At 45.3% G+C, this 255,362-nt stretch overlaps 1 protein-coding gene across 1 annotated transcript; it reads left to right on the top strand.

Moving 5' to 3' along the window:
- The first annotated feature begins 30,007 nt into the window (after positions 1 to 30,007).
- On the top strand, positions 30,008 to 238,370 carry Med27 (mediator complex subunit 27). Its single transcript, XM_004654032.2, has 8 exons — positions 30,008 to 30,233; positions 32,792 to 32,936; positions 106,992 to 107,122; positions 172,945 to 173,038; positions 211,583 to 211,690; positions 219,805 to 219,846; positions 236,097 to 236,174; positions 237,905 to 238,370. The coding sequence occupies exons 1-8, from the start codon at positions 30,031 to 30,033 to the stop codon at positions 238,037 to 238,039; spliced, it is 936 nt and encodes a 311-aa protein (XP_004654089.1). The 5' UTR covers positions 30,008 to 30,030; the 3' UTR covers positions 238,040 to 238,370.
- Positions 238,371 to 255,362: the final 16,992 nt, after the last annotated feature.

Genomic DNA, 255,362 nt, shown 5'->3' with positions numbered 1-255,362 from the left:
TACTAATAGGCTGGCTGTCATCCACCATCTGAGCAAAAATGCCCATGGGTGGGCACTTCTGCTTTAGAGAAAACAGCAAAGGCAAAATACAGGTAACTTACTCTGGGTCACACAGGGACTGAAAGGCAGAAGCTTATTTTAAGTCGGGATCCGATTCCAAAGAGCAGAGGCTGTGGCCTTGCAACTCAAGTGGCCGGGCTGTATCAGCATCAGGTGGTTCTTCTGAGAAAGACACCTGCCAAACCTAGAATACAGAAAATCATAAGGAATATATATTTTTGCCTTCTAAACTTAGAATATAACTATATCCTATGTCTAGAAGCAAGACTGTGTGCACCTATGAAGTCCTTGGCTCCAAGCTTCTCAGATTTTGATGTACAAGTGAAATACTTATAAAAACACCTGGAGCCAGAGGAGTTCGGGGCTATGATTTGACTGTGAGCCCCTCCACCACTCAGGTACTATCAATATAGTGGTATTAATAATAGGCAGGCCTTTTTAGAGGTGATTATATCAGGAGGGCTCCTCCCTGGGGAATAAGATCAAGACCCTTTCAAAGGAGGATTTGCCTTGTTGCCTCATTCTCAAGCCTCTTTCCATGTGAGCACGTGACGTTCCTCCCTCCCGGCAGATGCAGCAGATAGTGCCATCTTGAAAATAGAAACCAGCCCCCACCACGTGACAAAACCTGCTGGTACCTCAATCAGTCTCCGTCGATCCCAGAATCAAGAGGAAAAATCAATTTATGTCATGTATAAATTACTCAGCTTTGAGTATTTTGTTATATGGCAGCAGGAACGGACTGAGACACTTGGTGAATGTGGTAGGGGGTGGAGGGAAGCCTCTCCTTAGCTCGCTGGCCAGCAGTGATTGCCCTGCAGGACCATACATGGCAGCCCGACAGAAAGCAGTCATTTAAGATCAGCTGTGAAGTTGGATTATCAACTCCACGAGGACAGAGCCGACATCTGCTCCATCACCGCTGTATTCAGGCATCTAGCTCAGTGCTTGACTCAGAGTTGCTGCTTAATTAAATATATGTTGGACAGATGGGTGAATCAGGAAAGGAAGATGGGGTTCATGATTCACCAGGCTCAATATACAGAGCCAGTGGGCTTGGAGAGCATGGGTGGGGGGGATGCTCATGAGATTACCCAAGTCACCTGCAGCTTCCTGTGCCCTTGAAACACCAAGACAACAGGAGAGGCTCTGGTTATGAGCAGGCCTTTGTAAGCCTTTTACAATGGTAAATGGGCTGTATTCATCAGGGCTGTCTAGAGGAACAGAGCTGATAGACTGCATATATGTTGCAAAAGGAATTTAGTAGACTGCCTTACATGATATGGGTTGGGCATTCCAACAGTGGCCATCTTTGTGATAGACAGACAGAGAACCCGGTAGCTGCTCAGTCCAGGAGGCTGGATGCCTCAGCAGTCCCAATCTGTCACTGAAGGGAGAGCTACTGGCTTTCAGTCCATGTTGGAAGGCCGAAGAAGTTGGGCTCTGGAGTCAACAACAGCAGGGTAGATGTGTTCACCAGCAAGAAGTAAGGGCAGGCAGGCAAGCGCTGCTTTTATTATTATTAGCTATGTACACTGTGTGTATACAGTCATGTTGATACCATCACTAGCTTCCTCCCTGTCCTCCCCCCTCTGCAGGGACCCTCCTCTTTGGGGAATATGGGTCATGCATTGTGGGGTTAGCCATCAGTTATGGGTAAGAAACAGTTTGTCTGTGCATAATGACCTAATGTGTGGCTCTAACAATCTTTCTGCCCCCTCTTCCACAAGCTCCCCTGATCCATGTTGGGTTCCTTTTAAGTTGGCTTCAGTGATGAAGTCTTGGGAGACTGTGTCTCTGGATATCTGGTTTGTTAGGAGTTGAGTGTTCTCTGTATCTATCTCCTTCACCCTTGTGCTGGTACCAGGTTCGCCAAGAAAGCAGCACTCATGCTTATTTCCCTGGTTACTCTTAGTTTCAGCTGGAGTGTGATAAGCTGGTTCTCTCCTTATGATCTGCGTCCGTCTGAAAAAGAGAAGCAAATTCTTCAATGGAGAGTGAAGTTAGTGCCAGATAAATGGGATAACCATTGTTTTTTGATTGTTTGTTTTTTAGAGAGGATTTAATAGGTGTAGGCACTCTTGTAGCCCACGATTGGTGGGAGCTTGATAATGGAGAGCGGGCTCACTTTTGGATCTGGTTCTGACTTGTTTCCCAGCTCCAGCTATGAGTTCCATTCCACTGAGCAAATCAGTTTAGTCAAATCAAGAGCAGTTGGTGTCTCACCATGGCTGTGTGCCGCTGTTGCACTTGCGTGAGCATCACCTCAAGTTGTTTTCTGCTGAGTAGCTTAGACTGCTTTTTTCTAGGAACTTTTGTTCTTGGAGGTGGAGTCTCATTCTAGCACAGGCTGACCTGGATCTCACTCTATAGTTCTAGATTGGCTTTCAAACTCATGGTGATCCTCCTACCTCTGCCTCCCAAGTGCTGGGATTAAAGGCGTGTGCCACCACACCTGCCTCTTGAGCCTTTTTATAGCAGGGCTGCCACTGGAAGGTGCTGCCCACTCTGAGGTAGGGTCTTCTCCCTTAGGTCAGTCCTTCCTGGAAAAGCTCTCTTTGGCTGACCCAGAGGTGTGGCTCATAGTTGATTCCTGATCCAGTCAAGTTGAGAATCAAGACTAACTATCCAGAGGGCTTTGGATGAAGCAATGGCATTGGGCCTATGCTTAGGAAAACATTTAAGACACAACAAATGACTAGGAACTATGTCTTGGAAACCAATGTGATTCTCTGGTGATGTGGCCTAATAACTTACAAGATTGTTTTGAAAGTTGAAGAGAAATGCAAGGCTTATTTCCCAAGACTCTTTCTGGTTTTTTGTTTGTTTGTTTGTTTTGTTTTGTTTTTTTGAGATAGGGTCACCCTCTACTCCATGCTGACCTGAAACTCATTCTGTAAGCCAGACTGGTGAACTAACAGCGATCCTCCTGCCTCACCCTCCTGAGTGCTCTAAGATTCTTCCTTGAGAAAAGAAATCAACTGAAGACAAAAATGCCACCTGCAAATACCAGAAATCATATGAACAGTACATGAGAAGATGATGGAGTCCATCCTGCAAACACTTGGGGGTTGCAGGTGGCTGGAAAACAAAGAAGGGTACACAGGTGTGCTCTGATCAAACCCATCTCAAATAGGTTCTAGAGATGCCCAGACCTTCAGGAGTTTCTGATGCTTGGCTAGTGTTTCCCAAAATGTCTTCAATGGAACCTTGATCCTATGAAGGTAAATGCAGCTACCAAAGGTATCACCTGGGCTGGAGAGATGGCTTAGCAGTTAAGGCACTTGCCTGCCAGGCCAAAGGACCCAGGCTCCATTACCCAGGGCCCACCTAAGCCAGATGCACAAGGTGGTGCATGCGTCTGGAGTTTGTCTGCAATGGCCAGAGGTCCTGGCATGCCCATTCTTCCAGCACTTGGGAGGTAGAGGTAGGAGGATCACCACGAGTATGCCATGAGTTCAAGGCCACCCTGAGACTACATTGTGAATTCTAGGTCAGCCTGGTCTAGAGCAAGACCCTACCTTGAAAAAAAAAAAAAAGCATAGCTTTTTAAAGAAAAAAGGTATAACCTTAAGCTAGAGGGTTAGCTCAGTAGTTAAGTGCACTTCCTATGTCAGCATGCATGAAAGCATGAGGGATCCTGAAACCAACCACCTGAATCTGAATCTCTAGAACCTGCATAAACAACTTGGCCTGGCCACACATGTCTGTAATCCCAGTCCCATGGGAAGCAAAGACTGGAGACTCTCTGGGGCCTGCGGACAGAAAGCCATGGAATCAGTAAGAGACGCTATTGCAAGGAAAATACAGATGGGTAAGAGATGGATGAGGATATCTGACATTTTCTTCCAGCCACTGCAAGTGAGCCCATGGGGTTCAGCATCAATACAGATATAGATGATATATATCATCTATATCTATATCTATCTATATCTATATCTATATCTATATCTATCTATATCTATATCATCTATATCTACATCTATATCTACATCTATATCTATATCTATATCTATATCTATATCTATATCTATATCTATATCTATATATCTATATCATCTATATCCACACACATATATATCAGGCACACACACACACAAGAAGTCTGTGGGGTATTTACAATGAACATGAGTTTTGATTGTGCTCATCCATTTTATATGTTTACTCAGCATTTTCCAGTAAGTGACTGTGGGAAATTACTAACACACACGTACACACCCCCATTTTAGCATGTCATCAGAAGGACTGCTTGTCCCATTCTGTGGAGAATCAGGAATAAGGTTACTCCTTGGTTCAAGAGGAAGATGTCTGCTATTCAAGGGACTCCATGCTAGTTTCCATCTCCCTTTGAGAATGTCCTCTTGACAATGACAATGTCTGTGCTGGTAGAGTGTTTTTGTTTTTTGAGACAGGGTCCCCCTTTATCCCAGGGTGCCCTGAAACTTACTGTGCAGTCTCAGGCTGGCCTCAAACTCACTGCAATCCTCCAACCTCAGCCTCCCAAGTGCTGGGACTAAAGGTGTATGCCACCACACCTGGCTTGCTGATAGCATTTTTTTTTTTCAATGTAGAGTCCAGTCCAGGTCAAGCCCAGGTTGACCTGGATAAGTAGTCTGTCAGGGTGGCCTCAAACTCATAGTAATCCTCATACCTCCACCCTATCTGGGATATAATGACCAGAGGGTGGAAGTGTACCAGAAGTTAACCCTTTAGGCATCATTGTCTTATTATTTTTATTTTGGTTTTGTTGAGGTAGGGTCCCACTCTAGTCCAGGCTGACCTGGAACTCACTCTGCAATCTCAAGCTGACCTCAACCTCACAGCAATCCTCTTACCTCTGCCTCCTGAGTACTGGGACTTAAGGTATGTGCCACTGTGCCTGGCTCCATTACCTTATTTCTTATGGAAGACAGCATTTCTAGGTCTTATAGCTTGGCTTCACTTCCTGCTTGCCCTCTACTTCCTGACTGTGGATGTGATGTGACCAGCCAACCTCCTGTTCCTGCTGCCAAGCCTTCCCGCCACTGTGGACTATAAACTTCAACTATCAGCCAAAATAAACCCTTTTCTTCCTTAAACTGGTTTCTAGTCAGGTATTTGGTCACAGAAACAGATAAAGTAACTGATACAAGACGTCTCCTCCCTGGAGCCACCACCTGCCTCCTTCCTCAGGCAACACTAACATCTGTTCTCATCCTCTGACATTGTAAACAATTTTCAATGATGTCTTACATGTATGGAGTTTAAAACGTCAATAGGGGCTGGAGAGATGGCTGGGGTTTGATTCCCCAGTACTCATGTAAAGCCAGATGCACAAAGTGGTGCATGTGGCTAGAGTTTGTTTGCAGTGGCAAGAGGCCCTGGTGTAACTATGTTCATTTTCTCTCTCTCTCTCTCTGTCTGTCTGTCTGTCTGTCTCTCTCTCTCTCTCTCTCTCTCTCTCTTTATCCACTCCTTCCCTCTCTCAAACATATGTATGTATGTATGTATGTATGTATGTATGTATGTATGTATGTTTTTTGAGGTAGGGTTTCACTCTAGCTCAGGCGGACCTGGAATTCACTATTCAGGGTGGCCTTGAACTCACAGAGATCCTCCTGCCTTTGCCTCCCAAGTGCTGGGATTAAAGGTGTGTGCCACCATGCCTGGTTCTTGTCTATTTTGATGTAATCATTTCTTCCCTCCTATTATGCAAGCCTTACGTGGATAGCATCACTACTGTGAGGTCATGAATACCATGGCCACTTTGTGTCTGGAAGACAGCAGCCCACAGCATTCCTCCCCTTCCTTGGGTTCTTATATTCTTTCTGCCACCTCTTCCATAATGGTCCCAGAGCTTTGGAGGCTATAATAGAGATGTCTCAGTGCTGAACACTCCACTGTCTCTTCTCAGCACTATGAGAGTTTTGAGTCTCCCCTGTGGTCATCACCATCTGAAAAGAGAAGCTTATCTAACCAAGGAGTAGCATTAATTTGTGGGCACAAATATAAATATTTGGAGGGCAGTTTGGTGGATGTAACATATCCACTTAGCTAGGCAACACTAGTAGCTTCCCCACAGGGTTTATGACCTCCCCAGCCATAGGCTTCTGACTAGGTTTGCAGCACTGATCACAAAATCCCCCTATATAGCCATCCTCAAATCCAATCAGAGAGCAGTAGGCATCCCCCATAACAGACATGCCACCAGTGTACCAGTTGGCATTTTGCCTGGCTGATGAGCCATGTATCCTGCAGGGTTCACTGCTGGCTAATCCTATTGATGACTTCTCTCCCCTTCTCTGGAAGTCTCCACTTGTCTGGAAGTCATACTATTGGATATTGAACTTCCTAGGTTGTGTTGACAAAATAATGGCACTTAAAACATTCACTTCCTGGGCTGGAGAGATGGCTTAACAGTTAAGGCACTTACCTGTGAAGCCTAGGTTCAATTCCCTAGGACCCACATAACCCAGATGCAAAAGGTGGTGCATGCATCTGGAGTTCCATGTGCCCATTCTCTCTCTCCCCTCCCTCTCTCTCTCTCTGCCTCTTTCTCTGTCTCTCTCAAATAAATAAATAAAATTTAAGTTAAAAGTTAAATGGTGCCCCATGCCTTTAATCCCATGAGAGGCAGAGGTAGGAGGATCACTGTGAGCTCAAAGCCAGCCTGAGACTACATAGTGAGTTCCAGGTCAGCTTGGGCTACAGTGAGAGCCTACCTTGAGAAAACCAAAAATAAAATAAAGTAAAATAAAATAAAATAAATTCCCACTGGGTGTGGTGGCACATGCCTTTCATCCCAGCACTTGGGAGGCAGAGATGGGAGGATCACCATGAGTTCAAGGCCATCCGGAGACTATACAATGAAGTCCAGGTCAGCCTAAGGTATAGTGGGACCCTACCTCAAAAAAAAAAAAAAAAAAAAATTGAGCAGGATGTGGTGGCTACACCTTTCATCCCAGCACTAGGGAGGCAGAGGTAAGAGGATTGCCGAGGGTTCGAGGCCACCCTGAGAATACAGAGTGCATTCCAGGTCAGCCTGGGCTAGAGTGAGACCCTACCTCAGGAAAAAAAAAAAAAAATCGCCCAGTGAGACTCGGTTCAGATTTATGACTTCCAGAAGTATAAGGCAATCAATGTGTGTTATTTTACAATTTGTATTTATTTATCTATTTGAAAGAGATGGGGGAGAGAGAGAAAGAAACAGGTAGTGAGAGAATGAAAATGAGCACACCAGAAATGTGTGTTATTTAAAGTCACTACTTTGCAGCAATCTGGGATGGCAGCCCTGGAAAATGCATGCAGGAACGAACAAGCACCTGCTCAATCCCAGGCACTGGTCAGTGGCTTCTGCTCGTGACCTTCTCTGCTGTAGCTCCCTGAGCTTTCAGACGCAGACCACCCCCTCGCCTTGGCTGCCCATCCTTCTTGTGTATTCATTCTCTCTCCCCTTGCCCCCGGAGGGTCTCACTGCAGCCCAGGCTGACCTGGAACTCACTATGTACTTTCAGGGTGGCCTCGAACTCACGGTGATCCTCCCACCTCTGCCTCCTGAGTGCTGGGATTATAGGCGTGCCCCACCACGCCCAGCTTTGTGTACTCATTCTTTAGGTCACCAGAGCTGTGAGTTTTCCATTGAAGTCTCTCCAACCCACCCGACTAGAGACTCCATAAGGGTGGCCATTGGGGGTCTGTTCATGGAATCACCTCTTCATTATGAAAGTGTTAATGAATGAATACATACCAGGTGAATGACTCAATGAATGAAATGAAGAGTCCTTGCAGCAGCCCAGGGAGGTGGGAGCTGCTAACCATTTCCCAGGGATTGCAAGTCACAGAGAGAGGATGGAAGCCAGCTTTGTCTGGCTAGACACTAACCCCACCCCCACCCCCATGCACAGCCACTGCTATGGCCTGAATGTGTCCTCCAGAGTTCCAGATTGGAAAACTCAATCCCTCATTCAGCAGTGTTGGGAAGCAGGACCTTATGGGTGGGTTGGTCCTGAGGGTTCTGCTCTTGTGAAGTGAGAACACGAGCAGGGTGAGGCTGGGAAGGTGGCTCAGTGGGTAAAGTGCTTGTCTCGTGGACCTGAGTCCAATTCCCAGTACCCACATATAAATACTGGGGGGCAGGGCTGGGGAGCTGGCTTAGCAGTTAAGGCACTTGCCTGGAAAGCCTAAGGACTAGTGTTCAGTTTCCCAGTACCCCACATAAATCCAGATGCACAAAGTGGCACGTGTTTCTGGAGTGCATCTGCAGTGGCTAGAAGCCCTGGTACACCCATTCTCTCTGTCTGTCTTCTATCTCTCCCTGCTTGCAAATAAATAAATAAAAATTTAAATACTGGAGGGAAATGCACATGGTGCTGTGCACTGATAATTCCAGAACTGAGGAGGTGGAGACAGGTGGAGCCTTGGAGCTTGCTGGCTAGCCAGTCTAGCCTAAGTGGTGAATTCCAGGTGGGTGAGACTGTCTCAAAAGCAAATGGACAGCACTCGTGAGGAGTAGCACCTGAAGTTGTACCCTGGTCTTGACATCATGTGTTCACATGTGCCCATACACACACACATACATTTAAAAGAAAAAAAGAAAAAGAAAAGGCAAATAGCTTGTTGTAAAAGTGAAGTGGCCAGGGGTGGTGGCACACACCTTTAGTCCCAGCACTGGAGAGGCAGACGTAGGAGGATCGTCATGAGTTCAAGGTCAGCCTGAGACTACATAGTGAATTCCAGGTCAGCCTGGGCTAGAGTAAGATGCTACCTCGAAAAACAAACAAAAAATAATAATAACAATAAAAAATAAAAGTGAAGTGGAGCCAGGCGTGGTGGCGCATGCCTTTAATCCCAGCACTCAAGAGGCAGGGGTATAAGGATTGTCCAGAGTTCAAGGCCACCTTGAGACTACATAGAGTAAGACCCAACCTCAAAAAGCCAAAAAAAAAAAAAAAAAGTGAAGCAGCTTTCTCTCCCATACCCTTCTGCCATTTACCATAGGATGGCATGCAAAAAAAAGAAAGAAAGAAACCCTCAGCAGATGCCAACTTTTGATCTTGGACTTCCCAGCCTCCAGAATTGTAAGAAGTAAAACTCTATCCCTCATAAATTACCCAATCTTGGGCATTCTGTTCTAACAGCCCCAAAACAGACTATGATAGTCTAAGCTAAAGATGTCCCTCCAGGCTGTCTGCCTCTGGCCTGTCTGGCCATCCCCACCTCTTGCTGACTTCTGCCCAGAGACCTGACACTCTGGAGGCAGGAGCATCTTAATTAGGCCACTGTGCAGCGGTTAAGGGAGCGATGTGGTCCGTCGTGGAGGCGGAGGCTTGGGTGACAAATCCCTCACTGAGCTGGTGGGGGGCTAGGAGCTCCAGAATCTGCCAAGTCGCTGTGGGATCCTCGGGAAATGGGCGGTGTTCCAGAAACACTGTGTCATCATCGTTATTATTGTTTTATCTAATCTGTTATGGAGAACAACCATTTTGAAATCAGGCAAAAAATATATATATACAGCCTAATATATTTAAACATATATATTTTTATTTTTACATCATTTAAAAATAAACGCATTGATGTACATTTTCCAAGCGCCTGCTGAATTCCTAATGTAATACAACATGACTCAGAGCTAAATTTAAAGAGAGAAACACATATGCTTAAAGCAGGCACCAACTTTCAATCTGGGGAGAAACAGAGTCAGAAGTATTTTTTTTTTAGCGTGCTAGTGGACTGAGTGCAAAGTGAATTATCTCCGAGCCATCTGGGGAGTCTGGTGTTTCTTGGTGCCTTCACGACTCTAATTTTAAGCCGTTATTTGGCCTTTAAATAACAATATCTTTTCTTTCCTTTGGCTTTTGCACCAGATTCCGCATTTATTGCGCTATCGGCTCCAAAAAGAAACCTAGCTTTGGGAGCAAAAAAGAGCAAAAGTTATTGAACGCATTACTCTGCAGATTGGCTCTGGGAAAAAAACAGCAGTCTGATATTTTGCAAATGAAGTTTGACATATTCTGGGACGGCATATTGCACTCACCAAAAACAAGCTGGTTGTGCCCAGAGGGAAAAGCTTAATTAAAGCCCCTTAGCAGCGCACAACTCGAGGAAAAAATACTCCGAGTGTACTGCAAATGACCTTCAACGTGTTCTATGAATTCTCTTCACAAATGGTCATGATTTGTACCTAGAAGAAAGACGGTACAATATGATTTATGATTATAGAATCTTAGTTCTGAAAGGGTCTACATCTACCTTTCCAAATGGTTCAGATATATTATCCAGAGAATCTCAGATAAATGTCCCTGTGAATACCTTCAGTGCTGGGGAGCTCATAGCCTTTTTGACTCTAGGAAGTTCTTTGCAGTAGTGGACTAAAGTGATCCTGCAGCGTCCCTGGAATTGGTTCTTGTTATTTCCTTAGGAAGTCCAGAAGGACATTTCTCCATGACTGACATGAAGGTGACTTGGAGGTCACCATCAAGCCCATCTTCTCTGTCCAAAGCTGTACATAGGCAGCCCCTGTAAGGGGAAGAACATGAGGACCCAGGCAGGTGTGCTCTAATAATGGAGGTAATATTAAAAACCAAACACTGGCAGCAAAACCCGTCTGAACTCTGCAAAGCCAGGCTTGGCCAATATTTTGTTGTTTTTGTTTGATTCTCAAGCCTTCTCTTCTTTCTTTCTCTGCATGTCCTCTCGGAGGAGACAGCTTGGCTGGAAACCAAATCCTAATTAGTGAAGAGGTCCTCAAAGGGAATGACCTGCAGACCCCATGTACCACTCCCTCCAATAAGCCCTCAGGTCCTCTGCTCTGACCTGTTTCTCCTCCTCGGCCCTGGGAGATAGGCAAACTCACAAACCTATGAGAACCAACTTGTGATGGTTCAAATACTAATTTTATAGCACGCATATGCATAGCTTGGATATGGGGCCCCAAGGTTACTTTGCCCCCCCCCACCATAGATGTCAGTGAAAGCTCCCATGTGATCTCACCCTTCACACCCTGTCTTCAGCTCCCGCCTGCCTCCTCCCTTCCCTCCTATGTTTCCGGAAGCCACCTGCTCTCTGCACTGTTCTCACCCGCTCCCTCCTCAGGACTCTATTTGCTGTTGTTCTGTTTGGAATGTCCTTCCACAAACATCCTCACTGCTTCACACCAGAGACCTCCCAAAGATCTTACCAGAACAGCTATCGAAATGGCCACCTGTCTGTCACTCTGTCTGTTCACTCTGCTTTATTCTTCCCTTCACCCCACTTGCTACATGACGTATTACAGATCTGTCTATCTTCTGGATAATCTGTTTTCTCTCACTAGAATGTGGGTTCTGGAAAGCACTGACATCATTGAATTATGTGCCCTGCTGGGCCCGGATCATTCCTGACTGACATATAGCATCCAATTAATCAATATGCATTGTTCGATTCAAGGATCAATCTGAGAGTTGTGGAATAGGTTACCGACAGATCTGAGAGTGACTGACTGGAGGAACCTTCATGCCTCTTCTATTTTAAAATATTTTATTTTTATTTATTTATGAGAGAGAAAGTATGTGTGTGTGTGTGCGAGAGAGAGAGAGAGAGAGAAAGAGAGAGAGGGAGGGAGAGAGAGAAGGAGAGAATAGGCACACCAGGGCCTCTAGCCACTGCAAACGAACTCCAGACACATGCACCACCTTGTATATCTGGCTTATGTGGGTACTAGGGAATCGAACCTGGGTCCTTAGGCTTCTCAGGCAAGCACATTAAAACTGGTAAGCCATCTCTCTGTCCCAGAATTTAATTAATTAGTTAATTTGCTTTTCTTCTTTAAAAAAATATTTTTTTACTTATTTATTTGCAAGCTGAGAGAGAGATAGAAAGGAGAGACAGAAAGACAGAACGGGCATGCCAGGGCCTCCAGCTGCTACAAACAAGCTCCAGATACACATGCCACTTTGTGCATCTGGCTTTACATAGGTATTGGGGAATTGAATCATTAGATCTTGCAGGCAAACGTTTTAACCATTGAGCCATCTGTCCATCCCTTATTTGTTTTTTTTGAAAGAGTCTCATGTCTTCTAGGTTGGCCTTGAACACATTGATCCTCCAGCCTCATCTGAGAATCAGTTCTGAAACTGCATACACGCACCCACTGTGCCTAGAAACAAAGAATTTACAGTAGGCATGTCTCCAAGGAGCCAAGTAAGCATGAAGAAAGATGCTTGGCATCACTTGTCCTTAGAGAAAGGCAAATGAAAACCACGGAGATTTCTCTTCACACCCACTAGCATGGTCATCATAAAAGATAGATAATAAGGTTGGGGAGATGGCTCACCACTCAAGCTGGAGAACCCACATTCAATTCCCAGGCTCTATGTAAAAAGCTAGAAGCCACAGCAGACTTCTGTCATTGCAGCATGCTCATGCTGACTGTGAAGTGGGAGGCAGAGGCAAGAACGGATAGCCAAGATCAGCAGAGTGAGAACTGAGGTGGACAATGGGGTGGACAGGTGAGGACCGAGCAGAGAGCTGACCTCTGACCTCCACACAAGCACTGTGGCACTCGCAGTCACATACTCAGAAACACATGCACACATAACTAATTTTAAGCACTTTTTAAAATAGACAAAAATAAAGTGGCCAAGCTTGGAGAGAAATTGGCCCTCAGAGATTGCTGATGGGGACGTCCATGGTGCAGCCACTGTGAAAAATCAGTGTGGCAGTTTCTCAACAATTTAAAGACTTACCATATGACTCAGCAATTGGGCTTCTAGATAAATATCCAAGACTCTCTCCACTTGTGCACAAATCCCCCAAGTGGCATTGTTCATAGAAACAACCCAAATGTCCATCAACTGTTGGGAGGAAAAACAAAATGTGGTTCATTCACCTATTTTAGACATAAAAAGGAATGAAATGCCATGTCACAGAATAGATGAAATTAAAAGCAATAGGCTAAATAAAAGAAGCCGGACACAAAAGATTATATGCTGCATGCATCAGTTTATATGAAATTGTAGGCTAAATAAATCCATGGGGACAGAAAACAGTGGTTTCCAGGGACTGAAAGAAATAGAAGACATTCTAGAATTGGACAGTGGAAAGTGGTCCTGCAATCTCGGTGAACGTAGTTTTCCCTTTGTATCCATTGGTTCCAGGATCTGCCTTGAATACCAAGATCTGAGGAGGCTCATATCCCTTCCATAAAACAGTGTAGTGTTTGCACAAAACCTCCATGCACCCCTTTCTTTACAGTGCTTACGGCATCCAGCACAGTGTAAGACTAACCTAATACATCATAAATGCTGTGTAAATAGGTGTTCTACTGCGTCCTTTAGAAACCATGACAAGGATAAAAGGTGTCCAGGGTTTATTTAAAAAATTTTTCAGGGCTGGAGATATGGCTTAGCGGTTAAGCGCTTGCCTGTGAAGCCTAAGGACCCCCGTTCGAGGCTGGGTTCCCAGGTCCCACGTTAGCCAGATGCACAAGGGGGCGCACGCGTCTGGAGTTCGTTTGCAGACGCTGGAAGCCCTGGCGCGCCCATTCTCTCTCTCCCTCTATCTGTCTTTCTCTCTGTGTCTGTCGCTCTCAAATAAATAAATAAAAATTTAAAAAAAAAATTTCAGTGCCGGAGATATGGCTTAGCGGTTAAGCACTTGACTGTGAAGCCTAAGGACCCCAGTTCGAGGCTCGATTCCCCAGGACCCACGTTAGCCAGATGCACAAGGGGGTGCACGTGTCTGGAGTTCATTTGCAGTGGCTAGAAGCCCTGGTGCACCCATTCTCTCTCTCTCTCTCCCTCTTTCTCTCTCTGTCACTCTCAAATAATAAATAAATAAAAACAAACAAAAAATTTTTTAAAAAAGAATTTTTCAGCCAGGTGTGGTGGCACATGCCTTTAATTCCAGTACTTGGGAGGCTGAAGTAGGAGGATTACTGTGAGTTCAAAGCCAGCCTGAAACAACATAGTGAATTACAAGATAGGCTGGACTAAACAAGACCCTACTTCAAAAAACAAAAAACAGGGCTGGAGAGATGGCTTAGCGGTTAAGCGCTTGCCTGTGAAGCCTAAGGACCCCGGTTCGAGGCTCGGTTCCCCAGGTCCCACGTTAGCCAGATGCACAAGGGGGCGCACGCGTCTGGAGTTCGTTTGCAGAGGCTGGAAGCTCTGGCGCGCCCATTCTCTCCCTCTCTCCCTCTATCTGCCTTTCTCTCTGTGTCTGTCGCTCTCAAATAAATAAAAAATTAAAAATTAAAAATTAAAAAAAAAAACAAAAAAAAAAAAAAAAGAGGATTGCTGTGAGTTTGGGGCAAGCTTGAGACTGTATACTGAATTCCAGGTCAGCCTGGGCTAGTGAGACCCTACTTTGCCAAATCAAATATCTGTATCTATTTTATTACTGGGGGGCACTGGAGAGATGGCTCAGCTGTCAAAAGCACTTGCTTATAAAACCTGATGGCCTGGTTCAATACCTCAGTACCAATGAATAGCCAGATACACAAAGTGGTGCATGTATCTGGAGGTCATTTGCAGTGGCAGGAGGCCCTGGTGTGCCCATATTCTCTCTCTCTCTCTCTCTCTTTCTTTCTCCTTGCAAGTAATAAATTAAAATTCTTTTCGAAATATTTTGGGGAGCTGGAGAGATGGCTTAGTGGTAAAGGTGCTTGCCTGTGAAGCCCAAGGACCCAAGTCTGATTCCCCAAGACCCACGTATGCCAGATGTACAAGGTGGTTCATGTGTTTGGAGTTCGTTTGCAGTGGCTAGAGATCCTGGGGCACCCATTCTCTTCATCTGTCTGTTTCTCTCTTCAATAAATAAAATAAAATAAAATAAAATAAAATAAAATAAAATAAATGTAAATGTATTTTGGAATGGAGAGATGGCTTAGCAGTTAAGGCACTTACCTGCAAAACTAAAGGAACCAGGTTCAATTCCCTAGGACCCATGTAAGCCAGATGTACAAGGTGGCGCATCTAGAGTTTGTTTGCCGAGGCTAGAGGCTCTGGTGTGCCTATTCTCTCTCTCTATCCGCCTTTCTCTCTCTCTCTGTCAACTAAATAAATAATAAAACTAAAATAATTAAATAAAATTAAAACAATAATTTCAATCTGTGATTTGTGTATCCATGGAGGTAAGATGCATGCATACTGAGAGCCAACTATATGCCAAAGGGCCAAGTTGTACACTTTTTTAAAAAGTGCATTTAACTTAAAAAAAAAACAACATTTTATTTATCTATTTGGGAGAGAGAGAGAGAGAGAACAGGTGCACCAGGGCCTCCAGCTGCTGCAAATGAATGCCAGACACATGCACCATCTTGTGTGTCTGGCTCACATGGGTAATGGGGAATCAAACATGTGTTCTTAGGTTTCACAGACAAGCACCTTAACCACTAAGCCATTTGTGCAGCCAAAGTTGTACATTTTTAGGAGGTAAATTTGGGCTGGAGGGATGGCTTGGCAGTTAAGGCATTTGCCTGCAAAGCCAAAGGACCCAGGTTTGAGTCCCCAGGACCCACATTAGCCAGATGTACAAGGGGGTGCATGCATCTGGAGTTTGTTCACAGTGGCTGGAGGCCTGGAGCATCCATTCTCTCTCTCTCTCTCTCTCTCTCTCTCTCTCTCTCTCTTGCTCTCCCTCTCTCCCTCTCAAATAAATACGTAAAAATAAAATATATATAAAAAAATTTTAAAAAAGATGTAACTTTATGGCTGGTAAGAAAGCCCCATTGGAAAGTACTTGTCTTGCAAGCATGAGGAACTGAATCTGATGCCCAGTACCCATGTATGGTAGTTCCCCCCTGTAATTCCAGTGCTGAGGAAGCAGAAACAAGTGATCCCTGGAGCTTATTGGTCAATCAGTCTAAGCCTCATTGGTAAACTCCAGGCCAATGAGAGACCTTATCTCAAAAAGAGCTAGACAGCATACCTAAGGTTAGACTCTGGCCTTCAAACATACCTGTATATCTGTGTGCATGTACCTGTACACACATGTGCACTCACACATATGTGAACATGTATAAATGCACACATAAACACGCAAAATAGTCAAATTTTATAGTTGTGTATTGTATCTCAAAAGACTTTTTTTCACCAGGCATGGTGGCATGCACCTTTAATCCCAGTACTCAGGAGGCAGAGGTAGGAGGATCACCATGAGTTTGAGGACACGCTGAGATTACATAGTGCATTCCAGGTCAGCCTGGAATAGAGTGCAACCCTACCTCAAAAAAAGAAATAAAAAAGACATTTTCCCCCTTGTGCCAGAGATAAAAAGCAGGGTCATGTGGTGCTAGGTGAGCACTCTACCTCTGAGCTCCATCTATGCCCCTTGGTATTATAAAATAAAAGACAAAACCAGGCATGGTGGCACACGCCTTTAATCCCAGCCCTCGGGAGGCAGAGGTAGAAGGATCGCTATGAGTTTGAGGCCACCCTGAGACTCCATAGTGAATTCCAGGTCAGCCTGAGCTAGAGTGAGACACTACCTCAGACAAAACAAGTAAAGTAAAGAAAAGACAAGCCTGGTGTAGTCACTCACACCTTTAATCCCAGCACTTGGCAAGTTGAGGTAGGAGGATTGCCATGAGTTCGAGGACAGGCTGGATTATAAAGTAAGTGATTGCTGTGTCTGTTCTTGGGATCCATTATGCACACACACACACATACACCCATATTGTTAAACAGTCTTTTAATCATTTTGATAGCCTTCAATTATCTCCCCTTGTACAAGACACAGAATTCTAGACTTGGGGCAGAGATCATTCAGGAGCCACTTCCGAGCACATTGTGTGGGGAAATAAAGTGATTGCTGGTAATGCCATGTTACCTTCCTCCTTTCCAGTCATGATTGTCACGGAGGATGACAGACATGTCTCTAAGGAGCTAGTTGGGTCATTTATTTCTACTGTCACTAAAACCAATAAATTTGCAAGATGACAACCTAGAATCTGAAAATCTCAAGGCACGTTGAATAACCACATAATATCCTTTTGAAAAATCACCCCAGGGCTCAATGGTTAAAGGCACTTGTTTGCAAAACTTGATGGCTTGGGTTGAATTCCCCAGTACCCATGAAATGTCAAAGGCACAAAGTGGGGCATGTGCCTGGAATTCATTTGCAGTGGTAGGAGGCCATGGTGTGCCCCCTTTTTCTCTCTCTCTGCTTGCAAATAAATAACGAGTTAAAAATATTTTTTTAAATTATTTATTTATTTATTTGAGAGCGACAGATACAGAGAGAAAGACAGATAGAGGGAGAGAGAGGGAATGGGCGCGCCAGGGCCTCCAGCCTCTGCAAACGAACTCCAGACGCGTGCGCCCCCTTGTGCATCTGGCTAACATGGGACCTGGGGAACTGAGCCTTGAACCGGGATCCTTAGGCTTCACAGGCAAGCGCTTAACCGCTAAGCCATCTCTCCAGCCCAAAAAATATTTTTTAAATGAAGGAAAAATCACCCCAAATTAAAAGAACATATTTTATTTATTTATTTGAAAGAGGGAGAGGGAGAAAGAGAGATAGAGGCAGATAAAAAGAATGGGCATGCCAGGGCCTCTAGGCACCGCAAATGAACTCCAGACACATGTGCTACCGTGTGCATCAGGCTTACATGGGTACTGGGGAATTGAACCCTGGTCCTTAGGCTTTGCAGGCAAGGGCCTTAACTGCTGAGCCATCCCACCAGCCCCACTCCAAATTTTAATTATAGAAAATATGGAGCATGAAAACATAATATGAACACTAGAATCCTCAGTCTCAGCAATGACCAGTGCATAGCCAATTGTATTCCACCTTCCCAGCTACCTCTGCCCCTCACCCTGTATTATTCTGAAGCCAAGCCCAGCTATCCCATCATCTTACACACCTTACATCTTACAGGGTCTCAGTTGGTGCTGCTAAAAGGGGACTCAAGCTGGCCATGGTGGCATATGACTTTAATCCCAGCACTCTGGAGACAGAGGTAAGAGGATCACCATGAGTTCGAGGCCAGTTTGGAACTACAGAGTTTCAAGTCAGCCTGGGTTAGAGTGAGACCCTACCTAGGAAAAAAGTAAATTAAAAAAAAGAAAAATAAAAATGAGCTGGAGAAGATGGTTTAGTGGTTAAAGCATTTGCCTGCAAAGCTAAAGGACCCTGGTTCAATTTCCCAGGACCCATGTAAGCCAGATGCACAAGGAGGTGCATGCATCTGGAGTCTGTTTGCAGTGGCTGAGACCCTGGTGTGTCCATTCTCTCTCTCTCTCTCTCTCTCCCTCTTTTTCTCTCTCAAATAAATAAACAAAATATATTAAAAAAAAGAAAGGTGACTCAAAACCAACCAAGCAATCAACCAGAACACATATTCAAAGTTCACCCAATTGTTTTACAAACTTAAACAAAAATGTATTAGTATATTAGTATATATATGTATATATAAATGTATTAGTGTATTAGTATATATATTTTGTTATTATCTTTCATCCATAGAAATGTGCATAGATATTGCCACCTTCTTGAGAGCAGCTATTGTTGTATGCCGGACAGTTTCCTGGAGGCTCACCACAAATGATTCAATGTAAGTTTTGCATGTTCCCTGTTATCACCCACTTCCCCTAACCTCCAGCTCAAGGAAGCACAGTGGTCCAGCCCAGGTGTGACATACAGGCCAGGTTCCTCCATTCTCTCTTACCTCTCACTCCTGCTTTTCTCTTACCTGCCTTTAGCCACTGTAGTTACATGTGGCCCCTGGGAACAGTAGCTAAACTGTAGCTAATGTGACTGGCCCAATCTGAGATTTATTTTAAACTACAGAATGTCAAGGACTTAATATTAAAAAATGAAGACTATCTCATTGCATATGGAAATGTTTTGGATATATTGGATTAAACAAATTATTAAAATCAATCCTGTTTATTCCACTTTTAAAAACTTTATAGTTATATTTATTTTTATTTGAGAGAGAGAGAAAGAGAAAGAGGCAGCCAGAGAGAGAGAGAGAGAGAGAGAATGGGTGCACCGGGGCCTACAGATGCTGCAAATGAACTCCAGATACATGCACCCCCTTGTGCATCTGGTTTATGTAAGTCCTGAGAAATTGAACTTGGGTCCTTTGGCTCTGCAGGCAAGTGCCTTAACCACTAAGCCATCTTTCCAGCCCATGATTTTTTTTACTTCTTAAGAATTGTGGTAAGTACACATAGCATAAAGCTGACCATCTTGGGCTAGAGAGATGGCTTGGCGGTTAAGGTGTTTGCCTGCCAAGCCTAAGGACCTGAGATTGATTCCCCAGTACCCATGTAAAGCCAGATGCATAAAGTGGTTCCTGTGTCTGGAGTTCATTTGCAGTGCCTAGAGGCCCTAGCATGCTTATTTTCTCTATCTGCCTCTTTCTTTTTTACTTGCTCTCAAATAATTAAATAAATAAAATATACTTAGAACATTTTTTTAAAAGCTAATCATCTTGACCCCCTGTTCCCCCCTGCTATTCTCTCTTTTCTGATCTTCTGATGCTGGGGATTAAACCTAGGACCTTGGGCATGCTAGGCAAACACCCTACCACTAGGCTACATCTCTAGCCCTTGACCACTTTAAGTTCATGGCTCAGCAGTGTTAAGTACGTTCACATTGTAACTATCACTACCATCCATTGCCAGACCCCCTTGCATTTTGCAAACCCAAAACTCTGTCCCCATTCAGAATCCCATTATTTCTACTGTCCCAAGTCCCTGGCAGCTCCAATAATGTCTGTCATGATGAATTTGACTATTCTAGATGCCCCTCAGACTTCTGTGATGCCTGACCTAGCCGATATTCTGTTGTTCTTGTTTAAATGTCAAGCTTTCTCTTTCCCCACAATCATGGTGTTATGCACTTCCTTCAAGAGTGTAGGCCTTGATGAACACCATTCCCCTCATTCCACTTTTCTGTCTCTATGAATTTGACTACTCTAGGTCCTTCATATGCATAGAATCACCGTGTTTGTCCTTTTATGACTGTTTTAATTCACTAAGCATAACATTCGCAGGGGCCTTCCACTCCGCGGCAGAATTTCCTTCCTTCTTAAGGATGAGTCATGTTCCATTGCACAGAGCGACCCCAGTTTGTCCATTCCTCCAGTTTACAATCTCACAGCCAGTGTGCAAAAATTTCACCTTCTCCCCATCTTCACCATCTTGGTTTTTTTTCTTTTCACAATTTTTATTAACATTTTCCATGATTATAAAAAATATCCCATGATAATACTCTCCCCCCCCCCGCACTTTCTCCTTTGAAATTCCATTCTCCATCATATTACCTCCCCATCTCAATCATTGTACAATACCAACCTATTAAATACCCTCCTCCCTTCCTTTCTCTTCCCTTTATATCTCCTTTTTAACTTACTGGTCTCTGCTACTAAGTATTTTCCTTCTCACGCAGAAGCCCAATCATCTGTAGCTAGGATCCACATATGAGGGAGAACATGGTTTGTTTTAAAAATATTTTTATTTATTTGTAAGGAGAGAGAGAGAGAGAAAGAGAGAGAGAGAGAGAGAGAGAGAGAGAGAGAGAGGGAGAATGCATGCACCAGGGCCTCCAGGCACTGCCAACAAACTCCGGATGCATATGCCACTTGGTGCATCTGGCTTTATGTGGGTACTGGGGAATTGAACATGGGTCATTAGGCTTTGCAGCCAAGTGCATAGACCACTGAGCAATACCTCCAGCATGTTTTTTTTTTAAATAGCATTCAACCTAATGGATGAGGGTCCTTACTTGCTGGAATAAGACTATTAGAAAGTACCCAGGACTGGAGCTGGACGTGGTGGAACAAGCCTTTAATCCCAACACTTGAGAGATAGAGGTAGGAGGATCATTGTGAGTTTGAGGCCACCCTGAGACTACACAGTGAATTCCAGGTCAGCCTGAGCTAGAGCAAGACCCTATCTTGAAAAGAAAAAAAGAAAAAGAAAATGAAAATGAAAATGAAAGAAAGTACCCAGAACTGGAGAGATGTCAGTAAAGTGTTTGTCTCACGAGTGTGGGGATCCAAGTTTGATTCCCCAGTACCCATGTCCAAATTATGGGCATGGAAGCATGTACCTGTAGTCCCAACTCTTTGGAGCAGAGACAAGTGGATTCTTGCAGCTTACTGGTTAGCCTGTGTAGCCTGATTGGTGAGCTCCAGGCCCGTGACAGACCTTGTGTTCATGAGGCTGTCCTTTGGCCTCCACATGCATGCGCACACACATGACCATATACATCCCCACACACAGGCACACCCACTCACACGCACATAATCAAGCACAAACACACATTTTGCAAAGAGCGTAGGTCACATTAGTGGCTCACATTATACTTCCTGGAATGTTCATAGAAGTTGGAAAGGAAAGAGAAAACTCAATTACTCAGCAGCCTCCTTTGCAGACAGAGGTGGTCGCATGGTATCATTCTGACCAATGAGACATGATCAGAGAAGTTTGTTTGCTTTTCTTCCTTCTTCCCATTTCTCCTCACAGTCAGTGTCAGACTCAGGGTCAGCCATCTTGAAACCATGAGTGACAGCAACGGTGGCGAGGGGGGGAAGTGCAGGGTATTGGGGTGACTGATGAGAGGGTGGGACTCCTGATGAGACGTGGTAACAGTTCCGTGAGGTGCACTCCCACATCCTCACGCAAGACCAGTAAGCCATTGTCCCTTGAATCCACTTTTAACCTTTCATGATGGTTATAGCCAGATGACTCTCTGTTGAGGTCGTTGTAATCGACAGAGCTGAGATTTCAGCAGAAAGTCTTTCTCTGTCTGTCTGTCTGTCTTCTAAAGCCCATAGTCTCTCCTACCTACCATTCACAGACAAACCAGAAGAGATTGGTGGGTCCAGTGAGGTGGAAACCAGGCTTCTGCTCCCGCTGAACCTGTTAGCCATATTTAGGGGTAAGATGTTGTCTGTTCAGTTGGTGACATACCAAGTGCAAAGAGGCATCTGCTGGACACACAGATGTCCACAGCTGTATAGTATAGGAAGAAAAACTAAGCTGCTAACAAGTGGGGTTTAAATAGTTCTGTGACGCTGTCAATCTGACTTTGGTAGTCAATCAAGTGATGTTTTGGAAGACTATTTGATAATAAATAAAGGTACTCAAGTTACACTACAAAAAAATGGAAGTCAGAAAAAAATCACGATTCCCAGATTTTGAAAGAAGGTATGTGTGAATGACCAAAGTGTGAAGTGGTTATTTCCTTATGTAGGTTTTTTCTAGTTTCCAAGTTTTCCCTCCCTCCCTCCCTCCCTCCCTCCCTCCCTCCCTCCCTCCCTCCCTACCTTCTTTCTTTCTCCTTTCTTATCTTCCTTTCTTTCATCTCGAGGTAGGGCCTCGCTCTAGCCCAGGCTGACCTGGAATTCACTGTGTGGTCTCATGCTGGCCTCCAACTCACAGCCATTCTCCTACTTTTGCCTCCTGAGGGCTGGGACTAAAGGCATGCACCACCATGCCTGGCTAGTTTCCAAGTTTACAAAAGAAGCACATATTTTTTAATTAGAAAAAAATAAATCAGAGCATTAAAAAAACATATGGCAGCCTGGGGAGATGGCTCAGTGGATAAAGCTTGCTATGCAAGCACGTGTACCTGAGTTTATATCCCTAGACCTCAGGTTACCTTCAGCCAGGAGCTGAAGTAGGCATCTGTGATCCCAGTGTGTGCCTGTGGGGAGATGGAAGGAAGAGACAGGAAAGCCTCCTGGAAGCTTCACAGGCCACCTGTCCTGGAGAACAGCAATGAAGCATGGGAGACCCTGCCTCACAGCAAGGTGGAAAGCAATGCCTGACAGCCAGGGTGTCTTTATGCATGCGCGCGTGCACGCACACACACACACACACACACGCGCATGCACACGCGCACGCACACACACACACACCACAGCTTCAAGGTGAATGGCCCATTTTCTTGCTGGAATCTCATGTATTTTCTTTGGTTATCATATCAAAAGTAGTGGTGGGGAGCTTGAAGTTGTCTTAGGGTGAACATGTTGGGGCTGCTAAACAGTAACCCCCAGGACAAAGAGCCCAGTGCAGCGGATGACCATGTGCCTGGAGCCTGGGAGCCTGAGGCCCAGGCCTCTGCCCTCTGCCTCCAGTTCCTCCTGAGGACTCCAGGGTTAGAAGCTTCTGATCCCAGCAGCCCATGGTCCCTCTTGATTAAAATGCACCATCCTTAGAACTTGGTAATCGAATTAGAAGGTAATTCCTCCCTCAAATGGGCTGTGGTTGAAGGCTGCACAAACAACTTGTGTTTAGGTCCACTTTGCCTTGGCCTAATGTGTTGGTAAAAGCGTCCATTCCTAAAACGTGGTGTACTTAATTACGGATGGACATGGCAGAGAGTGGAGGCCCCTCATGATACGCTCAGTGGTTGATTAAGTGAGCATCCAAATGGGCAATCAATAATTTACTAAGATATTTAAAACACCTCCTGGCTTCCTGTGATGGGAAACGTGCAGCTTGCATGTGGTTCTCTGTTGGCTGCTCTGCAAGGGAAGGTCTCCATGTCTCTCTGGTCTCTTTGCTTCTAAGCTTAGACCCTGCTGTTCACTTGCTCCATAACCAGAAAGGGGACTTGCAGAAGTATAGATCTAATTACATGATGTCCCATTAAAAAGTATGTATAGCAGGTTAGGAAGCTGGCTCAGCAGTTAAAGGTGCTTGTCTGCAAATCCTGATGGCCTGGGGTTTGATTCCCCAGTACGCACGTAAAAAGCCAGATGCAGTCCAGGCCAGGGGTGGTGGTGCACACCTTTAATCCTAGCACTAGGGAAGCAGAGGCAGTAGGATTACCATGAGTTCAGGGCCACACTGAGACTACATAGTGAATTCCAAGTCAGTCTGGGCTAGACTGAGACCCTAGCCTCTACAGGGCTGGAGGGATGGCTTAGCGGTTAAGGCATTTGCCTGCAAAGCCAAAGGACCCAGGTTCAATTCCCTAAGACCCACATTAGCCAGATGCATAAGGGGGCGCATGCGTCTGGAGTTTGTTTACAGTGGCTAGAGACCCTGGTGTGATCTTTTTCTCTCTCTCCCTCTTTCTCTGTCAAACAAAGAAATAAAATAAAATATTAAAAAATGGATACAGGGCTGGAGAGATGGCTTAGCGGTTAAGCGCTTGCCTGTGAAGCCTAAGGACCCTGGTTCGAGGCTCGGTTCCCCAGGTCCCACGTTAGCCAGATGCACAAGGGGGCACACGCGTCTGGAGTTCGTTTGCAGAGGCTGGAAGCCCTGGCGCGCCCATTCTCTCTCTCCCTCTATCTGTCTTTCTCTCTATGTCTGTCGCTCTCAAATAAATAAATAAATAATGAACAAAAAAAAATTAAAAAAAAAATGGATACAAACAAACAAAGCCAGATGCACAAAGGGGCATATGCATCTGGAATTTGTTTGCAGGGGCAAGAGGCATGCCGATACTCTCTCTTTGCTTGCAAATAAATAAATAAATAATTAAAACGATCTACTGCACTTGTCCACCCTCACTTGAAGACAGTTCATGACACAGGACAGCTATTACCTTTATTTGTTAAGCAATGCTATAGTTTGCATCTGGTCTATGTATTGAAGGCTTGGTCCCCAGCCTGTGGTGCTATGGGGAGGTGATGGAATCTCCAGGGGTTTATGGGAAGGAAGTTAGGTCATCGAGGGTGTGCCCTTAAAGCAGGTAGCAGGACCCTAGTCCCTGCTTTTGCTTCCCAGCTTCTGTGAGATGGGCCACTTTGCTCTACCACACATGCTCCACTCTGATGTTCTACCTTGTCACAAGCCCCAAAGCAACAGAGCCACGTGATCATGGGTGTCCTCCTCTGAATCCACAAGCCCAAATAAACCTTTCTTCTTCTTTGTGTCTCTTTTCTCGGGTATGTTTTCATAACAATGAAGAGCCGACTGATACAAATGTTGTCCGAGGCCTTTCAGGCTTCTCTCCACAGGCTCTGCACATCAAAAGGCCCATAGGAGGACTAGCCTGGGTCTACAAATCCTCCCTTCCCTCTACTCCCCATGTCACCTCCTGAGATCCTATTGTCCTTGGCATTAGGAGGGAGGGAGTATTCTGGCCATCCTCTGCAGACACTCCAAAATGCTCTATGCCTATGTCTTACCTTGTACTTGAGCCTCTTGTTCCATTTGTGTGATTCCTAAGCTGTAGGGTAAGCAATTCTGTTTTTAAAAAATATTTTATTTGTTTATTTATTTGACAGACAGGGAGAGAGAGAGTCAGAATGGGCTTGCCTGGGTCTTCAGCCACTGCAAACAAACTCCAGATGTGTGCACCCTCTTGTGCATCTGGCTTACGTGGGTTCTGGGGAATTGAACTGGGGTCCTTTGGCTTTGCAGGCAAACACCTTAACCGCTAAGCCATCCCTCCAGCCCACTAATTCTATTTGATCCTTACTGAGCGCTTTTCTTGGATGGATGTTACTGAACAAGCTTGGCACTAATATTTCTCTCCTTTTTCAAATATTTTTTATTTATTTTACTATTTATTTCTTAAATTATTATTATTATTGTTGCTGTTGTTGTTATGGTTTTTCGAGGTAGGGTCTCACTCTAGCTCAGGCTGACCTGGAAGTCACTATGTAGTCTCAGGGTGGCCTCAAACTCACAGCTATCCTCCTACCTCTGCCTCCCAAGTGCTGGGGTTAAAGATGTGCGCCACCACGCCCAGCTCAAAATAGTTTTATTTTCAAGCAGAGAGAGGTAGACAGTGAGAATGGGCACCCTAGGGCCTCCAGGCACTGCAAACAAACTCCAGATGCATATGACACTTTGCTCATCTGCCGGGGAATTGAACTCTGGTGGTTAGGCTTTGCAGACAAGCGCTTTAACAATCTGAGCCATCTCTATAGCCCTTTTTATTTATGTTTGAGGTGGTGGGGGAAGACAAACAGACAGACTGTGAGCAACTGAACTCTAGAAGCATGCACCACTTTGTGTATCTGTCTTAATGTGGGTATTGGGGAGTTGAATCAGAGCCTACCAGCTTTGCACTCAAGTGACTTTAATCACTGATCCATTTCCCTGGCCCTCTGTCTCCTTTTTTTTTTTTTTTTTATTGAGGTAAAGTTTCACTCTAGCCTAGGCTGACCTGGAAACTCACTCTGTAACCCAGACTGGCCTCTAACTCACATGATCTTCCTACCTCAGCCTCCTGAGTGCTGGGATTAAAGACGTGCACCACCACACCTGGCCTCTTTTCTCCATCTTAAATTACTAAATCCCTCTTAATCTTTTTTTTTTAAATTATTTATTTATTTATTTGAGAGCGACAGATAGAGAAAGACAGATAGAGGGAGAGAGGGAGAATGGGTGCGCCAGGGCCTCCAGCCTCTGCAAACGAACTCCAGACGCGTGCGCCCCCTTGTGCATCTGGCTAACGTGGGACCTGGGGAACCGAGCCTCGAACCGGGGTCCTTAGGCTTCACAGGCAAGCGCTTAACCACTAAGCCATCTCTCCAGCCCTCCCTCTTAATCTTAAACTTTGGCATTGTGAGCTCTGGAGGGAATCCCCTTTCTTATTCTCTGAGGCAAGAGCACAGTTTGGAAGGGTTGGAGCAGAGGCCCCCTATGTAGTCAGATTTCCAGGACCCCCTCTGTCTCTGGGATCAGTTTGATCATTATCATCAGCTTCATGTCAAAGTCACAATGGGCAACAAGTAGAAAGAGAAGGCCAGAAGATAGCAAAAGAGGATTCATTACCATGTTCATTTTAGATCTACTCTAACAAGCCTAATGGTAAGTGCAGTAAGCATGATTGCTGCTCTGAGCCTTCACCAGATAAACACACAGCAATATATAATCAACCTCAGATATTTCTGTGGTATTTGCTGGGCTAGACCAGGCCATGCCCACCTCCAGCTGTTGTACATGTTCAATGTTTATCTAATGAATGACTAACATGGTTTTGTAGCATGCACTCAGGACTCTATGATGTCTTCCTTTAATCCTCAGCCCAACCCACGAGGTCTTAAGCATCATGCTGTGTTGATGATGACAGGTGGCTTGGCGACATTATGGTTTATCTAGGGAAGATGTGGTTAAATCTTTCCAGTAGCTTTCTGCTCTTCAACCATCAAATGCATTGTTGTGTATCTAGTAAATCTGTAATAATTATTAATTGATAGGCATGCTTCTCAGTCTGAATGCATAACCCACATGTTCCCTGAATAGAAGGGGAGTTGCAGCATATTTTAATTAAGTCCTGACAACTTTAATTCTGATTGCTCATTCTAATACACTTGAGCTGGTAGCATCATGCTAATGGCTTGTTCATTTTGGAAGATGCTAGCAGCAGAGTGCTGCCTTTTATCCAAACATAAGATCATAATAATTAAAATCTGATATTGCTCAAAATGAACTCCTTTAAAACAATTTATATCCCACCAACACATACACACAGATGCAGGCGCATACATGCCAACATTCTCAAGAATTTACAACACCTTAGAGAACCCCTGTCCATTTCTTTCCAAAATGAAAACTTTTCTGTTGACGTGATAAAAGACTCCTTACTAGGTTCAGGGGAAATGTGTATTTCCACTGATCAATTTCTGAGTTTCCCAGAAGAGGGGAGCCACAGAGAAATTCTGAAAACTAATGACTGCATGAGAGAAGTCTATTTGTACTTTATTGCCCCAATCAGAGCCTAAGCCACTGAATCAGAGAGTGAGACAAAGGAAAACGCTGGGGAAGTGTGAGGAGCGTGCAGGAGGGGGAGGTGAACAGAATGGAGGGATGAGCTCTGAGTACACTCAGAGGGATGGAATAATTTGGAAAGGGGATCCAAGACAGCGAATATCCCATATTGACTTCATTCAGTGCTTTCACAAATTTCCCTTAAGCATGGATGGTGTCCCAGGCACTGGAAACCCAGTGGAGTTTGTTGTAGGTCCTTAACTAGAGGTCCGTTTTTGGGCTTTGTAAGCATTAGGAACCCTCTGAAATTGCATGTGAAATCTCGTGTTTATGAATACAATAGACAATATTAGAACAGAATGGTATATATCCCCTCCCACTGGGAACATGGTATACAACATGAACCACATTTGTTCTCTTCCTCCCTCTTCTTTCGCTCCCTCCTTCCATCTGGTCTCTTCCTTTCTCTGTGTCTGTTTCTATCTGTCTGTCTCTCTCTCTGTCTCTGTTTCTCATGATAGGATATCACTCTATAGACTAGGCTGGCTTTGAACTCATGACAATCTTCCTGGTTGAGCCTTCTGAATGCCCACCCACATTTTCTAAGTCTTAAGAGATTTCTTCCTTCCTTTCTCTCTCTCTTTCTCTTTCTCTCTTTCTTTCTTTCTTTGTAGAGTTTCACTCTAGCTCAGGCTAACCTGGAATTCACTATGTAGTCTCAGGGTGGCCTAGAACTTGTGTCAGTCCTCCTACCTCTGCCTCCCAAGTGCTGGGATTAAAGGCATGCACCACCACTCCTGGCTTAAGAGATTTCTAAAAGGCAGGTTAATACAAAAATTTTATTTTTCTTCTTTTTTATTTCCTTGGAAAGAATGAATAAACCAAAGCCAAAAGCAAGACAAGCTAATAAATGTAAGTATTTTCCTTTTCTTTAATATATTTTACTTTTGTAAAGTTAAAAAAATATTTTCAGGCTGGAGAGATGGCTTAGTGATTAAGGCACTTGCTTTCAAAGGTTCAATTTCCCAGGACCCATGCAAAGTCAGATGCACAAGATGGCGCAGGCATCAGGAGTTTATTTGCAGTGGCCAGAGGCCCTGGTACACCCATTCTGTCTCTTCCTGCTTCCCCAAATAAATAAATAATAAAAATATAAAAAAATATTTTCTAGGGGTGGAGAGATGGCTCAGCAGTTAAAGGCACTTCCTTGCACAGCCTAAGGATGTACAACTATCTCATTGAGACTGTGCTTGCAAATCCTTTGGGCATATGAATAGAGGTGAAATTATTAAATCATTATTTTCACTTTGTTTTTAATTATTTTCTCTTCCTTTTTAATTTGAAACAGGGTCTCATGTAGCACAGGCTGGCCTTCAACTTGCTATGTAGCTGGGGATGACCCTAACTTCATTTTCCCGCCATCATTTCCTAAGTGCTTGGATCAGATGTCTGCACCACCACAGCTGGCTCTATTTTACCCTTTAAAAAAAATTGTAGCCGGGCGTGTTAGTGCACGCCATTAATCTCAGCACTCGGGAGGCAGAGGTAGAAGGATCGCTGTGAGTTTGAGGCCACCCTGAGACTCCATAGTGAATTCCAGGTCAGCTTGGGCTACAGTGAGACCCTACCTCGGAAAAAAAAAAAAAAAAAAAAATTGTGTGTGTGTGTGTGTGTGTGTGTTGGCTCACCAGGATCTCTTGCCACTGCAAACAAACTCTAGACCCATGTGCCATTTTGCATCTGGCTTAACATAGGTTCTGGGAAATTGTACCCTGGCCAATAGGCTTTGCAAGTAAGTACCTTTAACCGCCGTGCCTTCTCGCCAGCTCTATTTTCTTCTTCTTAATAAGTATCTTGGGGGAGGATACTCGAGAGTATGTGAATATCCTGCTATTCTCGTCACAGTTTTACCTACTAGTTTCCGTATCCATTGATTCATACTTGAATCAATTCTTCTAATGGTTGCCAAATGGCAGTCTTATAATATCATCCATTCTATATTTATTTATTGGTATTCTACTTTATTTATGAATCTATGCTTATTTTATTCAGTGGGTTACAATCTTTCACTCTGAGGGATTCTTTTTGATGTGACCAACAATACAAGTTTTGGGAAATGTGGCAACGTTCAATATTTCTTTCCTACCCACCACTAAGGAAAAGGAGAGTGCAGCCCGAGTTCCTCAAATCGAGATCACGTCCCCGCCCAAGCAGGCATTTGGTCAAGAGTGGAAGCCCCGTTTCCACCTTGCACTCCGCAGCTCCCAGGGTAGCTGGCCGCGGCGCGAACTACATTTCCCAGAGGTGTCCGGGGCCAACGTCATCAGAGGGCGCCTCGCCCGGAGGCCGGCTCCGAAGGGCCGGCTGTGGCGGCGACATCATGGCGGACGTGCTCAGCGTCGGTGTGAACCTGGAGGCCTTTTCCCAGGCCATCAGTGCCATCCAGGCGCTGCGCTCCAGCGTAAGCCGAGTGTTCGACTGCCTGAAGGATGGCATGCGGAACAAGGAGACGCTGGAGGGCCGCGAGAAGGCCTTCATTGCGCACTTCCAGGACAACTTGCACTCGGTCAACCGGGACCTCAAGTAGGTACCGGCTGAAGGGGCTGGGCTCCAGGACCCGCCTGGCTCACACCTTGCCCCGGACTCCACCCGCGTCTTCCCGGCCACGGGCTCTTCCCCCTTTTGCTCGGTCCCCGTTCTCTGTCCGCCCTCGCGCAGGCTCTGCCAGCCGCCCAGGGACTCGTTTATCGCGCGTCCCCGTCTTCCAGCCTCGGTTCTCTTGGCCTCTGCCAGCCCCGGCTGTCTCCCGCCGCCTCCGACCCCCTCCGCCGGGGTCCTGGGCGGAAGGGGACGCGAGCTGCCGCCAGGACCTTCTGCTTCTCCGAGCTTAGCAGGTTTCTCACCTGTAGGCCCCATTCGCCCTATCATGTCGGGTCCTAAGAGGACCTGGTCAGCGCTGCCCCTGGGTCCCACGAACGCTCCTTCCCCGGCTCCGAGCATCCATCAGTTGCACCCCACCTCACTTCCATACAAGACAACAAATAAGGTTTTGGCCTCTTTTGCTTCTTCTCCATTCCTCCTCCCAAACACCTTCTCGGTGCCGTAGCTTCACTCTTACTCCTCTTTTACGGATCATCCTCAGCATCCCTCTAAGTTGTTAACTAGCCTGTTTGTACCAATTCCCTAACGGTTTGTATTTTGGGTCGTTTAAGGTTAAGGACCCAAAATACATTTCCTTCTTACAGGGCACACCGTAGGCACTTCTTAGGTCCCACACTTATAATTGCTTCCTTAGGGAGTCAGTCCTTTCTAGAAGGTTAGCGTTTCGGGACTTTTGCCTTTTACTGCTCAGTATTTCTTTTAATGGGACAGCATTTGGTGAGCTAGTCTCCTTGTGGTTTCTGGACAGGTTGGTGTTCCTATGTCTCGTGCACCCATGTCATGGATACCACAGTGCCTGGTATCCAGCCCAGGGCTAAGCATATGCCAGGCAAGTACTCCACTACTGAGCTAGACCCTCCACTGACTTTTCCCTCTCACGTGGTCTCCCACGTAACCAGGTGCAAGGAAGAGGTGGCATAAAGGAGGCGGGGAGGAGATGGTAGCCAAGGGGGGCGCCTTTTCCTTCTTATGTTGCCATAAATCCCAAAGTCCTCCCTCAGATTCCACATCCACTTGTTGGTGTGGGTTGCACTGCCAGTACCAGTTCACACTTTGTCTGCTTAAGGGTGACCAGCCGGCTTTCCCTTTACTTCTGTTTCTGCTTCCTGTCCGATTTACTTCCCTTTCTAGTGTTCAGAATGGTCTAGCCCTCATCACTTTAGAAACTTGAACGGTGTTTTTCTTTGTATTCTTTATTTTAATTTTAATTTTATTTTATTTATTTGTTGGAGAGAGAGAGAGAGAGAGAGATGGGTAGGTATAAAGAAAGAAAATGAGAGAAAGCGAGAGAATGGGCATGCCAGGGCCTCCAGCCATTGCAAACAAATTCCAGATGCATGTGCCACTTTGTGCATCTGGCTTACGTGGGTCCTGGGGAATTGAACCAACGTCCCTTGGCTTTGCAGGCAAGTGCCTTAACCACTAAGCTATCTCTCCAGCCCCTTCTTTGTGTTCTTTAAATCTTTGTACAGTAGTGCCAAGAAGAAGGTAGCTGAAGATTCCAGACCAAAACCGTTCACAGAGCCTTTTGGTGGCGGTTGAGGACCGGCCCCTCAGAACATGCTGGTGCAATGTGCTTTGCTGTTGGCTCACTTTCCCAGAGTTTCCCTGCTAGACTGAAGTGTGTTTGCTTGTGGCCCCCTCGATTGTGTCTTCTCATTCCGTTTGTTTATTTTATCTTGTCTTTGTTTTGCTAAGTGTTACCATCTGTGAAGCATCATGGTACAAATCTATCCTGATGTGAATGATAAGTAGTCATCATTTATTCAGGTACTTGCTGTTCTGCCAAATGGAATGATCTGCACGTGGGTCTGAAAATCCTTAGTGAGAGGCAGTATTAACACCACATTGCAAAGTCCCAGGAAGCCCCCCACCACAGAGACAAATTGGAGTTGTTAAAATCCTGATTTTAGAAGTTTCACTGCTTCTCTGTGTCTTAGGCTTTTTTTTCCCCCTTCCTGGAACAGCAGCACCAGGGAACTCTATTTGAAATTAAGATAAACTCTCAGTTAGGGTTTTCTTGGTTGTTCTTAATCTTAAAAAAATTATTTTTTTCTGAAGTAGGGCCTCATTCTAGCCCAGGTTGACCTGGAACTCACTCTGTAGTCCCAGGATGACCTCTAACTCACAGTCATCCTCCTACGTCTGCCTCTCAAGTGCTGGAATTAAAGGCATGCGCTACCACACCTGGCTGTGCCTAATCATTTTCACCTTTCAAAAAAGAAGTAAAGCCAGGTACGGTGGCACATGCCTTTAATTCCAGCACACTGGAGGCTGAGGTAGGAGGATCACTGAGTTTGAGGCCAGGCTGAGACTACATAGTAATTCCAGGTCAGCTTGGGCTAGAATGAGACTCTACCTCAGTGAGGGGGGGAGGGGGGAGTATTTCTTTTTATAAGACTTCTGATGGGATCCAGCTGTAGAGCAGTGTGGAGCTTAAACAGATTCGGGTTTCTTTAGTTGATCTCTTTGCTTTTCAGTGAGCTGGAACGCCTGAGCAACTTAGTAGGCAAGCCCTCTGAGAACCACCCTCTTCATAACAGTGGGCTGCTAAGCCTGGATCCTGTGCAGGACAAAACTCCACTCTACAGCCAACTCCTGCAAGCCTACAAATGGTCCAACAAGGTAAGGAAGTGGTCACAGATGGAGCCAGTAGGAAAAGGGCAATCTTCGTATCCATAGACAGGGTGTGTCAGTTCTTTATTTTTGAGTCTGCGTGGGGTTGAAGACTTGGAAGTTTCAGAGTTTTCCTGTTGTCCTTATGTAGCCCTTTGATGCTTGAGTTTAATAATGGTGCTCAAGGGATTCATTTGGAAAGGAGTTCTGAGGTGGATTTAATGGGGAGGTTGAGTGTTGAGTGTAGGGAGTGGTTCGTCTGAACTACTTGATATTATATGCAACATGTGGCATGTGCATTTTTGCCCGGGGAAGGGTGTTTCTCCCAGTTTTCTTCAGATTCCCAGAGGAGCTCATGACTCCTTGAAGGTTAAGTACTAGTGGTGTATGCAATTAGCCACTCACCCTATTTATGTTGTGTTAGCTCTTCTGTCACCAGGGAGTACCATTCAAATCCCATTTGTTAGAGCACTCTCTAGTTCCTTTTAAGCATTTTTATTTATTTGCAAGGAGGGAGGGAAGGAGGGGAGGGAGAGAGAGAGACTACGAGTGAATAAATATGGAAGCACCAGGGCCTCCAGCTGCTGCAAACGAACTCCAGATGCATGCACCACTCTGTGCATCTGTCTTTACATGGGTACTGGGGATTGAACCAGGTTCGTTAGGCTTTGTAGGCAAGTGTCTTAACCACTGAGCCATCTCCCATGGTTTCTTTCAGCAGGTTGGCCCATGCCGTAGATCTTAGGACAGAAGTAAAAGGAAAACTAAGGCATAGTCTAAAAATAACAGGAACCATTGGTCTGGGTGAAGTTCACTGATGAGTTCTTTTTGTTTGCTGTGTGTTTCTGGGTATGCTTTTATGTTGGGAACTAGAACATACTTTAGGAGCAAGTTTGGAAGCATTTTTCCTGTTACTCTGCCACTGTTTGGAGATCCTGTTTTACTGTTACTGATTGTGAACTGCTGACCCCTCCACATCATCTTCCTCTTCCTCTTCCTCTTGTCCTTTTCCTCTTAGGTCTTGGTGATGGATGATTTTTTTTTTCTCATTTCTCTGTTGGACATATTTGAGTATTGTTTGGTTTGAAGTGGAGCCTTAAGAGATCCAGGAAGGACATGGTTTGTCAGGGTCTTGAAGAATGAACTTGAACCTTGAATCCATAGATTTAGGCTATAAGGCCTTTCTGCCAAGCTATGGGGTACTGATTACAAAAATGCAGTTTAGTCTAGATTAAGCCAAGGCTTCCTCCCCCACAAGCAGTCTGCAGTTGGAGGAGACTTCACTGGGTCAAGGAGCTAAAATCTTTAGGGAGTTTTGGTATGAGGCAGCTCTCATGAGGCTCAAGGTGTGCAAGGCGGTGTCACTCAGGTGCTCTTTCAAGATCTTCTTGCTTTTTCTGCTCTGTTATTTAGGTGGTGGGAAGATGGACTGGCAGTTGGAGGTTTGTGCATCCTTATGCCTAGAAATCTCCTAGTGTATGTGTTAGGGCCTGAAAGGACTCTGATCCAGTGTGGTAGGTGTCCTTGGAGAATGTTTGGTGGATCCATGGATTGAATTTCTGGCTTGGATCACCAGACACACAAGATGTGATCCTCCTTGATGGTGGAGAGGGGCAGATCCTAAAAGGAGGTTGTCTGAGTCCAATTTGTGTTACTATAATGAAATACCTGAGATAGGTTAATTGTATAAAGAATAGAGGTTTATTTAGCCCTCAGTTTTGGAGATTTGAAGGCAAGGTGCCAGCATTGGCTTGACTCTTATGAGGACCTCATGGCAGATGGAATCCCTAGGGTGGGAGTGCACATAGGAGGCCTGGATCACATCATCAGACAGGAGGCCAGAGAAACTGCCTTCCCCTCACTTCTCAGGCCATATCCCCAGTTGACCTAAGCACCTCTCATTAGGCCCCTTCTCTTAAAGATTTTACATGAGGACAAAACTTTTAACATACGGAACATTTGAATATCATCCAGACTGCACAAGAGAAGATGCTTGACAGACAGAGACTGATAGATATCTGTTGCATTTGTGGGGCCAGATGTGAAGTGTCCCAGTGCAGCACAGACTGTCCTGTGTAAGCTTTGTGGTTTTCCCAGAGGTGTTCCTCGTCATCTAAATAGGAATTTACAGGTGAGGGGACGGAATCTGGTCAGCAGATACATGGCATGACTCATTTCTGGTTGTACTCCTAGAAAATCTTGGGTTGTTGTATTTGGACAAGGAAATGTTGTTGATGTGTCACATGGGTAATGTTCTTGAAATAAGCTTGGGCAACGAGGGCTTTTCAGGGGTGGGCATTCAGGCTGATCTCAAACCTCTGAGCGACAGGGTGTTGAACTAAGCTAATTATGCACTCAATTTGATTGCTCAGCTATTAAAATAGAAGTCTTGGCCTCTGCCCTTGACCCAAGGTGGGAAAGAAATTGTATTAAGGAAAATAAATATTATGTATATTATAGAATCCTTGGCCTTGGAGATGCTACAGGCTAATATGTGTAGAGATTTATCACTGATTATAAATCTCATATGTCATGTGAGGAGATGTGGAGGTTTTGGTTTGGTCTTGGCCTGGTGAGGTGAAGCTCCTGTGAAGTCACTGTACTCTCCCAGGTTCTGTAGGGCCACCAGCAGAAGAGAGCGGTTGGGAGAATCAACTGCACTGTGAACTGACCTTGTCCCAGCTCCCTAGCTGCACTAGTCTTGGAGGGGTTTTCCTTCTTTTCTTTTCTTTTCCTCTTTTCAAACTTGACATTTAGTCCAGTTCACTTAAGGTTTTCAACTGTAGAAAACATTTTTTCTCCCCTTTTGGTTACATCCTAGAAATTCATGAGGTGTTTTGTTTATACTATTCCCCACCACTCGATCAGTATGCATTTTCCATGATTTATGAAAGATAGGAGAAGATGTATACATGACACACGGGTCTTCCAACCATTGCTGTCTCTAAGGCAGACATCACTAATCAATTGTTGCATCCTTTCCTGTTGTGGCTATGTGTGTATTGGCTCAGAATCATTATCACTGCTTTGGGGCTAGGTGGTTACTGCCAGTTACTTCAAAGGAGGGCTGTAGGGAATATATGCTATTTCTCTTACAGTAGGTGTCCAGCCTGGCTATTACTGGCTTGTACTCTACTTTGGTAGAGATTTAAGGTAGTAAATTATGAGTCTTCACAAAATCCAGCAAGAAGAGAAGAAAACCAGGGTAAGGACACCTTATGTACATTGCCTTAGCAAACACAAGTAGTATTGAGAAATAAAGCTGGCATTCTCATTTCCAGCTGGGGATTTGGAAGAAGCAAGCAATTAATTATATGTGTGGACCTTGCTTCTGTAAGTGAAAAGAGCTTTTTAATTGCTAAAATGATCATAATTCATCACTTTACCCTCAAAGAATCTAAACCAGTAAGTGCATTAATATGTAAAGTGAAGTTTGGGATAACTTGCCAATGTCAGCTTTACATGCTGTTGACTAAGAATTGAAGGGAGTGTGGGAAAGGCTTTGATTCCTCCCATTATGAGGTGAACTTTCTGTTTTATGTGCTATTGGCCACGGAAAAGTCTTGTGCATGACTAATGACTAATTGTTTTCTTTAGGGGATTTTTTGTAATTTTTGTAAAGTCAGTTGGAATATTAATTACATGGTAGTTGGCATAATTGTTAGAATAACACATTTTAAAATTAATCTAATTTAGTGAAATGATGTCAGATTGCTGTGAGTAGCACTTTTCCTGTGCTGAATGGGGAATCAAGCTTTTAACTCTTGGGCACCTATAGATAATTATTCTGTGGAAGGATGACAAGCTTTCTTGACGAGGGCAGAAAATAATTGGCATCCATTCTGTCCTTGCTGTAAAAGTCAGTTTAGACTTTATGTCACTTGTTACGCTCAGACACGCCAAGACTGAGATGGAACAGATCCTGAAGGTCCTTTTTGGAGGTTCCTGGCATTCTGTCAACTGCGTTTTATTTCACTTCAGGCTTTGACTTTTTTCATGTGCTTGTGACAGAAATCTGCTTTGTATGAAGTCAGTTCTCCCTTGGTATCAGTGGAGGTTGGGTCGCATGAGCTCACATTCCTATAGTCACCACTATCCCTGCTGTGCAAGTCCCTAGCATAAAATAGTATGGGATTTATGTCTAACCTATACATCTCCTCCACGTGCTTCTTTTTATTGTATTTTATTGGCAACTTTTATACATGTAGTTACTGTGTTTGATCAAACCCCCATCCATTACCTTCTCTTGGGCCCGTCCCACCTACCTGTCCTATTTCACTGAATCCCTTCTTCCCAGCTAGTCCCTCTTCTACTTGGATCTCTTGTTTGTTTAATTAAGGTTGCCTGCATGAGCATGGGTGTTCTCCCACACACTTCTCTGTCTCCCCCCCCCCACTTTCATTTCTTCCCTTCTCCTTCATGTCTTCTAAATGAGGTCTTGATATGTTGGCCAGGCTGGTCCCCAACTTGTAAGCTCAGGCAGTCCTCTTCCCTCAGCCTCCTAAGTGGCTGCAGGTGTAGGCACATGCCAGCACACCACCTTCACCCGTCTCTCGATGACTTCTAATACCTGACAATATATTTGCCTTTTAAAAAATACTTATTTGCAAGGAGAGAGAGAGGGATATTGAGATTGAGAGATTGAGCAAGCAATGGGGTCTCTTGCCACTGCAGACACACTCTAGGTGTACAGCATCTGGCTTCACATGGGTACTGAAAAATAAAACCCAGGCTGTCAGGCTTTGGAAGCAAGTGCCTTTAACCGCTGAACCATCTCTCTAGCCCCAGTGTATTCGCTATGTAGGTAGCTGTTATACTGTATTGTTTAGGAATAGCGACAGGGAAAAAGTCTGTACTGTTCAGCACAGGAACAGTATTTCCCATCAGGAGTTGGTTGAATCTGTGGGTGTGTAAACCACAGATAGGGAGGGATCATGCCATTTGCCTGGAAAATCCAGTTAGGCTTTGCTTTGCTTTGGTTGGTAATATCAGACGCAACAACCCAGAAGGTCTGTTTTCTATTGGAGCTGGGGAGCCCCAGTAGAAGAAGGTGGTGCCGCCACTGTACCCCTTTAAAGCCAACCTTAATGTAGGGTCTCCCTCTAGCTTAGGCTCATGTGGAATTCACCGTGTAGTCTCAGGCTGGCCTCAAACTCACAGATGGGATTAAAGGCATGGACCACCACACCTGATGAGAAAGAGGATGTTTTCATTCCAAGAATATTCACTTGGAAGCTGGAAGATTACTCCATTCTACCCTCCTGAACTGTTATTAGGAGTTGCTCCATGGCTTAAGTTACTGTGAAGTTCATCTGCTATATCTATTACAAACACATTGTGTTTTTTTTTCAAGATAGGATCTTGCTGTAGCGCATGCTGACCTGGAATGTGTATCTCAGGGTGGCTTCTACTCACAGCCATCCTCCTACCTAGGCCTCCGCAGTGCTGGGGTTAAAGGTATGCACTACCGTGCCTGGTTAATTGTGCATTTTGAGACAAGGTCTTGTGTAGCCTAGGCTGGCTTTGAACTTGCTAAATAGCCCAGTATGACCTTGAACTCTATTCTTCTTTTCTACCTTCCAAGTACTGGGATTATTCCTTATTCTCTTTTTAAAAAATAATTTATTTTTATTTTTATTTATTTATTTTTTATTTGCAAGCAGAGATAGAGGGAGAGAGAGAGAGAGAGAAGAGAGACAGACAGAATGTGGGCACATCAGGGCCTGTAGCTACTACAAATGAACTCCAGACATGTTCCTCTTGTGCATCTGGCTTACATGGGTCCTGGGGAATCGAACTTGGGTCCTTTGGTTTCATAGGCAAATGCCTTAACTGCTAAGCCACCTCCAGCCCTTTATTCTCTTTTTTACATCACAAGTGCTGTTATGTGCCACCATGCCATCTTTGAAGGTTTTTGCATCCTGGAACCAGCAGGTTTGGAATAGTTTTATAGCACAACATTGTACCTTTCCTGTAGGAACCCCTGCCCTCTTTTATTTTTTTATTTTAAAAAAGTTATTTTTGTTTATTTTTATTTATTTGAGAGTGACAGACAAAGAGAAAGAGGCAGAGAGAGAGAGGGAGGGAGGGAGGGAGGGAGAATGAATATGAATGAATGGGTGTGCCAGGGCTTCCAGTCACTAAAACGAACTCCAGATGCATTCACCACCTTGTGCATCTGGCTTACATGGGTCCTGGGGAATCGTGCCTCGAACCAGAGTTCTTAGGCTTCACAGGCAAGCACTTAACCACTAAGCCATTTCTGTAGCCCCACTGCCTTCTTTTAAAAGTAAACATATAGGGCTGAAGAGATGACTCAGTGGTTGAAGTATTTGCTTGCAAAGCCTAATGACCCAGGTTCAATTTCCCAGTACCTATGTAAAAGCCAGGTGTGTGAGGTGCCACGTGCATCTGAGGGATGGCTTAGTGGTTAAGACATTGCTTACAAAGCCAAAGGACCCTGGTTTGATTCTCCACGACCCACGTTAGCCAGATGCACAAGAGGGCACCTGCATCTGGAGTTCGTTTGCAGTGGCTGGAGGCCTTGATGTGCACATTTTCTCTCTCTCTCCCCCTCCCTCTCTCTTTCTCTGTCAAATAAATAAATAAATAAAAATAAAATATTAAAAAAGAAAGGTAGGGTTAGAGAGATGGCTTAGCGGTTAAGATGCTTGCCTGTGAAGCCTAAGGACCCAGGTTCGATTCCCCAGTACCCACTTATGTCAGATACACATTGTAGTGCATGTGTCTGGAGTTCTTTGCAGTGGTTAGAGGCCCTGGCATACCCATTCTTTCTTTCTCTCTCAAGTAAATAGATAAATAAAAATATTTAGAAAAAAAGTAAGCACAAGCTAGACATGGTGGCACACACCTTTAATCCCAGCGCTTGGGAGGAAGGAGGATCACCATGAGTTTGAGGCCGCCCTGAGGCTAAATTCCAGGTCAACCTGAGTTAAAGTGAGACCCTACTTCGAGGAAAAAAAAGAAGTAAACACATAAACTCCAGAGGAGAGGCACCATTCTCCTCTTGTTCTTTGCTGGGAGTCCCTAGCACCTAGCAAGAAGCCTGGTAAACAGTATAGTAAACATGCAATTAAAAACTCATTGAATAAAAGAGCTGAGGATGTAACTCAGGTGGGGTGTTTTTCTAGTATGTGTGTGTGTGCATGGGTACACACGTGCGCGTGCACGTGTACATACACACACACACACACACACACACACACACCACTGAATGAAAGGATAAATAAAAGCTTTTTGTGTTGATTTTTAATTCCTTGCCCCATTTGGGGTTTTCTTGCTTATATTTTTGATGAAGTGCAGCAAGGCATTTCCATTTTTGGCCATTGCTGAGAAATCTTATCTGTGTCCCTTGTAGATGAGAACGTTCTGAAGGCTTGTGATGGTGCAGGGCTGGGTTCTAGGAAGGTGATCTGGAAGGTGAGGCTGAGGTCCATTGGTGAACTAATGGTAAGCTCTTTGAGGGCTGCAGTTAGCAGTTTCGTCCATGTCGTTAGTCACCTGGCATGCCCTCCTTCCTGAGTCAGGTTAACAGCCAGTGCCTCAGAGGGATGGGGCTTGGTGGAAGTCTCTTGGGGTGGACTGAGTCAGGCTAATTTGAGCTGCTGCACCTGGTGCCAGGTGTTCTCTGGCAGCTGTCACTGTGATAGCAGTGTGAAGTTGCCTGGGAAGAGCAGTCAACTCGCGCAGCTCCCTGCTCCCTGCAGTTGTCCCACCTAATGAGGTATTCGTAACTTGTCCTAGTGTTTCCCTTGTTGCCAGGCTCGGCCTTGGTACAGTTTTCTGTGTGCAGAGCTGACACATGTTTAAGGAACACAGGTTCATGAAGAGTATGATAGGAAAGAAAGTTACTTAAATGCTCCCCAAAGCTTGATCGACATAACTTTAGGAACAGTCACTATTCTGGGAAAGGTACGAGATACCATTCTTTTTAAAAATTGAAATAGCATTTTATTTTAATGTAAACATTGAAAACATGTTATATACATTGTAGAAAAGTGCCTGAGAAGACGCTTCTTCATAATGTATCAATTGTATATCTAAAACTTTTTCAGATAAAATCCAGTATCCATTTTATACCAGTATACTTATGCATATGTTCTTTGCTATGTTAAAAGGAAACTTTCAACTGAGAAGCTGTGTTCTTCCTCCTCCTCCCAAGGTACCATTTTTACAGATGCTCATTCACCCAGCTCTGATGTAGCACCCACTCACACAGGGTGAACTTGCTAGAGTAGATGTGACTCCAATTAGCCTCAAACCTGCCACCTCCTTCTTTAGTGGATGCATTACAGAAACACTGAGAAGAAGCAGGACCAAACAGAGAAAACCTTGTAGCAGCACCAGCCTGTCAGATTTCTAGACGCTGTCAGCTTCAGAAATGTTTAGGCTTGGCTACCTGCTTTCTCTACATGCATGCCATGCCTTGGCCACATGACAAAATGCTTCTTGAGCACCTATTTTCTGTCTGTAAAAAGAGGATAACACTAGTATTTGTATCACAGAATTCATAAAAATGGAGATAATGTGTATGAAATGTCTTAGGGAATGTGGATGTAGTTCAGTAGTAGAGCATCTGCTTTAGTATGTCAGGTGCTATGGGTTCACTCCATCTTCAGTACCACAAAAATCAAATAAATGTTTTAAAAAAGCCCTTAAGGGCTGGAGAGATGGCTCAATGGTTAAGGCTCTTGTTTGTAAAGCTAAAGGACCCCAGTTCAATTCCCCAGGACCCATGTAAGCCAGATGCACAAGGTGGTGCGTGCATCTGAAGTTCGTTTGCAGTAGCTGAAGGCCCTGATGTGCCTATTCAAATAAATAAAAAAAAAATAAATCCTTAAGTTAAATTACATAGTGGTGGTTATAATTAGCATAGTGACAGTGTATAGTCAGTACATGGGTATGCATCTTTAGAGTGGCAGTATTGCTCAGTGGTGAAGACTGTTAGACTGCCTTGGCTTATATCCCACCCAGCTCTGGTACCTAATAACTCGAGGCTAACCTCTTTCTCTCTCCCTTTGGTTTCTTAAATATCAGGAAGATATTATGAGGATCTAGTAAAGAAATACAAGTCAGGCTGGTAGTACTACCTTCACCAGCAGAGGTTAGGACAGACTCCCAGCTGCTCTGCCTTCTGTCCCAGTGGCTTCCAGTGTAACCAGGCTACCACCTTGTCATTGGTATACTCTCCTGAAATACCTTTCCCCCAAGCCTGAGCATGGATAACAACATTTCACACATCAGTAGAAGTTAGTGTGGGTATCTGTTCTTTCCTTATAAAACCCAGGGTAGAGGTGAGAGATTGTGAATTTGGTGAGGATATAGGAATTGAGGGCCATATAGGCAGGGATGCCCTAGGGAAGAGATGAATGAGAAGACCACAGAGGATAGGAGGTAGGAAGGGCTCATTTGGGTAGACCATGTGTCCAAACTGGGGAGGACTCTTCTCACCTGGGAATTCAGTAAGAAAGACGTTTCTTACAGAGCTCAGAATTATGATGTCCTCTGTGGTCCTCTGACCTGGAGGGAAAATGTGGGTCTGGCTGGGACTTTAGCGTCACTGCTTCAGGAACAGGTTTTTTTTTTTTTTTTTGAGGTAAGATCTCACTCTAGCCCAGGCTGACCTGGAATTCACTATGGAGTCTCAGGGTGGCTTTGAATTCACCATGATCCTTCTACCTCTGCCTCCCAAGTGCTGGGATTAAAGGTGTGCACCACCATGCCCCACTTTAAAAAAATATTTTAAAGTTTATTTTTAATTATTTACTTGAGAGAGAAAGAGGGAGGGAGAGGGAGAGAGAGAGGGAAGGAATGAATGAGCGTGTCAGGGCCTTCAGCTACTGCAAACGACCTCTAGACATATGTGCCACCTTGTGCATCTGGCTTCAGTGGGTCCAGGGGAATCAAACCTGAGTCCTTCAGCTTTGCAGGCAAGCACCTTAACTGCTAAGCCATCTCTCTGGCCCTTCAGGAACTGGTTTGAACAGCAGCTAATTGGAAATTAGAAGTTTGCATTGTGCCCATTTTGACAGTTGGGTTTTGTCACCACCTTGGCTGTGAAGTCTGCCTTTACTGGGCTAAAGTCCTTTCTGTTCTACCAGCTTTTTAAAATTTTTTTTTATTTTTTATTTTTTATTAACATTTTCCATGATTATAAAATATATCCCATGGTAATCCCTTCCCTTTGTTCTACCAGCTTTATGACTGGGGTGAATTAGTTACATGTTTAGCCTGTATCTCAGAGAGGGGCTGGGGGGTTGTTGCAAGGGTAAATGTGTGCGGTACCCAGATGGGGAGCAATTGCCTTGTCTGTTGCCAATGGCCAGGTGTGTGCAACCAGGACGCTGCAGGGAACAATGTTTGGTCCTGGCTGTCCTCTGCCTAGCTGTGTAACCCCAAACAGCGCTGCACTCCCGGCTTCACTGGATGAGCTACCGGTCAGCCTCTCAGCTCTTACTTGGAAAGGTCAGGGGGCATTACTGATGCATGCTTGTGTCTATGGAGGTGGAAGCCAATCTGGGGCCTGGAGAGGAACCTTTCCGTCTCTTGTCCAGGCCTGCGTCTGAAGCACCCAGTGCCATTGACAGTGCTCCAGAGCATCTCGGTACAGTCCAGCAGAGCAGTAGCCTTGCGGGCTCAGTGGAAAATTACCTTGCAGAGGTTTTTCAGATGCCTTGGCTCTTGTAGGCACTGTATAAATGCTAATGAAAATCAGGCACTGTGCCTGTAGCTTAAATGGTTTCTAGCCTCAGGCTTAAGGCCAGTCCACATCTTGAGTTCTACTTATTAGTTGTGGTTTGTGAAATTGTCACTTTATTGTTGCAGAATCAGGTTTGTGACTCCCTTCTGTTTCTGTGACAGAGCAGGAGCTGTCTTGCAAAGGGCTTGGCCTGTCCCCAGGCAGCTAAAGCTTGCAACAGGCCTCTTCTGTAGAAGTCATTTAGTCCTGGGGCATGTGGCCTGTGGGTGGGGCTCATCTTGACTCCCTCTTTGGTTCTCTTACGTTTGCCTTTTTGGTTTTGCAGTGCTGCAAATGGAACCCAGGGCTTTATGTATTCTAGGCAAATGCTCTGCCACTGAGCTGCACCCTCAGCCCTGTTAGCCTTTTCTGTACTGATTAGATTTGTGTGGTTTATCCAGACTTTTCTGCAGTTGTAGTTCGATCCTAAAAAGGGGTATTTGCTCCCCCCCCCCAGTGTTAAGTAGAAAGGAAGTTGTCTCATGCTATTTCCTTGTGGCGAAGGCGCATGTGAGTGATGGGAAGGAGGCATATCATTGCATGAACCTTGCCTTCTCTTCTCAGTAGTTGGGCTGGGAGAGAAGCTGTAAGATCAGTGTTTCTCCTCATGGCTCAGCCTTCTCTGTCATCTCCTTCACTCTGCAGATTCACTTGCCCACCACCTACCACAACTCCTGCCTGTCACCAGCTTAGATCACCCCTGAGATCCCACCTGTCTGTCACAGTACCCACCAGATGCCTTTTGGTGGGACTCAGCCTTGTACCCAGACCCATTGTCACCCGTGGCTGCTGCTTGGTCCTCGTACCTATGGACTGAGCTCTGTTGGCCTACTCTTCCCACTCTCTGTACTCTTGTCTTTCCTCTGGCTGCGGGCCTGGGGCCAGACTAAGCCTCGCCACTGGTCTCCCTTCCTAACGAGCTTCCACTCTCTTGCTTTCAAGGGTGCTTTTATTTTTTATTTGTTTATATTTTATTCAATTTTTATTTATTCATTTGAGAGAGAGAGAGAGAAAGAGAGAGAAAATGGGCGCGCCAGGGCCTCCAGCCTCTGCAAACGAACTCCAGATGCATGCGCCCCCTTGTGCATCTGCTAACATGGGTCCTAGGGAATCGAGCCTTGAACCGGGGTCCTTAGCTTCACAGGCAAGCGCTTAACCGCTAAGCCATCTCTCCAGCCCTCAAGGGTGCTTTTAAAGTAGCCATCTGACTGTTACATTTCACTGATCCCTCCCCGCCCTTTGGGAATGATTCCAGCTCCCGAGCTGGTGCTCAGAGCAGTGTGGTTGCTGCTTAGGAACCTGGTCTGTTAACTAGCCTCAGTTTCTTCCACTGGGAAGTGATACCAGCAGTTCTGCCTGTTAGGGTAGTTGCTACTACTGCCTGTGGGTGAGTGGCATAATGTGAGTCTGTGCACTGGCCATTTCCTGTCAGCAGCCTACGGGTAGACCCGTTGGCGAGGCCCGTCAGCCAGGGTGGGCCTGTTGGGCAGGTCTGACACTAGCTGCTGCCCTAGCTCCCTCTTCTCTCGTGCCTTTCTCCCCTTCTGAGCACACAAAACAAAAACTTTATTATGGGAAGTTTCAAATCTATGCCAAGTTAAGAGTTATATGATGAGCTTCTATATGCCCACCTTGGGCAGTTTGGAGTCCCCCTTCCCCCAGCATGCTTTCTTTGGTGGTGCAGGGTAAGGGCTGGACTTCGTCTCTCCATACTGACCAGAGTTGCACTGTATAGCACAAGCAGGCTTCAGACTCACAGTCCTCCTGCCTCTGCCATCAGAGTGCCGGGGTTATAGGTATGCACCACTCTGGCTGGCAAGATGAGTATTTTATTTTATTTCTTAAAATATTTTTATTTATTTGAGGGAGGGAGAGACTGAGAAAGAGAGAAGGGTGTACCAGGGCTTCCAGCCACTGCAAATGGACTCTAGATGCATGTGCCCCCTTGTGCATTTGGCTTACATAGGTCCTGGGGAATCAAACCTGGGTCCTTTGGCTTTGCAGGCAAACACCTTAATTGCTAAGCCATCTCTTCAGGCCAAGATGAGTATTTTTAAAGGAAGTCCCAGACATAGTGTCATCCTGTCTGCACATTCTTCAGGGTTTTGCTCTCACTTCCTACTTGACCCCTTTTGTTTTGCCAAGTCTCTTCTACAAAATTAATTGCAGTTCCCCAGGGGACTATATTCTTTTTGACTTGGAGCCTTTGCACACATTCTTCCCTCTCCCTTCTTTCTGTGGAAAACTCTTAGTCATCCAGGGCTCTGCTGCATTGAGATGCCTCTGGAAAGCCTTCTGTGTACCCCAATGTGTTTGCCCCTAGGGTTGCTTTCATCCTACTGTTTACTTATCTGTTCCTGCCACAAAATTAAACATGGCTCTATGTTGAGACTCCGACTAGCCTGAGAAGTTGTCTAACACTGTAAAGCCTCACTTTTCTGAACTAGCAGATAGGCATACAACTGGATCTCACAAGGTGATAAAAAATTACTTATTTTTATTGACAACTTCTATATTTATAGACAATAACCCATGGCAATTTCTTCCCTACCCCTTCTTTCTCCTTTGCAACTCCACTCTCCATTGCCACTCCCCTCCCAATCAGTCTCTCTTATTTTGATGTCATGATCTTTTCCTCCTATTATGGATGGTCTTGTGTAGGTAGTGTCAGGCACTGTGAGGTCATGGATATCCAGGCCATTTTGTGTCTGGAGGAGCACGTTGTAAGCAGTCCTACCCTTCTTTTGACTCTTACATTCTTTCCACCACCTCTTCTGCAATGGACCCTGAGCCTTGGAAAATGTGATAGAGATGTTTCATTACAGAGCATACCTATGTCACTTCTTCTAAGCACTATAGTGCCTTTTGAGTCATCCCAGAGGTCTCCACCATCTGGAAAGAGAAGTTTCTCTATAAAATTAATGTATGAGTATGTCACAGGTTGATTTTAATGTTTTCTAGGTCTAATAAGAAATGTGTCTCAAGTCCCTAGTTAGTTTTGGGTGTAAGACACCTAGTAGCATTTAGTAAATAATAATTATTGCTATTACCTACCTCTCTGTGCATTTGAACTGAGTTAAATTGAAGTCCCTGAACGCTTTCCTCTTTCTATTTAAGATTGGGATTTTTCTCTCTGAATCTGCTTCAGTTGCCTCACCTTGACCTGTATCAGGTTTCCTTGTGATGCTCAATAGTTGAGGAGAACTGTAAGGGCGGAGGTGTGAGTGTGGGTGCCAGGGGCTTTCTCCCAACTTCTCTGACGGTCATCAGTCATCCTCTGCTCTGGGGCCAGGCTGGGGTCATGATTCCTGCCTCCGTGGGGAGGCGAAGCTGTGCTGTCCTGTCCTTTGGCTCTGCATTCCCTTGGTGTGGTCTTCTCCTACTGCAGCCACTTACTTGTTTTAAGAGGCACAGCTCTCCAGTTCTTGGGGTTTGGGGGAGCTTGTTGCTGGTGCCAGTCTCCCTAGTCTGGGCTGGCCTCAGCCTCTGCTTTCCCTTGCTGACTTGACAAGGTGAATGAAACTCTCTGAGACTCTGACTTGGTCCTGGGGACAGTTTGCTTGTCTAGTAGATTCTGGTGGGTTGCCCTCTGCCCCTCAAACCTTTATTGTGTAGCCAAACTGGTTTGGCTTTCATGAATTGGAAGTGCTTTCTGAGATGCCTGACTCTGTGGCCGTCTTGCTAAGGAGGCTGGGGCCATGGTGTGTCCTGGTGCCAGCCTCTACCAGGTATGCTTTGCATGTGCCAGTCCCATGCAAGTGCTCTTTTGGTGAAGACCAAGACTAGAGTTTACCTTGTCTGCCATCACCCCTCAGCCCTGGGTGGCTGCACTTAGCACACTGTATTCTGTGCTGTCCATGTGTGTCCTCCCTTTTCCAGGGTTGAGACCTTGAGTCACCCTTGAGTACATCAGCACTTCATAATTGAGCATCACTCTCCCATATACTCCCATATATATTTTTTCTTTTCTTTGCGTCTTTTTTTTTTTTTTTTTTTTGGTTTTTCAAGGTAGGGTCTCACTCTAGCCCAGGCTGACCTGGAACTCACTCTGTATTCTCAGGGTGGTCTCGAACTCACAGCGATCCTTCTATCTCTGCCTCCCAGGTGCTGGGATTAAAGGCGTGCACCACCACGCCCTACTTACTCTGCCATATTTTTAAGCAAACTTATGGACTGTACCTCTTTATCACGTGTTGGCTTTCAGGGGGACCCCAGCACTCAGATCCATCCCTGTACCTCATCTTGGACATGTAGATAAGGCTTGCCCTCCTAGTGGACCTAGAAGCACCTTAGCAATTGAAAAGGGAATGCCACCAGATGTCCAGAAAGGCAAAGGTTTCTTTAGCTGTTGAGGCCAATTAAGATACTGCCCTTTCCCTGCAGTATCCCTGTCAGGGAAGTAGGGTCATGGCCTGTCCACCTGACAGCAGAGGGCATCAGTGGGGCAGTTGTGATCTATAGATAGCCAGTGATCGTCCAGTCCAGCTTGGGGTGACCCAAGGGAATTGTCTCGACCTTCATGAGCAGAGTAGCTATGGGCCCTCCAACCTAGAGAAGCAGGTGCCTGTGCTTGCTGCGAGCTGTTGATAGGATAAGTTGGGGTCTCAGCAAGTAACTGGCATCTTTGCTGGGTGTCTTATGAAACAAAGAGGAACTGCCAGGACCCCCAAGTGTCCTCCCTGGCATGATGGGGGCACCAAAGAATGACTGTCAGGTAGGTGCTGTTTCCACTCTGCCTTTATCAGCAGGAATTGACGTCATGCTTCATTGGGTTGCTGAGTGGCTAGTTGCACCTCTTCTCCCCATTCACATGTGTCTGTGCCTTTAGAGAGCTACATTATGGCATTTAGTATTTTTCGCCAGGCTTCTCTGATCATTGGTCATATGTCAATAGTTGTGACCACCTCTGAGCATTTTTGTTTCTTTTTGTGTGTATGTGTGTGTGTACGTATGTGTTCTTATATGTGTGGTGCACCTGTGTATGCATGAATGTGGATTCCAGAGGTTGATGTTAGGTCTCTACCTTATTTTTTAAAAATCTTTTAAAAAATTGTCTTTATTTATTTGCAAGAAGAGAAAGAAGGGGGATATGAATATGGGCATACCAGGGCCTCCGGCCACTGCAAATGAGCTCCAGATGCATGTGACACTTTGTGTATTTTGCTTTACATGGGTACTGGGAATTGAACCTGGGTTGTTAGGCTTTGTAGGCAAGCACCTTAACCACTGAGCCATCTCTCCAACCTGTCTACCTTGTTTTTTGAGACAGGGTCTCTCACTGAATCCAAAGCTCACCAATTTGGCTGGACTAAGCTAGCCAGCCTTCCCTGGGGATCCTCCTGTCTTTACTTCCCCAGCGCTGGATTGCAGGTGCATACCACCATCCCAGGCATTTACATAGGTACTAGGGATCTGAACTTAGGTCCTCACACTTCCACAGGAAGTGCTTTACCCACTGAGCCATTTTCCCACCCTACCCCCATGCATTCTGTGAGCTCAGCTCATTGATTAGAGGATGAAAGTATGTAGATGAGTGTGTTCTGTGTTCCCATGTCAGAAAGCACTTGTCTGGAGTTTGTTTGCAGTGGCTGAAGGCCCTTATGTACCCATTCTCTCTCTCAAATAAATAAAAAAAAATAGGAGCTGGAGAGATGGCTTAACAGTTAAGGTGCTTGCCTGCAAAGCCAAAGGACTCAGGTTCGATTCCCCAGGATCCACATTAGCCAGATGCACAAGGGGGCACATGCATCTGTAGTTCATTTACAGTGGCTGGAGGCCCTGGCATACCCATTCTCTCCCTCTCTACTTGCGTATTTCTGTCTGTCTCTCTCTCTCTCTCTCTCAAAAATAAGTAAATAAATAAATAAATAAAATAGTTTAAAAATTAAACAAAAAAGAAAGTAGTCATGCTTGTTGTAAGTTGCGAGGTTGTAATCCTTTCCAAACTCTCTGTTTTGGTATAGTATGATTTTTGCTAGAACATATCCAATCTATTCATTTCATTGCAGTTGAATATCCTCTGTGCACAGACCTCCTGCATGGGGCCACTGTTCCAGACAAGTGAATGAAGACAATAAATATCCCCACTCTGGATTATACCTCTTAAACTCAGATTAGAATACAGGGCCCAAAGCCTCTGTTTTTGTAATAATTCTTGACCTTACTGCTGGTGTTTTTTTTCTCTCTCCCTTTTCCTTTTGTGTGTGCACAGGTGTTCGTATGTGTAAATGCGTGTGTGGAGGACAGAGGACACCCCTGGTGTTAGTCTTTGCCTTCCACCATGTGTGAGGCAGGATCTGTTGTTCACTCCTGTCTTCATCAGGCTAGCTGGACCCCAGGGTTATGGGAAAATTTCCTGTCTGCTTCCCTTCTCACCCTAGCCATGCTGGGATTATAGATGCTCATGCTACCTTGTCCAGGTTTATGTGGGTTCTGAAGATCCAAACTCAGGTTCCTAAGCTTGTGTGGCAAGTGCTTTATCCATTGAGCCATCTCCTCAGCTGTCACCCCCTTTCTTTAACCAGTGGCCTTAACTGCCTTAGCATACTGTTCCTTACTGTCATCAAGGAACATAACTCACAGACGGCTGGTGACTTAACGGGCTCAGGTAATTATCTGGAAAAGTATCTGAAATAAAGGCAGTTGCGTCTTGTTGTCTGGCTCTCTTACATAGCATTCTGTTTTGTTTTTTTGTTAAGCCTTGTGCGTTTCAATTCTGTCCCCTGTTTAATGCAAATGCAGATTTCTTGCTAGTTATATACAGTTTGGTCTATTTGCCCTTGGCATGTGACTGACTAGTTTGTCCATATTCTCTGCCAGCCTTAGGCTGTACTTGTTTTAAGGGGTTCTTGTTGATTTCAAGAGAATATTAAATATGTATCTTTTGTGTCTGAAGAGAAAAATAGTCATTTGGTCAGCTTTAGCGCACTGTATTAGTTACTTTCCTCACCGCTGTGACAAACTACCTGACAAAAGCAACTTAAAGTTTATTTTGGGTCACAACTTGAACGCTCAGTTCGGACAGGAGCTGGAGGTCACTGGTCAGTTTGTTCACAGTCAGGCAGCAGAGAGATGAATGCTGGTGCTCAGCTTGCTTTCTCATTTTTATTTGGCACAGAACCCCAGCCCATGGTTTGGTGCTGTTCACATTCAGGATGGGTCTTCCCTTCTTAGTTAAAGCTCTCTAGAAGGTTCCTCACTGACATATCTAGCAATTTGTCAATCAAGATTAACTATCATAGCGTGACTTCCTTGTTGCTGTTAACATCGGACCTGACCTATTTGATGTGTTTTTGTTATGACAGAGAACTTTCCACGTTTTCTTTATGATACAGGCTGGTGACCCTGGAGCAGATAGCGCTACACAATTTGTCACCCCTGTGCAGTTGTCCTCTCTTTTTGGCAGTGGATGCTAAGGCGTCCAGTGGATGACAGAAATGATGGGTGTTACTGAACCCTGTAGCCGAATGCCATTTCTATCCTAAGTGTACTTGCCATTCTGTTGCTACCACTTTTTGCATTTGGGGTGCAGCAGCCAGATGAGCACGAAGCTCTGTTTCCTTCATAATTACGTGGGTAGAAGACTGGTTCTTATGGCGGATCTTAGCAACTGCATGATTTTTCTTTCTTGCGCTTTGTCTTTTAAGCTAAAGGAAGCATTTCACCGCTTTTCGTCAGCATATTCACATTGATAACATCATTATTATATTAGTTGGCCTGGTCATTAAAATAAAGAGAGTTACTTGAATACAAGCACCGTGATAACCACAGCAGTCGTTGTTATAACCAAAACAGCTACGGAACTGTCCACGGGCAGGTGGCATATACAACATGGACACTTGCACAAAGGGATGATGTCCATCCGGGGTGGGACAGAATGGGATGGCCTGTGAATGGCATGGAACATAAACTTAGGAATTACTTATTTCTGAAAATTTCTATGTAATATTTCCAGACCGCTGCTGTTGATTGTGGATAACTATGCAAGGCTGAATAACAGATGGGAGAGACTGTATCTCTAGTGGGGTCTGTTGTTTCCTTCAACTCTTGAGTCTTGAACAGTGATTTTGCTCGTGTATGACACTGAATGTCTCATTTCGGCACCCTGCCTGGGTGTGCACTGTGTTCCTCCACTGACCTGGTGCCCACCTGACTCTCCCTCTAGTCATCCAGTCCTAGTGAGACTTGTCTGCCTCACCTTTTAAAATCACACCTTAAAACTCATTTGTTTCCCTGAATTGAATGCATTGATTCAAAATAGTGCACCATCCATGGTGTTTGTGAGATAAGAGTTAGAATCACTGACTTCCCAGAGAAACTGAATTTTTGACTCTCCAGTGAACAGAAGGTGATTAAGGGACCCCTGAAGACTTTTGTTGAGACTAGGCAGATGTTTATTTTCATGTTAAAAATCACTGCATGGCTTCTTTGTATTGTAGTCCATCCTCTGTCCAACTTTTCCTCCATTCACTTGCAAAGCAAGTGTGAGACTTTTCTTTTTTCTTTTTCTTTTCTTTTCTTTCTTTCTTTTTTCTTCTTTTTTTTTTTTTTTTGAGGTAGGGTTTCACTCTAGCCAAGGCTGGTGAGACATTTCTTGATCCAGGTGGCACAGGGCCTAGCCGATGGTAGGCAGCAGCAGCTTCTACCCCCGCCGCCCCCGCCCCCCTTCCTGCCCCAGCTCTTCATTCCAGCCGTGGAGGCATTCCTGCTTCCCTAGATTGCCTTTCCATTTAGTTGCCATAACAACATGCTAAACAAACAAGCAAAAACCCAACAGTGGATTACAGAGACCACCACTCCCTTGTTTTGTGTTTTCCCCAGCCTCAAACAGAGCAGCCCTATTAATTTTAATTGCTTGGATGCACTTTAACATTGAGGTTTAAATGCATTTTCACAGCAGCTCAGACAGTGCAACCACATTACCCTGCTGGCAGTTCATTGGAATCCTCGGCAGAACATAATACTCCAGGACCTCAGTTTAGAAAGCTAGGACACTATAATTTCCTAGCCAGATGTCTTGTGGGGAATACTGTTCTTTTTTTTTTTTTTCTTTTTCCTGTTTAGACTTCCTCCACACCATGAAGCTCAGTCACAGAGTGCTGGGCATTTGTTGCTTTCCAGGAAGATGTTCAAAGCTTTGCTTGGCAGAGGCAGCTCTGGTTGGGTTGCTTTGTTCTTGTATTTGGAAATGGAAGGGGGCCCCTTGCAAACCTTCCGCTTTGCTTTGGACTAGAGTAACATTGCTACCACCTGCAGCCTAGTGTGGCCTACCGGGTGCTTCCCACAGATTGTTGGTTCCATCTTCTGCTCACTCCTCAGATGTTACTAAGAAGTGTTTGTTGACAGGACAGTAGCCCTTGCTAGGGAATTTTCACAAGCCTCACTGTCCTATGGATCTTTGTCCCACATGGCAGCATCAGAGCAACCTTTCAAAACACAAGTTTGATCCTGCAACACTCCTGCTAAGATGTGTTGAAGACTCCTTGTGCTCCAAGTGAAGACAAAATCCATAATGTGGGGTCTTGCAGTCCTGGGCTGGCCCAGTAGTATCCTACCTTGAGATGCCATCTGTATCCTAATTCCTGATGTCCTGCTTAAATGGCCTCACGTCCTTTTTTGTTTGAGTGATGCTTTTTCACTTGCACATTCCTATATAGTCACATAGTAGGAGAGGTCTAACTTTCCAGGTTGGGGAGAGTTTGCCTTGTCTGTGATTCTGTGGCCTCCTCTCCCCATGCTGCCGACATCATGGCCTGACTCAGTAGGGCCCGGGGCTGTGCCAGCTTGGTCACATGCTCATCAGAAGAAAACAAACCAACAAATTGAGGTAAATAAACAGGGCCACCATCCTTGGTAGAGTCCCTTTTGCTGCAGGTGGTGAGGCTGGCTCTCAATCATGGTTCTCTGAGCACACAGCTGCAGAGGTCAGCCCGAGGGTTAGCATTTCTACTCACAGTGTAGCTTGCTGAAGGATAGTGCATATTAAGGTGTGTGTGTGTGTGTGTGTGTGTGTTTAGACTAGTTTTGGGGAATGCAACAGAAGGCAAATTATCTTGATTATTTTGAGACAGATTAAGGATAAAGGGAAGAGAAAGGATACAGTGAAAGTTAGAGCAACAACTCATTTGTGAAGCCTGTGCACGACCATCTTCTCTTCAGATGTGGGAGAGGCCATACCAGATGGAACTAAGCATGGGCTCTGGGCCTGAACTCAAGTTTCACTTGTTCCTAACTAGTCTGTGACCTTGAAATCTTGCTCCTGTCTCTTGATCAGTAAAATGGGATGGAAATAGTATCCACTCAGGGTACCAAAGCTTAGTGTATGTCAGTGTCTCAGGAGAGTAGCTGGCCCATGACAGTAGCAATTAGGAACATACTTTGCAATGATTTACAAGTTATGTTTTTAAAGTTTATTATAGAATATTCAAGCCATAGCAACATAATTTAAGACATTGCTAAATCAGGGCTGGAGAGATGGCTCAGTGGTTAAATGCACTTCCCATGCAAGTATGAGAGCCTGAGGGGACCTGAGACTGCTTGAGTTCACATCTCCAGAACCCACATAAAAATATCTGGGCACAGTCAGACACACCTGTAACTCCAGTCCTGTGGGGAAGCTAAGATTGCAGAATCTTTGGGGCCTGCAAATGGCGAGCTCTAGAATCCTGAGAGACGCCATCACAAGGAAAAGCAGGTGGCCGAGTGATACCTGATGCCCTTTCCCGCTGCAGGGGAGCGCGTAGAGCCCTGCAGTAGCACATGCACCACACATGTATCCATCACACACACCAAAATACTACACATATGCAGAAGTATGCTAAATCAGGTTTATTTGCAGACTACTACTAGCATAAGTATAAAAAGAAAACTCCTGAAACCGACTCTAGCTCTTAGAAGCATGGTTACCGTCACACCAACATATCCCTGCACTTCTCCCTGTGCCAGCAGGGCCAGTAGGAGTGTGCTGGGGTGAGGCCATTTGGTCTTTTGACCTCTTTTCCGATCGAAGAACTTATTTCCAAAGTTGGGATTCATTCTGCGTCCCTCAAGACTTCACCCAGGCTGCTAACACCCCTCCCCTGTTGCTCTTTTCCACATTGTCCTTTAGTGCTACAGAGTGGTTGGTCCTTCAGCTGATGAAGGATGTCTGCATTAGCAGTAGCTATCAGGAAAGGTGACACTTGGACAGCTTCCTCTGAAAACAAAAAGGGAAATGGTTTGCAATACTGAAAATTGAATCTTGAGCCACCTAGTGTGATTGGCAGAGAATATGAAGGGCAAAAAGGGCGGCACTGTGTGACGATGGTTTCACAGAAGCCTGGCCGCTGACAGGTTGGGCAGTGGTCAGTGCATTTGCTGTCCCTGTGTGCTTGTTTTCCTAGCTGGCAATACAGAAAGACCTCTACCTCATTTGCTATAAGATGGGCCATGTGTACCTTGTGGGTGTAGATCATGGGTGCACTTTTTTTTTTTTCCTGAGGTAGGCTTTCACTCTAGCCCAGGTTGGCCTGGAATTCACTATGTAGTTTCAGGGTGGCCTTGAACTCACAGTGATCCTCCTACCATGCCCGGCACATTTTTTTGGGGGGGGGGTAAAACCTGTATCTTTTGTTCCTTCACCCACCTTCTTCCAGCTGTGGAATGTACTTGCTGTTCAACAAGATTGTGTTATTGCTACCTTCCACCTGGAGTAACCGGCTGATTTCTTTCCATGGGGACAAAATGCTAATCAAGTGTTTTGGAAAGTAGTGGAAATTGGGTTTTATTTATTAATTTTTCTCCACCTTGAAACAAATTTGCTGTCCACCTCTCTGGACTGCGTAGGCAGCTATATCAAATCCAGTTCTGAGCTTTCTTCTCTGTGTGACCTTGGACAGGTCTCTGGCTTGAGTCTGTTTCTCCAGCTTTAAAGAGGGCAATTATACTTAGCATCTGGGGTTTTTGTGAAGATTCCATGAACCAATGGTAGTAAAGAATTAGCCCAGGGCTGCATGCTTGTTAGCTCTTAGCACAACAGACCCAGCTGCTGTTCTTCCTGCAGCATCAAGTGAGGAATGGATGTGGGAAGTTGTGTCCCCGCAGCCCTGTTCACAGACAGGGCCAGTGAGCTGTGTGGAACGTGATGTATTAATAATGGCTGCTTTCCTGAGGGTTTTTTCAACCATGATGTGCAAATAGCTGTGGATGTGCAGGCTGTGATGGATCTTGTATGTAAGGCTTTCATTGTTACTGCTCGGCAGAGCCCTCCCTTGATCCACGCCCCTCTGGTTCCGCTGGGACTGCATCTTTGCCCCCTTCACCTGCCAGTTCCAATTTGGTGGCTGTGAGGTGCAGGCTTGGTGCACTTGGCAGGCTGGCCTTAGGAGAAGCTAGGTACCAGAGCTTGCCAGCACAATTTGTACTCTGATTAATTTATTTAATCTAACTATCTTGTATCAACCCGCGAGGATAATTATGCACAAATTACTGTTCAAATTGGAAGCTTGTCTCTCCCTTTCTGAAGCCCCACGCTGGTCCACAGCTCTTCTCCGAAGTCTTTCTGAGAGGTTCTTTTCCTCTTTCCCTCCCTGAAATGCCAGACTCTCCAAAGTGAACGCTGTAGTTTGAGTTAAAAGCTTTTAAGAAAGGCAAAGCCCTGTTCTGGATTCTGATCCCGTATGTCACATCTCCTGGGTAGAGAACTGGCCCCTTTTATCTTTGCCTGTGAGTTAAATTTCATTATCTCTAAGCAGTTCTGTAGCCTGCTGCTGCTGCTTCGCTCTTTGAGTCAAGTGGAATTTTCAGAATGGTACTAAAGCAGTTCCTGAGTTCTTTGCAGCATGGAAAGGTGTGAGTGTTACAAATGCTTCTGTCTCATTGAGAGTTTACCACTGATTGTAAAATACACTATTCTTTTTGGACCACTGCGAAACTGCCAAAAAAACTAATGCACTGTCAAAAGTAATTTTCAGAGCCATTGTGGTGGTGCATGCCTGTAATCCCAGCACTTGGGAGGCTGGGGTAGGAGGTTCACCATGAGTTCAAGACTACCCTGGAATACAGAGTGAGTTCAAGTGAGATCCTGCTTCAAGAAAAAAACAAGGGCCTTTATCTCTGAGCCATTTCTCCAGCCCTAAGTCTTACAATTCGTAATGTTAAACAATTGTCATTTGATGGTTTTTTTCCTTAAAGGCAGAACATTCTATGTTTGTTACACTTAACTTCGAGCCACAGTCACCACATCTTCATTATCATCAAGGAAGAATTGAGAGAGTGGGTGAGGGACTAGCAATTTAAAGGCCTCAAGTTAAGATAAATTCAGACAAGCATTTTCATGTCTACAAGTAATGCTAGAAACTCCCAGGCAGAATTTAACAATCAATAACTAATGTAGTACCTGGGAAATGGCATTTTGCCTGGTCAGCTGGTTACTCTTGGTTATTTCAGACAGAGGGAAGCTGGCCACAGATGTGAGGGATGCTTGAATGCCATAGTGGGTGTGCATGTGATCCATGTATCCAGCTGTGGTCTCTCCTGAAGGCACACCAGCACTTTCACTCCTTTGTTTGTGTTGTCCCCTGTGTGGGTCCCAATGGAAATAATTGCTCACAGCAGGCCACAGCTCAGACTCCTCACCCATCATCTCCTTTCATCCCCCAGGGACTTGGGAATCAAGTCAGTTGAGCATGGTGGTCCCTGGAGACCTGGTGGTTTGCCAGATGAGGATGCAAAGACTCAGGGAAGGCAAATACTTTGCCAGAAACTGATGGTGAGGCCTAGGAGCATTGCATTCCCCTCCCAAGAAGTTTATTAGACCCAAACAAGTCCCAGGTTTTATTAATTATTATTATTATATGTGCACGTGTGTACCTGTCTAGGTCAGAGGACAACCCAGGGGTGCTGGTCCCTTCCTTCCACCTTGTTTGAGAAAGCGCTGTCTTGTTGTTTGCCACTGGGAGACCAGACTGTCTGACCTGTGAGCTCCAAGGCTTCTGACCCCACCTCCCATTGCCATAGGCATGTTTGGATTACAGACCCACATATCACTTTGCATCTGGCTTTATGTGAATGCTGGGGGTCTAAACTTCAGCTGGCAAGCTTGCAGAGCAAGTGACTAACCACTGAGCAATCTCCTTAGCCCCAAGTCTCAGTCTTGACTGGGTTGACCGAGAAATACATCAGGTGACGTAGCTCAGGGCCTACTTTTGCATATAACTAGGGTCTTTTGGTTATAAGAAAAACATTCCTGTGAATTCACATTGGGTATTTCTTGGGTTTTTATGGAACCAAAGGGCAGGCAGTGTAGGACGACCTTCCAAAGATAACTGAGTCTCAACACTGTCCCTCCAGGGCCATGGCCCCTTGCCCTTGACTCATCGGGTGTGTGTCTCAGCCTGCTTTTCGGCTGCAGACAGGTGTACTGGGTGGAGCAAAGGACCCTCATGGCCTCCGAGGTTTCATCACCTCAGCTCAGGTGAGCAGTCTGTCCCATTGAAGGCTCTTTTGGTTCTATTTTTCAAGAAGCAATCTGGAGTCAGCTGTGTGGTGTGGTCCTTGGTAGTGCCCGTAGCACCTGTAGGTGAAGCAGTTCTTAGGAAAGGGTTATGCTAACTGCCCATGGCTTCTTCTGCAGGGTCGAGAGGCCTCCCTTCTGATGTTGGCACCTTCCTGCTCTGTGACAGTAGCAGAGTTGCTCTCTAGAGTGGTTCCTAACTGCTTAGAAGGTGGTGGTATTTTCACCTGGCCACCCTCATTTCTTGTTGGCACAGGATACTGGGTATCCATAGTCCTTGGCCAGGTAGTACCTGGGAAATGGCATTTATGTGCTTGAACTTTGATCTTCCCTTTCGCTGTTATGACCGTGCCAGTCAGGAACTTGTGCAGATGTAGCTGAACACTGACTGTTGCAGACCTGAAAAATGCTGGGACTTGTCCTTAATGAGCTTACCATATCAAAGACAGCAATGACCCTGAGCTCTTGTGGTTGGATGGAGAGGAATGTTGTGTCAGTTACATTAGAGGGTAAATTGCACACTAGGCAATGAGGGTTATGTACTCAGACTCTGTCTGATGCCATGTTCAAACTCTGCCTCTGCCACTTCCTTCTGGAGTGTGGACTAAACTACTTTGCCTGTTTGTGCTTCTTTGTGTAAAAAATGGATGTAACCATAGCAACTCCTTCCTGGGGTTCTTGTGAGGCACACAACAGCTCTGGAAAAGGCCCTGGAAGGGTGCCTGGCACATAGTAAGGGCTCAGTGAACAGCTGCTTTTCGCAGCATTATGAATCATTACACTTGGACTGTGGTGGAGGTTTGACTAGAGTGAGGTTTTTGTATTATCTGCGGGTTTAATGGCCTTGGCCGCCCTATGGCTTCAGTGAATGGATAGTAGTAGGGAGTCCTCTTTACATTGACACTAGTCCAAATGCTCTCCTCTTCCTAATGTTCTGTCTTGGAAGCAGCTTATCAGTGCTTTGACTGAGTCTAAGGCATCTTAATAGCAGATTTCATTTGTGGTTTACAGTATGAGTTGACCCACATCTAAATCCTTCTTGATCTAATCGTCTTTGCTGTCCTGTTTGATCTTGTAAATATTAATTTAGTCTGTTTGTACATGTGGTTTTCAGTGGTCCCAAGGTTAATTACTGTATTTTGTTTATAAAGTGCTCACAGGAGGCTAGGCACATTGTGGAGGGCTTATGAGAACTCCATCGCCATTTAGGCCTGAAGACTGCCAGTAAAATTGGTGAGCATAAGTGTATAAAGAATTTCTAACCCCTTACCAATTTGGCAGATGAAATTCCTGATTCAGTCCTTTGTGTTAAATAATATGTGGGCATATCTGTTTGGTGCCATTTCCCATCATGTCCTGAGGATGTTTCCCAAGCGTTCCCATGTGTTTTGGGTGAGTCTTGGGGGCTCACCATGTGCTGGATTCTGGGAAGATCTAGATCGGGATCAGGCCTTGCTGTCACAGTTCTCTAGGCCAGCAAGAGGAAGGCAGGGCTGAATAGTCACATGCTATAGGGCAGCAGGTATAAGGACACTGGAAAGGTAAAGGAATGGAGATAACGCTGGTAATGTGTTGTGCCCTAAAGAAACTAGGGGAGGGCTTGGCCAGCCCCATTTGGCAAGTAGTATGGAGGGTACAGAAGCAGATGGGAGAATGAACATTCTAATGAAAGGACCTTATGAACCAAGGTTTTAATTTTTTTTTTAAATTTTATTTATTTGAGAGCGACAGACACAGAGAGAAAGACAGATAGAGGGAGAGAGAGAGAGAATGGGTGCTCCAGGGCTTCCAGCCTCTGCAAACGAACTCCACACGTGTGCACCCCCTTCTGCATCTGGCTAACGTGGGTCCTGGGGAATGGAGCCTCGAACCGGGGTTCTTAGGCTTCACAGGCAAGCGCTTAACCGCTAAGCCATCTCTCCAGCCCTGAACCAAGTTTTAAAAAGAACAAAAATCTACCTCCCCAAAGTAGATTCCTAAACATCCTTAAGAAGTTAGATTCATGTGCTACCATCTTTTTTTTTTTTTTTTTGGTTTTCTGAGGTAGGGTTTCACTCTAGCTCAGGCTAACCAGGAATTCACTATGTAGTCTCAGGGGAGCTTCAAACTCATGGTGATTCTCCTATCTATCTCTGCCTCGTGAGTGCTGGGATTAAAGGTATGCACCACCACGCCTGGTTTGATTTTTTTTTTTTTTTGCCATATTGCCATATAATCTTTATCTTTAATTACTTGATATCTTTTAATTTTTATTAACCAAAGAGAGAGAGAGAGAGAGAGAGAGAGAGAGAGAGAGAGAGAGAGAGAGAGAGAAAGAAAGAATTGGTGTGTGCCAGGGCCTCCAGCCACTGAAATTGAACTCCAGACGTGTGCACCATCTGTGCGCATGTGTAACCTTGCAAGCTTGTGTCATGTTGTGCATCTGGCTTATGTGAGACCTTATGTGAAAGCCAAACATGAGTCATTAGGCTTCATAGGCAAGCAACTTAACTGCTAAGCCATCTCTCGCGCTCCCCCCCCCCTTATTTTTTTGGTTTTCAAGGGAGGGTCTCACTCTAGCCCAGGTTGCCCTGGAATTCACTGTGTGTGTAGTCTCAGGGTTTGAACTCACAGTGATCCTCCTACCTCTGCCTCTCAGGTGCTGGGATTAAAGGTGTGCGCCACCATGCCTGGCTTCTCGCCCTTTTGAAAATGTTATTAAAAAGACTATTTTGGGCTGGAGAGATGGGTTAGTGGTTAAGTGCTTGCCTGTGAAGCCTAAGGACTCCAGTTTGAGGCTCAATTCCCCAGGACCCATGTTAGCCAGGTGCACTAAGGGGCGCACGGGTCTGGAGTTCATTTGCAGTGGCTGGAGGCCCTGGCACGCCCATTCTCCCCCTCTCTCTATCTGCCTCTTTCTCTGTCTGTCACTCTCAAATAAATAAATAATTTAAAAAATTTAGCTGCGAAGAGAGAGAATGACAGAAAAAAAGTATGGCCACACCAGGATCTCTTGCCACAGTAAACGAACTCCAGATGCATGTGCTATTTGTGCTTTGGCTTTTACATGGGTACTGGGGAATGGAACCAAACAAGCACCTTTAATCACTGAGCCATCTCTCTATCTCCTGATTTTTAAATTTTTTTTAATGAAAGAGAAAAAGAGAGAAATCGTGTGCCTGGGCCTCCAGCCACTGCAATTGAACTCCAGACACATGCGCCACATTGTGTACAAGTGTGCGCTTGCATCACCTTGTGTGTCTGGTTTATGTGGGACTTGGGGAGTCGAACATAGGTCCTTAGATTTTGCAGGCAAGTGCCTTAACTGCTAAGCCATCTCTCCAGCCTGATTTTTTTTTTTTTTAAGGTAGGGTCTCATTCTAGGCCAGGCTAATCTGGAACTCACTCTGTAGTTCTAGGCTAACCTTGAACTCACAGCGATCCTCCTACCTTTGTGTCCGGATTGGTGGGATTAAAGATGTGCACCATTACTCCTGACTCCACCTAATAGCTTTTTTAAAAAAATTTTTAGTTGTGAGAGAGAGAAGAGATAGGGGCGGGGTGGAGGGAGGGAATGGGTGTGCCAGGACCTCCAGCCACTGCAAACAAACTCCAGATGCATGCGCCACCTTGTGCATCTTGCTTATGTGGGTCCTGGGGAATTGAACCTGAGTCCTTTGGCTTTACAGGCAAATGCCTTAACTTCTAAGCCATCTCTCCAGCCCACCTAATATCTTTTAAAATAGATTATTTCTGAATGCATTTGCCACTTATTTACTCTATTTATGATGTGTATACTTTCTAAACGAACATACATACATATATGTATGTATAAATGAAAAGCAGTGTTCACGTAGGAACCACCCAGGAGCCACCTGGAGGACTTGTGGTACGTTGGACACCCTTTGTGTACTCTGATGTCTTGAGCTAATGAAACCTGGCTCTTTCGCCCAGAATGAAAGGTGTTTGATAGAGAAAGGTCAGAGAAACAGTGCAATAAGATAGGGAGCACAACCCAGGAGTGAGTTGGATCTGAGCCATTGGGTCTATAACCTGCTTCTGTCATTTCCTAGCTGTGTTGTTGAATGTCTCTGTGCCTCTGTTTTCTCATGCAAAATGAAGTGTCTCTCTTGAGGGGCAAGGAAGTATCTGTAAATTACTCAGTAGAGGATTTGACAGAGTAGAGCTTTATTTTTAAATTATTTATTTATTTATTTTTAAAAGAGAGACACGCAGGTATATAGAGAGAATGGGAGTGCCAGGGTCTCTAGCCACTGCAAATGAACTCCAGATGCATGTGCTACCATCTGCATATGGCTTTATGTGGATATTGGGGAATTGAACCCAGGTCCTTAGGCTTTGCAGACAAGCACCGTAACTGCTGAGCCAGCCTCACTGATTGTTATTTTTTTTTAAAGGTTAGTATTTCCCCAAGATGCCCCACACTCTGTATTTTTCTGGTATTATCTATTCAATCTATGAGGTGCTCATCTTGAAGAAAATACCACCTTCACACCCAACTCCTTTCTTTGACTTTATGTGGTTTTTCTGTGTAGCCCTGGCTAAGCACCCTGACATGGACTGTATGAAGAGCACACTCAGGAAGAGTGGACTGGGCCCCCTTGGAATGCTGGTGGCCACTACCACACTTGCTTTGGGCTTCCTATAGAGACAGTTTTTCTCCTCTGGTGTGCATTTAAATATTATTTTTGACATGTGATTTCCACAAAGACTAAGAGACCTATTCTGCACTTCAAAACATACATATTGCATTACTACCAGATAGCCACTGAGTGGAATTAATCTTTTATTATTAAGCCTCAAAATAGGTTCTGTTTGCAGATTAGATGATAGCTCTTCTCCAAGATATGTGTTTGCTTCTGAAGCAGGAGTGTGTAGACAAATAATTTACCCTCTTAAAGCAAAGATCAAAGAGTACAAATGTACTAAAGGCACCCTCAGCCCTGTGGATGCTGCCTTCCGTAGCTATTCCCTTTTCTGGGTGACCACCCATTTGCACTTTTGAGACCACTCGCAGCCTGCCCAAGCCCCACAAATGCTAATTAATACTCAGGCTGCACCCTGAATAGGCCAAGAACTGAATGGTAGCTGGGGCTTTTTCTCTTGTTGTCAGTGTTCCTGGATCAGTTTGTTTTGCTTCACTTTACTTTTTTGTGCAGTTGATCATAAACCAAATGCTATTGTAGTTAAAATGGAAGTTTTGCATTTTAGTCTCCTTCTTTGGGATCTTCCGGCCTTAGCCTGGCATGGGAGTATAGAAACCTTTGTGAGGATGGAAATGTTCTCTCCATCTGTATCTATATATAATTAATATATTTAGGGCTGGAGAGATGGCTTAGCAGTTAAGGTGCTTGCCTGCAAAGCCAAACAACCCAGGTTTGATTCTCCAGGATCCTCATAAGCCAGATGCACAAGAGGATGTACACATTTGGAGTTGGTTTGCAGTGGCTGGAGGCCCTGGAGCACACATTTTCTCTCCTCTCTCTCTCTCTCTCTTTGCCTATTTCTCTCTCTCAAATAAATAAATAAATAAAAATAAAATATTTTTTTAAAAAATAAAAAAATTAATTAATATATTCACATTATCCATCATGGTACCACCAGCCACATGTAACTGTTGAGCACTTGAAATCTGGCCACTGTTACTGAGGAACTACAATTTTAATTTAAATTGAATAACCACATGGAGCTAGTCGTCACTGAATTAGACAACATAGACCTGGAGGCTGGGTCATATAAACTGTACCAACCTCCCTTTTATACTTATTTTTTAGTGTTTTTTTTCCTCCCAGGGCTGAGAATTGAAACCAGGGCCTCATGCATTCTAGGCTTGCCCTCTTCAACTAAACTACATCCTTGGCCACAGTGTTTATATCTAGCTCAGATGGAAGAAGAGGGTGAAACAGGCCTTTGGAAGACATTGCCTATAATAATAGGACAAGAAAGAAGACAGACAGACTCTGATAGAGGAGTTCTGGACCCTGGCTTAGACAAGCCCTTTTGTTCTCCCCAACATAGATTTTTAGAACAAAGTACATTTGGCATTTGAGTTAATCCTTCCAGAAATCCATATACCAGCTAGCAGTAATTCTTTCCCTTTCTTTCCCCACTCAGGAAAGCTTACTGAAATGCAAATGAGTGGTGGAAATGTTATTAGGGATAACCTTGGGTCTGATTTAATTTATTAGTAAATAATTGACAAACTTGTGTACTTTCACTGTTATCAGGAACATGTTATTGGGACATACCTCACAATTGATTACAAACACTGCTGTCTTGATACTTGCTGAAAAGATTGCTGCAACTGCAGCAAGTGGTGTGTATATGTGTGTATGTAGTTGTGTATGAGCATATGTAGTTGTCTATGTAGATGTGGTGTATGTATATGTATATGTATATGTGGGGGGTATATGTAGTTTTGTGTGTGTGTGTGTGTGTGTGTGTGTGTGTATGAGTATATGTAGGTGTAGTTGCATATGTGTGTAGAGTATATGTAGGTGTATGTGTGTGTATGTGTGGAATATGTGGTTGTATATGCATGTGTGTATGGTTACAGGGGGTATGTGTAGTTGTATCTGTATGTGTGTTGAGCCTGGGTTTCTTGGACACATCATGGCTGATGAAATACTGATTAATTCCAGACTTTTCATTCATCTGGCATTTACCAAGTACCGACCCGATGTCAGGAATGGAAATGAGAACCAGTATTGGAGTCCTCACGAAGGTTGCCATCAACCAGGGGAGACCAAAAGTAAAGGGATGAGCCCTGCAACCTTGGGTGGGGACAGGCTGGAGAGGAGCAGAGGGGTCCACTCAGCAGCTATATGGGATCAAAGACTTGTGGCTGGCTCTCTTCCTGTCAGCAGTGCCAAGTCTTCACTGGTAGACCCCACTGATAGCCCAGCATTCTGACTACCTCTTGTTTCCATCTGATGTCCCTCCATGCAGCCTTCTCCAGTCAAACTGCTCCCATTTCTGTCCTGAGAACATAGTACTCCAGATTTCCCTTTTGCTGATGCCATGCTTCTTTTCCAAAACACCTTTCCCCTCACTCCTTTCTTGATCATTCCTTCCTTGTAGGTTCCTTTGTCCTTGCCTCTTCTCGGACACTAGTGTTGATGGGAACCCATATCTCCTCATTCATAGTTGAGTGTGGGTTACAGCTCAGGTAATGTCCTGGTATTGTTGGTTTGCTATTAAGTATGACCAGACAAATCCTACAGTGTAGAAAATGTTCTCTTGATTTAGTTTCTTGGGCTTGAGCTCAAGGACTCTGCAGTGTTAGGATTATGAAAAAATAACTTTAGTTGAAATGTATAAAATATGCTTCTTCAATATCAATTCTGGCTTTTTGAGAAGAAACTTTACCTTTTTGCTTTTCCTCAGATTGTTTTCCATTTCTATTTGACAGCGTTTTCCATTTTCTATTTTTACTGAGAGCTGGGTGTGTGGTTAGGAGGAAGTGAAGTGCCAGGAACCAGTCTTGTTAGCAGCCAGTGGACCAGAGACGAGGTACGCAGAGCTCTAGCCTGCCTGTGCTCTTCTTCTCAGCCCGTTCTGGTTGGAAGCGCCTGTCCAGGTCCAAGCATTCTGCGACTCCCAAGGCTGTTCTTGTATTGGGGCTGCACTTAGTACTCTGCTAGATGGCAGACCTTACCACACCAGTCTCAGAGCAGCAGGGAGGCACTGCCTGTGGCAGTCTCTCCCTTCTTGCTTGCTGCCTGCCCTTCTCAGGGCTCTGGGGTAACCACCTTGCTGTTGTAGCTGACTCCAACTGCGAGCACATGCGCACAGTCTGATCTCAGGAATATTGAAGTTTTGCCTGGATTTTTCCCACAGTCTGCAGAGCCTGATTTAGGGCCGCACCAGGATTAAGTAAGATTACCAGCATCTTCTCTCTGCCTCTCTTGTGTATCTTGTATGAATGTGTCCTAATAACTATTGATATCAAGTTCATCCCTCAAGAAGCCAAGACCGACCTTTAGTGTCCTGCTGAGGTTGCAGTTTTCTGATGTGTTTTTCTTGCAAGTAAAATCAATGGAGATAAATCTCAGGAACTTTTCTTGCATGGTGAGATGGTTAGGCCCTGCAACCAGGGTAGGCTCCTCTGTCTACACAGCACGCTCCCCCATCACATGCAAGGCTGTTGCACCAGAATTGATCGGTTGATCCACTACTCTTAAAGGTCATGCTTAATCACATTTCAGGAAGATTGAAGAAGATACCAAATTGCCCAGGTTCCACGGTTGACTTTGCACTCTCCTTCACTGCTATTTGCTTTAGCAGCACACCTCTAATTCACTAAGCAGTTAGACCTGTGCTTAAAGGGCAGAGACCCAGTGTGCATTTTTTATCCTGAAAATTAGTCGTAGCCAGTTGGCTGTGGTTTAGAAGTGGCCTCGTTCATGCCTAGAAATCCTAATGTAAATGGGCTGGCACCCCAGCCTGATGTCAAAGCCCAGCTCTCTACCCCAGTGACATGGATGCTGGATGAAGGATGGACAGCAGCCACAGAGCAGGCTGGCTCCTCCTGCCATTTGATGAGCCAGCCTGACAGGTGCAGAAGGTTCTGCCGTTGGCCTTTCATGTTAAGCATGGTGTTGTAGAACAGATGGAGGGGAAGAGGCCTCCTTGACAGTTTGGGAGGGTGGGGACCTTTAAGTTACCAGGAATCAAAAGAACTGTTTAGTTATTAGTGGCGTGTTGGGTGACAGCTTGACATTCCGTAATTGTCCACTGAGACCGGGCTACTTTAGAATGGTGCTGTGTTGTAAATGTGTCCTATTAATTTTTTTTCTAATAAGGAGAAATGGTGTGATATGAATAGTTCTGAATAATTTCAAATTACTTATCACCCATTGATGGCTGGAGCTCTTTTCTTGCTTCTTGCTGTGGCAGTTGCCTGGAAGACTGGAAATGAAACAAGTCATCAAGAAGCATCCCACCCCCACTACCTGATTGGGAAGTCTATAACATCACCTAGTATCCTGAGAGGTAATGTGACTGTTTGCAAAAACAGAAATAAGTAGAAAAAAATATTCTTAAACCATTTGTGTGTAGTGAGTGATCATTCTTTTCAAAGCAGTATATGCTCATCTCAATTGTAAAAGGAAGAAAGAAGAAAAGAAGTCACTTGTAACCCTAACATTAAGCACTGTTCACATGTGGGTACTCTTCTATCTCCTCCGTCATCCACAGTGAAAACATCCCTCACTCCATGTTTCACCATAACCTAAGACTTTTGAGTGTTCTACATAGGAATGTTATATAGAGCCCAGAAAATCTAATTTTCAAAAGTTATAATGTTCCATTTAGGACAAGCATCATCATTTCCTACACCATTTTTCTATTGTTGGGCATTTTATTTACTGTTTCTACAAAGTTGATGGGATAAAGACTTTGTTAGGAGAATTTCCTAAGGATTGAGTTCCTGAATAATTGGGCCAATGGTCTACTCCTGTCCCACAATTTGGACAAGCTTTATTGTAAAACAGTAGGTTGCCATTTAACTGCAAAGATTCCAAGTGGACCAGCATATTTGTGTTTGTGTGCATCTATGTGCACATGCAACTTCCAAAACATATTATCATATGAAGTATTTTAAAATTTTTAAGCATTTTGGGTAGGCTGAAGGTGATCTTGGTGGTGGTTGTCTTCTGTGGTTTTATAGATGAACACCCACTGGGGCTTGGGCCTCTTCCTCCCACTGCCCACTCTCGTGTGCCCTTACCGCTGCTGTTTCTCCCACACCACACACTGTGCCTCTTGGTAGCTTGTCACTGCCACAGCATGTTTCTCCATTTTCCCTGGGGTTTACTGAAGTGAGGCACAAAGCTGTAAAGGTACAGAACTTTCTGCAGCAAGCACAGTCTTCAGGACATACATGCCACGTTTATTTATTTATTTGTGGTAAGTTTTAACCTGATGCTTTTTTCCCCCTGGCTTTTTGAAGCAGGATCTTACTGTATCCTTGGCTGTCCTAGAATTCATTCTGTAGCCCAGACTTGCCTTGAACTCACAGTGATCCTCCTATTTTAGTCTCTTGAATGGTGGCATTGTCTTCATGAGTCTTTTTGCTGAGCTTTTGATCCAGTGCTTTCCAAAGAATGCTCTGAAAGGGTGCTTAGAGATTGTTTGGTGTCTGGAGTGATTCAGTTACATACGTGGTCAGAACTGGGAAGGTCTTCCATGGAACTAGACTTTCTCTCTTCTGTGTCAGTGACTACTATGGGAATTGTAGAAGAATGACAAGGGGCATTCAGAAAGCTCAAGGGTGGTGATGTTGCTGCTCATGGTAGCCAGCAAACCTATGGTCACCCATTTTCTCATCATCACTCAGGACCACTGTGGGCATCTCAGACAGCTTTAGGAAAATTCTTGGCGCACGCCTTTAATCCCAGCACTTGGGAGGCAGAGGTAGGAGGATTGCCATGAGTTCAAGGCCACCCTGAGATGACAGAGTTAATTCCAGGTCAGCCTGGACCAGAGTGAGACCCTACCTCGAAAAACCAAAAAAAAAAAAATCTCAAATCGGAAAATTCTTTTGAAAAAGTTGACTGCAGTTAACTTGGCTTGTTTTCCTAGATGCAGCTCTCTAGTTTGAGCACATGTGTACATTGATGGAACCACAGTGCAGAACGGTTCTGTCACCTCAAAAAATTCTGTCATGCCATCCTTTCCCTCACTTAGAGTTCCCAAACCTGTGATCTGTTCCTTGGACTACAGTATTGTCTTTTTTTTTTTTTTTAATTTATTTATTTGAGAGTGACAGACAGAGAAAGGGGGGGGGGAGAATATGGGCGCGCCAGGGCCTCCAGCCACTGTAAACGAACTCCAGACGCGTGCGCCCCCTTGTGCATTTGGCTAATGTGGGTCCTGGAGAATTGAGCCTCGAACCAGGGTCTTTAGGCTTCACAGGCAAGCGCTTAACTGCTAAGCCATCTTTCTAGCCCCAGTATTGTCTTTTTGAGAATGTCATCCGAGTGGAATCATGACATTTGGTACCTGCTGTGATTGGCTTCTTTCAAACAGCATAATGCCTTTGAAATGTTCATTCAGGTGGTGGTATCCTTTCCATTGTTCAGGAGGGCAGTATTACATTGTATAGATAGATACAGCACAGGTTGATTACCCATTGGGTTGCTTCCAGTTTTTGACAGGCTTAAGATGTTTTGTGACTAAGCTTTTGTGTCTTATCTAAAGAAATTTCTGTCTGTTTCTGGGTCACAAAGATTTTTTTGCTTTCTGCTAAAAGTTTCATTATATTTATTTTACATTTAGATCTGTGTCTCATCTTGAGTTAATTTTTATATATGGTATGAAATGAGTCTAAATAAATATTTTATTAGAATACTACAACTGTCCCTATATCACATGTTGAAAAGACTATCCTTTCCCCATTGAACTGCCATGATGCGTTTGTCAACATCAGTTCACCATAAATACAAGGATGTATTTCTGGGTTCTGAGCTTCATTCCATATAGATTCCTTTCATTGATCTGTATGTCTGTCTTATGCCAGTACTGTACCATCTTGATTATTATAGCTTTATAGAATGCTTTCACATTCATAGGTATAAGTTCCTCACAGTTGTTCTTTCTAAAAATTGTTGAGCTTTTCTGGTCCTTTGCACTCCTATGTAACTTCTAGGATCATTGTTGTATTTGTGAAACTCTCTTCATTATTTCTTCCGGTGGACCCCTCTCCCCTAACTTTGCCAATTCTGCTTCAGGAGCACTAGGAATAAATGATAGTTTTTCTGGAGTTGGTTCACATGTTCACTCTGTTCATTTCCCATCCCAACCTATCATTTTTTGTTTTCTCTTGTAATTCCTACCAGATAATTTAATTTTTATCTAGAAGTTTACTGAACGTTTTTCTGTCATCTCCATTCTGTTGTTGAGCCAATCAAGTATAATTAAAAAATTTTTTGGTTGTTGCCTTCTTCTAAAAATTCCATTTGGCTCCTCCTCATATCTCTGTCTTTGTTGGTATGTTGTATCTTTCCATTCATTTCAAGAGTATTTGCCCTTACTTGTTGGTGTTTTTTTTGAAGCAAGGTATCCCTGTAGCCCAGGGTGACCTGGAATTCATTAGTGGCCCTGAACTCTCGACGATCCTCCTACCTCTTCCTCCTGAGTGCTAAGATTAAAGGTGTGTGCCCCCACTGACTGCCTGGCTCGTTTGTGGGTCTTTTAATAATACACTTCTGTCAGAAAATCCCAACAGTTCTCTAAGTTCTAGGAAGAAATGTTTGTTTGTTGTAGCAGATAGTGCACTCTGTTGGGTTCAGGGTGCAGGTGCAGATCCGCCTTCTGTGGTTCTTGCTCTCATTGTCAGTTTTGCTTCAAAGCCTTTGCATGACGGTTCCAGTCTGCTTAAAAGCAATTACCCTATGTCCGAGTTGCAAGTTTGTGTTCATCTAGTCTATTGTTCACTTCCTCAAGTTTCTCTTATGCTCATTGGGGTCAAATCTGTGCACTCACAGCTTGTAGGTGAAGCCATGAATTCATAACAAACTGGCTGAGTTCACTTTGCCATGTGCCTCTTCTGTGATTTCTCCTGTGCTTTCCTTAGAGCTCTCTTTTTTGGGTTTCATGGCCAGAAAACGGGTTTTTATTTGTCGCACTTTGCTGTGTACTTTCACAGTTGCACTCATGACAAACGTGGAAGTACAAAGAGAGAATCAAAGCCAATGTTGGGGATGGGTTGTTCCTCCACTCATGGCTCCTCTGATTGGACAGGAAGTTTCCCTTCTTTCAAAACCTAAGGCTTCAGTGGCTGCCATTCCCAATACTGATGCTTCCTGTTGGGTCAGGACACTAGAGTGGAGAGAAGAGAAAACCTAGCAGGTGATTTCACCACGGTGTGTATGTGTGGAAAAAAAAAAACACACGGATCATCTTACTAGACATGTTATAATTTTCTTTTATTCCATAATATATCATGCACGCAGATCATATGTATGCCATACAAATGACATTTAATCATATAGATGTACTTTAATTTACTTTTCTTCTATTGATAAATGGGCTGCCTAGTTTATGTTTAAAAATATGCTTCAGGGAACAGTGTCAAACATATATCTTGGCATTCTTGATATAAATATTTGTCATTGTTTTCTTTAAAACTTGATATTAGGATTTTTTGATTTTTGCATAGATCTTCCTAATTTGTTGTCTGCCTTAGATTTTGCAATGTTTTCTTTCTCTCTCTTTCTCTCTCTCATGTATCCAAGGTTTATGTTTTCATGTAGTCAAGACTATTGGTCTTTTTTTCATGTGTTTTCTCTCTCTTTTAATCTTAGAAAGTAGTTGTGAAGCATTCATAGCTTTTTATCCTCCCCTGTTTTCCTGTGATTTGATGGCATACTTTTTTTTGTTGGCATACTTTTAACTCCGAACTATGTGAAATTATTTTCTGTATATAGTGCAAGGGAGCACATCAAATTAAAAAAAATTCATTTCTAAGGCATTTCCATTGAATTAAGTACACTGTAATTTTGTCTTGCTCATGGCAGGCTTCTCATTAAATGAAACTGACCAAAAATGAGAAAAAAAAAATTAAATGAATGCCTTGATTGGCTTCTACAGGTAATTTTCTAGCCATGGAGTTTTGTGGGGAAAACATGCCTGTTTTTGATCATTTAAGCAAATTCAGGATCATCCTTTAGATAAGAGGTCAGCAGTTACAACTGCAAAACAGATAATTAGAAACAAAGTTAGCTTGCAGGCCCAAAGTGTGGTGCAGTGGGCAGAAAGGACACACAGGGAGGAGGAGGTTACCTCTGTTCACCCTTGTCTTCTGTTCCTATGGGCCCTCAGGAGAAATCATGTCTTGGGCACCCCTGTTCCTGTAAGTTTTAAAATTTTATTTGATATTTTTAAACAAGATTTTATTTATTTGAGAGAGAGCGAGAATGGGCACCCCAGGCCTCTAGCCACTGCAGACAAACTCCAGATGCATGGGCCACTATGTGCATCTGGCTTAACGTAGGACCTGAAGAATTGAACCTGGGTCCTTAGGCTTCGTAGGCATGTGTCTTAACTGCTAAGCCATCTCTCCAGTCCTCCTGTAAGTTTTTGATGCAAGACGACTGCAACTGTGAGAGAATAATAATAATAACAATAATAATAATGTGCTAATAATGTGTTTATAAGCCAGCAGGCGTCATGCAAGGAGTTTTCTGTTACTTCTCACCCTAGAGGCAGCTCTGTGGTGCATTCAATACTGTCTCTCTTTCATAGGGGCGCACTGAACCTAGAATTGGGGCTCCTACAAAGGTCTTTAGCTTCTAGGCCGGGCAGTTTCAACATGTGCCTAATCACCCACACTCTTCCTCCGTTATCCACTGTCCCTCCTGCAGTCTTGCCTTCTCTCCCACCCTTCCTTTGTCCATCTCCCACTCTAATCTCTCTTAGTTACATCATGAATCACTTTAAAAGTAACTTGTTAAATTTTCAAGGTGACAAAGTTTCTCTTGGACATTGTGGTACACATAGCAAGTATGAGAAAGGAAAGCTAGCTACTCCAATTGGCATCTGGAGCGCTGTGGGTAGAGTCCTCACATCTCCTTGGTGCTGCCCACTGGTGGAGGGCCGGGTTTGGTCTTGCAGTAGGCCGGAAGGAAGGCGCAGCTTCTTCTCTTTCCCAGCTTGCGGCTCATCATTGTCCTTGCTGGCATCTGTGCTCCTTCCTTTTCCTCTGGCTGCAAGATTTGCCTTGTTCATGTCCCCAGTCTTTTTCTCCTAAATGATTACTGACTTCTAAACTTAGTTACATTTTAATTTGAAAGCACTTCTTTGTTGTTTTATTCTTATGGCATATATTTTCATTTGGTTTGATAATAGGGGAACCAGGTTTTTAATTTTTTATGAGAGATTTTGTATGAAATGTGAGTATGAACAAAGCAGATACCACAAACCTGCTTCCAGCCTCACACACGACAGGGAGAAGCTCCTCCCGGGAGTTTCGAGCTTCTGCCTCACTTCCTTCATGTTTCCCAACAGATACTCTGATTTTTGAGTCTAACATTTCATGAAAACAGAAATCTCTCTTCTTCTTTTTTCCTGGAAGAGAAAATTAAAGCTTTCAAAGGTTAATTGAGCTGCCCACTGCCTGGTACTAGGAATAGCTGCAGTACCAGCCCCTTAGGCTGCCTCCTCCATAGGGGGTAGTATGCTGTTTCCCTCACTCTCGGCCTCCTCATATAAACTATGAACATTTCCGAAGAGTAAATGAGATTGTTTGAAGCAGTGCTTTCATCACTGAGTTTCCCATTTCCTTCCTCCAGGTATTATGAGAAAGTGTACCCTGCTCTCTAAGGATGTCTGGTAGCCTATGGGAAGTCTGTGTGTTGGCCTCTGGAGCTTGTTGCTATAACTACAGTTGGTAACGGTGATGTACAGGTGATTAATGGGGTAGTAGCCATTCTTTTTATGCAGTTAGTGCCATGGTTCCAAATGAACAAACATGTCTTAGAGGAGAGCTAGCTTCTCAAAAACTTAAATGCTGGGAGTTTTCCACCAGATCCAGTTCAGCTTTTGCTACTTTTTACAACTCACATCATCATTTGGATTGCAACTGCTGAGTCCAGAAAAAAAAGACCCATCTTACAGTAAGTAAGCTGTGTTCAGTGGCGCCACTTAGCCAAGATGCCTGCCCCAGGAATGCCAAGTGCTCAGTTTGGCTTTTGCTCCAGTGGTAACACTCAGTGATGCGGACCATGGACACTGCACTGTGGATTCCGCAGGGGTAGAGTCACGGGGATGATCAGGGAGTCCCAGAGGCCCTGGACAGTGGAGTGCAGATCTGGAGTAACACAGACTTGTGTGGTGTGACCTGGGGAGAATCAGTTTCCCTCTTTGAGCCTTGCTCTCATCTGTAAAATGGGAATGACATTAGTACTTACACCCTTGTGCTTGTCGAATTTAAACAAGGCATCATTAGGGTAAATAGGGATCGTTCTTATCCCAGGGCCTGGCACACGGTATGCGTGACTAACTGTAACTGCCAACAGTGTTTTCTGTTGCCACTGTTGTCATCATCTTTCAGCCAGCCTCCTTGTTCTGTAGAGGAAAAACTTGAGTCTCAGATCTTAAGGCTTCTTGACCACTCAGCAGCCAAGTTAGGGCAGAAATGCCAGCGTCCAAACTTCCTTCTCAGTGCTCTTCCCACCCTGCCACCTGCCTGTCTCCACATTTCTCCAGATCACGTACTTGTCACCTCCTCGGTTCTCTGCAGTGCCGGCAGATCCTAACAACAGATGGTGCTGTTTTGAATTAAAACAATTTAACTCAAGATCCATCAACTGCCAACATCAAACACCCTTAAAAGAAGGAAAGAAACTCATTATCAAGAGTATTTAAGCAAAGTAGGTATTTAATCTATCTTAATCATTTGCATTCTGGAGAAGAAGAAAGTCACTGGCAGCTGCCACCACAGGCCAGGCCCCACGAATGTGCTTGCTCTTAATTGCTTCAGATTGAATGTGTCCCCTTTTTTTGTTTGCCACACAGCACTAATTTGGACTTGGGTCCCAAAGAATAACTTCTTAAGCCATGTTGAATGTTTGAATAAACATTTAAGCGGTAATCTCTGCCTTTTTGTGTTCTAAACCCTGTGGCTGTACATCCATTGCTAAAGTTTTTTGAGGTCTCACTCTAGCCCCAGCTGATGTGGAATTAGTTTCCTCCAGGTAGCCTCAAACACAGTGATCCTCCTACTTCACCTCCCAAGTACCGAGATTAAAGGTGTGTGCCATTATGCCCGGCCCCCATTGCTAAAGTTTTGACAGAATGTATGTTGGCACAGCAGGCCTGTGTCTCTGTGTAGGGTTGTGCTTGAAGTACTGGGTAGGAAGGGTTTACTAGGCCATTTTTTTTGTTCTGTTACTATGGTGAAATGTGTGAGGCTGGTACTTACCAAGAGCAGGTTGATTCAGCTTGCAGTTGTGGAGGCTGAAAGTCAAAATAGCACAGCACTGACTCTGGGAAGAGCACCTTTGGCTGCTCATGTTGCATGGCACCACAGTAGCATAAGCACACGTGGAAGGGAGAGGTCAAACAGGCAGACAGGAAGCCAGAAGTGGCAAGGTTCAGCCTTTCCTGACAACCCTGTCTCAGGCACCAGCTTGGTCCCATGAGAACCACCAGTACTCCTAAGGCCATTCCACTCGGCTCCACCTCTTACCAAGCCCACCCTCTTGCAACATTGCCACACTGAGGACCAAGCATGAGCCCTGGGGATGCCCTCAAACCATACCCTAGAGAGTAAGGGGGTACTGTGAATGACCTCTGTGGCCACTGCTCTCAGAGGCAGCACAGGGCTGAATTCCTACAGGTTAAATTTGAACTGGTGTTCTTTCCAGCTGGGTCCTGGCTGAAGCCCAGGGTCTTCAAGCTTGCCCTCCCACCCAAGTTACAGGCCGAAAGAATGAAGGAGGGTGGGTTTGCAGGGGGTAAGAATATGGGACTCTGGTGCCCTGTCATGTGTTCAGTTCAACCCATTCAAATCCAAGCTCTCAGTGTGGCCATCCTGTCCTCCAGTTGGTAACCATGCTCCTCTCCTGTGCTAGCACTGGTTCTCCCAAGCACACCCTAGGCTCTGAGGGCCAGTAAGGCAGTCTAGCAGTAGTTGGTGGCCCTCTTTTTACCTGATTTTATTTCCTTTCTTCCTTTCTTTGTTCTTCTAGCTGGAGACGTAGCTTAGCTCTTTGGAGTCAGCCTATGGACTCTCTCCTTTCCTAACCTCAGCTGGTTAGAGGCATCGGTGATCTGATATTAGCAAATCAAGAGGGGAAGAAAAACGGCTACTTTGTCTTTTTGGAAAATCCTGCACATGAGTGGGAAGCATGAGTGCACATGTGTGTGGCATGCCAGCAGAAGAACCAGAAATATGCTGACTGAGCATAAGACTTTGTCCCCTTAGTGGTCCTTACTGGGACCTTGGTATCCTTGATCCACACTCCAGCCTAATGGGCTAAAAGGTTAAGCTAACTGTCTGCTCCTGGCTCAAAGCAAACATGCTGTCTTTGGATTTGTTTTCCACCCCACACTTTGCGGGATATAGATCCAAAGCCCTATTTATAGTTCTCTCGTGACATTTGTATGGGCAGGCTTTTGTTGAGTACTGCCTTCTGGGGGGGGGGGGCACCTCAGCCAGCCCCTGTCCACACCCACCTCTCTGCCAGTGGCCGAGTTGGTGTGTTTCATGAACAACTGTTTGTAGGGAACCTGCTATGCAATCTCTACTGAATTTGGTTTAAACTGATCTCTGAGAAATAAAGCAAAAAAGTCACGGCATTTGCTTTTTCATCTCTTAATAATTCATTTCCCCACCATAGGGAAGAGACTGAGGCCTACAGCGGCTTGAAAGGGCTGGGCTTTGTGTGGTGCTGCTTGGGTGCTCCTGTGTGTGTGTGTGGGGGGGCGGCCGAGCAGACCAGTGAAGCTCGCGAGCCATCAATCTGTCTGACAGCATTTTGAAAAGTGATGTGTAAGTAGTTGATATTGGTGTGGTGGTTTGAGTGAGATTTATCATATCATAGCATCTGTGTGAAGGGGAATATTGTATATGTTCTCTGTCAAAATGCCCTCCCTTTTTATTGACACTTTGCATCCTTCTGTGGTCTTAAAAAAACAAAACAAACAGCAGCTAGAACTGTGAAATTTCAGAGCCTTAGAGAGGCCACCAAGGTACTACCTTACAAGGAAGGGTCCTGTGGTTATAGATGTGAGGGAGGTCCTTTGTCTTCAGTAAAAGCCCCTAGAGGCAGGACCCAATTTGGGGTGTCCTTTCTTAGAGCTGGCACTGCACTTGGCACAGCATCTTCACAGGGAGGAATGTTGGGCAGGGCACAGCTGCTCTTGCTTCCTCATTACTCTCTTTGTTGGTGTGTCTGTTTGTGCTCTGTGTGGCATTGCTTGAAACGAGACTGCTTTCCTTATAGTGTGCATTGGATCCAAGGCAACCGTTGATACTGGGCAGCCCAGAGTGCATTTAGCTCTGCATCCACTCACTCACTGGGAGACTCCTGATTTTCTTCCCTCAGTATCATGAATGGATTCCGTAGAGTACCGGGATGGTTACTGGGCTCCTGCTGCATCCCTGAGACCGTGCTAGGGGTGGTGCAGGACCTAACACTTAGCCGTCATAACAGGGTAGAGGCATGTGTGCCGCTATCGTTCTCATTTCAGAGGTGAGGGAGTGATTTGAGGAGTCTGATTCCCACCATCTTCACCACCCTCTCCTGAGTGCTCTTGCTCTCCTTCCCACAAAGCCCCTGACACATAGCACTTGTCTGGAAGTGGCAGTCTGGAGGACCTAGGAATGGTAGAACTTTTGTATGTTGATTTTTATGGCTTCTTAGCTTGGAAGCTTAGAGGGTTCCTCTTTACTTAGAAATTATTAACTCCCTATTCTGTCAGGAGTGATTTTGGCAAATGACATTGCTTACAATTTAGAAGTCAAGTGGAAGGTCAAGGTATCAGAATCATACTATTTAATTGCATTCGAAGGCTTTACTGAACAGGTTGGCTTCCATGTTCTTGTCTTGGCCCTGCCATGAATGTATGTGCTGCTCCGGCCCTTCCTCTTGACTGGCAGGCAGTGTCCTTCGGCAAGGATAGTCAACTCCCATCTTTCCTTTGCCTGCAGCAGCACAGCGACTCCCGTCTTGCCCCGCGTGAAGCCAGCAGGGCCCCTCACCACCAGCCTTTCAAGCCTGGACTTCTCCCACGTCCATTGTCGTCTCTCCACCTTGGACCTTTGGGCTGCCTGTTCTTCTCCACAGAACCCACATGTGTACATGCTCCTTTCCCAATCTTTGTCCCCTATACTTTTAAAAGCCACTATGCACTTCATCTTCTAATATGTTTTACATTTTACTGGAAAATGATGCTTTTGTTATATTGTTTCATTGAGGTTTACAAGGTAGGAAGTGGTCCATAAGTGTTTGTTGGGTGGATAGATGGACGGATGGATAGATGGATGGATAGATGGAAAGCTTCCTTTTGAGGACTTAAAAATTCTTTTCAATAAAATAGCAGCTTGTGCTAGATGAAATGTCATATCCTTCCAACTGTAATTGCTGTCATTCTTGTATGTTAGTGGTGCTAATGCGTCATCCCCCTCCCTCCCCAGAATGTGGGCTTCCTGAGCTGCAGGGATCTAGCTGGTAGGTGCTGTTGAGGAAGCAGTGGCGTGGCAGTGCTGATTCGGAAGCACTCTGTTCTCATCTTGTTTCCCGGAAAGACACCTGTGTTGTGGCAGCCAGAGTGTCCACATAAGAATCCCACCACACTGCCTGACTGCAACTGCGTGGCTAAAGCCCACATGTTTTGCCCATTTCCACTGGGTGATGTGTCCTGGAGACTGCCATGCCACTGTCATGTTCCCATCGCCAGCGTGGCAGCTCCAGTTTCTCTGGGTGCCACTGAAGTCAGCTCGAGCCCATTGTTGCTGTGGATTTGTTTGCATATTGCACGACCATCTGTTCCCTCCACCATCCAAGCTTTAGATTTTGAAATGTGAATTGCCAAACGTTCCAAGGATTTCTGTGGCTTACTTTTTTTTTTTTTTTTTTTGATGCCAGTAACTAGTCTTTCAACTGTTAGTTCTACCATTGGGGAACCTTACTTACTGTTACTTTGTGAGGCAGTCATTGAGGCTGAGCAAACCCGGGTGTCCAGCTCCACTCTAGGCTTGAAACTTCACGCGATGGTTCATGATTTCAAGCCTTTGCCCGTGGTGTGGCAGGATGTGAGATCAGGGAGCCATTTCAGGAAGCCCCCAGTATGTAGTAACCTCACATGCAGCAAGGTCATGGGTTGAGATTCTCCCTTCCTCAGCTGTTTGTTCCCTCTGCACCTCCAGCTCAGCCTGCTCAGTGATGCAGGGTGGGCAGGCTTAAGGAAGAGCTGCTGCTTTCTGGCAGGCCTCTCAACCATCCTTGGCCGAGCACTGACCCTGTTCCCCTCTAGGGGCTCTGTGGTCCACCTGTGCCCTTTCCTGCTTCCCTCAGCCCACCCTGCTTCTTCACATGACATTCCCTTTACCTGCAGTGGACCTCTGGCATGCACTCACAGGACTTGTGCCTTTCCTTCGAGGCATTTGCCACAGAGGTGATTCTTAGTTTAGGAATGGTCTGTCTGATGTGAATCTGTTTTGGAGCTCTCTGAGGCTCACAGCATATCCGCAGCACCCTGTTCCAACTCACTGAATGATATGTTTCCACAGATAACCCATGAAAGGTTTGCTTAGTGTAGCTGTCATTGCACAATGAGGAACTGGGGTAAAGAGGGTTATAGTACTTGGCTGAGGATTGTCTAGGTAGTAGGTGATGGGGCCAAACCATGTATTTCATCACGCTGTCTTCAAAAGCAGACTGCTGCTGTCCATAATGTGCTGATTACTACTTGTAAAGCAGCCATACACAGTAAAAGAAGTGTCTTCTGAGAGCATCAGCATGCTTAAGAAGATGAGACGTTCTTGTTTATTAAATATTAGCCAGAGAATATTCTTGTTTTCCAGCCATTTCTGTTGTTTCCAAAGTATTTTTCTCCTTTAAACACCCATCTCCCCCAACCAACCAACCTAGATCCAATTTAGTGTTTTTCTTTTGAGGAATCTGTTTTTATCACCTAGAATGTCAACTCTCAGGAATCTGGACCAGGAGGAGGGAAGGGTGAGAATAGGACAAAAAATAACCTGTCCTATGGTCCGTCTAGAACTTGCTTTTCTCTGGCTGGTCAAAGACAGATAGTCTGATTGATCTCTGCCTCATTGACACTTTGGCTTAGTTGTTGCCCAGGTAGGAGCCCAGGGCTTCTGCTTGTCCCTTGCCAAGAAGCTGGGCTTTGAGTTGGCCTGCTGTTGGAGTGTTCTAATGAGGATCTGTTGGGTACTTCATGAATTTCTTAAACTTACTTCAAAACTGTGTCCAACTTCTCAAAATGTTATAAGAATGGCCGTGGGTCTCTGTGCTCTCACCTGACTGTGCACAGAGCTTGTCTTGGTCATGCCATTGTATCATTGTTGCTCGACCATGGCAGCATAAGTAGTCTATATCCTGACCCTCTCTCCTGAAGAACAGAGGCGTTCTGCCCCATATATGTACAGACTGCTATCAGGCAGGCTCTGTGAAAAGGCTAGAGTCTTATCCTTCAGTCTCTTCACTCATTCTTGTTTTGTTTTCTCCTTCCCTTTGCAATGCAGAGGATCAACCCCAAGGACTCAGGTTTGCAAGCAAGTAACACGAACAGCCCAGGCTCATTCTTTTATAAACAGCTGCATAGGGTCCATAGCTGAACCAGGACCAGTTCCTTGTGGAGGTAGTTGAGGTTGTTTCCTGTCTTTCCTGTTTGTAGACATATACAGTGAAGCTCATACTATGTGAGCTGATGCCCAGGTACAAGGCACATTTTTAGGGGAAGGGTTGCAGGACAGCTGTATTTACTGTAGGATTCGCATCATCCATCTGCCTTTCAGGATAGGTGTACCATTTCACACTCCAGCTAACAGAGGCTGACTGTCTTTATGTTTACCTCACAGCTTTATCGTCTACTTTTAAGGTCTTTGCTAACCTAATGGGTAAATAAAAATACACCACTGGGTTTGTCCTTTTTTATGCGTAATCAAATGAGGGTGTGTGTAACAAGAAGTGTTTAAAGGAGCACTCCTCATAAAATGGACTTTGTAAACTGAATTGGAGAAGGCAGAGCTCCATGCTTTTACCCATCCAGGTCACCCAATATGTAGAGACCAAAGAGTTACCCTCTCCGCAGGGTCGGAAAGAAGAGAAGCTGGTGGGGATAACTGTGGTGTCCCAAACTAGGCCTTTGTGAAGCTCTGGGGTCTTGGCATATAGCTGGTGAGGTTTATTACTATTTTTTGTTTATTTATTTGAGAGTGACAGACAGAGAGAGGAAGAGGGGGGAAGAGAGAGAGAGAGAGAGAAAGAGAGAATGGGTGCACTAGGGCTTCCAGCCACTGCAAACGAACTCCAGATGCGTGCGCCCCCTTGCACATCTGGCTAACATGGGTCCTGGGGAATCAAGCCTCGAACTGGGGTCCTTAGGCTTCACAGGCAAGCACTTAACTGCTAGGCTATCTCTCCAGATCCCCCCCCCCTTTTTAAAAATCTTTTTACAATTTTTATTAACATTTTCCAGGATTATAAAAAATATCCCATGGTAATAACCTCCACCCCCCACACTTTCCCCTTTGAAATTCCATTCTATATCATATTACCTCCCCATCTCAATCATTGTACTTACATATATACAATACCAACCTATTAAGTACCCTCCTCCCTTCCTTTCTCTTCCCTTTTTAACTTACTGGCCTCTGCTACTAAGTATTTTCATTCTCATGCAGAAGCCCAATCATCTGTAGCTAGGATCCACATACGAAGGAGAACATGTGGTACTTGGATTTCTGGGCCTGGGTTAACTCACTTAGTATAATCCTTTCCAGATCCATCCATTTTTCTGAAAATTTCATAACTTCATTTTTCTTTACTGCTGAGTAGAACTCTATTGTATAAATGTGCCACATCTTCATTATCCACTCATCAGTTGAGGGACATCTAGGCTGGTTCCATTTTCCAACTATTATAAATTGAGCAGCAATAAACATGGTTGAGCACGTACTTCTAAGGAAATGGGATGAGTCCTTAGGATATATGCCTAGGACTGCTATAGCTGGGTATATGGTAGATCAATCTTTAGCTGTTTTAGGAACCTCCACAATGATTTCCACAATGGCTGGACCAGATTGCATTCCTGCCAACAGTGTAGAAGGGTTCCTCTTTTTCCACATCCCCGCCAACATTTATGATCATTTGTTTTCATGATGGTGGCCAGTCTGACAGGAGTGAGATGGAATCTCAATGTAGTTTTAATCTGCATTTCCCTGATGACTAGTGGCTTAGAACATTTTTTTAGATGCTCATATGCCATTCATATTTCTTCCTTTGAGAATGCTCTATTTAGTTCTGTAGCCCATTTTTTGATTGGCTTATTTGATTCCTTATTATTTAACTTTTTAAGTTCTTTGTATATCCTAGATATTAATCCTCTATCAGATGTATAGCTGGTAAAGATTTTTTCCCATTCTGTAGGTTGCCTCTTTGCTTTATTCACTGCATCCTTTGCAGTGCAAAATCTTTGTAATTTCATGAGGTCCCAGTAATTAATCTGTGGTTTTATTGCCTGAGCAATTGGAGTTGTATTCAGAAAGTCTTTGCCAAGGCCAATATATTAAAGGGTTTCTCCTACTTTTTCCTCTAGCAGTTTCAGAGTTTCAGGTCTGATATTAAGGTCTTTAATCCATTTGGACTTAATTCTTGTGCATGGCGAGAGAGAAGAATCTATTTTCATCCTTCTACAGATATATATCCAGTTTTCCCAACACCATTTGCTGAAGAGGCTGTCTCTTATCCAATGAGTATTTTTGGCATTTTTATCGAATATCAGGTGGCTATAGCTACCTGGACTTACATCTGGGTCCTCTATTCTGTTCCACTGATCTACATGTCTGTTTTTGTGCCAGTGCCATGCTGTTTTTGTTACTATGGCTCTGTAGTATAGGTTAAAATCAGGTATGGTGATACTACCAGCCTCATTTTTGTTGCTCAGTATTATTTTAGATATTCGAGGTTTTTTGTGATTCCAAATGAATTTTTGGATTGTTTTTCTATTTCCATGAAGAATGTCTTGGAATTTTGATAGGGATTGTATTAAATGTGTAGATTGCTTTTGGTAAGATTGTCATTTTCACAATATTGATTCTTCCAATCCAGGAACAAGGGATGTTTCTCCACTTTCTAGTGTCTTTTGCAATTTCTTGCTTGAGAGTTTTAAAGTTCTCATTGTAGAGATTCTTTACTTCCTTGGTTAGGTTTATTCCAAGGTACTTTATTTATTTATTTTTTTTAATGCATTTGTGAATGGGAGTGATTCTCTGATTTCATCCTCTGTGTGTTTTTTGTTAGCATATATGAAGGCTACTGATTTCTGTGTATTTATTTTGTATCCTGCTACATGGCTGTAGGTTTTGATCAGCTCTTAACAGTTTGCTAGTAGAGTCTTTAGGGTCCTTTATGTATAGAATCATGTCATCTGCAAATAATGATAACTTGATCTCTTCCTTTCCAATTTGTATCCCTTTTATGTGTGTCTCTTGCCTTATTGCTATGGCTAAGACTTCCAGAACTATATTAAATAAAAAATTGGGGACAGTGGACACCCTTGTCTTTTCCTGATTTTAGTGAAAAAAGCTTCCAGTTTTTCCCCATTTAGTAATATGTTGGCTGTAGGCTTGTCATAAATAGCTTTTATTATATTGAGATATGTTCCTTCTATTCCCAGTCTGTGTAGGACTTTTATCATGAAGAGATGTTGGATTTTGTTGAACGCTTTCTCTGCATCTAAAGAGATGATCATGTGATTTTTGTCCTTCAACCCATTTATATAATGTATTACATTTATAGATTTGCATATATTGAACCATCTCCCTGCATCTCTGGGATAAAAAGCCTACTTGGTCAGGGTGAATGATATTTCTGATATATCCTTGTATTCTGTTTGCCAATATTTTGTTGAAGATTTTTGCATCTATGTTCATGAGGGAGATTGGTCTGTAATTTTCTTTTTTTGTTCTATCTTTGCCTGGTTTTGGTATCGAGGTGATGCTGGCTTCATAGAAGGAATTTGGTAGAATTCCTTCTTTTTCTATTTTCTGGAAAAGCTTAAGCAATGGTGTTAAGCCCTTCCTTGAAGGTCTGGTAAAATTCAGCAGTGAATCCATCTGGGCCTGGGCTTTTTTTAGTTGGGAGATTATTGATAACTATTCGGATCTCCATGCTTGTTATAGGTCTATTTAAGTGATTAATCTCATCTTGATTTAATTTAGTAGGTCATATACATCAAAAAAATCATCCATTCCTTTCAGATTTTCATAGTTTGTGGAGTATATGCTTTTATAGTATGTCCCTATGATTTTTTTAAATTTCTCTGGAATCTGTATAGATGTTACCTTTTTCATCTCTAATTTCATTAATTTGTGTCTCTTCTCTCTTTCTTTTGGTCAGAATTGCTAAGGTTTTATCAATCTTGTTTATCCTTTCAAAGAACCAACTCTTTGTTTCATTAATTTTTTGGATTTTTTTGTTTCTATTTCATTAATTTCTGCCCTAATCTTTATTATTTCTTCCCATCTACTGATTTTTAGCTTGCCTTGTTCTTCTTTTTTCAAGTCTTTAAGGTGAAGCATTAGGTCGTTTACTTGCGACCTTTCTAATTTCTTAATATAGGCATTTAAAGCTATAAATTTACCTCTTAGGACTGCCTTCATTGTGTCCCAGAGATTTTGGTATGTTGTGTTCTCATTATCGTTTGACTCTAAAGTTTTTGATTTCCTTCTTGATTTCTTCGTTGACCCATTCATCTCTCCAGCCCCCCTTTTAAAAATTTATTTATTTATTTTTTGGTGAGGTTTATTGAAGGCTTTTCTCCTGCGTCTCTTTTCTCAGTTTCTTCACCTCTGGCCTCATTAGCACCTTTGCAGGGAAACCTGTTGTTTGCATGTGGCTGCCCCTGCCTTGCTACCTCCTCCAGGGCTTCCCAGCTATCCTCTCTCTGTTTTACTCACTCCTTTTGTTTATTATCCATCCCCTTTCCCATCTGGAGTGTACTCTCCCCAGGATGGGAATTAGTTTTCTTTGTTGCTTATTTGCAGTACTCTCCTTAGAGCAAGGTCAGGCATGTTAGCCTCCTACTATGCATTTTTTAAAACTAATTGTACTTATGTGTGAAGATAAAAGGTTAAATGTGTGCTACTGTTCTTCATTGAATGAATGAAGTTCTAGTTGGCAACCAGTGTAAACGTGTATTGAAAGTTGTAAGTGTGGTGCCCATTCCTAGGACCAGCTGTGTGATTGACAGCTTCTCTTTGCCTCTTTCCTTACTGGTGGAGTGGGGTTGTCAGGACACCTTGCCCTCTCTTGTATTGTGAGGCCTGAATAATACTTGGCTGTTACTGTGTTGTTCTTAGATTTCACAAGTTATGTGACCAGGAACCTTGATTCATCTTTCTTGGTTGCACACTCATTTGAGGTGAGTGCACATGGGAACGTGCTCTGGTGAGTGTGCTGCGTGGGGATGGACAGTCTTAAGAGCTGAAGGGTCAGCACAGATAGTGACCACTTCTTACTGTTGGTGTTTCGGTTTTTCAGAACAACATAATGTGTGTCATGTCCTCCTACCTTGTAACCTTTTGTTCCACCCGTGCCTGGCAAGAGAAGAGAAAAGACCACAACCAATGCATGGTTGGGTCCTCTACCTGCATGTGCTGTGTGTCAAGGGAGAAACCACTTCTGAATTAACTAGTACATGAGATGGCTGGGGACACAGGAGGTGAAGTTAAGTGGCTTTATGTAACATGTGCAAAACCTAAGCTGTCATTCTGAGATTTAGTTTCCCATCAGATGCCCATTTTTAGCCATCTTTCAGATCTGAAAGTGGGTTTGCCTTGTGATTCTTCTGCACACATCTTTAGAGAATATTTTCCCAGTGACCCTTTGTCCTTGGGCAAAACACTGTGAAGGATGTGTTAGAAAAGTAGTTGTTGATGAAGTGAGACTCAGAGCTTAACTGTCTTCATTGGTGACCTTAGTGACCTTAGATTTTTGGATCTGAAATGCTTTGGTGAATTTGTAATCTTGGTGTGTCTGTGAACACTTAAGCTCTTCCTTCCTTTCTTTTCTCTTGAATCTAATAAAGGTAATCACTTGTTCTCTGCCTCGGGTCTGTTTATATTTATGAGAGCTAATGACACTTTGTGCCTTGGGAAGGAAGGGAAGCATTCTACCTGATTCTTGAGCTTGGAGTGGGCAGGGCAGTAAGCCGCATCCTCTGTTCCCGTATATTAATAAAGATTGCCATAGTCCTCGTGATTCCACATCTATTCATGTGGGGCTGTGCACTGGTGCCTTGTTGCCGCTTCTGAGATTGGAACTGTTATATTATTAATAGTACTGATCGCACATGCTTGTCATTTAATATAGAACATAAGAGGCTCACCTACCATGAATGAAAACTCTCAAATTGAAAGTGTAGAAGCTATAAAATTTTTAAAGAAGGAAATGTGCTATGGTTTAAGTTTTGAAATAAAAAATAGTTCATTTTTAATCATCAAGTTTAATCATCAAGTATGAATGTCCTTGGATTCTTGAGTTGGGATAGTGGCAGAAGGACAGAGTGTCTTCTTTCTACCTGTATGCCAATGAGAGCCAGAGACTTACTCAGAACACCAGGGCCCCAAGTCATACTTGAGAGCGACTGCACCATGAAGACAGTGCTGAGGAAGGCAGACGCACCCTCCCTACCTCACGGCTTCTGCACGTGCACAGCAGGAGACGCAGGCACACAAATGCACACATGGAACGCTGCATTCGGATGCCATTCCAAGGGGTGACCTTTGATGATGAATTTTCTTGCCCTTTTTAGGGGAGTAAAAGGAGAAGTGGGTGGGACTTTACAAGACTAAATTTACCAAGTTGTTTTTTTTTTTTTTTGGTTTAAATTTTCTTAGAAAAAAATGTCAAATGATTGTAGATCCAAAAATGCCTTTGATGGCATTTTAATGGTGTTTCATGAGGCCAGTACGGAGTGCAAGTGAAAAGAAAAGCAGCTGTTCTTCTTGGTAATGTGGCACTGAATCCACAGGCCTGGACCACAGCGTCCCAGGAATCTTCATGATTTATATATTGATGTGATCTTTGCTTAACGTAGTTAGCATGTGCCCTTTACAGACAATGCCAGGTCACAGAATGGCAGGGGAGCTTTGGATTGCTTTCATAATCGTGTAAGGAAAATTGTTGTCTTCAAAATCCAGAGACTATGATGGGCATTCTTAATAAAAGAGTGATGTGCTTGGGCGGTAAATAGTCCCATACATGAGTCTGCTTTTGGTTGCTGGTGGATGGAAAATATTTCAGTGAGATTTTACTTCTGGTCTCAACCAATTTTTTAAAAAAAAATTTTGTTTATTTGTTAGAGAGAATGAATATGGGTACACCAGGGCCTCTAGCCACTGCAAAAGAACTCCAGATGGATATGCCACCTAGCACATCTGGCTTTACGTGAGTCCTGGGGAATCAAACCTGGGTCTTTAGGCTTTGCAGACAAATGCCTTAACTGCTGAGCCATCTCTCTAGCCCCCAACCAGTTTTGAGGAAGAAAATACATGTCCCTTGACAGGCTGTTGTAGGAGCCTATTTAATCTGTTGGAAAGGTGAAGTCTCAAAGCAGGAGGCCTTTTGAAATGCTTACTCACACTCAGACAATTTATTACAGACCTAGGAAAGGGCATTCAGTAGAGCGCAGTGCCAGGCGCGGCCCATGAGGAGGGTAGCTTGACTGCGGGTCTGGAGAGAGGAGGCAGGAGAGACTAAAAGGGAGCTAAGGTGAAGAATCCTCCTTCCCTAGAGTTGGGTTGGCCCTGGTACTGAGTGGGGGCTGTTTCCTCTAGAGACTAGATGACCTCTTAGGTAGTTAAGGCCTGAAGTTGCTGACATGTTCTGCTACTTAATTGTATTTTCATAGGTAAATGTGAAAGTATGCCTTACCATCTCATCATTTAGGTCATAAAAACAGATCTCAGTGAAGAGGAAGGAAGAGACAGTTCTTTGGCAGGGCAGACGTGGCATAACTATTTTCGACTCCTGTTTTGAAACAACATTCGTTACTTTGGTTCAGCTCTTTCAGAATGAAGAAAAAAATTGAAATGTGTGGGCCTGTAAGTGGTTTGCCAGATTACACACCAAAGTTGAATTCAGAGGGCCACATATTCCTTTTCAGAAAGTTTACTTTCTCCACAAATATCAAATGCAAACCTATAAGGGAGCCTGAAAATCTTGATTTTATTCTATGAGACATACGGGTCTCATGTGTCTCCAGAATTTCCTGTCATTTCTCAGTCTTTGCCATTGTGTTCTTCATCTTTACTTGCAGCCAGGGGTGGGCCTCGGGCTAACAGCTCAGGAGAGCCCCCCTCCTGAGCTCCTGGTTGCTGTGAGCTGAGTGCCATGCCCACCACAGCCACTTCTGATGGCAACTCTCTGCTCACCCTCATGGGTGGAGAAAGCTCTCTGCGCCTCATTATCTCTACAACTTGAGTGAATTTGCAAATTAATTGATGTGTGGGAGGAAAGGCATCTGCTATTGTAAAATCCTTTACTGATGGCAGTAAAGCTTGAAATAAAATTAAGTGTTACTATAGTAAACTAATAGTCCCCAGGTGATGTGGCATGTTGTGTAGTGTACAGGGGCATACATGTTCAGGACCTGCTTAGCTTTGTGGCCCTGGATTTTTCCCCCACTGTAATTTTTATTTTCATCAAAGGAATACAAGCACATGACTTGAAGGACAAATAAATGATACTACAAGCTTTGTCACATAAGCAAAGGCCCCTGTCTGTGTCCATGCCACTTCTCAGAGATCACTTGAATTCTCTTAGCTGCTGTTTTGGATTCTTGCCCACATTTTCCTAAGTAACTTGCCTAGACTATTTCAGATAATATCTGTGGACTCTGCCACGAAGATAAAGATTTGACTCTCATATGCCACCCTCTTTCTAGGGCCTCACTTTGATTGATGTTTGGTTTTTGCATGGTTAGGACTATAGGGTGTTGTTTTTGACTAAGCCACATGCTGTACCATGATTGCTGCTCCCTAGTTTGAAGCTTGGGGTGGAGGGGGTCCCATCATCCAGTGTGCAGATACACTCTGCATTGATTATTTTTCTCACTGGTGTGATCAGATACAGTGAAAAGCAGCTTAAAGAGGAGTGGGTTATTTTTGCTTATAGTTGCACTGGATACAGTCCTTGCTGGTGGAGAAGGCATGGTGACAGGAGTGTGGAGTGTGTCTAGCTAGGAAGCAGAGAGAGGTGAGTGCTGGTGCACAGCTCGCTCTCTCCTCTTTATTTGGTCTGGCATCCCAACCCAGTGAGATGGTGCTGCCAGAGGGTGGATTTCCACACACCCAGTTAACCAGAGACTCTTTCACAGACAGACTCAGAGATTTGTCTCCTACTTGAGTCTGTATTCAGTCAAGTTAACAATCAGTATTAACCAGCACGCCCCTTTTGTAGCTGTTCTTGACTCCCAAGCCTCTGTAGGTCAGCCTGTGCAGAGAGGATGCCCCTTTGTTTGGTGGGAGTGTGGGTGTGACTGTTGAATAAAGATTTGAGCAGTCCACCTAGTTTATCCCTCCCATCTCCCAGATGCAGGGTGCCTCCCCTTCCTCAGTCTTTGGAAATTTTCCAACGCAGTGCAGTTTGCTTCCTTTGACTTCCTCCATTGCGGAGATAAGTTTCACTGAGCTTTCTGCCAAGGAGGTGCTGGTACTTTTGCTTCCTGTCTTCTGTGTTCTGGATCTGAAATGCTCCTGAAGTCTCTTGTGTTGAAGGCCTGGTCCCCAGTGTAGCAATGTTCAGAGGTGGGTTTTTCAGGAATTGATTGGATCATGAAGGTTCTGGCTCAGCAGTGATTAGTCCATTAATGAATTTATGGCTTCATGGGCCATTGTGGGGTAATAGAAGTTTAGGATATAGGACCTAGTTGAAGGGAGTGAATGCTTGCAGGCATGCATGCCCTTGAAGGCTGTATCTTGTCCCTTGCTTTCTCTCACTCGTTTTAGCTTGTTATTTCCTGGCTGCCATGAGCTGAGCTGCCACACGCTCCCACTGCTATGATATTCTGTCTCACCTCAGGCCTATATCAATGGAGACAGCCAATTTTCGACCAAAATCTCTGAAACCATGAACCCAAATAAACCTTCAAGTTGATTTCTCTCAGTTGTATTGTTACAGTGACAGAAAGCTGACTCACCCTGCCTCTCTTTCTGTCATCTTTGTGTGTTCTTTTTATTCTTGAAGGCTTGACACTTTGTGTTCGGTTATCTGCCATCATTTCGGTGGCTGGGCTAGCGAGTGCAGGTGAACATGACTGTTCACTCTGCCTCATTCAGCCACAGGGCCTCTGACTCTGGCTTTCATAAATTTTACCTTGATTTTCCACATAGATTTCTCATATCCTGACTTTAAAATCACACTTGGATGTCAGTGAGCCTACATTTTCCATGAAATATCTCCTTCCTGTCACGTTCTAAGACACATGTGGACATTTTCAGCTTGTGATCTGCAGTGAGGTAATAACACCTCTGTGGCCCTGGTGCTTCTTGATGCCTGTTTTATCCTAGCAGGAGGGAGAGATGATAAGGCCTGAGAGTCAGAGGAGAAAGGCTTGCCCCCTTCCCTTCACTTTTAAAAAGCCTTCTCTCCCAGGGGACTTTATTGCTGCCTTGGCAATTGACGCTTCTGGAAGATAGTAGTTGAGGGCAGGAGTACCTGGTGAGTAATGGCAGTGTTACAAAGTGAGCTTTATAAAGAAGCAGAGACGCCATAGATGAGTTATTCTTCTTGCATTGGGCAAGAGAGAGTATGCTTTGATGCCCACGCAGCTGGCTTGCTTCTCCATTGGTGGTGGGGTGCTTGACATTATCCCCCTAGCTTGTGCTGTCCCCAACAGATGGACAGGTAAAGCCCTTGCACACCTTTCCCTTTCTTTGGAAACCAGGACGTAAGCCATTGGTATGTTAAGTCCTCTGACTTCACATGGCCATATATTTTATGTGAAGATGCAGTCCATGTTAGCTTATTGCCCTCTTCTCACCACATCTGCCACTTGGGCCCTGCTCATATGTACTGACTGACTGGCCTGTCTACCTTGATTCACAACTTTGGACCATGCTCCCCTCTCCCTCTCTTTTTGCAAGGGTAATGTGAAATGCAGCTCACAGCCTATTTCAGATCTTATTAAAACATCATTTCCCCTGCCTTGTTCCCAGATTTCTGTGCTTAATCATAGAGAAGGCAGCTTGTTCAAATATACATTATTCTTGCTTAGAAAACTCAGTTGGCTTGTCTCTCTCCCTGCCCCCTTCATATTTTGTAACCCTGCTTCTTCAAGGCAGTACTTATTAAATATCATAATTTGCTCATTGGAGAATTATTTGTAAACTTAATTAACTCTCCGTCAGTGTTTGAGTTAATTTTCTTCCTTTATTTTCAGCCTCCCTAGTCATGGTTTTGCAGACTCTGTCCTGTGTCTGTTAAAGACTTTGTAAATAGTTTTGAAATGCCAGTTGGTGATATATGGGCCTCTTTAACATTTCTTTGATTTATGTGCAGTGCTGTGGAAAAAGGCAAAGAAAGCAAATTATATGGCGAAAAATGTTGCCAATCTTTACTTTTTTTACCCTTAGTTTTAAAAAGTACACTTATCAATCACATCTGATGGATTTTCTTTTTTATAAAGATTGAAGATTTAACTATTTGAAGACTCTGGCCATGCATGTACTGCATTTGCTTATTTAGTCAAGTGCAGCCAAGCACTTGGTAGGGTATCAGCATTCCAAAGCTCTCACCTCTGTCCTTGTCCTGCACCCAGCACTCTTCCCCAATGGATGCTTGGGAAGGCCAGACATAGTGCTTGGAAAGATGGAAGCCTCTCCTTGCTGGACATATGTTGCCTTTAGTCTGAAATCCTGAGTCCATGTTAGATCTATGAGAGCTGTATCTTACTAGCTCTTTTGGACTTGTCCAAAGTTCATTTAAAAAGTATTTATCAGAGAGAGACAGAGGATGAGCATGGGTGCAGTAGAGCCTCTTGATACAGCAAATAAACTCTAGATGTATGTATCACTTTGTGCATTTGGCTTTACATGGGTCCTGGGCTGGGCAACCAAGCATCTTTAACTATTGCTGAGCCATCTCTCCAGCTCCTAAAGTTTATTATTTATTTGTTGTTTGAGACAAGGTCTCACTGCCTCCTTGACTGGCTTTGAACTCCCAACAATACTCCAAATGTTGGGATTAAAGGCATGTGCCACTGTGCCTGGCTCTGTTTATGTATTCAAAATTTTTTTTTTTTGTTTATTGATTTGAGAGACAGATAGAAAGAGAGAAAATGGGAGCGCCAGGGCCTCTAGCCACTGCAAAATTAACTCCAGATGCATGTGCCACCTTGTGCATCTGGTTTACATGGGTACTGAAGAATTGAACGTGAGTCTGTAGGCTTCACAGGCAATTAAGCCATCTCTCTGGCTTAATTCATTTATTTATTTGTGTGTGAGAGAGAAACACAGAGGGAAAGAATGAAGGAGGGAGGGAAAGAGAGACAGAATGAATGAGCATGTCAGGGTCTGTAGCCACTGCAAATGAACTCCAAACACATATGTCACCTTGTGTATCTGGCTTATGTGGGTCCTGGGGAATTAAACCTGGGTCCTTTGGCTTTGCAGGCTAGCACCTTAACTGCTAAGTCATCTCTCCGGCCCTCTGTTCATATTTTTATGGCTCCCAAGGAGACACTGATTTCCTGAACCAGTCATTGAGTAAGCAATACCTCTCGAAATTGTACTCCAATGCTACTCAGATTTTTTTTTTTTAAATCAGAGAAAGAGAGAGCATATTTGCACACCAGAGCCTCTAGCCATTGCATTTGAACTCCAGATGGGTGCATTACCATGTGCGTATGTGTCACCTTATATGTCTGACTTACGTGGGTTCTGGGGAGTCAAACCTGGGTCCTTAGGCTTCTCAGGCAATTGTCTTAACTGCCAAGCCTTCTCTTCAGCCCCTGGTACTCAGATTTTAGTGTGTCTGAGAGCCATGTGGGCATGCTTGTTTCACTGCTAGTTCTTGGGCTCCTCATGGATGTTTTGGTCCAGCAGATTTGAAATGAGATTCTGGAGTCCGCATTTTGGGTGAGCACCCTATGTATGGCTCTGATGCACATGAGGCCTGGCTGGCATGGGCAGTGTGCCCAGCTCATCCCCCTCTCCCCCTGCATGGCACAGGTTTGCCGCTCTTAATCCAAAGCTTTGGGAGTCTAAATGTGTTTAGATTTTAGAATATTTTGTATTATGGAAGTAGCATGTTGATGTACCACATATTACATTAATTTCTCCATTGGGTTCTGGGATAATACCCTGTAATCAAATACTGTGTTGCAAGAATGTATGACTCTTCCCACTAAGTGAGATAAATTAAGATTTAAATAGACTCACGTCAGTTCATGTCAGGTTTTGTTGCCACACGAGTTCTGGCACCTACATTGATGAGAAAGCTTTTGACTTTCAGAACTTTTTTTTATGCTTTTTTTTAATATTGTGAACAGCAATTCTGGCAGATTCTTGTCCTATCCTCTGTTACGGGTGTGAGACACCAGAAGGCAGTGAGTGGGTGAAAAGGTGTGTGCACACTAAGTTACACACTCACCCTGCCGCAGACAGAGTTCTGGGAGCGTCAGTGTGAGTCCAAGGCAGTTGGCTGTCCTAGAGTTGGAAAATACAGCCAGTGGGAAGTGAGTGTGGGGCCAGGAAGTTGAATAAGGACAATGGTTGTTTCCTAGACTGTGATGAGCCATTTTTCCATTTTCCAAGAGGCCTGGTTGCAGACTCCTCTTCTGTTGTCTGCTTTCCTCACAACAAACCCTCACTAACTGGGTATCCTGAGTATGACTTCTCATTGCAGTTGGAAGAGACCTAACCAGGTAATGGGGTCATTAGAGGTCTTCCATCCCCACTGCTATGTGAGGACTGTAGCAGTTACCTTCTTGTCTCGGGGCAAAATACCTGACCAGAAGCAGCTGATGAAAGGGTTTATTTTGGCTTATTGTTTCAAGGGGAAGTTTCATCATGATGAGGAAAGCATGTCAGAGAAGGTGGATGGTGTTACATCTTACCACTTCAACTGGGAAGAAGCAGCAAGAGTGAGCTAGCTAGCATTGACAAGGGGGCTGGATTATATAATCCCAAGACCCACCCCCAGTGGCACACTTTAAGGTCCTACCTCCCGAATGATTCCATTAGCTGGGGAATAAGTATGAGGCTTACTCACAAACACGTGAGGCTTTTGGGGGACACTTTACATTAAAAAACCACCTCACAGCCAGGTGTGGTGGTGCACGCCTTTAATCCCAGCACTCGGGAATGGTCGTGAGTTCAAGGGCACCTTGAGACTCCTTAGTGAATTCCAGGTCAGCCTGGGTTAGAGTGAGACCCTACCTCAAAACAAACAAACAAACCACCCACCCACCTCAGGGACCTTACACCCCAAGGTGATTAAGAGTTCAAATTTCTACTATAATGTGAGTTCATTTATTTAAAAATCCTTAGAGCATGCAGAGTTCTAGAAAGTAGGGTGGGTATAGAGGAGGGACCATGTAGTCAGGCTGTCTAGGTTCCATCCTTTCACCTGCCATTTAATGTCTGTGCCTCAGTATCCTCATCAGTGAAACAGAGAAATGTTAATGCCTACTTTTTTTATGGAAGTCATACAGATTTGAAACAATTTACTAAGACAAGCACCTAATATGTGGTGATTTCCCCCCCCCCGCCCCCCACCCCGTATTGAAGGCTTGCTTGCCAGCTAGTAGACTGTTGGGAAGTGATTGGATCCTCAGAGCTTTGACAAATGAATGGGTTAATCCTTTGATGACTTCGTAATATGATGGCTTTCCTGGGAGGTGGTGAATAGTAGAAGGTAATTAGAGGAAGTAGACCATTGGATGCATGCCCTAGAAAGATGTATCTTGTCCTCCAGGCCTTCTTTTCTCTTTGCTTCCTGGCTGTTGTGAAGTGAACAGTCTCTTCCTTCACATGTCCCTGCCTTGCTTCAGGCCCACAGCAACAGAGCTAGCCCACCAGGAACTGAAGTCATAAGCTAAAGGTAAATGCTTCCTCCCTTTGCTTTCTCAGGCATTTAGTCACGGTGATGGGAAGTATGACTGACACAGCCCGCATATATACTAGCTACTTTTACTATATTAATTGTAGGCCGGCCATTGTTCTACAGAGTAGGGATATAGTAATGAAGATTAGAGGAAGTCCCTGCTCTTAGGAAGTTTGCATTATAGGCAGATCCTGACCTTCTAAAAGCAGAGGCATTTCTTTAGGTTCCCTCCCATGTCTGGTACTAGATTCTGCATCCATGAAGTCATCTCCTTCTCAGCACATAGTTCCTGAAACCTGTGTAAGCCCCTGTGCTAAGCCTGTGGCTCCTCTGGTGCTCTAGTGGCATACAGTTAGGAGACGAGACAATTGGGGAAACTTCCTGTGCTGCAGTGCATAGCACTCATGGAAGGTGCCCTTCTTGGGTTGGGGGTGTGGTTCAGTGATGGGTTGTCTGTCTAGCATGCGTGATGCCTTGGGTTCTCTACTAGCACTGAAAAAAAAGAGAGGGAGAGAGTAATAGAGGAGAGAGAAAGAGAAAGGAAAGAAGGAAAGCAGCAAAAGAAAGGAGAGAAAAAGGAACTAGCAACCCTTGTATCAGGAGTTTGCCTCTTTCTCAGTCTAGCCATCCCTGTGTCCTTTCCCCAACTCCCTCAAACCAGATACGTGTTTAGCTCATCTGTTTAAGGCCTTTTGTCAGAAGCAAGCCTTCCTTCCAGTTTGGCTGAATCATTCAGTCTATTTGGTAATGGCTAAGCAGCCTCAGCCTATTGATAATAACCATAATTAACACACATATTGAGTGCATAGGTTGTGCTGACCACTTTGCTCAGCCCTCATTCCATGCTTAAACTTATTAACTCCATGGACCTGAGGATGAACCCCAGGTTTCTTTTAGAGCAATCAAGCTTTATTGAGGAGCAGTATTATCCCCAGTAAGAGAAAAGAACTGAGGCTTCAGAAGTTGAATGATGAGCTCAAGGTTACACAGTCCAGTTTAGAAGATGGCCTCTGGTATGTATCCACACTGCTGACTGCACACCTGCCTTCTTAGGTAAGAATGTAGATGTCTTTTTTGGTTTTTAAAAATATTTATTTATTTGAGAGAAGGGGGTGGGGAGAGAAAAAGAGACAGATAGGATGGGCACATTAGGTCCTCTAGCCACTGTATACGAACTCTAGACACCTGTGCCACCTTGTGCATCTGGTACATGGGTACTGGTGAATTGAACCAGGGTCCTTAGGCTTCACAGGCAAGCTCCTTAGCCACTAAGCCATCATTCCAACCTTAGATGTCTTTTTCTATGTGGGTCATGCTGATTGGTCAGTAGGACATTCACTTTGATCTGTTGTTGTTTTGAACTAGAACCATTCCAAGGGGAAGAGAAGTCATAGCCTTGTATTTTATGTGGGAAAAAAGCCAGCATGTAGACTGACACTGTCTGCTTTTTTCTCATTCTTCTCTGTAGATAGTCATGATCAGGTCTCAGACCAATACTTAGTGGGACCTACTTGGCTAGTGTGCCCAGGGCCCTCAGCTTAATCTCTAGTGCTGCTAAAACCAGACAAAATAAAACAAACAAGACTTAAACCAATGAAAAGTCCCCCCCCCCCCCCAGTCCCACAGAAAGAGAGAGCAGCCCTGTGCAAGCCTGGAAGGAGACAGCAGTTGCACAGTGCTGAGTACTTGATACGTGTGTATGCTGCGCTCCTACGCTCGATGGCCTAACATATCACGGGAGCCAACTTCCTGGGCACTTAGGTTGGGTATAGATCAAAAAGAAAAATCCCCACAGTACAGTGGAAGATGCTACTCAGCTGATCTTCAGGGTTGCCTTTCATTTAGTGTGCTTCATGATTTCCAAGACCCCATATTGTCATCCTAGTTACTGAGGGTTTCACTCAGGATGGCTTGGAGACCTCTGCCTGCTAGATGGTCTCCCTCCATTATGATTCAAGATTGTGTTTTCTTCTCAATGCAGCTGCTTATTAGAACAGCTTAGTGGTTGCATTTTTTTTCTCCTACTACCTTTATGATCTGACTTGGTTAGGTGACAGTATTTGATTAAAAGGTCACCATCTGGTTGGAGAGATGGCTTAGCAGTTAAGGCACTTGTGTGCAAAGCCAAAGGACCCGGGTTCAATTCCCCAGAACCCATGTAAGACAGACACACAAGGTGATATATGCATCTAGAGTTCGTTTGTAATGGCTAGAGGCCCTGGTGTGCCCATTCTCTCTCTCATAAATAAAATAAATAAATAAATAGCTCGATTAATTAAAAAGAAAGTCACCATCGAATCAGCTTTGTTAGAAGAGGAAACTTGTGGGCATGGTCACCTCTGAAAACTTGGAGAACAGCTCTTGTGTGCCTGTTTTCAGAGTGGTAGGTTCTGTGCTTGAGATGTTTGTATGCATATAACGTGATTCCAGCAGCCATTTATTGGTTTCTTCTTCTGACACTGCCTCACTCCCTGGAGTGGTCCCAAGACCAGAAGCTTCTCTGAGGGCCGTCTTAGGGAATACACAGTCAGTGTAAGGACAGCTCAATCCCTACAAATGGACATGGCTATTTGCATTGGGCTGAGATACATGCTCAGAAGATAGGAGAAACTCCAAGAATCCCTCATGGAGCTCGCTACCTGACTGCAAACCTGTCTCCTACTCATGAAGCCACACTGCCAAGCCTTTACTGTTTCATGGTAGACTAAGGAGGAAAGCAGTTGGCTATTGCCTCCTGCCAGCCCATAGCCACCAGGCCTTCTTACCCCTTTTCCTGAGAGAGAGTGTTGTGGAAAAGGTGCTTTACAAATGCTTTCTCCTGCTTCCTGGTCTTTTAGTCCTCCAACCAAGCAGCTGTCTCATTTCTACTATCTAGTTGTTCTGTGGTCACAATTACATGTGTTTTCAAGTTAATGGTTACATGGCTCCCTCCTTCCATCTGAGAGCTCTTGCATGCACAGTGCTGGGGATTGGAGCTAAGGCGTCATGCGTAGGAAGCAAATGCAGGACCACTGAGCTGCACCCCTGCCCCGCAGAGTTTTCTCTGCACTGCCTTTTCTTCTTCCCCAGCTTCTCCTACTTCCTGTCCCCAGTAAGCAAGGACTAGGTGGATCAAGTCCCTATCAGACTGTGGGTTAATGAGGGTAACTGGGGGCTGGGCTGCGGTGGAGAGGGGCCTGCATCTGATGACAATGAGCAAGTGTATCATGACTCAGAAGAGTTAAATAAATTCCTCAGTGAACTGGAAAGGCAATAAATAGGCCCATGGAACTCATTTTTCTCATCCCTTCTTCACTTTACCTGTAAAGGAAGAATTTTATAATAATTTAATCAAGATTCCACTTTTATTTGACAAGCTTTTAAAAATCATGCTGACCAATTTATATAATTGGCAAATAGCCTGTGCTTTGAGTTCACTGTTTAGAATTGAGATACAAACATATATAGTAGTTCTTATTTTACACATTTCTTGGTTGAAAATCCTGTTGTTGTTTTTTTTGAGGGGAAATACCCAGGAATAGAGCTGTGATATGGGCATATTAGTTCCTTCCCTATATCCTGCCATGAATATTTGGAATGTGTAATAAATGAAATACCATCTGCTGGTCAACATTGAGGAACCTATCAAGGACCTAGCATTGTATTCACTTTCCTTTAACACTAGGCACAAGGTATTTCACCAAGCCCTCACCACCTGCCCCCTTATTATCCTCCTTAATTAGAAGTTTTTAGTGAGTAGTAAAGTGTTTACATTTCATAAACAGAAAATCAGGCTTTGGTTGCATTTTCATAGAGCAATCTTTATAATATTGTAGCATTGCAGTGTTGAAGGGGCCCTGGGCATGATCGTGACCTTGCCTTACAGACTGTTGATCCAGGCCTTCTAGGGCTTGTTCATTTAGTAACTAGCGTGCTCTCTGTATTTGGAAGGTAATTGAGTGCTTCATTTTTCCTGGCTACTTCTGTTGGTTAGTAACAGAGAAGGGTCAGGTACACATTCTACTTTTCTTGGGTATAGAAATATAGAGCTATGAGAACATGATGGACTTTGTTCTCTAAGAGGAAGATAGGCACATATGGCAGCCCACTGTCTTTTTCCCCTTCAGAGTGCACAGTCTCATGCACTGTCATATTTTACTTTGGTCCTACTTACCCTCCCTGCCTATGTCTCTTTCTTTCTTTTTTTCTTTTTCTCAAGGTAGGGTCTCTAGCTCAGACTAACCTGACACTCACTGTGTACTCTAAGGGTGGCCTTGAATTCATAGGGTCCTCCTACTTCTGCTTCCCATGTGCTCGGATTATAGGTGTGCGCCCAGCTGCTTATGTCTTTTTAAGTGGCTGTGTGTCATCATAGGTTGGGCTTCTGTGACAAAGTATAATAGAACAAGTGGCCTAAACAACCAGTTGTTTTTTAGTTTTGAAGGCTGAAAAAGTCCAAGATCAAGGTGCCGGTGATTGTATATTTGGTAAGGGACCCTCTTCCACATCGGCAGCTGGCCACCTGCTTGTTCTCCCCTATCAGGTGGGAAGAAAGAACCTGGTCTCTTCTCACCAGGGCAGTTGTTGTGTCATGGGGTTTCAACCTCATAACCTCATCTAAAAGTACTTACCAAACACACCCCTTTCTAATATTCTTATGTTGGGGCCTTCAACAGAATGACTTAAAGGAGGGGAAAAAAAAAACAAACCAGCACCTGAGGACTATCTAGCATCATCTCTGTACCTTGTTCTCAGACAAGGGTGAGAGCTTCTGTGACCTGCACAGTGCTAATGGGAGGCAGCAAGACACCTCATCTTAGCCTCCCATGCTTACTTACCTAGGCCTGTTGCTCATCTTTCCCTTTTTGCTGTCCTTAGCTGTCCCTCTTTTACCCCTACAAATGACTGTCCCTGTCATGGCTCTTCCTCCATTTTTAGCTGCATTCACAGCTTGCTTTGCTAGTGAACTTGTTCAGATGCATGAGTGATTGGTGTCCTAGCTGATTGGCATCTTTGAAGTTTGCTAGCAAGCACACAGCTGTAGTGTAAACAGGAACAGTTGGGGAGAAAGGCCTATTAATAAAGGTGTGAACTCCAGGAACTTCCAGGAGAACAATTCTACACAGCGCAGAACATCATAGTTGTTTAGAAAGACAGGCTACTGTCTGTCCTTTGTTTACTTCTTTGATAGCATTTGAAGTTTGGACATTTCAGTATTAATGTGTGGGAAAGAAAGCCATCCAAATGGCATTTAGCACATAAACAATGCCACAGTTGAGCAGGAAGTACGGCCCTGATCTGGGTCCTGCTTTCAGAGTAATTGGAGGGCCTGGATCCCAGCTGCCCAGCGGAGAGTAAATAGACAAGTAAATTGGAGGCCTCCTTCTTATGGTTTATTGATGCTGTTTTGACCAAGTAAAAAGATTATTTACCCATAAAAGCTCAACTCTAAGGCTTAAAAAAAAAAACACAAACTATTGGCCATTTGCAATAAGCATTCGGAGATAAAAGGAGGAAGGAAGCTAATATCATTGTCTGATATTTAGATTAAAACTCAAGCAAAACAATTAGATTTGTGGTATTTTTTCTGTAGCTGTTTTCCTTGGCAAGCTTTCTGCCCAGAGTTGGGCTCAGAAGAAGCTGAGCTTTATTGAAGCACACTGTGCTTTCTCATTAGCTGGAGGCAAAATGCGTTTCAATAATGAGGGCCAAAGGTCTTTGCAGCTCAGTGGTGATGAAGTGCTCCTGGTTTGGAGAAATATGACTAGGAAAATCTCAGATTAGCACCACTCCCTTCACCCTCTGCTGTGTCATGCACGGACATCCCAGTTTTGTGTGGAGGGCAGACAGCTATTGATGTGGGAGTGTGGAATGGTCTTCCAGGTGAACTATGTCCTTAGACTGTGGCTGTGGGTTTTGGCATGTCCTCCAGTTCCTGGGAAGATTTTCCATGCACTTGTGCTGGCCAGCCCTGGCTCCTTGGGTCAGTGATCTGTGGGAACAAGTGGCATAAACTTCCCTGTGTGTTCCCATCACTGTGAGTCATGTAGAATCTTCTGAAGAACAGATGACCCAGCCGGGCATGGTGGCACATACCTATAATCCCAGCACTTGGGAGGCAGAGGCGGGAGGATCGCCATGAGTTTGAGGCCACCCTGAGGCAACATAGTGAATACCAGGTCAGCCTAGGCCAGAGTGAAACCCTGAAAAACAAAACAAAACCAAAAAAAAAAAACAAAAACACACACAAAGATGATCCATTGGACAGCCCTCAATCACCCATCATGTAGCAATAGCTAGGAAGTAGAGGTTGCTATGGCCAGCTGTAGAACTTGGATTTTTTTTGTTTTGTTTTGTTTTGTTTTTTACAATTTTGGACTTTCTCTAGCCCCAACCCACTTCTTCTTAGAAGGTATCTAATGCTAAATAATAAAACCTTAAAACTAATGGTTAAAATTTCCCCAAACTCACCCCTGACTCATGAGTGGAGTGAGCAGGAGGAGGAGGAGCATGTGCATCTCCAGGCCTCAGAGAGATCAGGAGAAGGACACTGACGAGACCACACATACTAGTGACACGGACATTCAGCTCCTGTGAGCAGGAAGACTTACCAGGCCTCACGCCTGAAGTAGAGGTGACAAATCTCAGACCCTCATATCCAGTGAACCCTGGATGGCCTGCTCCTCTTTCAGGATATGTGTACTTTGGGCCAGGGACCTCTTTAAGGCCAGAGTCTCCTATCCTGTGAAAAGGGTTTTTTGGGTAGAACTCTAAGGTTTTTCTCTGATGTCGGAAGCCTGTGATGTGAAGTAACCCGGGTACAGTCTGTGGTTACACAATATGCTCATACCTCTTGGGCAAGTGAAGTGAGAAGAAACAGTGTCAACAAGCACCTAAGCATAAGAGAACTGTAGGGTGGAGCCAGTCTGTTGTGTAGATGGTGACAGTACCAGTCCAGGCCACCAAGCGCAGCAGTTGCGCACTAAGTGCCAATCTGCTTGTCCATTGACAGGTTCACCAGCAGCCTATGTGTAACACCCATACAGGGAATCAACAGCAAAAGAACCTCGAGAGAAGTCTTCCTGGGTGCCCAACCCCAGGATGACAGGGGCTGTGCGTTTGTGCTTCAAACTCCTTTAGAAACTGGAGGCATCCACCTCACTTGTCTATTCTTGCTTTTTAGAGAAGGGGGTGGGCTGTACAACACATGGCTCTTATGGGCATCAGAGCCCAGGAGCACATATTGTCTGCCCCTAATCTCTTCAGCTTGTCCCATAGGCCCTCTGGTCTAAGCTGGTTAGAATTTATTAGCACTTAGTTATCCCATTCCTATCCATAGAGTTTCGTTACTGATATTAACTATGTGTCTTGCTGGTGTTCTTAGTAACTTGTAGGTAAAGTGATTTGTCAAAGCAAAGTGAGTCATATCTTCAGGTCAAGAGATTTCCCCCTCTCTCCTCTTCTTCCCTTAAGACTTTGGTGAATCTCTTGAGAAGGAAATAATAATTTTTATAGTGGGAAAAATCAAATCTCAATTGATCTAGCTTATAAGTTTTGAGATTTTGAATGTCATATTCTCTTAAATTGGGACCCAGCCGTATGGGTGGTTAGAAAAATTATTGCTTATGATGAGATGCTGTGGCACGGACTTCAGGGGGTTCTAGCGTAATCTGCAGCCTGTAAGTCCCAGGCCTAATTGAATGCCACTAACTTAGTGTATTGAAAATGACTAGGGCTCAGAATTTCTTCTCTTCTCCTTTGGTTCATTGCAAAGCATTTCCTTTGTTTTGGAGCAATTACAAGCATTCAGAGCACTGGGGAAGACATGAAGCCAGTAGAGAACTAACAAGGGGATCATTGCTCATTTGATTTTCTAACTCCCAAGTTATGTTGGAAATTTTGCATTGGAGTCCTGTTTTTATCCTTTCTATATTTTTCTTCTGGTATATGCTGTTATTTGTAATTCAAAGCACTATAAAAGTGATCAACTTTTGACCCTAGTGGTTCAGGTTCTTCAAAGAAGATTACATGAGGGAAGACCTGGACTGTCCAGGGAAATTTTAAGCCTGTTCTGAGTATTGTAGGATATGGTATCTTCGCTTTATGCTGAGGCCAAATACCCTTCCAGTCCTTTAAAAACATGAGGAGTCCACCTGCTTGGTGTGGCCTTGAGTGTTTTCTCGAGGGTTGGTGGGGTGTGATCACGTGGCAGTTCTGGGCAGAAAACCCAGGAGCACCCTGCCCCAGAGATGCTTGCAGAAGTTCTTATCCTGCATGGACCCTACCTGACAACACTTGGCACCTATTACATGCAGTGTGTCACTCAGCGTCACCTTAAAATTGTCCAGTAATTCAAGGTTTTCCTAATTCTGATTGGTTTTTACTCAAATCATTGTGAGTTGATGAAATGACCCCAGATATAGTGATTAGCATAAATAATTGGTTAGAAAGGGCTTAAGGTTGAGAACCAATAGAACAAACCCTAGGTCATTCATAGAAAATAGAAGGCCAAAATGAGTAGATAGTGAAGTAGTACCCAAGGAAGTACTGTCAGAATTTCAGAGGGCATCGAGACTGTCCTGTGGGTTGAAGCACCGTGGTCAATTAAGACTCCACTCATCACATAAACATTTCCTTCCCTAGAGTTAAAAAGAATAGGTTGTTTTATATCTCTCTTTCATTTTATTCTTGCTGGTTAGTAGAGAAATGATCTTGGGTGGAAAAATCACATTAGAACTTGATAAGTTGCTGTTTTTGAAATGGAGTTGTTTCCATGCCATAGACATTTGGAGAATATGTTTATTGAAATATATTTCTATAGAAAATATTGCAGAACTTGTAATTGAAAACTTATGGCAGCATTTTATGGAGTGATATATTCTTAATGTTAATTTGTAGACTCACTCTGAACTCCCTTCTGTTTTAGAACCATTGGCTGAATGAACATTTTCCAAGAGTCTTTTCAGATCTAAACTGTGTTACATGGAATGGAGTGTTTGGTGCTTAAATAATGTATAAATCCAGTTGGACAGGAACTGCCTGTCAGTTTTATTAACTTTGACCTTTTCTCCCATTATAAAGGTGGTTCACTTAATATTTAATGGGCCCCTTATAGATCTTGACAGTTGGAGCCGTGTTCCTGGAAACTGGGATCGTATATATGATTAACAAATGTCACTTAATCATTATGAGTCAGCTTGCAAGGGCAGATTTTGTTGTGGAAGAAGAGGAGTCCTTCCACCTACATGTGCTGCTGGAGCTGTGATGCACGCTGGAAGCCTCAAGATGGAAGAGGCTTCATAGGACCCCTGTGCAAGATAGGCAGTAGTTAGCATGTGGTTTTTGTGGTTTTTGTTTGTTTGAGCAAATGAGCCAGTGATGCCAGGTGGGCAGAATGCCCCTTTGCTCTGCATCGTTAGCAGGACTCTGCCTTGCTAAGAGTCAGCAGGGCTGGAATGGCTGAGCTTGCATGGACAAAGAAGGAAAGCCAAAGGCAGAGAGGGTTCCTTGGGCCAGGAGGGTCCCTGCCAAGCTGTCTTTCCTTCAGCTCCACAAAGCCCCATGCGTATTGCACTCATTGCAGATTCTGGCGGGGAAGATCGAAACCCAAGCAGCTGACATTTTGAAACATTGTCTTTCAAACTTATTCTGTCCCTTGCTTCCATTGATTTTACATTGAAGAAATCTGTAGGAGAAAGCCAAACTTGAGCCAAATTCATTGGTCTAAGATGAGTTGTTAGAACCAAATTATGCACCCCTCCCCAACCTTTCCATTTGCATAGAACTCCATTTTTTTCATGAAGGCCATATGTCTTTGTCCTGTATTGGGCAGCCAGTGGTTCCCACAGCAGATCAACCAGGTAAATCAAGAGTCTATTAAGAAGCAATATGGATGCTCCAAACACAGACATTCCAGTCTTGTGGGGTCACTGGGCAGCTTCATTTTTATAGCCACTTTCAAGGAGCAGATCATTTCAGTTGGCATTGTTTTTCTTCCCTCTCTATTTGTGTGCAGCCCAATGGCTTTAGGTAAAGCCATTTGTTTTTCAGAATGTTATTACCCTTTGCATCCAGGACCTGGCCCTTTATATATGGTGGCCACCATTTCCATTACCATGAACTAAAATGTAGCTGACTTGGCAAAGAAGATCTATGCCTGGGAAGAACCGTAGTGAAGAATTGACTCAGAGCTTCTGAATGAGTTACTACTTGTATGTTTAGTCAATTCTAAATATATGTTTAAAAGACCCTGCTTAGTTTGAGACTAGAGGAGGAAGCATATTGGATGTTATAAATGGTCTTGATCCAAATTGTTAGCTTGGCATTTGCACATTTGAGTGTTTTGTTTACATCTGTTCAAAATTGGGATACCTTTCAAGACTAATTTTATTATAGAGAGATTGATGGCACTCTGTATGATCTCAAATACACAAGCATGGGATTGGAAAGGAAGGTTACTGTCACATGTTAAATTGGATGTGTGCTTTATTTGGCAGCAAATGAGAATGACAAGCTGGTTTTTCAATCAAAAGATCCTGGGCAGGGGCAGGAGTTGTGGTGACTGGCTGTCTTGGGGCCCAGGAAGCTTTGCGCAGTGATAGAAATTTTCCATTTTGACTGGGGTGTTGGCCACACTGATGTTTGTCTGTGTCAAAATGCATCAAATGCTATATTTCAAATGTGTTCATTATAGTTACACAAACTATGATCAATAAAATGGATTTTTAGAAAACTTGTTTGGTTTAGAACTAGATAGTGTCACTTCTTTTTTCTAGTAGGGAAGTTGAAATACTGCGTAGGGTAAAATGATCTGTCCTTAGTAACCTCAGAGCTCAGCAGTTTGTCCAGGAGTAAAGCAAGGATGCTGGCACTGAGCCCACATAAAGGATGCAGTTTCCAGTGGCATGTAAGCGGAAATGAAATTGACTTCTCTGCCAGTCCTCCCCAGACTCTGGATCCATCTGTGTACAATGTTGTCAGCTGTATTCATGAGCTGGCTCTTAGGATTGATACTTGTACTTTCACCATAGAAAAGGTAACTCCAGAGAAAGGTTCTTAGTGCTGACTCACAGAGCCTTGAGCCGTGAGCGCCTGTGAGGTCCTGCTTTACCATAGTAGATTATGAGTTCTGTAGTTTTCATTACCACCAAGACATGACATTGACAAGTATTCCCAGAACTGAGTTTGTCTCTAAGGAAACCTCCGGGTATTCTTATTAACAAAATAACATGGGCTTTCATACTTCCCATACAATATATATGGATGTGTTTTCACAGTAAAAAGTACGCCAGTTCTGTCATATTCAGAAATGCACAGTATTTTAGGGAGCATCTTTTTAAGTGTCTCTCAGGTTACAGTGCATCTTGCTTTGTCCTTAACCCCTTCAAATGCTGCTGTAATGTGCTTCTGATATTTAGCCACTTCCTCAGTTTGTTGTTGGCTATTCTTTTTTAGAGAATATTTTATTCATTCATTCGTTTACTTTTATTTATGAGAGAGAATGGGCATCCCAGGCCTCTAGCCACTGCAAATGAACTCCAGACACATGCGCCTGTATATGCTTCTGGCTTATGTGGGTTCTGGGGAATTGAACCTAGGTCCTTAGGGTTCACAGGCAAGCACCTTAACTGCTGAGCCATTTCTCTTCAACCAATTAGTGCCTTAAGAATTTAACCCAGCACGGTGGTACACATCTTTAACCCCAACACTTAGGAGGCAGAGATAGGAGGATTGCTGTGAGTTTGAGGCTACCTTGAAACTACCTAGTAAATTCCAGGTCAGCCTAGGCTAGAGTGAGACCTTACCTCGAAAAACTGGATCTCGCAGTGATTCTCCTGCCTCTGCCTCCTGAGTGCTGAGATTAAAGGTGTGCACCCCCATGCCTGGAGACAATAAGTTCTTGGAAGCAGAGTGTTAGTAGCTGCATGTGAAATAACTAAAACTGTGTAAGGCAACAAAATCATCTAGGACCGGTAGTTGAATACCCTTTGTCTTGCATTTACTAAATACTCTTTCTCTTGCCTCCTCCACAGTTGCAGTACCATGCGGGTCTGGCATCTGGCCTTTTGAATCAACAGTCCTTAAAGCGGTCTGCAAATCAGATGGGCGTATCTGCCAAGCGTCGACCAAAGGCTCAACCCACTACCCTGGTTCTACCACCCCAGTGAGTGAAGAGCTTCAAAAGGGTCTTGTGTTCTGGGAGGCTGCTTTGTGCTCATTCGGGGTTTTGGGAAAGTTATCTTTTACTCCCAAACTGTTCTTTTCAAAAGGCTTGTCTCATAGGAATAGAAAGCACAATTGCCTGGCTCTTTCTTAAGTTGCTGTAAGGCAGCTCAGAGTTTATAAATCTTGTGTGTGTGACTGTCCACCTAGGATTTTAAGGTGCCTTAAAGCATGTTTCCTTATCCCAGTCCCCAAGCTGGCAGAACATCAGAGCAGTTGTCTTGTATTCTGTGAAGAACACAGCTGAGGTATGTGTGTGTTGGTAAGTGCTGACTTACAGGCTCTGGTGGAGCTCAGACCTGATCAGAACCAGGCTGTTGCTGCTTTCACATGTAGTAGCAGTAGTGAGATTCATGGAGCAGCCAGGTTGATGGTTTTCCCATGTATGCATATCTACATAGTGACTCTTCAGACTTCTAGAACACCGTCTCTTGTTCCTAGACAGTACCTGTTCTTCCTTCAACTCCAGCTCCAGGTCCAAACTGAACATTATTCTTATTTCTTCAAACAATGAATTTCAGCATGGGCGGCTGAGGCATGAGAATCTCAAGTTCAAGGTCATCCTGGGATAAATACAAGATTCTATCTCAATGACAACAACAGTAGCAAGTCAAAAACAACAAAACTACAGTTAATTTTGCCTGCTCTTAAACTTCATATATATAGAACTACACAATATGTCTTCTTTTGTACCATCTTGTATTTGTGCATGTGAATGCACACATGCCTGCTGGAGCGTAAACCCAGGACTTTGTGCTTGTTAAGAACATGCTGTACCACTGAACTGTCCCCTTATACTAGTATAGGAATAGAAAATAGTTTTCTTTTTTTAAAAATATTTTATTTATTTATTTATTTGACAGAGAAAGAGGGAGAGAGAACGGGTGTGCCAGGGCCTCTAGCCACTGCAAACAAACTCAGATGTGTGCGCCCCCTTGTGCATCTGGCTAACGTGGGTCCTGGGGAATCGAACCTGGGTCCTTTGGCTTTGCAGGCAAATGCCTTAACTGCTAAGCCATTCCTCTAGCCCAATTTTCTTTTCTTTTAACTCAAATACTATCTATTAGCCTCATCTAGCCCAGGCTGATCTGGAATTCACTGTGCAGTCTCACTGGGTTAGTACTCACAGTGATCCTCCTACCTCTGCCTCTTGAGCACTGGGACTAAAGGCATGTACCACCATGTCCTGAAAGAATAAATTCTTTGAAGCAAAGTGATAGTAGTGGCTCTAGAGTGTTTGTGCATATTTGTATATGCTGCTGCACATGCACACATGTAAAGGTAGTGGTCAGATGACAGCCTAGGTGCCATTCCATGGGAACATTGTCCATCTATTTCTGAGATAGGATCTCTTATTGGCCTGAAGCTCATCAATTAGACTAGACTACCTGGCCAATGAGCCCCAGGGATCCTCCTGTGTATACCTCCCTAGAGCCACAATTACAAGCACATGCCAGTATATCCACCTTTTACATGGGTTTTGGAGATCAAACTCGGGTCTTTGTGCTTTCATGACAAGCACTTTACTGACAGAGCCGTCTCCCTAGCCAGGCTGTTTGTTCTTTTTCGTTGGTGTGTAATATTCTTTTGAATATGCCATGATTAGCTTATCCATTGATTTGCTATGTTATCTTTCCATTGATGTATAGTCAGAAACATGGGCTTATTAGTGTTTGCTGGCAGATTTTCTGTCAGTTTTTCCCAGAGAAGGACCATACTTTTGCAGGGCTGGATTTGAACTTTGCTCTCCTGTGCTCAGGTCCTCAGTCACAAGCTGTGGCTTTATACCTTCTGCCCAAAGGACTGTTTGCACATGAGACTTGGTTGGTTGTCTCTGCTCAGGGACGAATTCATCTTGCTAACCAGACATGGTTTCAGGTCTGAGATGTAATCATGAGCAAGATGTGCATGGTCCCCAATACTGAAACTTCTAGCTACCACTAGTGCCAGGAAAGATAAACAACTGGAGTAAAGTGTGCGAGAGGGGGCTGCTGAAATTAGAGAGGGAGAAGACAGGCCGAGGCTTGCGTTCAAGGAGGAGACATGCTAGGTGAGGTGACAAGAAAGAACCCTGGGCCTTTCTCCTGTGACAGCACTCTTGAACCACTGTCTCTGTGCCTTGAAACCCCTCCACAGTCTGCACTGAGCTTCCTCTACCAGGGAGCACAAGCACCCTTAGGTGTTTTCATATGTGCTGTGTACCTTAGGTGCCATGTTTTTCTAGAAGTTGGCTTGAGCAGCAAAAAGCTTCTTAAGCAGTGTTACTCTGCTGCTGCTCACGTGTTGACTTGGTGATTTTGCACATCTCAACTCTCAGCTCCCCAAAGTCTGATGGGCCTTGTAACTTGTCATTTTCCCTGCATGGCCTGTCTTCTGAGGCAAGATGTTTGGCAAGAAGTGAAAGTCTTTCTAATGTTCCCAAGACAGGAGCCAAAAGTGTTTGTTGCTAACTCTCTCTTGACAAAAGTTCGGGCTTCGTCCATCTGTTCACCATTTGTTCATTTGCATTGGCTTGAATTCTGCTTACAGGTGACATGCTATTATGAGGACACTTAAACACTATTTTAAGCTCCAAGGCAATCAACAGACACTATTCTGATGCCAAAGGAAGAGAGAGAGTGAGGTGTTCACAACTGTCATTATAAATTTATAACAGATCACTCAGGATACTTTGTTTCAAAGAGAAAAAATGGGTACTGTGTCCTAAGAATACAACAATGAAATGATTTCCTATACTCCATTTTCACATCATTGAGCATTTTGGGCTCATAGCATCCTGGAGTCCCTTTACAGAGTGGTTCTCATTGCCAAGTAGGCAGGGTCTATGTAGTCAGACTCCCACTGGGCTTTGCCTGTGTTTGATGTTGGCTAGGGGGATGACATAGCATAGCTGGAGCCTGTTTGGGTTATGAATGTGTTTTAAAAGTAAAAAAAAAAAAAAAGCATGAGCTAATGTGTGTGATGTAGATTAAAAAAAAAACAAAGATAATGAAAAAGAACAATGTTATGTTATTTTGAGAAAGTTGCTTCAACGTTTCAGGTTTTGACGCATAATGTTTAAGACTTTCTAAATGTAACATAATACTTTTAAAATCAAAACTCTCCAAAGAGGATTGTACTGAAATCCTGTCCTCTATCTTAATCTGTTACTGAAGTTAACTGACAATGGAAGGCAGCATTGCTTGTTCTATGAAGTGTTTGAACTTATATGCTTCAGTGCTGTTATGGTTATCTTGTCTGAAAGATTCCTAATTACAAAATTGTTATTATAAGCACCCTCTGACCATAAATTAACTTTGCCATCAAGAAAATTCCTGAATGCCGTATAAGACCTCCAAATCTGCCAAGATTGCTATGTTAATTAACCATTGCTGTGTACAGAATTCACCAAGCTTAGTGTGGTCGGCTTGGTTTCTTACTATCTGGGGAGCAGGGTTCTCTGCATGGCTTGTCTGGCTGGTTTTGGCTCAGTCTCAGAAAGTTGTAGTGTGGCCAAGGCAGTGGTTATCTGAGGGATGCTCAGCTGGGGTCAGGAGCTGCACCTCCTAGGCTGCTCAGTGACCCAGCAGGCAAGGTGGTGCTGGCTATGACTGGAGGCTGTGGATTTTCCTCACATAAACCTTGTCACAGCCATCTGAGACAAGAAGCCAGATAAGGTCCTATGATGACCTATCCTCTGTTATCAGGCAGGTGTTAGCAAGGGGCTGGGAGTTGGCTCATTTGGCAAAACACCTACCTTGTAAGCATGAAGATCTGAGTTCAGAGCCTCAGAACCCACATTAAAAAGTTGGGTGTGGTGGCATGTGCCTGTAATCCCAGTACTGGGGAGGTAGAAGACAGGAAAACCCTTGGGGCTCGCTGGCCAGCCAGTCTAGCCTAATCAAAGTTCCTCGCTAGCGACACATCATGTCTCAAAGGAGATGGACAGCATTCCTGAGGTTGACATGTGAAGTCCTCTGGCCTTCATACACACACGTGTACACAGGCACCTGTACACGCAAAGACATGCATATACATAAAAAACCGAGATGAGTCACTAAGTCTGACTGACATTTAGCAGAAGGAAACGGGACTCTCTTTTTGAAGGAAGTGTCAAGGAATGTATGGTCATATTTAAAAAGCATCCAGTTTCCAGTGGGAAAACATTGCACAAAGAAGGATGGCTGAGCACAAGGCCTGTTCACTGACCGAGTCAGTATGTCCTCAGGGCTCACAAATGCTTGGTTTTATGTATGTGCTAGGATTCAGAGAGGAGGAAGAGGAATCTTGGCTTTCAGGAGGCTCTGAGTAGATAGGGGAGCAAACAAGTCACAGGACAGTGTAATAGCCTGTGCCAAATCCTAATCAAATGTTATCCTGTGATGCTCAAGAAGGCCCAGTCAGGGCACCGAGGGAGACCCCCTTAGGGGAAGACTGCAGAGCTTCACCAGGCTTCCCTCCCAGCAGTGTGGAGAACAGTGCTTTGTTTTGCTACCGGAGCTAGATGCTTCCTTGCCCATGCCTCCAGGATTCTAAGACCAGGTTGGTTTTGAAACCAGTGGATGAAATCAGCCAAGGACTTGGGGTCAGTTCCTCATACATTCCTCTGTGCTGGCTGTGCAGGGCCACAGTCACTGCAAGAAAGTGGGTACTTTGTGGGATGAATTTGTTTGTCAGATGTAGTTGGCTTTAACAGTAGTAATCTTAGAAGTCTGTAATCCTCACTGTGTTTGTAGGAGGAGGGATTTGTGGGATTAATGATTCATATCTTTTTCCCTCACAAAGAAGCTTGGAAGCAGATAAAGATGTTGCACTGAAAGATCTTTTAGCGAGAGCTCACACCACACTCTCACTGACACTCACAGGGTACTTACTACTGGATCCCCCCTCCCCCCCACCACCTCCGCCTCGCCTTCGGCCACATCCTGAGCGCACCTTCTAAGTGAAGTCTTCTGCAGAAGGGGCACTATCTTTCTGCCAAGATTCTGCCTCCCTATTGCTGGGGAAACATTGCAAGGAGTTTGACCCTCATAGGATTGAGGTCAGCCTGGAGAGCATCTGTCTCACTTGATTGATCTGTGAGTCATGTGCTGAGATACCTGTATTTAATATCTGTCAGATGTTGGTGTTTACAGGTACTCTGTCTGACTGCAGCCTCGACTTTCTGATATGGGTTTTGGTGTGCTCCTGTGTTAACATGGGACACTGATTTGGATCCATATGGTCACCCAAATGGCCTGTGATCCCAAGGCCTCAGCAGCTAATGAATGGTGGCTTCCAGTGGCCCAGAGGTGACAGAGTCCTCTCTGTTTTACCCTGTATGCCTATTTCTCATTTAGATTTAAAGGAAAAAACTTGTTTTTCACCCAGGTTCTATTGAAAACTTCTATCCCCATCCTGTAGTGGTTGGGATAAGCCAGTGTCATATAAATCACACTATTTCATGAAGTGGTCCTTCCTGCTGGATGAGGATGCACTGTGCGGCCACTGTGGAGGAAGTCTGTGCTCCACTTGTCCACTTAGGTAGCATTCCTAAGCCCAACACCACTCCTCCACTGGTCTTCTATTTATTTCCTATATATCCCATTAGTAGTTCAAGCAAGCTTCATTGAAAATCATCTTCTGTGGAAATATCTCTGGATCCCACTTCCCTGTGGCTCCTGCATTGTGTCACTAGTTTTTACAGCGGAACTCTTGGGAAGAGCTCACTTCTGTCTCCACACTTCTCAGTTACCCCTGTGGTGATGTCAGTGTTTTGTCCCCTTGCCTAGCTGACTCTGGAACTTCACAGAAACACAGTTGTGCAGAAGGCGTCCCAGTTTCCCATCTCATTCCCTTACCACACTGCTTCTGGGATTTCACCTGCAGTGTAGACATCCATGGCTCACTTTGGTGGTCTTTGAAATGTACGGTGCTGTTTCTTCAGCGGTTTGCATGTTTCAGTGTTCCTGGACGCGCCCCTCATGTGAGGAGCAGCAGCATCACCTCTGAAGCAGTGCGTAGTGACAAGTGCGGTGGGAAAGGAGCACTGCTGACTCAGGAGGCAGCGGGGATAATGACACGGCACTCACGCCTTGGGGTTCCCGTGTTTGAACAACAGATTGCTTTCAGTATAGCCACCAATTTGGCTCTGGGAGTTTAGTTGAATTAGATGCATCTCCTGCTGCTGCTGTTCATCTGACTCCCAAGAAGACCGTCCACTTGCAGTTACACATGGTGCTTTGTGGATAATTGGCCTTTTTCCAAGCTGTTTGGTGAGTGCTGCTGTTTTCCTGTGCACCTGAAAGGCAGAGGCTCGTGACGTCTTCTGTTTAATGTACAGCCGCCAGGAATCACGGAGCAAAGCAGCAACACCAGTGTGTCCTTGACCAGTGTGATGAATGAGGGGAGCTTATCAGGATCATTGATATTTCACCAAAGAAGGCCAGTGCTGGCCAGGGACACTGTTCCTGTAGCTTCCTGGCCATTTTATTATCTCTTCCATTGCTGATATTTCAGCTCATTTACTTATTTACGTACTATCCAATCATTCATTTTTCAGAGGGCTTCTTTCTCTCTTTTGTCCCCTTTGGCCATATATATATATACAGATTGCCAGGTTGTTTTTTTTTTTTTTTTTTTTTTTTTTGTTTTTTTGCAGTTCCATTTCAAAAATCATTTACCTGGTGACTGTGAGCCTGCATCTTTTCAGGACCTGATTTGTTCCTTGATGACTTGGGCTTTGTTTTGCCCCAGAAACTAAAATTTGGTTATATACTAATCATTATCGTTGTTATGTTAAATTCACCCACTTTGGTGTTGATAGGAACCTTAAATAAGGATACCTGCATCTCTTCACTGGAATTGAGTTGCGTTTGCTCTGAGCCGAGTAGCAGTGAGTAAACAGTGAGCAGCAAAGCAGTCCAGGCCCTGAGCCTTAGAAATGCAGGACACCGTCTCTTCAGTCTCTACTGGGAGGCCTTGCTCACAGAGCAGCTCACCCCGCAGCTGTCCACCTCACCCCCAGCTGGGCTGCACACAGAGAAGTGTTTTGCCTTTGGTGGCCCACAAGGGAAAGGAAACAGGTGAAAGTTTGCTGAGTTTCTGAAAAAAGTCATCAAAACTTGGATGGAAATTCACTAAGTCCTCTTTTTCCCCTACTGGCAAGTATTAAGTAACAATATTCATTAAATACCACAGAGAGGCTCTGTAATAAAGAAATAATCCTGGGCCTAGGTGGCTGTAGTTCTCCAGAAGAGCTGAAATTGAGAATATAATTAAAGATTAAAACATTGTTTGCATTCTAGAACATGGAGAAATCTTTCTTCTCCATTGCGGGACCATGTTAATAAGGAAGAGATCAGTTCGCAATAACTGATGCTGCCGAAGCTCATTTATTAACTTGCGTCACGTATCAGCTTCTGACTCAGGACTTCGTTCTCATCCAAGACTGCTGGGGGAGTACCATCCTCGTCTCAAAATCAGCCCATGTCTGTTTGGTGTCCTGAGGGTGAATAGGAGTGTTCGGATATCAGGATGCTCAAATCCTGAATTTCTCCACAGTAATGGTTAGTCTATCCATTTCAGCTGCTTTGTGTGCATAAGGGAAAACATTGGTAGGAATTATACTGTACCAACTACCGAAATGTTTTAGAATTGTGGCTGTTAAGGGCAGTTTCAATCCAGAGAGAGAAAGAAATCCTGTATGGTTGACATCTGGTCTTCAGAGCTGAAAGCTAGCCTGGATACTTACTCTTCCAGGGGCTGGGATGAGCCCAGGGCTCTCCTTCCTACCCGTCTGAATTGTAAAAATTTAACTGCCCAAGCTTCCTTTCATTGTCCACAGCTTTTTGCTGCTGTTTGTGCTTGCTTGTTTTTCACTGGCCTTGAAATAAACCTAGAGAGCATTTTGAGGCTGAAGGTATAGAATAGGCTTCCTTATGGGTCCATTCTCCTCTTGGATTTTTTAGAGTTTCTCATTTGAGGCCCTGAAGAAGACAAGCCTATAACAGTTTTGGAAATATCCTTTTTTTATGTGTTTATGTCCTCATGTTATTGGCAGGTAGGGGAGGAAAGTGCTTCTCTGAGTCTGTTGTTGAGGTGGAAGGAAAAATGTGATTTGGAGCCTGGGCAGGGAGAACCCTTCCCCTCATCCTCACTCCTGAAAGACTCTAAATTGGGGCCTGCCGTGGTTCTTGTCCTATTCCTCCCATGTAACTCTGTGGTGACTTTGTTGCCTTGCTCCAAATCACACACAGGTGGGCGAACAAGTGGCCTGGAGGTAGTCGCCTTTCTGTGCATATCCCCTGGTGGTGGAGGCTAAGAGCATCTTTCACAAGACATGCTAGACCTCTGTTTGTAGTGCTTGGGGCTCATAGTGAATTGATGTGTGTTGGGCGTTTTAGTGGCCAGGAGCCAACTGCCATTTAGCCATACATATGTACTCCCAGAGCAGCCCTGGAGTTGCAGACCTCTCCTCAGTGGTTCTCCTTTCCTGTGCATAAGGACGGAGAGTGTTGGCTGAGGCTGTTATACAGGACAGGGTCAGGACCAACCGGCCCGAAGTCTCCCAGTGTGCCCTCTGGGCTCGCAAGCAGGGACTGAGATATGGAAAGTGGTATATTAGGAGGATTAATCAAGTGACAGGTTGCAGATAAATAAGATAGTTCTTTGTAGCTCTTTAAAAGATAATTGGTTCATGTTACTTATCTTTTATCCCCTTTCTTTGGACAGGAGGAAAGTCTCTGGGAGAAATAAACGAGGAATTCCTCATAAATATTAATGCAAAAATCTGTCTATGGAGAATAAATACAGGGACATTTTGTTTTAAATTCTCCAAATCGTGCTACATTAGCATAGATGTTGTAAAGCTACTTCTGTCCCCTTGAGAGAACAATATTCTGTTCAACTAATAGCCACTGACCAAAATCCATAGCTTATCTGCATTGTAATACTTTATGTATAGGAGAACTTTGCTCCTTGCTTTAGCCAGAGAGACCCTGGTCCCTCAAGCTTGGAAGCGCTGGCCTGTAGTAGGATGCCAAAAGTCCCAAGTCTTGTCTTTCCATCCCAGGCTCTGTCTGGACCTTTGATCCCCACCTCTAATTCCCACTTCGTGTGTACTTTTCACTCACAACATGTCTGCTTTTACTTCCTACAGGCTAGGTGTGCTAGGCCGGGTTGGAAATGTTAGGGTGCAGAAAGTATTGCCTGTAGGGCTAGAGAGATAGCTTAGCGGTTAAGGTGCTTTATTGCCTGTAAAGCCAAAGGATCCCATTCGATTTCCCAGTACCCACATAAGCCAGATGCTCAAGGGGGCGTCAAGATGCATCTGGAGTTCGTTTGCAGTGGCTGGGAGGCCCTGGTGCACCCATTCTCTCTCTCCTCCTTCTCCCTCTCAAATAACTAAATAAATAAAATATATTTTTAAAAAGGAAAGTATTGCCTGTAAGCAGATAGGAGAGAAGGATGATGAGTTCTGTTCAAAGGATATGCAGTTTGAGGTTGCTTATAAACCTTGGAGAAATGAGGGATGGGTACATTTACTGTAAAGTATGCCAGTCTCCAAGTGTTGGGTGGTGGTGAGGAGCATGGTCACAATAGTTGCTGGTTGCTGAAATGGGATGAGAACATTGTGATGTGGATGGATATGGGTGCTGCTATCCTGTTATGGTTGCTCTGTATTCTTTATCCACATTCGTGTATACATTAAATACCCTAAGTACCCCATGGGCGATGGAAACCACAAGTGCTGCCGAATCTTCTGATTTTGTGCTTTTCCCGTACACACCCATTTGTGGTAGAGTTTAGTTAACAGTGGGAGAGCAACAGCAGAGTAACAACAGTGTTGTGTGAGGTTTTTGTTCCTTCCTAGTTTTCAGGTAGAAGGGCTTGTTTATACTACAGATCTTAGCAACTTCAGCATCATTTATTTCTTCCCTCATTAAGTCCAGAACTTTTGCCTTCATCATTTAGCAGAAGCCCTCTACCACTTCTTTTTGGCATATCTGTATTACCAGTATGGCCACTTTTCTGTTTTTTAGGGCTATTCCTATTGAGTAAAATAAAGGTCTCTTGAACACAGGTACTGAGATGCCACACTGTTGGTCTGAAAGTGTTTTCAGGCTATAGTTGACTGCTGGTTCTCAAAACAAAGCAAACACTAGAAGGGGGTGCTATATGTGAAAACTTTCATGATGAATTATGTGTGTGTGTGTGTGTCTGTCTGTCCATACAGTGCTTTTGTATATGGGCATGCACATGCCATGGTGCACATGTGGGAGGCAGAGGACAACTTCAGAGTGTTGGGACTCTGCTTCCCCTTTGTTTGAGACAAGGCTTCTCTTGTTTGACAGTTGCAATCACCAGGCTACTTGTCTTTTTGAGCTTTGGGATTCTGACTCTGCCTCCCATTTCTGTAGACAGGTTGGAATTTTAGGCGTGTTGGCTTTACAGAGATCAGCTTTACTTAGGTTCTAGGGCTTTGAACGCTGGTTGTCATGCTTGCACAGCAAGCGCTTGTAACCAGCGAGCCGTGGGTCCAGGGCCCTGTGGTAAAATATTGTTTTAAAAGACAGTACTGGAGCACGGTGATGGCTGAGTAAACAGAGCTGTGTTCATTGGTAGTATGGTGTTAGAGAGGCCGGGGGAGTGGACAGGGGATGATGGCAAGGAGACCAGAGCAGGAGCTGGCAACAGGCCTCCCACGCCTCCCAGCCTGCTCTACTCACCTCATGGCTGTTTGTGGCCCTCAGTCCTCTGCTCCTGGACCTGCTCTCAGCTGCCCTGTCCTGTTTGTCTCGGACCCACTGTGACAGAGACTATGATTTAAACCTCAATGTCGCCCATAGATACTGAATCAAGGAGAAATTGTGTAAACCAGAAAACAGTAATAAAGAACCTAGCCATTAAGCACTGAGTCGAATGTGGCAGCCTACAGAATCAGTTTAAAAATGATATTTCATTGCACCCTCTAATTGTATTTCTCCTTTACAAGGTGATTTTATCCAGGAAGACAGCTGTCTGCTGTGGTTATTACATCATTCTGGCCATTACTGGGCAAAGGAAGAAAAGAAATGGGTGGTTGTTTAGTGCAGCTCATCAGATGGAGACTAGGTCTGTTTTGCATAACGAAGAGTCTCTGCGTGTTAATATTTCACACCATGCCATTTCCAACTAGAGCTGGTTGCAAGTGAAACTCTTAATCCTTCTGTTCTTTCCTGGGCTAGAAAGTAATTTGGTAATCTTCTGATGTGATCTTGGTCCCTGGCTGTCCCTGCCATGTAGGCTATTGTAATGCACAGGTTTCAGCCTGGAAACTACCTCCGAAGTGTTAGGTAAGGAAGAAGCAGTGAGCCAGGTTCTCTGTTCACTTATGAGGAAGATTCCTAAAGCTCTGATCTGAGAACATGTTTGAGGAGAAAGTGGATTTGACTCTTAGTTTGAATCTTTGAGTCAGTTGGATGTGGGGCTGATACCCATCACTTTGAGTGTTCATATCCAGAAGATAGGTACATAGGAGTGCTTAGTAACAGAGCATGAAACCTGCTTGCTGTCCAGATAATGTTTACTCTAGCTGGCTGAGGCAAGCTTCCTTTGGTTTGGAGGCACTGGTGAGGGCAGTGGGCATGAGCAACTCTCAGCTTGGGCATGTTGGTCCTTGTGGAACAGTCAGGGCCCGTTATTACTCCAGTGCAGACACATAGCTGGGTCAGAGTGGACCAGGGAAGCTCTCAAGTAAAGGGACCAGACAGACAGAAGTGGGAGACAGCTCTTCTGGAGTCCAGGTACCTTTAGAGCAGTGAGTCCCAGCCCCAGTTCCCCTTAGAACCACATGGGGAGCTGCTTGAACAAGAGGCTCACACAGGCATCCATAGTGTTTAATAGCTCCCAGGACTCCTGTATGCACCTGAGATTCAGAGCACTCACTCCACAGGGATGTGAGGACCATTCCAAAGGTGGGTATGTCTAGAAAAACCTGTTGGGTGGTCTGTGTGTGGCAGGGTTATTGTGAGAAAGCTCTTCATTCAAGGCTGTGTGGGTGGGAGCCTGCTGTGTTCACTGTGTTGCTGCCTCACCAGACTCAAAGATGCATCCAGTATCAATACCACTCACCCATTAATTGGTTCTAGCTTGTGACCACAGAACAAGACAGACTGGTGGTTTGACTCATTCCATATAGTCTTACTATGTATTAGTGGCTAGGTCGTTCTAGTTGAATTAGTATCTGTAACAAAGTATGTTGCATTGTGCTGGGGACACTTATGCATGTTTGTGTTTATGTATGTTCCTGTGTGTGCTGCACATGTATGTACGTAGCAAATAGGCCAGAGGTCGGCATCAAATTGTCTTCCTGTATCATTCTTCACTTTATTTACTGAAGCAGAGTGTCTCAGTGAACCCAGAGCTCACAAACTGACTATTCTGCTAGTCAGCTTGCCCTGAGGCTCTTGCCTATCTCTGCCTCCCAAGCACTGAGGAATACAGGTGTGGGCCACCATACTTGGGATTTACATGGGTTTGGGGAATTAAAACTCAGGTCCTTATGCTTGCTTGGCAAGTACTTTACCCACTGAGCCATCTCCCCAACACCTAACGTGTATTCTTTTTTTTTTTTTTTTAATTATTTTTGAGAGAGAGAGAATTGGTGGGCCAGGGCATCCAGCTACTGCAGTAGAACTCCAGACATATGTGCCACCTTGTGCATGTATCACCTTGTGTGTCTGGCTTATGTGGGATCTGGGGAGTCGAACATGGGTCCTTAGGCTTCACAGGTAAGTACCTTAACCACTAAGCCGTCAGAATAGCCCTACAGCCATATATTTTTAACAGCTTTATTGGAGATTATAAAAATTTAATCAGTTGCATGTGTTTAAAGTGTGAAATACGTATATCCCTGTGAAGCCATTACTTTATAATAATCAAAAATTAAGCATTGTTATTACACCAAATATTGTCTCATGCCCTTTTTTTGTTGTTTTGTTTTGTTTTGAGTTTTTGAGGTAGGGTCTCTCTAGCCCAGGCTGACCTGGAATTCATTGTGTAGTCTCAGGGTGGCCTCAAACTCACAGTGATCCACCTACCTCTGTCTCCCAAGTGCTGGGATTCAAGGTGTATACCACCACACCCAGCTGTTTTTGTTGTTGTTGTTTTAAGAAAGAGAGAAAAAGAGAAAGAATTGGTATGTCAGGACCTCTAGCCATTGCAGTCGGACTCCAGATGCATCATGCACCACCTTGTGTGCTTGCATTGCCTTGTGTGTCTGGCTTAACGTGGGATCTGGAGTGTTGAAAATGGCTTTTTAGGCTTCACAGGCAAGCACCATAACTACTAGGCACCTCTCCACCCTGCCTCATGTCCTTCCCAGGCAAGCACTGATCTAATTTTTGTCATTTTAGATTAGTTTGTATTTTCTAGAAATTTCTGTAGTTGGAGTAGTATAGCATGTACTCCTTATATTACTCCACGTAAATGTAAAATTCAGCCTTGTTTGTGTCTATATCAAAGGATTTCTTCCCACTGCTGTATAACATTCTGTTGAATGGATATTCCACAGGTTTTATTTTATTATTATTATTTGGTGGTGCTCAGGATTGAACCCAGGACACCCACCTGGATAAGCAAGTGCTTTACTGCTGAGCTACAGCTCAGTCCCATAGTTTGTTTATTCCTTCCTCACCTGTTGGCGACATTTGGGTTGCTTAGTTAGCTGTTATGAATAAAGCTGATATGACCATCGTGCAGACCCTTCTATGGACATGTGCTACCATTTCTCTTGGGTAGATACGTAGGAGCACAGCATCTCGGGCACGTATTTGGTGCGTGTTTAATCTTGTAAGAAGTTGCCAGATTGTTATCCAAAAAGGTTGTGTCAGTTCACATCCCCATGGCAAGGTTACAGTTACTGCCTATCTTCACCTGTGCTTGATGTGGTTGACATTTCTGTGTGTGTCTTGTGGTTTTGATACCCACCTCCTTGATGATGAGTGATGAGCATCTCGGGTGCTGGCTGGCCATGTGTGTTGATGTGTCAGTTATCTGGTCCCTGTCTGTTTACTGTTAGCTTGTCATTCACCAGCTGCTGGGGACATAGTGAGCTGTGACCTAAAACACTGGATTAGAACCTCAGGCTTTTGTGGTATTTCCTAGCTTTTGGCTTCTTTCCTGTGGGTGTGATAGCTGGGCCTGCAGATCATTGTTGGTAGTGATAGACTTCTAATTGGTATGTTTTGATGTTTTTGATAGGAACACTTTTTTGAACCATTTAAGTCTAAATGAATGTTTTTGTTGTTTGTGGGTTTTTTTGTTTTTTTGTTTTTTTTTTCTTAACCACAGGCTATTTTGTAGCCTTGGCTGGCTTGGAATTTGTTGTGTAGACCAAGTTGACCTTGAACTTGTGGCTGTCCTCCTGACTGCCTCTTGAGTGCTGGGATTCCAGATTTGGGCCACCATACCTGGTGGAAATTCATGCTATTCTTGGATATTTGCACTGTGTTCTGCTTTTATTTACTTTCGTGACTCAGCAAATAAAATAGGATTTCAACAATTGGGTGGTGAATAAGCCTTAGGGATCATATAGTTTGCTAGGGAGGCAAGTAAGTAGGCTGTTAGGCTCCTGAGAAAGTACCACAATCTTTGTCACCAAATGGCCTCATTTTTAACCTTTCAGTAACCAGACTTGGGTCTTAGATCAATCTGTAAACCACCTTAGCATGGAACCTCTGAGGATACATCATGCTAGGGCAGGACAGTCAGGGTTTTTTTTATGTACCTAGCCTACAGAGACTCCATTGTTGATGTTGGCTAAACCTTCCATGCCTCTTCCCCCAACTCTTTTATCTGCTATGTTTGGGGGCTTCAGTGAAGACATTCCCAGGTAATAGAGGAGTGTAACTCTTGGCTCTAGGGACTTTCTTGTTGTGTACCTTTCCTAGCCCTCTACAGAGTGAATTAGGTTTGGGAGACTTAACTGTCCCCAGAGAAGAAATCTCAAGACATTACAATCCTCCAAAGAAAATGAGTCTCTCTCAGGATTAAAATTTCATTTCATTTTATTTTTATGGTATTATTAACCAAGCATAAATCCCAAGCATAGTAGCTCTAGGAAGCTCTCCTTTCTGTGTTTGACATACAACAAGATAGGCTTTGATTGTGAGGAAAGGGGAATCTTGGGCATTCTAGAAAAGAAAAAGGCCAATTGAGGGCTGGGGAGATGGCTCAGAGGATGAGGCACTTGCCTGCAAAGCCTAACAACCCAGGCTCGGTTCCCTAATACCCACATAAAGCCAGATGCACAAAGTGGCGTATGCATCTGGAGTTCATTTGCAGTGACTACTGGCCTTGGCGTGCCCATTTTCTCTGTCTGCCTGTCTCTGCTTTCAAAGAATAATAAAAAAATGTCAGTTGAAATTTATTGATAAGTTAATACTAAGTAAATTAAAGCTACCAGCTTCCTGTCCTTTTACTTCCTGTCAGTTAGGATGGACTCTTCCCTTCAATGGGCATGCACAAACTGGCTCTACACATCACACATGAAACAGGATGGCTTCTCACAAACTAACTTTTCCTTTTGTTTTGGCACATTTTTATTTTTGACAAAGGAGTACTTAGAATCTAAAGGTCCCCTATGACCAATTAATTCAATGCAGTTCGTTCAGCAGACATTTAGACATTACCTGGAATTGTCTCCGTCCCAGAGGAACTTCTGCATTGCTGAGGGAAGAGAGTATTCAGGGCATCAAGAAAACCCAGGCCAGTCTGAAGCTATCTCCTCTCACCCTCACCTCATGGTTAGGGAAACTCAGGGTGCAGGTAACTACTTCTCAGAGAAGCGCTTGGGGGTTTTAATAGCGGAACTACACAAATATTGCCTTGCATTGATGCCCAGGACTGCCTCCCTTCTAGATGAGCTGGAGTGGAGGAGAGGAAATAAATTCAGGATATAGAACATCTTTTATCTGTCTGTCTTTTTCCAGATGATAAGCTTGCATGGCCTTGCACCACCACCCCTACGTTGCTTTCTTAGGTTCCCCAAGTGTGACACGCCTACTTGTTAGAAACTAGTCTGTGAACTCAGTGGAAGTCAGGAGCCCAAAGGTTCAGGTTCTTTGCATTTGGGAGGGAGTGGTTTCGGCATTGGTGGATCGTTTTGTGTCAGCGTTGGCTCTGGTGCTCTGCCCCATGAGCACTGCTTTTATCAGAGACAATACTTTATCCGGCTGTAGGAACAGATCCTTCTGTGCTACAAGGGAGCCCAGATTTATAGACCCAGAGTTCAAGGGAATAAGATGAGAGCAAGTCTTTAGGGAGGGAAAGACCACAAGGGACCGGGTAATCATGAACACCACCATAGAAGGCACCCATGTCATTCTCAGAGGGACTGTCACTCTCCTTGGCTTTACATGTGCTGACACAGGGACCCACACCTTGTCCAGAGTCTCCAGATGCAGACCTAGGTTCAGGGATTCCTGGAGCCACACATATCAGCACATGGGGGGAAGGGGTGTTGTGATGGTATTGGGGTGTGGTGGGTAGCACCTGGGAAAGGAAGGGGAAGAACAGACCTGAGCAGGGGCAGAGAAACTGCATATATCCATCAGGGCTTGACCTCTTATGAGATCACTAGAACAACTTGACCCTGGCCCCATCAGCTGCCATGCTGTTACTGTGTGGCAGTGTTCCAGAGTGCTGGTCATTGATGCTTTCCCCAGAAGTTGCATATTTGCCCCCTTTCAACAGGTATAGTGAATAACAGCTAATATCAAAGTGCTGTGTTTGCCACTGTCAGTGAGCTGTTGTAGGGACACATTTCATGTCTCTCGGTCTTGCTGTGTGGCCTAGCTCTGCTTTTCATGCCCTTTAGGGAGGTGCTCCTCTAAGCAACCAGTGGGCTTTCCTTCCTGAGGGAGAATTTAAAAGCTTTATGGGAGCCAGTGCAGCCCCACTGCTGCAGTTTCTTTGGAGCTGCCATTGGTAGTCACTGTCTCCTTTCATATCAGTCCGATTCTGTTCAGCTTTTGCCATCAGTGCTAACCCAATAGAGAAATACAGAGCTTCATCCCACCCAGGACAAGCCCCCTAATTACCAGCTCTTCCCAGACCAGCTCTTAGAATCACAGTGGGCAGCAGCGTATCAAGGAAACGTCCATGTGGAACGTCTAGACTCTGCATGGGTTCCTCTTCATTTTCATTATATAATAGTAGCCCTTCCTTCTTATGGTCAGAGCCAGTTGGCAAGATGTTGACTCCTGATTACCTATGGGTTCCTAAACCATCAGCCCAAAGTATCTTGGAAGCAACCATACCTTGCTGTGTCTTCTGGGGGGAGGGGATTGGGCCTCCTTTAGGGACCGAAGTCTCAGAAAAGAGATGTTCCAAGCCCCTTCTTCCACCTTACAGAGGTCTGTGATGCAATCCACAGACTGTCTTGGAAGATGGCACCCCACCTTTGCACAACGTGACTTCCAAGCTGGTGCTTCAGCTGGGCTCTCAGCACGTTCTAGCACACACTGGGTGTGCTGTGTGACTGGACAAGTGGGTTCCTCAATTTGGTTTGGTGTTCTGTGGGATCCTGTGCTGGAGGGCCAGAGGTTCTCAGTAAGCGTTTAGGTGAGGACTTGGGCTCTGTGAGCCAGCAGATAAACTCACAGCTGGAGGTACCTGCTGCTTGTGGGAGAATGAGCTGCTAGCCTTCCAGGATTGAAGGGGCCTGATACATTAGCTTCACCAGGCATGCAGTTGGTCTCCTGGAGGAGCAGCGCCATTGTGGGGCCACACTGCTGGCCTCTCGCTGGCTGGCATCAGTGACTAGATCACTATAATAGCTGTAGATTCACACTGTCTGGACCATTTCTGCTGCTGTGTCTATTTTGTTTGTGGTGTGGTGCTCGGTTGGCATTTGAGTTGCCTAGTTGGTGCTTTTTCCATGGGAGGTGATAATGTTATGCCCAGTCCCCGTATGTCCATGCCTCCATCTTTATCCTGACCTTGCAGTTTCTTTCTAGGCCCTTGTCAATCTGAGTGGGACAGTTACTGCTGTCCGTGAGACCATATCTCATTTACACGAAACCATGTAGCCTTTGCTATTCCCCCTTCCATGTGAAATTGATACCTGACTGCCCTGTATGAAGCCTTGCCTACTGGGTGGCTTCTTTCTCGTTGTCTTTTGCCAACAACCCCACAAGTCTATAACTTGGTTGCCAGTTTTCAGAAGCATTTTTGGCTGGTACCCACATACCAAGATGATCCATCAGTAAACTATTGTGGGCCTTTTCCTCCTTCAGGTCATCACCTAGAAATCTCCTGTATAACCCTAGGTGTGAACTCTAGAGGGATACCAGGGCAGCAATACTGGGCATGATGTTGTGGCAGAGGGTAGGAAATTGTTCCCTAAAGTGAAATTCTAAGTGGCTTTAAAAATATATTTTATAAGGCTGGAGAGATGGCTTAGCAGTTAAGTGCTTGCCTGTTAAGCCTAAGGACCCCGGTTCAAGGCTTGATTCCCCAGGATCCACATTAGCCAGATGCACAAGGGGGCACACACATCTGGAGTTCATCTACAGTGGCTGGAGGCCCTGGTGTGCCCATTCTCTCTCTCTGCCTCTTTCTGTCTCTATCACTCTCAAATAGATAAATAAAAATAATAAACAAAAAAAAATTTTAAATGTATTTTATATAAATTTTTTGAGAGAAGAGAAAGTGGGTACCTCACAACTTTTGCCCCTGCAAATGAACTCCAGACATATGTATCACTTTGTGTGTCTGGCATTACATGGGTAGTGTTGAATTAAACCTGAACTATCAGTGTCTGCAAGCAAATGCCTTTAATGGCAGAGCCATCTCCCTTGTCCCCTCTAAGTGAATTTTGTTCATTCCAGGGAATATGGCCTGAGTTTTATTGTGTTTCTTGATTAGGATAGAAACAGATGCTTTCACTAAAGCAACGATATTCTGCTCTGCCAGAGATACCTCATTTGACACAGTGGGTACAGTTGGGATTGCTACCTAGTTCAGCTAGCCACGATCTATAGGCCTCCTCCAGGATCCTTCTGGTGTCTGCAGATGTCAGACTGGTAAACAGATGAGATGGGCCTAGTATCCCTGCATCTTCAAGATCCTTTGAAGCAAGCATTCATCTCCCCATTGCCCTGGGATGCAGTGTGGCTTGGAGTGGAGCAATTACAAAATCTACCAGACACTTTCCATAGGTCCTTCCCCACTCAGGGGATCTCACCGCACAGACTTCATGTGGTCCGTGTGCAGACTGTCAAGTATGTCAGTCTCACTTACATGACATCAGATGGCCTGGTCATACTATGGAGGGACCATTGTATACCAGGCCTGCTCACAGTAGAACCCCACCCTTAACAGGGGTCCATGATGAAGCCTCAGGCCTGAAGGAGTCTATGTCAACTTAGAGGTGGCTCTACAGCTAAATTGACCCTGAATGATCTGACAGCTGGCCTAGTGCTGCCTGTCCTTCCCACAGCCACTTCCTGAGCTGTGCAGTGCAGTGCAGTGCAGTGCAGTGTAGCTCCCTTGTGGACCCGCTCTCCTCAGCTCTGATGCTGTTGCTGTGTGGCACTGGGATTCATTCTTCCTCCCCCAGGACTAGGTTTTGTTCTTTGTTTCTTTTTCTCCTATAATCTTTGAACAAGGCAAACAAGGCTTTGCCAAAGAAAAATCTTGTCTTTTATTATTAAAGCATGAATAGCAAGTGATGTGAAATTGTTGTGTTATTTATCCTCAGCCAGTGTAGGTAAGGTTCTGAGAATAGAGAGAGCCTTGTTCATAGGATTTAGGACATGCTGTAGATGAGAGGGAAGCATAGGCCAAACACACAGTTTCAGGACCAAACCTGTGGGCTTGATCCCTGGCCTCCCCTTCACCGCCTGTGTGCCATGGGACGTTTTATCCAACCCCTTTCTCCCTTCATCTTCTCATGTGTCAAGTGGTGCTCACAACAATGGAATGAGTTCATGTCTACCAGATGGTGATCCCTCACTATTAGCTATGCATATGTTGTAATTACTGTCATCTATAGCAGCAGTAGTATGTTCCAAATGAGTTTTGTAGGTACTGATTTCCTCAGGGTTCCAGCAAGGAGCTATGAGGAAAGATCCATGGAGGAAGCAGACTGTGATATGTTATCTTTTGTATTAGCGTTAATAATGTAGTATTTGTATTTACGTTAGTAGTGTGCATGTTAGTGTGCATTCTTCTTTACAAGTAGGTGCTCAAAGAGATGTAGCACTGATCGCAATGTACTTTGGGATTTTTTCAGATATGTATCCCTATGTGTTTACAGGGGTTTTCCATGTCCTCATCTGATACAAAATGGCTGTAACAGTGAGGCTTTCCTTTCTTGTTTCCTTCACTCAAACTTAGATAGAGTTGGGAGTTCTTGGGATATATGTTTTCCACTCAATAATGCACATTTCATATACGTGGGAGGATATTGTTTGCTTTCAGAATAGTGCAGTGGGAATTGAGCAAGAAGACTAGTAAGATGTCATCACAGAGTTTGTCAGGTGAACTTACAAGAAGTTCTACTTGGGCTGAAGAGATGGCTTAGCAGTTAAGGCACTTGCCTGTGAAGCCTAAGGACTCCCTAGCACCCGTGTAAGCCAGATACACAAGGTGGCACATGTGTCTGAAGTTCATTTGCAGTGGCTAGAGTGCCCATTCTTTCTCTCTCTCTTTCAAATAAATTAAGATAGGCTCTACTCATAAGTAGTGTGATAGATGTCTTGGGTACTAATAATGACTCCACAACACTGAAAAATGAACTTGTTCCTTCCTGAACCTTCAAGGAAAAATTAATACATTTTTATTTTTTATATTAAGTATATTTTATCCTGTCTAAATTTTGAAAATTAGTAAGTCATGCATATAACTGAAGTGTCTTAAGACAGGAAGTTAGGTTACAAATATCCTGACTGCGTACAGGACAGATCATTGGAGTTCAGGGAGGATGTATGTGTCTCTTACCCTTTTTGAGTTTGATATAGGTCTTTACCCAGTGAGGAAAGGGAGCATGGTTAAAGGTGTTTTTCTTGCTTCTAATAGTATGCTAGGAAGTAGTCCACTTGGAATTTTTGCAGCATCTGATAGAATTAGCATGTTCCTGCCTGGTTCCTAAGGGGACCCTGACTGGGTTCAAGGATGTAGCAGTAACACTGTGCTGTAAAATGTCACTTAGTGGTATAGCTGACGGGATGTCACACCCAACAGGTGCAGACTTGGGTCTCTGATGGCACCTGCATTTTACGAAACACAGTTGGATCTAAACACAGTTGTATGTTAACATAGCAAGCGTCTGTTGTTTTGCATAGCTGCCTGCAAGATATTTGGGTACAAGTAGCAGTGATGAGAAACTGTCAGAAGTTGTCTTGGAAGGGAAAGCCAGCTCTTGCCATGGTCTGGGTTACAACTGGAAAGATAAATAGGGCTCTTCACTGCACATTAGCACACACCTAGGTTTCTCATTACCCTGCCGCTTCAATGCCGGTTACATCGATTCATGAATTGACCCCAAGTGTTTATGGATTTCCCACCCATGTCTGATTAGTGTACAAAGTTATATGCCCTTGACTGTGTGGAACTTATAATCCAATTGAAGGATGAAATTGTGTTCAGAGGCAGGTAAAAGGATATCAATTCCTGGTGATTTGTATAGATGGTCTGTCATGAGATTATTCTGAGCTGAAGTCCTCAGAGAGGCATGCTGGCCAGCCTTCCTGCATTAATGGAAATCCTAGACCTGGTCAGCACTCGCTGTCCCCAGGAAGGACTTCATGGAGTCAGGGAAGAACTAAGAAACCACTTCTTTGCAGGGTGACACAGAAATCAATGGCCATGTGCACTATGGGTTTGAGACGTGAATTTGTGTCTCCCCCACGGAAAATTTGTAGGATACTCAGCAAACATTTGTGGGATGAGTGTTGTGGGTACTGTGGGAATTTGTGATGCAAAAAAAGGCAGGTTCCCTGTTTTGGAGACTGCAGTCTTATGGACATGTAAGCAGTGCATGAACCTTTGGGACTCCAGGTTAGGACTCTCATAGAAGATCAGAAAGAGGAAATCTGGGTTGATGTCTCCACACAAAACAGAAGATACAGGAAGGTTTTATATTGGAGCTTCAGTGGGTGGTTGGAAATGAGTTGTAGATATATTATTATAAGGTGTCTGTGGGCTCAGCATGGGGAGAGAAAGGTTTATTAAGGGGCCTAACCCTTCCCAGGCAAGAGTGGAGCTGGACTATGGTGGAGATAGCTTCCTATAGCAGAGAAGATATGGGGAGGAAACACTGGGGTATGATGGGGAAGGACTGTGTGAGAAAGATCAGAGATCTGGGGCTTATTCTGTGTTGATTGGCAAGTTGTGAGTTGGCAGAAGCCTAAGGACCCAAGTTCAATTCTCCAGAACCGGGGTCCTTAGGCTTCGCAAGCAAATGCTTTAACTGCTAAGCCAGTTCCTCAGCCCTAGTAGATGCCTTCTTTAGTATATAAATAACATGGATATATTAATAATTATTCCTATGTAGAAAATCACATGGAGCTAACAAAGACTATTCTTCAATACTTAGGTTTTTTCTTAAAATTAAAAAGTATAATCACAATGTTGGAGAAATTTAAAAAGACAGAAAGGGTCATAATTTGACCTCTTCCAATTTGGTGACAGGGGTTCCCTGTGTAGCCCTTGAACTCAAGTCTCTCTAACTCAGTGCCTTCTGTGTGCTGATAAGATTACAGGCATGTGCCACCACGCCTGGCATAATTTGACCATAACATTGTGATTTTATTTTACTTTTTATTTGTTTTGTTTTTATGGAAGCAGGACTTCACTCTAGCCCAGGCTGACCTGAATCTCAGTCTGTAGCCCCAGACTGGCCTGGAACTAAAAGGGATATCCTCCTATCTCTCTGCCTCCCAAGTGCTGAGATCAAAAGCATGCTTTACCAGGCCCAGCTTATTTTACTTTTTGTCTGTTATATTTGCAGAAATAATTTTCATAGCTCATGTTTTTAAACTTGCAATGCCAAAAGTCTAAGTCTAGCTCATGTCTTAAGGATACAGCCTCTTTTTAGCTTGTGGCTTTAGGGCCCTTCAGGGTGCTCGTATGTGACTAGGAACCGTAAGGGCCAGTAGGTAGCACTCAACCATATGTAAGAACCAGGGGTAATCCTGGCTCTCCCACTGCCTCAGTGGAATCCAGATTAATGAGGCTTCCTTGCAGTGGTTCCAGCAGAGAGAGGCACAATTTCACGCGTAATTCGTCATGACTACCCATGGCATTTAATTGCTTGCTATTGTGTCAAAATACTGTCCCCTTGACAGTTGGGATAATATAAGCAGAAAATAAGAGGAAGTAGAAAATTGAATAAATTTGCAAGAAAATAAGAATGCCTTTGAAATAACTAAAAGACTGACTTAATATCATCACAAACATTTTGGTTTCTTGCATTGTCAGCCATGATTTTTAGGGGAGGCAGTGATTTCTCTGACAGAATCTGTGGAGAAGAAGTTTCCAAGGCAGCCTTGGAAAGAGTTCAGGGTTCTCCTTGTCTTTATATCCTCCTTGAGCAGATGCCTCTGATGGTTTGTAGACACATGGATCTCAGGAGACTTCTGATTGTGACATGTCCCCATATCTTTTCTGCTCATTCTCACCTCTACTTTTGCTTGTTACCCTGCTTCAAAGAACTCATTTGGTTTCTGCTCAGGCCTCTAGTTCTGTGTGTGTGTGTGTGTGTGTGTGTGTGTGTGTGTGTGTGTGTGTGTGTGTGTATGTACACAGATGCATATGTTTAAATGGCTGTGTGTACATGTGGAAACCAGAGGACAGCTTTACATCCCGTTCCTCAGATATTGTCCCCACCTCCCCTTTTTTATTGAGACAGTGTTTTTCTGGCCAGGAGGAACTTTCCATGTAAGCTATACTGGATTGGCTACAAGATCCATAAATTCTCCTCTCTCTACCTCACCAGAGCTGGGGTTACAAGCATGTGTCACCACAACTAGGTTTTTTGTTGTTGTGGTTTATTTGTTTTTCAATGTTGGTTCTGGGGATCAAACTTGGGTCCTTAAGCTTGAAAGGCAAGCACTTTACCCATGAGCCAGTCTAGGCCTCTGCTCTCATTGCTATGTGGCCGACTTGCCTGAGTTAGAAATATAGATCTCTGGGGCTTCACCCCCAGACCTGAGAGTCTTCCTTACCTTCCTTGCTCACACACTTAGTCAAAGAAACAGAAACCAAGTCAAAGCCAGTGGAAGATGTATGTTGCATCTGGCAATCATAGGGAGAAGGAGGCAGCCAGGGAAGGCACCATTGAAGACTACAGGAATGGTCTCCCCAGGTCCTTTGCATGACATTCATTTGCTTTGGCAGTATAACATTTGGGAGAAGTTTGACCCAGGAACTTTAGCCCCAGCCAAGTATTATTGTGTATTTTTAAAAAATAAATGGACTCCAGGAAAAGTCCACAAGTCTTTTGTGAAAAGTCTACCCAGTCACAAAATACAGTGAGTCACGAGATCAATTGAATCCATTCATTCAGCAAATGTTTATTGATTGTCCAGGATGTGCCAAATTCTGTGTGAGACACTGGGAATATAAACCATTCATTAGCTCACATTCTGGTGAGAAATAGTGAAGTCACCAGTCAGTTTAAGTGTACAACCCAGGCCAAATACTTGTCAGCAGGTAGCATTTCCAAACAATGGAAATCCTTACAGAGCAGATCAAATTTGGATTTGGTTTCCTGAGTTTCCCTATCCCATTTGGGAGTAAGAGCTAAATCAAAAACATTAAGAAATTAAGATTTTAGCAATATATATCCAGGAAGAACCCCTAAAAGAGTAAAAGAGAAAGACTGTGCAATGTGATCCCCCAAGAAAACAGTGAAGACAATCCACACAGCAAAACTATGAAGAACAAAGGAAGCACCAAGAGTTGAAGATTGAAAACAGGTCCAATTCTAGGCCACACGCCAGAGGTACCAGTAACGCCAGCGGAGGAAGTACCTGTGGGAGCAGGAAGACTCAGTTACTTTCTTGTCACTGGGACAGAAACCCTGACCAGACCACCTTGAAAGGGGAAACAGTTTATTTTTAGCCTTCAGTTTTCTTGGCAAGGAGGCGTGGTGGCAAGAGTTGGAAACCAGTGTCATACTGCATCTGTTGCAGTCCGGTTCACATTGCTGGTAGAAATCACCCAACCAAGAGCAGCTTGTAGGAAAAAGAGGTTTGTTTTGGCTTGTAGGCTGGAGAGGAAGCTCCACGATGGCATGGGAAAACGATGGCACAAGCAGAGGGTGGACATCACCCCCTGGCCAACATGAGGTGGACAATAGCAACAGGAGAGTGCCAAACACTGGCAAGGGGAAACTGGCTATAACACCCCTAACCCTGCCCCCCCCCAACAATACACTGCCTCCAAGATGCGTTAATTCCCAATTGCCATCATCTGGGGAGCCTAGCATCCAGAACACCTAAGTTTATGGGGGACACCTGAATCAAACCACCACAGCATCAGTCAGGAAGCAGAGAGAGAGAACACAGGATATGGAGCCATGCTGTAACTCCAGGCCTACCCCCTAGTGACATGTTTCCTCCAGCAAGGCTTTGCCTCTTAAAGGTTCCACAACCTTCCTAAACAGTGCTATAGTAGCTAAAGGTCAAGTATTCCAATACACGAGCCTCTGAGGGACATTTTACATTCAGATGACTGCAACTGCAAAGATGGTCCCCAAAATAAGACCTGCCTTGTACAGCATGTCAAGGATACTAGATAAAGACAGACCCGTGTTTCTGACCAACAAGACTTGCCATGTGATAGACATATTAGACGGTCAGGTTCAGGTCTGGGTGTCATTGTATATAACAGGGTACACAGGGTCCAGGAACGTCCTTGAACCCCAAATGCTAGGTTCATTTCTAATTTTCTTTTTCCCAAAGTAGAGACTCACTTTAGCCCAGGCTGAACTGGAATTTGCTATGTAATCTCAGGGCCTTGAATTTCCCAGTGATCTTCCTATCTCTGCCTCCCAAGAGCTGGGATTAATGGCATGCACCACCATGTCTAGCTTCATTTCTATTTTTTGTTGTTGTTTTTTTGTTTTTCAAGGTAGGGTCTCACTCTAGCCCAGGCTGACCTGGAATTCTGTATGTAGTCTTAGGGTGGCCTTGAACTCACAGCTGTCCTCCTATCTCTGCCTTCTTAGTGCTGGGATTAAAGGCGTGCTATACCATGCCCAGCCTTCATGTCTATTTGTATTTTATTTTTTTGCTTTTGTTTTTGTTTTTTCGAGGTAGGGTCTCACTCTAGCTCAGGCTGACCTGGAATTCACTATGTAGTCTCAGGGTGGCCTTCAACTCACGGCAATCCTCCTACCTCTACTTCCCGCTTCATGTTTAATTTTAATGAAAGAATTAAATTTTAGGGCTGGAGAGATGGCTTAGCGGTTAAGCGCTTGCCTGTGAAGCCTAAGGACCCCGGTTCGAGGCTCGGTTCCCCAGGTCCCACGTTAGCCAGATGCACAAGGGCGCGCCTGTGTCTGGAGTTTGTTTGCAGAGGCTGGAAGCCCTGGCGCGCCCATTCTCTCTCTCTCCCTCTATCTGTCTTTCTCTCTGTGTCTGTCGCTCTCAAATAAATAAATAAGTAAATAATTTTTTTAAAAAAAGAATTAAATTTTAAAAAGACTAAAAAGTATAATTATTAAATTATTATATTTATTGAGGGAAGTACAGAGCCAAGGAAAGACACCCACGTGGCTAGAGATCACACATGGAAGGCCTGGGAAAACCATGGAAAGAAAAGAAAGTTCAAGGAGCTTCTGCCATGTGGGGAGCTGAAGGGATACAAGACCCATGTGGAGAGTAAGGGCTCAACCAGGCTGGGCCTAGCCAGTCTGAAGTGGTTTCCCTAGGTCCAACCTGTGGGTCCACCCTTCTCCCCATGGTGCTGTCTATTATCTTCTCCCATTGCTTTATTATCTTGAGTTTTATTCTGTAATATGGCAAAAGTCTCTGCAAAAGAGGGACCCCATTTATCTCACTTACTGCTGTAGCCCCAGTGCCTGGAACTTGCCTGGCAAACAAGTAATTCTTGGCTTAAGAAATACCTACTGAGTGCTTGGTATGTGCCAAACCTTGTTCTGGGAACTCGAGAGGCATTGGCTTGCCAAATAGCCCTGTCCTCGGGATGCATGCTTTCTAGTAGATAAAGTGGGGGAGAAGACCAATTAGTGGGTAGCATGAAGTACGATGAGGGAGGGCAGTGCCACAGGGAGAGCCAGGCTGCAACTGCAGAGACAATGACCAGGGAGATTGCATTGAGGTGGTGACAGTGGAGCAGATGGGGCGCTAGCCATGCAGTCCTCTGGGGGAAAGGCGTTTCAGACAAAACACACACACACACACACACACACACACATCTCTCAAAGACAAGGAGTGTTATTAAGATGTTGGGGCCTTTGACACCAAGTAAAGGAGCTTGGGCTTACTCCTGAGATGGGAGGCCAGAGGCTGCCCTGATCAGCTGCGGGTGCATCCGCTGGAGCAGTGGGAGGCATTTCAGCAGTGAATGACCTTGAGCCACACCAACATCCCATACAGCTTTGCCTTGACATACTATAAACAAGAGTTCTTGTTTCATAAATTGTTTTGAGGGGTTTAATATGTACTAATCTCAATTATTAAAATATCCATTTAGAACATTTATTAGCACAAATGAATTCAGTTATTTCAAATATAGAAGCAAAATATTGTGTGGAATGAAAATATATGATATAATTAGGCTATTAATGAAAATGCTTGCATACCTCTGCATGATTGAAAAGGAGGGCTTAATAGTCTCAAAAGGATGGTGCTAAATATTTACATATCTGTCTGAGATGCACATTTTTAGATGCTAAAAATATTCATTGTTAATGACTAGAGGGGAAGGCTAAGTTTAATGTAGTAATAAACTTCCTCGTGTTTGTCTTACTCCAAAGTCAAAGCCAATTTTGTAAAGTCTTACAGGCAGTCTTTGAAACAGGAACCACTGTTGAAAGAAAAGGAGACTCTCCTCCCGCAATTAACAGTACCTGTTTTGTGAGAGAAAGCTTTGCATGATGACTAAGCACTATGGATTGCTATTACCCAGGCTTTATAGATGCGTCCTAAAATTTCCCTAGCCAAGTGTAGTGTTTCGGAGACGTGGCATGGAGCCTGATTGAGTTCTATCAAAATACAATAAGGAACATGGCAGCAAGGAAAAAAAGCCATCCTATATTTTCTTCTAGAAGGATCTGGCTTGGGAGGCTTCTTTCATCCTTCTCTGCACCTGTTAGGTGGTGATGGTGACAGTGGAGCTTGCTGTACAGGGTAGTAAGGTGAGAGAATGATAGTGAGTCTCTGTCTCAGATGCTTAGAGGGCTGGGCCTTCAGGGGTCATGATGCACTGGTGGTCTGTGGATCCATAGCAGGGTCCTCTGGGAACTCTAGAGATCAGGTTCTGTGACAACCCTTAGACTCCATTGTGACAAAATCTTCAGATGATTAGTATGCACATTACAGTTAGAAAAACAGACTTAGTAGTGGCTAGCAAACCAAGGCCCATTGCTCCCCATGCTGTAAATGCATAGCCACACCCACTCATTTATAAACTGTCTAAGCTTGCTTTAGCACTATAGGAAGACTGCCTGTACCTCAGTTGTTGACACAGAAATTACATGGACAGCAAAACCGAAAATCTTTAACTCCTGGACCATTATGCTAAAGTCTGTCTTTCCCTGAGTGAGAAGATCACTTCTGTCATTGGACCTCCTGGGTTTATGTCCACTCCCCTGCAGCAGCTGTGCAGGGGGTCCTTGAAGTCTCCCCATCTGTGCAGTGGTGCACACAGTATCTGCTTAACCAGTGGTTGTGATGGCCATTAAGATAGCACATAGTGAATCACTTTACCTTGACTCCAAAACTTAGTGATTTAAAGCACCACCATGTTTTACTTACCCGTGATTCTGCAGTGTAGTCGGGGCCCAGCTACTCAGTCCTGCTGGGCCTGCCAACTGCTTGTTTTAAGAGCTGCACCCATCAAGTTGTTAGTGAGCTGAGAACTCTTCCCTGCAGCCTCTGCACCGCGTTTTGTCTGTGTCCCCGCTCCTGCTCAGTGGCCTCCTCACATGCTTTCTCTTGAGCAGAAGAGCAAGACTTCTTGTGTACATTTTGGAGCTCCCAAAAGTACAGGAACAAAATCTGCTGAGCTTTCATAATGCTCAGGCTTGGGACCAATATCTGTTCCTTTATTAATTAAAGCAGGTCTCAAGACCATGCCAGACTAGGGAAGATTACACCAGGGCGCATACATCTTGGGCAGGGTTCTACTGGGGGCCATCGGTTTTCACAGTGCCACACACAGAAGAATGCATGAAGCACATTGGATGCTGGATCTAATGGGATATCTTGGGGCAGGCCTTCTCCTGATGCTTTCCTCCTCATTGGAATCCCTTCCTGGCTCCCTGTACCACACCAGAATAAAGTGGGAAGGAAATGGGGTCAGTTGTTAAATCTGGTTAGAAATCTGAGGCTGGTTTTTCTTGGAAAGTGTGTCGGTCCCTTACCTGGCAGCATGCCCCTTCTCTCTGCATGTCTTGCTGCCTTCAGCAGTCTCATGGTGACCTGGGGCCTGCAGAATGGTGTCCCTCCTCCTGCATGTCCTGCTTTGCTCTGTCACCATGGCAGCATGTATACTGCCTAATTGCTGATTTGGATGCAAACCAGCCCCTCATCCTGCTATACATTATGAGCCAGTTTTGATGGTTCTCTTTGGGACTAGTAATACCCTCTCCTGGGAGGATTTGGAGGCAGAGCTGCCACTTGCATCAGTTAGGACTGACACTCACAAATGGCCACATTTTAAAATAAACCCAGAGAAGAATTTTGGATCGTCTGTGCATTTTCATGTGTTTGGCTTCTTCATTATAAGAAATTATATTTTAGTTTCACTTTGTCACATGGGCCCAGATTCCAGGGAGCTTTACACATGTCTTATGCCAGCTTTGAAAGAAAACGTCTTTAGCCATCACCCTGTGCAAAAATCAGAACCATGTGATTTATTGTAATTTAGCCAAGACAAATAGTAGTTTTCCCTAAAACTTGCAACAATTGCTGTGAATGAGCAAATGTTTATACAAGGTGTGAAATTAAGTTTCAGACAGTCGCAAAGTAGGAGTCCTAGCCAACAACTCTGAAATCATATTTATATTTTGGGTAACAATTTCAGCTGCGTTCTTTGTTGCAATTAGGAGTCCTGCTGCTCAGAGACAAGATACCCTCATCCAGATTGAGTTCATGACAAAGAAAGCTATGTTGATTCTTGTAAAAAAAAAACCTGGAGTCTGATCTTTGCTTTTAAAATGTGCAAATTCTGTCACAAATTTTGGGTGACTGAAACTCTTCCTACACGATTTCATTACCTATTGTGCTCCATTGAGCCATTTTTTTTTCCACTAATAAGGAGCTAGACTGTGGCTGGGCTGCCTACTGCCAAGGCCGTCCGAACCCGCTGAACTACGAGGGCTCCTCAGCAGTGAAGTGGTTAAAGTTCAGTCTCTTTGTGCTTTTTTTTTTTTTTTTTTTTTAAGTGGGACTGGGCAGGCAAATGTTTCTGAACTGCTTCTGTAGCAAGCAGTCAAAGTACATTTGAACATTTGAAGACAGTGTTCATGAAGAGCACAAGTCATAGGATGATTGAATATTATGTACATATTTTTAAAAAGTAATTGGGAAATATCGCCATGACTGTCACATTCTTCCTGAGAAGCAGAGAGTGATGACATCTTTTGTACCCCTTGACTCTTTGCCCTAAGGTCCCATTTGTTTTATGTGCACACACATGAATCAGCTGGCTGATTGCAGTAGTCTGTGCTTTGGAATCAAAATCAGGTGTGCTCAGAATGACAGACTTTTGCCTGACCCAGCATTTGATAGCTAATGCATTGGGTGTCTGGTTTATTCTATCGTGACTCAGTGCGTAGAGCTACTTGCTCCTAGTATCCAGCTGCTCATTTCCTCACCTCTCCCTTCCACCCATCTCCCTTTTTAAAGGCCATTTCACACTGTAAGTTTTTGTGTGAGTTTGTGTATCCTCTAACTAAGAAGCAAGTTTTCTTGTTGGTGATATATGTGTACTTTTTCAAAAAAATTTTTTTTATTTATTCACAAGCAGAAAGAAATAGAGAAACAGTAGAGAGAATGGGTGTGCTTGGGCCTCCAGCCACTGCAAATGAACTCCAGATGCATGTGCTACTGCAGCTGGCTTTATGTGGGTACTGGGGAATTGAACTTGGGTTGTTAAGCTTTGTAGGCAAGTGCCTTAACTGCTAAGCCATCTCTTCAGTCTTATTTGTACTTTTGATAAATCACAAATCAGATGGAATTTGAAGAAACAATTAAGGTTTTAGGCTATGGTCTTGGAAATTTGTACAGTTATATCATGTTTTAAGTGTGAATATGTTAATTTAAACTAAAGAGCCTAAGTTTTGTTGTGGTGGTGGTGGTAGTTTTTTTTGTTGTTGTTGTTTGTTTGTTTGTTTTCCAAGGTAGGTCTCATGCTAGCTCAGGCTGACCTGGAATTCACTATGTAGTCTCCGGGTTGCCTCAAACTCATGGTGATCCTCCTGTCTCTGCCTCCCCAGTGCTGGGATTAAAGGCGTGTGCTGCCACACCTGGCTAAGAGACTAAGCTTTTAAGACAGAAGTCCTATAGAATCTTAGAAGTGGAGTCCATCCTTCTACCCATTGGTCTAGTTTGTCCATCCAAAACATCCTTCTCAAAGAGTTAGCCTGGTCTAGTGGAAAGAGGCCATTCCAAGGTCATGATTTCCCAGCTTTAGTGACTTTGCTTTAGCAGCTGTGTCCATGGAGGTATCACATGAACTCTGTTTCAAAGCAGAGGAGTTAGGAGCTCTCCCTTCATGCCTTCATTCAGCAGTTTATTGAGTACTGTGTTCTAGGCACTATGCAAGGGGGGTAGCAGATACAGTAGGACCAAGATTCCCTAAGTTACCCATCTTTGGTGCTAAAGTTCATTTTATTTAGAAAAGCCTTTAATGTTTAGTGGCAGGTAAGTAATAGAGCTTATTTGGAAAAGCAAAATGGCTGTCGTGTTTTTCTTGTTGCATAGATTGGTTTAAGTTCTCAGATCTGCTTCAAATAAAGTTGTAGAATCTCATTCTTACAGTGGTTACTTCCATGGTATTGTATGTTTAAAATGATAAGGCTGTGAGGCAGGTGCTACATCCCATATTTGGACCTAGAGTGGGTTTCAGTACCTCCAGCCCTATGCAGGAGAGTCAAGGTATGCTTGAGGAAAAGGAAGCAGGAAGTGTGGTGCAAACTTGTGTACCAAACAGTCAGCAGCAGCTGTGGCTCCTAATGCCCTACATGTGCACCTTAAAGTGTTGATTTGAGTCTGTGTGGGAAGATAGAAATGATCCAGCCATATTATAGACATCAAGAAAACTTTCTTTACTGAAAGTTCTTTCCATACAGAATTTAAATCTGAATGAACAGTCCCCTTGAGGTGGCTCTCCAATCAGTGATTACTCTGAAAAATGGTGTGTGTCTTGGTGTGTGGTTGCATCCCAGTAAAAAGAAAGACAGTTTTATGTCTGGATAGAGTGGACATGCACAGGACAGTCACTTTGCACAATTTTTTTTTTTCTTTTCCGAAGTAGGGTCTCACTCTGGCTCAGGCTGACCTGAAATTCACTCTGTAGTCTCAGGGTGGCCTCAAACTCTTGTACCTCTGCCTCCCTAGTGCTGGGATTAAAGTCGTGTGCTACCGCGCCCAGCACACTTTGCACAATTTTTATAAAACTTGTTATAGCAAACTTTGAGTTCACACAAAAGTAGACAGTATTGTAATGAAGTTGTGCACTCTAGCTTTTTATATTATTTTTGAAGCATGTTTTGAGACATCATAATCATTTAATCCATAAGTGTTTCACTATGGATCTCTGAAGTTTAAAAATTATAGAAAGTATAAGTATTATATGATATCCTACCCAAAATAAAACTAGTAATAATTCCATAGCAACATCTGTCCTGTCAATTTCGAAGTTACAGTTTTCTTATAGGTGTCATATATTTTTAAAAACAGCTTGATGTAGATCCAGATAAAATCCACATCTTGTGACTGGCTGGTGTCTCTACAATTTTCCTCTTCATCTCTACAATTCCCTCCCTCTCCTTTCCCCTCCCTTCTCTTTATGTCTCTCTTTCTCTTTCTCTTTCCTTCCTTCCCCCTCCCCAACTTCTTCGAGATTTTACTGTTCAAGAAGCCGAGTTGTTTTCCATGGTCTGGATTTTTGTCAGCACCATCGCCATGTCATTGAATGTGTGACCCTGTCCTCTGTACTGTAGGTTGATAGCTGGCTTAGGAAACTGCACCAGAGTCATGGAGACATATTTGTTGTCGCAGGTTGTCATTGCATGGCATTGTGCCCTGTGAGGAGGCACTGATCTCTGGTTGTCTGACTTTGATAGTGGCAGCACCTGTGTCTAGATTCCTTTCAGTACAGAGAGGTGAGACAGTAATGCCATGACCCTGTTCTTCTAAGAGCTAGAATGTTTCTGTAGAGAACCTTCCCCGTGTCAGCAGTACAGTGGACCTGTGGTATAACTTAGAAGGGGAAAGCAGAACAAATGCCTGATACTGCCCTCTATGTCCCAGTTTTCAAAATAGACCTGCTCTCTAGCATCTTTCAATAATGACCACTTCACTTTTTCCCAATTACTCTAAAAGTGGAATTGATATTATAGTCTGGATTGGGAACATTCATTTCTGTGATGATGTGGTTCCTCTATATGGGCCTAGAGCAGCAGCTCCGGGCTGTTGGAAAGCTGATGTGTGCCCTGCATTCCAGAACCCCCAGCGTAGGTAAGGGACTGGTTGGCACATAGCTCTCAGGAAGGAGGAGAGGCTGGCAACAGGGGTCTGCCTGTGAGCTGTGGCACACATGCCCTGAGAACCCGTAGAGGACTCAGGCTGGGGTCACTAGAACCTTCATTGCAAGGAGCTGAAATTTTCCTTGGCTAGTCATCTCGACCTGCTTCCTTGTACAGTCAAGGAATGTGATGCCTGGAAAGAAGGTCTGAGGCTGCGCAACAGTGGCAAGTGCAGAGAGGCCCAAAACAGTGCAGCTTATGAGGTGGCGCTGCTGCCAGCAGGCCGGGTCTTGGGTGCTTAGATCTTTCTCTTCTGCTGGCCCGCCTGGTGTGGTTGGCTGCTCTGTGATGAGTCCTGAGATATGTCATTCAAGGCTCCCAAAAATGAAAACACAGTCTTCAAGTAAAGACAAGGCTCCAAGTGCATGACTGGAAGGACAGGCAGCTGAAGGGTTAACCTTGAGGCCTGGTCAGCTTGGTAGGACCAGCAAGAATTCTGCTCAGGTTCATTCTTGTAGCTGACATCAAAGCCATACAGCTGCTACTAGAGGCCCAATTAGTGCTTTTTCTGTTAAAATGGGACGCCTGCAAGCTGAATCTTGAAATGACTGTTGTGATCAGCGTTTGGGAGAGCAGGGGAAGGCTTTGGGATAATTGCAGCATTCTTAAGGCGTAATGATCTGTTTCTCAGTCTTTTCTGATTAGATAATAGTATTGTAGGTTGAAACAGAACCAGCTTGTTGTATTGCTGTGTTTGCTTGTTACTTGGTTGAATGTCTTTTGGAAGCTATTTCCATAATCATGAAAACAGTTTATATTTACAGATTGTTTAAAAAAATGATGAACCAAACTAGTCAAAAGGTTAGCTTGTTGAGGAAGCAAAGAGACTTTGAAGCTCCTTCTTTGCTAACTCCCCAAATTGCCTGTCTTTTCTGGTAGGCTTGCTTTTCATTCATTGGCAAGGCTTGTGTGTGGTGGAAGGTTGGGTTCATGCTCACATTTGCTCTTCACATCTGGTTATAGGACTGGGAGTATCCCCTCACTTTCTCAGTGGTAGCATAACCTAATACACTCACTGCTCAGTGTTTCTTTTCATTTGTTCTTGGCCCTTGATCTTCAGAGCTTAACTTACTATCAGTTGATGAGGATGGTGAAGAGGATAATTGAGTCTCTAGCACTGTGGCATTCTAGGGCTGGCATGTGCTTTGATTCCTGGATGTGAGACAAGTGGCCCCAGTCATTCTTGGTTCACCTGACTTTAGTTCTGCACCCCACTTTGAATTAGGAGTTAGGCTAATAGAATCCTCTCTGACTCCTTGTCTGTGATAAACATTGAAGGCAAGGGTCGGTGTGGGGGGGTCATGATTATTGGCTTTGTTCACTAAGCCTCTTGACAGTAAATAGCCAGTTAAAAGAATCCATGGCTGAAGCTAGCCATAGTGGTTCATGCTTATATCCTGAGCAGGGGAGGGTGAGGAAGTTCCAGGCTAGTCAGGCTAGAGAGAAAACCCTGCCTCAAAAAAAAAAAAAAAAAACAAAAACAATCAACACAAAAATGAATGGCCAGACCACTGTGCCCACCCCCCAACTTTTAATTTAAAACAAGGAAGGTAAAAGCCTAAGAGATGAAACTGGTTTATTTAGAAGTAGAAACTGGATCTGAACTGAAGACTTTACCAAACTGCTTCCCTATAGCAATAGGATTTAATGTCTTTTCTTCCCCTCAGTTCTTTCCTGGGTTTTCTAACTTGGAGAAACACCATTGACTACTAGAGGTGGTGATGTGCAGTGGGGTAGCTCACAAGAAAGGGTGATGCACTCACCACTTCTCACATACTAAGGAGACCTGACTGTTTATGATACTTAAAAGCTAGGTGAGCATCTCCTGATACAGGCAAGCGCTGAGCTGCCATTCACTTGGTAATTTAATAAAATGGGAGATTTTTTTTTTTCTTTTGAAGACTGGCTGGGAGAGAACATACAAACTTAAGGATTCAACATACCCTTTCCAGATTCTATATTACGAGGAAAAAATAAATAACACTAACCAAGTAAAGTTTCACAAATGCCTGCAAAGTAACTGCGTTCCTTTTTATGCCTTTACCTTGACCTAAAGGTCAACGTGAAAAGAAATGAGAGTCAGACTTAGAAGCAGGCACATCAGAGAAAATTACCTGGGTTCCATGGGATACTTGCTGCCACCTACATGTTTACACTGAAATGGTTTTCCTGACATCATTTGGGTTTGCTGGTCTTAAAAGGTCTGTATGTTCTTAAGAAGTCACCAGAGCGAAGGGAGAGGTGCACAAAGATACTGAGGATGTGATTGCAAATGAGTGGGCAGCTTAAGTGAGAAGGCAGTATTCATCCAGTGCAGAGGTAATGCCTAAGAGGTGAAATGGGATGCAGAATTACAGCGACACATTGGTCACGGGTAGCCCGTATTAGTAACTCCTCTCTCTCCCATGCTATACTTCTCATGTGGGTGGGTAGAGAAGGGCCCATGGGTGTAATGGACAGCCACATCTGTGAGTCAGAAGGCATATTCTGTCCCTCACCCTATCACTGACAAACTCCTATTCGCTGAATGGGTCAGCTCTCTCTTGCATCTCTAAGGTCCCTTTCTATAAAAGCCTAGACTACACAATTGGATGCAAATATCCAGCCCTCATATCCTGGGACCATGACAGTGCAGCCTAGTGACCATAGAGCATACAGTAACCAGGGCATGAGACAGCAGGACACAGAGCCCAAGGGAATTCCTGGTTTACCTGTCTATCATTTGAGCTTGGTGTCTTCCACATAAGGATCAGAAACTGTAACTAACTAACTTAAATTTACCTGAGAGTAGGACTAACTTATAAAAAGAATTCAATTATATCATGACACTTTGTAATAACAAGCAGTTCCAAGGTAAGGCAGTTCTGGGAGTGTGCTATATTTAACCAACTCTAAAATGTCACCAACTATAAGACACACCTATGTATTTATGTTCTATCTACTAAGGGAAAATCTCTGCCAATTAAACAATGACATACTGTTGATTATAAAACACAAGTGATTTCAGAGGTGAATAAATGTAGAGGAAATGTTCTCAGGATCCAGTGAACTAGAATAATTGTGTAGCTGGAGGAGGCCATCACCCTCTGCCTCTGGCTGGGGACAGTCCACTTTCTCTAGGATGACACAGTCAGGGTTTCATTCACAAGGAGGAAAGGGAATCAATGAGCGACTATGAAAGAAACTATACTGATAAAGTTTAGAGTTTGTTTTGGCAGGAATTGGTGACAGGAAGATGGTTGGTAATTAATCTCAATTATCTTCCTGTTCTGAGCGTTTGAAACTTTAGTACTTTGTTAAATTGTTTCCTTTGTTAGTACATTCTGCATAGTAAGTACTTTCTATCCATTTCTGTATAGAAAAGTATGTATATAGTTTGCTAGAGGAGGGCTGCAGTTTTTCACTTTTGTATTTTATTTCTGGTTGGTTATATATTATGTCATGATATTCTTAAATGCTTTTAAAAGTAGACCTAGATTAATAGTTCTTAAACATTTATCTTCCTCCCTGCATATATTTAGGCTTTATTTCATCTTTTTTTTTTTTTTTTTTTTTGGTGTGTTGATGTGAGTGCAGACACGTATTACCACAGTGCACTTGTGAAGGTCAGAACAACCTCAAGTGTCCATCCTCTTTCCACGGTGAGGCAGGGTCTCTTGTTCACTGCTGTGATTGCCAAGCTAACAGACCCATGGGCTTCTGGGGGACTGTCTTGTCTCCACCTCCCATCTTGCCATAGGCACTCCAGGATGACAGATGCCACTAACTCCAGCTTTCCATGGATTCTGGGAACCAGAGCTCAGTTAGGCACTTCATCCACTGAGCCATCCCCCAGCCCTGGTGTCATACTGTTTAACTGCTTCATAACACAGCTGTGTTCTTCCGGTCCCACTCTTTGCTTGGGAATAAAGCAGCTGCTTGCCTTCCTGAGGAAGACCTGGAGGTTGAGCTGGTGTGTCCACTTGCTCCTGGCAGTGAGGCCCTCTAGGGCCCTCTCACCCTGTGTCCCCCTAGGGCAGCCCATCTTGCTTAGTGAGAGCACATCTACCTTCTCCTGGGAAGCCTCCTGATTGAGTGCTGCATTCCTACTTTGTCTGTAATAGGGTGCTCGGAGTCCAGGAAAGTCCTTGAACCCCAAACTCTAGGTTCATTTCTAATTTTAATCAAACAATTGAATAAAGAAAGACTGAGAAGGATAATTATTAAGTGATTGTATTTATTGAGAGAAGTACAGAGCCAAGGAAAGGCACCCACATGGCTAGAGATCCTAAGTGGTCAGAGAGCCTGTCCTCTCCTTGAAAAGGTATTTATAAGCTTATAGTGGTGGGCTGTCTTGAACTGGAGGGCCTGCTGGTTGGTTACGGCTAGGGGCTCTCTCAGGAAGAGGCTAGCACTGACACCAAGTTCTAGGAGCTGAACTTGACCAACCACAGTGTTTAAATCCTATCAAAGACCTCCCTCCCAGGAGGGGTCCTGGTTGTTTGCAGAAAAACAGGTCTAGGGAACTAAACAAGAGATAAGAAGTCAGATCATCTGTGATTTCTAGCAAGTGCAGAGTTTCCTGCCTTTTTTACTTTCATAGGTATAGTCACCCTAACTGTACTCCTTCTCACTTCCTCTGAATGTTGGTGCCTGGTTTGTTCAGGATTTTCTGAAAGAACTTATAGGGCAAACTTTAGGCTGTGTTGAGTACAGATGGTAGCTTCTGTGTGCTGCAGTTTTCCCCTTCTGGGATCTCTTCACAGAGTCTTGGTACTTAGAGAGTTTGGGAAAGAAGTAAGGCCATTAGAGTCATTCATTGATTGGGCGAACATTAACTGAGTCCCATGTATACAGGCCCCTGTGCCGGATGCTGACATGATGGAGCCCTGTCACCTCCAGTACAGCTCCAGAGTAGTTTCTTGCTAGAAGTAACATTTTTGCTGCCTAAAGGTAGTTCTTGGCCTTATCCATCCATACAGGAGTCTTCTTTGCCTCCTCAGAATAACATGTCTGACTGAGAACAGCATTTGGTGTAGGACTAGCTGGGCTAATCTGCTTGCTATAGGTGTCTCTGTCTTTGCCAATCTCAGTGTGGACTTGCTCCTTTTGAAAAATGTGACCTTACTTTCCACAGAGGGAGAAGGGGCAGATGACCTCAGTACTTGTGCTTCCACAAGGATCTGAAATTATTCATTGGTTCAAATGGTTCATATTTGAAGCCTTCACAATACATAAGAGAACAGAGCCAATGAGAAGATTCCTTTACTAGAATTAGGATGTTTGGATGGCAGATGGCAGTCAGTGTAGCTAGGTGCTCGGCCTTTGTTTAAGTGAGAGAGAGAAAAAAGAAAATGGCTGTAGTAAGCTCTTCATCAGCTACCTACACAGCCCGGTGCTTGATGGCTTTATTATCTATGGAGTGGCTCAGCTGAGGCCCTTGTGAGTGGTGTGAATCTGACAGACTTTTAACATGTCCTTTTAGAGGAAGCAACATGGCTCTCATACAAAAATTGCCAAGTTTCCCTCCCATTTATGAAAAAAGGGTTAAATTCAGACAGGCAATTAATTGCAACATGACCCAAACCCCAGAGTAAATGTCTTTCTTCTTCACTTTCAGCCCCCAGTGTGGCACACTGACAACAGCTTAGGGCATCCCAGGTCCCTCTCTGTCTGTCGGTGGAGATGCCCAGCCAGAGCCCTTCCACACTGGCCTCACAGAGTGCAGAACACCATGCCCAGCATGCCTTTAGTCGTATCACTTAGTGACTCCACGTGTCCCGAGGCTTCCCATCACAGTCAGGATAGACCCAAGCCCTTTCCCTGGCCTAGAGGCCTGAAGAATCTGGCCCATGGCCTGTCCATCCTCCTGCCTAGCCAGCAACTAGCCTTTCCCTGTTCCTGGAACTTCCCTCCCCCACCCCCAACACACACATCCCTGCCTCCTGTGTCCTCTGAGCTTTAGTGGCAGGTGGTCCTCCACCCCACTTGTTTCAAACAGATATAGAAACAGAAAGACTTGGAAGCAACTAGTAAATGGAGCCCCTAGGGGACATGCCTCCCCCATGCCTCAGATTCCCCATCGCCATATCATTTGGTCACATTTTCTCCAGGTCTTTTGTTTCTTGCTCGCTTCCACTTTGGTGCTGTTGCTGTAATGTTCTCAAGCAAATCTTTGATGTCACTACGCTTCTGAGTACTTGTTGCTACAAAATACGAGCTTGCTTTCATAATCACAGTGCCATTAGCACAGTTAACAAAAACAGCAGTGACCTCATATCACTGGACACTCAGTAGAGTTTGCATTTCCCAGTTTGTCATTTTGTTTGTTTGGGGAGCCAAACAGACTCCCTGACGTTGATTTGGTCTCTGCAGCCTCCACCTTTCCTGTCTTCCATTTCCCTTTCTGTGCCTTCTGGGATCTCTTCACTCTGACCTTCTTTTTAGCTTGGTCTTTATTTCTGACATTTTCTTCCTTACCTTTTCCTGTTAGTTCTTGTTTCATATGCTCTTTTTTGGGGGAGGGGAGAGGGGAGGTTCTCAGTAGCATTTCCGTTTAGCTCAGGCTGACCTGGGACTCACTCTGTATTCTCAGGGTGGCCTTGAACTCACAGCAATCCTCCATTTCTGCCTCCCAAGTGCTGAGGTAAAAAATGTGTGCCACCACACCCAGATTCACTTCATATGTTCTTGTCAGGCCTCTTCACTTCTGAGACTTGCTTTGTGCCGTTTTCTGGATGCATTGGTTAGTAGTTGCCTTGATTTCTTTTACTCTAGCTTGGTTACAGTCTTTGTTGGCTTGCAGTCTCTTTTTCCAGGTATGGACCATTGTTCTGTACACTTTCATCTTGTCTGGCAGTACTAGATGGGCTGGGGTCATGATTTGGTACTGTCCTCGTGTGGGTTAGACCTCTCTGCTTTCAGGGCCGATGGCAGCCCGGGCAGCCCTCTCAGACTCCTGGAGGACTGAGGCGCTGGTTGAGCACCATGGCTGGCAGACCTTCGGAGGCTGATGCTACCCCTGCCTCGGCTTCCAGTCATGTACTGTCAGGGGGGGACCTGCCATTCTGCGTGGGATAATTCTGGAGGGTTCTGTGGCCCCAGTGGTGAGTTGTATTCGCACCCTGGGAGGACTTTGCCCATTTGTACCAGTTTTTCCTAGATCTACTTGTCAAGGCTCCCACTCCAGTGCAGCCCTTTCTCTGAAGGTGAGTGAGTGCTCACCTGTGAGAGAGGTTTGGGGAACTTGTGGTCATAAGTCAGGTCATTTGCCCCCTTTCACCTCCTGCCACCAAGCCTCACAGCTGCCAACCCTGGATGGTCCTGCTTCTTGTATTGAGTAGCAACTTTCCAATGTAGCTTTACTGAAGAGTTAATTCTTCCATCTCTTGTTACTGCAGTTGCTTTGTTTGGTTTCCAGGAGAAAATTTAGGAGGGATTCCAAATTAGTCTTGGTCTATCAAATTAATTGTTACCTCAACATGGCCTCTTCTTTGTGCACCACCATCTCCCTCTTGTAACTCTATGTGTGTTCCCTGCCCAAATGTTGCTGTACCATGAACCCCCCTGGGCTAGAAGAGTAGCAGCCTAGTATGCAGGAAATGGACCAGAGGCACAACTGGCTTATTTCTTCCTTGGCACTCTGGAAATTGTGAGACATTTCTCAAGCACTCCAGTACCCTTTTTATTATGTTTATTTTACTAAAAAATAGATTAAAAGAAAAATCTCTAAGATATTATTGAAGTACTTAAACTACAACATACAAGAAGAAAACTCCATTTAAGATATTAAATAATAATGAAGTAGATACTCAGTTGGATGTCTCCTAGAATTACAAGTCCATGCTTACCTTGTCCCAGCAAAGAGGACAGATCCCTTGATTTTCGTGTTATGGAGTGTGCATGAATGCGTTCATGATGCATATGTACACGGTGGTTAGAGATGGAATGTAAGCTCTAGATTCACTAACAGTGTGCTTCCATTTGGGAGCCCTATGATGGAGTGGGAAGAAAGATGGTCATGGAGCCGGCAGGGGGGAGGGTGTGGACAGCCTACCCCATTTCTGCTCTCTGTTAACTGGACAACCTTGAACCAGCTACATGGTGATACTAGCTTTCATTCCATTAGTAAAATAAGGATGTTAGTCCCTTTTGGCTCTAAGTAGTAGGATTCTTGTGAACATAAATCTCCGTTATCTTTAAGCAAATTCTAGCCTTCAAGCACAAGAGTCAGGAGACAAGTATTTTCTCAGTTGGAGGCTTTGCTATAAATTCAGTGTGATAATGAAAGCAGAAGCAATACTTTTACAAATTACACACTTTGGTTTAATTTTACAATTATTCATTTGCAAGTGGCCATTGAACATTTTTTGTTGTTGATTCACAGTGGTAGTATCATGGGAGATACATTTGAGACAGATTTCTTGTTGCAGTACAGTTCTGAAAATAGTATCAGACATTTCTGAAAATTTTGAATTAACACCCACAAATTGGAATGGCCTAGGGTTTGTATTTTGAATAAGTTTATACGTATTGTTTATTCAAGCACAATGATTCTCGCACAGAGATAAGAACTATGTGTGAACGTATTTGATTACTGATAGAGTAACAATGATAGCCACTATGTATTGAGCATGCATTATGTGCTGAAGCACTTTACATACACTGTTCCTGGACCATGCTGTGATGGAAATAGTATTGTTAGCTTATAGACCAAGAACACGCAAGGAAGTTAGCCAGCGCCACACAGTTGCTGCAGTCTGAACTCCCTGCATAGTTGGTACTCATCAGGAGATTGAAGGACAGAGGGGTGACGTGATGTGGCCACTGTCATACAGCTAGTGCTAGAACCTATCTGCTGTAGCAGAAACTTGAACCTGGGGAGTCAGTGGTTAGAGACCAGGTTCTTACCTGTTATCTGTTATCTTGGCTATGATCCTATGGTCCCTGTCAGAATAGTGACCAACAAAGTATCCAGAGCTTTCTCTTCCAGCCTTTCTCTTAGAGGCAATATCAGAAGAGCACAAAGGATCCTAAGTGGAGACATTAATCCTAAGTGGAGAATAGTCTTGTTCTTGATCCTCCTGCCTCTGCCTCTTCAAGAATATTCTACCTGTGTGCGTCACCACTACCCACAGTCTTGTTCTTTATACGAAGGAAAGCATTACATTTTTAGCCTTGTTACACATAACCTGCAACTCTTCACCTGTCCTTAAACTCTTGAGTTTGGCGATTACTTGCAGGAGTGCACTCTCAGTCTTAGGGGGTCAAGCATCTTGCAAAGTGAGTATCCTCTCCAGAGTGTCCATGGTCACCAAGGAGCACCGGAGACTCTCAGCTATCCTGTGGTCACCTGCCATCCTGCCGGTGTTTTGTCACTTACAAAATGTGCTCTGGAAAAGTGCTGATTTAAAGAAGTCACAGAGGGTGCTAGGGCTAGTACAGGTCTCTTTAAAATGTGTTTCTTTGAGAAAATCAAAATAAGTTCTTATTGACAATGGCAGTGGTCTGAGTGTTTGTTGCTGAAATGAAATCCTGGAACACTTTCTTAACTCCAGGTTTGTATCTAGGAAAAAGTGAGCATTAGGCAACCCAGGACTTTCATCAGCTTACTGACTCCTAGACGAAGCCAGGCTCTGAGTCTTGCTTGCCTTTGCCACTGTGCTACCAGCAAGCCAGCAGCCATAGGAACCATCGCTAACGGAGCAGGGCCGTGCCCAACACGATGAGCAGAACAGCATCCTTGGCCACTCTGTGGTTATTGAGCTGATTGCTTAGAAGGTCTTTAGTGGTTTTTTTCAACTTGAAAAGAACAAATTTGAAATAAATAAATTGATCCAATAACCTGTTACAGGAAGGTTCCCACTGTGCTTAGTACCCCCAGATCATCTCAGATAAAGTTGACCAAGCCACACTATAATAGATTTTTCAGGGTCATAGGTGAGCCATAAAATGACCATTAACCAACTTGCTTTGTTCGTGAGAGCCAAGCACTTAATGCCACTGGCCCTACCCTGGAAGCACACCCCACTGTGGTGTGTTCAGTGCTGTAAAGCCATTGATCAGATGAAAATGACCAGTTAGCAAGTAAGTGTTTCCTGGGCTGGAGGCTTTATGAATAATGTGTTCTTCAGTTAAAAACAGCACTTTAAGCAATTGTTTAAACCTAACCATTTGGGAATGAAGAGAGAGCTTCATGAATAATTTATTTGTAAAAGAAAAGATTAAGGGATCTGAACTTTTTCACCTTCCCAAACCTTTGGACTTAAGCAAAAATACCTACAAATGTTATGGATCCAGATAAACAAAGTCATAATGCATACATGATGTGTGCGTGTGTGTACACTTCACATTTGAAAGCCCTTTGTTGAGAAAGGTATAGGCATGTAAATAAGAGTTTTAAAATAAGAACTGGGTATGGAATTGCTGGAAGGGTTGCGGGATTTCAGATGTAACATTGAACATGCATTAGCATAGCGCCATGGGAAAGCTTGAAATACGGGTACTATGTCCTTGTATTGAAAAGGACTCCATCAAAGCAGACCAGTTTGATCCCTTGTGCTTAAACATTATGCTTTCCACTTTCTAAACAGACCACCATCTTATAAGAATTGCATGTCCTTGCTTCAAGGTTTAAACAAGAGAGCTTGGTAGGGCTTAGGTATCTCAACTCTCAACATCTAAAGTACCCTCCTTCTCCCCCCCCCCCCCATCTCCCTCTTGTTCTGTGTCTTTGAAAGTCACTTTTTGCACTTAATGGTCTTGTCTGATATGTGGCTACAGTGATATGCCCCCATGGATGAAATTTTCATTATTATCTTGGCACCGAAGGAACTAACAAAGGCACAAATGCAGCTGGGTAAAGTTCACAGGCCTTACACCACCACCGCTTGTTGTTAGTGAGTACAAGTGACTTCTCTCAGGCACTTTATACTCATTATCTTATTTAGTCCAAACAGTCAGTCAGTCTGCCTGTCTGTCTGTCTGTCTGTCTATCTGAAGCTAAGGGTGCTGGTCCAAGATCATAGCATTGGTGTTTTAACCCTTTCAGCATCCATGCCACCTTTTCTGTTTTCACATCAGGTCAGAAGTAGTTAGAATGGGTAACTAATCCACACCTTACGAAGGACATATTCATTTATACCACTCCTCAGTTTGTGAGCCCATAAAAAGATAACAACACATGGCTGGGCCTGGTGGCGCATGCCTTTAATCCAGCACTCAGGAGACAGAGGTAGGAGGAGTGCTATGAGTTTGAGGCCACCCTGAGACTACATAGTGAATTCCAGGTCAGCCTGGACTAGAGAATGAGAACCTACATCAACCTCCCCCCACCACACACACACACATACACACACACACACAAAATAGCAACACAGTCCAAAACCAAGAAGAATGATAGCAGGCCTACTGTAAATTGCTGTTGTCAGTTTCCCACACTGTCAAAGACCCTCTCTTAGAGCCCATTTTCTCTGGGTTGTCAGGGTAACGCATTTGGAAACATGCAACACACATGCTAACAGCAGTGAGGAGCCAGTGCTTACATAACTAGAGAAGCCGGAGAGCAGCTCTAAATGTAAAGCACAGGGCTTGAGTTGGTATTCACAACATTAATGGAAAATTAAATTGTCTTTGTACGGCTCTGGAGTGACCAAGACCACGGAGACCGCCCTGAGGCAAAGATGGAAGCTTTTATTCAGAGAAAACACAAGAGCAGAGGACTGTCAACTCAGGATTCCAGATAGTGGACTATATAGGGCTCCTCAGTTGGGGGAAGGTGAGGAGGGGAAAACAGCTGCTAGGGTGTGAGACCAGCACAGTGACCAGGTGACCTGAGAGATAAGGGGCAGGAAACCTAGACCCGGGGCATTGTTAGGCAAGGAAGGGATGCTGGCTGGGTGGTTCCTTGAGGAGTGTGGATGAGACCTTCTTTTAAAATGCCATCCATTTGAGAGGGTAAGGACTAGATGTAGCCATCCAAAAAGTGAGGCAGGTGCATCTGAGCCCTTTGCTAATGAGCAGCCAGTCTCCAGAAGGATGGACACCCCAAGGGAGGCATGGGATTGAGTCTTCCTCCTGACAGCCACACCACTCATAAATACCTATGTCATGACGCGGGAAGCTTGCTTGTTCCCATCTCTCTTTCTGCTGCTGCTGCCCCTACCTCATGTTTAAGGTAGTGGGCTTCTCCATTCTGAACCAGTCACAGTGGAAATATCCTTTGAAATTATATGAACTTAATTTCTGGCCATTTTGTTTCAGAAATACTAACCTTGGGGCGTCTTTGTTCTCTACACTAAAACTTAATCTATTTGGAAAAATTCCATTTACTCTCTGTAGAAATTGACTGGCCACAGCTCCTGTGAATGATACGGTTGCTATTATCCCTGAACACTATAAAAATGAACTTTGAAGCAGTAGGATAGGACCCAAACAGAAGATGATATATGGCTTGGAAATGGTTTAGTGGAACATTATACTTCAGTATTTTACTGGTCACCGTGGCTCAGGTTGTAGAAATATATTTTCTGCATTTTGAAGTTTTATTTTTGGATTGGAAACTTTCTGGCAAACCAAAATAGATGAATCAAGTGTGTTTGAATCAATGCTGAAATGTCATCCACATCTGAAGAATGGAAATCATTAGCCAGTTACTGGAGACCCACTGACTATGAAGCCCTTTCACTGTGGACTTGGTCTAGCTCTTCCTCTTCACTGAAGGAAAGAATGCTGAGAGTCTTTGTAAAATGCCATTTAGCAAGATTACTATTTCATCCCAAAGTTTAAAATATATATATATATTAATTTGGCATGGGCTAGCCCTACCAGCTCAATTGATCTGTGTATGTGTGTGTGTGTAAGCATATCCTTTAAACAGGGAGTCGTTATTTCTCCAGAGTATGTGCTTGAAAATAGATTAAGATTTTTTTTTAAACTTTGTGGCATAGTATCAATGACATTTAAGTTATGACCAGAATTTATTGTTGGAAAAGCCAAGTATGAATATTGTACTACTATAAAAAAATTACAATGGAAACTCTTACATGCTGCTGTAAAAGGCTCTTAAATCTGCCTTTTAAAAGAAGTCTTGGTGTGTAATGTTTCTTGGTAGTTACATTTCAAAGATCTAGATCTTGGCCTGTCATATGGGAAGAAAAACAATATTCAGAATGGTCTGAGTTCTAATTTGCATTGCCTTCAACCAGCTTGTATTACCTATTTTCTCATTGCTGTGAACAAATACCTAACAAAATGTAACTGAAGGGAGGAAGGGTTTATTTTGGCTCATGGTTTCAGGGTATAGTCTGTCATGTTGCATGAGGCAGACGGTCACAGTTTCTCCTTGGGAAGCAGAGAAAGATAAATGCTGATGCTCAGCCTACTTTCTCCCTTAAGGAAAAAATTTTTTTTTTTTAATTTGAGAAAGAAAGAGGGAAGGAGAGGGAGGAAGGAAAGTAGGAAGGGAGAGAGAGAGAAAGAGGGGGAGAGAATGGGTATGTCAGGGTCTCTGGCCACTGCAAATAAACTCCAGGCTCATGTGCCACCTTGTGCATTCTGGCTTATATGGGTACTGGGGAATTAAACTTCGGTCCTTAGGCTCCGCAGGCAAGGGCCTTAACCTCTTAAGTCATCTCTCCAGCTCTGTTCTTTTTATTTAGCCCAAGACCCCAACCCATGGGATGCATCATACCACCCACATTCAGGGTGGCTTTTACTGCTCAGTTACACCCCTCATGGAAATACTGACACAGTGTTTACATGCACCCAAGTTCACAGTGAAGATTAAGATTAACTATCACATAGCTAGAAGGCTTTGCACAGTCAGCCAGCCTCTCCATAGAATGAAGAGTTTGGGATACATATATCTTAGCTGTCTTCCAGCTCCAGACTAGTATGGGTCCTTTGGGGACTATTATTATAATTCTTAAATCTGTCAACTCTCGGAATGTATTTCCAAATGTGATTCACTAAAGTGCTGCCACCTTCCTCATGGAGAAAGCAGCACTAGAAGTAACACGCCGCATGTTGTCATCTTTCAGAGGAAGGGAGCAGAAGTCCTTTTCGCTGAGCTGCGTGGGTCCCGGTGGACATGAACCGGTTATGCTGTCCCAGGTGTGAAGGGACTGCAGATACCCCAGCTCCATCTATAGATAGTTAATAAAAACCAGAGTTCTGTCATGTTCTTGCTGCCTTCATTAGGCCTTGAAACACAGAGGCCAACGGTCAGATCATTATTTACAGTGGAAATCTGGAAAAGCCCTATTTCCCAGAGCTGTCACCAGGCCCTTAGAACCTTCATAGAAATGATGAAAAGTTTCTGAGTCATGCTAATCAAGCGTAAATGGTTTACATTGTTTAACAATGAATAATCTGCCTGGCCGTTTTGAACTCTACAAAGAAAGAAACCTTTGAATTAATGCTGAAAACTATCAGAGCATTTCAGTGGGGGAAGAAACACCACTGTTCCAGGGTTGGGATGCGCATTACCCAGAACCACTACCCAGACCACTTCAGGGTTTGTTTGTTTTTTTTTTTTCTCTGAATGAGGTCTTCATTGTGCAGATTTGAGCTTGCACAGCATATGTGGGCCATCTTAACAAGCATGTGATGGGTTTAAATGGCAAAATTGGCCCAGTGGGCAAAACCTCCCCTCTGCTGGAGGGTTAAAGATAGAGAGTTTAACCTCATTTATATGGAAAGTGGCCTTTCTAAGGGCACATCCCTCTTTCCCTGAACTCCAGCTGGAGTAAGTGTGTAATTAGTTGGGTGTCAGGTATGAACCCTGAATGCCTCCACAGGCAGTGATCTCCCTGCCTGTCCCCGAAGCCTCTCCGCTCTGCTGGGTGTAAAGTTAAGTCTAATATTTAACCTCAGTGTTTTCTGCTGTCACTCTCATTATGCTCATCAAACAAGAATGCGGACTTGTTCTCACTGAACACATGCTTTGAGGAGTAACTGTGTCCTCTGCCATCCTCTTTGTCGGCCACCTCTCCCAGCTTTGCGCACATCGTTTTCCAAGGCATCACTGGCTGCGTTCTACCCATTTGTCATCCTTCCATTATTAGTCACATCGCCACTGCTCCTGTTTTCACCAAATGGCATGATTTTCTTTCATCTTACACGTAATCATCCATGTTAACATAATTTCAAGCATTTGACTTAAACACCACTGCCTGGTTGACTCACAGATGATTCACTACAGTCGTCGTCAGAACAGATGAGGGACCCGAGCAAGAGAGTGACTGCTCTGTCATTATGAGCTGTGTCCCTAACCCTGGAACAGTCTGCTCTGCCCACTGGAGGACCCTGTGCATACATACACATACGCCCTGCATGTCACAGGTCAGAGCTCAGGTTACAGCCTTCGTGTGGCGGATGCAGTTGGCGATGTTGACAGTGACGGATGGGGAGATGGATGTGCCATGACAGAACCTAAGCAGAGTTCCGTTTATAAGCACAGGCACCTGAGATTTCAGAAGCAATGGACCTGGGCACTTAGACTCCTAGCTTTTATTTCTAAAGCTGTTGACATTTAAGTAAACAGTGGTGTTTATCTGCCCTATTCTGAGGTCTTCCGGTGAAAGACACATGTAGCACTGTGTTCTCATTGCTGGGCAAAATACCCAACCAAAGGCAGCATATGGATTATTGCCAGTTACAGTCTCAAAGGTAGGTTTCATCATGGTAGGAAAAGCCTTGCAGAGCAGAGGCAGGCCATCACATGTTGTGTCACTCCAGCTGAGAGGTAGCAGCAAGACTGAGCAAGCTAGCCAGTACCCAGGAGGGCTGGACTAATAGACCCCAAGGTCCTTGTCCAGCCAGGCTCCACCAGCTGGGGTTCAAGTGTGTGGCTTAATCACAAATGCTGAAGCTATGGGGGACGTTTTGCAGCCACACCAGAACAACGCAGTAGGTGTGTGCTTTTATTACCTGTGCCCACTGGACATCCTACTCAACACAGTAGGGCAGCCCATTCAGCCACAGTAAATTTAAATGCCTATTTACTAACTTCTAGGGGCAGAGTGCCTCCTTGTTAATTTCCTTGAAAAGTTCTGTATCCTGGGATTCTTGTTAACATGCTCATCCTCAGACTTGGATGTGCTAGTTCTTTCCAGCTACAAATGCCTTCTGAAATGTCTTCGGTGATGGGCCCCTCTGCCTCAGAAAAGGCAGCATACTTTATGCTATTCAGTATACTGATGGAGTCTAATGTTAGAAAAGGTGTTGTCCTTCTGTTAGAAATGCTGATAGATTTTACTAAAATATGTCAAGTGTAGTAGATTCCATTTACTCCCAAAGGTTAAGGAATGGGATGTAATGAAGTACGTGACTTTTCTACAATAGTTACCATATATACCATTCAAAGATGAACAGTCTTCAGAGTGGCCCAATGGCTTATTTGTACGCATAGGAAGCTCTTGGAACATGTGTGAGTTAGTGCTAGAAAGACCTTTAGAGATAGCTACTCCAAAGAGGAGGAACCCAAATCCAGGAGGGCCAGGTGGCTTACCCTCCCTCCATGGCAGTGTGCTTGGAGAGACAGGATGGACCCCAGGCCTTGCCCCAGCTGTACCAGCCTCTTCTCATTCAAACACCCTATCTTGATATGCTTTGGTAAAGTGAGCTGCTAGAGAAGGACCACAGTAGTAAAAGGACTCTGTTGCTTGTTAGGGTTATTTGACGCATCACGTAACTTGTTACACGTCTGTGTCTATGTGCATGAGATGCTAGAAATGTGAATGGTTCCTTACATGCATTGCCTCAACAGGTCTTTTCACCTACCCCCTGCTGCCCTTTCTGGAGAGAGGTGCTGTCACTGCTCTCATCTTGAGAAGAGTTGAAGCCCAGTGACCTGCCCCAAGTGGAAGAGCTGGGACTTGGGCCAGGCAGCTAGACACTTGATGTCAGATCTACAGTGCTGCCTTCCTGGTATATTAGTTGTTCCCTCTCAGCATGCAGAGGATTTGCAATCAGATGTTATTTTTTTTTTAATATTTTTTGTTTGTTTGGGGTTTTTTGTTGTTGTTGTTCATTTTTTATTTATTTATTTGAGAGTGACAGAGAGAGAGAAAGAGACAGAGAGAGAGAGATTGAGAACAGGCAGCCAGGGCCCCCAGCCACTGCAAACGAACTCCAGATGCGTGCGCCCCCTTGTGCATCTGGCTAATGTGGGTCCTGGGGAACCGAGCCTCGAACCAGGGTCCTTAGGCTTCACAGGCAAGCGCTTAACCACTAAGCCATCTCTCCAGCCCCAATCAGATGTTATTTTGAGGGAAGTATCTTGCTTTGGTAGTAATAGATAAGTATAATTATGTCAGAATGCTATTATATTCAAATGTGTGTGAAACTCTAGTCCAAATGGGTAAGCATGAAAGCCAAGGGTCTTCTCAGTGTGAGGCTGTCCTGCCTAAACTCTGCTGTGGGCAGACCTCTGCATGTGAGTCTGTATCTCCTCTCAAGTCTTCAGTGATCAGACAGGAAGACAGTAATGATTATGAAGCCAGCTGTGTGCTGAGCCTGCCAAGACTGCATTGCCACAGGCATGGTAGTAAGTAACCCTCTGCCCACCTTATCCAGTCCTAGGCTGAAGCTGAACTGAAGGCCCCCAGGGCAGAGCCAGCTCTCCTCCCCTTGAACCCAGACAACATTGTGGCCAAGACTTATTAAAGCTACTCAGTTTAACTCTTGTCCCATTAGAACTGTAATTGAGTGCAGAGAACTCAACACATGTCCCAAGTATTTTTGTTCTTTTTTAAATTTAACTTAATTTAAAATCTTTTAAATTTTTATAAGCAGTGAGATAGAATGAGAATGGATGCACCAGAGTCTCCAGCCACTGCAGATTACAGACATACATGTCATCTTGGGCATCTGGCTTATGTTGGTACTAAAGAATTAAAGCTGGGTCCTTAGGCTTTGCAGGCAAGCGCCTTAACTACTAAGTCATCTCTCTGGGCCCTTATTTAATTAAATTTAAAATATTTATATATTTATTACATGCACACGCAGAGAATGGGTATACCAGGGCCTCTAGCCATTGCAAACAAACTCCAGATGCATGCACCATCATGTGCATTAGGTTTATGTGGGTTCTGGGGAATCAAACCAGGGACCTTAGGCTTTGCAGGCAAGCACCTTAGCCACTAAGCCATTTCTCCAGCCCTTAATTTATTTCTGATATATGTGCACATGCCATGCACACATGCAGAGGTTGGAGAACTACTTCATGGGGTTGGTTCTTGCCTTCCACATTGAGGCAGTTTCTTGTTCTCATGGTTGTTCTCTGTGACACAATCACAGGCTAGCCAACCTGTATCTTGTCATCAGTATGCTGAGATTGCTGAAGACCATCTTGGCTTCTGGCTTTTATGTGGGATCTCAGCTCTCAAACTCGGACACCCAGGCTTATAAGCCATACTGACCTAGCTCCCCAGCCACCAAGTATTTTTTAAAACATCAATCTTGAGGTATAACATGGATAACAAGTCCCCCTGTTATGTGATTAATGAATGTGCACAGTTCACTGTTTGACAAGAGCATGTGTCTGTGTAAACACCATCCCAAACAGGAGAATATTTATTACCCGAGAGTTTCTTCATGCTCCTTCCCAGTCCCCTCCCTGCTCCCAGATGGGCTCAGCTCTGCTCTGCTCATGACACATGCACATGCCTTACTCTTCCTGTCCAGATGCTGGCTTCTTGATGTTTGGCATGCCCTCCTCAGTGAGGTGTCTGTTCAGGTCTTTTGCTGCCTTCAGGTCTTAGTCTACTGGATGGTTTTTGTTTTGATCATGAGTTGGCTATTGAATCTGTGATGTGGTTTTGTGTTTCCATTGGGGTGATCAAATGATTTAAGTGCATGGTTACTTACACTGTTGCAGAGGCATCCCCACCATCCATCTCCAGAACTCTTAATCATGAAAATGGAAACTAATACCTATTAATGTCCCTTTCCTCCCCTGTTCTGGCTGCCACCCTTCTACTTTCTTTGGTTGAATTTGATGACTCCAAGAACCTCATATGAGTGAGATCACGCTATTTGTCTTTTAGTGTATGATTTATTTCACTCAGCTTAATACTCTCAAGGTTCATCTGTGTTATAATGTGTCAGAATTTTCTTCCTTCTTAAGACTCAAACTTTCTTTTTTGAGAGGGGAGGGCATATATGACCTTGCACTTGCCTCACTTTTGTGTGTCTGGCTAACGTGGGATCTGAAGAGAAGAACATGGGTTCTGAGGCCTTTCAGACAAGCACCTTAACCACTAAGCCATCTCTTCAGCCCAAGGCTCTGTCCCTCCCTTCCTTGCTTGCTAACATTTCATCTAATTTGTCAAATTTAGTAGCACAAGCCGTGTTTTTATAATATTCCCTTACTATTGTCTTTAGAATCTGGATGATGTCCCTCATTCACTCCTGATACTGGTAAATTGTATGTCTTTCTTTTTTTCCCCCTCCTGGCTCAGTCTTGCTAGTGACTTTTCCATTTTACTGGTGCTACTTTAATAACTTACCATTGGCTTTCGTGATTTTCACTGTTTTAATGCATTTTCTATTGGATTGATTTACATACATTGTTATTTTCTTCTACGTGAGTTTTAATTTACTTTTCTTTCTTCTAACTCGTAAACAAAAGCTTACATATTTGATCCTTGAGGGTTTTTTTTTTTATAGGTTTTGGAAAACTACAAATTGCCCACAAAGCATGGCCTTATCTGTATCCCATGAGTTATATAGAAGTATACTGTTTCATTTTTAATATCTGGGAGGGAGTTCCTGCTCTATTTTTATTGCTGATTTTTGGATTTGGTTGCATGCAGAGAGCACACACTACATGATTAAGACCACCCAGCATATGCTCTCTATTGGTGAGTGTTCTGTGTACTCTTGGGAAAGATGCACTTGGGAGGCAGAATTAGAATTGCTATGAGTTCAAGGCCAGCCTGGGCTATGGAGTGAGTTCCACCTGCTTCAAAGAAAGAGGGGGCTGGAGAGGTGGCTTAGTGGTTAAGGCACTTGCCTGCAAAGCCAAAGGACCTAGGACTGAATCCCTAGAATCCACATTAGCCAGATATACAAGGTGATGCATGCATGGAGTTTGTTTGTAGTGGCTGAAGGCCACGGTGTGCCCATATTCATTCATTTACTCACTCTCTTTCTCTCTCTCTCTCAAATAAATAATATGAAGAAGAAGTTGGATTCTAGATGGATTCACCTTTGTAAACCTGCCCTTCTCTTTTTTATTAAGACCCTCCTTGTGCACAAATGAAGGGCTCTGCTCTTTGGACTGTGGTGCCATGGGTGCACGATGAGAAGTAGGTAGGGCCTGGGGAGCATGGGTCAGTGAGTGTCAAGTTGATTGACCTTATTTCTCCTCTAGTACATGGTACAAGAGTCTGAAAAGGATTTGAAAGACGCACAGATTTTTAAGCATAGTGAACCATGAGTTTTAAAGTTTGGTGAGGCTACCTTTGACCTGTCAAGGACACCCCACAGAGTTTGTTCCAGGCCCTGTGAATGTCTGGATTTGGTTTCACTGAGAGAAATTTGCTCTAGCACAGGTTTTAGCTCTTTTGAAGGTGGCAAAAGTGGATTAGGTGCCCATGGCTGAGCACATGGGCAGCGTAGAGCCGCCTCTTCCTATGCCATGGGCTCCTCCCGGCTCCTGCTGCACACTTGCAGACTCATTCCAGCGCAGTCAGCTGCCATGGTGATTGATTATCGCAGCCGTGCTTCCTGGTGTTGCTGAGCTAAACACCCTGGCCCTCCTGGGATGCCTGTCCATTTCTCCTCCTTCAATACCGCCAAGTGGAAGCACAAAGTTAGGCTTATCTACAATGGGCGAGAAAGCCACAATAATTTACAAATAAGCAAAATGTTTTGGAGCAAGCTGTTGAGTTACCAGTTTAATTTTAGCAAGGTGTTTCTATGCTTGTCATTCAAAAGCCACCTATATGATATTTTTGTCATAACCTTTCATCAGCGGTTCTATTATTTGTCATATTTTATTCAAACAAACTAGTTTTTCAAACTAAGCCTCTATGATTGCATAGTTGAGCAATGATATTTATGAAGTCACAGCTCTGTTTGCTGGTTATGTTTGTCTATATGTGTTTATGTTGAAATGGACAATGTTCATCTGTGTTTTACCTTAAATTACCTTGTGCCACTTTATGCATATGTGGGTCACATTTTAAAGATTGTTAGGCCAAGGTGCATGGAGACTTGATAGTGAATTAGAGGAAGCTACATGGCATTCGGCAGTGGTCAGAGAACACTCTGCATCTGCAGCTTGGAGGTGCCAGGACACTAAGAAGAGAGGAGGGCTCGAGGGTGCGGCTCTGTGGTGGAGCATGTGCTTAGCACACACAAGACTCTGGCTTCTCTGCCCAGTGTGGTGAAGGGTGTGGGAGGAGCTGGGGAACCTGACAGGGCTGCTGGTTTATTATCAGTGAGGAAGATCCTCCCTTTGTAATGCTGCCATCCCTTTCCAAAGACATGAATTCCTAAGCAGATTAAACTACTCCAGGAAAATTGTGTTAGGTGTATGTCAGACAAGTAAGCAGAATGTAGTGTAAAGTTTTTCACTTTGATGCTAGTCAGGAATACTTACCGCCTCACCTTCAATTAATATTTTCTACCTCATCCTATTTCTTACTCTAGCTCAAAGAATTTCAGTGTTGTTTTAGAGTCCTGAATTTCACCTGAGAAGAACCTTTCACTGTTCTTGAAAGAGACTCTAACAGGGAGCTATCTCAACTCTAGGAAAGGGGCTATTTGTAGCAGTGGGGCAGGGTGTCAGGAGACTGCCAGAACCTGGGGTCCAATGGGCAGAGGCTTTCTGGTCTTCCTCCCAGGGTGAAAGGAGGGCCTGAGTGCTAGAAACCCAACAGAGACAACAGGGCACCGTGAGAGCAGGTTCCTCATAGCTTCAGCGGCTGGTGTACCTAGTTCCTGGGGACTTCACAGGCAAGAGAAACACCATGAACTTACCCGCCCACCTCCCACAGCTTGCTTCCTGTTGGCCAAAACCAGCCCAAAGGGGGAGAATAGAGAGCCATGAGCGTGATCCACAGGCAGCCTGTCAGGGCCCTGCTGCTGGGGGAGAGGGTGTTTCTGAACAGGTTGATGTCTCCTTGGCTGTATGCACGCTCCGTGCTTTTTATGTAAGGGAATTAGGGCAGGGGAAGGAGGAGGTGAAGAAGTGAGCAGGATCCCTAGCTCGTCATCCTCAGCTACCGTGGCAGTACCTCTGCTGAGTAGTGTGATAAGGCAAACCTTCATCACTTGGGCCTGGAAGATGTCCTAGGTGTAGTACCATTACTAAATTGTCTCAGCCAGACCTCAATAATCCTTGACCTTTTCCTTTTGCACTCAGAATCTCTGGACAGTGCCTGCTGTCACTAGACCCAGCTGGAAGCCAAAGGGCCAAGAGACTGGTTGGCATACTGTCTGTGTGAGTCAGCCTTCTTAGTCCTTCCTAGCATAGTGCAAGACACAGGAGGAACTCACAAAGATGCCCAGCACAGATCCAGACCTAGAAGCCAGGCCTGCATGCTCTAACGTTTCTCCATCTTAAGCCATCTGCCCTCTCTCCTTTTGGCCTTTAGGCAAACAATGCAAAGAACTCTCCTTGCTAACTGAAATGCAGGGGCGCTAAGGGTCCAGGAAAGTCCTTGTACCCCAGACCCTAGGTTTGCTTCTAATTTTTAATCAAGGAATGGAATAAAAAAGACTGAGGATAATTATTAAATTATTATATTTATTGAGGGAAGTATAGAGCCAAGGGGGGAAGTACAGAGCCATGTGGCTAGAGATCCCTTGTGGAGGGCCTGGAAAAAAGCATGGGAAGAAGGAGAAAAGAAAGTTCAGGGAGCTGGAGGGGATAAGGAAACCATGTGGCGAGTAAGGACTAGGGGCCCTCTTGGCTGGGCCTGGGCCTGGGCCTGGGCCTGGGCCTTGTTGTTGGCATTTCAAAAGATTCTACTTTTGTTATTTGGAGCCCTCTCCCCACTCCAGAACAATATGAGGGTTTACAGAAAAGATGGTGAAATCACTTTTCACTAACTTCACCCATTGCTTACATGCTTAGGGAAAAAAGATGACTGAATGAATGTGTGTAGTGGTTTGAAATGCCCCCATAGCCTGTCATTAAGCCTCATACCTAACCCCCAGCTGATAGAGCCTTTGGGAGGTGGAGCCTTGGAGGATGTGTGACTAGGAGAGCAGACCTTGGGATTTTATAAGTCCAGCCCAGCTTGTCAGTGCTAGCCAGTTCCCTCTCACTGCTTCTTCCCTGCTGAAGTGATAAGATATGTAGCATTCTGTTTGCTCTTGTCATGCTTTCCCCGCCATGATGAAACTTTCTCTGGAAACTGTAAGCTGGAAATAAACCCTTTCCGTCCATTAGCTGCTTGTGGTTGTGTATTTTATCCCGGCAATGAGAAGGTAGAGCTATGGAAAATTGGTACTGAGAAGTAGGGCTACAAGGCCCTGTAACTTTGCAGCCAGCATGAAGCCTCATGAACTGAGCGGCTGCTTAATTTTTCATGTATCCCGCCTTATGGACTGAGATGCTGACATATTCTTCCACTTTCCAGGCTGTAGACAGCTATTGTTGGACTGCTCAGCCCATATCTTGTAAGCTAATCCAATAAATCCCCCTTCAATGCATATTCATTCTATTGGTCTGTTCCTCTAGAGAATCTGACTAATACAATTTGTAATGCAAGAGAAGCAGAAATTTAGAAAGTCATGGCTGTTTCATTATCAACAAGGCAAGCGTTCATCTTTTACTCCATCCTGTTGCCTACCAGCTTTACACATTGGGTCATAGAACCAAAAACCCAGCAGCAGAACTTAGAGAAATCAGGCCTAGTTGTCCTGTGCCTCTGGAGTCTAACCTTTTGCTTTGGTTTCAAAAAAAAAAGGCTTATAAGCAAGAAAATGGTCACTCCTTGAAGGTAGAGACACCCCCCCCCCATAGTTATCATTGAGCCGCTGCATTCACTGAGGTACTGAATGGACTTTTATTAAATGTCATCATCCATTGATTTCATTTTGTTACTCTGCTGTTAACAACTTTCCCAGTTTTTGCTTTATACCACAGGGCCTCACAGACGTAATAAGAAGCACTGTGGTGTGTCAGAAAGCTCTGGAAGAAAAATCCAGAGATGTGGGTGCTGGGTTCAAGTCACCTTTAACCACACAGACTCCTTGGATAAGTCACTAATCCTCTTTCTCTCTGTCCTTTTATAAAACAGGAGTTTTACACTTGTCTTGCTTACTCAAGTTGGTGAGGAGTGAATTAGGTTAAAGATGGGAAATGACTTTGAGAACAAAGCTGGCTACTCTCATGGTCAGTTTTCTCCCACAGAAGCAACTGTGGGAGCCTGGCTGTCCACGTCCTCTCACAGCCTGTGGGGGTTGACCACTCCAGTGACTTTCCATCTTACTATTTAACATTATTCATGAAATGTGTTAACTGTTGAAGGCCCTCTGTGAATATTTATTAATAGAATAAAAATCTCAGTAGCATACCAAGTTCTTCCCCTCTCTTAAGTCATGCCAAGAGGTAGGTAGGAAGCCACCTTTCCTGATGGTTACTTGTGTTGTGCCTGGTTCATGCCATGCACATGAATCTACCGGGCTGCTCCAGTGGCAGAAAGCAGCCAGGCTTGTCTACATCTGTGTGTGTGCTGGATTTTTGTGTGTTTTGAGATGCAAGAATGCTGTCAGCTTGCCCAGGTCATTCTTCTGGGTGTGTTCAGGGAACACATATACCTTTGGTGAGCTACAAAATAAAGAGCAGGGTTACCCTCCCCTCCTCTTCCCACCTTGTCACTCCCCTGGAAACCACTGTTCCTAAACTCCAGAGTAGAGATAGCTGTGGAGTTCCTGAGTTTCTCACTGAAAGGAATCACGCAGGAAATGGAGGTCTGATGTGTCAGGGTGGAAAGGGGAGGGGGTGCTAAGAGATGTGGAAACCTGGGTAAGCACACGTGTTTCTGTACTCAGTACATCTACTTCTTTTTCTACATAGAGCCTAGAAAGTGGTTTTCATCTCTTAGGAGAGCAACCAGAAATCTTTCACAGGAGCTGGGGAGATGGCTTAGCAGTTAAAATGTTTGCTTGAGCAGCCTAAGGACCCAGGTTCAATTCCCCAGTACTCAACGTAAGCCAGATGCACATGGTGGTGCACGTGTCTGGAGTTCATTTGCAGTGGCTAGAGGCCCTGATGTGCCCATTCCCTCCCTCCTTCCCTCCCTCCTCAAAAGTGTAAATAAAAAGAAAAAAAAAAAGGAAAGAAAATCTTTCACAGCCATTACACAGACATTTCAAATATCTGGATCTGAGCGAATTTGACCTGTGTGTCCAGGTTTGCTCTTCAGCATGATTGAACTTGGTAGTTGTAGTTTCAGCAAGCCTCATTCCCATGTAGTAATTAAACAGACCCCCATCTGTTCTACCCACTGTCAGAGGCCATGCAGGCTCATCTCTTGGACAAGTGTGGAAGAAAGTCTTAAATCATTTTCAGATCATGCAAATAGTTCCCTTCATGGTAGCAACTGGGCATCACCCTCTCCCCAAAATGTAGTTTATTAATATATGCATTCCTAGCTCTGAGGTTTTGTATGGGTGGAGAAAATGAACAGCATGTGTCTTACACACTGTGTGGGGTAAATGCTATTTAAATTTGACTGGAGCTGCTAAGCATCACACTAACATGAGATCATTGGCATGGGGCCAGATTTGTTGTGTGTGTGGCTTGTTTCTTTTTCTTTTTTTTTTCCTTTTTGGAGGGGTCAGACTTTTGAGAACTACGCCATCTGTCCAATATATTATTTTAAGGCTTTAATAACAAAGTTTGCAGTGTATCTTAACATGAGTAGAAGATTGTTTTGCAAAAATGGTATCTTTAGAAATGTCTTCCACATTCCATGTTGTTATCATTTTAGTGTTGTAATCCCAATTTGGTAGCATGTATCTTCCTACTAATGTTTTGCAGAATTAATTAGTTCATTAAAAGCAACATTTTAAAATTGGCATATCAGTACAGTGCACGTCTTTAGGAGGCTCTTGCTTTTAAGAGGCATTGCACTTCGCCTAAATCAGATGCAGAGATTCTGTGGGCTCATGTAAGCCAAAAGACTTACTTGAAAATAAGTCTCTGTTCTTTGAGGGTTTTTTTTTTTTTTTCCCTGTGGAGCACTGACTGGCTGCTGGTGTGGAACTTTCTATCACTGCGGTCATGAACTTGGCCATACCTCCAGTCTTCATCTGCGGGGAGAACTTTGATTGCAGTGTGGAACTTTCTATCACTACGGTCATGAACTTGGCCATACCTCCAGTCTTCATCTGCGGGGAGAACTTTGATTGCAGTTGTTTCGTTACAGCACCACTGGGGTCTCTGTGGCAGCCTTGACACACTGTCTGTTCAGCAGGCACTCAAGAAGGGCTGGCATTGTGGCACATGCTGGGATTCTGTATGGTAAAGGACAGTTACGCCAGGCATGGTGGCGCACGCCTTTAATCCCAGCACTCGGGAGGCAGAGGTAGGAGGATCGCCGTGAGTTCGAGGCCACCCTGAGACTCCAGGTCAGCCTGGGCTACAGTGAGACCCTACCTCGAAAAACCAGAAAAAAAAAAAAAGAGAGAGAGAGAGAGAGAAAGGACAGTTACATGATCCCAGAGAATCTAGGCATTACAGAAATAATCACTCCATACTCACATGGCAAATGTGCAGAAGGGACAGAGAATTTTAAGTGCTACATAAAGTGGTGCATGTTGACAAATGGGGGGGGGTAGTGGCAATGACAGTGTCAGGAATGCTTTCCTGAGGAAGGTTCAAGCCAACACCCAAAGACTTGTAGCATGCAAAAGAATGACTAGGCATTAAGGGTGGGAAGATATACAAAGAATCTTCAGAGTAACTGTTCAGTGGATGGGAGAAAAGCCATCTGAGGCTGGTAGGACAGCAGTAATGCTAAGGGGTCTCCTTGGCCTCTGGGAACTTGAAAGTTGAGTGCACGCTGCCTCGACAGTGGTACAGAAAGCAGGAGCACTTTTCCCATAGACAAGCAAGGAGCTCTGTGAGGCATAAATGATGTGCTTTTGCCAGGAAAAGCTGACCACTTCCAAGGTCATGAAATAGATCCCTGACCTTGTTGAAAAGGTTACCTGACAGAAGTAGTCACTTAAATACAAATAAGCAACAGACAAGTACTTAGCATGGGAAAAAGGGAATGCTCACACATGGATGGTGGCTGCTGTTATGGAAAATGATATGGCGGTGCCTCAGAAAGTTAAAAATAGAGCCACCGTATGATTTAGCAATCTCACCATTTCACAAGAAATGAAGTCAGTATGGCAAAGAGACATCTCCATTCCCAGGTTCATTATAGCCTTACTCACAGTAGTCAACATACAAAATCAGCCTATGTGTCCATCAGCAGATTAATGGGTAAAGAAAATATTGTATGGGTACATAGTTGATATGGATGAGCCTGGCAGACATTATGTTAAGTGAAATCAGCCAGGCATAGAAAGGCCTATAATATATAATCTTAACTTCCCTGTAGAATCTGAACCAGTTGAGTTCACAGAAGAGAGTAGAATGGTGGTGGAATGAGGGAATAAACTGGTGAAATACTGTCCAGGGGACACAAGATTTCAAGAGGAATAAGTTAAGGAAATCTATAGTAGAGCATGTGGCTGTAGTTATAATAGTATATCATGTTCTTGAAAGTTGCTGAGAGAGTAGATTTTAGTTTGCACCACACAGGAAAAAAATAGGGTAAATATGTGAGGTAAAGCATTTGTTAATTAGCTTGCTATTAACCATTCCACAATGTAAACGTATTTCAAAACATTGTTATACATGATAAATATATGCACATTTTAATTTGTCAGTTAAAGAGTAAATAAATAACCTTAGAGCTCCATTATGGAAGCATGAGTTTAAGATCCACTTTAGCTGTGCTCAGTGCTAGGCTGTGAGGCAATGGACGGGGAGGGAGGGAGGGAAGTAAGGAGGGAGGAGGGAAGGAGGGACTGAAATAAGAAAACCAGAAACCTTGATTCTGGAAAGAGATTATGCAGGAATACTTAAGTCGGGATTCATGAATAGACCACTCTTTTAGAAATACTACTAAAAGTCTTAAGTAGATAGGGATGTTGGTGAGGGGACCTCTGAAGCCCTGGCATTCTTAAATTCTTCTGCTAAGACCATTTAAAGACGCTGAGCTGAAGAAAATTAAGAGAACAAGAAGCCAGTGTTAAGAATGGTGTGATTTCTGCTGCAGGAGCCACTGAGGCAGGAGAGTTAGAAGCTCACCCACCCTAAGAAGCCATTAGGAGCTTGGGGAGGTGTGTAATCCATGGAGCTCTGATACTAACTAGGGAGCAGGCCAGGGCTTTGTGGCTGCTTAAAAGTTAATTTTCTATCTGAAAATCTGAAAGTTGTGCATCACACCTTGATTGAACCTTTGATCTCTAGAAGTCTGTGCCTCTGGGCCAGTTCCTGGACCATCAGCCGGCTCATCTGAGGAGTGTTTCAGTCAAGGAGAACCAAGAGCTCTCTGCTTTCCAAAGCCTCCTGTAATGTAAATAGGAACAGCAATCTTTCCAAGTTATTACCCTGTTAACAGGTTGACAGATATGTGCAAATTGTGACTCACTGCTCAATTTGGCACTAAATTAATGTCTTTCCGAGTGGCGTCTGCTCAAGTGTAAACTAGTCACCACTGCTGTGTTACTGCTTGTTTGCCTATATTCCAAAGGTAAAAATTAAAGCAATTTGATTCTGCCACAGAACGGAGTGTGGCATATGGTGGAAGTGTGGGAGGAGAGCACGCCGTTCCTACCTGTCCTTAGGCCTGCTCTCGAAGCGGGCGCCAGCACACGCTGCAAGCTCTGTGCAGACTCTTCGAGCAGCGCACGCTGACTTGGGAGGCAGCATTCTGGGAAGCACTGCCAAAGACCAGCCCCCACCCTTTGCAAAAAGAAAGTCATTTTTGTCTCCAGACTTTTTAATTTGGTGTGCCAAGCTTCCCTTATTTCTGTCAAGTCACTAGTGGGTGATCTGTATTTCGAAGGTTGGATCTATTTAAAAATGAAGTGTTTTGATTTTTGCTTCTGGAATTTAGGCATTGTTTTCCTCAGCTAAAGGTATAGCTGACTTTCTCTTGTTTCTTTTTGGCAAATACATAATGTCATCTGTAACAAAGAAATTTGCATCTCCTTTATGTTAGGCATGTGAATGAAAAACAGTCTACTTCTAGTTCATTTTGCTCCATAACATTCTCCAGTTGGGTGCATGTTATCCAAGACCACAAGTTAGGGAAGAAACAACAAAAAGCCCACCCCAGACCTCTTGACTTTCCTACCCAACCCCACATACCTTTGCTAGGATGTATACTTGCCTTCTGCCACTGCCTTCCCTTCTCAGTGAAGGTCTCATAAATAAGGGGTTCCAGAATTGGCAAGGTACATTTATTTGCCCACTTGGAATTTCACAGTCTGGTGATTGGTTTGGAATTTTGGAAAGACATACTTTGAGCTTGGTTCTGGTTTTCTTCATGACCTGGGATCATTCTATAACCTACCCATTCCTCTGTTTTCCTAGCCTGCTAAGAGGCTAGTTTTCCAGATGGTGTTTTGAAGCCTTCTAGGTGAAATGTTCAGGGAGAGCAAATTATGATGTTGGGTGCGTGTTGAGCTTTTGCACATGCATCTGCTCTGTACCCAGAGCTGTGATGGCTATTGATTGAGGGCCTTGCAGAAGACTCCTCTTGCCCTCCTGATTAGCATATACTTAGCAGTGACCTCTATTCACACTGGACAGTGCTCATTTGCTTCCTGCTGAGTCTGAAATAACTGGATTTAAACCACACATGGATTAGAAAAAGGAGTATCTAAAACACACAAATTTTTCTGGTGATCCACTTACTGTAAACTTTGGTGTGAAGTTTTTGTCCTGTGTCTTCTCCTGCTGTTTCTACAGACACCAAAGCAGTGGTGAGAAGGGGCTGACTTCCTCCTCTGCAGCAGCACTTAAGCATAGATCCACGGCCATATGTTATGAAGCTGAGTCTAGTGGGAGATCATAGAAGGCCGTGTGGTGGTCTTGCTCACCCAGGGGTGGCTGTTTACTGAACCATTAGGTTGTAGCAGAATGAGGTCTCCCATTTTAAGAACTCCGCAGGTTCTTCCTGAGCCTATTCACCTTTCCATGCTGAGTGGTCCCGTTAAGGTGCTTCCGAGAGGAAAGGTAGTTTGCTGGCCTGCTTCATAGAACCCTCCGCACCTGCAGAGCATCAGAGCCTCCTTCGATCCCTTCTTTCGGAGCAGACTGGCCCTCCACCTCTTCTCACACACCCCACCTGCCCACTGCCCTCCTTAATTGTTGCCAGGCATTCTGTAGCCGCTCCTCTTCCTCCAGCACGAACCCTGTTGGGTCAGTCGGTCAGGGCGATCACTTGCTGACTTTCATAGTGACAGTGCTGGTATTCACTTTTTAACAGATGGCATTCTGCCTTGTGCTGTCTCTCATGAGCCCCAGGTTTCTAACTGAAGTCTTCATGTTGTAAGCAAAGAGCTTATCTCCTCTTTCCCCAGGGATACACCTTCTACATGTCCCTGATTTAATGGGCATGTAATTTAATTTGTCATATCCAACAGATGTGAAATCTAATGCACGACCCTTAATAGATAGTTTTGCATCTTGGCTGTTACATCGTATGTCCCCTTCGGGTCTAGTGTGACTAGATAGTGAACACAAATGCTGTATGATTTCCTTCTCCAGGGAGCTGAGCCAGACCAGCTCTATGTGTGCTATGGGCCAAGGCAAGTGGTCTCAGTGACAGTATATCAAACCTTAAGAGATACAGATTCCACTTAGGCTAGCAAAATGTGGGGGCATAAAAGTGGAGCCACTTGGGCTGGAGGGATGGCTTAGCAGTTAGGCTTGCCTAGGGACCCAGGTTCAAGTCTCCTGTAAGTCAAATGCACATGGTGATGCATGCATATAGAGTTCGTTTGCAGTGGCTAGAGGCTCTGGTGCACACATCTCCCCCACCTCTGCCTCTTTCTCTCAAATAAATAATTAAAAATGTTTTTCTGGGCTGGAGAGATGGCTTAGCGGTTAAACGCTTGCCTGTGAAGCCTAAGGACCCCGGTTCGAGGCTCGGTTCCCCAGGTCCCACGTTAGCCAGATGCACAAGAGGGCGCACGCGTCTGGAGTTCGTTTGCAGAGGCTGGAAGCCCTGGCGCGCCCATTCTCTCTCTCTCCCTCTATCTGTCTTTCTCTCTGTGTCTGTCGCTGTCAAATAAATAAATAAAAATTAAAAAAAAAATTTTTTTTCTTTTAAATGGAGCCACTTGCTCACCTGATATCTTTGCCTGTGGCAAGATTTTTAGAGTCCTGGAGTTTAGGAATAAAATGGCAGTGGGTACATAGGAAGCTAATCAAATGAAAGTCAAAGCAAAATGGAAAACCAAAAGCTCAGTGGTTAGAGCCTACAAAAGAAAACTCGTCTAAACAGAACCAGCTCCCATGGAAGTCATTTAGCTTTGCATATCTGAAATGAAAAGCTTAGATGCTTTCAGAACACTTTATGTAAAATGTAAATATAATCTCATATGAAAATGGCCCACTCCATGATGGCAAGGCCTGAGAAGAAGAAAGAAGAGGGGTGTTGTCATAAGAAGTCTTGTCTACTTAAGAAATGTATCATCACACTGATTAAAAATTACGTACGAAATGTGAAACCAAAGTCTCGGTGCCTGTGGACATACCATTCTTCTTTTTTATATTTGTGTACTTCTTTTCCACCTAGATACGTGGATGACGTGATCAGCCGCATTGACAGGATGTTTCCTGAAATGTCCATCCACCTATCCAGACCCAATGGGACATCAGCAATGCTTCTGGTAAGATCTGCTTGATTGTTTCTGAGGACATGAAAAAGAAACAATTGTCCTCTACCTTCTGGCCCTGTGTTCTAGAGACTGGAGATGAACTCCCCAGTGCAGTGGTGAGGAGCAGATTTTATTTATTTTGGTATTCTTTCAGCTTAAAAATTCTGCACATAGGGCTGGAGAGATGGCTTAGGGGTTAAGCACTTGCCTGTGAAGTCTAAGGACCCCGGTTCGAGGCTCGGTTCCCCAGGACCCACGTTAGCCAGATGCACAAGGGGGCGCACGCGTCTGGAGTTCGTTTGCAGAGGCTGGAAGCCCTGGCGCGCCCAATCTCTCTCTCTCCCTCTATCTGTCTTTCTCTCTGTGTCTGTCGCTCTCAAATAAATAAATTAATTAAAAAAAAAAAAGCTGACACTCTGGATATAAGTAAATCATATGGAATCCGACTTTTTTAAAAAAAAAATAAATAAATAAAATTCTGCACATAGAAACCTTGCTTTTGAGTAAAATTATGGTTCTGCATGAGAGTTAAGTAGAGAAATAGAGATGCTGCAAGGTCATTTTGTTCATATGCAAGCCAAAGTTCTTGGTGAACCTGTTTTTTTTATTTTCCCAAAGAGAGATAGATACATTGGCTGTAAGTGATGCTCAACTAATGACGGCCCTCTCTTGCCACAGGACAGTACCTGTGGAATCACCTGTAAGATCCCCACTTTGGAAAAAAGTGTCTGAGCCTTTGTCACCACTGATTTCTGGGTTGGCTGTTCTTTGGGCTCGCACTGAGCAGAGTAGTTTGGCCTCCCACCTTCACCACTGCTGTTTGTATTTCCATGAATTCACCAGGCTGAGCATTTTGGGATTGAGTAGATGAGAAGGGCTGCATCACACTGTCCATGAGTAGTCTTTATGGTGACACGTGCCTGAGGAGCCCCTCCCAGGCCACAGAGTTCAGGGAAGCACCACGTTGTAAGAGGCCCCAGGAGCCTCGGTGAGGTAGGCTCTGCACCTAGCCAGTGGCTGCTGCACTGAGCCCACTGTGAGTCCCCCTATAGCAGCATTTTCCTCCTGGATAATCCTACAAATCTCCAGTCTTCCAGATGGGCCACTATTCATTCAGTCCATTTATCTTGAGAAAAAGGCTGATTGTGTGTGCACACTTGTTTTTCTTCTGTAAATGGAAAGGATGTGCGCTTCTTAAGTGTGCACTATTTCATCGGTGAGAAAAACATAGTGAGGTTCATCTGGGCGGCGTGCTACTTTTCCACAAAATTCTCCCCACTAAAATACAAAGAAAATAAGATAACACAGCGTTCTTTTTATAGAAAAAGAAGGTAATTTTCTTTGTGTAAAAGATGTCTGTCCTCCTCAACACATGCAGCATTTTTTTTGCCTCCCTTAAACACACAAATTGTACAGGTTAAGGTCCTGTGGACCCTACAGGCAAAACATAAATTCTGCATTCCATAGACTAGACAGGGACCAAAAAGAGTTAATGAAGATAAAAATGAAAGTGTCCTCAGTGAAATAGGTTTGCTCACATTATTTCTGGGTCATTGAGCTTCCATTTCATGAGGAAGGTAAGAATTTGGCATTGAAGGGAACCAATAGGGTGCACAGGAGTAGAGGCAAGCAAGCCGAGTCATTAGAGTTACTTCCACCTGAGCAAGTAGGTGTCTGTTCATAGGGACCTGTCAGCCTCAGCTGCCTGCTCATGTTCTGATAGGCTGGTAGACTATCAGAGGCTCTGTGCAAGGGAAGGACCCCCACATTGCATATATCATGCTTATCTCAACACGGGGCTGATCAGATCTATGAGCATCTCTCTGGCTAGTTGTCACCTGTCTTCAGTGACACAGGATTGCACAGCCAGCATGTTTGTTAGAGGGGTAGAAGTAGAGATTAGATTCCAAGTCTCATGGCAAGGTGGATATCATCATACTTCGGACATAATTGCTTAATTTGGTTTTCACATTTAAAAAACGGCATTTTATTTGTGTGTGTGCGCGTGCACACACGCACGCTCTATTTTATTATTTTATTAGGCTGTGTGTTGCTGGTGCACCTGCAACTCCTGGACAGCAGTATAACGGAATTGTCACCTGGGCAGAGGAGATCAGGACCAGCTGCTGCTGCCTCCCCATAACTTTGTTAGTCACCCATCCCCTGGACTTCAGGCACCAGGGTCGAAGACCTGCAGGCACCATTGCAGGAGGCATAGGCAAGAACTAAAAGGGCTTTCTGGTCATTTATTTGGAAGTGGGTCCGGAAAGCTTGGGCCACAGGGGTAGCTGTTGGGGGGAGACAGCTAGGAAGCCATTGGAGCAGGACAGGGCATGTTCTAATAACATCTTAGCCCTCACTAGCCAAAGCCTGCACTGTGCCTGTGCTTTGTAAATGACAACAGCATTTTCTCCTGAAGCAGCCTACAGGAACTGTCCAAGTCACTTAAACCAGCAAGGCTTGCTTCTGTTTTTGTACTGCTGTTCCATGAAGCTGGGTGCTCATGGATGTAAGATCCCACTGACCTTCCCAGAGGGACAAAAGCTCCAGACTTGGAACAGAACCATGTCCTTCTTGGACTCTGGGGCTCTAATAATTTGTCATCAAGGTCTCCTACCTCCACATACAACCTGGAAGGAGCCTTGTGCTGATCTGGCTTAAGGCTGCTCCTCCCTCTTTGCTAGGATGTGGGGTCAGGACTTGGCTGCCCTTTGCTGCAAGAGCTGAGGAAGCAGCAATCTGCAGGATAAGTGAGCGGCTTACACAGTGCTCATCTCATTTGACCTTCCTTACAGCCTTCCAGGCAGGCAGCCCTACTGTGTTCATCTGGCAAGTAGAAGGCCGAGGCAGTCATTTCCTCTGGTTCCCATCACTGGGACCCCATCCCACCACCAAGCCTTCAGGATACAGTCCTTCTGTCCCTGAGATTATGGTTCATGACAGTGCCATGAAAAGCTCTTTGGGCTTGGTGTGGTGGCGCACGTCTTTAATCTCAGCACTCGGGGGGCAGAGGAAGGAGGATCACTGTGATCCTGAGACTGTGTAGTGAGTTCCAAGTCAGCCTGGGCTAGAGTGAAACCCTACCTCAAAAAACCAAAAAAGAAAAAAGAAAAAGAAAGTAAAGCTCTTGACTGCAAGGCACCAGGCTGGTAATGTTTTTCTGTTTTAAAAAAAATGTAATTGGATAGATTCAAAAGAATCTGTGTAATATAAACTACAAAGTATAGATAACACAAACCCACCACTGTATTTGAGCAGCAGAGCCAGTGCACCTCCCAGAATCTGCTTGACCACCTAAGATCACCTCCATTCTGAGAGCCACCCCAGTGTGCTGTCCATGTGCAAGCGTCCCCAACTGTCATGGAGTTGTGAGCTTTATAAAAGCAGGTTCATGCTGGATAGGCTGTGTGTGTCATGAGGCCCATTGTTGGATTTGTCTGGTGGTTTGGCCATGTTCGTTGTCACCTTAGAGTGTGTTCTGTGATTGCCTACACATTATTTCTCTTGTCAGGACACGTTGAGATTCTTTCTGATTTTGCAGTTTGAATAAATTCACACACATGAATTTTTTTATTTTTTCTTTTTGAGGTAGGGACTTGCTGTAGCCAAGGCTGACCTGGAATTAGTCTCAGGGTGACCTCAAACTCACAGCCATCCTCCTACCTTTGACTCCCAAGTGCTGGGATTAAAATGAGCCACCACGCCCAGCATGGATAAATTTTTGTTTTTGTTTTTCAAGACAGAGTCTTGCTCTAGCCAAGGCTGGCCTGGAATTCACTATCTAGTCTCAGGGTGACATGGGTAAATTTTTAAGCCTCAGTCTAAGCTATAGAGCCAGTGCAGGTCCCTTCCTGGGATGGGAGGGGGGTGCCACAGAAACAGTGGAAGTGTGGACAGGAGCCACTTGAGTTGTGAAATGCTATGGTATGGCCCCATATGCCTGTACAAAGGGCTCTAGAAATGGCTCTTACTTCTGGCCTTGGTTCCTCAATAGCACAGGCTGGTAATTTTGCTGATGAGTGCAGAAGGGGTCTTGGGTTGTTCCTGTGTCTGCATGGGAAAGCAGCATAGTCATTGAACCAAGCAGTCCATTGGCAAAGGCAGGTTTGGGTGATCCTATTTTGGGACCCTCACTCCAAACTATAGCTGCTAGACAGTCCACAACATAGGAGCCCCAGGCCTACACTAGCAGTCTTCCACTGTGTAGACGGAGGTACAGAGCAGGGCAAGTTGACACTGTCTAAGGTATCTATTTTAAGCAATTAAGGTGAGTTGGGCTCATTCAAAGCCAAACAGTTCTTTAGTGTTAGCCTAAGCTGCAGGGCTCTGTGCTCCCCAGAAACAGAAACAGTCAACTCCCACCCCAGGACATGTTTGACCTGGAAGCGCATGCTTGAACCTTCTTCCCCATCAAGGTAGTACATGCATGCTAGGTGAGTGGGTAAGAGGACAAATGGGTGTTTGGTAATTTTTGTTGTTGTTGTTTTTGTTTTCTGAGGTAGGGTCTCACTCTACCCAGGCTGACCTGGAATTTACTATGTAGTCTCAGGGTGGCCTTGAACATGATCCATGGTGATCCTCCTACTTCTGCCTTCAAGTTCCGGGATTAAAGGCATGCGCCACTACGCCCGGCATGTTTGCTAAGTATTAACCAGCTGAATATATACTATTGGCTTCCTTATTTCCTTTGGTTCATGAGGCTGGAGTGGGGCTCTGCTCACCAGCTCTTCAGGAGACAAAGGGAGGAGGCATTTGGAACTAGCTTCATTCTAAGCCAACCAGACAGTTCTGGCTTAGCTTTTGCTGGTGTCTTGTGAGTCTTAGGTCCTCAACCATAGTCTATTCACCAAATCCTAGCTAACATGACATCTAAACTTTCAGCCTATTATGTAATCTTTAAATGCATGTGGCTCTCTCTGCTGCATTTGGGTGTTGTTCTGGTGTTGTGTAAGTTAATAACTCATGATATAATGAATCCTGTTTCTGTTCTTTAAAGGGATGAGCTCAGTCATCCAAAAATAAATCTAGCCATGTTGATATTTAGTTTCAGTTAATCTACCGCCTAACATCCCATTATTAATTCTCCTCCAACAGTCAAAATATTGTAAGAGCTTAACTGAGTCAGATTGGAACAAGCTGCTGGCTTCTTGTGTCATTTAAAACATTCAACTATTTTTGACTGATGCAGTAGACATAAAAACGTAAGAAGAAAACAGAGCTCCCACCATGATATTTGAAATATACCTTGATATTTTGTAGTCTTTATTTAGATCTGATTGTACTTATGAAAACATAAAGCTTATGTATGTATTTTGCTAAACCCACACGTTAACCATTTTTATATCATGCCTTTCCTGAATGACACATCTTTAAAAAAATATATTTATTTATTTATTTGAGAGGAAAAGAAGTAGACACACACACCCGAGGTGGGGGAATGGGTGCATTAGGACCTCCAGCCACTGCAAGCGAACTCCAGATGCATGCACCACCTTGTGCATCTGTCTTACGTGGGTCCTGGGAAATCAAACCAAGGTCCTTTGGCTTTGCAGGCAAATGCCTTAACTGCTAAGCCATCTCTCTGGCCCTGAATGACACATCTTTTCTTAAACCACAGGCATATTATTTCAACCTTACCCTGTCCCTGGATGTTGGGAGGAAACTATTTAAAATAGCTGAGCTGTTTGAAGCCTGGGTGTCTGCTGAGTTCAGTAGCCCCCATACTTGATTGGGCCTCAGACCACCAGTAATTTGTGGCAAGTACATATTTCAGTGGCTCTGGGTAGGACTCAAGACCTCCGCTTCCCCTGTGTCCCAAGTGTACTTCATGTAACATGTGTTAACCCCTTGGAGAAGTGATAGTCAACCTCTCCCCACCCCTGTCAATGAAGGACCACTGCTCTAAACTTAAGCAGTTTCACTCCCAGGAGTACTGCCCATTGGAACCAAGGAATACCAACAAGAACATCCTGAATAGGAATGCTTAAGACCCAGAAACCAGTCAGATGACCATGGAGCTCATGGCTGGCTTTCTGGGAGCCCTGGGCCTGCTCTTGATTTGACATGCAAGCCATGCTGCAGAAGCTCTGGTGAGAAGGACCTAGAATGCAGTATTGTTTAACTAGTACCAGACACAGTCCCCATGTTCTGGCGCTGTACCACATGTAGGTGGAGGGTCAGAGGTTAGCCCCACTGTTGCCTGATGCGATGTTTGAGTGACTAGGCCAAGGGAATGGACACAGGCGGAGGGGCTGGAGGGGAGCAGGGGTGCTGCGTGTTTAAGGTAGTGTACTGGGAGCCAAGACCCACAGGAAGAGAGGTGAGGTAGGGTTCAGGAGAGGCCGCACAAGTAGAAGACTCGTCAGAGGACCTCTGGCAGGTTCCTGTGGAACCGAGGAGGTCGGCATGGCTAGAGTGCAGGAAGTCAGGAGTGGCGGAGGAGAGGCAGCCACCAAAGCACACAAGAGCTAGACTGTGCCGCACTGGGGCAGAGCCAGGTGTGGAGAAATAGGAATTGTAGCCCCAAATGCAATCCTTAATTTCGTTTCTTACGTCACTGTATTTGAAAGGGTATTGTATCTTTTCTTCAAGGACTAACTTTTCACTCAACTTTTTTAAACTACATTTCATTCAAATTGTTGGTTACCTGTAGTTTATTCATTTGTGCTAATAGAAATGTTCTATTACTTGTTGAATACAATCTAATTTAGCCATTCAGTTTTCTATCTGTGGTCATTAGATTTGTTGTGTTTTTTTTTAATTTAACTTTTATTAACATTTTCCATGATTATAAAAAAAATCCCATGGTATTACTCTCTCTCCCCCTAGATTTGTTTTTGACTTTTTGTGTTATAAGTAATTCTGTACACAACATACTGTCTTTTTTTGCATAGAAATGTGCATGCTTGTGTGTATGCATGTCTGTGAGTGAAAGCACATGTAGAGGTCGATATCAGGTGTCTCCCACAATCACTCTCCATCTTCTTTTTGAGACAGGTTCTCATACTCAAACTAGCTAGCCAGTGGGTGTCAGAGATTCTCCTGTCTCCTCCTTGGGTTTACAGGCATGTGCCACCATGGCTAACTTTTACATTGGTGCTGGGGATCCAGACTCAGGTCCTCATGTTTGTACAGAAAGCCCTTTACCCATCTCAGCCATATCCTCAGCCTCATGTTCAGAAAATTCTTATTTACATTCTTGGGTCCCAATGAGCTAATGTTTCTCTTGAGATTTATGCTTTTTTAATTGTCTCTTGGATGTACTCCTAGCATGGATTTGCTTGGTCTAGGGCAATGGTTCTTAACAGTGTGTGATTGTTGCCACCCAAGAGGAATGTGACATAGCCTAGAAATATTTTAAATTCTGTTGATATCTTAGTGGGTAGAGATCAGATATTCTTGCTGTGTGTGTTCTCCTGCAGTGAGATAGAAAATCCCACCCAGCTCAGACAGAAGGGCCAAGGTTGGGACCCTGACTTAGAGCACACACATGTTCAGTTCTCATGGTATTACCAGTACATTTTCCTAAGCAGTTGCATAGTGTGCACCACCCACAGGTTTGAAGACCAGTGTCTCCCCAAACATCCAAAATTTGAGGTGTCCTTCAGGACTGGAAAGATGGCTTAGTGGTTAAGGCACTTGCCTGCAAAGCCTAAGGACCTAGGTTCATTTCCTCAATACCCATGTAAGCCAGATATACAAGATAGCCTTCAGACATTCCTGAAGGCCTTCTCATGCTAAACTTCTGTGATGTGAAAGCAGCAGTCACTGTAGAAATCGAAGCCCATGTTTCAGCATTTTTCTTTGTTGCATGCTTTTTTAAGTTAAAAGCTATTTTACAAGCCTTATAATAAAGGTTTTTGCCATATAAAGATGTCTTTGCCAAATCCATTCTTTAAGGTAGCAGCCTTGTTCTCCTTGTCCATTTTCATTAATGCCATTTTCACAGTGATGTTTTCCATAATGTAAGACCCCATCATCATGCTGACCTGAAGAGCTATATATTCTGGTGTCTAGTTTGTAAAATGGTAAGTACTCATGGCTGTATCTATAGAAGCAAATCTCTTTGAGATCCTTGAAGATTTTTCAGAGTGCAAAAAGGTCCCAAGACCAACATGTTTGAAAACTGCTTTCAAGAACAATATGCTCAAACATGCAAATCTCGGTGGGCTTTTATTTGTCCTATCACTGTTAACTTTGACAATCTGGAGGATTTTATTTCTTTATTTTTCTTATTTATTTGCAAGCAGAGAGAGGGGGGGGAAAGGGAGACAGATAGACAATGGGTACACTAAGGCCTCCAGTCACCGCAAATGAACTGCATTTGCATGTGCCACTTTGTGCATCTGGTTGTATGTGAGTACTGGGGCATTAGACCTGGGTCATTAGGTTTGGCAGGCAAGTGTCTTAACCACTGATCCATCTCTCCCATCTGATAGGATGATCTAGAACACATCAAAACTCAACTGAGTAAAAATCTGAGCAGTGTTTGCCTGTAGGAGGGCAGAGAAGGAACTGACCAGGGCACAGCAAATCTTGCATGGAGAAGCATGTTCTGAATTTTGATTTAGGTGTGGCCTCAGTGTCTGTTTACATTTGTCAGACTTAGAGAGTATCATGTTTCATTGTGGACATATATTACCTTAAATATTAAAAAAACATGGGGATTTCTACTTAAAGATAGGCAGCCCAAGTGTCTAGGGATGAAATACAGTACTGTTGGCCACTTTCAGCTATAGCAAATGTGTAAGGTGGATCAGTGATGGATGGACAGATGGATGGGTGCATGCATTATAAAAACTCAGGACAGGAGCTGAAGAGATGCCTCAGTGGCTAAGGTGCTTGCCTGCAAAGCCTAAGGACCCAGCTTCAACTCCCCTGAACCCACATAAGCCAGGCACACAACATATGCATGCACACAAGGTCACACATGTGCACAAGATGGTTCATGCATCTGGAGTTCAACTGCAGTGGCTCAAGGCCCTGGCATGTCAATTTGCCCTCTCTTTTTATCTCTCTCTTAAAAAAAAAATAGAAAAAAAAAACCCTCAGGACACAATATCGTAGAGCCTGTCTCATTGGGATGAGTGTCTACTCTGTAGTTCTTTTAGTATTTTAGGTGTTTGAAATTTTTCACACTAAAATATTGGTACAGGGAACAAGAGAAGGTCGCAGGAGGTAGTTATGATCAGAATACATTATGTGCATGCATGAAAATTGTCAGTAAAAATAGTTTTTAAAAAATTTAAAAAGAGAAGGTACTGGTTGAATAAACATCCTTCACTGTCTATAAACAACAGAAACCACAAAGCAGAAGACTGGAACTCAACACTCCAGATTGGTGTGAGTAACCTCAACAAGCATTTGGAGGGAAGGATAGAAAAATTCTTGTCATAAATTTAAATAGTAATTCAGAAGGACTGAACTCTTAGAACTCAAGAAAAAATGATAACATCACAGAAATGTAAGAGTAAAAATCCAGATGCAAGTAAAAACAGACTCAAATGAAAGTTGATAAAGAGCACTGGGGAGAGGAAAGCAGCTATGAATGAAAATGAGAGGAAAGAAGTAAGTTAGGAAGACAGTGGTTGAAATGAGGAGCACAGAGAAAGTAGCACACGCAGTGTCAGGACTCACAAGGAAGAAAACAGTGGGACAGAACTAGCATGTTAATCTCTAGAAAACCCACAGAATGGGGCCACTGGGAACTTGACGCATTACTGCGGAGCTGTCAGTTCCATGCTGTAGTCAGTCCAGTAGCGCTGTCAGCCTTGGATAGCAAGACCATCTTAAGACTTAACTTAGAAGGGCAGAATGATCAGGTGAGCTTCACTTGGCTCAAAAACTACATGGAAAGCAGGGCACTGGTGCAACAGCATTGTCAAAATGTCTAAGTCAAGGAAGTGAGTGTGTGTGTGTGTGTGTGTGTGTGTGTGTGTGTGTGTCAGAGAGAGAGAGAGAAGGGCAGCAAAGGAGCATTTTGACCAAGTCAGGATTGTGCACCTGTGAGCCCACCCTAAGGACTGCTCAAGGGTAAGCTTCTCTGGCCTTCAGAGAGTGGGCAGCTCAGCCAAGAGCAAGCTAGCAAAACAAAGGTAGCAAGTGAGGATAGAGTAACTATTCCCTGCTCCAGCACACTGAGGGGGTATTAAAGATGCAAGTGGAATAAGCATATTGATTTTTGGAATAAACAGTTGATGAGGATTAAGGGATACAGTTAAATATTAAGGAACGAGAGGCTCAAGTGGTACATAAGAAAATGCGATCTGCAGGCTTTGGAATGTGTGGATACAAAAGTGAGCATGGGAGCAAAAATACAAAATATAGATAAGCAAATAAACAGGCAAGCAAGGTAGCATTGCTTAGAAATAGTACAGGTCATGGTGAAAGCCCAGCCAGCCAATTCCACATTACTATTAGCTCACAGCTACTACAGTCCTTATTCTAGAGGTTTAGAAGTGGAAATGCATTATTCCAAAGTTCTAGGGACAGTTCTCTACCTCCTTCCTCACCCATAAGTTGTGGTCATATTGTTCAACTGAAATACTTAGCTTCCTGTAATTCTGTTAGCATTCTTCTTGAAAAAAAAAAAAGAGAGAGAGAGAGACACCCCAGTTTAGTTGATTTTTGTTTTTGAGTATGTGAAATGTAACATAATCTTAGAAATTTCAGTTACCCCTTCCCTGTAGCTTAGTGGTAAAACACTTGGCCTAGCATGAGTGAGGCCCTGGATTCAACCCCCACTATCAAGAAAGAGGGAAGGAGGGGCTGGAGAGATGGCTTAGAGGTTAAGCACTTGCCTGTGAAGCCTAAGGACCCCGGTTCGAGGCTCGATTCCCCAAGACCCACGTTATCCAGATGCACAAGGGGCACACGCGTCTGGAGTTCGTTTGCAGTGGCTGGAAGCCCTGGCGTGCCCATTCTCTCTCTCTCTCTCTCTCTCTCTCTCTCTCTCTCTCTCTCTCAGTCTCTCCTCCTCCTCTCTGTTGCTCTCAAATAAATAAATAAATAAACAAAAAAAATTTTTTAAAAAAAAGAGGGAAGGAGGAATGGAGGGATGGAGGAGAAAGAGAGAGAAGACATGGTGGCACATGCTTATAATCACAGCATTCAAAAGGTCAAGGCAGAAGGATTACAAGTTTGAGACCAGCCTTGCCTGTATATAAGACCCTGTCAAAAACATGCACATACAGAGGAAAAAAGATAAGGAAGAAAGGAGAGGGCCTCAGAAACACTGAAAATATAATATGCTTAACTGTGAAATTATAAGAGCCAATTAAGACCACACATACCAGTCTTGTCAATAAAAGTGAATTAAGTTGGGATGGAGAGATGGCTTAGTGGTTAATGTACTTACTTGTAAAGCCTAAGGACCCAGGTAAGCCAGATGCACAAGGGAGGACACATGCATCTGGAGATTGTCTACAGTGGCTTGAGGCTCTGGAACACCCTCTTTCTTTCTATCTGCATCTCTTTCTCTCTCAAATAAATATGTTTTAAAAGATAAATTAACTTGATGCAAATGTTAAAAGACTTTTTTAAAGATGGCACTAAAGTTTGTATGGAAGAAGTATGTACAAAAGAATGGGAAAGCCCCAGAGGAGCATAGCCTGAGGAAAAGTCTCCAGGCTTCCAATATGACCCTAGCTCATAAGCAGACAACCAGACTAGAAGACTAAATAGACCAAAAGTAAACCATTGTCCATGTGGAAATGGAGTAGATGATACAAGTGGCATCCCAAATCAGTGGGGTCACAGTCACAGAAAGCAAAATACTTTTTAAAAAATATTTATTTATTTATAAGAGTCAGAGAGAGAGAGAGAGAGAAAACGAGAGTGAGAATGGGCACACCAGGGCTTCCAGCCACTGCAGATGAACTCCAGACACTTGTGCCCTCTTGTGTATATACCTAACATGGGTCCTGGGGAATTGAACTTGGGTCCTTTGGCTTTGCAAGCAAGCACCTTAGCCGCTAAACCATCCCTCCAGCCCAGTAAACTACATTTGAATCCCAAAAACCTCACTATAGAACATCAAGACAGCTGACAACTTAAAAAAATATATTTGCAACACATTTGTAGATGCAAAACATGGTGGCACATGTGTCTGGAGTTCGCTTGCAGTGGCTAGAAGCCCTGGAGTGTCCATTTTCTTTCTTTCTTTCTTTCTTTCTTTCTTTCTTTCTTTCTTTCTTTCTTTCTTTCTTTCTTTTCTTCCTTCCTTCCTTCCTTCCTTCCTTCCTTCCTTCCTTCCTTTCTTTCTTTCTCTTTCTTTCTCTCTTCCCCTCTCTCCCTCCCTCCCTCCCTCCCTCTCTCTCTCTCTCTCTCTCTCTCTCTCTCTCTCTCTCATACACACCTGCACACACAAATAAATAAAATATATAAAAATAAAAAATGAGAAAAAGATAGTTCATCAAAATGTATGTGACAGGGTTGGAGAGATGGCTTAAAAGTTAAGGCACTTACCTGAGAAGCCTAAGGACCCATGTTCTACTCCCAGATCCCATGTAAGCCAGACACACAAGGTAACACATGTGCACAATTCTTTACAGCCTATTTATAATTGCAAAGATACTGGTATAACCTACTCATGCAGGGAAGGGAGTGATTGAATAAGCTATGAAACTGTAGTCACACCACTTCTTTTATCTTTAAAAAAAAAAAAAAAAGGTAAGAGACCTGTATGACTCATATGAAGTGGTTTCCAGAGTATATTGTTCAAAGAAGTAAGCAAATGCTTTTTCAGTATAGTCCTTCTTTATAAGAAAGAAGATAGAAGACATTTATCACCTGCCCATTTATGTGTGGGAAACACACAGGAAGGACAAATGAAGGCAAAGCCGTTGGTGTTGGGGGTTGTCAAGAAGAGTATGCAAGGATGAGGGGCTGGAAGCAGAGCCCGGTTGGGGAGCACTGATGGGGCAGCTCTGAAACCGCCAGGATTGTGTGGGTGTTTCACATGCTCAAAAACCCAATGACCAGACTGGGGTATGTTTTTCAAAAAGAATGCAATCAGAATTAAAGGAATGATCTTACACCTGGGGATGAAGGAAGAGGCAGAGAGCTGATCCTGGGGCCTTTGCACATGTCATTTCTACTGTAAACCTCTAGGCTAAGGGCTGTAGCAGCTGTGAGTGAATAGTAAAGTGGAATAGGTTTGCTGGGCTTTTACCATGACCTGTAGTAGTAATTCTAAAATAACCCATATTCTAAGAGTGAGCACAGATGGAAATAAATGGAGATGATAGGAGCCACACTTCTTAGGAGAGGGGAATGACAAGTGTGGAAAGAGAACTACTGTGGTAACTCTTAGTGTTGGGTTACAATTGGAAATTGTAGTATGAACTAGTTGACAGCATAACAATAGATAAAGACTTAATACAGATATACCTGTGACATGTGTGGACATGCATCCCAAAGCTGTCTGTTCAGAAGGTCTCAAGGCAATGAGAGCCTCGGAGCCATAAGCACCTTCATCCTCTGCCTGGTAGTGTCTAAATACCAGTCTTACTAGCAAAAGTTCGGAACTGGGGTTCGGAACTGGGGTTCGGAAAAGACATGAGCTTGGGGAATCTTGCTGTGACAGAAAGTAAGGAAACTCCCCCAAAATGCTGCACATGTGTTAAAGGATGCGAGCCGTTTTGAAGGGGCTCCCATTAGCCAAACCTGGTACCAAATAAATATGACATAATGCATTGTAACCCACAGAATTTAATCATAACACACATCTAGCCAGTTTAAAACAATGCATGGATGAAGGATTGGCAATGTCAATGTGACATCATAGTAACTTTGGGAAAGCCAACTTAAAAGTGAGTGTAATCAGCCAGGTGTGGTGGCGCACGCCATTAATCCCACCACTTGGGAGGCAGAGATAGGAGGATCACTGTGAGTTCAAGGCCACCATGAGACTCCATATTGAATTCCAGGTCAGCCTGGGCTAGAGTGAGACCCTACCTCAAAAAACCAAAAAAAAAAAAAAAAAAAAAAGTAATCAGAAAGATAGGAACCACCATAGTCAGGTTTTTAACGGGAATTAAGAATCATCAATGGGTGCTAAAATTTATAGGTAAAAAGTTTGAAAGACTGTGTGTGTGCGTGCGTGCACTCACTCACACATGGATGTGAGCAGGGGTGCACAACAGATGCAGAGTGCTGCCAGCAAGGCCTTTAGGCCAGGGCGTGTAAGCACTCTGTATTACTGTTCTAACATTGCTGGAAGCCTGAAACTGTTCAACAAGTCTTTCAAAGGAGAAATAACATGCATGTTACCTAAGTATGCATTTTAGATGACATTGTATGTGCTTAGTACACAGGCTGAGCCTGACCCCACACCTCCTCTGCTGCCACAGTGTGTGCTTACTGACTAACCTCTGCTTCCACCCCCTGTCACTTGTTCACCACACAGAGCCAGTGAATAGACTCTCGAGGGAAGTCAAGTCATGGATCTTCTCTGCTCAGGACATGCATGGGCTCCCACCTCCCTCTGGTGAAAGCCCAGATCCTTGTGTTGGCTTGTTACCTGCCCCTCCTGCTATACCCCATTACTCTCACCGCACTTCTTGGTCCTTGGATTGCCAAAGCCCTGGACCTCATGGCCACTGTTTCTTGCCCTGACCACTGTGTGCACCCCCTTTCTTTGAGCAGCCTTGCTCTGTTAACTGCTGACTGCTTTCTCCTGTAGTGTGTCCCTCCATATCTGTTATGAATACTGTTTTCTTCCTTCTCTTAACAAGACTAAGTTCTACAGTTCTCTCTTGTCTTTTCCCGCCCCCCAGACTAGACCCGAGAGGCTGAGTCAGGAGGATGATCAGTTTGGGCCCATCCTAGACTACATAGGAAGAGACTGTGTCCCTCCCTTTCCCCTTCCCCTAGAAAATGATAGCAAGGAAGGAATTGCGTCTATTGTCCCTCAATCCCAGACCAGTGCTGTGAAGTAGATGCTCAGTGATTTCTCAAATAGTTGGCTTTTTCTTTTGAAGGCAAGTAACTCATGTTTATGCATAGATGTATAAAGAAACAGAAGAGTTTCTTTAAAATACTGAGACAAGGGCCAGGGATATAATTCAGTGGTACAGTGCTTGCCATGCATGAGGCCCTAGGTTCAAACTCCTGTACCACAACAAATAATAATAATAATGCTGAGATGAGCTATTAAGAAGTTATATGTTGGGCTGGAGAGATGGCTTAGCGGTTAAGTGCTTGCCTGTGAAGCCTAAGGACCCCGGTTCGAGGCTCAGTTCCCCAGGTCCCACGTTAGCCAGATGCACAAGGGGGCGCACGTGTCTGGAGTTCGTTGGCAGAGGCTGGAAGCCCTGGCGCGCCCATTCTCTCTCTCTCCCTCTATCTGTCTTTCTCTCTGTGTCTGTCGCTCTCAAATAAATAAATAAATAATTTTTAAAAAAAAGAAGTTATATGTCATATGTAAGCCTTGAGCACAGGTTGTTTGGTAAGGGGAAGTAGGTCTTTTACCTTCTATCTAAGATAGTTACCTATAGTTTTATTTATTTTATTGGGATCATGCCTTATTCTTAGAACTAATAAGTTTGAAAAGGAAAAATGCCCTTTCCAGTATAAAATTCACAAGGTATAGAAATACCTGTACATGACCTAATAGTAAACCTCCCAAGACATGTCTGTGAGCACAAGCTTCCCTGTGTGGCATTGTGCTCAGTCCTACATGTGCACATCTCACTCCACCTGCTGGAGACCCCAGAGCAAGATGTCTTTATCCCCATTTCTCAAATGAGAATTTGAGGCTTGAAGACATTCAAGGCCACTTAGTTACTTGGTGGGAAAGTGACCATTTGGACCCCATTCTGACTCAAAATCCTGAAATTTCAGCCTTTTAGGAACAAGCCACTTGGAACTAAGGTGTAGTGACACAGCCTGCATGCTGAGGCAAGAGGACCCCCTTGAGCCTGAGATCAGCCTGGGCCACATAGCAAGGCCTGCTTTCAAGAACAATTAAAACACAAGCTGGGCATGGTGGTGTATGCCTTTAATGTCAGCACTCAGGAGCAGAGGTAGGAGGATTGCTGTGTGTTCAAGGCCACCCTGAGACTACATAGAGAATTCCAGGTCAGCCTGGTCTAGGGTGAGACCCTACCTCAAGAAACAAACAGCAACAACAGAAAGAATAGTTAAAGTAAGTAAGACTGAGTAAGTGAGCAGCAACCCTGTGGGACTTTCCATGGCTTCACTCTTGGCCCTTATGCAGCTTGCTCCTGACCTGACCCCACTGCTCTTGGGAGACCCAGCTCAGGCTGAGGCAACCGAGCAAGGGACATGAAGAGGTGCTGTGGCCTTGGGGGATTTTTTTGGACCCCCACAGTCCTGAGTTCTCTCAGCCCAGATACATTCCCTGCTTCTAATGCCACACTAGACTCTGTCCTTTGAAGATAAGAGGCTTCAAGTTCTTACAAGTGTCATTTGGGGGGAGTGTCCTGTCCCACTCTTTCTAATGCTCTGAAATTGCTATTAATCTGCTCTCAGGGCTCTTATTTGGGGTGTGTGAGCTCCTAAGAGGTAAGGAATTGATTTTAGGAACTCAGTTGCCAACTTCCATAGTCCTCTGTGTGTAAAGGTCCTGTGAGACTTTTTCTCACTGTCTGAGGTCAGAGCCTTACATTAAAAGGGTGATTAATGGAGCTAGGGAGATGGCTCAGTGAATAAAGGCACTTGCTCTTCAAGCCCAAGTACCCAAGTTCTATCCTTAGACCCCATGTGAAAAGCCAGAAGCTGGGCTGGAGAGATTGCTTAGTGGTTAAGGCATTTGCCTATAAAGCCAAAGGATCCTGGTTCGACTCTCCAGGACCCACGTAAGTCAGAGTTCGTCTACAATGGCTGGAGGCCCTGGCATGCTCCCTCCCTCCCTCCCTCCCTCCCTCCCTCTCTCTCTTTCTGTCTTTCTCCCTCTTTCTCCAATAAATAAATAAAGTATATTTTTTAAAAAGAGCTAGAAGCTGTAACAGGCTTCTGTCATCCCAGCATACTGATGGTGAGATGGGAGGTGGAGACAGGAAAAACTTCAGAAAACTCTCAGTAAGTACAGTAAAAAGAACAGCAGCAGAGTGAGATCCAGAGAAGCCCTGCCTCTAAGTTGTCCTCTGGCTTTCACATGCATGTCTACACTCACACACAGGTACACATAGCAACATACTTGTTAATAAATACATAAATAAAAAATGAGAGCTGTTTTATTAATGGGGAAGTTAATTCCTGAGGAATGTTCTAGGCCTTTTCTCGAGCTGAATCTTCTCTAGGCTGTCTATTACCTGAATGACTCCTGTCTCTTCCCTGTGATTTGTTTATTTATTTAAAGAGAAAGGAAGAGGCAGAAAAAGAGAGAGACGGGCATACCAGGGTCTCCAGCCACTGCAAATGAACTCCAAATGCATGCACACTCGCTTGTGCATCTGGCTTATGTGAGTAGTAGGGAATAGAACCTGGGTCTTTAGGCTTCACAAGCAAAAGCCTTAACTGCTAAGCCATTTCTCCAGGCCCCGCCCCCCCCCCCCCCCATCTCTTTAAACGCCTGTACTTCCCTTCCAAGGGCTTTCAGGTCCTGGAGCCGTGCGAGGGCCACTGCTCTCAGACATAGCAGCCACCGGGCAGAAAGAACTCTGCTTTGGGTACCGCAGGGATGCTAAGTCATCGCATCTCTCTGCCGTGCACGAGTAAGGAAAACACTGAGTTTCATAGCTGCTATCTTCTGACAAAACTACGCCGAGACGATTTAGGGGCTTTGGAGGGGTTTTTCTTAGAACTAATTTCTAGGAGTTTGTTATACTCTGTTTTTTTTTTTTTTTTCCCTCTTGTTCTCTTGCTTTTTGTTTTTGTTGTTGTTGTTTGTTTGCTTGTTTGTTTGTTTGCTTTCCCAGTTACTGAGTATACATTGCTTCTTTCATTCTTCTCTTTGGTCACGAGTATGACATTCACTGAAGCAATGACATACTCTTTGTGTTGAACAAATGCATGTTTAAGGCTCTGTTAGAAACCAAAAGTTTTCTAAAATTTCCAGTCTCAAATGACGACAGCCTGGCCAGGCATCCAGTGCTAACATGCCAGTTGTCAGTATACCCAGCGTTTCTAATGACACCCTGTACAGTCCATCTCTTGGCTCCTTCCACACATTTCAGGTGTGTGTGTCTGCCACCCTGACAGGTTTGGTCCCGAGGCTGGCACTTACAGCAGTGCATTGAATGATGGAGAAGGCAGTTCTAAGTCCAAAGGAACAGTAGTGCATTTTACTTTCAAAATGTTGCATATATATTATATGAAATTGATGTCTGACAGAAACAGGTTGCCCTTGCTTTGTTGAGGCGGGGTGAAGCTGTGTGTTTACAGCTCAGAAAAGGCAGAGGGACTGCCTGGTGCCCCCATTGCCTTACCCTTGTTTGTTTCTCTGACTTGATTTATTCATTAGAAGTGCTGGATCTGTTTTCAGGCCAGACCATTTGTCTCATACTCTGCCCCCAATTTGGCCTCCTTCTACTCCACTACTTATCTTCACTCCGTAACAAATGCTTATTGATCAGGAACTGAAGGATTGCCCCAACTCCTGGTCAGTAGTAGCAATAGCTCCTGTCACCAGGCCCAGTGCTACATGTCCCCCGTTGCCCGTGGCCTGCACCACAGCTCTCTGCCTATCTTCACTGGCTCCTGTCGCGGGGATTCTCCTCTGCCTTCTCCTCGGTCACCTGCTCCACTTGTTTCTAGACCCTGCCTACTCTCCATCATCTACCGGAGTGATCGCTGTCTGCTCTCTGTCCTCCACTGGGATGACCACTGTAGAGGTACTAGGCTCCTCTCTTGCTGCCTCTGTGGTGTGCAGGAGAAAGTTTCCTCCACGGGAGAGCTCACATAGTCATTATAGCCTGGCCTTAGTTTACCTTTCCCAGCTCATGTCCTCTGTCTCTCCTCCTTTGCCTGGCCACCCTCAGGTCTGGCTCAGTGGAGGCACCACTGCCATCTCAAATGGGAGGTTCCTTCTGGTACAAAACTATCTAGTGTCTTACAGAAGGTTCAGGCTCTCTGGCTCCAACCTGCCAAATGCCAAGTGTTCTCTGCATTTGCTATGGCAAGCAGACTTCCTCTTTTCCACAGGCTTCTTAGGAATAGAGTTCCCTGACACCCCTTGCTGCCCTGAGTCTGTGCTTTGCCTGCTATTCCCTCAGCCGAGGCACCCTCCTCCACCAGCCGCCCTGCTGGCAGGGCTGTTGTGCATTCTTTGAGAAGGGGCTCTAACACCGTCTTTGATGAGGCTTGCACTTTCCTCCCTGCTCAGGTAGCCCCTCCTCCTGTGCTCTTCCGCCCTGTTATGTCTGCATTGACGTGTGCTGTGTACAAAAGTGTTGCAGATTGATCTTAAATGGATTGCTCTGCTTTAAATCACCATTTGATAGTAACTACAGTGTGACATGCTGCTGTGCCCAGCCTTTGTGAAGGTCTGAAAGGCAAAGGCTGAGGTCTGCCAGTCACCTGTTAGCATCTATTGTCTTCCACTCCTATACTTAGCCCTCATAGCTCTTGGCACCTAGCATGGGGAACTTGACAAGGAAGGGTTCTCATGGGACATCCTCAGTTCCATAGGACAAAGAAACAACATCAGTTATTGCTGTTGGTCTTGTTAGAAAACAACAGTATTGATCAGTCATCTCTGGATCCCTTGCATCTGTGTCAGAGTTTGTATTTGGCCAAGTGTCCCAGAACATACACATGGACACACACACACACACACACCCATTCACCCGCGGTCACTAATAGGCAGCAGGAATGACATTGCACCTCCCTAAGCACAAACCTCATTGTGGAGAGTGATGAACACAGGAGCCCAGGCTGCTCTTGTCCTTAGACAGTCGGGTTGTCTTGATTCAGATTTATGTACAGCAATTGAATCTCATTAGCCTGGATTTACATTGCATAGACCAAGCGTGTAAATAATTGAGACCTTCCAGAACCATATTAAATCTTCAGCTGATCTTAAAAGCAGTTTGTCTTGGTATTTTACTTTATTCCCTAATCCCAGTCTACACAGTTGATTGCCCCTCCAGCCATTCTCTTCATTGTATCCCTGTATTGAGATTAAACAGTTGCTCGGTTTTAATAAAAGTGGCATACATAGTCCATTTCTGTTTGCAGTTGAATTAGAAGTTGAGTATGAGTTTATGCCAACATGGCCTATGGTATTAATTATATCATGTTGAATTTTATTTACAGTTAGTTCAACTAATTGTGCTACTTGGAGTTATGGGAGCAGTCATCGTGCCCATTCACATCACTGTCATATTTAATCCGCCTCATAAGAGCAGGGTCTGAAGAGCCAGGCATCCTGGATTCTAATGCTTCCTCGGCCCCTCCCAGCCCTGTGGTGCTGTGGACACTTATTCTGTGCTCTCACTTCCTTTTCTGTGAGATGGAGCTAGATGTGGTCTCCCTCTCTGGTTGTTGTGACAATTGTCTGATTAATTCAGATGGCATGCATGTAGCTAAGTTGGCCACTGGCAGGCCCAGGATCATAAGCCAGGAGTGGAAAGGGCAGTATGAGTAGCTCTCCCTCCTCCCTCCTTCCCTCCCTCCCTCCCTTCTTCTCTTCCTCTCTTTCTCTTCTTCCTCTTCCTCCTCCTCCTCCTCCTTCTTTCTTCCTTCTTCCTTCTTCTTCTTCTTCTTCTTCTTTTTTTTTTTTTTTTTTTTTGGAGGTAGGGTCTCAGTCTAGCCCAGACTGACCTGAAATTCACTATGTAGTCTCATAGTGACCTCAAACTCAGGGTGATCCTCCTACCTCTGCCTCCCAAGTGCTGGGATGAAAGGTGTGCACCCCACACCTGGCAAGATCAGGACATTTTCTAGCTCTTGTTTGTGTACTTACCCTGCCAACATTGGTCCTAAGCATAGCAAACAGAAGGCAATTACTTTGTAAATAATGTGGGACCTTTTGTCAGACATAAGATGAAAATACTTCTTCCCCCATTCTTGAGTTGTGTTTTTTAGTTAAGATTACCTGGTGGGCTGGGGAGATGGCTCAGCAGTTAAAGATGCTTGCTTGCAAAGCCTTCCAGCCTGAGTTCAATTTCCTAATGCCCACCTAAAACCAGATGCAAAAAGTGGTACAGGCATCTGTCGTTCTTTTGCAGAGGCAAGAGACCCTGACATCCCGCCCCCCATACACACACATAAATAGACACTTTTAAAAAAAGATTACCTGGTGACAGTCCTTGTGTCTTTAAGACAAACGTGTCCATGTGTCTCCAGTTCTGTCATTTACAGAGGTGAAGCTTGCCACAGAATTTCAGGATAGGGTTTTGTTGGGTTCTGCCTTCAAATTAACTGTCATTATTAGCTACAATTTATTCAGACCTTCTTTCTCTCTCTCTCTGCTGGTCTTTCCATCTGTCTCTTTTACAGATTGATCTTTATCTCCTCAAGCAGTGATGTGTCTGGAGCTCAGTGCTTGTTAACTCCACAGATGATCTCATCCATCCATCCCATGGGCCTAAATATGTTCTGTTTGCTGATGACAACATGCGATGAATGAAAATGGCACAATGAAACCATTATTGTGTATACTTAATATCTGCTAATAAAAAAAAGAAAACTTTCTTATCCAGGCATGGTGGTGTACATCTTTAATTCCAGCACTCAGGAAGCAGAGGTAGGAGGATCGCCATGAATTTCAAGGTCCTGAGACTCCACAGTGAATTCCAGGTCAGCCAGGGCTAGAGTGAGACCGAACCTTGAAAAATAAAAATAAAAATGAAACAAAACTTTTAAAGGCTTTAAAAAGAAATAAAGGGCCTCATAAGCAGTAGAAACAGGGGGCTAGCCTTGCCTCTCCATCCTAGAGGAGTGCATCCTGCACCATGGAGAGTCTCTGGTGGTTAATGCTGAGTGCCCAGGACTTACTTGATGGAAGATGTTATCACCATGTGATAGATAAGCTCAGTAACTGACTCAAGGTCATGTCCAGTGGTTGGGCTAAAATTCAAAGTGAAATACATGAAACATCAAGTCTAAACTGTTCTATCACCCTCTGTCATTGTGCCTAGAACATGTGGGTAACTGGAGGAGATGTGCTGAAATGAGTTTTTTAAAGCTTCTTAAAAGAATAATGGTTTTGATAAAATTTAATTTTGGTAGGAAATGCTCTGAAAATATTTCAGACTTTTCCAATTCTATTTTCTTCCTTCACACAGCCTTTATCAAATGATTGTTTTGTTGATAAATTTAGCGAGCAGTTGGGACTTACATGTAGATTGTACCTTCCCTCAAAGGGAGAGAGGGTTTATAGTTCCCATTCATTCTCATTAAAATCAGAACATTTGCATCTTAACTTTTACATCTTGTTCCAGGAATTTTAAATAGTCTGATTGTATGGAAGTAGGTCGTATTAATTGCAAATGGGCTCGACATCTGCTCGCTAACATGGAGGGACTGTTTTAGCTCTGTTCTGTTTTTATATATGATCTACCAGAATGATTAAGTGAGAGCTGTTGGTGATGTTGCTACCAGGCTGGATTTTAGAGGCTTGTAATGTACCTGTAAATATGAATTTAAGAGTCAATCTTTGAAAGTTCTTGAACTGGGAGCAGCATTTCAACATCTGAGAGTTGACAGATTTCATGCTTAGTGTTAGGAAGCATTTCCTGTCCTTGGAGCCCCCATTGGTCTGTTGTACAGACTAGGACCAATAGTAGGTCCCAGGTCCTGGAGTGGCATGAGGGGGATTAGGAACCCCAGCAGACTGAGGAGATAGGACTCAGTCTACTGGTGCCTGGTTGATTAGGCAACTTATCTCTTTCCTGAGACTACTGTAAGGGTGTCCCCACAGTGGGTCTCTTCACACACTGTTGCCTAAGGAAATCGATGTATAGAGTTTGTGGAGGGAGGTACTCAACAGTTAACGCTCAACCATTTCTTTCTTATGGAAGTTCTGAATTTTAATGTGCCCGCACACACAGCACCTTCAAGAGGATAATATTTTGTATATATTTTCCCAGATATATCTGAGTACACACACTTTTTCATGGAATATGTTTTGGGAAATGTTGCCATGGAGAACCTCCTAAATACTTGCTTTAAAATTAGTAAATGAGGCGTCTAATTGTTTTCTGGATCATATTGTTACTGGGAGGGTTTGGTTCCTCAGGGTACTTGGCTCAAAACTCACCCCCTGGATTCTTCAGACCTGACTCGTTGTGAGGGGAGCTGGGACCTCAGCCTGTCTGTGCCTCCTACACGTGACAAAATCAGGAAGATGGGTGATTAGGGAAGGACCAGAAAAAAATATGGAAATGATAGCAAGTATTCTAGAGTGAGTGACATTTTTCCTATAGTAGTTTCCTGACCCTGTCACAGCACCTGCCACATAGGAGGGGTACAGTCAGCATTTGTCCAGTACACAAATCTTTAGATGCTGAACAATTTGTCTAATGTTGATACGCCATCAAATTCTAGTTAGTCACCATTGTATATGCTCTTTCACACCTTCTAGAATCAAAGGATGAAAGTATGAGAACTTTTTCTACTAATAACAGATGTCCTTTTCATACAGAAATATATACTGCTTGCCACAAAACAAACAGGCCCAAACCTTATTCCTGTCTCTCTTAGAACCGGCGACAGAGAGCTGACAAATGTAAGGCGTGATGTCTGGTGCCATGGAGCCTGGCAGAGCTAGTTGACTCTCAGAGGGGTGAGGCTTCAGACTGAACCTGTGGCCTTACCCTCATTATCTTCAGGCACCAGCATTCTGGTAATGGTGGTCCATGCCTCATTGCCGAAATGCACCGCCAATGTTGAATGGTACTCTTTTCCTTTTAGTCCTTCCTCTTGTAGACTGTGGCTTGTTACCCAAAGGAAGGATCACTTGCTTACCCTTAATATGGGGAAATCATTTAGAGCACTTAATTTGGGTTGACTCTTTATTGGTGCACTATTGCAATTAAGTTAGATTAATGAAAGGTAAATTCCAGTCTATACATGAAAAAACAATCTCTTGTAAGGATCCTAATTAGGATGTGTGTTTATTTAGCCTCTCATGGTTTAATTGCATCCCGTCTTGCTATTTACAAACAGGCATCATTAAAGAGTAATGAGTGTGTGAAGAGCATTAATACTAGCAGCAGTGAGGGAACTGGAGGCTGGGGGTGCAGATGGGAAGTCTGGTGGTGTGGCTTGCTTTCCAGTAGACTCCAATGTGATGGTCTTCTGGCCAGCCTGAGAGGGAAGGGTAAGCAGGCATTCTGCAAGGCAGCACCTTGTCTTCTGGCTGCAGAGCTGGGCTGCTTTTCATTAGTTGCAGCAGTGGAATCTGTGGAGGTGAAAAGACAAGTCACAGTTGTCTTAGGACCTTAGCCAGCCATTCGAGATGTAAGCGTTCCCCCAGCCCTGCATTGCAGGACAGTTGTACTCCAGGTCACAGAGGTCTTGCGGAGCTGCAGAGGCCAGGCAAGGCATGGGGTTTTCCTTGCATTGAGTAGTTCTGGGCCCTCTGGCAGCAGCCTTTAAACGAAATCAAAATGCGAAATAATGTGAGAGATAAGCTTATGGTATTTCCCAGACTCCCCTAATATCACTCTCCAATTTTACATAACTTACGCTTGTTCCTTGAAGTTGGAAAGCAATTTTGTCTTCCTTAGGTGGATGCCTAGTCACTTATGTTCTTTTCTACCTGATTTAAGTGTAGAACAGCTGAGACACCAAATGAGATAGCAGTGAAATGGAAGGAAAACACTGAACTCGGTAGTAGTTATTTATTCCTATAATTTGTAGCATACATCCCTAATATATTTTTTTCTGTGGCTAAAAATGTAATTCTATTTATTTATTTACTTATTTATTTATTTGACAAAGAAAGGGGGGAGAGAGAGAGAGAATGGGCGTGTCAGGGCCTCCAGCCACTGCAAACAAACTCCAGACACATACGCCACCTTGTGCATCTGGCTAACGTGGGTCCTGGGGAATCGAACCTGGGTCCTTTGGCTTTGCAGGCAAATGCCTTAACCACTAAGCAATCCCTCCAGCCCTAAAAATATAACTCTTAAGTACCTGCTGGGACCTGTGTCTAATCCCTAGCCCCAGAAAGAATAAGAAAAAATTTATAATTTCTCATCAGTCAGATTTAAGGACTAGGGGTAGGGTTGACCCAAGTACACCAGAGAGGCAGAGGTTCAAGGCCAATCTAGAGCTACAAAGTGAATCCCAGGTCAGCCTGGGCTAGACTGAGACCCTGCCTCCAAACAATAAATTAATAATAAAGTAAGCACTAGAATTGGCAAGTCTGACAGGGAAATAGTTTAGAGTTCTAGTTGCATAATGCTTACTAGGAGTAAGCAAAAGTTAAAATGTGATGCCTTGGTTTCCCTATATGTTGTGGTTATTGCAAGTAGTTCTGTAAATGCACTCTATATAAATGCAAAGTGCTAGTGTTCAAACTGTAAAGCCTTAGATTTCTCCAGGGATTCGTGGGTGAGTTGAAGTCCAGGGTTTAATTTACTTAAAATCGGGTTATAGGAATTCACAGTTTTCAGTACATTTTATGTTTTTCTTCAAACAAACTCAGTTTAATTTTAAGCTACCCTAAATAGGCACAAGAAAAAAAATTGTTTGGTATTCAAACTACCACATGTATTTAAGGACACAGATAGCTGCATTATCAAACACAGAGGAGCCCAAACAGGCTGTGTGCATGTCTCTTTTGTAGTTGTTAACTTGCAACGGTTCCATTTTGAGCTCACAGAACTGTGGGGCATATTTTTCCATTCATATTAATTGGATTTTAAAGTGACCTTGTCCGTGTATTGATTTGAATTAAAATTTTCTACATCAAGGTCAAGTTGGCATACATCCTACAGACAAAATATTAAAAAGCCAAGTGCTGCCTAACAGGTATCAACAGAAGAAATGGAAATTTAACAGTCAAGTTTTGCCCCACAGGGCACCATGGTACCATTCTAATGGCAGTGACAGGTCTGTGTGGGGATCACCTTCACCTGAATTTGAACTTGCCATCATGGGGACTGATCCTGTATAGGTCTGCAAGCCCACCTTTTGGGGGAAAGAGCACCTCTAGTCCACCCAGACCAGATGCTGCTGTGGTACGTGGGTTTAAGATGAGCTGTGAGCTCATTTGAGCTTCACACAGGCCACCCTGTGGGAAGGGGGGTGCTGCTGTTAGGAATCTTCATAAAATGGAACTGTCTGTAGCCAGCCCTTGGTTGTAAATCCATCCCAATCTCAGAACTGCCCTCCTAGGCTTGCTTCACTTAGATATTTCAAAAGTACCTCAAGCCTCATGCAGGGGATGCTTTCCCTCCCTGTTTTTTGCCTCATTCATTGTTTCAGTTAGAGGAAAGACCTTTTTTTTTTACCTGGTGCTCAGACCAGAGACTCAGACGCTTCCTGGTTCCCTTTTCTTCACCTCAACATTTTTCCAGTTGCAGTCATATCAATCCTTAATCCATAGGGCCTCCCCCTCCCTGCTGCCAGCACTACTTGAAGCTGCCATGGTTCCTGCTCTTGATCACCCTCTGTTAATTCCTCTATGAAGCCCAGGAGCTGTTTCAAAGTTCACATCAGACTTGATATTCCTTTGCTAAGCCCTGCAGTAGCCTCCCTTGCCACCCAGACAGAACTAAGCTCATCAGAGCTTCAAAGATGCTGCCTGACCCATGAGAACTGCCTTTGCCACTCTTGTTTGCCTGACCTCCGTCCTGTGCAGCAGATCCTGGCCTATGGATCTGCTCCTCCCCTGCTTCTCCTCTCTGCCTAGACTGCTTTGGTCTCAATTAGACTTCAGCCAAACTTGAATCAACCCCTTGACTTCACTTTGTCTTGAGAGCCCTATACAGAGTGATTTTTTTTTTAGCTCCTAACACCTCTCCTGCCCCCAAAGAATGTCTAGGCAGATGTCATTTGTTCAGTGTTGCATATACCATCCTTAAAACAATGCTTGGCATATAGTGGGTGCTTAATAAATATTTGAGTGAATGAACCTGATAATTGACCATCTTTCTCAAATGCCAGTTTTTCTCACGTACAGCTTACCCTAAATGATCTCTGTAAGATGCCCCCCTTTTGTTAATTTCCTTCATAACCACAGTATACAGCTTTGTATTTCTACGCTTAATTGTTACTGGTCTCCTTCACTAGACTGTTATCTCTGTGAGTGTCTGTTTCATTTATCTCTGTGAGGCTAGTGCCTACCCTGTAATGACATATATTTAACACAAATTTATTGGGTAGGTTGAGGAGGGAAGGAACTGGAAGGCAAGCCATTTGCATTCCAAGGCAGCTCGGGGTCTGGTGTCATCTGTCTGCCTGTCTCTTCTTCCTCCTTTCCCCATCCCTTCTCTCCTTTCTGTCTCTCCTACGTAGGTGGTTTTCTCATAGTAGTGTGATTTTGACATCCCCCTTCAACTCCAGGTTTTCCTCTCCAAATGCTGAAAAGAGGCCATCTAACAGTTTAACCAGGAGGGGGCAGAGCCTGCTCTACCAGGCCACTACATACATCCTCCTACATCCATCCATAGGTCTAGCAGGTTCCAGCCAGCACGGAAAGTAGCTGTCTCCCCGGGTAAGAGCAGTGAGACTGGAGCGCTGTGGGAGGAGTCTGCATGCCTGTCACTTTCAGTACAAGGCTTAGGTTGGAGGCATGTTACTGGGAGCGTTGCTTCAGATCTGCCTGAAAGGCACGGTGTTCTCAGTATTGTCGGGGGTCAGGTCACCTCAGTCCCTCCTCGTTCACCATTGACTCCCATTCTGTACTCTGTTTTCTCTAGATAGACAAGATATAAGTATCTATCTATAAATTAAAATAGACCAGTTTATTTTGATGATTTGGGGGGATTATTCATAGCACTACAAGGGAAGCCCAAAGGTAGAATAAGACTAGGATTATTAGGAAGCTCTGTTCTCTGTTCTTTGTTAAGTTATTCTTTGGCAAGTGAATTTTTGTTGTTGTTGTTGAAGAGGAGATAAATAAGATTATAAAGTATTTAATGTCTGTAATATAGAATGGAAAATTATTATATACCTTTTTCATGAAACTTGGCAAATGACTAGGCCCCCTGTGATGACATTCCTCTGCAGCCAAGGGAGGTTTGAATTCAGAAGAGAGGAAAGAGTTAAGGAAAATCAGAAGTGCCCAAATTGCAAACACTGATGGCTCATTAGCAAATGATTCCAATTTACCCATCAAGGGAATAAGCCACCTAATAAAAAATAACCCTTGTTAGTTCTTATTAAGTATAATGGCAGGAGTGATGTTAATAATTGCTGCCATGCAGTGAGTGCCAACCTTGGCACTGGCGGACCCTCAAGAGTCCCAGCTGTGTGGTCCTCACAGAGTCTCCACCTTGGCACTGAGGAGGCTATGCTCACCCGGCAGCTTCTCCCCAGGCCACCCTGCTCTGTTAGTCATAGAGTAGAGCCTGGGCGCCAAAGGCCTTGCAAGACTGCTGGCTAACCACCTCTTGCCTTGTGTTTAGGCTCCGGTAGACTCCCTTGTTCCCTCTTCCTGGTGGTCAGCAAGGAAAGTGGGCTTTAAAAAAGAGGGTGAGTAACATGTCCAGCTCACACAGCCACGCATGGAGAGCCCAGGTCTGCTTTCCTTTAGGAGTCTGTGCTGGGCCTTGCTGGCAAGGTGGTTTTCTATCTTACAGAGGCACTGGGCTCAGCTTCCCTGCCTCCCTTGTCAATAGGAAACAGAATTCCCCCTCATGTGGAAAGGCCCGGGTGGGAATTGCTTCCCAGTTTGTTTCCCTTCCTTTGCACTACGTGACTTAGCATTGTACCCTTGGAGGCACACCTGGGTTCTCTTGTGGTCTCCTAGTCACTACTTTTCTCTTGGTGATGTGCTTGCTGTCCTGATGTCACAGTTCCTGTGGCCCTCTTCTTACAAGGCAAGGTGAACAGTTTGTCCTCTCAACCCCAGCCCTGCCAGGGCTTCAGTCTCTCAGAGTTGGCCTGGCTCAGACATTGATGTCTCCAGCCGCCCCCAGTTTCCTAGAAAGCAGCAGTATCTGGTGCCCCTGGGCCTCCATGTCCTCAAGCCCCTCGCTGCTACAGCTTCTGAGGCTGCCATTCAGAGGATAGTCCTGCACAGCATGGTTCCAGCAGGGCCTCGTATACCCAGCAGCTACACAAAATCCAGAGGGCAGACGTTTTAAAAGGCACTAAAATTAGACCGAGCAGGTACATTATTAGTGTCTTAGGATGGGGTTGGAAGTGTGTATAAAGCCTCTGGCGAGCGAGGCTGAGAGCCCTGCAGAGCAGGGTGTGGAGCCACTTGGCAGATGCCAAAGAAGATTGCTGGGAGCCCGAGGATCAGATGAATCCTGGCTCTGCATTCACTATGGCTGGCATTTGGATTCATGAGCTGAGTGGAATGTGGGGAAACAGCATGAGGTAGGTAGCCCCTGGCTCCACACAGAAAAGCAGTGACCTTAGAAACTTGGGCTTCTGCCTTCTGTTAAGAATGAAAATAAGACAGCTGCCTGGGTTTAGAGGAGAACACTGCAGCTGTGCCAGCTTACCCCATGCTTAGGGCATAAAGGGTACAGTGCATTATTCGGAGGGAAGACCCCAGGAGCTCGTGGAAAGCCTGGGGGTCCCTATGTGCTTATCTCAGGCCATGTCTAAGAAAAGCTTTTGGGGAATTGTCCATGGAGCACTCTCCCCCTTCCTTGAAGCTCTGGGAGCACACCAGGCCTCCATGTAAAGTAGCATTTAGGTGACCTCCAGTTACGTTCAGGTTTATGTCACTTTTCACCTCCCTAGGGCTCATTCAACTCTTCAAAAATAGGGAAGTTGGGGCTGGAGAGATGGCTCAGTGGTGAAGACACTTGCCTGCAAAGCCTAACAACTCTGGTTCAGTTCCCTAGTACCCATGTAAAGCCAGATGCACAAAGTGTCACATGCATCTGGAGTTGGTATGTAGTGGCTAGAGGTCCTTCTGTTTCTCTCTGCTTGCAAATTTTAAATGGGGAAGTGGGGCTGTATAGATGGCTCCATGGTTAAAGGCACTTGCTTGTAAAGCCTGATGTCCCAGGTTTGATTCCCCAGTGCCCACTTAATGCTAGATGCACAACGTGTGGCACATGTGTCTGGAGTTCACTTGCAGTGGTGGGAGGCCCTGGTGTGCCATGCCAATACTCACTCTTTCTGTCTGGGGAAGTTGGGATGGGAACATAGCTCAGTGATGAAGTGCTTCTATCACTTGCGTGAAGCCTTGGGTTCAATTCCTAGTGCCACAAGAAGGTGGGGGGAGTGAAGAAAACAGATTCTCTGTAGTTCCCAGTCTCCTGAGCCTCAGAATCTGTGTCCAAAGCCAGCATTGCAGAACACTTAACTCCATAAATCATTCACCTTATCCTAGCCCTTCCTTAGAATTGCTGCAAAGAGGAAGCTTCTTAATACTATGGTGAAGAAAGCGGCTCCTAGATCTCCTTCAGGTGTACCTGCCTTTCCAAGTACACCTCCGAAACATCGCTTAAGTCACAGTGTTCCCCTTGAAGTATTTGAGTCTTGTTTGTACATGAAAAATAACAGTATAGGTGGCTTTATAGAAATAGTTGACTGTTTAAAAAAAAAAAAAAAGCATACTCTTGCCTAAAGCAGGGCTCAGATTTACAGCCAGCTGTTTGCATAACAAATCCTGTGTGGTCCCCTACCTCCTGCATACATACGCTGGGCCAGACCAGGGGTGCCATATGGCCTGGCTCCTCAGATATGGTCAATCCCCAAAATCCTAGATTCACACACTGCTTAGCCTCAACCTGCTTTACCCCAGACATCCCTACAAGACAGCAGGAATGTAAGTGACTGGCTTCTCTTCCCTGCCAAGAGTTGCTCGTCAGTAGATACAGTTTCAGCCACCAGATAGATATGTTAGCTTTTTGTTGGTGACAGAGCTGAACTAAATATTTGTTCTCTTCTCCTCACCTTTCCTCCCACTTCTTCTCTTGTCTTGTGGCATGCCTTGCCACATTGAGCTAGAATTTTTCTTAGCTTGGCAGGCAACTTCTGAAAACCCATCTACCTCAAGCACAGCTTCCCTTACCCAGGGCTGGCAGTGCCAGCATTCCCAGACCTTCTCTCTGAGAGGAGAACCACAGGGAAGGTGCCCAGGGCCACGGCAAATGCTCTCCAGTCCCTGCTCAGAATGCAGAGCGTTTACTTGACTTTCTTTACAGTGTGCCACTTGAACACTCACTGGACTGGAAGAGTGTCCGGTCCATTGCAGGAAGAGCGGTGAGTGAGCTCTTAGGAGCTGTACTGTTCAGTATAGAAAAGTGTTACCTTGGCAACAGCAAGCATGCTTCATTACCAGATGGCATTAGCTTTTATCTGTGGGCACCCCATAGCCATTGCCAAAAGCCAACTGTAGCCCCATCAGTGAGCATCTTGCTGCTGACTATGACAGCACTGGCTAGTTGGTGGAAGGGTGTCCATTGGCCCATCTGTGATGCATTGTCATATCAGTCTATCAAAAGCCCAAGATCACGACAACATAGTGCAGCCCGATATACTAGAAGCTCACGCTCTGCAGGTACGTGAGGGTTGGAAAGGAAAGCACATTGTGGAATGCGCCTCAGGCCCCCTCCTGATGGCATGGCGCAGGGCTCACTTTGCCATGCCACACTCCCGCCACATACTTTCTGTGGAGCCTCTTAGCATCTCCTCAGCTAGTCCCTTGGAGCAAACAAGCATGAGTGAGTGTCTGATTTACTGTGTGTCTCACTTCCTGGACAGAACACCTGTGGGACAGAAGCCTTGTGTAGAGGTACAGGCATGTAACCCGACTGCTTAGTCACGTGGCAACTTTGCTTCTTCCCCTGAACTGCCTGACTTGCAGACTTGCAGGCTCTTTCTGCTCACTAGTCATTCCTCAGATCCAGCACCACTGTCACCCCCTTCTTCACGGTTTCCCTGAAGCCCCAAATATGAGGCAGGAGGGAGGGCTGACCCAGGTGTGGGCACACTGAACTGGGACTGCAGCAATTCTGGTTCCAGCTTTAATGCCAACTGACCTCAAATCATTCCAGTCAGCAATCTCCAGACCCAGCTTCAGGCTGAGGAGCAGTAGCTGCTGCCAAGCCCTTCCTGCACTGTCCTGTGCTGTTCCCGACAAGTGTGTATCACCTGATGGGCCCCTTCTGTCCTGCAGTGGAAGCAGCCCTGTCTTCAGCTAGATGGCAGGGAGGGGGTACATTCAGAGAAGGTAGGAAGAAGGCAGACTTCCAAGCAGCAGGGCTGACCCCGGGCACCTAGTGCACCTAAGAAAAAAGCCTTAAAGTTTGGGGTATAGTGTCAGTATGGCATGTTAAAATTCAAAAGGCCATAATTCCATGCCGCCATACACTAGTACAGCTTCTAGAGAATCTCACATCCAATCAGGGGGAAGTGCAGAGGTAGAACATGTTGGCATATCATGGAGAAGCTTCTAAGGAAATCTAGAATGAACCCCCCCATAGATAGTAGCCCATTTCCTTAACCAGTAAAGCAAGAGATACCCTCAGCTTAGAAGGGACTTAGGAAATGTGTCAGCTGGTCACCAAGGAGCTCCAAATTTAGATCCTGGCATGAGCAAATTATTTTAAAAGTGGCATTTTTAAGAGGCTGTTGAAAGTTGAACACTAACTAAACCATGTGTTAGAAGACCTTGAAGAATTACTATTATTTATTTTTTTAATTTATTTTTATTTATTTGAGAAAGAGAATGGGCACATGCCAGGGCCTTTAGCCACTGCAGACAAACTCCAGATGTGTGTGCCCCCTTGTGCATCTGGCTAACATGGGTCTTGGGGAATCGAACCTGGGTCCTTTGGCTTTGCAGACAAAAGCCTTAACCACTAAGCCAGCCTCCAGCCTGAATTACTATTATTTAAATGTGAGATGATGTCATGGTTCTCTAAGTCCTAATCCTTTAGAGATGTAGACTGAAAGTATTTCCAGAGAGATGATTCCTTAGCTGTTACATGTTTCAGAATAGTGCAGGGAAGGAAAAGGAGGTAGGGGAAACAATAGATTGGCCAGGAGTTGGTCATTGTTGCAGTTTAGATGAGTCCATGGGGGTTCTTTACACTAAAAGCCTTTTAAAACCCAAATTGGAAGCCATAGGTGAAGGTTCACGCCTATAATGCCGGCACTCAGGAGACTGGGAAGGACTGTCTCATGTGTAGACCAGGACCTTGTTCACACCTCTCCCCCAAAGTACACTAAGTCAGTATTGGGGTAGAGAGCGGTTGGGTTTTATTTTAACAGCTCCCATTGTTGGCAAGATCAAAAAAGAGGGAAATGGGTATGCTCGTGCCTCTCTGGTTGGCCCAACCCTTGTGGATAGCAGATTGTATCAAAAGCCTTAAAATATTTGTAGTAAATTTGCACCAGTAATTAGAATTCTGTGAATCTATTCTAAAATAGAATATGATCCCAAAAACAGTGAAAGCATGTTTTAACAGAAGTGCTGGTCACAGCCATATTTACATTAGGAAACTTGCAAGCATCTTAAGTGGAGGCCTGAGTTCAGATCCTCAGCACCCACGTACATGTAGGGTGGGTGTTGCAGCCTGTATGTAATGCTAATGCCAGGAAGGCAGAAATGAGATCCCTGTGCAAGCTGGCTGGCTAAGCTAGACAAATCTGCAAACTGAGTTCAAGTGATAGACCCTGACTCAATAGTGAGGAGAGGTTGAAGACGATACCAAATGCCCACCTCTGGCAAACACACACACACAATTTAAAGTGAAGCACCCCAAAATAGGAATGGTGATTATCTTTAGATGGAAAGACTAGGAAGAGTTATATTCCTTTTTCTCTAATTTTAGATTGTTTACATAATCATCTGTTTTTAGCTTTTTGTATTATTTGAAAATACCTAAATTAACTTTTAAATTAAAAAAGGGGGGCTGTGGAGATTCCTCAGTGGATAAAGCACTTGCTGCGCTGCATACATGTGAAGACTGGAGTTTGGATCCCTAGCACCCACATAAATGCTGAGTAGGCATGTCAGCCCTACCTGTAATCCTAAGGGGCCAGAGACAGAAAATCCTGAGGCAAGATAGTTAGCTAGACCAGCTGAATCAGAGATCTCTGGGTTCAGTAAGTATCATAGGTAAATTTTTCCCCTGGGGAGGTGCAGACACACATCTTCACCCCAAATAGGCTCAGATGGCAGACTAAAGTATGATTGCACCAACACCAGTTCAGTGAACAATTTCCTGGAGTTTATTGGGGGGAGGGGGCTCACTTACAGAACATCAAGAGAGGTAACTTACAGGACCATGGGGCCCCCAAAGCAGCCACTTTGATGGAGCTCCCTGCATCAGAGTTACTCCTTGGCTGCTCCTCGCCGAGCCTCGGGATAAGGGCTTACGTACACAGCATCGGGACCCCAAAGCAGCCGCACCTCGGAGAAGCCTCATCTACCCTGAATGACAGCTTCCCTGCGGATGCTTCTACAAGCTCCCTGTCCCTGTCCTGGGGTGTGAGACCCCAGAGCAGCACTCTGTGCCCCTCCCTCAGCCTGGCCATGAGGACTTACTTACAGAGACCCCATAGCAACACTCCAGTGGGGTCACTGTGCTCCCCCCTCAGCCTGGGGTGAGGACTTACTTACAGACACCCCAGAGCAACACTCCAGTGGGGTCACAGTGCCCCTCCCTCAGCCTGGGGTGAGGACTTTCTTACAGACACCCCAGTGCAGCATCCAGTGGGGTCACAGTGCTCCTCCCTCAGCCTTGGGTGAGGACTTACAGACACCCCAGAGCAGCGTCCAGTGGGGTCACAGTGCTCCCCCCTCAGCCTGGGGTGAGGACTTTCTTACAGACACCCCAGAGCAGCATCCAGTGGGGTCACAGTGCTCCTCCCTCAGCCTGGGGTGAGGACTTTCTTACAGACACCCCAGAGCAGCATCCAGTGGGTCACAGTGCTCCTCCCTCAGCCTGGGGTGAGGACTTTCTTACAGACACCCCAGAGCAGCATCCAGTGGGTCACTGTGCCCCTCCCTCAGCCTGGGGTGAGGGCTTACTTACAGACACCCCAGAGCAGCATCCAGTGGGGTCACTGTGCTCCTCCCTCAGCCTGGGGTGAGGACTTTCTTACAGATACCCCAGAGCAGCATCCAGTGGGTCACAGTGCTCCTCCCTCAGCCTGGGGTGAGGACTTTCTTACAGACACCCCAGAGCAGCATCCAGTGGGTCACAGTGCTCCTCCCTCAGCCTGGGGTGAGGACTTTCTTACAGACACCCCAGAGCAGCATCCAGTGGGTCACTGTGCCCCTCCCTCAGCCTGGGGTGAGGGCTTACTTACAGACACCCCAGAGCAGCATCCAGTGGGGTCACTGTGCTCCTCCCTCAGCCTGGGGTGAGGACTTTCTTACAGATACCCCAGAGCAGCATCCTGTGGGATCACTGCATTCCTCCCTCAACCTGAGGGTGAGGGCTTACTTGCAGAGCATAAGACCCCCAAAGCAACCACTATATGGAGCTATTGTATCGGGATAACCCTCACGGATGCTCTTCCGTCAGTCTCGGGTGAGGGCTTACTTACAGAGCATGGAAACCAGAGACACCACCTCAGTGGAGCTCACTGTTCCTAGATCTGTTCCTTTCTATATATTTTATCACCCCCCCCCCCAGGATCTTGTGCAATATTGTATGCAGCTGGTGCAGGGAGACACCTAAATCTCAAGTAGGTGTTCTGATGACCCCACACCTCCTCTGATGAGTTGATCCAGCTGCTTTTGATAAAGCTGGCAATAGCTTACACCTTTCATTGTGGAGGAAATTTGCCATACAATAGCAAGAGAGAGAACTGCCTCAGTTAGAAATTAAGATGGAAGGCTGGAGAGATGGCTTAGCAGTTAAATGCTTGCCTCTGAAGCCTAAGGACCTTAACAAGGCTCGATTCCCCAGGACCCACGTAAGCCAGATGCACAAGGGGGCACATGCATCTGGAGTTCGTTTGCAGTGGCTGGAGGCCCTGGCACGCCCATTCTTTCTCTATCTATCTGCCTCTTTCTCTGTCTGTTGCTCTCAAATAAATTTTTAAAAATATTTTTGGTTCATTTTTGTTTATTTATTTGAGAGTGACAGAGAGAGAGAGAGAGAGAGAAAGAGATAGATAGAGAGAGAATGGGCACACCCGGGCTTCTAGCCACTGCAGATGACCTCCAGATGCGTACGCCCCCTTGTGCATCTGGCTAACATGGGTCCTGGGGAATCACGCCTCGAAACAGAGTCCTTAACCTTCACAGGCAAGTGCTTAACCGCTAAGCCATCTCTCCAGCCCAAATAAATAATTTTTTAAAAATTAAAAAAAAAAAGATGGAAGAAGACGTTTGCTATCAACCTCTGCTCTCCACACACACACACACAAAACTTTAAAATATATTTATTTATTTATTTTATTTGGGAGAAAAAATGGGTGTGCCAAGGCTTTCAGCTGCTGCAGAAAAACTCCAAAAACATGTGCCACCTTGTGCATCTGGCTTACATGGGTCCTGGGGAATCGGCCCTGGGTTCTTTGTCTTATGTAGGCTAGCACCTTAACCGCTAAGCCGTCCCTCCAGCCCGGGGGCAGGGGCGGGGGATCTTAGTATAAAACTTCAGTGTCTTCAGTGTAGGGCTCTGAAATCCATGTTCAGAAACGTAAAAAATCACTCAGGCATTTTGCCAGTTAAGTAGATCTAGCTAGAATTTAGTGTTTTTAGAAAACAACGGCTTAGTTATCTGAGCTTTTTAGCAAAGAAGAGTTAGACTTTAGTAGACAGTGGGGGCCCGTTTGCAAGAAGTCTGTAGGGCTGCCTCCATTTTAGTCCCTGAGAGGCTATTGATTTCTGTGCTTGTAATTACAAAACGATGCCTCAGTTGCTACCCCACCCTCCCTCCCTTCCAGTAGACTGTTTTTGACTAAAGGCAGAGCTGTTGGTCCTGCCTTTGTGGTTTATTGGCATCTCTAAGTAGAGATCCTAGCCCCACAAGAAAGTATCCACCAACTGTCACCTGGTGTGACGTTATTTAAAAGTGCAGAAACAAGATGTGTTTATTAACATTCCCATAAATATAAACAAATGCATCGTATCTTTTTCTTACCCTGCTTATGTTCAGGATTAAGTATACAAAATGGAGACATCAACGCAGCTCTTAAAATTATTAAAAGAAACAGATGTCGGGGATCTTACTGGCACCGAGGAATATTCAGTGAAAGAGAATATGTTAGGGACAGTCAGGCAGGAAAATTGAGGGAACTGGAAAACAAGAAAGGGATTGGGGGCTGGAAAGATGGCTTAGCAGTTAAGCGCTTGCCTGTGAAGCCTAAGGACCCCGGTTCGAGGCTCGATTCCCTAGGACCCACGTTAGCCAAATGCACAAGGGGACGCACGCGTCTGGAATTCGTCTGCAGTGGCTGGAGACCCTGGCGTGTCCATATTCTCTCTCTCTCTCTCTCTCTCTCTCTCTCTCTCTCTCTCTCTCTCTCTCTCTTCTCTTCCTTTCTCTGTTGCTCTCAAATAAATAAATAAATAAAAATAAACAAAAAAATTTTTTTAAGAAAGGGATTGGGCTGGTGAGACAACTTAGTGGTTAAAGGAAAGGATGCCTGAGGGTGGCATCTAGAAACTGGCAGAGGTTTGTCAAAGAATCCGGCTGCTGTATGGGGCCAAAGCTCTCGTCTTACAGACCAGTAGGCTCTCTTCAGCTAATGCTGTGATAAGGAGTAGCCAGGACGTCAGGGTGGGGTCTTGACCAGGTCTGTCTCCAGGGTTCTCACCTGGGAAGTGACTATAGGCTTAGCACAGTTTATGCAGAGTTGCCTGCATCCATAGGGAAGGCTGTGCATTGCTGTTCCTGCCAAGCCTGATCACATGCACAGCAGGTGCCTTCTTTTTAGGTGTTTTCTTAGTCCGTAATATGTACTTAGGTTCCAAGAGAGTAAGAGCACTTACGTGCATTTCCAGGACCAGGGTTCTTTTCTAGAGATAAAATTTAGCCACTTTCCTTTCCCTTCAGACCTGACTTTGGCATTGTCTTTCTGCTTTTCACCAGCTCTAATAAATAGGTATCTCCACCAAGAGGTACTTGGTACCTGCTCTACTCTGTGTTGTATGCTGTGTCTTCCATGGGCATAAATAGGGCCTTGACACAGTAACAACGACAACAAAAAGAAAAACGGAAAAAGAGAAAGAAAAGCCAATGTGCTCACTGAATCCTAGAGTGCCAGAATTATAGTATTCTAGCAATGGAAGAATGACAGGCACTTTATCCAGCAGATAGTAAACATTCCTGAAACTTGCCCCGAGAGTTTAGAAGCCAAAAATACAAGTAAATGTGAAGTAATCTGATGAGTTGGGGCCCAAGCATCCTTAAGAGATTGCAAGAAAAGCATGTCTTAAATGTTTGGTGGTAAATGCACCATCCCTTCCCTCTGACTGTCCTCTGCTGCCTTATTCAGAAACAGACATTGGTGGTCATTTCTGCCTGCCCTGCCCAACCCAATTTTGTGTGATCTGCATATTCCGCCGTGAGCCTTCACATGCACATGCTTGCATTTTGACAGGTGACCTTGGGCAAGGTGCTGAAAGTGATCGTGGTCATGAGGAGCCTGTTCATTGATCGAACAATAGTGAAAGGGTATAATGAGAATGTCTACACAGAAGATGGCAAGGTAAGCAACCCGGTGTCTCTGTGGAGGCAGGGCGTCTTTATTTTCTTTCTGTGCCCCAGAACACATAGAGTCCGTGGTGAACACCATTAAAACTAGCAATCAGCTACAGTGATCCACTAACACAGACTTGCCTGGATGAAGACACACACATGACAAAGCCCATTTCATTCTCTCGGCTTGCATTTTTCATCAAGCCACTGCTTCTGCCTCCAAGCCTGGTACCCTCACTTGAATTTCTAATTTATCACCTTAGACCCCAGTTGCCTCATTAAATGTGTCTTCTGAGGAAATAAATTTTTTTCAAGTCAACCAGCACATCAATAGCCCAGGGTTCAGCATTTTCCTTTTGCTAGAACCATGAGGAAAATCAAGTTAGTTTGACACAACCTGGTGACACTCTCTTTCCATGACACTAACAAGTGGCCCTCAGGAAGTCATTTCTCCAGCTGCACACTGAATGCCACTACACAAAGAAGGCAGGTGCTTCCCACGGGTGATTGGTTCCATGGAAAGTTCACTCATGTGGACCCCTAGTTGCTGTGGCCCACACTGTCCATATGGCTCCAAAGAGAGCAGCAGTGGAGGATGCTAATGGGAGCTGACAGCCTTCATTTGTGGCTGCTACCCCCCTTAATGAGCACCTGCCCGAGAGACCCACCCAGAGTCTCCGTCACTTCCCAGCCTGGCCTGCTCCCTCACTCGAGCACTTACCCTTCCCTTATTTTAAATTCTAAAAGGTTAAAGGTTTTTAGTAGTATCACCCACTCCTCAGTGGTCACTTTATAGTGAGAATAGACTGTTTTTCAAAAGCAAGTGAAAGATATGGCTTAGCATTAAAGAGGTGCCTGGGCTGAATGAGGTCTGTGTTTTAAACAAGGCATGGGCACTTCCACATTTCAAAGAGAGTTAGCAAATCATTGGTTGAGAGATTTCCTTTTTCTCTTTTTTTTTTTTTTTTATTTGTGTAGTTTGGTTTTTTGAGATAGGGTCTCTCTCTAGCTCAGGCCTAACCTGGAATTCAGTATGTAATCTCAGGGTGGCCTTGAACTCATAGCAATCCTCCTACCTCTGCCTCCCAAGTGCTGGGATTAAAGGTGTGCACCACCATGGCTGGCTCCTTTTTGTTTTTTAAAAACCTGAGCTGCTCTCCTCAGAGTAAGTGTGGATGGAGTGAAGGTGACAGTCAGGTGGATGTGGCCTCTATGTGATTCTGAGCTCTGTCTAGGCTCCATCAAGGATTCCACATTGCCTGTCTACTGCAAAGTTGGTGTGTGCCTCCCAGAGAGACCCACTGTTGGTGGGCATGTAAAAGTTTCACTCCTCTTGGGCCTCTTCAAGGCTGGAAATGAAACAGCCCTTGCTCGCTTGCAAATGGATTGGAGATGAAAAACAGATACATAGAAAGTTAAGCTATAACTAAGACCATGCTTATAAAGTCACTCAGTAAGGGAGCAGATAAGGTGTAGTGGGAAGTTAGACGAGGAGTGGAGATCTCTTACTTTGCGTGATGCCAGTCAGTGCTGCTGTGGTTGACCCAGCATGGCCAAATGATACTAGCACTTTGCCACCTGGTAAGTACTCTGTAAACCATTGCTGGAGTTACTTTTATGCTGTACTTAAAACAGGGGAATTTGGGTACTGGAGAGATGGCTCAATGGTTAAAGGTGCTTGTCGGCAGAGCCTAAGGACCCAAGTTTTATCCCCCAGTACCCATGTCAGTCCAGATACACAAGGTGGCATATGTGTCTGGAGTTTGTTCATTTGCAGTGGCTAGAGTCCCTGATGTGCCCATTCTTACCCTCCCCCATAAATAAATAAATAAATACATACAGGGGAATTGGAAGAGTCTTGAATGTATCCCTCCAAATGTTCTCTCTGATGACCCCATCATGGCTGCTTTAGATGCTTCTTTCTACCTTGTCCTTGCTCCTAGTTCTCCAGGACTCCCTCTTCCTCTCCCTCTGCCCACTCCTAGCCATTCTGATCCGTGTATCTTAGACAGGGATAAGTCCTCCCTGGCTGCTCCTCAGATTCAGCCATCCTGACCTATTCTCTAGCCTGCCTGCCCTTGCTCCCTCCCATTCTCAGCCCTCTCTCCAGTAGCGTCGGTGGCCTGGCAGGCATTGCACCACCTACACTGAGTACAGTGGATAGCCAGCGGTCCTCCTACTCATACCGAGGTACAGGAATTGCGGTCAGACTGTTTTACAAACAGAAAGCTGAGGCCTGGGCTGAGAAAGTGCCAGCTCACAAGCCTGTGTGGACCAGCCCTGTCCATTGACTATGTCCCAGTAATAGAGCCCAGTGCCCAGAACAGCAGAGAAGCCCAGTTAGTTGTAGGGGAAGCTAATGAACTAGCCCACATGGGGTGTGAAATGTCTGGATGGACTGGAAAGTAAAGAACCAAACGTGAAATGAAACAACAGACATTGAAGTCATAACCCAAAGGCTAAAGGAGCCGCATAAGTTCATTCATGTTCTAGTAGAGAGAAGTGCGGTTCTCTGAACGTATTTGGGAATCTGACCATGGATAGCATTGAGACTGTGGTGGGCGTGTGTACGCAGACTCTCTCACCACGGAGAGGCCCCAAAACAGGACAGAGTAAGGCTAAGAGGGCCAGCACCCTCTGCAACATTGAGGGTGTTTCAACATTTGGTGAAGAAGTTCTGACCTGCTCTCTTAGACCTACTTCCTGCCTGCCCAGTTTGATCAGCCCCCACTTTTTTTTTCAAACACTTAACAAAAGAGAAAAAGTGCTGGAGAGATGGCTGAGCAGTTAAGGCACTTGCCTGCAAAGCCAAAGGACCCAGGCTTGATTTCCCCAGAACCCACATAAAGCCAGATGCACAAGGTTGCACATGCATCTGGAATTTGGTTGCAGTGGCACGAAGCCCTCATGTGACCATTAAAAAAAGAGAGAGAGAGAACGAAAACCATATGGACACTACAAGTATTGGGTTCTGAGTCCTGATCCTGGTGGGTGGGTATGGGTATGTGTGCATGCATGTGCGTATGTGCAATTTTGCAAGTTCACACATATGTGTGCATTGGTTCATTCAGTGTGTTGAAGTGTCTGGTACATCCCAGTAAAGCATAATATTAGAAAGGTATCATTGGACCTTAAGATGCAGTCTGCAAGGAGACTCTGTTCCCTTTTTGCCATTGCAAAGACACAGCCCTGCATTTGCTGAGTTGGTGCCCTAGGGTTAGGGATATTTCTTGCCATCATGTCCTGGAGCTCAGCCTTGGGTTCATTGGGTGTGACTTGGAGAGCCTCCTGTGCCCTTAACCCCTGCCTGTACAATTTGTCACCTAGTTCTGCACATTAGCACGCTCTAAAGGCTTCCTTATCCCCAGTGCTATAGTAGTTTCGTAGTAGTAGTCTGCGACCGCCTCCAGATTCCAGACCCAGCCAGTTTGCTCCCGTCAGGCTCCATCCCAGCAAGGCTCTCACCTTGCAGTGTCAGCACCACCCTGACACCTTGTCTCTACCTGCGATGCAAAACGCCAAGCACCCGTCATCTCATTCCTCTAATAAGGAACAATGCTGCGGTTCAGACTTAGCAGCTGCTAGTCACTAAGCCGTGACGCAGCATGTTAACTGGAGGGTGCAGAGAATATCTGGCCATTGTCCTCATCTTATATCTGTCAGGCTTAACTGAAAAAATAGAAGGGTCTTGGTTGAATTTCTCTTATTAGGGGATTTAGGTTATGTTAATGCTATAGCTTCATTAATTACCCCATATCAATAAAAAAAAAAAAGGCAGCTTTTAGCCTCGGAGCATAAGAGAGGAAAAGAAATGGTGGTATCAAAGGGAACCTTCAAAGACAGCCCGAGCTGTCTCCAGGGTAATTTCTGATCCCACATTCTTCCCACTTCAAAGTTGGATGTGTGTGTGTGTGTTTGGGTCGGGGGGTTGGGGAAAGCTTGAATCTGATTCCTCTAATAAGTGTTGGCATCAGCCCCGTGTGATATTAGATGCAGGGAACATTTTGATTTGTTACAGCCTTTGAAATCGTTCAGACGACCTTCAGAAAAATGGCCTCTTGTTACTTCTGGGGAGAAGGGTGAGAGCAGGGAAAGGGGAATCCAGTTTAATTCCTATGCAGAGGATGCCCTGAAACTGTGCTTTCAGCAGTTTTTAGTAACAAATGCATGTCCTGATTGGAAGTGAAAAGTTGAAGAGTAATGGACCCATAACACTGCGGTCCTCAGTGAGACTTGTTCCCTCTGCTCTTCTTGGGGAGGATGGGAAGACTTAGGAAGATGAGCACCGAGATGTTTTGGATGCTCTGAAAACTTGGATAGCCGTGGAGCAGTTCAGCACCACATCCAGCTGCAGCCTACTCCCATGCTGACGGGTCTGCTCCGTCAGCCTCACAGAGCCGAGCTCTGAAGAGCTCTTTAAGGGCAAAGCCCCACTGCAGCTTCCAGGTTCCTTTGAAAGAGTCCATTTGAGATCACTTAAAATTCTCCGTGTGCATTGGAAATGAAATAAAGAATTGATAACTTTCTGATAAGCTGACAGCATTTTTGCATACTGCTAAATGAATTTTAGCACTGATGATTGTTAGAGCACCAGGCCTGGAGCAGATTTGTAACATGCAACTCTACAGGAGCACCCCCAAAAGAGCTGGGCCAGTGGCAGCATAGCAGGACTTCTGAATTCCCCAATGCACATTAACTCTGATGAAGCTATAGCATTAACATAACCTAACTTCTCACAGTGTCAGTTTCCTCATCTGTGAGTTGGCAGACATCATTCCCACGCTGAAAGGACTTAGCAGATATCTCTCCTTGCTGTTTATAATGGAGGAAATGGGGATCAGCAAAGACAGAATGACCTTACCCACTGATGTAGGTCATTCTATCAGTTGAAAGAGGTTTTTTGATAGCTTGGTTTCTGTCCCAGGGGTAAATGTGTGTACCGAAGCACCTGGTCATCAGCAAGGTTTGTTTTTACTCTGCTTGAAAGTGTACCTGTTCACACCCCCAAAACACCCCAGTCCCAAGCCCAGAAGCTGTGCCTGCACATTCCTTTACCAGGCTCTACAAGGCTGACTTTCGCCCTTTCAGTTCTTTCAAAAGTTGCCCAGAATTCTGAGGGGAGCTTCACTCTCTTTTCCCAGTATCACAGTTTGGAATAATGTCTTGTTCACCAGGCTGAAGGCTTTCCACTTCCAGAATATTCCCTTTTTTAATATTGCAGCTAGCAAAAAAAGTGTTAACCATGCCTGCCTTCACAGCAAATAAGTTGGAGCTAATAAATATTCACTCAGATCAGCCCTGGCTTCCTGAAATGAATTTCCCAGCTCTTCCTGGCCCCGAAGAGAGAAGGGGCATTGACTCCCGGAGCACTCATCTAAACGGCTTTCTTTGGCATAAATCTAGCAGAAAATCAGGTGCAAACCACCTGCTGTGGGTTCCAAGCTGAAGGGGAGCCCATTGTTATTGGGTCCCTTTCTCAGCCATGTGCGCCAGGTAAATAGACCCTATTGTCCAGGGCCTCTGGGGCCCAGATGGTCTAGCCATCCCCTAGGGTCCTGAATAATACATTTAAACCTCCTTTCAATAAAAGCACCCCCTCCCTTTGAATAAGCTGGTGTGCTTGGAGAATCCACAGTGGGCTGCAGAGTCCATCTCTTAATTAAACCTCTGCATATCTCTCCCTACATGACTTTATTTAAAGATTTTGTAGATAGGGGGTATCTCTAAGATAATTTTTGTGGTTAAGCAAAGTCTGCAACTTGTTAGTCTGAGAATTTGTTTTCCTTCAGTGTCTGTGCGGCTTGTGCTCCTGTCTGGGTCTCCTTACGTGTGGTGTTAACACGCAGGAGGCACCAACAGTGGGAACTTCAGAGGCAGCAGCTGTGAGCTGGAAATGGAAGGAGGAGGATTCAGTTCCAAGTTCAGACATTGATGTTACTCTTCCTAAAACGGAGATTTAGAATCTTTGGCACCTCCCTGTCATCTTGGCAGTGGTTTTGGTAGAACTCAAAGATGCAAAAAGTCATTCTTATTCACCCTGCAGGCCCCGGACAGTGCGTAAATGCTGCACTTGTTAAACCGTAGGCCGAACTGCAGCACTGAAAAGTCACTTGAACCTGACTGTTCTTCCAAAGGACCAGCTGCCCAGCAATGGCTCTCTTCAGAGGAATTGATAATGTGGGGAATTAATGTTGTGTATTTCCGTTGAGGTTCCCTACAGATTATTAACCTATCAAAACTTAAAACTCTACTGTATGGAGATTTTTAAAATTCTTCCACCCTTTAGTTTAAGTGAAGCAAGGACTGATAATTGACCCCACCCCTCTAGAGGGCAAGGGGGCACTGCTGCTAAGGGAGCAGGGGAACCCAGGAGGTTATAGCACAGACAGTGGGGCACGGATAGCTTCAGATGTGTCTTCCCAGTGACATGAAGGAGTGTATTATCTGCCAGGACCGGAGTTGGGCTGTCTGATCCTTCACCCTCTCGAGCAAGAGCCCAGCCATGGCCCTTAGACTTGCTTTTATCCTTCTCCACTGTGAAAGTGTTCAAGCCCAGAGGCTCACATGAAGGAAGTTGGGATCAGGAAGGAGCCTGGGTTCAGTCTGCCCTTAAAGTTCCAAGAATTCTTCAGAAAGCCAGGTTTTGGTGCTTTCCTTGGAATAGGAAGGATTCTGAAGTGCCCGGGTCACATCTATCTCAGAGGAAGGTTTCCACCAGATTGCATCTCATGCTCCCTGCTGCTGCAGATCACACAAGCCTCAGTTGCCACGGTCAGGCTTCTGCCTTGACCACTAGCCAACCCCAGAGGCAGGGTCCAAGGGACCCGTTCACTGGGTGTTTCAATTTGCTCAGTGTCTGACCTCATATATTAAAGTCGACTTTGTAGCACCTTGGGGACACACCACAGGATTCCTCACTTGGTCATTATCTGTGAGCTGTGTCACAGCATTGTATTGGGGTGATTCTGGGTTTGCCATACTTAATTTGTTCTAACCTCTTGAAACAGTGAAAAGGCAGAGATTTGGTCTATCATGCAAACTGGGGTCATCTGGTTCAGGTCAAATTGAACTACTGAAGTACCAGCATGTGAGACTAAGTGTATGGGAAAGGCTGGTCTGAGTTTACTCTGAGCCCTACCCACATCTAATCTGGGACCTACAGCTTCCTCATTTGTAAAGTTGGAGGCACCCAAGATCAGGAGTTCCTCACCAGCCAGGCATCAGTGTGTACCAGGAGCACTGAGGAAAAACTAAAAAGGAACAGGCTTTGGGCCATTGCTTCCCTGATCACTCAGCCACTCCACAGGTGAGAGCAAGAAACCTGTAGACTGGAAACAAATCCAGTTCCTCCAGGGCTTCTGCTGCCCAATAGGTGTGAGGACACCAGGTGAGGCCAACTGAGAGGCCCCTCTAGAAGTCCTTGGGCTGGCAATGGCTCTGACCCTTTGTCTCCCCATCTGAAAAGCAAGGTTTGTTATGGGGGTTAAATGAGGGAGGGCCTGGGATTGTGCTTGTTGGAGCAGGCATCAGCAGATGGATGCTTCTGGTCTTCCTCCACTCGATAATGACCTGTCAATGCTTACAGTGCTTTAAGTCCCCATATTTCAGGACCTGGGAGCCAGTGAAGAGAAGTCGGGCTGCCTGCCCTCACGGAACATACATGTATGGGGAAGTCAGTAACAACCAAAGAAATGCTAGTGCTTCAGGAAGTTTTAAGTGTTGAAAAATTTTAATGTTCAAAAGGTAAAGTCAAAATAATTGGTATCTGGAATAATAGTCCAGGAACAGCCTCTCTAATAAAGTGAAATTGTGCAAGAGCTTATGGCTGAACAAACCAAGCAGAGAACACAACAGGAGCCGAGGTCCTGAGGCAGGATTGACCTTGTCCTCTGATGGGATGTGGGAAGCACTGGACTTGGGGTTACATACTGAGCAAGGGACTCAGCAGATGGGGTCCTGGAGCCAGCTGTGCCTCAGCTGGCTTCCCTGTAGTCTTGCACTTCCTTCCCTTACATTACCAAAGATCCTTTCCAACCTTGAGATCCTGTTGTATAATTAGGGCATTTCTTTTTATTTCTCTTACTCCAGAGTTCTGAAATTGATGATTCTTCTCTTTTCTTCCAGCTTGACATATGGTCTAAATCCCACTACCAAGTGTTCCAAAAGGTAAGTTTTACTTTCTCCCTCTTACTCAGGAGGCTTTAGAAACTCACAAATGCTTTATTCTCAACTTGGAGGCTTTTTAAAAAGTGGAAAAGCCAGGTATAAAAGGCTGCCCACTGTATGATTCCATTTATGTGAAGGCAGGGGAGCTTTGGAAAAGAAATCAGATTTGTGCTGTCTGGGGTGGGAGCAGGGGACTGACTCCAGAGGAACATGAGAGGACAGTTGGAGTGATGGAAAGACTTTGTTTCTGAGGTGGTAGTCATGGTTAAGCTCAGGAGGAGGCACTCAGAGGAGGATGCACCAGCAGTGAAGGGAAGCGTGTGAGAAGGGAGCCTGAGGTAGCAGGAGAGGACAGTATGGGTGGGACAGAGGCGTGGTCAGGCAGGAGTCTCAAGGCCTGGCACAGAATTTGGGTTCAGTCTCAATTCAGTGATAAACTCCTGAGGGACTGCTGATGCAAAGAAGTGATGTTTGACCCAAGTTACTCTTCCTCTGAGTAAGTTGTCCCCATGGTGTGCCAGGGGGCATATGCCTCTTTTTTTTTTAAATGGAGGTAAAATTCACATAATGTAAAATGGACCATTTTAAAGCAGTCAGTTTCTTGGCCTTTAGTGCAGTTACCATACTGTGCAGCCTCCACCTCTGTCCAGTTCTCCAGCCTTTCCCTCCCCAAGGGAAGCCCCCTGCCCTGGACACAGTGGGCACCCTCTCATGTTGCTTGCTGCACATCAGCTTACCCTTTGCAGAGATGAGGGTACCAACCAATGGATAGGCCAATATAGTGACTCAGGTAAGATCACCATGTCACAGTTTGAATGTGAGAGATCCCACACACACAGGCTTATGTGTGTGAACACTTGGTCCCCAGCTGCTGGAGCTGTTTTGGAAAGGTGTAGAACTTTTGGTTTTTCAAGGTAGGGTCTCACTCTAGCTCGGGCTGACCTGGAATTCACTAGGGAGTCTCAGGGTGGCCTCGAACTCATGGTGATCCTCCTGCCTCTGCATCCTGAGTGCTGGGATTAAAGGCATGTGCCACCACGCCCAGCTTAAGCTGTAGAACTTTTGACAAGTGGGATCTAGCTGGAGGCAGTGGTTCCTGTGGGATGGGCTGTGAAGTTTGCTCCTACTTCTGGTCTGCTTTCTGCTTCCTGTCTGCTGAAGGGCGTGAGGCGTCCCAGCTGCACACCCTGCCACCACGCCTTCCCCTTCCTGAAGAACGTATTCTTAAACTGTAAGCCAGAGTAGATCCTTCCTCCCTTAAATTGCTTTATTCAAATTGTAAATGTCATTCCTGTGGCACCTGTCTGCACCAATTTTGCAATTCTGTGTAAAGCTGAAAATGTTTCAAAATATAAAGGTGATTTTACTGAGAAAATAACCAGCCTGACTCTTCGAACTCCCCTTTACCCTGTGATGCTCCCTAGAGAGATAACCAGGAAATATCCTCCCCGGTCCACAGCCGTGCCCAGCCTTTAGGTCCAGCCGACATTTGCAGAGTGGGCACTCTCCTAAGTTGCCAAACTGGAGGTTTTGCTTGATAAGCTCACACGCTGTCTTGGCCTTAAATACTAATATTGTCCACGCTCTGTTCTCACCACGTTTCCCTCAGTGTTGGCTGAGAAAAAGAAGACTGCTCATTTGCAGAATATTTTTAGCTAGAATAGTGAACGGAACAGTTGGTGGTATTTCCTTTAACCTGATTCTTATCTTTGTGGCCTCTGGTATAGCAGTGAGTTTCTTCTCCAAGACCCCAAAGGCCCACGTGAAGTTCAGAGTCCCGGAGCCCTGCAGCCCTGTGGCCAAAGCCAAGTTTTTGAGAGGGCTCTCTGAGGGCCTGGCTTGCATATGCTGGCCTTTGCCTGCTTTCTGAAAACTGTTCCATGTCGTGGGAAGTGTTTTTGAACACACCTGCAAAGTTCACCTGAACTTGCTCACAGTGTGAACTTGGGTTTAAGAAAGTTCTGTTCAGATAGAGTTGTTTTTATCCTTCTCCTAAAAACAGCCAGCCTCGTACTTTGTGTTTGTCCAAAACTACAATCACATGAAAGCAGTGTCTAAAATGTGATACTAGTCTAGCTGGAGAGACTTAAAAAACATGTCCGTTCCTTCCCTGTGGTTCATGTTGGAAGCAGTAGAGATGGATGGGCTCAAGCGCTGGGCCTTCTATCTTCCTGAGGTTCTTTTGTCCTCTCCACCTTCCCTTAATGTTAACTAAATGACTGACTGACCTCCACTACTGGCCTGCCTTAGGCTAGAGTGTCACCTTATGCAGGTGACAGCACTTTTATTAAAAGATGGTGCCGTTGGTGTCTCCCCTGAAGACTAAGTAGGTTAAAGAGTCCTCTCTTTCTACCAGAACATCACCTGTGTGTACTGTCAGATGAAGGAATGTATTACATAATAATGTGGTAGGAAATCAAACCTAATCCTTGCTCAGTAAAGCCTCAACTTATCATGCCACATGGAACACATGTGAAGTGTCGTGTCGTCAGGGAATCTGTGATCCCAGCTTGCTGAAGGGGCTGGTGGGGCAAGCACAAGGAAGATACTTGTGGCATCCCATCCAGAGGGCAGGATACAGTGCCCTTTCATTCCCATGCTACCAGCAGGCCCCACATAAAGTGTTTCCAGAGTGGGGCTCACTTTTGGCACTGCTTGGAGGATGATGGTTAACATTTCAGACTCAGAGCACCAGGGAAGAGAGCGGCTGGCAGCCTTTCTTGCTGCTTCCCATCCACTCTTTTTTTTTTTTAAATTTATTTATTTGAGAGCTACAGACACAGAGAGAAAAACAGATAGAGGGAGAGAGAGAGAATGGGCGTGCCAGGGCTTCCAGCCTCTGCAAACAAACTCCAGACGCATACGCCCCCTTGTGCATCTGGCTAACGTGGGACCTGGGGAACCGAGCCTCGAACCAGGGTCATTAGGCTTCACAGGCAAGCGCTTAACCGCTAAGCCATCTCTCCAGTCCCCCATCCACTCTTTCTCAGAATTCGATTTTCTTACTGTCTACCTCCTCATTGCATGCTGTCCCTGTTGAGGCTGCTAGTGGTGTTTGCCTGAAAGTGACTGTTTGAGAAAGTGCTGGTAACCTTCCCTTCCACTCTTCCTTGGCCTGCTTACACTCAGCTGAGTAGACTAGCCAGTGTGAGCCTAGGTGTCAGATGAGCCAGAAAAGCCTGGTCCAGGGCAATGATGCCATCCATGTACATCAGGATGTTTAGCATGGTGTGCAGAGAAGATGGCGTGCCCTCAGAAAGAAGGGATTTTTCAGGCAGAAAGCATTCTGATGGTGGCGGAGATGCTCTCACTGAGTCTTGCCTGTGAGCTGAGACTCCCTGGCTACCCACAGGAAGAACCCCTGCCCCGTGTACACATTGCTCTAGAGTGGACTCTTGGGGATCCCTTCTTTGGCTCTCGTCATGTGGTTTCCCTTGCTACCTATGGGATGTGCTTTTCTGCCCACAAGTAGCAGTGGCAGCTGCCACAGAGGACCTAGTAGGAAGGTGAGAAGCTCTCTGAAGTCTTGTACAGACAGAGGGGTCTGCCTCACGGAGCTTACTGTTGCCTTTTTGCTTCTGGAAAGGTCTGCCAGAAGCTAGGAAAGAAGCAGTCTATGGTTAGATTCACCTGAAGCTAATGCCTGACTCCCTGGGTCACAGCCACAGACCCCAAAGGTCTGTAGCAAATCGAGCCTCAAGAAGCAGAATTTGGCCTTGCTTTTTGTCTACAGACGTTGAGTGTCCACAAGCCCTGAGTGTGGGGAAGGGGGGCTCACCAGGGATAGCATGCTGTGGGTCTGTGGCTGCTAACAGGTGCCTGTCATTCACCACACTCCCCCAGAGGCCCCTTGCACTTCATCCTAGGGCAAAGCAGCTTTTTATAGCCAGCAAGTCTCCAGCAGAGTGGATTCAGAGAATGGGACTTAGAAATAGGGGGACCCTCTGAAAGGGCAGAATCACAAAGAGCCAGGAAAGGTTTCAAGCATGTTCATATTTTTCTGACATTTAAACTCTGCAGGGGCAGTCACTGTTTTGATCTTTAACCCCCTCATTTCAAAACAGTGTGCATTTTCCTCTAGTAACTTGGGAGGACTGAGGGCTGATCTGCAGCTGCTCACGCGTTAAGTCCTTGTGGGGGCTGGAGAAAGGTAAGCTGTTCACAGGGCCCCAGGTAAGCAGGTGGGGAACTGAGAGAGAGGATCTGAGGAGCTGGTGCCGGCTTCTAAGCATCGCCACACAGAGGTGGAGAACAGACCTTAGCCTACAACTGTTGTTCTGCCAGCAGCAGAGGGAGCCTAGCCTGTCCACTCCTGTGCAGCAGAACTGACTGTGGACAGGTGGGTTGCCCAGTAGGGCGCCGCTACCCTTCATCCTCCTGTTCGTTCACTCATCTATTGTTTGATGCTGAAAACAGCCCTTCCTGGGGACAGGTAGCTTTTATCCACCGATATTACTGTGCTGTCAGGTGCTTTTCAGTAGAAGGGACTTAGTTGACCAGGAGACTCCATTCTGGCATTTGGGTGGGTCCCTGGCACAAGGTCAGATATGCTGAGTACCATATAAACTGAGTAGCTACTAAATATTGCACCATACAACTACCCGATGAGAAGGAGACAGAAAGAAAGGGGGAGAGAGAGAATGGGCACGCCAGGGCTTTCAGCTGCTGCAAACAAACTACAAATGCATGTGCCACCTTGTACATCTGGCTACATGGTTCCTGGAAAATCAAACCTGGATCCTTTGGCTTCGTAGGCAAGGGCCTTAACCACTAAACTCTCTCTCCAGCTCTACATTTCTTTATTTGTTTTCAAAAATACCACTTCAGGGCTGGAGAGATGGCTTAGCGGTTAAGCGCTTGCCTGTGAAGCCTGAGGACCCCGGTTCGAGGCTCGATTCCCCAGGTCCCACGTTAGCCAGATGCAGAAGGGGGCGCATGCGTCTGGAGTTCGTTTGCAGTGGCTGGAGGCCCTGGCGCACCCATTTTCTCTCTCTCTCTCTCTGTCTATTTGCCTCTCTCTCTCTCTCTCTCTGTCACTCTCAAATAAATAAAAATGAACAAAAAAAATTTAAAAAAAAATACCACTTCAGGGCTGGAGAGAGACTCAATGGTTAAAAGATGCCTGATTGCAAAGCCTGAAGGCCTTGGTTTGACTCCGCAGCACCTACATAAAGCCAGATGCAGAAAGTGGTGCATGTGTCTGGAGGTCGTTTACAGTGGCAGGAGGCCCTAGTGTGCCCATACTCACCCTGTCTCTGTCAACCTTGTTGTGTCTTTCTCTCTCCCTCAAATAAATAAACAAATAAAAATTTTAAAGGTCCCTCTTTAAGATTAAAATGAAATTAGGTGCCATGGCTGAGAGCATGAGAGATGCAGTTTGTAGTGAGAAGCTCAGGCTGCACCACACCTGGCATCTACAGTCAAATACCTGTGCCTCCTCTACCTGTCCCTATCAGCTCGTTGTCCTTAGTGTGCCAGTCAGTGTTTGCCAGCAGAGGCTGATATTTCAGAATGCAGTGTGGTATTTTCCTTACATGTTTACATACCCTGTTGCTGCCTCACAAATGTGTCCAAATGGGAATAACTTTCATGGGTGCCAGGGCAGGTGGATTCCATCCACATAACCCCACGGTGATGCACAGAAGGAAGGCATGCATTTGCCCCAGGGTGGACTGTTGAGTTTGGGGGAGGGGAGGCAGGTGGTCCCAAACCTCCTGCCCTCAGCCGTCAGATGGACTGAACTGCTAGGCTATCTAAGAATGTCTACCCAAACCTGGGAACTGAGGACATCAAGGAGCAAGCTGGCTGTAGGGGAGCTCCTGACCACCACCATCCCTGAGGGCTAGTCCACACTCCAGACAGGTCCCATCATTTCTTTGCCTCTTGTAGATCCCAGTTTCTTCCTTCCAAAGGCCCCTCAGCCCCTGCTGAGCATAGTGCGGTCACAGGCCAGGTACTCCTGTGTGCCCACCTATGTGCAGAAAATGGACCCAGGAAGGCCTGGACAGCCTGCTGGCTTTCTTGGAGCATCTTGAGTTACCCTAGCAGTGGTTTGCCATTTTCTGCCATTAAAGGAGTCACAGAATGACCATTCATCATTTCTATAGCATATTTCTTTCTGAAAGGTTGCACGGCACACAGGACAGGACAGGTCAGAACCAGATAGCTGCTTCTGGGAAGACTGACCCTTTCCCTCCCAGGCCTCCAACCCACTGCCCAGGGCCTAGAACTGTGGGCACAGGCTGCTGATATTGCTGGTCCATTCTCCAAGCCTAGCTCACACCCATCATGCTCCCCATATGTGACCATCCCTAAGACAGACCATAGTACAGTGGCCTAGAGCTATCTTCAATGGTCAGATCCTGGTTCCACCTCCACTGTCTGTGTGGCCCAACTTGCCTTGGTTTGCTTATCTGTGTACCAAGGACCGCAAAGCCACAGTGTGGAGTGAACTATGGTCAGAAGTAGGAAGAATAAGGAGACCTACGAGTAAGTGTGGCCCCAGCTACTCAGCCTCAGAAGTGCTGTCACCAGTGATCCTTCTCTCCCGAGGAAGGTACCCCTGCATCCTCTCTACCCCCCCCCCCACCGGCCAATTTTCCTCCCACAGGGCTCCTCCTTCCTCGCCTTACCCCTGTCCTGTCTCTGCTGCCGCCTGCTCATGGTGGGCACTGTAGTTCAAAGCATGGGCTTTGCATTTGCGACTACTCTGACATGGACTCACCTTGGTTCTCTTTAAGTTCAAGTTCTTCCCTTGCAAAAAGCAGGGAAAGGGCTGGGGAGATGGCTCAGTGATAAAGCATTTGCTATGCCACTCTGAATACCGAAGTTCAGAGCCCCAAACCCCATGTAAAATTCCAGAAGTTGTGTCAGGCTTCTGTAACCCCAGTGCTTAGGTGAGAAGGGAGGCACAGACAGGAGAAGTTCCCAGAAGCTTGCAAACACAGCAGTGAGCAACAGTGAGTGACCCTGCCACGAATGAAGTCGAAGGTGAGGACTGCCCTACCTGTCCATGCATGCCTGCACTCAAACACATGAACACACGTAGACAGCCCCAGTAAGTATTGTTTTAAAAAGCAGGGAATGAGCTGAAAAGATGGCTTAGTGGTGAAGTGCTTGCCTGTGAAGCCTAAGGACCCTGGTTCAAGGCTCGATTCCCCAGGACCCACTTTAGCCAGATGCACAAGGGGACGCACGCATCTGGAGTTCATTTGCAGTAGCTAGAGACCCTGCTGCGTCCATCCTCTCTCTTTCTCTCTCCCCCTCTTTCTCTCTCTGAAATAAAAATAAACAAAAAAAATTTTTTTTTTAAAAAAGCAGGGAAATGAGAGATGGCTCAGCGGTTAAGGTACTTACCTGCAAAGCCTAACCACCCAGGTTCAGTTCCCCCAGACCCATATAGAAGATGCACAAAGTGGCATCCAGAGTTCGTTTGCAGTGGCTAGAAGCCTTGGTGTGCCCATTCTCTTTCATTCTCTCTCACACTCACCAAATAGTTTTTTGTTGTTGTTGTTTGTTTTTTTAAAGCAGGGAAATGATCCAACCCTGGAGCAAACCAGGATTGTCTGTGCTGACACTGAGGAAGTGTCTGGTACTGCAGTTGCTCATAGCAAGTGCGTGTACATGTGTGAGTGTGAGTTCCATGGGGCCGGGGGCTGCAGAACTCAGAGCCTACAGCCATCTGTATGCATGGCCCATTGTAAGTAAGGCATTTTTGTAAGCTAAAGATCCAGCCACCATGGCAAACCCACCCACTCCCACTGAGCCTCCTCCATCCTCCAGACCTGTTCCCTCTCTTCCTCGGAACAAGAAGTGAGCAGCCAAGGGGGAACGGGATTCAGAATGACTGCGCCCAGCGGTGCCCTTTGAGCAGCTCTGATAGGCCAATGTGGAATTCTAGGCCCATGACCTGAGTCAGTCCCTAATGTCCACAGAGGACTGGTAGAACCTCCAGTGGGCCCCATATGGGTCAGATGACCTCTACAATAGATGCATTGGACCTAACTTCCCATTTCCTCTGCAGCATTTGATCTTTCTTCCGCTGTTGAGAAGTTAGTGTTATTATGTGTGTGTGTGCTTAGGAGCCCAGATGTCTAGATGTTTCTCTGATTGCAAGGCACTCCTGCAGAAATAACATAACACCAAGTGGGTATGGAACAGTTCAGGTGTCTCTGGGCTAAGACCTTCCTGGCAGCCAGCAACACAGTCTGGCATTTTGCCATCTAGAAGTGTTAAACTTTTTTCTTTTCATCTAATAAAGAGCCTTGATTCCATAATACTGAGAAATGTCAAGGACCCTTCATATACGTCTCCTCAGCACTGGGCAGGCTGTTAGTGGCCCTGAGGTGGTTGGGACTCTGGAGAGCTCCCTGACTTGGAGATGAATGTAGTGTCCCTGATCTCAGTTCCTCAGCACGTCTCCCTCCCCGCCCCCCATTCCTGCCATTCTCCTCTCCTTCCCCACTCCCTGAGAATAGATTCCTACCCATTTAATCTCTTTCAGTTATGGCTGTAGTAGGTTACTGTCACGCAGTGCACAGCCACACTGCTCTCCAGTGTCCCAAGCTGGCCCAGGGACAGCCTGAGTGGTTTCAAAGAGAGTACAGCCTGGGGATATAGGCATCTGACCACAGGCCTGACCAGTACTGGGCTGGAGTTTCCAGAGGGGTACAGGTAAGAGGTCCTTCCCCCAGCCCACAGCAGAACTGGAAGCCCCAAGGCTGAGTCCTGGCACTGAGACCAAGGACTAAGAGGGTCAGCCTGAACACAGCCACTGGTCAGCAGACATAACCAGTTCTGCAGTGACCAGATCACTGCAGTGTCAGCCATGACCTAAAGGGGGATGATGTTGAGGTTGGGGCCTCACATGCCAGGACATGGAGGCCAACCATAGCCACTCTACACATAGAGGGTCCAGGGAGTTGGAGGCTCCTTCCAGACATCAGTAGCCTATTGTCTGGAATTCTAAAGAGGGTGGGGTGCTCCCCATCCCAAATGCTCATTTATGGAAGCCCTGGGTTTTGCCAGAGACCACATTTGCCTACATGCTCATACTTCCCACAGGAAGAGCTTTATCTCAAAGGTGGGAGAGGATTGCCAGCCTGGTAGAGCAGCTGTCTGTGTTCACCTCTCCTTTTTGACCCAGCTAGTTTGCTGGGTCCATCCCAGAGCAGCCTGGCCTGGCAATTAGCCCATGCAGATGGCTCCTTCATCAAACCAAGAGGAATATCGATCTCATCTGAGTAATCCCTGGTCCCTGTGGGCTGAGAGGCTCTCTCTTTGGGCCTCCAGGCCTGCTGAGCCCGTGGCACACAAACCTGGGTTCTGATTAAGGCTGCATTCTAAATGCTAAACTCCCTGCTTCTGCTCCACTATGCTCCCGTCCCCATTTTAGAAACTTCTGTCTGCAGCACTCCCCATAGTCCCCAGCCACTCTCAAGACTGACTTCAGAGCATTCCAGCTGTGAAATAATGATGGTGCCTCTTCATGGGATAAGGGCTCTGGGACTCTTAGCTACTCTTCCTAAGGCCAGTGCCCATTCTTGGGGTGGCAGTGTTGCCAGCAGGGGTTGCTTTCTCTTTAAGCACCAGGCTCCCATCTCTGGCTCCTTTTGTGTTTTCTGGGGCCCCTGTTTGCAAGGGTGAGCCTGTTGGCAGAACTGAACAGAGACCCAGGTGCCTGTGTTCTTGTGCAGCATTTCCAACCCACTGAAGGCTTTTTCATTTCTCTGGGTTGTGGGGACGGCACGGGCACATGTTCAGCTTGCTGTCCTGTGCCTCGTGCTTCAGGAAATTAGCAAAACCCAGAACAGGGGCAGGGTCCAGCCCAGGTCACAGTGCTGGCCTGATGATCCCCTGCTTTTGAGCTAGGTTATCCAAGCTCTTTTCTTCCGGCCCAGAGAAGGGGTCCACTAAAGGTGGCAGTCACGTCAAGGCAGCATGTGGACCCCTGGAGCAGGTAGGGCAGGAACCAGGCACCTCTGTTGCCACCTGGGATCTGCTGTCCTTTTTTAAAAACTGGCTTTAACTTCATCCCTGAAAGGCTGGGTTAGAGCTTGTCACGGGTCTTCCTTAGGGCACAGAGTGTAAGGGTTGCTAATGGTGCATGCGGTGACTAGAAACGTAGACCCAGAAGGACCTGCAGGGCCCTCAGGGGCCAGCATGGAGAGGATATAGCCAAGGTCTCCAAAACTTACTGACAAGTCCAGAGTTGAACCTTCCCACCAAACCGCATTCCTAGTTAGTCACTTTTGCTCACAGCACACATTGTATAGAAGACAGCATTGCCTGGAGGAAGCCAGAATCCGAGTGTCTACCAGGCTTCTCTTTTAAATAAGCAACTTCTAATCGCTTGGGTACTATTTATTAATCTTGCAAGGGAATACTTTTAATAGAGGTCCCAGCTCCCTAGCTTAGCGGGGAGAGGCTGTGGGCTGCATGGGCAGCATGTGTGCTGGCGGACAATGCAGCTCCATCCATTAGCTTGTCCATTAGGAGCTCCATAGTGAACTGCTCGAGGGGGCCAAGTCCTGTTTAATCAGACCATGGTTCTGCCCCCTGGTGGTGGGAAGCAGACGGTGCCCCGTATTTTATGGTTCACCTGTGCTTCCTAAGGGGGGTGAGAATCACCTCCCAAACGTCTGCAGTGTTGGAACTTGAACCCAGGGCCCCATGCATGCAAGGTAACTGCTCTCCCACTGAGAGACACTCCAGCCCAACCTCAGGAGCTTTTAAGCACCTTCTAGAAGCCACGGCTGATTCAAATCAAAGTGATGCCTCCAACTTTAGACGGTTCCTGACCCCCTGAGGATAATCCCTGGATCACAGAAATTCAAGGGCACCATCTTAGAAGCCCTGGCAGGAACTGAGATGTGTTCATTTCAATCAAATCAAACACCTCAAGTTGAAAGTACCAGAAAATTGAGGGGAAAAAAAAAAGGTCAGAAAGAAAGTTCAGAGCTGTCCCCGCCGCTGAGGGCAAGCCCTGCTACAGATTGTGTTGCTGTTTCTGTCCCTGGTGGTGGCCGGCGTCGTCATCCTCTCGCCTTCTAGTCTTGGGTAAGGGGAGAGTACTGGATTGATAGTCTTTGATTCTCTTTCTCCTGGTGCTTCCTGGGTCACCACTGTGGCCTTTGTTCTTCCCTTGCAAAGCTGTGGTCACCATAATGCCTGGTCTTGGGTGGGGGGGCTTGCTGGAATGGTGCAGTCACCTGCCTAAAGGCCCACCAGTGTCTGTCAGACCAAAGGAAGGGGTCTTTGCATATGACAGCAAGCAGGGTAGGTAGAGGCTTCTGGCAAGGAAGGAGGGAGACTTGTCAAGTGGTGAGAACTGAGCTGTGAGTCCAGAGCCTGGGCTCTGTCCCAGCCCCTCCCTTTCCCTCTGAGGAGAAGACCACCAGGATTTGGCACCAGTCAAAGCTCCCGTCGGTCCTGGAAGACTTGTGGTGGGAACCACCAGGTGTGGGGCCCAGAACCTAACTTTCAGCTCCGATAACCCCTGCCCTGCCACTTGACTAAACAGTTATAATGGTCCCTGCCATCGGGTTTTTGTGGAAATTAAACTGTGGTGGCTCACATTATGGGGTGCTTGCCATTCATCAGACAGTCTCCCTCCCCTGGCCCATGCACTTCTCACCCAAGGCCACTCAGCTCCTAAGAAAGGGCCAGGGCTCAGCACCGGCCTCCCCACCCTGCGCCGGCCACTGCAGCCCCGGCCAGGCTTGCTTTCTCTGTGGCTGAAAGAGCTGTATCCCTGGCTGGGAGGGAGTCTACCAGCACCCATCACCACGATGTGGCAGAGGAACTATGGAAGGCTGTTTTGACTGGCAGCTCCTTCTCCAGCTCATTGACTGACAGCTGGTTCAAGGTCTTTTCAAAGAGCCCTCCTCCCTCCTGTGTTCAGTTCTCCTCCATCTGGATTCACAAAGACCTTCTTTGAAGCCCCAAGCTCAAGCTACAGGAACTTTGGGAGCCCAGCCTGCAGTAGCAGAAGAGAAGAGAAAGTAAAGTTGGCAAGTCCTGGCGCTCAAGCACGCGAGCAGCCGCATGTAACCCACCGCGGCCCAAGGCCGATGCTGATGTTCACCTAGCTGAGCCCCAGCCCGAGCGTTGCCTGTCTCGCAGCTGTTGTTACTTTCCATCCTCTGCTCCCTCGGTTTCCCTGCATTCCCAACCACTTTGATCTTTATACAAGCTTTGTTTCAGACCACCACTCAACCCTTGGCGGGCAGGCACATCCTCCCTTGGCTTCCCTGTCTCAGGAGCATTAGTGCCCTTCCCTGGCCTCTGCGCCAAGCGGGGAGCTTTTATCTCCCAGCGGAATCTCATTAGCTTACAGCACAATGGGACCAAACCTGGGCTGCCTAGAAATTAGTTAATAGCAATCTTTTGTCGCCTGGGGCCTGTTTTTCTGATGCTAAGCAAAAAACAACTTTGTTGTTGAAAAGTGTAAAACAAAAAAATATTGAAGGTAGAGTGCTTTGAGGAAAAGGGAGATCAGATCATGTTAGGTGAATCTCTCTAGTCTTGACAGCCATGTCTGGCCTGCCACTTGATGGGGGTGGTGGTCAGCTGTGGGAATCTGAAAGCTGGCAGTGGAGGAGCTGGGGAGGAAGAGAGGAGAATGAGCAATCAAAATGTTGCAGTATGAACTGGAGAAGTGGCTCGGTGGTTAAAGGTGCTTGCTTGCAAAGCCTGACAGCCTGGGTTCAATTCCCTAGTACTCATGCAAAGCTAGATACACAGAGTGGTACATGTATCTAGATTACATTTGCAGTAGCATAGGTCTTGGTGTGCCCATTTCCCCCTCCCCCCTTTTTCCCCTTCTCTCTCTTTCCTTGCAAATAAATAAATAAAATATGAAAATGTTCAGTAATTGGTAGTGGGACATCAGAGAAACTAAGTGTTTGCATTCACACTAGGAAAAAAGACTGGCAATTAAAAGGAATACTTTATACCCGCCCTTTTGAAGAGAAACCTGATTTGGCCAGATTGCCGCCCATTAATGAGAAGACTAATTATGTGCCAGGCCTGTGAGTCAGGTGCCAAAGCTGAGGGTTCATGACTGCACGCAGCTGGAGAGGGTGGTTTCTCCTGAACTCTCCTCCTCCTGGCTGGCCGGTACATGGAGCCACATGCGCAGGCCTCCCCTGCACCTCACAGGCCACTCTGGCTTTCCCAAGCCCTCAGCCAAGCATAGGTCTGTCAAGCCAGGGAAGATGGGTACAAATAAAACTGGGAAAGCCAGGCCAAGTTCCCAGAGACAGTAGGGCTGGGCTGAGAGCATCTTGGGGACAGAATCTTGTCAGCATTTGGGTAGAGGCCCCCAATTCCAAAGGACATGTGGTTCAATCTTACTATGAGTTAGGTATAAGGTTCTTGGGCCAACTGCAGGGGCCATGCACCATCCAGACATGCTCCTTTGTCCCTGCTAATGGTGGCTGCCTAGAGGGGAAGTCTCACAGACTCCATGGCAACTAGAAGCTGGGCTTTGCAGAGCCTTTCACATGGCTGGACCCTAACTAACCCTTTTGGTGACCTATGAGGCTACCTCTAGAACTCAGGAGTGTCCAGAGAATCTGGGGTCCTAGTTAGGCAAAACTTAACCAACTTTCAAATAGCAGTCATTTGTATTAAAAACTGAAATGAGGGCTGGAGAGATGGCTTAGCAGTTAAGGCTCTTGCCTGCAAAGCCGGAGGACCCAGGTTCAACTCCCCAGGACCCATGTAAGCCAGATAAGGTGGCATTTGCATCTGGAGTTCATTTGCAGTGGCTAGATGCCCTGGCATGCCCATTTTCTATCTGCCTCTTTCAAATAAATAAAACTTATTTTTTAAAAACTAAAATGAGGGCTGGGGTAGTGGCTTACTGGTTAAGGCACTTGATTGCAAAGCCTAAGGACCCACATTCGACTTTCCAGGTCCCACATAAGCCAGGTGCACAAGGTAATGCAAGTGCGCAGTCATACATGCGCACAAGGTGGCCCATGTGTCTGCAGTTCCGTTGCAGTAGTTGGAGACCCATCTCTCATGCTCTCTTACTGTGTCTCTTTTGCATTAAAAAAAAAAACAAAACAAGGCCAGTCTATTGGGCTTGTCTCAAAAAAAAAAAGAAAAAGAAAAACTGAAACTAGATAAGACTGAACATAGAGACTCTGCTTTTGACATATTCTCAAGGGCACTAATTTGATGAGGGGAGTAGGCTTTGGGCCAGGCCTTCCAACAGCTGAAATGGATGGGTCTCACTTTTATCGGGGGCATCCCAGGACCAGGGCATGTGGACAGTGCCCGTCTCAGGGAAGAGTTATTATTATTAGCCCAAGAGTAGGGGACAGCGGTCAGCAAGCAGCCAGCTGGCCCGGCTCACTCCCCGCTACAGCAGGGCTTCATCCGTTTAACAGTAGAAGGTGGCCCTATTCATCTCCCCAGCAGTCACACCAGTCATGTTGCAGTTATCACTACCACTGCTTGGGGGGGGAAGGGGCGGAGCATGGCTGAATTTAGAAAGCTGTCTGTCAGAATGCTTAAAATAAAAGCAGTCTTGGCACTAGGAGGGAAAAGTACCATTTATCTTGAAAGTCACCCAGCTAAGAATTCTTAGGCTTGTGGGATACGGGCACTGTGGACAGGTATGGGAGGCCCATGCTTTGTCCCCAGTGGTGGACACTTTTTTAGATCCTTTCTGTATTAAGTCTGAATTGGGTACCTGCTGTATGCCTGGTGATGTTATAGACTGATCATGGAGTGAGGCTCACCAGCCACCAGGCAGTTGGGAGGAGGGCTAGGACAGGAAGCAGGTGGGGCAACAGCCTGGCTGCAAGTAAGAACTCCCCCTGCCTTACAAAGTGGGTTGCCACAACCTTCATTTGATCCAGGGCTAAAGTCCATGGGGGTGGAGCTTGCCCCTGGGGAAGCTGGGCTCTGCTGGCCTGACTGTAGGACCAGCCCTCACGCGCTGTGGTGCAGGTGTGGACACAGTATGCCAGTTCCAGAACCATGTGCCATGCTCACCAGCACCTGGGCCAGCACTCCCAGCTCCCTCCACCCAGCTTGTTGATCTGTTGCTCCCTAATAGCTACGGCTTGGGCCCATCGGCTGTTAGCAGGCCAAGGTGTTCTGCTGGAGCTAAGAGACTGACAGGCAACCTGTGTGGATTCTTGTTCACAGTTTGTTGGTTTTGAGATAGGGTCTCTAGCCCAGGCTGACCTGGAACATACTATGTAGTCTCAGGGTATCCTCGAACTCACGGCGACCCTACCTCTGCCTCCTTAGCACTGGGATAAAAGGCGTGCATCACCACACCTAGCTTCAAAGTTAAGTATTTTATTTGGACCTTTGTTTTAAAAAGTATTTTATTTATGTATGCGAGAGAGGAAGAGGCAGATAGAGAAGGAGAGAGTGGGCATGCCAGGGCCTCCAGCCACTGCATATGAACTCCAGATGTATGTGCCACCTTGTGCATTTGGCTTACATGGGGCCTGGGGAATCAAACCTGGGTCCTTGGGCCTGCAGGCAAGTGCCTTAACTGCTAAGCCATCTCTCCAGCCCGTTTTGGTGTTCAGCTACACTATTTGTAATACCAAGATCTGTCATAAGGACAATCAAGTCATTATTTTAAACACAACTATCACACTGGTGAAATCTTTTATTTGCTGGTTCAGAACTTCAGGGGGTTCTCAGATCAGCCCAAAGAGGACATTGAGGCCTGTGGTTATGGCCACAAGGGCCCTGAAAATAGACACTTCACGGGTCTGGGGAGAGGACCACACTCGTGTGTGTGGCAGGTCTGCAGAAAGGCCATGTGGGTCCTTGGAAATCACCAGGTTCCTGATCTAGAAGCTCACGTGGCTACAAGTGACGAGACTGATTAAGGTTGGCAGCCTGAGAAGAAGTGGTATATGCAGTTAGAAATGCTATCTGTGTGGATGTGGGGTTCCATGCAGCAGGGAGGCCCCTCTGGGTCTGCCCCCCTTCCTCTCCAGTATTTCCACACATCCAGAGTTTGGGGTACAGAATGTTCCATGCGCCATTTGCCTTCGGTTTGTGTCCTTTCTACCTACAACATATCGCCCCCCATCCACTCTGCTAGTTACTTTACCCAGTTGAGATTTTATTTTAGATGTCCTTTCCTGAAAGAGAGCAATAGAGAGAGGGAAGAGAGAGAATAAAAATGAACAGAGCTGTTGTGAAAGAGGACATCCACCCCCTTAGCTCCTCTGGCTGTCACCCCAATCATTGTTCTTCATTCCCAGGTGACAGACCACGCCACCACTGCTTTGCTCCACTATCAGCTGCCCCAGATGCCAGATGTTGTGGTCAGATCCTTCATGGTAAGTGGTTTCCAAAGTCTGAGCCTCTGGTGCCATCCTTGCTCCCCAGAGAGGGGCTGCTGTTGAGAATGGAAAGAGCCACCTCTAGCTAATCCCTTGGGCTTCCGGCATTACTGAACACGTGGTTACAGAAGTGGTCCTTCAGAAGTTTCTGGCACTGACCAGTAGTGATTTTGCTGGGCTCCTGGTCTGCCAGGCCCCTCAGCTGGCCCTATACATCTAAGAGTAACTGGGACAGACCCTGTAGTTCCCAACCACATCTTCCTCACCCTTTCAGAATGAGAATGCTAGGTGGGAGCAAGCCCAAGGCAGGGCTCCATTGGGGTGCTGGGCCACTCCTGCCAGTTTGTGGGAAGTGTCTAGAAGTTGGGGAGCTGGTTCTTTAGCCACTGGTAGTTTAGAATCGAGCCTCGGGATATTTGCACCATGGGAATTGGCAAGGCCTCTCCCCAGCTCTTGTCACCAGGCAGATGGTGTCTTACTCAGGCCTGAGCATGCCTGTCACAGACTCGGTCAGCTGTTTGCCCTCCCTAGACAGCTCCCTGCCGCACCTCACCAGGCACCTCCCTTCCCTTCCCCCAAACTGCGTTTTTCTCCACACTGGGTCACCTGCCGGCAGGCTTGAGCAATGATCCCTCAGTCACATAAGCTCAACGGTTCAACTTCTTGGAGAGAAAGGATGTTTACTTGTCAGGAGATATGAGCCCATCTATAACGGCCTGAGGCTGGAGAGGATGACACCATGAGCTCAGTTTAGCTGGCCTGGAGAGTCATTCCACATGCTGAGGGGCCACAGAGGTGACAGTCTTTCATCAGTGGTCTACAGACTTGCTTTCTACCCAACATGTCATAACACCAATTTTCTCCCATCTATGAGTATGGGATAGGGAAGGGTGGAAGCTAAGTGCGCCATTGCAGTTGCCAACCCCCCAGAGAGAGCAGCCTGTGGGAAGGAAGGCACTGGTGAGCCATGGCTGCCCCATCACAGCAACAGTGAGGAAGGTCAGAGGTCTATACCAGCGAACTTAGTGGCCTCTTCAGGAACAGCGTTCTCATAGCCCTACCTCAGGTGGCTAAGTGAGGAGACGCAGGCCTCGTACAGTGGCTGCCGCTGCCTGAGGCAGTGGGTTCGCACTTGCTGGGGTTTCTTGCTTGCGAGTCTCCTTGAGGTGAGGAATTGAGTTACTTGAGCCTCATCCTTATGTATGACGCCCGCAAGCCCTCTGCACTCTGAACTGCTCAGGTGGGGGCTTGCTGCTTATTACGTTACTTGGTGGCACCGGGGCTGCCCCCAGCTGTGTTAGGTCGCATTGTGACAGTGAGGGACGACCTCTGAAATGAGATTAGCTAGAAGGCACATTGTCCTGGTGCAGAATTCTCCAGCACTTCCTTGATGCGCACACATGCTGCTTGGCGCTAAGGAGAGGAGGGCTGAGGTAGCTGTCCCAATTGATGACGGGCTCAGGGCCATGCAGTGACCCCCCAGGGTGCCTTGGGAGCCCTCCCCACTTCACACTCTCTGTGTTAAGAGTCCCCTGGCTTTGGAGGAGCAGGGGGCATGAGAACTAAGAGACAACCTTGTAGCTTCCCCAGCTTCTCCGTGAGGTCACAGGTAGCTTCCAGGGTTAAAGCTACCTAAGATGTGTCTTCAGGCCTGCAGGTCCAGTGGAAAGGATGATTGAGGAAGCACTCGGGTCCCATTCTTTCTCTTCTAACCTTGCTTCTTTCAGACCTGGCTGAGAAGCTACATAAAGCTGTTTCAGGCCCCATGTCAGCGCTGCGGGAAGTTCCTGCAAGACGGCCTGCCCCCGACCTGGAGGGACTTCAGAACCCTGGAGGCCTTTCATGACACCTGCCGCCAGTGACCCTGTCCTGTCCCCCAGCACTTCCCCAGACCAGTGCTGAGTGATGCTGATGGCCTGACCACCTTTACCACAGTGTCTGTCACCTGCTCTCTCTCTGCCCACCCCTGCTGGCAAGATTGTCACCCATCAGTACACAACCTGGTATTCTGTGTGTTGGCAGGGCCCACAAGTTGGTCCTCCTGGGTCTGTTGCTGACATTGTCTTCCTGAGCTGTTACTAGAAGAAGCCCAGTTCTTGCGTGTTGCTGTACAGGGTAGGGGTTGTTTTGCTTAGTTTTGTTTGTTTTTTTTTTTAACTTATTTTTGTAAACAATAAAACCTTTTGTACCCAGCACAAGGCTTTGTCTCCTGTGTGTGCGTGCGCTCCCTCTCCCTCTCCCTCTCTCTCTCTCTCTCTTTCTCTCTCTCTCTCTCTCTCTCTCTCTCTCAAACTCAAGTTTCATTTCAGCAAACATAGTTTCTATCTGATCACAGACCACCCAGCCTGTCCCTACCAGATAGAAAGGAGCCAGAGGGGGATTTAATCATGAGGGTGCATGGAATAGACAGTGCCATTTCAAATGTGCTCTCTCCATCAGCAGCATCTCCAGGTGGGAACTTAACTAAGAGTGTCACTCTTCAGGACCGCTGCAGCTGTCCTGGAACCAGTACTGTGGAGATGAGCAGTGCCCAGTGACTTGATGGTGACCTGGGCCTCGGAGCACGTCTGCTCAGGAAAGCATTGCTTGCCTTCACTGTGCCTCTGGAGAAGCTCGTGCAGCTTCGTGGTGGCACACGGCCTGCCCATGGGAGGGTCAGTGTGTGTTACCTGCCGCGGTCTGATACTACAGCCAAAACACACCCTGGATTTCTATGAGCTACTCCCATGGGAACACAATGTTCAACTACAACCCAGGCCTTAGCAATCCCGGGTGGCACACAACTCAGGTACACCAGCCTTTCTCTGCTTTGAAAGTTCTCTCATCTATTCCAAGGCAGGAAGGGTTGTAAGTCTGGTAGTTCGGCCTGTGATAGCTGATGGTCCCATGGTTCCAGCCATAGGACATGACATGACTTCATTGACTTGCCCTCCCCTCTCTTTAGGGTCACTAAGACCCTTGTTTGTTGTTTTGTAAGAAATTACAGTGCTGGAGGGATGGCTCAGTGACCTAGGGCACCACTTGCTTGGAAAGCCTGGGTGCCTGGTACCTACATAAAGCCAAAGTGTCTGGAATTTGTTTGCAGTAGCACTGGGCCTTGGTGTACTCATTCTCATTCATTCTCTCTCTCTCTCTCTCTTTCTCTCTCTTGTGTGTGAGTGTGTGTGTGCACACTTCTGCTTACAAATAAGGAAACTACTCAATCAAGGACGTTTGTTAAGTCCTGACATTGTGCCCCAATGCCACATCTTTTCAAAGGTAATGGCAAGCAAGTGGACCCCGTACTGTTCAACATGGCTCACCTGAAGTGACAGCAGCATGATAGGCTAAGACCAAGTTGAGGAATGTGCAAACAATGAATGACAAGTGTCCTGTGACTGCCAGCTGGCAGACCGCACACTTAGAAATGTGCAAACATGGAAACACATCCTAGCGGTTGAAAACTTCCATTTGGGCCGCCGATGCTGTGAAGAAGGCACAGGGCTTCGAGCTGTGTGACGCGCCTCTCCTGGCTGCAGCAAGTCTAAGGAGGGCCCTGTCTGCCCTGCAGCCTGAGCTCCTGCGGTCTCTCTTCTCAACTGTTGAGTAAGCAAGCCAGGCTGGAGGTCAGTGAGTGCACACACAGGGCGTGACCAGAGCACCACAAGGAAAGTGAAGGGCACTGAGTGAGTGGCCTCCTGCGTGCATTTGTGTCAGGTACATGGGAGGGTGGTAAGGGTGCTGGGACGGAACTGGATAGAGGAAAAAACATTGTCCATGAGCCAGCCCTGATGGAGACTGGTCAGTTGACACAGATTAGGGTGGCTGTCAGGGTTTGAATGAAATGCCCCCCATAGGCTGGTGTGTTTTGAATTCTTGGTCCTCGTGTGGTAGAAATTTGGGAACGTTGTGGAGCCAGCCTTGGGAATGTCAGATCCTTGCTGGAGAAGCTGTACTGCTTGGATGGTCTTTGAGGCAATACAGCCCGGCTTCAGGCCTAGTCCATAGACTACGCCCTTTCTGCTGCCATGGCGATGGGACTCCTGGCTCCTGGCCAGCTGTCCCTGTTATGCTTTCCTCACCACGGTGAAACTTCCCTCGAGACGGTAAGCTGTAAAATCCCTATCCTTCTGGAAGCTGCTTCTGGTCAGGCGTTTTGGGATTTTTGTTATTTTTTTCTTTTGTTTTTTGAGGTAGAGTCTCACTCTAGTCCAGGCTGACCTGGAATTCACTATGTAGTCTTAGGGTGGCCTTGAACTCACGGTGGTCCTCCTACCGTTGCCTCTCTGGGATTAAAGACGTGCACCACCACACCTGGCTCGGTCAGGTGTTTTGTCTGAGCAACAAGGAAACTGCGGCAGCTGCTCTCCTCACTGTCTGCTGGGGTGGGGGTACACGTGCGCGTGCACTCATGTGCCAGGGTTTCTTTCCACTGCAAACTGAACACCAGCTGCATGTACCACTTGTTACATCTTGCCCTATATGGGTGCCGGAATTCAGTGCAGACCAGCAGGTTTGGCAATCAACTGTCTTTAGTCACTGAGCCATCTTCCCAGCCCCCATTTTCTATTTTTTTAAAAAATTTTTATTTATTTATTTATTTGAGAGCGACAGACACAGAGAAAGACAGATAGAGGGAGAGAGAGAGAATGGGCGCGCCAGGGCTTCCAGCCTCTGCAAACGAAATCCAGACACATGTGCCCCCTTGTGCATCTGGCTAACGTGGGACCTGGGGAACTGAGCCTTGAACCGGGGTCCTTAGGCTTCACAGGCAAGCGCTTAACTGCTAAGCCATCTCTCCAGCCTTCCATTTTCTATTTTTTGACATTCCCTAATTAATAAGGGGGAGAGGGGCTAGAGAGAGATGACATAGCGGTTAAGGCACTTGCTTGCAAAGCAAAAGGACCCAGGTTCAATTCTTCAGAACCCACATAAACCAGATGCACAAGGTGGCACATGCATCTGGAATTCGTTTGCAGCGGCTGGAGACCCTGGCACCCCTATTCTCTTTCTCTCCCTTCCTCCCTCCCTCTTTTTCTGTCTCTCTCAAATAAATAAATATATATTTTTTTGAAAATAATAGGGGGTTGGAGGGATGGCTCTAGTGATTAAGGCGTTTGCCTGCAAAGCCAAAGGACCCAGGTTCAATTCCCTGGGACCCATGTTAGCCAGATGCACAAGGTGGCTCATGCGTCTGGAGTTCGTTTGCAGTGGTTGGAGGCCCTGGTGTGCCCATTCTCTCTCTCCCTGCCTTCTCTGTCAAATAAATAAATAAAATATTTTTTAAAAGAATAAGGAAAGGACAAGGTTGGACCAGTAACCCTTTGGTGTGTTTGTGATGTAGTGTGCATGTGTGTATATATGTGCATGTATGTATATTTCTGTGTATGCGTGTCCGTATGTGTGTGCAAGTGCTCACTCATGTACGTGTGTGTGGAGGCCAGAGGTAGCCTCAGGTGTCATTCTCAGGAACACCGTCAACCTCCTTTGAGACAGAATTTCTCATTGGCCTGGAGCTCAACAATTAGACTAGACTGGCTGGCCAGCAAGGTCCAGGGATCTTCCTGTCTCCGTCCCCAGCACTGGTATTAGAGGCATGTGCCGTCACTCCCAGCATTTTACTGAGTATTGAACTCAGATTCTCATGCCTATGAAGCAAGCCCTTTACCCTCTGAGCCACATCCCGAGCCCTAGACCATTGGTAACCTTGAAGGTTCTGCCGTCTCTGACACTCCCATCCGTTAGTCCTAAGAAGAAAAGGTTCAGGGAGGAGTGTACTTGATAAAGTCCAGAACAGTAAAGGGCTTGGTAGCCAAGTCCCAGAATGTTTAGATGGTTGGGGGCCAGTGTGAGATGACCTGGATTTGGGTGTTGGCCATTAAAATGAGGTTGAGGTACTGACCTGAAATTGGCACAGAGATTTGAGGCAGAGGAAGGTCAGTTTCAAGAGTGTGGGTTGTGAGGAGAGCCAGAGACCCACTGCTGCCAGGAATATGGTCCCCAAGTCTCAGGGCCATCCTGTGATGCTTGCATTAAGAGGACATGGATGCCAAGTTGGCAGAGTCATGACTTTTACATGACTTCAACTAAGGGTCACCTCCAGCCAGACCAGAAGCAACTCTATGGAACCTTAATGTGACCCTCAGCTCCACACATGTTCTGTACCAAGTGCTTCATATGTCGTCTGATTTCATCCCATGTGGGTCCATGAGCTTCCCTCATTCTACAGGGAGATGCCAAGTGGAGGGTGTCCCACAATAACACCTGGTGGGTGGGAGGGGTGCTGAGCTCTGAAGCTCTCCAGTCAGAGGACCCAGCCCCACTGGCTGGAGCACACTGCCTCGGGTACCACCCAGGATAGCAGTACTCCGGCAGGTGCTCTCTGGGCAGCCAGGCTTTGCCCCATGCCTTCTGCTGGCCAGCGCCCTGTCATTTGCCCAAGCACTCATTAACAACTGACAGGATGGGACAAGCAGACTTATGAAAGGTTGTCCAGAATTTTTTTTTTTCTAAACTAAATCGGGAATTGGCCTTTTGGTATCGAGTGATGTTTTTACCCTTCACACCACGAATGCCACAAAACGATGATCTTTCGGTGTTAATGTGCAAACGCCGTTGCATTTAGAGTGTCAGAGAGTGGGCCTGATGCTAAATCGAGATCCTGTTAAGGTCACCCCAGTTGGGAAGAAAAAGGACACCTTCAGCGCGCAGGCTTTTCTCAAGATCTGGACCTCCTGCAAACCTGACAGCAGGCATGATCCAAGTCTGGTAGTGACAGGAAGGGGACGACTGGCCCTTCTAGTCCAGTCCCCGGTCTCACTCTCCATGGCCCACTAAAGACGCTGGCTGCACTTGACAGCAAAGAATATCACAGTGCTGTCCTACCTGCATACCCTGTTGTGTGGGCCCAGAGGGCTTTCCATGTGCAGAGCTAGTCCACTCAATGACTAGTTACAGATCACTCTTTAGCAGTCAGGCCCTTCCCAGGTCTGCCATCCCTTCCTCACCCCTACCCCAGTTCCTATATTAGGGAAAAGGAACCTCAGAAAACCCACTTTCCAGTCAAATCTTAAATTGCAGCTGGGCTCACTCCTGTAACTCAGGTAGGCTAAGACAGGAGGATTGACACAAATTCTGGGCCAGCCTGGGCTATAGCATGCGACTGACTCAAAATACAAATAAAGTCGGGCATGGCGGCACACACCTTTTATCCCAGCGCTCGGGAGGCAGAGGTAGGAGGATCGCCGTGAGTTCGAGGCCACCCTGAGACAACATAGTGAGTTCCAGGTCAACCTGGGCTAGAGCAAGCCCCTACCTCGAAAAAAAACAAAACAAAAATACAAGCAAAACATCCAGGTCTCAGGTGGTCACGCCTTGTTACAGCTTGAGCTAAACCAAGTTCACAAACATCCCAGGTAAAGCCCCTTTGCAGCTGCCTTGTGGTGACTAGTGAGCCAGGCACATAACCCAGCCTGACTCGGCTGATGGATGTGAAACTTCCAGACAGGACAAGACATGACTAGTGCTAGCCGGGTTCGGTACTCAGAGACAAGGGCTCCTACTGGAGGCAGACTTCATCCACACCCTGTATCTCCTAGGCTTGGAGATAGAAAGCTACCCCTCAGGGAAAGAAGGGACGGGGAGCCACAGGCACAGGTAGGTGGGGCAAGGAGAAGGTGCTTAAGAGCCAACCCAGTCAGGTAGTAAGGGCTCACCAGCACCCACAGCCTATGCTCTGGCAAGCCAGATTCATCACCTAATATGTGACTCACACTTTGGGTGCCCATCTCAGTCATAGGCTCACTTTCCGCATCACACAAGGAACCCATATGTTCTTCTGGAGGAAATTAGGTAATTGGAAAAGAATGCCGTCATTCCCACTAGCCCGAGATAGCCAGCAGAGGCCCTCAGTATGGGCCTGCAGGCGGACATGAGTGGCTTCTTCTGCAGAACAGGGGCTCACACTGTGTCCTGCTCTGAAACCTGCCTGTTGCCACTAAGCTGCAATAGTGCAGGGACCAAAGAATATAGTGGTTCAAGACCACACACCCTTATCCGTCCACCCCTGAGCAGCTCCAACAGCAGTGGACTTCGGGGATTCCATTCCTTTTCGCTCAGGACATGGTGTACATGGTAGACATCAAGTTTCCATGCCTCAACAGTCAGCAGAAACAGAAGGACACATGGGGAACACATGCCAGCACTTTGAGCCCCAGACCTGGCCTGGCACACTGCCCAAGGTCCTCTTGTAGTTCGTTACCACGGCGTACCTAGCTGCAAGGGCAGCTGGGAGAAGCCGTCTCTAACTGGGCAAGTCTGAGTCTTCCTGACATCATGACACTGCTCTTCTGGATCATTTGGTTTGTGTTCGTGTTTTGACATTCCTTGGGTTTTATGTAACAATGGCTTTCCGCTGTTCACCAACTATGAATTATGCAATGAATGTCCTAATGCAATTTTAAATTATTTTTATTTAGGAGAGAGAGAGAGAGAGCATGAGTCAGCCACTGCAGACAAACTCCAGATGTCTGCACCATCTTGTGCATCTGGCTTATGTGGGTCCTAGGGAATTGAACCTGGGTCCTTTGGCTTTGCAGGAAAATGCCTTAACCACTAAGCCATCTCTCCAGCCCCTAATGCAATTTTTTTTATTTTTTGGGGGGGAGTTTCTGAGGTGGGGTCTCACTCTAGCTCAGGCTGACCTGGAATTCACTATGTCATCTCAGGGTGGCCTCGAACTCTTCGGCGATCCTCCTACCTCTGTCTCCCGAGTGCTCGGATTAAAGGCATGCGCCACTACGCCTGGCTCCCTAATGCAATTTTTGACATTTTTATTTTGAAATAATTTTATAAAGTTACAAAGAAATGTACAGGGAGGCTCTATAGCCAGAGCATGTTACATAACTAGTACAGTGCCAAATCCGAAGGTTGACATTGGTACAGGGAACAGAAACTATTCAGATTTCAGTAGTAGCACCCTCACTCGTGTGTGTGTGTGTGTGTGTGTGTGTGTGTGTGTGTGTGTGTGTGTGTGTAGCCCCATGCAGTTCTGTCCTGTATGGAGCTTTGTGAAGCCACCATCATAATTGGGATGTATAACCTTGTCATCACTCCAGACTCTCTCACCCCAGTCCTCCCCAGCTACCCTTCCTCCTTTCCTCATCCCTAATCCATCTCTTCTCCATCACTCATGACTGTATTTCACAAGTGTTATATTCATGGAATCATGCAGTATATACCTATGACTAAGACGAAGCACTTGACAAAAACAAGTTAAGGGAGAAAACAAACTCATTTTGTCTCTAGGTCTCTGTTCATCATGGTAAAGCAGAGAAGCTCACCTCATGGTGGACAGGAAGCCAGTAGCATGCCTCTTATTCCATCTAGGCCACTACCTATGGCATGGTGCCTCTCACATTCAAAGCAGGTCCTCCCTGAGTTAATCCTCTCTGGAAGCGTCCTCACAGGCACAGGGCGCCTCATCTCGCTCGCCTGTGTAATCATCACCCCGTGGATGGTACCAAAGTTGCTACAGCTTCTGAGTGCATGGGCAGCTGAACATGATGTCACAGTGAAAATACCTAACCTGATGCAGCTTATGAACTGAGGAGATAGCTCAGCACTTAAAGGCACTTGCTACCAAAGCCTGCCATCCCCAGTTCAGTTCCCCAGTGCCCACATGAAGCCAGATGCACAAAATGACAAGGGAATCTATCTGGCTTTATTTGCAGTGGCAAGAGGCCCTAGTGGGCCTATTCTCTCGTGATCTTGCACTCTCTCTCCCTCTGTCTGTCTCTACTTTCAAATACATAAAATATTTTTTAAAGAAGCAGCTTGAGAGAGGAAAGAGTTTATTTCAGCTTACAGTTCCAAGGGGAAGCTCATTGTGGTGGGGAAGCATGGCAGACCAGGCAGCCAGGGTGTCACATCTTGTCACAGCAGCAGGAAGGAAGTAGTCTGAGTGAGCTAGCTCTGAACACCCAGTGGGCTGGACTAATAACCTCAAGGTCCACCGCCACTGACACCCCTCCTCCAGCAAGGCTCCACCTCCCAAAGACTCTACAACCTTCCCAAATTGCTACCAACTGGCGACCAAGTATTCAAAGTATGTGTGTCTATGAGCAACACTGTATTCAAACTGCCACATATGGTGAAATGAATACTGGAAAAATAACTTCTTAGGTAGCCCTGTGTGAGCAAGGTGCCTGAGAACTGTCTTCTTAAAGAAGTCTTTCCATTGAGTTAAAACCTTTATACACTGACATCACTGATGGGCAAAGTCTGGCCAACTCCTAAGATGCCTACAAGGAGTCTTCCCTATCATCCTAGTGTGAACTACATGCCTCCTTTTATTGGCCCCAACCTCTTCAGTAGCTGTACTTAACTTAGCCCTAATATTCTATTTGCTTATTTTATTTGTGTATATGTAATGTGTGGGGGCACTCACATGCCGCACATGCACCACTTTGCATCTGGCTTTACATGAGTGCTGAGGAGGACCAAACTGGACAGCAGGCTTTGCAAGAGAGTGCCTTTTACCCTCCGTGCCATCTCCTCAGCCCGGCTCTACTTTTGATGCTCATTTCCCACTGTAAATCTGACTAAAGGCAGCCAGCAACAACCACGCCACAGACTGAATCTTGAGGGCTGCCTTGAAATTTCCTCCACCAAATTAATTAGATCATCACCTTTTTAGGGGGATTATTGTGGGCTGTGTTTTTTTCTGAGGCAGGGTGTCTCACTTTAGCCCAGGCTGGCATTGAATGATCCTCCTACCTTCCCAAGTGCTGGGGAAAGGTGTGTGCCACCACGCCTGGCTCTAGACCATCATCCTTAAATTCAATCTCCCACAAAGTCTCTGGACATAGACAAAATCTCAACAAGTTCTTTGCCAGAGTTTGACCTGAATGGCCTTTAGCCCAATTCCCAATGAAGTCCTTTTCATCTGAAACCTCATGAACCTGGCCTCTACTGTCCTCATTCCACCAGCATCCTGATCTTTTGAGCTCCCTCTAGAATACTTTCTTAAGCTCTGCTTACAGCATTCAAGGGCTTCTGTAGCCCAGAGCTCCAAACTACTCCATGCTCCACCACAAACTAGCTCCAAAGGCTTAAGAATCACATGGTCACCAGACAACTTTGATCCAAGTACTCAGGAGGCCAGAAGTATGAGAGTCACGTTGAGTTCAAGGTCAGCCTGGGCTAGAGTAAGATCCTACCTTGAAAAATCATATAAATAAAGAGAATAAAGTAGAGCTGGAGAGACGGCTTAGTGGTTAAGGCATTTGCTTGCGAAACCTAAGGACCCAGGTCTGATTGTCCGGGACCCATGTTATCCAGAGGCACAAGGCGAAGTATATGTCTGGAGAGGCCCTGGTATGCCCATTGCCTCTTACCTCTCTCTCTCTCTCAAGTAAATGAATAAATCAAATTAAACTAATTTAAAAATGAAAACACATAGTCAAGTTTAGCCACAGCAATGGCCCTAGTATATGCTGACAAAATACTTGACAAAGCAACTTAAAAAGAGGAAGGAAGCCAGAAATGGCAGCACATGCCTGGAATCTCATCACTTGGGAGGTGGAGGCAAAGAACCAGGAGTTCAAGGTCAGCCTCAGCTACACTACAAATTCAAGGACAGCCTTTCCCCATGATCTCAGAGGTTTCTGTCCCTCGGGGAGGAGAGGGCGCACATCCACTCTACACAGGTGTGGGTACAGGACACAGTGGACAGGATTTCTGAAGTGCCCGCTGGAACCACGGCAGCCACCCCACTCCCACCACCGCACGTGCATTTGAGGGAAGCTGAGCCCTGAGTCTTATGCCTTGCTTAGTGCTCAGTTCTTTCTCTTGCCACAGCCTTTTGATATTTGACTTTGTACTGGCCTTTCATTTCCAAAGGGAAGTTGATCGAATTAATGATCGCCAAAAGGCCAGACTTAATTTGCTCTTACCTGTTTCTTTCCACTCGTTTGCAAACCAGCAAACTTCAAGAAAACGTCCCGGCATCAAAGAGCAGGCACCCAGTGGGGAAGCGAGTGGGTGGGACTCTGCATTGCAACGCTGGCAGGATGGCCGTCGGGGCGTGGTTGTGAGAGCGTACCAGCAAGGGAGGCCAGCCGACTGTGTGGTGATAGTGCCAACTGCTGGCCACATCCTGGCATGGGTTGGACAACCTGTGAGTGAACATGTGCAACAATGTCCTCAGTGCCCCGTGAGATGTGTGTGTGACACCATCCTCAGCTCCCCGTGAGGGGATGTGTGTGTGAGACCGTCCTCAGCCCCCCGTGAGGGGACGTGTGTGTGACACCGTCCTCAGCCCCCCGTGAGGGGACGTGTGTGTGTGACACCGTCCTCAGCCCCCCGTGAGGGGACGTGTGTGTGACACCGTCCTCAGCCCCCCGTGAGGGGACGTGTGTGTGTGACACCGTCCTCAGCCCCCCGTGAGGGGACGTGTGTGTGACACCGTCCTCAGCCCTCCGTGAGGGGACGTGTGTGTGACACCGTCCTCAGCCCTCCGTGAGGAGATGTGTGTGTGACACCGTCCTCAGCCCCCCGTGAGGGGACGTGTGTGTGTGACACCGTCCTCAGCCCCCCGTGAGGGGACGTGTGTGTGACACCGTCCTCAGCCCTCCGTGAGGGGACGTGTGTGTGACACCGTCCTCAGCCCTCCGTGAGGAGATGTGTGTGTGACACTGTCCTCAGCCCCCCGTGAGGGGACGTGTGTGACACCGTCCTCAGCCCCCCGTGAGGAGACGTGTGTGTGACACCGTCCTCAGCCCCCCGTGAGGAGACGTGTGTGTGACACCGTCCTCAGCCCCCCGTGAGGAGACGTGTGTGTGACACCGTCCTCAGCCCCCCGTGAGGAGATGTGTGTGTGACACCGTCCTCAGCCCCCCGTGAGGAGATGTGTGTGTGACACCGTCCTCAGCCCCCCGTGAGGAGATGTGTGTGTGACACCGTCCTCAGCCCCCCGTGAGGAGATGTGTGTGTGACACCGTCCTCAGCCCCCCGTGAGGGGACGTGTGTGTGACACCGTCCTCAGCCCCCCGTGAGGAGATGTGTGTGTGACCCCGTCCTCAGCCCCCCGTGAGGGGACGTGTGTGTGTGACACCGTCCTCAGCCCCCCGTGAGGGGACGTGTGTGACACCGTCCTCAGCCCCCCGTGAGGGGACGTGTGTGTGTGACACCGTCCTCAGCCCCCCGTGAGGGGACGTGTGTGTGACACCGTCCTCAGCCCCCCGTGAGGAGATGTGTGTGTGACACCGTCCTCAGCCCCCCGTGAGGGGACGTGTGTGTGACACCGTCCTCAGCCCCCCGTGAGGGGACGTGTGTGTGTGACACCGTCCTCAGCCCCCCGTGAGGAGATGTGTGTGTGACACCGTCCTCAGCCCCCCGTGAGGGGATGTGTATGTGTGACACCGTCCTCAGCCCCCCGTGAGGGGAAGTGTGTGTGACACTGTCCCCAGACCCACACGTGTCTAAGGTCCTGCTGATACTGGACAGAAGCTGCTAAGGATATATGAGCGTCTCTTGGTGTCAATAACAATGGTAAACCAGGTATGGTGACACACACCTGTAATCCTAGAACTCAGGCTGTGTAAGCAAGAATATCAGAAGTTCAAGGTCATCCTCTGCTACATATTGAGTTTGTGGCCAGCTTGGGATATGGGAGACATGTGAGCTGGGTGCAAGCTCTATGGGTAGAAGCAAGAGCCCCAAGGGTAAACCTCTCACAGCTTTTGTTTGTTTGACAGTTGTTTTGAAACCTGCTCTCACTGTGTCTGTCTGACTGAGCTGGAACTCCCATCGTCGACAAGGCAAGCTTTAACAGCCGGGCCACTTCTGCCTGCTGAGGGCTTGGGTTATGGACGTGCACCGCCGCCCCACTCTGCGCACGCGCTCGCCCGGGCTCTTAAACATCCCTGCTCGGCTGGTCTGCAGCTGTGAGTGAGCTGCTGCTTTGGTACACTGGGAGTCAGGCACAGGAAGGTTTCTTCCCACTCCCTGCAAAGCATAGTGCCAGGGTGAGGAGGACCCAGGGGGGCCCCTGTGCCGCACCCACAGTTCAACAGACATGGCTGCCAGGGCCATCAGGCTATCGTGGGCGGCTCTGATCAGTTGGCTCCTGGCACAGGTGATGCATCTAGAAGGGTGTTGGCTCTTGCCCAAAAGAGTGACCAGCAACCCACAGATAAAACAGTATGGACAGAAGACAGGAACTGCCACACAGCCACCTCCCTGGCCCTTGGATCTAGAAGGATCTGGGTGTGGCTCAACAAGGGGTAGAAGGGAAAATAGGCTCTCCTGGGGTTACTGGTAACCTTAGGTAGGCACAAATGTCACAGTGTGCTCACTTTCCACACCTACTGATACAAATCCCAAGCTGAGTAACTTCAACTGCACAAATACATAGGAGAATTCCTGGGGTCAGGAATCCAAAATCAGTCTCAAAGGCTAAAGCTACCTTCAGGGGCAATGCAATGGGTCCCTCTGGAGATTCCTTGCTATCCCAGCTTTGAGAGTCACCTTCCCTCTGGAGTCACAGCCTCTTCCTGCGCCCTGAAAGCCTGTAACTCTGAGTCACACTGATACCCTTCCCCCTTCCCCAGGCTTCTTACACCTCTAAAGACCATGCTGGGCCCAGCCAGGTGGCCAGGATAATATCTTTGTTAAAAGTCCACCACTGAGCAGGGCGTGGTAGCGCACACCTTTAATCTCAGCACTCGGGAGGCAGAGGTAGGAGGATCACCGAGAGTTCAAGGCCACCCTGAGACTACATAGTGAATGCCAGATCAGCCTAAGCCAGAGTGAGACCCTACCTTGAAAAACCAAAAAAAAAAAAAAAAAAAAAAAAGTTCACCACTGAGGGATGGAAAGGTTGCTTAGTGGTTAAGGAACTTGCCTGCGAAGCTTACGGACTCAGGTTCAATTCCCCAGTACCCATGTAAGCCAGATGCACAAGGCGGTACATGCATCTAGAGTTCATTTGCAGTGGCTAGAGGCCCTGGCATACCCATTCTCTCCTCTCTCTCTCTCTCTCTCTCTCTCTCTCTCTCTCTCTCCCACTTTCTCCAATAAATAAGAAAAAATTGAAAGTCTACACCAAGCCCCCTAATTCCATGTGCAACCTCATTCCTCTCTGCCATGTCACCCAACATAGTCACAGGTCTGCAGAGTGGCCATGAATGCTGCTGGGGGGGGGGGCACTTGAAGCTGCTGAGCTCCCATTAGGACTGTGTCTGCTTTGAGCCATGCTTGTGACTGCCCCAAGGGAATATGGAAGCAGAAGAAGGCTGACACCATGGCTCTGTCACCCTTTGGAGGACATTTACCCTACCTTCCATTAGGAGTTTCAATTATATTAGCTGAAACTCACCTTGCCTATCCACTCCACTCCAGAGTAAGGAAGTCCTGGCCAGACTTAGTATCAGGACACACACACACACATACACACACTCACTCACTCACTATGACTGGCTCAAGGATTGGCACACACACTGATACTGCCAAAGAGACACACTTAAATTTTCGCTGCATACCATGATAAAACTAGCTATTAGCTTCCTCTAAACCTGACTGAGAGTCAGATTCTATGAGTCAGGAGCCTGGCCCACCCTGGTGTATGGTGTGACTGAGGTGGGTGGCAGGGGGAAAAATCCCTTTTCCTACAATATTTCATGACAGTGCTTAGCATTTTGCCAGCTGACAAAAGAAAGACTTGTTGAAAGGGCCCAGATCCATTGTTCAGCTCAGACAATGAAGGGTGAGTTTGGAGCTAAAAGGCAGCAAATTGACTGATCTTGAACACAAAGGGCAATGCTTTAGACGTATGTATGGAACGTGACCAATGGTCTCATGTTCCTGTCCGTTTCTGAGTTTGGGAATTATTTTTTCTATCTGGATAGACTGTGAGTAGAGGGAATTAGTTTTGAAGCCAGCAAATTATGATACCTTAAGTTCCTTTAAATTTCTTGTAAACTCAGAAAGCTGTCTTCATAGCACATCCCTCTCCCCACGTGCTGCAGCTAGGGCCTCCTCAGACTCTTCCAGAATTATCAGAAGAGCATGGAGCTTGCTGGATGGAGCTCCACATTGCCAAGCTTCCTCTCTCCACTACAGGCAAGGCATCTCTCCTCCCTCCAACAACCTTTCCTCTTTGCCTTCTCCAGTGAACTCAGAAAGACCCCTCTGGCTTAAATCTCATCCCATCATGCTCTTGGGACCCAGGGTGCCTGCTTTCAGGTGCCTCAATCTGCTTCAGGTAACCAGGTGACAGCCCCAAGGCATAGTGGTGAATCCTTATCCTCTGAGTGTGGGCTGGGCTTGGTGACTATTTAGTGGAGACATGGGAATGAAGAAGATGTGGGAACTTCATAGTAGAGACAACTGGTAAACCCTTCCTCACAACCAAAGCCCAAGTCAACATCAGTCGTATTGCATGCCTTGGTGAGAGGGAGTAAGAGGGGTTATGTAACTTTGCAGGTCTGTTCCCCAAAATATATAACCCCAGAAAGATATTTTTGTTTGTTTGTTTGTTTGTTTTTTCAAGGTATGATCTCGCTCTAGTCCAGGCTGAGCTGGAACTCATTCTGTAATTTCAGGCTGGCCTCAAACTCATAGCAGTACTCCTACCTCTGCCTCCTGAGTACTGGGATCAGAGGTGTGTGCCACCATGCCCAGTAAACTCAGACAAATCTTAAGGAAGCATTTGACCAACTCATCCTGAAGCACATTCTATAAACACCTGAGCAGAGCTCTTCTGAACTGAGGTCATGAAGGAGAGGAAAATTGGGGTGCTGTAATTTATTACAGGAGACCAGGGACGTGACCAGATACAGTGCTGAACCCCAAGTATGATCCTGAAACAGAAAAGACATTGGCATAAAAAGTGAAGGAATTTTTTTTTTTTTAAGTCTGGAGTTTAGTTAACATAATGCACCATGATTTCTTTTGGTCAATGTGTTGTGGTCATGGGAGACATAAATGTATGAGAGAACTCTGCAGGGAGGACAAAAGGGAGCCCTCTTTCTATCTTTGTAATTCTTGTCTAAAACCTGAGGCCATGCGTTTAAAGGTAGTGTTAGTGTTTGTTGGCATTTCATGGTATAATGGCGCTCACAGTGCAAAGTGCACACCCGTGTGTTCAGAATCAAGGCTACGGTGAAGTCATGTGGTACAACAGGGTGAGCACTACCAGACAGACCCCCATTTATGACACCTTTGATATTGAATTGATTTTTCTTAATATTTATTTGTTATCTAAGAGAGAGATTGAATTACAGGCACATCAGGGCCTTCTGCCACTGCAAGCAAACCCAGACGTATGTTCCACTTTGTGCATCTGGCTTTATGTGGGTACTGGAGAATTAAGCCAAGGCTAACAGGCTTTGCAAACAAGTTCCTTTAACCACTGAGCCATCTCCCCAGGCCTTGAATTAATATTTGTTTGTTGCATGTTAAAACCTTCTACCACTGCCAAATTTTTCACAACCCCGTACTGAGTTATGTGATCACCTATGAGGTTGCAACTCAGCTTAAGGAGCTGTAGTCCAAGCCACCATTGTGTGCCTTCTGTCCCTTGCAGCCTGATCAACTCTAATGCCCCCTGTGACGGGCTTTCTTAGCAAACGCCTTGGAAGGGCATTTGTTGACTCAAGTGATGGCTGGGAGACTGGCTGCGCCCATGCTAGGTATGAGGCACCGAGCAGGTATATGATAGCAGCCCAGGGCATTGTTACTTCTTTTTTTGTTTGTTTGTTTTTTGTTGTTGTTCATTTATTTATTTGAGAGCAACAGACAGAGAGAAAGAGGCAGAGAGAGAGAGAGAATAGGCACGCCAGGGCCTCCAGCCACTGCAAATGAACTCCAGACGCATGTGTGGCTAATGTGGGTCCTGGGGAACTGAGCCTTGAACCGGAGTCCCAAGGCTTCACAGGCAAGTGCTTAACCTCTAAGCCATCTCTCCAGCCCCATTGTTACTTCTTGTACAACTGTGGCTTCCAGTGAACTCTGTAAGTCATCCCGGGACTATGGACCCCAGACTCCAGACTGAGGGCAGTGTGGCAACTGGAGAAGTTATTGCTTAGTGTGACCCACTGAGTTTGTGCTCTGTCTGGAGAAACGTGACCAGTTTTACACTGACCAGCCTCATGACTTAAATGTCACGATTTACATGAGTAATTCCCTGCACTTTCACATTCTGTCTCATTACGTTTTCTCTTCTGCTCTCTGGCTTCAACCTCCCCCCTTCCCCCTGCCCCGGGCCCACCGTGTCATGCTCAAAGTCAGGGTTTTCATCTAGCATGCCAGCTGGGTTTGGTTGAAGGTATTTTAACCTCAGGGCAGGGCAAAAGTTGACTGTTTCCCTTCCTAGGATCCACACTCTCATTCTTCCTTCCTCCTAGACCTTCTGTGATAAAGACTTCCTAATTCCAGCTCCTTTACCAAATATCATCCGACAACTTCTAAGCGGTTCCCTAAGTGAGCTGCAAAGGGAAGTTGTGGTGGTGTGAATCAGATATCCCCCACAAACTCATGGCTTTCTCTTTTCAATTTTTTTTTTTTTTTTTTTGAGAAAGAGAAAGAGGCAGATAGAGAGAAAATGGGTGCTCCAGGGCTACCAGCCACCACATATGAACTCCAGACACATGTGCCACCTTGTGCATCTGGCTTACGTGGGTCCTGGGGAATGGAACCTGGGTCCTTTGGTTTTGCAGGCAAGCGCCTTAACTGTTAAGCGATTTCTCTAGCCCAACTTACGTGCTTTCAATATTTGGTCCCCAGCTGGTATTAAGTTGAGAGGTGGAGCCTTGCTGGAGGAGGTGTGTTATTGGGGGGGTGGATGCTGAGGTTAAGGACTCCCCAGTTTGCCAGTGTGAATTGGCTTACTTTCTTGCTACTGTTTTCCACCTCCTATGACAGAGTGGACGTGAGCTTCTGCTTGTACCATGTTTTCCCCGCCATAATGAATCTTCCCCTCGAGACTGGGAAGCCAAATAAACCCTATCCTCCCACCAGCTGCTTTTGGTCAGGGGTTTTGTCCCAGCAACAAAAAGGCAACTGCAGTAGAAGCTTATTTTTCTTCTCCCTCTTTTTTTTTTTTTTTTTTTTTTTCCCAACTGACCTGTGGACGTGCTGACTGGTGCTCCAGCGGCCATCCTAGACCCATGTAGAGGATAGCAGAGCGGCCAGATGCAAGAGCCC

The sequence above is a fragment of the Jaculus jaculus genome, chromosome 1 (assembly GCF_020740685.1).
Source record: "Jaculus jaculus isolate mJacJac1 chromosome 1, mJacJac1.mat.Y.cur, whole genome shotgun sequence".
NCBI classification, from domain to species: domain Eukaryota; kingdom Metazoa; phylum Chordata; class Mammalia; order Rodentia; family Dipodidae; genus Jaculus; species Jaculus jaculus.
Note: the sequence above shows the minus strand (reverse complement) of the source record. Positions and strands in the feature narration are given on the sequence as shown.

Bases quoted from the DNA above. Each gene is read 5' to 3' on its own strand.
- Med27 (XM_004654032.2), top strand. From the start codon at position 30,031: ATGGCGGACGTGCTCAGCGTCGGTGTGAACCTGGAGGCCTTTTCCCAG. The intron at 30,234-32,791 runs GTAGGTACCGGC...TTTGCTTTTCAG, and splicing joins TCGGTCAACCGGGACCTCAA to TGAGCTGGAACGCCTGAGCA. The intron at 236,175-237,904 runs GTAAGTGGTTTC...TGCTTCTTTCAG, and splicing joins TTGTGGTCAGATCCTTCATG to ACCTGGCTGAGAAGCTACAT.